Below are 282,735 nucleotides of genomic sequence, written 5' to 3' on the forward strand. Positions count from 1 at the left end.
GGCAGGGTTAGGTGTGGGAGGGGGAGAAGGGCCTTGCTACTTTGTAGAGGTTTTTAAAGATAGTGTAACTTGTTTAAATTTTCTTATGTGAAATAAAAAAAAAATTAAAATGTTATTTCAATGATATGACTGCATCCTTTTTTTTTTTTTGCTTCCACTATGTACTTGCATAAATCTGAAACCAACCAAGGTACTGTCTTTAGAGATCAGTTACAAAAATGGTGGTCAGCCATTGCCGCCACCAGTTTGAATTGGTGAAGGCTTGTGTCCCAGAGAGAAAAATGGGAAGTCTAACAGTAAAATGAAGTCCTATGTGTGCAAATATAGTTGTCTTCCTTCTTCCCCCCCCCCCCCCCCCCAGATTCTCCTAGGGCAAGAACAGCACCCAGAAGACAGCAGCATTGGGACACAATGAGAACTTGTGTTCTGGTCTGTGCATCTGCATCGCTGCTTCACTGGCGTAAACTTTCTTTGCCAACAGGAAATGCGATATCAGCCTCCATGATCAGGAGCATGTACTTTTCATCAGGTCCCTATGCTGCTGGTCAGTGGAGCTTCTGTCTATAGATCCAGCCCGGAAGGGAAGACAAATAGGAGAAAGGATGAAAGAACATGAAGGGTGGTAAACGGCCCAGAAAAATGAAGGGGGGAGAGGAGACAATATCATGGAATTAAAAAAAAAAAAAAAAGTATAGAAAAGGAAATGGAGCAAAGTGAGGGAAGGTTGTAAAAAAAAAATGGAATTGTGGTTGAGGACAGGAAGGGTTTGAGTGAGCATTCCTATTCCCAGTCCCTGGGTAGAATAGAAGAGTGGGGACTCGGGATGAGAACTATCAAAGTCCATTCTACTACCCTGGAGGAAGGGAGATGGAAGGAGGACATGTGGCCCAGGAAGAAACAAATAGCATATGCCTCTTGCCAAAAAAAGTAGTGTAAATTGAGCTAAAGAACAAATAAGAAATACGGAGGGGAGAGTAATCTTCCTAGCTTGCTGTTCCATTGTAGTCGGACTCATGGGATTTCATCCTCCCACTTGCAAATGGAAGCAAAATGTACAAACTAGATGGGAAAGTGTGTATATATTTGTATCCTTCTCTTTTAGATAGTTATTTTATATCAAAAGAATATTTTGGCTCCTTTTGTCTTACAAGTTCTTCCCAAGTTGTGAAGATACATTGATATTCTACAGAGCACAAATAAGTTAAATGAAGGCAAGAAACAATAAAGGATAGATTAATAAGGAAAGAACTGTCAACAAAAAATAGCAGAGTAGATGAAAATGGCTGTGGATTGTTTATTTTCAGGTCTTTAATATGACTCAAAAGGAAAGAACTGTCATACAAAGTTGCTTACCTGTTAACAGTTCTCCATAGTCTTTTTAAGTTGAGTTCCAGTCTTTTGCATTGAGTGTCACGTGCATGAATATCTCCCACTTGGCGAGAGGTTATATGTGTGTGCTTGGTGCAAAGAGCTCCTAGCGCTCAGAGAATGAGTCTGTTCTCTTGAGTCTAGCATAGCAGACTTGGAGGAGCTGAGGGAGACAGAGATACATAGAGGAGACCTACATGGATGTTGTAGAGAAGACCAACCTCCAGTCTGGCAGCCCCTGTGCTGCCTCGGAGGAGAGAGGTCTCCTTAGAGGAGACAAAAATTTGTAGTTACCTTTTCAGATACATCAGAAGCAGAAAGCTGTGAGGGAATCCATGGGACCCTTAGATCATGAAGGAGCAAAAGGGGTACTTAGGGAGCACAAGGCCATAGCGGAGAGATTGAATTAATTCTTTGCTTTGGTCTTTACGGAAGAAGATGACAATGCTGAAGAAGAGAGAGAAATCTCAGTAAACCTGGAAGACGTACTGAGCCAAATCGGCAAGTTAAGAGTGATAGGTCACCTGAACTGGATGGTATACACCCCAGGGTACAGAAAGAACTCAAACATGAGATTGGTGATCTGTAATCTGTTGTTAAAAATCTTCTATAGTACCTGAAGACTGGTGGGAGTGGCCAATGTAACGCAGATGTTTAAAAAGAGTTCCGGCGGTGTCTGGAAAATCACAACCAGTAAGCCTGACTTCACTGCCAGGCAATAGTGGAAACTATTATAAAGAATAAAGTTACTGAACACAGAGACAAAAATGGTTTAATGTGACAGAGTCAGCATGGGTTCAGCAAAGGGAAGTTTTGCCTCACCAATTTGCTTCATTTCTTTGAAGGCATGAATAAACATGTGGATAAATGTGAGTGTGTTGATGTAGTGTATCTATATTTTCAGAAAACAGTTGGCAGTTTCTCATGATACTCCTGAGAAAAGTCATTAGATAGGAGGCAATGTTCTGTTGTGGATTAGGAATTAGTTATTGGACAGAAAACACAGTAGGGTTAAATGGCCATTTTTCTCAGTGGTGGAATGCCACAGCGATCTGTACTGGGACCAGTGCTATTTAATATAGAGGTTAGGGCTCCAGCTTGGAAGAGAGACAGCTGGGGGGGGAGGGGAATATAATTGAGGTCTACAAAATCCTGAGTGGTGTAGAATGGGTAAAAGTGAATAGGTTTTTTCCCCCCCTCTCTTTCAAAAAGTACAAAGACCAGTGGACACTCACTGAAATTATTTGAAAATACTTTTAGAACAAACATTAAATATTTTTTCATTCAAAGAATAGTTAAGCTCTGGAACTTGTTGCTGGAGGATGTAGTAATAGTGGTTAGCATATCTGGGTTTAAGATAAGTTTCTGGAGGGAAAGTTCATAGTCTGTTATTGAGATAGACATAGGGGAAGCCACTGCTTGCCTTGGGATTGGTAGCATGGAATGTTGCCATCTGGGTTTCTGCCAGGTACTTGTGACCTTGATTGGCCACGGCTGGAAGCAGGATACTGGGCTAGATGAACCATTGGTCTGACCCAATATGGCTATTCTTATGTTCATAGGATTAGTCAGTCATACATGTGGATGATGTCATCAGTGGCACACAGTCTCAGAGCTCAGAATTAGTGTAAAGTTTTTAGCATGCATGGCCCTTCCAGTGTTCAGCAGTCTCATTGGTTCCATAGCTCAAGGAACAGCACAATTCTGATTAGTTCTGCTGTTTATGGAGAGTCTCTGTTACAGGTAAGCTACTTTGCTTTTTCATTGACCAACAAACTTACAAGTGGTTAACTCCTGTTCTCAGGGTTGCTCCAGTTTACTGATAACTGTCTCAAGATTGGGGACAAACTTGATCAGATGATGTGAAAAGTAAATTTTATATTACTGCTTCATCAAATTCACTTTTACTGAAGATTAGTCTAAGCAATAGTGGAGGTGAAGGTATGAAGAGAAGAGCAAGAACCTGCTTTGCAAATGGTTCTGATTAATGAGGCTTGGATGTGCTAGTTAGAGGGCTACCAATTTGCTAATAACAGAATTGAGTATGAAACATTAGATGATTAGCTAGTATATCATTTGTCATTAGTATTCCCAGTCTGTAAGGGTTGAAGGCGATGAACAGCTTCTTCCTTATTGTCAGGTCAAGTATCCTGTGCAGCTCCCAATCCAGTAAACTGATGATCAACCAATCTGAAATAAGTAAATACCTAAAAGCACAGAAACCACAAGAACACGGATAACCTACAAACTCTCTTGTTTTTTTTTTTGTAACAATGTTTAGACAATGAGTGTGTTATGAACCAGTCTGTAGGGTCTCACACACAGAAAATTTAACAGATAAAATCTAATTTCTCCTTTATCATCCTACATGACCAATCTAGATAAATGGGAAGTACCAAAGTAGTAATTACCAAGGGAGAGACTGAGAAACCTGTCTCCAGAACTCTGGTGCCAAACCTTGCCACCTGCACATCTAGTCTGATGATTGCAAATGAGTGTGACAAAGAACACTTGCAGATGTCCTAGAGAATACTCAGCCTATATAGTTTGACCCATAGTTGTTTATTTGGACTGGTCTGGAGTCACCCAAGGAAAGAAAATTAGCACATAAGACCAAATTTATCCTTAGATTTGCTGATGGAGTCTTATCTTTTCAAGATAGTAAGTAAAAGCCCATTTACAGTACAGGGTATGGAAGGTGGTCTTGCAGCTAAGTTGGTAGCGTGAGTGATTTATGCTATTTTGGAGGATACTTGAAAGGGTGCCAAGCTTTAGAAAAGCACTAGATCGAAACCTTCCAACTGAATGGGTGAGATTCTCATGGAAGGTTTTCTTGCTGCCACAAAGATTTCTTGAATCTGAGGAAGCAGTCCATGCCCATGGTTTCATAAGAAACCAGTGCATGCCAAGACTCTACATATCTCAAGTTAAAAGAGGCGTCATAGAAATAGATTATACCTATAGAACTGCTGTTATGAACCTCCAGGCTAGCTTAACAGCATTATAAGATCTAAAAAGCAAAAGGGTTTGAAATCGAAAAGTAGATATCCAGGATCCATCTTCATGCTTCAACTTGGACACGTGTTCCAACGAGTAAAAGGGATATGTGAAAATTCACCGGTGTACAAATGGAAGGAAGGAGCAGAAGCATAGCCTAATAGAGCAGTGCACTGAGAACCAAGAGAGCTCAGGTCAAAACCTACTGCAGCTTCTTGTGATCTTGGGCATGCCACTTTTAACCCTTTTTTGCCTTGTGTATAAACTCAGATTGTGAGTCCTCCAGAGACAGAAAAGCACATACTGTACCTGAAAGTATAGCTTTTGAGCTTGCAGGTGGTACATAAAAAAAATTTAAGTAAAAAAAAAAAAGTTAATTTGTGAGAAGAGAAAAAAAATCTTCAGCGAATTAGATCAGCAAATGAAGAAGCATGTGGGAAAAATGCATAAATACAGTACAAAGTGTTACTGCAGAAACAATTGGTTGACCAATACCAGACATATGAATAGTTATGGAGAGGTGGATTGAAACCCAAGGATAAGCAATTTAATAGCTGTATCAGTGTCTCCTCCATAATTTGCTTTCCTGGACTACAACAGACATCTGTAGATTCTTTGCAGCCAGCTTTTTCTTTCAGATCCAGTGGCAGAAAAGCTGTACACAAAGATGCAATAAGGTGACACATCTCATCCTTTGGAAATGTTGTAAACATTACAGTATTACTGTACGAGTGAAGTACTGGCATCACGAGCCAAAGAGAATTACAGAGAATGAAAAGGTTGTGATTGCTTAAGACTTCCATTCCCAATCGATAAAAAGTTGAATGCAAGCAAACTGGAGAAGGAGAAAAATACAACAGAGATGTTGATGTCAAGTGATTATTCTGTGAAGAGACAGATTTTCAAGTACCCACAAAAATACCAATTGGAGACCACAGAAATGTGGCAGAAAGATACAGAAATATTACCCACTTAGGGACAAATTCTATATATGGCACCTGAAAACTATGTGGAATACATTTTCCCTTAAGCTTATTCTGTAAGTGCCTATATTTAGGCATGGTATATAGAATACACTTAGTTGATATCACAGTGCTTAAAGTTACACACATCCTTTATATCAAGGGAAATGTGGCATAAATGCCAGTGCATAGATTTAGGTACATGGGCATAGTGTATAACTGCATGAACATTTTGGAATGCCCATAAAATGCTCATTTCCCCCACCTATAACCATACCCCTTTTTGACTGTACACCTTAGAATTTAGGCACTCTGCATTACAGAATAAACTTATCAAGTTGTGCATGTAAATTCTAATTACTACCAATTAGTGCTCATTAATACCTGTTATCAATGCTGATTAGCTTAAGCCAATTAAGTTACACCTATTATAGAATATGCTTGGATTTCGGCGAGGAAAGCTAGGCATGATATATAGAATCTGGGGGGGGGGGGGGGGGGGGGTGGTTAGCCTTTTTTATTTAGCATATTTTTCTTGTTCAACTTCAGCGTTTATTGACAAGAGACTCAGTTGTACCTCCTGCATCTGGTATGTAAGACATATCTAATGTATATATTGAGGAGTATTATTTCATTAGAAATTGATATATTCATATGTATATATTTTACTGTACATTAGATGAAGTTTTGCAAAATTGAGCTTAATGTGATTAAAACTTTTGCTTTATGTATATTTTTATTTATTTCAAAGATTTTTTTTGTATGAATTCCCCATGTATATTTTAAGTATTTTAATTTGTATTTAATACAGTTACACCCCTAATAAAGAATTTTTTAAACATGGCCATGGTGGGTGCCTTATTCATGAATAAAAGTTTGTGAACTTCTCTCCTGTGGTTTTCTCTTTGGTTTGGATGCGATGGCTCTTTTGCCTCTGTGTTTGGTATTACTCATGGGCTACATTACGGGCTACGATGTGTTTTTCAATTTTTGGCCCTGTTGATGCATTATTAGCTACACTTGATGTTGTTGCCTTCTGCCTTAAAGCTGACAAATGACAGCACATAATAGTAATTTTTAATTAGGATACAGATTGCCATCCTAGGACTTGTTAGTAAAACTCCTGTAACTTAGGTTACTAAGTTGGCAGAGTGGTCTATTCATTACCTCTACAGTAAGGAGCTTGGGTGTTCTGATTGCTTTTCAAATTAACACTGTTAGGAAGGTGTTTGTTTTTTAAACTGTGCTTGGAAGTACTCTTTCTTTCAATAGAGAGTTTTTGTACTGTCATGAAGTCATTAGCAATTTCATCATTAGATTATTATAAGAGTTGGGTCTTCCTGCTTCAATATTAAAAGCACTTGATTGTACAAAATACTGCTGCTTAAATTATTGCTGGAGCCCATATGTTCATATTTCACCTATCTTATATTGATTATACTGGCTCCCAATAAATTGGAGAATACAATTTAAGATGCTGTTAATTGTATTTAAGGCACTGTATCATAAGACATCAATAAGCATTTGTTTTGCCCTTCAAACTACATTGACTGCCTAGAATGCTGGGATTGTCCAGTTCATATCTATTAAAATTTCTCCTTTCTATCTAAAGTTTGATTTGAAGAAACTTGATCATGTGTGTTTTCAGTAATTGGACCAACACTTTGAAATGCTTTGCTGAGAGAGCTTTAGAATGGCAACATCCACCTTTTTAAAGCATGTTTTCTCTTCAGTAATGGAGTAAAGTTAATTAGCTGGATGTAGAAAGTGACCATTATTGATGCTGTAATTATAAAGTTATGGTATTTGTTTAAATTTATGTACATTATTTTATTATGGCTTTGATTTTATGTACTACTATGTATGGGTTTTTTTTTTTTGTAAGCTGCCTAGATTGGTAGATAGTGTGGGAATATAAGTATTTTAAAGAGGCTTCCTATACATGTTACATCTTATCAAGGGGGGGGGGGGGGGGGAAGCTCTGACACAATCCAGGTAGTACAGTGCATGTTAGCTATAAGCTAGTGTAGGTATGAGGTTCATTACTGTATGTGTAAAACCAACCCATTAGGAGACACTTGGGATATTCCCATCCTACCAATAAGAAACTCTCAATACAAGAAAAACAAACATTACGGTAAAGGAGAAAAACATGAGAACAACATTGGTACCAAGTGCTTATTCTGTGCAGCAAATGGAAAAAGAGAAGATCTTCATGTAACAAGTCATGCAGGGGCCCTTGTCCAAAGGCCCACCAAAAAGTGGCCCGTGGAAGTTTGGGCACTTAGATGCTTCCTGGACCATTTTGCCACTGCGTGTGGGGGAACCGGGAGGGGTTTGGGCTGGGAAAGGCAGGTGCAGCATCATGAAAACCAGTGCCCCTGTATTTATGGCCTGAGCCCTTAATGCCACCCATTGATTTAGCAGTAAGGGCTCATGTGTTACCTATGCAATAATCTTCCACCATGTACAACCTGCTGATTACCACCAGGAATGCCCCCCACGGTAGAAAATAGGTTTATGCATGGCTCCTAGAAAGCCTTCTCTATGCTGCTGTTTTCACCAGCAACTTGCCTTTGACATGCAGCTACAGCTGATAACCTCTCCAAGGCAGGGCCGCCAAGAGACTTGGTTTTAATTATTGCACAACAGAAGCTTTCATAAACCCAAATTTGCAAATATTATGGAGTTTGGATATTAAAATAAGACTTCCCCTTACCACTTACATCAATTTTAAACAATAGGAGCAATTTCTTTAGAAGTCAATATCCTCTAGCCCTTAGAATGGTGAAGGGTTTAGAAGTAACCTTACAGCTGCTGGTAAGACCTTTATTAGTGAAGGGGACAGAATTGACTGCATTCTATGTCTTGATGGAGCCATTCTCTTTGACTGTTGTTGCTGGAATTCTCAGTGTTATGCTGTCCAGGCCTTTTCATCTCTGCAACCCAATGCAAAAGAGCAGCTAAAGCCCTAACTGCAGGCTGCAGCCTGAGATTAAGGAGTAGTCTCAGTGGCATGGGTGGGGAGGTCTGCCCCGGGTGCACGCCGCTGCGGGGGTGTCGGCTCCGCTGGTTCCCTGCTCCCTCTGCCCCGGAAATGGTTACTTCCTGTTCCAGGGCAGAGAGAGCAGAGAACCAGCGGAGCCGACGCAGCTCCCAGTGACATGTACTCGGGGCAGTTCAGCCCTCCCGCCCATCCCTCGCCGCTTTCCCTCGTAAGTACGCACTTTGGGGCGGGTGCGCTCCAGAGGGGTGAGTGTGCGCCGTGCTGCACTGGGGGGGGGGGGGGGGGAGGTGTGCAGCAGCAACCCGCCCCAGGTGTCAGCTGCCCTCGCTACGGCACTGAGTAGTCTATTATGAGCAAGTTAAAAGTGCACAATGCAGAAAGGGGCTCAGGTTAACTCACATGTTAAAGAAGCTATTAACAAAGCCACAGCAATGCAGAGAAGCTGTAGACCTATGTGCTGGTGTCTATAATGGGAGAAATCTACTGCGCCTCCTACCCAAACTCCCTACCCCCACCCTCAATAGAGTAAAATTGGAGTAATGCGAAGACATGATAGTTTAGTTGCCTCCACTAACTTGAGACCAGTGCCCCTATATTAAAAAGAAAAAATACTAATAGTCTCCACCCATGACTACAACATTAATCATCGGTTGTGTCAAGTGACTTGACAAAAAAAAAAAAAACATTCCTATGGTTTCTAGGGGGAGCCCTCTTGCCTGGACCCTGCCCAGACCTCCAACCTCTAAATGAGGCAAAAGTGATGGCCATTTGCTCCTTTCTCCAGCCCTGACATCTTCAAAATGGCAGCACCCTGCCCAGTGCATTCTGTGATGCAGTTGTGGTACCAATCTGCCATAGAAGAGCATTTTCCCCTTATGGCAGACTGACTCTGCTCAGTGCATTCCAGGTGCCATTAATTCGAAGATGATAGCACCAGAGCTAGGAATGTGGCCATCTCTCCTGCCTCATTTAGAGATAAAGGGGTCAGAGAGAGACCCATCTAGCCACCACTTTTTTTTTTGGTAAGTCAGGTAGGGGTCACTATGTTTTTTGTGGGGGGTTGGGCCAGGAGGGAGGGAGGTCGGTCATGGCAGAGGTGTGCTGCTGCTAGACACCAAGGATATCAGTTTGAAAGGGGGAGGCAATGTAAAAAGCTGCACAGCTTCCCCCCCCCCCCCCCCCCCCGCAGCTCTTGGGTGTGGGTTTTGTGTGTTGCTTTTTTTTTGTCATCCTTCCAGTCAGTATCTGAGCCAATCACCACTCGGGCATGGAGATGGAGGGCAATAATTAGCGATCAGCTGTGGCTTACTGCCACATTTGTGTGCTCATTGCTTATAGTGGGTGGAGGTGGGGTATTTTCAGACCACTAATTTTGCAGAGCTGTGCACTGACCTGATTCTACTGTGAAACTTTCTGCTTCAGCCCCTGTACTTCTTTGAAGAAAGCTGTAGGCAGATCACATCAAAAACTCAGTCATGTTGTAGGTCTCTGCCTCTCTGTCCCAAGAATTATTCCACACATCCAGGACGAGGCTATACTTTTATTTCATTTTACTCAGAGACAACATTTTATGAGCTCCATTGTCTGTCAGTATATTCTGTGCAACTACTGATCGACCCCTGATGAAGGCTTTTTTAAAAGCCGAAACACGGACCGTGTAGGGTCCCTAATAAAGTTTTTCCTGGAGCATCTCACCCCTTGTCTCGGATTGATCTCTTGAAGTTGTGTTTTTCCACTTTTTTCTTTTTTGTTGAACTGTTGTGGAAACTTCGAACCCTTTTTGTTTTTACATTATTATCATTACATAATATTAAATATACTTTCAGGCAGTAGCAAGTATTCTCTCCGCCTCCTCCTCAGCCTTTAAAAAATCCCTGCATCTGATTAGTTTCCTGCACCTTTGAGTGCTGCGAGTTTGATACAAAGATTTAAGATTACAGATGGAGGCCTTGGGACCAGTGGTGTAGCTACGTGGGGCCAGGGGGGCCTGGGCCCCCCTGCCGATGACCCTCTTGACCCCCCCTCCCGCCGCCAACCCGCTGTCGCCTGCCTTTGCTGGTGGGGGACCCCAACCCGTGCCAGCCAAGGTTCTCTTCTTCTCGCAAAAGGCTTCCTTCTGCTTCAGAAACAGAAGGAAGCCTTTTGCGAGAAGAAGAGGACCTCGGCTGGCGGGGGTTGGGGTCCCCCGCCAGCAACGGTAGCCGGCGGCAGAAGGGGGGGGGGTGGAGAGGATTGTCGACAGGAGGGTGGGCAAAGTTGGGGGGGCAGCTAAAATGTGCCCCCTCACCTCGGGCTCTGGACCCCCCTCCCACCGAAGTCTGGCTATGCCCCTGCTTGGGACAGCAGGGTGCCAATATAGCTAATGATGTCACCTCTTCTCAGATGTTAGCCTGACAACCTGAGGGCTGGGAATGCACAAGAATCCCTTTTCAGAAGCTGTGATCAATGCTGCTGCAACAACTCATGCTTACTCATCCCAGAAGAAAACAAAGCTCTTATCTTGTGAATTAAACATACTTTTAATATTTTAACAGTAGAAAGAAAAGTTGCATGGCTGAAATTGCCATGACAAGTGCCAGGTGTGAAACAGGTGTCCATAAGGCTTCAGAAAGTCTCAGCTGAATGAAAGTATCTGCAAGGTTAGCAAGTAACAGCCTCCTACAGCACCCAGGACTCCGGGCTGAAGCACCAGTCCTTTGAGAAACAGTTTCTGGATCAGCAGGGGGGATGATGTGGGCAGCAGAAAGCATGTGCCATTTAGTGCAAGAGCCCAGGAAGCAGCAGACCCTCCCCTCCCCAAGACATCAAACAATTGTCTCCTTGGAGTTCCTTTTCAATGAATGCAGGCCCAGCAAGGCTTGCTGTGTGGAAGGCAGACTCGCAGACTTTCGGCTGAGGAGTATCACTCTCTGATTAGTTCGACGCCATTCACTGTATAATCTACAGTGGTACCTAAATGACACCTGCAGAAGAGAACAAACCCAATGGTTACATTCAGTTTCTCTCTTAAAAACCTTTGTTTGCTGGCCTAAAGGAGGCACCATGCTCTTGATTAATTCAGTGAAGACTAATATTCTACCAGGGTTTCTGTTCCTGAAGTGACAGGATTCCTATTCCGCAAAACCGAACCAGGCTATTTCTAGATTTGTATGGATGAGAAATGGTGTCAGGCTAGGCAGAGATTTAATGCATAAGCATAACAAAAGACAGGGGCGACCTGGTCCTTCCACGTTTCAAGACTTGTTGTGGCACTGTACAAATCACAATGGGCAAAATCACTGGATAGAGATGGGGGAAACTCAACTTTGCTCTCCAGTCAGGTAAATGGCTCCTTGTGGTATAAAATGGGCGTAGCACATGATAACATGGGATTTTCCTGCAGACTAAGTCCATTTTTACCACAGCTATGAAATAGGCCTTTTTCTTTTTTAAATTTGTGCCGGTCCTTCACTAATTTTTCTATTAGCATGTGGGAACACTTGCTGCCTCCTGTGTAGAAGGTGGTAAATGCTCCTGCATTAACCAGTTAGCAAGTGCTAATGTGAATGCACTAGTTAGTTGGTGCTTCCATGCCCATTCCTCACTCATGCCACACCCCCTCTCAAAAAACTATTTTAAAAAATAGCATGTGATTGGCACCCACAACCAAAGAAATTACTACAGGATGCTTTAGTGTGTTCTGAAGTAGGCCTTTTTCAGCACACTAAGCCTGTATTAGAGCTTAGCACACCTTGGTAAAAGGGTCCCTAAGTTAGGTGGTGGTCTCCTTTTTGTACTATATCCCCCGTCACTTTTGCCCCCACAGGTTCTGCAGCCGAAATGGTTGCTAAGACTGCCATGGGAGGTCCCGGTGGCCATCTTGGGATTGGAAGCAGCATAAGCAGGAGCAAGAGTTGCTACTGCTTATGCTGCTTCCAATTCCAAGGTGGCCAGTGGGGACCGCCCATGGTAGTCTTGTGAGCCCGCTATGGGAATTCCTGTCAGCCATTTCGGCTGAGGAACCTGGGAGGGGGGGGGGGGGTGGGGAGTGACTGGAATCATTCTTGCCCAGAAGACACCACAAGACCACCAGGCTGTATAAAGCAAATGTAGGCCCAGGGAGGGTCTTATGGCTAGCCACTCCGGGAGTACCCGCCCTCTTCTGGGGCAGAGATTCAGTTTCAGCTGAAACCCAAATCTGGATTTTGGATCTCTTTCAGTGCCAAATCTGAAACTGAAATTTGGTTGGCCTCTAGTATCACTATATCACAAATCTAGAGATTAGTTTAAGCAGCGAGTGAAGTTTACATTGATTCTGTCCATGAAAAGTTTTATCCGTTTTGTATTTTATTAATATAATTTTGCCTTTTTTTGAATCTGGTACTGTTATCTTTTAAGTAAGATTGGGATAATAAAATCTGTTCACTTATGCCACATTCCATTGAAATACATTAATGTGGTTAAAATAAAAATATGTGGCTCAGTACAGCACTTCTTTGGGAAACAGTACCTGCTATCCAGGTAACAGCTGCTGACTAGGATAGTCAGAGACCATCTGAACAGTGCCATTGACTATTTTTACAAGCCACCTCTGCACGATGTGGATACTGCTATGGTGGTGGATGGAGCCAGGGCAGTCCTGGAACTTATCCGGATAGTGGTAATATACATCCGTTAGCTAGATAACTTACCTGGCTAGCAAACTGAATATTGTCATTATCTGGATAAGGCAGACTGTGAATGTCACAGTGGGGTATTTACATTAGAAGAAGTGCTAGCTGAAATGCAGGCAGCTGCATAGCGAGCGCCTCTGGAAGGCTGCACACAGGGATCCTAGGAGGACAGATGTCTCAGCAAATGTCATACTAACACTGGAAACTATTTTGGCTTTTGCGAGTTTTGTGGCTAGAACTGGAAGGGAGAGTGTGTTGTGTGAACTAAGTCTAGGATCTTCTTTATCATCTGCCAGCACTGTTAAGAGTAAAGCACTTCAAACGCTTACATAGAAAGATACACAGAGCAACATTTTTCAGTTTGCTTGATCTCTCCTCCCCCCCCCCCCCTAATGTTCAGACTTTTTAGTTTGTTTTATTAATATTTTTTAAACATGCAAAATGTTTTAGTTCATACTGGTTGGCTTCACAGCCACTGAGAGGGGGGAGGGCAGGGAGGACAAAATTCCCCGGGCCCGGGCCTCCAAGGGGGGCCCGGCGCCACAGTCCCACCCGCCCTCCGTCGTCGACTGTCTGCCCCTGCATTGAAATTGCAGTCTCACCTCCGTGAAAGCAGCGCTGTAGGCAGCAGAACACCTCCCTTCGGCCCTCCTTCCCTCCCTGTGTCCCGCCCTCGTCTGACGTAACTTCCGTGAGGGTGGGACAGAAGGAGGGAAGGAGAGCCAAAGGGAGGTGTTCTGTTGCCTGCAGCGCTGCTTACACGGAGGTGAGACTGCGATTTCAATACAGGGGGCCCGGCCTGGTGGTGGACGGAGGGGGGGAGCAGCGGTGACCTCGGGGGGGTGGGGGGGGTGGAGGGGGAGCAGTGGCTGCAGCGATCTCGGGGGGAGGGGGGGAGCGGTGGCAACCTCAGGCAGGGGTGGCGCCCCAGGCCAGGCCCAGTCTCTCGGTGGCCCTGGTTGGCTTAACATGTGTTAAACTGATTTAGAGTACCCTACATTTTTTAACGCACATCCCTATCCTTACATGTGTGCCATGAGGTCTTGCCTTTGCTGGTCTTCCTTTCCTCCTCCCACCCCTAGTATCAAAATCCTTCACAGCCAGAGACTAGAGCAGCACTACCCATAGAGAAGACAGAGGCTTTAGTGTCCTTCCTCCTTGCATCACTTTTATTTGAGCTACTAAACACCATCACACTTACTAGAGTCCAAAAGAGGTAAATAGTGAACAGTGCAACAGTGAGTGCGATGAGGCCGACGGCTTCCAGCTTGCTACTAAATTGCAGATGATCGACTGCCCCTCGCAGACAAAGCCATCCAGAAATGGTGGCGAGCGGCGTTATGAACAAGAAACACACCATGTCCCCGAAGAGTGTCCGCTTCTCATGCTGAGGACCTGGATTTTTAAGCCACTGCAGGAACAAAGGTAATAGAACACAGGTCAGCCAAGAGCACATTGGACAACAGATCACACACAACATTTCAAGATGCAGTCCAAGAACATTGGGCACCTCAGCCTTAGACTGTTATCTTCACAGCATAGCTTTATGTTTCCAAGTTAATTTTATTCAGGTCTGCCACTCCAGCTCACTGAACTAGTATAACTGTGTCATCAAAAATACATTAAGCCAGTGATTCCCAAACCTGGTCCTGGAGGCACCCCAGCCAGTCAGGTTTTCAGGATATCCACAATAAATATTCATGAGAGAGATTTATTTTATTTTTGTTACATTTCTACCCTGTGCTTTCCCACTCATGGCAGGCTCAATGCGGCTTACATATTGTATACAGGTACTTATTTGTACCTGGGGTAATGGAGGGTTAAGTGACTTGCCCAGAGTCACAAGGAGCTACCTGTGCCTGAAGTGGGAATCGAACTCAGTTCCCCAGGACCAAAGTCCACCACCCTAACCACTAGGCCACAATGCCTCCACTGCATGCAAATCCCACTCATGAATATTCATTATGGATAGCCTGAAAACCTGACTGGCTGGGGTGCCTCCAGGACCAGGTTTGGGAACCACTGCATTAAAGCACATGACACATTGGGAATTAAAGTGGTTGAGCCCCTCTCTCATTCCCTCACTCCCATCGCTTCACATACCCATTTTAGATTAAATCAGTGGTTTTGAACCCAGTCCTCGGGGACCACCTGGCTAGTTGGGTTTTCAGGATATCCACAATGAATATGCATGAGATGTATTAGAATGCGCTTCCTCCACTGCATGCAAATATCTCTCATGCATAGTCATTGTGGGATCCTGAAAACCTGACTGGCTAGGTAGTCCCCGAGGACTGGGTTGAAAACCACTTGACTAAACGGTTTGGCACAGGGATTCATTACGGGGTAATACTATAAAGTAGTGCTTACATTAAGAAGCCAGAATGGTGCACAATTAGCATCAATTTTGTAACGGCATTGAGGCACGCTTAACCCATTACAGAATACAAGCGCAAAACTGCTTTGGCACGCTGAAACATAGGTGTGGCCACTTATGCCAAATCAATGGCTGGCATAAGTTGCTGTGCCTAGGTGTGCCATGCACTATATATTGCATACATCGCATGGTGACACATCCATGACAAGCCTATGCTCCGCCCACAGGTATTGCCCACTTTTGGTTATGCACTGTGCAAGTTGCGTGCCAGCTTTATAGAACAGCGCCAAGCTCTTATGCAACTAATGGCACTAATCCCTCCCTTAAGTGTCACTATTCAACTTTGGTGTGCAATTGGTATTATGTCTAGCGTCTTCTTTATCATCTGACAGTACAGTTAAGAGTACAGCACTTCAAACGCTTACATAGGGATATACACAGAGCAACATTTTTCCGTTTGGTCTTCCACCCCTCCCCCAATGTTCAGACTTTTCACTTTGGTTTAGTAATATTTTTTTAAACACTCATTGAAATGTTTTAATTCACAATGGTTGACTTAACATGTGTTAAACTGATATTTACCTTCTAGAATAATCTTTGATGGGGGTAATTCTATTTACAGCACCATGTTAGGTGCAAAAACGGCAGATAATGGTAGGTAAACGTCATAACAGGAGCAAAATGGCAGGAAGGCACGAAAGTGCACTTAGGCACTATTTATAACTGGGCACCTAAGTATTTCTAAGTATCTCATTTCTAACTACAAAAGGGTGTTCCCCAGGGGAAGAAACTGGGCATTCCCACTATTCTTGCATGCACTTTATGGAATATCCACATTTCCAGGTGCAACTACTACATTTAGGTGATAGTAACATAGTAAATGACGACAGATAAAGTCCATCCAGTCTGCCCAACAACATAAACTCATTTTACATGGTATGTGATACTTTATATGTATACCTCAGTTTGATTTGTCCTTGCCTTTCTCAGGGCACAAACCGTAGAAGTCTGCCCAGTACTGTTCTTGTACTAAGTTTTGAAGCTAACATCAAAGCCCCTTAAAATTTACATTCCAGCCCACCCCTATCTATTCAGTCATGATGAGGGCATAGACCGTAGAAGTCTGTCCAGCTCCCGTTTTGTTTCCAATTACCGGCGTCACCACCCAATCTCCACTAAGATTCCACGGAACCGTTCCTTCTAAACAGGATTCCTTTGTGTTTATCCCATGCATGTTTGAATTCCATTACCATTTTTATCTCCACCACCTCCCGCGGGAGGGCATGCCACATATCCACCACCCTCTCCGTGAAAAATACTTCCTGGCATTAGTCCTGAGTCTGCCCCCCTTCAACCTCAATTCATGTCCTCTAGTTCTACCGCCTTCCCGTCTCCAGAAAAGGTTCATTTGCGGATTAATACCTTTCAAATATTTGAACGTCTGTATCAGATCACCCCTGTTTCTCCTTTCCTCCAAGGTAAACATGTTCAGGTCAGCAAGTCTCTCCTCATACGGTTTGCAACGCAAATCCCATACCATTTTCGTAGCTTTCTTTGCACTGCTTCCAGTCTTTTACATATTTAGCAAGATATGGCCTCCAAAACTGAACACAATACTCCAAGTGGGGCCTCACCAACGGCTTGTAGAAGGGCATCAACACCTCCTTTCTTTTGCTGGTTATGCCCCTCTCTAAGCAGCCTAGCATCCTTCTGGCAACGGCCATCGCCTTGTCGCATTGTTTCTTCACCTTCAGATCCTCCGACACCAACACCCCAAGGTCTCTCTCTCCTGAGTCGAGCTTACTAATCTCTCCCCTCCTATCCGGTATCTCTCTTTTGGGTTTCTGCACCCCAAGTGCATCACTCTACACTTCTTGGCATTAAAGTTTAACTGATGAACTGTTACAGAAACCACAAACTGTTTTAACATATTACCATCAAAAAAAATAATAAAAATAAAAATGAAAAAAATTTTCTTATATAATATTAATGTGTGCTCAGTTTTTTTGGTGTATTACAATGACCCAAAGGTTTGAGATGTATATAAACACCTTGCTAACATCATTGCACACCCTTCCTCCAACCTACTTATAGCATTCAGCAACAAAACAATATAATGGTAATATGTTAAAACAGTTTGTGGTTTCTGTAACAGTTCATCAATTGTGATATTAGAAACCGACCTTTATAGGATACCCAGAAATGTGGTTATTAAATTTTAACTGCCAGACCCTAGACCATTCTTCTAACGTTCGGAGATCCCTTCTCATCATTTCTACTCCCTCCAGGATATCCACTCTATCTATTTATTTATTTATTGCATTTGTATCCCACATTTTCCCACCTATTTGCGGGTTCAGTGTGGCTTACAATACATTGTAAATGATGGAATACGATTTGTTACAACTCGGTTATTGGTTACATTGTGAGGAGTTATGCAAGACAAAGTCAAAATATCGTTAAGGGAGTAAGAACAGAGGAAAAGAATAATGGAACAGTGGAGAGAGACAACGGGAAACTGATAGGGCAACAAACATTAGCAAGAGAATATTCGGTATACATTTTTTCTGTGAATGAAGGTATGAGTGTGGTAGAATTATGGGGGATAAGAATTCAGAAGTGAATGTATTGATGCATTCCTGAAATGAGTGTGGACTTCATGTGTTTTGATCCTTCGAGTAAATTTTATCAAAACTATGAGTCTTCAATAGTTTGCGGAAGTTGGTTAGTTCGTAGATCATTCTCAGGTTGCGTGACAATGTATTCCAGAATTGAGTGCTCATGTAAGAAAAGGTTGATGCGTGCAGTGTCTTGTATTTTATGCCTTTGCAATTAGGGAAGTGGAGGTTGAGGAAAGTTCGGGATGATCTTTTAGCGTTTCTGGGTGGTAAGTCTATTAAGTCAGACATGTAGGCTGGGGCTTCACCGTGAATGATTTTGTGGACTAATGCGCATACTTTAAAAGTAATGCGTTCTTTGAGTGGCTATTGGCTATTTTTGTGTCATCCGCAAAAAGGCACACTTTTCCTTCCAACCCTTCAGCAATATCTCCCACAAATATATTAAACAGAATAGGCCCCAGCACTTTCCCCCTGAGGAACTCCACTGCTCACCTTCCTTTCCTCCGAGCGTATTCCATTTCCCACCACCCTCTACCACCTGTCAGTCAACCAGTTTCTTATCCAGTTCACCACTTTCGGTCCTAAGTTCAACCCTTTCAGCTTATTCACGAGTCTTCTGTGGGGGACCGTATCAAAGGTTTTGCTGAAGTCCAAGTAGATTACATCTAGCGCACGTCCCTCATCCAGTTCTTTGGTCACCCAGTCAAAAAAAATCAATAAGATTCATTTGGCAGGATTTTCCTTTGGTAAAGAAAGCCATGTTGCCTCGGGTCCTGTAACCTTTCGGCTTCTAGAAAGTTAACTATCCGTTCTTTCAGCAGCGACTCCATTATTTTTCCTACCACCGATCAGTGGCGTAGCCAGACCTGACATTTTGGGTGGGCCCAGAGCTAATATGGGTGGGCACTATGTATGTAAGTTTGAGTAGTGTTTCTTAGAATACTACAAAATAATGCCTTAGAATGCATTTGATCATGAATTTCTAAGTAGTCTGCCCACCACTACTACTACTTATTTCTAAAGCGCTACTAGACGTACGCAGTGCTGTACACTTGAACATGAAGAGACAGTCCCTGCTCGACAGAGCTTACAATCTAATTAGGACAAACAGGACAAACAACAGATAAGGGAATATTAAAGTGAGGATGATAAAATAAGCTGCCCTGCATCAACATAAACCACATACATACTTAATAGAAAAAAAATATTTTTATATAGTTACATTATCCCGTATCTTAAACTTGACCAGACGCAAGTCTACTATAATGGCACCTGAACATATGACAAGATATCCACTAGCCATCCTGTAGCTAGGCAATAGCCCTACCCTACCCCCACCCCTCCCTGAAGCCCAACATCAGCCCTGTCCTAAGCCCTACCCATCCCCCGTCTTGCATCTCCCCTGCCCTTCCTAATCTCACCCCACCCCACCCCACCCCACCCCACCCCACCCCACCCCACCTTAAAGCACACTAGCATTAAATCTAAAACATTTTGTATTTTAATGTCCTGCGCATGCCAGAGCCCACCTCCACCCAGAAACCCACCTACATTAATACAAAACTTTTTTTTTTTTAATCCTGGGCTCTGCAGTACCCAAGCCCAGGTTAAAATAATTTTTTTAACGTTTTTGTATTTAATGTTGGTGGGTTTCTAGGTGGGGATAGGCTCTGCAGTGCCCAGGTTAAAATTAAAAAAGAGACCATCCACACCAACATGAAATCTACAACCTTTTTTTAAATTTTATTTTAACCTGGGCACTGAGCCTATCCCCACCCTGAAACCCAGCAACAGTCCTGCATTACACATAATGAAAATTAAAACATTTGTTTTTACCTGGGCTTGAACGTTGGTGTCTCAAACAACTATAGTTATGCACGTGGAGCAGAGCACTGCAGACTGGGCTGGATCCTGTACTTGGCCCTGTTTGAGGCAGCGGGGGAGGGCAAAAGATAAAAAAACGGATACAGCGGGATACTCGGGATCTTCCCAGGCTTTACACCGTCCCGCGGGGGAGTGCTGAGGCCCATCTGAGGCTGAAGTGACACAGCATCGTGCTGCTTTCACCGGTGTCTTCTGCCCTGTCCCCCAAGCGCCCCCTCCCCCCCGCAGCGTGAATGCGGCTTGTCGGACCCGGTCTCTCCCAACTGTGCCTGTGTTCCGCTGCCAGTGCTGAGATCCTCCTAGGATCTGACCCAGATTTGGGACGGGTCCTAGGAGGAGCTCAGTGCTGGCAGCGGTACACAGGCACAGTTGAAAGAGATCGGGCTCGACGAGTCGCATTCAATTTGCGGGGGAGGGAGGGGCCTCGAGGGGCAGGGCAGCAGGCACCGGTGAGAGTAGCTGCAGAGTGCAGACAAACCACTATGGCAGCAGCGGCATTAGCAGCCGCGATGCAGTCAGCTGATCCGGACCCGAGCACTGCAAAAAAAACGAGGTAGGACAATGCGCACGCTGCAGGCTCGTGGAGCTGAACTGAAAAGCTGTGCTTAACCGGCGCCTAGAAGATCGGCGCCAATTGGTGGCTCAGAGAAACTGGGTGGGCCTAAACCGAGATTGGGTGGGCCTGGGCCCATCCAGGCCCACCCGTAGCTACGCCCCTGCCACCGATGTGAGACTTTACCAGTCTGTAGTTTTCCACTTCTTCCCTGTCTCCACTTTTGTGAAGAGGGACCGTATCTGCTCGTCTCCAATCTCGTGGAACCTCTCCTGTCTCTAAAGCTCTATTAAATAAATCTTTAAGAGGTCCCGCCAGGACCTCTCTGAGCTCCTTCAGTATCCTGGGATATATCCCTTCCAGCCTCAAAGCTTTGTTCACCTTCAGATTCTCCAGCTGTTTATAAAATGGTGGGACCATTTACACCAGTCAGAGACATGGCATAAGTGGTCATACCTAAAGTTGGGTGCAGGAGTGTTTTATCACAGGTTTGGTGCAAAAATGTGCTATTACAGAATATTAGCTGAGTGCACAAATTTTGGGAGCCTGTGTTTTAGCGTCCATTATTGAATTGACTCTGAATATCTATATAAGTTCATGTTTTTTAGTTCAATATTTTTGTTGACTTTAAAATACAATACAGAAACAGCAACAGCTCATAATTTGGAAACTCCCTCCCCTCCCCTGTGACATAGTAATACAATACTGAGATGACATGGAAACTACACATTGCTAACTTAACATTGCTAACTTGACTAAGTATCAAATGGGGCCGAGTTCCACCACCCAGTCCTACTCAACTCACAATTACTTTTCTATTCAGACAAGATTGAAAAACAATTACCAGAAGCATATTGAAACAAACAACTTAGCTCTATCTCCTCCCCCCCCACCCCTGCAGATCATGAGGCAAGGCAGCTGATCTCAAAATCACAATCCTGTGCTTAAGCTCAACCTGTCTACCAAATGCATACTGAACCTGATTCCAAAACTGCTTCAAATTAGAAAGTCAAGCAACATATGAAACATGGATCCTGCAACACACTTGTGAGAAACCTGGCTTCAGGTTTATCCTCAGACAACTTTGGCACCCTTAAAGGGGTCCAGTGCGCTCTGTGAGCTACACAGAAGAGTAAATGTGTAATTGAAGCTGACAAGGACGACCTACATACTCGGATACAAAAATATTCCCACAAGGAATCAGAAAATTCTCCCAGACATATTCCAGTGCTCTGCACCTAAACATTTTCTTAAGCTTAACCATTCTATATATTGCAGACACCCTTTTAGCCATTCCAACAATCTTTAGGGAAAGGGGAAATGGGACTTGATATACCACCTTTCTGTGGTATTTTGCAACTACATTCAAAGTGGTTTACATACATACAGGTACTTATTTTGTACCTGGGGCAATGGAGAGTTAAGTGACTTGCCCAGAGTCACAAGGAGCTGCAGTGGGAATTGAACCCAGTTCCCCAGGATCAAAGTCCACTGCACTAACCACTAGGCTACTCCTCCACTCTTTAAATACTAAATCCTGGAGAGTCACGTGATGGGCTGAGGGAAGAGGTCGCATTCCTTTTCGCTCTCGGGTTCTCCCTCCCTCGAACCCTCCACAAACGGGATTGACTTGCTGAAAAACGAAGGAACGTAATCGGAAACAAAATTAAGACACATGGACTCTTATATCATCCGCGAAACTAGAGCGATGACGGGGAAAACAACAAAAAAAGAGCCAGAGAAGCAGCGAGGGGTCGGCGAAAACAAGATGGCGCCGAGCCCTGCGTCAGACTCGACGCCAAGGTTCCACCAGGCTCAACTCGAGCAGCTCACAGAAGCGGTAAAATCCGCTTTGGAACCGCAACTAACCCAGATTGCTGAAAGGCTAACAAGCGTAGAAACGAAACTTGGTGAAACAACAAAAAGAACGGGCGAACTTGAAGCACGTGTGTCGGAAGCGGAGGACGCCGCAGTTAGCGCTGTGGCGTCGTTGCAAGAGATACAAAAAGAATTGAAAGCACAGGCAATGAAAATGGATGATCTTGAAAATAGATCTCGAAGATCCAACTTGAGACTTATAGGTATCCCGGAGTCGATACCGGATCGGTCTCTGGCGGAACAATTAGAACGCTGGCTAAAATCAGAATTTGCCCTTTCTGACAGCATGGGCCCACTCTGCCTGGAAAGAGCTCACAGATTGGGGAAAAGACTTAATAATGGAACTCGACCAAGAGCAGTGATTGTTAAAGTACATAATTTTGTACATAAAGAAGAAATTCTAAGGGGAGCACGATTAAAATGGGATTCCTTAAATCTGGATGGAGTCAGTATTAAAGTGTTCCAAGACTATTCTCAGGCGTTACAGGAACGCAGGAAAGCTTTTACCCCGATTTGCAGACAACTTGCAGAGAGGAACCAACGGTTTTTGCTACTATATCCAGCGCAATTAAAAATCAACATGGACGGCACTTGGAGATCCTTTGGCTCTCCAAAAGAAGCTCAAGAAGCACTACAATTCCAGGATCATAAAAACTCTGAACAGGGGGGAAACAACAGTTGAAGAACATAGCATAACTCTTTGAGAGCTAGAAACTCAGTAATCTAAAGTTAAGTCTAAGTTGGACGCCAGAACGTTGGTTGAATAGCTAAATGTTGAATAGTAAGTACTATATGAAGTAATTTACAACGCTGTGTTTTTCCTGCAGAGAGAGATGAACAAGTTTGAAATGTGAGCTACTATATATGGCAAGTGTGGAGGGGGGAGGGAGGAGACCCTACCATCGTTGACTCAGCACACCTGATCTAAGATAAGAGAGGGGAGTGCAAGGTTGGAGTCAAGGGGGACAGGGGGGGGAGGGGAGGGGGGGCGGGAGAGAGGGGGGGATGGGAAGGAAAGTAAAGTGCAAGACTTTCTGGGACGCAAATAGAGAACAACACGCTGTTGGACACATAGAAAGGGGAAGGGTAACAGAACAGATCACTGGAGCCATGTGGTTAGATAGGAAGGAACACGGGTGGAGCTGGGCCCCGGGGTTCCTTACCAAAAAAAAAATTTCACCGCTACACGACAACTGGACATAGTAATGACTAAGCGCAATTTAGTTAGGTTCCTCACTTGGAATGTGGGAGGTATTTCATCCCCAATTAAAAGAACAAAAATTCTAGCAGCCCTTAAAAAACATAGAGCAGATGTAGCCTGCTTGCAGGAAACCCGTCTCAATACAGAAGAACATCAGAAACTGAAGCGGGCGTGGGTAGGAGAAGTCCATGCGATTCCAGCTGAGGGGAGGAGTAAAGGAATAGCTATTCTGATCCGCAAGGGATTAGTGGCCAAATCGGAAGTTATAGAAAGAGATTCTCAGGGGAGATATCTGATGATTCATCTATGGATTCAACATCGAGAATATATGCTGGTAGCACTGTATGGGCCAAATCTATTTGACAAATCATTCTATGAGCGGGTGGCCCGGCGATGTCTCATTCGCAGAGCTATCCCCCTAATTATAATGGGAGACTTTAACCTCGTAGCAGATCCAACATTAGATTGCTCAGCACCTAGACGGGCCAACAGGGGAGGTATGAGATCGAGAGCCCTTCCACAATTCATGCAATCACTAAATTTGGTGGATACGTGGCGGACTCTTCATCCAGACTCACGAGACTATACTCACTTGTCACGGGCACATGGCAGCTGGTCAAGGATAGATTACATTCTTGTAGATCAAAATATGTTTCATATGGTAGCAGACGCAGTAATAGGGCCAGAAGAGGTCTCAGATCACGCGATGACATGGATAGACTTGACAGATCCAGAATTATCTGGAGTCGGGGCGGGTTGGCGCTTTCCAACATACTTAGCCGCAGACACTGAATTTAAACGATATATACAAGATAGCTGGGAGGAATATGAAAAATTTAATGCAGCCCACAAAAGCCAGCCATCCTTGTTTTGGCAAGCAGCTAAAGCAGTATTAAGAGGGGCAATTATAGCCTTCACAGCTAAAAGAGAAAGGCGAACCACTAGAGCAATCACCAACCTAGAAAAAAGACTCCAAAAAGCAAAGCGTAGGTACATTAATAATCCCAATACATTCTTCAAAGAGCAAATGCAGTCAGCAAGAATAGCGTTAGATTCCCTCCTACAGGACCGAGCCTCTAGGGCATTAATACGTAGGAAATATCGGTTACAACGCTTTGGGAACAAATCGGGAGGCATGTTAGCACGCGTAATAAAAACTTGGGGAGGAAGCAGAGTAATAATGGCGGTCAAGGACAAGGAGGGCCATATTCAAAACCAAAGAGACAAGGTAGCGAAGGTGTTTCGAGATTTTTATCAAGACTTATACTCTACGCCAATGCCCCACTCTACAGACTCTATTAATCAATATCTAGAGCGGGCAGGGCTAACCAAGCTAGGAGAGATAGAGTTAGAGGAACTTAATTCACCAATAACAGGGAAGGAACTACAGGATATAATTAAAACGTTGCCTAAACACTCGGCTCCGGGGCCTGATGGGTTCTCTAGTGCATTCTACCAAATGTTAAACCAGCAAATAATAAGACCTCTTCTCTCATATTATGAAGAGGTGGTGGAACTGGGAGAATTCCCAATTTATGCTAATGAAGCGTTAATCACATTACTTTTAAAGCCAGGAAGAAAAGAAACTCAGGCAGACTCCTATAGGCCCATATCACTAATCAATGTGGATACAAAAATCATGGCCAAGCTTCTAGCGAACAGAATTCAGAGAGTGTTACCGGCATTAATAGAACCAGAGCAAGTGGGTTTTGTACGAAATAGGCACTCCGCAGTAAATGTGAGGCGCCTACTCATGGCAATGGGACAATGTAGTTGTACAGAAACAAAGGCAATCTTGGTGAGTCTGGATGCTGAGAAGGCGTTCGACAGAGTGGAATGGGAGTACATGTTTGCAGTGCTACAACACATAGGTGTCAAGGGATGGGCATATCAGGCGATTCAATCATTATACTCTGGCCCCACAGCTGCAGTACTGATCAATGGTTTAAGAACAACTCAATTTTCTATAGCAAGGGGCACGAGGCAGGGCTGTCCATTATCTCCGGCCCTCTTCCTCCTTTCGATAGAACCCCTGCTGAGGAGCCTGAAACGAGAAAGGGAGATAGCTGGGGTAGTGGTAGGGGGAGAGACTGTGAAAGCGTTAGCGTTTGCAGACGACTTATTGATAATGACCTCTAATCCAACAACGTCACTGAGTGTGCTGATAAGCAGGGTCTCCCAATTTGGTAAACTATCAGGCTTTAAAGTCAATCTAGAGAAATCTAGTGTTATGCACATCCAGACCAGCCCCGATGATATGCAGAGATTTAAATTCCCATTACGCAGAGCGGCAGGAACCATCAAGTATCTGGGGGTGCAGATCCCGAGCGACTTGTCCCAACTCTATAATCTGAATATTCAAAAACTGCTGACTGAAACAGCAACAAGGCTGGGTCATTGGCAGGGGCTACCTCTCTCTCTCGCAGGACGCATAGCGTTGTATAACATGATGATAGTCCCACGCTGGCTGTATATCTTTCAAGTTTTGCCATTGTACCTTTCTAGTAAAGATGAAAAGCAGTTGAATGCAATGTTAAGAAAATACCTCTGGCAGGGGAGAAGACCGCGACTGCCTCAGACAGTGATGGAGATACCAAAAGAATATGGGGGAATGGGAGTGCTGAGCATGCGGCATATGACGGTGGCCTGTGCAATGAGACACATCAATGACTGGTTCCGTAACACATCAGATTTTTCAGCGACTCAAATGGAGAAAAACTTATTAAAACCCCTTCACTTTAGTAGTGCCCTTCATGGTTTGGGTAAGAGAGCATTCCCAGTTTTGACGGCCACTAACATTCTACAGACTGCACAAAAAACCTGGAAGTGGATTTGCAGAATGCATCAATTCTCTTATAAAACTACTCCATACTTGACATTGAAGGGGAATCCAGACTTCCCTCCAGGAGATTTATACACGATGTTTAAACGCTGGGAAGACCAAGGAATAATTTATCTTCAACAAATACTAACAGAGGAAGGGAAACTAAAATCACCTACAGATCTTCAAAAGTCAAAGCTGATAACTCCGAAAGATTATTTTCACTATTGGCAGTTACAACATTATGTGTCTAGCCTGGAATGGGAAGACCTAACAGAAGATGTCCAAGTGGAAGTGGCGGAGGCATTCTCATTCAACTCTCAACAGAAAGTACCTTTGAAATACCATCACAGACACATCAAAGATCATAAACTGGAATTGGACTATGATAAATACGCTGGGGAATGGGAGATTGACTTGAATATTACAGTAACGTCTGACATGTTCAAAAGACATGTCCTGACAATCCAGCGATCCTCCTTACTATCAGCACATTGGGAGATGCAATATCGGTTTGCCCTCAGACTACACATTCCCCCACGGCGAGCGTTTCACATGGGAGCCTCCCCAGATGGAGAATGCCCCAAGTGTGGGAAGGAGGGAGCGACTTTGGGGCATATGTTCTGGCGTTGTGCACAGGTGGAGGAATTTTGGAAGATCATTTTGAGACAAGTCTCTAAATTGTGGGCTATAGATTGGCGATATTCCCCGTTGCTGCTATTTGGTAATCCTGAGGTGACAGCCCCGGTTCCGGGAGGCTGCATTGCATTCATAAACCGGGCCATAGTCATAGCGAAGGCATCAATTCTTGTAGATTGGCTTTCTCCAGATGGTCCCTTAGTACAGGTGTGGAGAATGAAAATGGTGGCTTTAATGCGTTTGGAAAGACAGATGTGTCAAGGCAAGCCAGAATCAGACTTGCAGCAATTCTTAAAGAAATGGAACCCATTTATACAGACATTACCACATGCTTCAAAGAGTTACAGTGGGGGAAATAAGTATTTGATCCCTTGCTGATTTTGTAAGTTTGCCCACTGACAAAGACATGAGCAGCCCATAATTGAAGGGTAGGTTATTGGTAACAGTGAGAGATAGCACATCACAAATTAAATCCGGAAAATCACATTGTGGAAAGTATATGAATTTATTTGCATTCTGCAGAGGGAAATAAGTATTTAATCCCTCTGGCAAACAAGACCTAATACTTGGTGGCAAAACCCTTGTTGGCAAGCACAGCGGTCAGACGTCTTCTGTAGTCGATGATGAGGTTTGCACACATGTCAGGAGGAATTTTGGTCCACTCCTCTTTGCAGATCATCTCTAAATCATTAAGAGTTCTGGGCTGTCGCTTGGCAACTCGCAGCTTCAGCTCCCTCCATAAGTTTTCAATGGGATTAAGGTCTGGTGACTGGCTAGGCCTCTCCATGACCCTAATGTGCTTCTTCCTGAGCCACTCCTTTGTTGCCTTGGCTGTATGTTTTGGGTCATTGTCGTGCTGGAAGACCCAGCCACGACCCATTTTTAAGGCCCTGGCGGAGGGAAGGAGGTTGTCACTCAGAATTGTACGGTACATGGCCCCACCCATTCTCCCATTGATGCGGTGAAGTAGTCCTGTGCCCTTAGCAGAGAAACACCCCCAAAACATAACATTTCCACCTCCATGCTTGACAGTGGGGACGGTGTTCTTTGGGTCATAGGCAGCATTTCTCTTCCTCCAAACACGGCGAGTTGAGTTCATGCCAAAGAGCTCAATTTTTTTAAATTTTGTAAAGTTTATTAAACAAACCTTATGAAAATTACATTACAGTGTCTCATACCGCATTCTGGTAACAACAATCATTCCTGTCTCTGAACCTCAGAATATCAACATACATATAATAAAGAATGTCTCCTCCTATGCCTCCTCCATTTTTCCCCCCCCCCCACCCTATTTCCCCCCCCCTCCCCCCCACTCCCGTTTCCTTAGTCTCTTTCATCCCCTAGTTCCCCTCCTTGTATCTCCCCCCCTTACAGTTCTTTCCCCACTATCCGATCAAGTTGTGACCATTCTTTAGCCTGGGCATTAAACCTCCCCCTCCGTTTATCTGTCAACTCCTCCATCCCCATTAATCCTTTAACCTTCCCAATCCAGTTATGTAGTGTAGGTCCCTTGTCTTGTTTCCAGAATGCCGCTACTATGGATTTTGCAGCCGCGAGGCCTAACCTCTTAATCCTTTGTCCCCATTTTTCTCCTTTCTGGTTCCCCCACCCCAATAAGCACCATTTTGGATCATATGGGAAATTAGTGTCTAGGGCCTCTGTCAATAATCCCGTAACTCCCTCCCAAAATTTCTGTATAAGCGCACACTCCCACCATATATGATAAAAAGTGCCTTTTTCCTCCTTGCATCGCCAGCATATATCTGAGGCTTCTGGGAACATTGCCTTTACTCTCTCCGGCGTATAGTACCATCTACTTAGTACTTTATATGCATTTTCTTTCAATAACACACATACCGAGGCTTTTTTAACCTCTCTGCATACTCTTCTCCACTCAGAGTCTGCCAGTTCCTGTTTCAGATCCCTCTCCCAGGTCAGCATATATTGATGTTTTATGAATTGTGACCCTCTTATATGATCATAAAGCCTAGATATTCCCTTTCCCCATAAATCGATCTTCCCCCATATGTCTTCCAGCTTTTCCTTTTCTACTAATTTATCTTTAATCCACCTTGTAGAAGTTATATAGTGTTTTACTTGCATATATGCGTAGATATCTGATGGTGGTAATTCATAGGCCTCCTGCAATTCTGCAAAGGGTTTAATCCCCTCTTCTGTCAACAGGTCTCGGAATCTAATCAGCCCTTTATGGAACCATGTTTTAAACACTCCACCCTGAATCCCAGCTGGGAAACCCGGGTCCTGTACGATCCAGGCGAATGTGGATTTAGTCCTAGATCCCCTAAGCCTATATTTTAGAGTGCCCCATAATTCTAAGAGATGTGATACAAATGGGTTTAGGGTAAGCCCCTTATATGTATTGTCCGGTATCTGGGCCCATAACAGTCCCTCCAATACCCCTTCTCGAACAAAGATCTGCTCCAATTTTGTTATTGATGATAGGTCTACCTTTCCCCATACCGCTATTTGTTTAAGCTGTGATGCCCAATAGTAAAGAGCTCAATTTTTGTCTCATCTGACCACAGCACCTTCTTCCAATCACTCTCGGCATCATCCAGGTGTTCACTGGCAAACTTCAGACGGGCCGTCACATGTGCCTTCCGGAGCAGGGGGACCTTGCGGGCACTGCAGGATTGCAATCCGTTATGTCGTAATGTGTTACCAATGGTTTTCGTGGTGACAGTGGTCCCAGCTGCCTTGAGATCATTGACAAGTTCCCCCCTTGTAGTTGTAGGCTGATTTCTAACCTTCCTCATGATCAAGGATACCCCACGAGGTGAGATTTTGCGTGGAGCCCCAGATCTTTGTCGATTGACAGTCATTTTGTACTTCTTCCATTTTCTTACTATGGCACCAACAGTTGTCTCCTTCTCGCCCAGCGTCTTACTGATGGTTTTGTAGCCCATTCCAGCCTTGTGCAGGTGTATGATCTTGTCCCTGACATCCTTAGACAGCTCCTTGCTCTTGGCCATTTTGTAGAGGTTAGAGTCTGACTGATTCACTGAGTCTGTGGACAGGTGTCTTTCATACAGGTGACCATTGCCGACAGCTGTCTGTCATGCAGGTAACGAGTTGATTTGGAGCATCTACCTGGTCTGTAGGGGCCAGATCTCTTACTGGTTGGTGGGGGATCAAATACTTATTTCCCTCTGCAGAATGCAAATAAATTCATATACTTTCTACAATGTGATTTTCCGGATTTAATTTGTGATGTGCTATCTCTCACTGTTACCAATAACCTACCCTTCAATTATGGGCTGCTCATGTCTTTGTCAGTGGGCAAACTTACAAAATCAGCAAGGGATCAAATACTTATTTCCCCCACTGTACCTGTTGAACTTCTAGTGACAACAGCTTGTATTCAGACTGTCTGAAAATATCCTAGATTTTGAAGGGAAGGGAGGGTAGGGAGGGAGGGTTTGATAACTAGGAAAGGCAGGAGAAAGGGGTTAACTATGGATTAAAGAGTTACACTATGGTTCATGGTGGAAAGTGAAGCGAAACTTGATAATTCCACGATATAAGATTGTTAATTACTATACGTTCTGAAATAGTATGTGTGGTCTCTGTTAATATCAACTACAACGAGTTAAATATAAACAGATTTAAAGCAGAGGGATAAGAAACGGGGTTGGGGTGTCTGGGGATAAAAAGAAATTTAATTGACTGTGAAGTGCTGACTGATGTTCTTATACTAGATTAGTGTTCAAGTTGATGTTTTTGGTTTATATGTATTGAACTTTCAGTCAATAAAAAAGATTTAAATATAAATACTAAATCCTCAAACTCTGAATCCCTACTCACTGCCAGCATAATCAAATTGGCGCACTGCAGACAATGCCTCTCTTGCAACCATTGATAATAATGCCTAGCCTCCAAACCAAACTCATTTTTGACCTCATCAACAGTCTAAAGACTCCCATCCTAAGAAAGCTGATGCACACACCAGATACCTCTACTCTGCCACTCAGGCCAACTAAACCACTCTCTCCTGAATTTGCAGCATCAAATTAAAACAAATAGAAATACAGTCTGTCCCTGGCCGTGACATTGTCAAACACTGTGCCAAATACTTTAAAAACCATCGGCACACTCATCAAATGTAAATTAACAGAAACAAACAAAAAAAGTCCACTCCTGTTCAAAATCCATGCTGGAATGGGGTTTTTTTTGAAGATGCTCTTGATGACAACCGAGCATTCAGAATTACGAGAAAATAAGCCTCTGCTGCTGAAATCAGTGTCATACCGGAAGACCAGAAACAGAGCACTAGACAAAGAAAACATCATATGCATGATCTTGCCACAAGATGTCGCCACATTCTCGGAAACACACACCTGAAGCATGACTCTGTCCTGTGGGAGAAAACGTTTCATTCATAGGGAAGTCATTTCAGAGGTATAGTTTTTGAGACTGCCTGATGAATTTATTTATTAATTTATTATTTATATATTTTGCTCACACCTTTTTCAGTAGTAGCTCAAGGTGAGTTACATTCAGGATATTTCTCTGTCCCAGGAGGGTTCACAATCTAAGTGTGTACCAGAGGCAATGGAGGGTTAAGTGACTTGCCCAAGATCACAAGGAGTAGAAGTTTGTTGGAAGTGACTTAACATTTGAACAGAAAAGGATCCGTTTTTAATTCTGAAAGTTTTTTAAAATTTTATTTCTGTCAATGACTTTCAGAGTTCAGCTGCACCTTTTTCAGGTATTTGCTAAACAACGATACATGAGGCAGACTGTCAGGTGCTGACTGTGATGTGTCCATTGGAATATTTTAAGTGTTGCCTCTACAAATCTAAACTTCCTTTACAAATTAAGTTACTGTTTAGTATCTATCTTGCTTCAAAAGTGTTTGGAAGAAAATATTCTCCAGCAATATGTAATGCAAAAACAGTACACCATGATACCCTCAGTAGTTCTTATTTAAAATGTTATTTTCCATGTAGTTCCAGGGCTTGCTTTGGGATGACTCTTGGGTGCTCTCTAGCTCCTTGCTCTGGAGAAAACTTCATTCCTTTAGCTTCAGTGAGTCATCCAGCTTCATTAACTTTTAGGTTTGAGCATACACCGATTCAAATCTTAGAAGGACCAGTACAAGGGTTTTGTTCCCCTACCTCCCCCCCCCCCTTCATCAATTAGTCCTTCTTTCTCCAATATTTTGTTAAACTCAATGATCATGATTACTCAGACATCGTCAATCGCAGAACAATCCTGTGCAATTTGACCGCCCCTATCAGACTCACTGTTCACGTGTCCTTTAGATTGTAAGCTCTTTGAGCAGGGACTGTCCTTCTATGTTAAATTGTACAGCGCTGCGTAACCCTTGTAGTGCTTTAGAAATGTTAAGTAGTAGTAGTAGTTGCAAAAGGGACATCACACTTATCTACACAATGAGGATAATTTCTAAAAACAATTTGTCCAGGTAAATGGCCTGTTTGAAATTTCCCACCCTCCCTGTGGGTAAAAGTAGAAGCTGATGGTTCTTTGTATTTGTGTGGCTGTTAGGATCTATTCTTATGCCTTGAATGCAGCTGCTCCTTACCACTCTAGGCAACCATGGGAGCCAACTTTTCAAAACTATTGGCGGTGCTAAGCCCAATGAAAATAATCTCTCCCTGGACATATACAAGGACTTTTCTCAATATTGGGGGTGCTAAAGTACCCACAGCAGCCACAGAGCCGGCTCCTATGCAGGCAACTACTTAGTTTGTCTGGTGGTTACACCTGCCCTGCATGTTAGAATTATAGCACAGACACATAGACTGAAAATACAGTGATCTGGTTAACATAGTATGTAATAGAAGCTAAACATGAAAAAGGCCCACCAATCTGCTCAGCTGGATACCGCGAGCAACCCAAGATAAACAGAGCTGCGGTAAAGGGTCATTTTGTAGCCTGAAGAACTGCTCAAACTCTCCAAAAACAGCTTATGCCTTTGAAACAAGAACTGGCAGAATACTGCAGCAAACATCTTCTTAATAAGGGGCTTCACTGGTTGTCCAAAATACCACCTAAGGAAGAAACCTCAGTGTGAAGGGGAATAGTTAAATTTCCAAAACTCCATTCAGATGATAATCCTGGCAGAGGATCCCTGGAAAATGGTAGAGTCCTTGTCCTGCCAAGGTTATTAGTTACACTATTCCCTGTCAGGGTAGAGGCAATGGCTGACAAGCATCATGTAGTGGACCACTCATGAGGGGGTGAAGGTAGTTCCAAATGGGTCCTTGGATTTAAACCACAGGGAGGACAAACAGCAAAAAACATATGGGGAGGCAAAGACCTCAGTGTTTAAGCTGATGTAAAATAAAAGACAAAAAATCTTAAGAGGTATGTGGGCACCAAGAGTATCTTTATTTGGGATCACCAATAAAAGTGTTGTATTTATATAAAATAGTCCAACTAAGAAAAAGAAATCAAGAGCAACATCATTCAGATCTCAAGAGAAATGTTTCTGTGTACTTAGTCCTAAAGCACTTCTAGCCATTTCTTCCAATCCTTCTCCTTTCTTCCTGGGTTACAGGTTGGGCACATCAGACTCTCTTCTTCCTGTATGTCTGCAAAATAGTTGTAAAACAGACTCCCAACATCCTGGTACTTCCAGCAGAAACTACCAGTATCAGCATATCTTTCCAGGATGGAGACAAGTTTGAGGAAAGAGAGTAAATAGAACAACAACAAAAAAAATTGCCCCTAGTCTGGGTATGTGGGATGTATCTGGGAGGTAGGTCTCCAGCACCTTATCACTAGGTCTCCTCAGATGGTAATATGGGGTGCACCCACAATACAGATCCCACTCAGCATCCTGAAGTACACTCTCTCCTTGCAGGCAGCAGGACTCCAGGTACTCTGCCTTTGAGCTCTGAACACCTCTGCTCCTGGGTCCATCAGGCTGATCTTTCAACCATGATCTGCTTGGGTCTGTCCACTCCCTCTCCTGGATTAGCATGTAACTTTAGCAGCGCTCTTAGCTGGTGACTTAGCCAGTCATTAAGGAGGCAGCCTGCCAAGCTGTGCCCGAGCCCCTTTGGGCTGCTAGCCTCTTCTGCTTCCCTGGAATCTTTTAGAGGCAAGATGGCCTTTGACTTCTGAATAAAGGGTCTTTTATTCTTCCTTCCAAAAACACAGAAGGAGCCACCACCTGTTTAATGACCGACAGGCTGGCCCACCATCCATATATTTGCAGAACAGGCAGTGTCAAATCTATATCAGGGACCAAGAATGTTCCTCTGTTTGAACATGGGAGGCTACATGGTGATGTTCTGCTACAACTGTGTAACATCAGGACACACAATACTAGGATGAACTTGAATAGGAAAAAAAAACATGTTGCCATCTGCATATGCCTAAGGCTTCCAAAATAGAGCACAATGTATATAAATAGGTATTGAACAATAGAGAGCAGAGGGTTAAATCCTTGGGCACCCCCAAAGTGAGAGCGACCCAAGCTGAAGTTACACCACCAACCTTTGCTGGTTGTGTATACCCTGAAAGAGGCAAACCACTAGAGGACACCAGGACTTAGCTGGATCCTGGCCAGAAGAATCATTAAAAAGTGTTTATTTAAATTAATTATACATGCTTCACCAAATTCATCCGAAGTATGGTACAATGGAAATATATACAGTACAATTGGCTTACGGTATCAAATGCTGCTGAATTGTTTAGATACAACCTAAGATAAGCATCTTTCCTAGTGTCAAGATAATTTCAAATTGGGTCCAATACTGAGACCAAGAGCAATTCTGTACTGTCCCCTCCACTAAAGCCATGCTGATGTTGGTCTACAATCCTGTAATTACTCACATACTCTTGGAATTGTATCAGAACAAATTGTTCAACTAATTTTCCTAAAGGCAAACTGAAAATGAGCTGATAACTTCTCATGGCTCCTAGATCAAGGGCGTTCTTCTTAGGAATAGGATTAGTGCTGGGCAATCTGGAGACAGAGTCCAGAGTTATCCAAGTAGCAGCTAGTTTCAGTGCTGCTACCCGGAAAACTCGGGACAGTAAAAAGGCTGCCCTAAATCTATCCAGATAGTGTCTGAATATCATCACCCTCCATCGCTCTATCCTGATATTCAATGGCAGCCACTGAAATTCCAAGTATTTGCCCATGGTGGCTGGTGTTAAAAAAAACCCAAACAAACCCAAAACTGACCTCCACACCAAACATCAACAGTAACGAATTGTAAAGCCTATTTAGTGAATGGAATGTGTCAGTTTTGGGAATTTATACCTGCTATCTTTATATTTTTCACAATTTACGGGGAAGTATATTGCTGTTTCTATTTCTCTGGTGTTGCACTGCATGCAGAGTGTGGCTTCTTGAGGTTTCAGTTTAATGCTTCTGTACATTTTGTGTTTTCTTTTTGTGGTAATTTACTGTCTACATAATGCCCACTGCAATATTTACAGTGCTGCCTTTCCTGAGCACTGGTAAGGTCCTTGTGTGAATTCTGGGAGTTACGGTTTTTATGGTATGGTAGATTTGCTTTACAGTTCCTGAGTGACTTTTGTAGGGTTCTGTATTATTTCACAATATGGCTGATATTAGTGAGTGTTTTCTGTTGCTGTTACTGAGATGACACCAGAATCAGAATGTTCTTTCCAAGTGATGACTTCCATGGGGAAATATCATAGTTCTGCTCTGCACACATTAATGGGTGAAGTGGGAGTGGGGGAGGCCTTCTGTGGATGCAGAATATATGCTTACACTTGGCCTTATGATGGACTAGTGTGCAAGGTCAGAGTTGATTATTCCTTATAATGGAGTCCTAGGCTATGTAATTTAATTACTATGATAGTTGCAGAGTATAATCAGGGATTGCAGAGTTTTCCTTTTTTTCTATTATATAGCCTAGGAATATAAACTGCATTGCATTTTCTTGAGACAACTGCCTGCCCAGTATTCTGAGTTTAGGGAGGGGGGTACCCCTTCCCACCTCATTCTCTTATTGGAGGCTCTGAGGGGACTATGTTTTGGGTGCCTTGGTAGGGATGCCATCTCAAATCCTGCTCAAGCAGCAGAATGCCTTAAGCTGCCCCTGGCTAAGGAGTAGATGGTACTACCTCCCCATCAGTACAACTCTTTAGAGTAAAACAGAGCTTTCCCTGAGAAAAAAGCTGTGCATCAATAAAAGATTGATCAAAAGAAAATCAGAAACATGCAACAGCTTCTAACTGGTGGAAAATAAAGGATGGTTTAATGAAAACTTAATACTTAAGTTTTGCTGACCTCATTCAGACCAAGCTGGAATTGGGCCAGGAGTGTATTAAATTGATGTTTATCCCTCAGTTAAGAGTCTTGCACCACTGGCAATCACACTTCTTTTGGTCTCTCAAAGTGAGGAAAATTAATGCACAGCAATAGTTGGGGGGGGGGGGGGGGGGTGGCGACAGCAAATCTAAAGGAGAATGTATTCAGAAAACTCGAGAACTCAAAGGCACATTGTCAGTCAACCATTAAAGTGTGAATGTTGTCCTCAGAACCCTGTGGATCAAGTTCTACAGTTGATCTCCATTTTAGTAGTAATGTTTCTGTGCACTTAACAGTACATTTGTAAGGTCTGCTCTTCCTCCGGACCACTGATCTTGCTACCAGAACCCCAGGAATGGTAAAGGATAAAGTTATCCTACTACTTCATTTCCATCTTCTTGCTTCTAGGGTTCCTCTGCATTTATCCCATGCTTTGATAAATTATTCCTGCTTGTTTTTGTCACCTCCTCTGGGAAGGAATCCCAGAAATCTACCACTGTCTCTGTGAAACAACAATTTCTGATACTGTTCTGAAATCTACCTTCTTAGAGACTCATATTGTGAACCCTAACTCCAGAACTTCCTTTTCATTGAAAAAGGTTTACACCTTGATGATAATTATTATCTTTTAGGTATTTAAATATCTATTACATGGGTGTGAAATTCATTTGGGTGTCAGGCTCCATTGGAAAATAAAATGTACAATAAGAGGGCCAGTATGGTGGCGTTTGCATATTAAATTATGAAGTCGATATTCCAAGTGATCTAAGTTGGCAGGAGAGGCTCCTGCTGGTTAAATTGCACTATATCTGACAAATGCTCAGCACTCTAATTATACTTTATATATTCATGACCTCAGCAGCGACTCGTTTCATAAGAGTAAACAACTCATGACTCGCCTGCCTCTTCATTAGTCAGAATTGCTTTTAACAGTCTTCATTTATTTTATTTAAACTTCTATTACAATTACTTATGCTACTTAGCTTTTAAGTTGACTTTTCAGATCCGCTGCCTACATGGACCATGTTTCGCGGGGTATTAAACCCTAGCGGCATCAGGGTGCGGACCTGTTCGTCACATGCCAGCTGTTCTCTTTACTATGCGAAGAGGTCTGCACCTGATGCCGCTAGGGGTTTATACCCCGCGAAACATGGTCCATGTAGGCAGCGGGTCTGAAAAGACAACATGAAAGCGAAGCAGCATAAGTATGAGAACCTCCTACTCAGATATAAGTATTTGACCTGTTTAATTGGGTTAAATTGCACTAGGCATTCCGGAACAGTTATTCAGTAGTACTTAACCAGAATATATGCTATGGCCACCATGGCACTCTCTAGTAAGTGCAGGAGTGGTGTCAAGACAGAGCCAGGAATTATGCAGACACTGATGGTAAATTGTGCTGGTGCCTCCATAGCTAACTTGGTATGCTGGACTGCATAAGACAATAGTCCTAACTATGCCCGGTTAGCTATATGGGTATGGAATTGAATATCGGCCATACTCATATAGCACCCAGCACTGACTATCTGGGTCTAATTTAGCTGCTAAATATTACCCCTATGTATCTACTTTAATTTATTAAAATTAAGTCTTTATCTGACATTACTTGTACATCTAGTTAATTTGGCTCTCTGGATTCCTCCCTGTGTCCATCCGCCTGCCCTCTTCTCCACAGGAATCCACTCCCTTGTTTCCTTCTCTACTCCACAGTATCCTTTTCCTTTTCTCCTTTCAAAAGCATCCTATCTTCTGTCTCTTTCCCCAGCCTGCTTCCTATACCTTCTCCCCAGCATGTACCTTTCTCCCAACTCTGTCGCCATGCAGCTGATGCCAATCCATTTATGATCTCAGCTGATGTGCAACAGGTCTTTATCCTTGTGATGCCACTGGTTGTAATATATGCATATAAAGTGCTTCCTATCCTGACCTGCCGTGGCTGTTGCTTCATGTCGGTACAGTAAGTTTGTTAGTTCACAGGAGGCACTTCCTGTATGCTGATATCATCCATCATGACACTAGCACTCAGGAAATACCCTCAGCATGTTTTCTTTAAACTATTTTGTGGAGCCAGCACAAACCAGTAGCAGGAGTATTACAATGATAAGGCACAACCTTCAGCACCTTTCCCTGCTGTGTGAGATGGCTGCCTAGTTGTGTGTGTACCTTAGAGGGAACATTCAGTGGCTCACCCTTTTAACATCTGCCACTCTGGCCCAGTGAGACAGATGTCAAGGCTTGTTGGGCCAGAAAAGAGATTGTGGGTCATATGCTTTGACACCCCACCTAATTAAATGCCCCCGTTTCATCTCATATGATTTCTGATACAAACCCCATACCTCTCTCTATCCTTGTTAATATACAACCTCCAGAACTGAACACCTTGAGTGAGACCTCACCAATAATCTGTACAAAGGCAGGATAACATCCTTTTTTCCATGCATTTCCATTCCTCTCCTTCTGCATCCCTCTGGTTCTAGCCACCACTTTGTCACACTGTTTGTCTGTATTTGAGATAGCCAGACATCACCACCTCGAGGTCTCGTGCCTGCTCAGTTCACATCAGCTCCTCACTACCCACTGCGTAGCACTCCAAACACCCCACTGCAATTTCTTCCACTGAATTTTAGTTACCATGGGCGGCTACAAAATTAGTAAGCGGTCTTGAACACAAACAAATATAGGGACAGGCTTATGAACCTCAACATGTATAAGCTGGATGAGAAGAGGGAGACAGGAGACATGATAGAGACGTTTAAATATCTCAAGGGCATTTAAGTACAGGAAGAAAGCCTTTTTCAAATGAAGGCGAGCTCTGGAATGAGGGGGCATATGATGAAGTTAAGAGGGAATAGGCTTAGGAGTAATCTAAGGAAGTACTATTTCACAGAAAGGGTGGTGGAGGCATGGAATGGCCTCCCGGTGGAGGTTGTGGAGTAGAGGAATGTTTCAGAATTTAAAAAAGCATGGGATAAGCATGTGGGATCGCTTAGGAAAAGGAAGAGTTAGAGGTTACAGAGGATGGGCAGACTGGAAGGGTCATATGGAGGGGCATAATCGAATGTCGCTGGCCAAATAGATCCCTGGCGATCTATGTTGGCGGCGGCACTACAGCTGGCCGGAACCGTATTATCGAAAAAGATGGCTGGCCATCTTTTTTTTCCAATAATACGGTTTAGCCCGGCCAAATGCCTTGGAGTTTGCTGGGTTTGAGATGGCCGGGTTTGTTTTTCAGCGATAATGGAAAAAAAATGCCGGCCATCTCCAACCCGGAGAAATCCAAGGCATTTGGTCATGGGAGGTGCCAGCATTTGTAGTGCACTGGTCCCCCTGACATGCCAGGATACCAGCTGGGCACCCTAGGGGTCAGTGCGATGGACTTCAGAAAAACCTCCCACATGCATAGCTCCCTTACTTTGGGTGCTGAGCCCCCAACCCCCCCCCCCCAAAAAAAAAACCCCACTACCCACAAATGTACAACACCACCAAACCTCTTAGGGGTGAAGGGGGCAACTACATGTGGGTACAGTGGGTTTTGGAGGGCTTCCATTACCAGTACAAGTGTTACAGGTAGGGGGGGATGGGCCTGGGTCTGCCTGCATTAAGTACACTGCAGTACCCACCAAAAGTGCTCCAGGGACCTGCATACACGCAGGCCTCTAGGACTTGTGCTGTATAACCTTGGCACACCAGTTGACACCTGAAGACTAATCTCTTTGAAAAAGTCCTTTATTTGAATAAGCACGTTTACTCACAGTTAACTGCAGATCAGAGGTTGTGCCCCACTGGCAAAGAGTCTCCCTGGTACTGAGATTAGCAGCAGGTCAGAGCTGGCAGAATGGTGTACAATGCCCTCTTTCAGCCACATTCAAAGTAATAACGTTCTCTAACGTGGGTAACATATGAAAGGGATCTAAAACTGGCTTACAAAAATGGCCACTACCTCATGGACTACCGGAAACAAAACAGGGCACACTCTGACCCAGTTAGCAGGGGGGAAAAGCACCATGGGAGTAGAGCCCAGTACCCTACACCCACCACAGTGCATTGCTGATGTGACTCTGCAGGGTACCTAACAGAAAAGCTGTCACACTCACCCGAGAAACCCACACAATCGGCTATTGTTTTATAGCTAGTTGTTGGATAACAAGCATAAAATCAAAAATAATTACAGTATATCCAACTACCAACAATTTAGTGTGTAGCTTTAATATACAGCTTCCAAACCGCTATCACTTCATGATTTAAATGACCTCAGCGATGTCCGTTGCCATTATATTTATTGTAATGGCGACGTTAGACAACATCAATCATCTTCATAGGTCAACTAGAAATTATTTCCAAGACTTTTATATATATATTTAACTTAGCTTTTAAATGTCCATCTATCCTCAAACTCAGGGGGTAAAATGCCCGACATATGTTTCGCCCGAGACCGAGCTGTCTCAAGGGACCACCCCTATAAACACACAAAAGAAACTTGTTAGCTCCCATATGTCGGGCATTTTACCCCCTGAGTTTGAGGATAGATGGACATTTAAAAGCTAAGTTAAATATATATATATATATATATATATAAAAGTCTTGGAAATAATTTCTAGTTGACCTATGAAGATGATTGATGTTGTCTAACGTCGCCATTACAATAAATATAATGGCAACGGACATCGCTGAGGTCATTTAAATCATGAAGTGATAGCGGTTTGGAAGCTGTATATTAAAGCTACACACTAAATTGTTGGTAGTTGGATATACTGTAATTATTTTTGACACTCACCCGAGAGCCACATCGCAACCAGGGAAAGGCTGTCTGAGGATACAACACATTCTGCTGTCATGGAGGTGGGTACGGTATTTGAGGCTGGCATAAAGTATGGAAAAAAAGTTTTTTAGTTTTAATTTTTTAGAATGGGAGGGGGTTGGTGACCACTGGGGGAGTACGGGGAAGTCATCCCCCATTCTCTCTAGTGGTCATCTGGTCATTTGGGGCACCTTTTTGAGGCTTGGTTGTGAAAATAAAAGGACCAAGTAAACCCGGCGATATACTGCTTATCGCAGTTTCTTTTTTCCATTATCGCCGAAAGCCGGCCATCTGGTAGCCACACCCATGCCCGCCTATGTCCAGCCTTCACTTTGCCGCCGACACACCCCTTTGAACTTTGGCCGGCAATGCGATGGGAAAGCGGCGGTGTTGCCAAAAAAAGCGGCTTTCGATTATACTGATTTCGCCGCTTTTCCGAGATCGCTAGCCATCTCCCGATTTATGTCGGAAAATGGCTGGCGATCACTTTCGAAAATGAGCTGGATGGCCTTTATCTGCCGTCATGTTTCTATCACTTCATTCTGTTGCTCTCTCAGGGATGTCCACTTTGCTGCACATCTTGGTATCAACACAACCCCCCCCCCCCCCCAAACATTTCTTGCTTACTCCACTGCAATATCACTCACAAAAATACCAAGCAGAAAAAGCCCCAAGATGAATCTCTAAGGCACACCATGAATCACTGATGTCACCTCAAGAACAAATTCTACTTTATTACCACAAGCTATCCTTTATCACTCAACCAGTTTCTAATCCAATCCTCCGCCTTTGGACCCATTGCCAGGCTATGCAGTTTTTGCTACATAAGACTGTAATAAAAACACTGCTGAAATTCATGTGGGTGGTATGGAAGTGATATAACTGTGGTATAGATGGGCTGTGTGGTGGGGAGGGGAAGGGAGGCAGGAGAAGAAAAGTGAGGTGGAGTAAATTGATGGAGATAAGCTGGAGTTGGGGAGGAACAGAGACTGGTGGGACATTCAGTGCTTCCCTAGCTCTTCTTTTAGTCACAGATCCTTTCAGTGTATGTATTACCTGCTGTGCTCTACATCTAAATATGGCCTGGCCAGTTGTGCCCAAGAACCAACCATACTTTGTTTTCCGTTTTACAGACATGGTAACGGGTGCCAAGTTGAGCACCCCCAATCAATCCTGTGTGGCTTGAGGTTGGGGGAAGTATGGTGTGTACGACAGGAAGGTATGTTTTGCGTGTATAGTGGGAATCTGCTGTGGGTGAGATGTCTAAGGTGGGAGACAGCAGGGGCTTGTGGCTGACCAGTATAGGGCTGGTAGGGTGTTGGGGGATGGTGAAGGGTTGATGAGTATACTCCTCTTTCCCGTTACACTCTTTCCCCTTCCTCCCATACCAGATAAAGGCTCTATTCAGGCCACATGGTACATACCCTTAACAGTGCTGCCATGCTATGATCTTCTACTATTATTCCACTCGGCCCATCTACTGCTGAGCCCGATGGGATAATGGAAGAAGATCGGAAGGGAGGGTGGCAGCAGCAGCACTATTATAGCAGTGTGCCACGCCAACCACATCAGGTGACCTAATGGTAGAACTTCCCCTGCCTCTATCCCTGCTGCCTGAGGGCTTGTTCTTGACTGCCTCTCCCTTCCCCCCATAACATGGGGGCTATTTGGGCAGTATTTAAGCCTGTGCTTTGTTTTTGCCTAGTCTGTTTTACATAAAGAGCTACTGCAGTCCCTTTCCTGACAGCTCTGCCCATTCACTGGTCTCACTGAATGTCTCTGTAACAGCAACACTATCAAGTCTACTTCCACCATTGGGGCTCACAGACCTGGAATTTTATTGTCTAACTAGTGCCTGTGTCAGGGGTCAATTGGAGTAAAATTCCTCAAATGAATCACAAATATAACTTATCTTCACATAAGAAAGCAAAAGTCCAGCCTGGCACAGCTTAGAAACGTGTTTTGGAGCACCACATCTGTGTTCATTAGCGAATACTGCTCTTTTTGGTGGTATTCACTAACAAACACAGACGCGGTGTTTCAAAACTCATTTCTAAGCTGTGCCTGACTGGACTTTTGCTTTCTTATCTGAAGATAAGTTACAGTTGTGGTTCATTTGAGCAATATTATTCCAATTGACCCCGATGCAGGCATTTGTACGCCGAAACACGGCCCGTGTCGGGTCCTTTGATTGCTCCAGTCCTGAAGGCCTTTTTGTGTGTTTTTTTGTGTGTGTTTTATCTTTGCTTATTGTACTTCCTGAGAGGACAGGCGCGCGTGGCACCCCCCCCAGCGGCGTGCACCCGGGGGGGGGGGTTCCTTTGCGAGGGGTGTACTTTCGCCGGGGGGGGGGGGGGGGTCTGTGCTGCACCCGGGGGGCGGGGCGCATCGGCGATCCGCCCCGGGTGTCAGCCCCCCTAGGAACGCCACTGGCACAATGTGGATTTATATCCGTCCTCTCCTCAGCCAGGACAAGTGCAGATGCAGTCCACTGGTGCTCTCTCTCTCTCCTGGTGGCAGACAGAGCTGGGTTTATGCTAACTACCTGATGATACTATTAGAGAAATACATTTAGAGAGAAACAATAAAATACAATGAAAGATCAGTATTCCTAGGAGCTTTTTCACTGTGTGCTTATTTTAGTCTAAAACCCAACAATGAAAGCATTTTTTCAAAGGCAAGTCTAGCTTTTGTTTTCTATGGCAGCAGGTGAGCACAGCAATCACCTCCACTTCTGCCCCCCCCCCCCCACTCCCCAGCAGCTATTAAGTAGGATAGATTTTTTTTTTTTTTTACTACCTCCTTATTAATTGAAAAATGAGCACATCATTCATGAAGACAAACACTCTCTTCTTACAAGGATCCTTTGTTAGTGTCCAATTCTTTCAGGTTACGTATTAAAAGAGAACATGTAGAGATAATGAACAGAAACAGACTCCGTAACATATATATTCATCAAGTGGCTACCTCCGGAAAATGAATACAAGAGATGCAAGGGAAAGGAAGTTCAGGCAGATTAAACAAATGCTGCTTTGCCTTTCCTTTCAATATTTTGTTAAGTTTTTACATTATTAACAAATATTACATTTGCTGGATCAATGGTGGGGGGCCTATTTTATCACCCATACAGAGATTTTTTGTTGAGAATTGAAAAGTCCATAAAACATTTAGCCAGGTAGACAAAACAGCCATTGTTCATCCCTGGAAATGAGCTATGAGAAATAAAGTTTTTGGGATCTACCAGGTACTTGTGACTCACAAAGTGATCACTGTCAGAGACAGAATGCTGTGCGAGACGGACCTTCTTGGTTACCAGGCTTCTCAAGGGTAACCTTTTAAGATTTTTACTTTGTTACACAAAGAGGGGCATAATTGAAAGGGGCGCCCAAGATTTCCTGAGGATGTCCTCACAGGACGTCTCAGCGAAGGGGCGGGGAAACCCGTATTATTGAAACAAGATGGCCGTCTATCTTTCTTTTTGATAATACGGTCGGGGATGCCCAAATCATGAAATTTAGGTCGACCTTAGAGATGGTCGTCCCCGATTTTCGGCGATAATGAAAACCGAGGATGCCAATCTCACAAATGACCAAATCCAAGCCATTTGGTCGTGGGAGGAGCCAGCATTCGTAGTGCACTGGTCCCCCTGACATGCCAAGACACCAACCGGACACCCTAGGGGGCACTGCAGTGGACTTCAGAAATTGCTCCCAGGTGCATAGCCCCCTTACCTTGTGTGCTCAGCCCCCCAACTTCCCCCCCCCCCAAAACACACTACCCACAACTGTACACCTCTACCATAGCCCTTATAGGTGAAGGAGCGCACCTACATGTGGATACAGTGGGTTTCTGGTGGGTTTTGAAGGGCTCACATTTACCACCACAAGTGTAACAGGTGGGGGGGGGGGATGGGCCTGGGTCCGCCTGCCTGAAGTGCACTGCACCCACTAAAACTGCTCCAGGGACCTGCATACTGCTGTCTTGGAGCTGGGTATGATATTTGAGGCTGGCATAGAGTCTGGAAAAAATATTTAAAAAAATTCTTTTTGAGGGTGGGAGGGGGTTAGTGACCACTGAGGGATTAAGGGGAGGTCATCCCCGATTCTCTCCAGTGGTCATCTGGTCATTTAGGGCACATTTTTGTGCCATGGTCGTAAGAAAAAAAGGACCAGGTAAAGTCGTCCAAATGTTCGTCAGGGACACCCTTCTTTTTTCCATTATCAGTCGAGGATGCCCATGTGTTAGGCACGCCCCAGTTCCGCCTTCGCTACACCTCTGACACGCCCCCGGGAACTTTGGTCATCCCCGCAACGGAAAGCAGTTGAGGATGCCCAAAATCGGCTTTTGATTATGCCAATTTGGGTGACCCTGGGAGAAGGACGCCCATCTTCCGATTTGTGTCGAAAGATGGGTGTCCTTCTCTTTCGAAAATAAGCCTGAAAGTCTTCTCTTTGGGATATCCATTATTTCTATCTAACTTATTACTACTACTACTATTACTAATCATTTCTCTAGTGCTACTAGACGTACACAGTGCTGTACACACTCTATGCAGGTACTTTCTCTGTCCCTAGTGGGCTCACAATCTAAGGTGCCCTTTTACTAAGCCGTGTAGGTGCCTACGCATGCCCAAAGTGCGCCAATTCAGTTACCGCCCAGCTACTGCATGGCCCATGTGGTCATTTCATTTTTTATGTGTGTCCGCTACGCACGCCAGAAAATATATTTTATTTTCTGGCACGTGGCAAAAACCGGGCGGTAACTCTGACTTGACGCACGTAGGTGATTACTGCATAGTTAACGCGAGAGACCTTACCACTAAATCAATGGCTGGCAGTAAGGTCTCGGACCCAAAATGGAAACGTGCCAATTTTTATTTTGCTGCACATCCATTTTCAGCAAAAATAAAAAAAAGGCCTTTTTTACAGGTGCGCTGAAAAATGGATCTGAGTGCGCCCAAAATCACGCCTACACTACCGCAGGCCATTTTTCAGCGCACCTTAGTAAAAGGACCCCTTAGTTTGTGTACCTTGGGCAATGGAGGGTTAAGTGACTTGCCCAGGATCACAAAGAGCTGCAGCAGGAATTGAACCCAGTTCCCCAGGATTTCAGTCCACTGCACTAACCATTAGACTACTCCCCTGTTTGTCAGCTAGTACTCTCAGATCGTTCCTACATAATTTATTGTTGATACCTTCATTTTGTCACATTAGACTAGACACTATTCAAAGCACAATTTTTAGTGCAATGGCCCCCTATATTTTGGAATAGTCTACCATCTGTTTTAAGGCTTGCATCATTTTATTTATTTATTTTACTGTTTATATGCCGCACTATCTTGCAAATTCTAGGCGAAGCACAATGTAACACACATAATAATTGAAATCATAGTTGACAATAAAACATTCAGCAATAGATAAGACAGATTCCACAATACAATATTATCATCAGGATTCTATAGGCCATACACTCCACAGATCAAACATTGATTTTACTCTAAATTACCATGGCAAAACCTTCCAAAATTAGAGCACTTATATCTCAAAAGCGTTCTGAAATTAAAAAAATAGTTTTCAACTTAACTTTAAAATATTTCATATCATGCAGTAAGCGGATTCCTTTAGGAAGTGCATTCAACAATTTAGGACCTCTTATATAGAAGATGGAATTTCTATATTCCAAATAAACCAACCAAATGGATGGTACATCCAGTACACCAGATCCTGAAGATCGTAGTGACCTCGAGGGTTGATGAAGATGTAAAGAAGATGCTATTACAGGAGAGGTCTGTTCACGTAACACTTTAAAAACCAAAAGCAAAATCTTATAACAGCAGATGATGGTTACCAATAGAATCGCAAATCTAAGTTTAAAACAGATCTGAAGACTTTCTTTTTCATTAAATGAGAGGCACTGGATTGGGGCAGGTAAAGATTGGGCATCCAAATGGCAGATGAAATTTAATGTGGACAAATGCAAAGTGATGCACATTGGGAAGAATAATCCAAATCACAGTTACCTGATGCAAGGAGTCATCACTCAAGAAAAAGATCTAGGTGTCACTGCAAACAATACACTGAAATCTTCTGCCCAGTGTGTGGTGGCAGCGGCCAAAAAAGCAAACAGGATACTAGGAATTATTAGGAAAGAAATGCAAAATATGACCAAGAATACTACAATGCCTCTGTATCGCTCCATGGAGCGACCTCACCTTGCGTTCAATTCTGATCGCCGTATCTCAAAAAAGATATAGTGGAATTAGAAAAGGTTCAAAGAAGAGCGATCAAAATGATAAAGGGGATGGAACTCCTCTCATATGAGGAAAGGCTAAAGAGGTTAGGGTTCTCCAGCTCAGAAAAGAGACGGCTGATGGGAGGATATGATTGAGGTCCATAAAAACCTGAGTGGTGTAGAACAGGTAAAAATGAATCAATTTTTCACTCTTTCCAAAAGTACAAAGAGCAAGGGACACTCAATGAAATTACCTGGAAATACTTTTAAAACAAATAGGAAAACATATAGTTAGACTCTGAAATTCGTTGCTGGAGGATGTGGTAACAGTGCTTAGCATATCCGGGTTTAAAAGAAGGTTTTGACAAGTTCCTGGAAGAAAAGTCCATAGTATGAGATGAACATGGGGGAAGCCACTGCTTGCCCTGAGATTGGTAGCATGGAATGTTGCTATTATTTGGGTTTCTGACAGGTACTTGTGACCTGGATTGGCCATTGTTGGAAACAAGATACTTGGCTAAATGGGCCATTGGTCTGACCCAGTCTGGCTGTTCTTATGTTCTTACATTCTTATGATCTTTTATCTTCTGTCCTATCGGAAGTTGAAACCTTTTTTTTTCTGTTGTATTTTATTATGTTTCAATTTACATGTAAATCACTTAGATGTAGTTTTTGCTGGGCGAAATATAAAGTATCTAATAAACTTGAAAACTAGCTTGAATCAAAAACATCATTAGACTTTTTAAATTAATTTAAAATGGTGGCAAAATAAATCTCTATTGTGAGACTATTTAGCTATATTTTACAACAAAAAGTTATCAGTATGATTCATGCAGGACACACAAAGTCATTTATATATCCACAATTTTATCTTAGTGGAGGAAAAAACCTTGGAAGGTAAACTGGAAACTAATTTTCCATCAGAGGTCTCAAAAACCTCCTGATCGAATAATTTCATAGAAATCTATTTTGTTCTTCCTGAAAAACTCCTTAAAACGTATCTCCTTATTTTTTGCAACCACAGAACTATTAAACCAATTTTCTTCTTTTTGAAGTTATTCCATAAATCCTAGAAGAATGCAGAAGCTGTATATAACTTAATCCACAGCTCTGTTAGATCAGCCACCTGCTTTCCTTAAATTATGAATTCAATCCAACCTTCCGACACTGTTTCACACACCCTGCTTCAAGGGAAAATGTTTCTACATTCCAACACATGTATCACATCAAAATGGAGTGCGCTGCTTACCGCTGAGACTGGTTTACCTCTCATCAGGAGTAAATATGTAATAACCAGAAAGCTCTTATTATAAGCAGAATACAATAAATTGTGTTCAACTACTCTACAGCCCTTCTTACATATTTATCATACCCAAACACAGACACACAGTGAGGAGAATCCTTCCAGTGACTAGAATAGAACAATACATCTATGTTTGCAAACAATGATTCCCATTATTGGCGATAAGCCTTGAGGGGAATTATTCACAGCCATAATCCACTCCAGGAAGAAGTGTTTTGACTGCATGCTAACATAAGCCCATTAGTGTTACCTAGAGTCCGTTAAAAACACTCTTTGTGGCTCTGATGCCAAGATAGTGGGCTCTTTCTCACTAGTCTGCTGCAGTAGGAAGAGGAGTCAGGACAATTACATAAAGTCTATTCCAGACAGGAAAAAATGTCACTTTGAACTAGCCTGGAGGGCCAACCTATTTATGACAAAGCTTAACTTTCAGCCCTCTACACCAACAGATCTTACATCTTCATCTTAAAGTATTAGCCCAATTGACTAATGCAGGGCTCAGCAAATCCCAGACACTAGGAGGCAGATGCATCAAGCAAACGTTAAAAAATCTAAATCGTTAAAGTCCCTAATGATTAAAAAACAAACAAACAAAGAATGCACCAAAAAAACAAGTCACACATGCTCGGATTGGTATTGAAAAGTACAATGTATCAAAGAATCGTAATCCACGTCGGTAACCGGCCCCTAAAGCATGCGCAGAGCAGCCAAGCGTTATGTTAGCTGCTCTGTGCATGCCACAAACAGTCAAAACACAAGCACGTGGCTCCCAAATCAAAACAAAAATAAAAAAAGGATCGGGAGGGGGCAAAGGCGCTCGTGAGGAGCGTCCTGTATGGCCGTTCTTGCCCCCCCCCACCCAAGGTCGCCATTTCCCCTTGCATTATAAATAAAAAAGCAAAACATACCTTTAGCAGCCCCGGCCCCCCTCCCTTCCTCACTACTCTGTCTCCCCTCAGCTCCGCCTCCCGACATCCTCCGCCCTGTGCCCGCCCCCTCTTGGGGTCGCCGCCATTCCCCCCCCTCCACTGGGCCCCCCTCCCTCTTACCAGGCCCGTGCAGTGCCTCTCTCCTCTGTCCGAAGGCGCTGCACGGGCAAGAAGAAAAGCTGATGCCTGTCTTCGCCCAGCTTCGGTCACGCGTCTCTCTCCTCCTGGGCCCGCCCCCGTCTGACGTTAGTAACCTCTGGCTGAGAGGGTGCTCAGAGGTGGGAAGGATAGGGTGAGAAGTGAAGACTGCTGGGGACAGACAGAAACCGGATGAAGGTAGTGTGTTTGGGCATAGAAAGAACTAGAACGACTGGGTGAGGGAAGGTTGGGGCAGAGAGAGAGAGCGAGAGAGAAACTTGGTGAAGGAAGGGTGTTGGGGCATAGAGAGAGAGAAAGAGAGAGACTGGATTAGAGAAAAGTGTTAGGACACAAATGAGAGAAAGACCAGGTGAGAGCAGGGTGTTGTTGGGGCATAAATGAGAGCGAACCTGGGTGAGAGCAGGGTGTTGGGGCATAAATGAGAGAGAACCTGGGTGAGGGCAGGGTGTTGGGACATATGAGAGAGGGAGAGAGAAAAACTGGGTGAGGGTGGGATGTTGGCATATATAAAAGAGAGAGAGAGAGACAGACTTGGTGAGGGTAGGGTGTTGAGATCCCTCGACTGTATTTAAGCAACAATTCCTGTGGTATACCTTTTGGCCAGCCTCTACTTTCTCTTGCTGGTGTTGCTTCACGTATCACTAGGCCATGGTAATACATGAAGCACAAAAGGCAGTCACCGTATGCTTGTAACAGGGGTTATGGGAGGGGCAGAGGATGCATAAGAACCACAGCTTTAAGGACCTGCATCCCAAAGCCACTGTAAATTCCACAGTCCTGCCCCTGCTCTGCCTTTTTGTCTTCCTCTCCTTCATTCATTGGGATCTCTTTTACAATGACAGAATGTTCCTTTGGTAAGAGTTTATATTTTTGCTGCCTTCTCTGCTGAGCAAAACTGGACCCACAAAGCAACCTCAGAGGGAAGGCAACCTGTGCTGAAAGTGTTCAACCACAGCTGTTGCTGCCACTACCACAAAATTAGTTAACAGTAACTTTATGTGACCTGTGATGCAATATTAGTGCTTATAGAGAAGTTGAGAGACCTTAGAAGAAAGAAAATGATTTCTGTCAAAAGGGAAGCAAATGAAAGAAAAAAGACTGACCGATTTTTCTTTCTTTTTTTGGAGAGAAGAAAGGGGTTATATGACATTTAGGGGCTCATTTTCAAAAAGAAAAATGTCTAAAAAATGGAATAAAGTGGCATTTGGATGTTTTTCTAAAAAAAAAAAAAAAGTCCGAATTGTGATTTTCAAAACTCAGATTTGAGATGTTTTTCTCTACAGTATGTCCAAATCAGAATGTGGCATGTTGGAGGCGGGATATGGGCATTCCCAATACTTGAAAATTTTTCTGCCATCATGGAACAAAGCAAAAAGGTCCAGGTCTAACAGTTAGGTGTGACTGAAACAGGTCTAGACCAAAACATCTAAGTCACAAAAAGGTATCCTAAATGACAAGATGACCACTGGAGAAATTAAGGCATAATCCATCCTTACTCCCCCAGTGGTCAATGACTCCTTCCCACCTCCAAAAGATATGAAAGAAACAGTATGTACCAGCCTCTATGACAGCTTCAGATGTTATGGCCGGTCCTATCAGAGCGGCAAGCAGGTCCCTGGAGTAGCCTAGTGGTTAGTGCAGTGCACTGTAGAGAAGGGAACTCAGATCCATATCCTGCTCTAATTATTACACTTCTGGTGGAAAGTATGAGCCCTCCAAAACCCACCAAAAAACTACTGTACCTTTCCTTTTTAATTCCATCTTTCTATGGAATGTGTCCTTTGTTTCCCCCCATTATGTGGACTTTAGAATTGTATTTGTCCTTTTTTTCCTGTTTTGAGCTAATTCTTTAACTAGCTTATTGAACATTTCTGATTTTCCTTTTTAAATTGTACTCTTTGTTGTAAACTTGAAATGCAAATAATAATAATAACCCCCCCTCCAAAAAAAACCCTACTGTAACCACAGATAGGCGACACCTGCAGGCATAAAGGCTATTGTAATGGTGTACAGTTAGGGTTTTTGATGGGTTTTGAAGGGCTCACCATAGAATATAAGGGGGTAACGGTGAGATGTGTACCTAGCACCTTTTATGTGAAGTCCACTGCAGTGTCCACTAGGGTCAGGGCCGGACTTAGCAATTGCGGGGCCCTGTGAAGACCAGTTCGCTGAGGCCCCCACAGTCCCACCTAGCCCCACCCCTTGTTGACAAGATACGTTTTAAACATTTTCTTTTATTTCAAATAAAGACAAATCAAGCAAAACTTGTAAACAAAAACTAATTCAAACATGAAAAATGCTATACTACCACTGAACATAATTAACTTTGTATGAATTTGGTTGCTAATAGTGTGCTGAACTGGACAATGTTGGCACATTTAGCCACACCCTTTTACCAGCCATGGCGCATATAAACAGTAATTATTGAAAATATTACACCAGTACAGGAGAAGAAAAATAACTTGGGTTTTGTTTTCATTATAAATAATTTCTGTAAGCTGTTACAGCTCCAGTATACCCAAAATGACACAAACCAAATTAGCATACAGACTCTGCATTCAGCACAATACCAGGAAAACAGAAAGAAACACATTGCTATATATTGCAAAATAAGACTGCAGATGTAAATTCTCAAATTGGACATATTCCAAACACTAAAATGAAAATAAAATGATTTTTTCTACCTTTGTTGTCTGGTGACTTTGTTTTTCTGATCATGTTGGTCCCAGTCTCAGATTCTGCAGCTCTCTATCTGCTCCCTTAACTCCACTTCCAGGGCTTCCTTTCCATTTATTTCTTTACGTTCTTCCTTTCTTCTTCATTTCTTGCCCTACATCCATAGGTAAAAGCTGGGTCCTCTGCGGACTTGACTGAAGGAGGTATAGAGTGGATCCAGCTTTTGCCTATTTTCTCCAGCCATGTGCAGTTTTTCTCCTCTTTTCCCTTTCCCTCATCTCCATCAGTATGCATCTCCTTCCTCTTTCTTCCCTCCATCCATATGCACCTCCTTCCTCTCTCTTCCTTCACTTCCATCCATGTCCAGCATTTCTCCTCTCTCTCCTCCCCTCCGTCCATGTTCATCTCACTTCATCTCACATCCTCTCTCTTCCCTTCCCTCCATCCATGTCCAGCATTTCAACTCTCCCCTCTCCTCCATCCGTGTCCAGAATTTCTCCTCTCCCCTAAATCCATGTGCATCTCCTCCTCTGGCTTCCCTCCCCTCCATCCATGTCCAGCATTTCAACTCTCTCCCCTCCCCTCCATCCATGTGCATCTCCTTCCTCTGTCTTCCCTCCCCTCCATCCATGTCCAGAATTTCTCCTCTCTCCCCTAAATCCATGTGCATCTCGTCCTCTGTCTTCCATCCCCTCCATTCATGTCCAGCATTTCTCCTCTCCCCTTTTCCTCTAAGCCTTCTGTTCTAATTAAGGACATGTTCAGGCATGCCTGGGTGAATGAGACCTGTGCCCTGGTATCAGCTGATGCAATATGAAGTAAGGGAAATTCTCAGAACTGATGTCACAAGTTGTGTCGGAGCCCTGAATTCTAAGAAATGCAGCTAGAATAACATCAAAAGACTGGTTTCAACAGCCAATCACCTTCTGAATTGCCATCAGAATCACAGATATCACTGTTATCAGAAATAGTACAGAATATGGCCATCTCTAGCTGTAAAGATACCTTACATTTCCTGCTCTTAGTCTTTCTAGACTCAGACTTTCATCTGCTCTTCCAGCAACACACCAAGTACTCAAACCTTCTAGAGGGGAGCACTGCCTTCAAGAAGGCCAACCCTGCTTCTTCAGACATCCCCAAATAACACTGGTAACATATGCAGGTTGTATGGTCAAAGTTTGTCATTACTAAGGGGTGACAGACTAGGCGTTAGCCTATAGGCAAAAGTGTGTGTTTGTGCCAAGTGATTTCTGATAAGAGTGAGCTTGCTTTCCAAGGAACCTTATTTCTGAACATCTCTTCTATGTCATTTTTCCATTCTTGTAAATAGCACTTATTCCATACAAATAGTTAAGTAAATATACATTTATTATTCTTTTTATAGTTACGAGCTGTTATGGTCCATCTGTACATAAAACAGTGAGAACTCAGGATTGCTTATAGGAGACGTGATTTCATATAAAGATAATAATTCCAGAGTGCTAACAAAAATATTCTTTGCATGTCTCTGCCTAATTATTGTATTACTCTTAAAGCTCTGCTGGCTGACCTTCTCTAGAGTCAGGAGTGGTCCTGGAGGACTGGAGAAGGGCGGATGTGGTCCCTCTCCACAAAAGCAGAAGGAGAAGGTTGGGAACTACAGGCTGGTACGTCAGGCTTCTGTGGTAACTAAATTAATGGAAACACTTTTAAAACAGAGAATAGTGAGGTTTTTGGAATCCAATGGATTGCCGGACCCAAGGCAACATAGTTTCACTAGAGCAGAGCTTCTCAAACAGTGGTTTGGGATCCCAAATGGGGTCACAAAACCCATGTTTGGGGTCACAAACTGGGTGGGCTCTCCATACGTGCATCATTATTCTGCACCATCACAGCGTCACACAATTTGATTTCCCCACAATCATAGGGTCACAGCCACAAAAACATTGGTGAGCACTGCACTAGAAGCAGGTCTCGTCAGGCCCATCTGATTAATTTCTCTGATTGGGTGCCCAGAGAATTGGATGGATGGAGAGAATTGGATGAATAGAGGGAGAGTGCTAGATGTGGTGTATTTATATTATAGCAAAGCTTTGACATAAACTGAGTGCCCTTGGTATGGGTCATAAAGTGATTGACTGGGTTAGGAACTGGTTGAGTGGAAGGCGACAGAGGATAGTGGTAAATAGAGCTCACTCTGAGGAAAGGGATGTTACAAGTGGTGTGCTGCATGCAGGAAGACTGGACCCGGGGTGGGGGGGGAGGAAGATGGCACCCGGCATGCCCCTGGCAATGGTGGGGGTCTCTTAACTGCACTGCCCCCCCCGGATACCTTTAAATCCTTCTGCTCTTCACTGGCAGCAAGCAGGGATTCTTATCTGCTACTCACAGCGGCTCAAGCCTTCTCTCTGACATAACTTCCTAGTCCTGTGAACAGGAAGTTACAGTTACAGTTTGTTAAAATTTGATGTACCCCCGATACTTTACCAGATCATGGCAGCTTACAATAAAAGAAAAAACAAACCATAAAAATAAAAAAGAACTCCATACACTTGATAGGACAGACGTACACACATCCATTCCGACAAAAAGAAACCCCATAACCTCCAACAGATAAAACTAAAAACAACCATTCTAATAGAAAAACAAAGACAAGAAAACATATAAAACAAAAACAAGAAAACATAGATTGTTTCTCATCCTATATCAGTATATTTTTCCCTCCTCCTCTGCTACAGTATTAAAAGCTAACACAACAAAATGCATCTTTAACAATCTTTTAAAAGCCTTAAAATTCATTTCAGCAAGAATACTCTTTGGAAGGTCTTTTGGGGCCAATTAAAAAAAAACCGCACTTGCTTTAGTTGCCTCCCACTGAACCCTAGAGAAATGTGGCAACACTAATGAAAAATCCTGCAAGAACCATAAGGGCCCTTTTACTAAGCCGTGTAGGCGCCTATGTGCAGCAACGCATATCAATTTTGAATTACTGCCCGGCTACCATGTGGCCCATGCGGTAATTTCATTTTTTATGCGTGCCCACTATGCGCACCAGAAAATAATTTTTATTTTCCGGTGCGCAGCGCTAACTGGGCGGTAAAAGGCATTGTATGTGCATTGACCATTACTGCCCAGTTAACGTGTGAGACCTTACCACTAAGTGAATGGGTGGCGGTAAGGTCTCAGATCCGAAATGGACGCACACCAATTTTCATTTTGCCACACATCCATTTTCGGCCAAAAAAGGCATTTTTTACAGATGCGCAGAAAAATGGATCTGTGCGTGTCCAAACCACGCGCCTACACTAGCGCCGGCCATTTTTCAGCGCACCTTAGTAAAAAGATCCCTAAGTGTCCTCTCAGGAGTATAAGGAACAACTAAATTACTAAGATATGGGGGGCACCGCTCATAAACAAAGAAATGTGTGGGGGGGGGGGGGGGGAAGACTGCTCATAATAGGTTCTATGAACTAGAATCAAACAGGCTTATTTTTGAAAGAGAAGGACGCCCATCTTTTGACACAAATCGGAAGATGGGCGTCCTTCTCCCAGGGTCACCCAAATTGGCATATCGAAAGCCGATTTTGGGCGTCCCCAACTGCTTTCCGTCGCGGGGACAACCAAAGTTCCCAGGGACGTGTCGAAGGCAACCCATAATCGAAACAAAAGGCGTCCTGACGAGCACTTGGACGACTTTACTTGATCCTTTTTTTGTTACGACCAAGCCACAAAAAGGTGCCCGAATTGACCAGATGACCATCTCTAGGGACAACCTAAATGTTAAGATTTGGGTGTCCCCGACCCTATTATCGACACAAAAGATGGCCGCCCATCTTGTTTTGATAATACGGGTTTCCCCGCCTCTTCGCCGGGACGTCCTGAGGAAAACTTGGGCGCCCCTTTCGATTATTACCCTCAAAATGTATTTAGTTATTTTTTAAATTTTGCTCACACCTTTTTCAGTAGTAGCTCAAGGTGAGTTACATTCAGCTGCACTGGGTATTGTTTTGTCCCTGGAGGGCTCACAATCTAATTTTGTACCTTAGGCAATGGAGGGTTAAGTGACTTGCCCAGAATCCCAAGAAGCAGCAGTGGGATTTGAACCAGCCACCTCTGGATGTCAAGACTGGTGCTCTAACCACCAGGCCACTCCTCCAGAATCTTAAACAAAATCCGGAAACGCACTGGTAACCAGTGAAATGTTCTAAAAAGGGGGTAATATGATTATATTTATTTGCCTTCCTCAGGAACCTCACAGCAATATTTTGCAAGGTCTGTTTAATACTGCTCTGTACCAATCCTGCATAAACCACATTGAAAAAGTCCAAATGAGAAATAACAAATGCTTGTAATAAGGTGAATAATGCCTACGTTAGAGGCAGGGCTCACGGTCAGCGTCTGCAGTGGGTAGGAGACCCTGCTCACTGCCAGTGAAGAACAGAGGGATTTAAAGAGTACTGGGAGGTGTGGGGGAGAAGAGATGACAGGAGTCTTCAACTGGTGGGGCTTGAGGATCCCTGCAAGACACATCACACTGCTGTGCTGCTGCAGGGTGGCGCCCCCAAGATGGCAACTAAGGCAGTCCCCCCCCCCCCCCATGCACACTACAGAACTGGCCACAAGGTTCGGTTCTTGAGCCGGTTCTTTAACATTTTTGTAAGAGATAGCTGAAGTGCTGTCTGGTAAGATTTGCCTTTTTTGCATATGGTGCCAAAATCTGCAATAGGGTAGACACCCTTGATTGTGTGTTTGCTATATAAAGGGATTTTTCCCCCTCTTATTTGGTAGTCTTCACCCAACCACCAAGTAAAAGAAAAAATCCCTTACATGGAAGACTGACCCCACCCAGTGCATACCAAGATGAACTGTGCTGGGCTGGGTGCCACCATTTTTCAAGATGGTGGCGTCAGAGGCAGGATGAGTGGGCATTGCCCCTGCCTTTTTAAAGGTACACCTCAGGGGGGCCTGGGGTTGAGGTCAGGGGACACTAGACACCAGGGATGCTTTGTTTTATGTAAGTCAGGGGTGGGGGAGGAGTGGGGTCGTCAAGTCAGCAGGAGGAAGGAGGTTGGGTTGATTTTTTTAATTTTTTGTTACCTTTGTACCCCGTGCCTTCCCACTCATGGCAGGCAATGGAGGGTTAAGTGACTTGCCCAGAGTCACAAGGAGCTGCCTGTGCTGGGAATCGAACTCAGTTCCTCAGGACCAAAGTCCACCACCCTAACCACTAGGCCACTCCTCATGCAGACTATAGGGGGCTCTGAATGTCACCTCAGACCTGGTCGTAGGTTCCTGGCATTGTGCCCCCTTGACAGACATCAGTGCACGGCTCTGCATTGCTGTGGGGTAATTTATAGACTCTCATACATTTTAATAGGCTGTGCGCTGTCTACTGAATGAGTAAACTTCAGTGCAGAAATCCTTTTATATATAGCAGTCATTAATGAGCAGGTAATCTTCTAGTTTATTGCTTCTTCCAGCCCACAGTAGCTTTCTGCATCAGGCCCTCAGTGTGTTTGTCATCTGTCATACACAGCAGTTATGTAATCAGCAATGTTGCAAGTAGAAAAGTACTAAAACCCTCCTCAGTAAAGCTTCATATGATGCAAGTTGCCTTGTTTGACATGACAGTTTTAAAGTATGCTTTTTGTGTGTGTGGGGGGGGGGGGGGGGGGGGGGGGGGAAGGTGTGTTAAAACCAAAGCAGGAGAGAGAAGTCTAGAAAAGATTACCTAAATGATAAAGGTCACACAAAATCATAGGAAAAAAAAAACGATTTTCAACTCAGGTGCACAGCTTTCCAACAGCCAGCAGTGACTGCCACAGCATGAAAATACTCATCACCTCACCAACCCACATACACTTCTGTAGAAATGATTATTTACTGAGCAGTATCCCTGTCTGTGGCACAGTCTCGGCCAAGGCAGATGCATCAGAGGAAATGCAAACTGGCTTACCCCTGAGAATGTCTGGTTAGAGGAGCAAAAAGATCCAGTAGAAATGGCTATAAAAAAAATAAACACTGACAACTTCCACCCAATCCTTTCCTTTCTCCCTTACATGCCGGTCTGCTGCTCAGCAAGACACACAACTGCAAAGGTCTTCCCTGAACAGAGTATGAGAACAAGCAATTTATCAACGTAAGGAGAAATCACTCACAGTGACAAGATGAACCAATACAGATTCTACCGAGTTGTATTTTTCTTAAACTCGCCACTTGCAGATCACAGATTGATTTATTTTTCTAAAGTTCACAGTGAAGTAGTGACTCTTAAAAGACACGTTAGCAGCATGGTGCATTACCTTAACTGCAGGGCCGGATTAAGGCCAACTGATGCCCTAAGCACAGCCCAACAAAGGTGCCTCTCGCCTCGGCCCTTCTGCTGCTTAACTGATGAGACATTAAGACTCAATAAGTACTGAGAAATATCACTGTATGAAACAAAACATCATATATATTTATAATGATTAGAAAAACCCTGAAATTCATGTTGGAACATGGATGTGGCAGACGGCAGTGAAAGAATTAAGGCATGATGGGGAAGAAACTCTGTGGTGCCTCTAGCACTTTGGAAAAGGAGGTAGGTATTGGTGTGGCTCTGTCTATCAGTGGCGTAGCTACGTGGGGCCTGAGGGGGCCTGGCCCCCCATAGATTTCCTCCTGCACCCCTCTCCCGACGACCCTCTCCCCTCGCGAACCCTCCCCCGCCGTCGCCTACCTGTTCTCTGAGTCTGACGTCCTACACGTACAACGTGCAGGACGTCAGCATGCAACAGAAGAACAAAGACTTTTTTCACTGCAGGACGAAGAGGACGTCGGCTGGCGGGGATTGGGGTCCCCCGCCAGCAAAACCGAAGGTAGGCGATGGCGGGGGAGGGTTCGCGGGGGGGGGGGTCGAGAGGGCGGGAGGTTGTCAAAAGTGGCGGCGGGTCGGCAATGGGGGGGGGGGTCGGCAATGGCGGGGGGGGGGGGCTAAAATGTGCCCCCTCACCTCAGGCGCTGCACCCCCCCTCCCATCAAAGTCTGGCTACGCTCCTGCTGTCTATATCCCTGTCTCATCCCTCATTTTTGTCTGAGGCTCCCAAGGTGCCGTATTAAAGCAAAAGGCTTTTTTTTTTTAAAGTCCATAAACATGCAAATATTCTCCCTAAGAGAATTTTTTTTTACATGTTTGTTAAACAGTGTCTGTAAAGTAAAGCTGTGATTCAGTGGTTCGGTGCTTTGGAAGGATCCCAGTTTGACTTCTGTGCACACTGTTGCAGTTCTTCGGGAATTCTGGTATTCATTTGTTGAGCACATTACAGTTTTCTAATGTTACTACAGTATTAACACAGATCACTCTGTAATTATTTCGGTCAGTGTTATCTCCCTGTTTACAGGCTGGTGTAATTAGCCCCTTGGATCATGTCTAAGGGATGTGAGGAGAGAATAGAATCAGGTTAAGTAGTTTTGTCTGTGCTTCCTGGATTTGCAAATCGCTGTGTATGAGTATTTCATACATTATTCTATCAGGGCCACTTGCTGTTCTCCTCATTCTTTCCCTACCTCTTGTCCTCTCTTGTTCAAAAAACTTAACTGAAGCCGAGACCAGGTGCAGGGCAGGATCAACCCTTTGGTGGGCCCTAGGCAAACAAATGTACTTGACCCCTCCCCTACGTTTTTAAAATAAATTTTAAAACTCTAGTCTCTAGTGCACCAAGGGTGGGGCAGTGAGAGCGGTCCATCCTGGGTGCAGGCAGCAAGGGGGTGCATGGAGCAGGCGCATGGCTGTCAGCTCTGCCAGTCCTCTGCCCCCTCTGACATCAACTTCCTGTTCTGGGGCAGGGGACTGCGCACCTGCTCCTCACACTCCCTTTATCGGAGGAGGGGAGTGCTCCACTAATGTAGGTACACCACTGCTACTAGCAGGTTCTGACTACAGAGGAAAACCAACAGCAGAGGAGGCAGCAGATAAGATGCACAGTTTATCGATTCCTCCTGCCCCTTGGAGGACACTGCACAGAGGATGGGAAGAATCGACAAATCTCTGTATGCAGCAGTGGCTTTGATACCCTCTCCCTCTTACTCCCACACACAACCTTCTGTCAGCGGCTGACTTACCAGGGCAAAAATCTGTCTTGGGAGTCATTGAATTACATATCTGAGAGGGCCTCTCCTAAACATTTGGGTCCTAGGCACATGTCTAGTTTGCCTAAGCCTTAACCCTGCCCTGACCAGATGTATTCCATGTATTAGAAAAAGCAGAGGGAAAGCCAAATGACAGCCAGCATACTTAAAAGGTGAGATGTAAAAGGCTATTATAGCTAAAAGGACATCTTTTAAAAAATGAAAAATGGATACAAATGAAGCAAACAGGAAGAAGCAAGAACACTGGCAAATTAGAGGGAATTATTGATGCTAATGGATGAAAGACAGTATAGAAAGTGAAGTAATGAACATTAAACTATTAATAAGGAAGGCACAAAGAATATTTGAAGCAAGAAACCTATGACAGTTGGACTATTAAATAATCATGGGTTAAAAGGGGCACTCAGGAAACACAGGCCATAGTGGAGATTACATGAATTTTTTGCTTTAGTCTTTACCTGGGAAGATGTAAGGAAACTTCCCATAGAAACAACAGGGCAAGTGATCTACAAGATCCAAAACAGCGGTATGAAAGGAGCAGATCACACAGGAAAAAAATCCTTTGAGAAATACTTCATTCATGTGAGGTCTATAAAAAAACCAGACATTGGCCATGTTTCGCCCACACAAGGGCTGCATCAGGACCTAAAGTAACTAAGTGGTGTTTACAAGCCACTTCACCTCCTTGGTAAAAAGCAGTCTGTGCCAAAAGATGGCAGCCACACACAGCGTTTCATTAATGGAACTAGCTACCAACAGTTGAAGTGCTTGCAAACACTGCTTGGTCACTTTAGTCCCTGATGCAGCCCTTGCGTGGGTGAAACGAAACACGGCCACTATCGGGATTTTTTATAGACCTCACACGAATAAAGTATTTCTCAAAGGACCTCTTCCTGAGGGAACTTCCCATGCCAAAACTGGCATTTAATGATGACAATTCATAGGAGTGAAAAAAAATTATCAGGAAACTTGGAAAACAAAAGGGGAATTTTCGATATGACGTCTAAATCTGATTTGCTGAAAACATCCAAAATTCTAGTTGCAAACATAGTCATTTTCAAACCAGAAAAATGTCTATTTGTTTTGAAGATGTTTTTGTGCTCAGTGTATCTCTTTTTGGAACATTATATTAAAAAAAAAAAAAGTCCATGGGAAAAACACACAAAAACAAGCCATTGGGATATATATATGGGAGACCAGCATTCTAAGTAGACTGGCCACAGACATCCAAGCAGAGCAGTGGGGCATCCTAGGGGGCACTGCAGTGGACTTCACATAAAATTTCCAAGGTACACATCTCACTGTCACCACTACAATAGCTGCAGGTGCCACCTATAAGTGTGTACAGTAGGGTTTTGGTGGGTTTTGAAGGGCTCACACTTTCCACCACAAGTGTAACAGTTAAAAGTGGGATATAGGCCTGGGTTCTGTCTTCTCTACAGTGCACTGCACCGACCCCTAGGCTACTCCAGGGACCTGCTTGCTGCTCCAATAGGACTGGCCATAACATCTGAGGATGTCATAGATCCTGATAAATACTGTTTCTTTCACATCTTTTGGGGGTGGGAGGGGGTCATACCTTAATCCCTCCAGTGGTCATATAGGGCACCTTTTTGTGACTCAGTCGTGATCAATCAGGTCTAGACCAAAACATTTAACTTTTAGCCCCAGATGTTTTTACTATTATGGCAGAAAAAGGTCCAAGTTTTGGGAGCATCCAAATCCTGCCCCCTTGTGATATGGATGCACTGTAGCACAACTGCATAGAAAAACGTTTTAAAAATGGGTTTTGAAAATAGCAACCAGAACGTTTTGGCAAATAAATAAATAAGTCCATCTGCCACTTTGTACTGCTCTTTGGATATTTTTCTGTTTCATAAATGAGCCCCGTAATATGTCAAATTAACAAACTAAAGAACAGGAAATCACTTGGAGTGGATTGTATGCACTCTGGACTGCTGAAAGAGCTCAAAAATGAATTAACAGATCTACTATGAGTAATCTGTAATGTCATTATAATTGTCTACAATTTGCCATGAAGTCATGTCTTCTAGCTAAGCAAAGCATTTTGCTTCAGTACCTGGCCAGGCACTATGGAGAAATCAGATGCACAATCTTTCTCTGGAAGCAGGAAGACAAGCGATTAAAGAGTTTCTCAAAGTGTGGCACCAGTACTTCAAGTTCCCAACTCCTTGTTTATCAAATAGACTGGCAAATTCTTTGGCTAGGTTACATGTAGAATTGCAAATCACTGATATGGGGGAGGTGATTCAGGGGGTCAGGGAGTGGGAGGGAGGGGAGCTTGGAAGGGTGGGAAAAAAAAGGCAGCATAAAGTTGTCACATGCTTTGTGATATACAATATTATGTTTGGTGTGTGCACTGCCATTAATGTAACAACAGAATGTTGGCATAATGGTTCAATGAACAGTCAAAATAAAATTGTCTAAGACAACTGAAGATTGTAGGGTGGCCAACATAATTTTTTTTGGAAAGAATTCCAGGGTGATCCAGGAAATCACAGACTGGTGAGCTAGATGTCAGTGCCAGGTAAAATGGTAGAAACTATTATAAACAGCAAAATTACTAAACATAGATAGTTTAATGGAACAGAGTCAATATACCTGTACATTACCAGTTGTATCCGTGATCCTGGAATGACTATGTCATAACAAAACTCTGTAAGCCACATTGAGCCTGCAAATAGGTGGGAATATGTGGGATACAAATGCAATAAATAAATAAATATGGATTTAGCCATAGGAAATCTTGCTTCACCAATCAGCTACATTTTTTTGAAGGTGTGAATAAACCTATAGACTGTGCTTTTTTTGTGCTGGTATGCATCGGTACAGCGTACCGGCACCTTTTTTGTGAGGTCTGGCTCACCTGCCCGCTCCCTTCTGTTCGTGCACCCGTGCTCCCCCAGCTCCCCGACTTTCCTTGAAATCTTTAATTTACCCGAAGTTGCGGCGAACCGGCAGGCTTGCCTCCTCGTCACTTCCCTTCCCTCTCAGCGCGTCCCGCCTTCCTCTGACGTAATTTCCTTTCTGCGAGGGTGGGACACGCTGAGAGGGAAGGGATGAGACAAGGAGGCAAGCCAGCCTGCCTGCCTGCCAGCTGTTTTTACTGCCGGTTCGCCGCAACTTCGGGTAAACTAAAGATTTCAAGGAAGGGGAGCTGAGGGAGGGCGGGGCTGGGGTTTGAAAGAATCGCTGGACATGGAGGAGACGGAGGGCAGGTGAGAGAGGAGAACTGCTTGGACATGGAGAGGAGGAGAGGGCAGGGCAGGGGAGAAAGGACCCCTGCCAGTCAAGGTATTTGCTGCAGCAGTGGGTGAGGAGCAGCAGGGCAACAGACCAAAATGTGCCCCCCTACCTTGGACTCTGGCCCCCTCTCACCACAAGGTCTGGCTACACCCCTGCCATACAGTGAGCTGTTACATTGCCTCAGCCAACTGAGGAGCCAGAAACTCGGCGGATTGAGGAGTCCAGCCATAACCGGGGCTTGGGTGGAGTGTGGTCTACCCCTGGCTGAGGTGAGACCTTCAGGGTGGCAGCCCAAAGGGTGAAGACAGTTACAATGAGTCTAGCCCGGATGGTACTGAAGTACATCGGGAAAGTGAAATCTGTTCTGGGTTCCAATTAGACTGCAGGCCAGGCATGAGGGTTGTGCACATGTGTTAACCCAGAAATGTACTATTGCTTGTGACTATCTTGAAAGCAATTATGATTTACATCTGAACTGTATGAATACCAATGCAGTGAAACCATCAGTTAAGCAGTTAAATAAATGTTCCAGTCACTTTCAATCTTCTGAGTATCGTGTAGTTCCTGAGCGGATGAGCTGATGGGACCTGGACCTAAGTAAGTGACTGCCGGCCTCTCAAGTCCCCTCTAACCCAGGATAGCAGGACCGGGTTACACAAGCCCCTCTCATCCTAGAATAGACAGGAGCAAGTATGAGAGGCTCTCTCGTTCCACAGCACCATGAAAATCTGCCTGCATGGGTTAAAATACTATCTAGGAGATGTGCTCACCTTTCCTCAACAGATTTAACAAAATAATCTGCAGATGACTCAGACATGTTTTAGGAAGTGAATATAAATTACAGGTTTTTGAACTAGCCACATAAGCTCAGCTTTGAGCTGGCACTCAGGTTGTTGCATTGTGGGTCACATACATAAATATGGCTGAATCAACACCAGGTTCAAACCTGTGCTAATGCAGCTGCTTTCCCACTGTATGTTAACATATGTCATATATGTGTGTATGTATTCTTCCAAACTGTACGGTGAACTTCTGAAATTTATTTTTGACATCCCCCACTCCCCCCCCCCCCCCAAAAAAAAAAATATAAATTCCAGCTTTAACTTTTACAGGCCTGCTGAGGAAAACTCAGTGGCTTTGAGACAGCTGCAATTCTTCTGACAAACTCAAATCAGGTGAAAGTCATCTAATTTGAACTCAACCTCAAATTGTTCTGGTCTCTCTAAATTCTATAAAAATCAAATTATTAATTTGAAAAAACACACTAGTTGTGTAGGGCATATGCCTTTTTTTCTTAGAAATGTTTGTAAACCTCACATTTTAACTACATTTTATTTATTCATGGATAACCCTATCTACTTTTTGTAACCAAATTATTCTACTTCATTGTTATTAGATCCATATCAGAAGAGGACAAACAAAAATGTCAGTTGGGTTGAAATACAATACTACACCCCTATAACAGAGCTGCCAAGGGGGTCAGCCGCTGTGCTCCAGCCCGCCCACAGCTCCGCCCACAACCACCACAGTGCTGCCCTGGCACAGCCCCCCTTTCCAGTGACAGCAGGAGACACCTTGTAAAACATTTCCTGTTGCTGTGAGACCAGCGGCAGCAGGAGATGACATTTAATGAAGGCATTTCCTGCTGCTCTGGAAAGTGGAAACGGAGCTGTTAAGCGGGAGATCCCGGCACTCCGGCAGGAGATGACTCGCACAAGCGGGAGACTTGACAGGTCTGCTATAAACAACAGCTTCTGGGAGAGCAATGTAGTTGGTGTAGTTGGCTCAGTACGAGAAAAGACTTTTTGTCATGATCTGGGCCATGTGGATGTTGATCAGAGACCATTTCCAAAGCATTCACAAAATAAGAAAAAAAAAATTCTAGTATGCAAAACAACTTGAAGATTCCCTCGTCCCACAGAAATCTAGTTTGGCTTGCTTCAGTGAAGCACAAAATGCACATGTGATTCTAGTGAACAGGAAGCAGCACTCCCCTTCTCGCACGCCATGCTCACTACAGCCCACATGTCGCACACTGACCTCCACAAATGGCCGGGGCTTGCGCTCCACCACAAAGCTGAAGTGACAGAGCTCACAATAGCTGGTGTTGGAGGAGGAAAGCCAGTGCTCCAGGCAGCTGCGGTGGATCATGCCCAATGTCCCTGTGCACTCGCAGGGAGACAGCAGGTTCTCCTGGCCACTGCCCTCGTGGCAAATCCTGCACATAGGCCGGTCGTTGAAGGGGCTGTGAAGTGAAGGAAGAGAAAGTGAGAAGCGACCAATCCTAGGCTACAATGAAAATAGGGTATGTTAACGGAAAAGAACCCACTTTAAAATTTCAGTACTGTCACAACATCGTGTATTTACTGTAAATGAAATGGTCTTATTGAGAGATTTTAGGGGCCCTTTTACTAAGCCAAAGTACGCCAAAATGGAGTTACCACCCAAATACTACATGGCTCTTGCAGTAATTTCATTTTTTGCGTGTGTCTGAAAAATATTTTATATTTTTGGGCGTGCGTGATAGACACGTGCCAAGTGGCATTTGACACGTGTAGGTCATTACCGCCCGGATTCTTTACCGCTAGGTCAATGGCTGGCTGTAAGGTCTCAGACCCAAAATGGACGCGCAGCAATTTTGATTTTGACATACGTCCATTTTCGGCCAAAACAAAGAGGCCTCTACAGGAGCGCTGAAAAATGGATCGGCGTGCGCCCAAAACCTGCGCCTACACTACTGCAAGCCATTTTTCAGTGCGCCTAAGTAAAAGGACCCCTTAGTGTGCCATTCTTAAACAGCCTGACATTTGAGATAAAGAAGTCTAGTGAATGTGACCAGCAGAATCCTGGCTGCTGTCCCTCAAGGTGGGCTAGCACTCACAGGAGAAGAGTGTGAATGCTTGAGTGGTACATCAAATACTGAATACATTTGAAACATTTGAAATTTATAACTGGATTCTTAAGGCAGCCCAAAACTATGCACAGAACAGGGCTTGCATCTAGCACTTCTCATATGGGACCCAACTCCCTGTCAACCTCTCACCTCTTGCGAGAGGTGGTGGATGTTGCCTGGACTTGAGGCCGACAGTTTCCACACACGACACAAAGTGTTGAGAAACTGCACTACATAAGTTTGCCAGTGGTGATTTTCTGCCAGGTCATCAATGTGAACCTCTTGTTACTGTCCTGGAACCTTTGCTTCCCTTCAAAGGTCAGATTAATAAACTTTCTTCACTGACTCGAGCAGATCATAATGGTAATTTTCTAAAATGAAAGTACTAAGTTGGTGCCAGCTTTCCCTACAGCAGCTGGAGTGGAAGGTGGAGGCCACTACAGTTTATTTTAGGAAATTATCATTGTGGATCTGAAAATAGTATACTCTGCCCTGGACAATCAGCCCTTATCCGTCTAGCATGCGGGACCATGGCTGTGATGACATGGTCTGGTGATTTTCTCTGCTTCTATTAATCTGGAATGCATTTTGCTGCTAGCTTAGTGGGTTCCAGTCAATTTCTAGGTTACGGTGGGTGAATTTAAAGCCCATGATACAGTATTATGGAAGAAGCCCTGGTGCACAGTTCCCGGCTTCATAGCCATTGCTGAAGCGAACAGACTGGAGTCCAAAAAAAGGCGGTGGTGGTCCAGGAAAGGAGAAGAAACACAAGGGTTCACATAAACTTTTATTGAAGGATGACCCTACTCGGCTGAGTTTCGGCAATAGCCTTCATCAGGGGTCTACAAATGTAAGTGCAAAACATATCAACAAACAATTAAAATCATACACATTCATTTACTCTGTACATTTAATATCTCATTTTTACTTTAGGCAGTATTGTGGTTGTTCAGTCAAGGTATTGCATTTTCCTACTGTTTTTGTACTATATATTTTTTTAAATCTAGGCTGTTTTCCCTTTTCTGCAGGGAGATGTATGGACTTATGTTTATTTGAGTTCATATTGAAGATTGTGTTGGTAATATCTGATGGTTGACTGCATTTTTCCATGCTATTTCATATTTGATTTTATTTTACATGTAATTGTATATGTGCTGGGGCTGGTGGTTGGGTGGCAGGGATAGTGCTGGGCAGACTTATACGGTCTGTGCCAGAGCTGGTGGTGGGAGGCAGGGATAGTGCTGGGCAGACTTATAGGGTCTGTACCAGAGCTGGTGGTTGGGAGGCGGGGATAGGGCTGGACAGACTTATACGGTCTGTGCCCTGAAGAGGACAGTACAAATAAAAAAGTAGCACATATGAATTTATCTTCTTGGGCAGACTGGATGGACTATGCAGGTCTCTTTCTGCCGTCATCTACTATGTAATTGTTTGTTTATATGTTTTGCACTTACGCTTGTAGCCCCCTGATGAAGGCTGTTGCCGAAACTCGGCTGAGTAGGGTCAACCTTCAATAAAAGTTTATATGAACCCTTGGGTTTCTCCTCCTTTCCTGGACCTCCAGCGCTCAGGGATTCACATGCAGAAGGCTCTGGGTTCATCCATGAGTCAAGTCTTGCTCGGAGGCAGTGTTCACAGTTCCTGTGGAGGAAGAGTCACAGCTATTGCCGAAGGGTGACATCCGATGGCTGGATTCAGTGCCACACCGCTGGATTCTAGAAAGTGCATGGCCAGTGGTTGAGTACTGTCAGGTGTGTTTAGGAGGGGAGGGGGGAATTATAAAATATCCCTGCTATCTGTGAATAAAGGTTTGTAGTGACAGGATCCCAACTGAACAGCAAGAAAGAGAAGGAACTACCAGCCCCCCAAAACAAAAAGGCATTTTGTTACTGGGGCATGTGTCACACAGCTTTGCTCTCATCTATCCCTAGGAGAAACCACAGGCTGACATTCATTTAGGAAATGGTTTCATGCATTAATGCTCAAACTTGTTCTCGGGCCCTAGCAAGCCTGGTTTTCAAGTTCTCTAAAATAAATATGCATGAAATATATTAACATGTACTATCTCCAGTGGCTGCACATCTATTTCATACATATTCATGAGACATCCCCTGAAAGTCCAAGTGGCCAGGGATTGAGGGGTAGGGGAAGACAGAGTTCAAGCAGCTTAATATACAGGGCATGCATGGTTTGCTGGTCAAGCAGTGTTTTGGGAATAATCAGTGATAGAGAGCAGGCTGGCAAGTTCAACTGTAGATATAAAGCATCTCCTTTAAATACAGTTCTGAAACTACATCCCTCTTCTTACTGTAGGGAGTATTCTCCCAACTGACAGTGCATGACTAATGAAACAACCCCTGTCAGCCCCTCCTTTGAATGAGTTGGGGTGGGTGTGGGAGTGAAATCTGTAATAAAGAGCCATGTCTACACAGTCCCAGCTTATCACTCACAGCTGTTTCTCGTCTGCAAAGATGCCAGTATTTAACTGCAGCTGCAAGACAGTATATCTAAAAGAGAATACAGAGCTCCTTTCTTCACGCCACTTGTTACTCAAGTTGTTAATAAAGAAAAAGGAGGCGGGCAAAGTTTTAAATGGCAAACCAAGGACAAGCTTCTTTTCACACCTCTTCCTCCACAAGAGAGAGCCTCTACCCTATCCCTATCTCCCCCACCAGTGCTCATTTAGCCTTTGGACTACCTCTGGGTGGCGAGGGTCCGCACGACCGAGGATAGTAGCTGGCCATCTTTGGATGACACTTGCATGACATAATGAGGCAATGGGTGGCTGTTCCCACCAAGCCCACCACAGTCCCCCATCATCTTCACCGAAGGGGCTGATCCGGCACGATCTGACGGCACCTCCGGCAGTTGACTGCAGCAGCTGCTGGTCATGGTCAGAGATGGCAAGGACTCCGCTATGAGTGTCCACGTCTGTAAAGGATTCCCATCTAGGACAGATCAGAAAGAGACACACAGGTTTACTGAGTGTGTTTCTGGTGGGTTAGGACAGACAGTACCAGCCTTCGCTGTCAAGAGCAAGACGGATATGTGTTACTGCCACTCCTTTCATCCACACAAAAAAACACAGGGAATGTACTGCTAGCAGCTAATGGTCCAATTTCATGAGGACTGATAACATATGGTACAGAACAGGTTTAATCGATTTCAAGTAGAGAGGTGTGGTAGCCGTGTTAGTCCACTTTTAAAGGTAATCAATAGAAATCAAACAAAATAAAACATGGAAAAGAAAATAAGATGATACCTTTTTTATTGGACATAATACATTTATTTATTTATTTATTTATTTATTTGTTGCATTTGTATCCCACCTTATCCCACCTCTTTGCAGGCTCAAAGCTGATTAGCTTTCGAAGGTTGCCCTTCTTCCTCAGATCGGAAATAAGCAAATGTTGGTAGATGACAGTATATATAAGTGAAACATCAAAGCATTCCAGTGACAGTCTAACAGGATGGGGGTGGATAGGTGAGAGACAGGAAGAGGGACAGGTGAGATATGCCGCCTCGGGTGCACGCTGCTGGAGGGGTGGAGAGAGCAGCCGTGTGCTTGTCAGCTCTGCTGGTTCCCTGCTCCCTCTGCCCCAGAACAGGTTACTTCCTCTTCCGGGGCAGAGGGAGCAGGGAGCCAGCGGAGCCGAGAGCCGCGCGGCTGCTCCCAGCAGCTAAGAATGCACCCCGGGGGGGGAGGGGTTGATGCGCCGGTGGGGGGTGTCATGCAGCACCCGGGGGGGGGGGGTGCGCATCGGCGATCCACCCCGGGTGGCAGCTGACCTAGGATCGTCACTGGGATGGACAATAAAGACAGACACAATCCAATTCCTCTCAGAATGGGATAACAGATGTAAATTAATACTAGACAACATTGCACCAATCCAAACCAGAACCTCGCACAGAAAGAACTCAATACCATGGTTCAATGAAGAACTGAAAAAACTCAAAACACAAGTTAGGAAACTAGAACGTGCGTGGAATAAAAAGAAAGATGATCCCACTCTCAACGCTTGGAAGCAACTCCGAAGGAAATATAAATATACCATAAGACAAACCAAAAGACAATACTACAAAACTGAAATTGGTCCAAATTACAAAGACACACACAAACTCTTCCAACTCGTGAATAAATTAATAGATACTACTCCAGTCACCAACAGCAGCAAAGACACACCAGGAGCCGACGACTTGGCGAAGTACTTTAAGGAGAAAATCATACAATTATGACTTAAAATACCTGTCAGCCCCATCGACTACACTGCACTCCTAGAATGCCTAGACCCAGACCCTGGAGTTTACCCAGCAGACAGGATCTGGACTGAATTAACAATACTACCGGAAGACCTCATCTTACAAACACTTAAAAGATTTGCCAAATCTCATTGCAAATTAGACATCTGCCCAAACAACCTCATGAAGTCAGCCCCTCAACAATTTATAACGGACCTAACAAACCACGTAAACTTTATGCTACAAAACGGACTCTTCCTAATGGAGAAAGGTAACATTTTACTCACCCCCATACCCAAGCATGCAAAGAAAAATGCCAGCGAACTAACGAACTATAGACCAGTAGCATCCATTCCCTTAATTACCAAAATAACAGAAGGTATGATGACCAGACAACTCACAGAATATCTAAACAAGGTCTCAATATTACACGATTCCCAGTCAGGATTCCGCGCCAACCACAGCACTGAAACCGTATTAGTCACACTCATGACAAAACTTAAACAACTGATTGCAAACGGGAATAACATACTACTGTTACAATTTGACATGTCAAGTGCATTTGATATGGTTGACCATGGAATTTTATTACACATCCTTGAATACTTTGGCATTGGAGGCACGTTCTCAACTGGTTTAAGGGGTTCCTAACTACACGCTCTTATCAAGTGACATCAAATTCGGCTACATCAGCTACATGGACGCATGAATGCGGTGTTCCACAGGGATCCCCTCTCTCACCGACCATATTCAACCTAATGATGACACCCTTGGCCAGACTACTATCGAATCAGAACTTAAACCCACATATATATGCTGACGATGTAACGATCTTCATCCCATTCAAACAAGATCTAAGGGAAATCTCCAATGAAATCAATCAAAGCCTACACATCATGAATTCCTGGGCAGATGCATTTCAGCTGAAACTAAACGCAGAAAAAACCCAATGCCTTGAACTCACTTCGCAATACAATAAGAAAAAATTCACCACCATCAACACACCTAAACTAAACCTACCAGTTTCGGACACCCTAAAAATTCTTGGAGTCACCATTGATCGACACCTAACACTTGAGAATCATGCGACAAACATAACCAAAAAGATGTTTCACTCAATGTGGAAACTAAAAAGAATTAAACCATTTTTTCCAAGGTCAGTCTTCCGCAATCTGGTACAATCACTAGTACTCAGCCATCTGGACTATTGTAATTCACTATACGCTGGTTGCAAAGAGCAAATACTTAAAAAACTCCAGCCAACCCAGAACACAGCAGCCAGACTAATATTCGGCAAATCAAAATACGAATGCGCGACACCCCTATGAGAAAAACTACACTGGCTCCCACTTAAAGAACGCATCACGTTCAAACTTTGTACCCTAGTCCACAAGATCATCCATGGAGACGCCCCAGCCTACATGTCAGACCTAATAGAACTACCACCCAGGAATGCAATAAAATCTTCTCGCACATTCCTCAATCTTCATCCTCCCAATTGTAAAGGTCTGAAATACAAATTGTTGCATGCATCTACCTTTTCCTATATGAGTGCACAGCTATGGAACGCACTACCACGCAACTTGAAAATGGTCCATGAACTGGCCAATTTCCGCAAACTACTGAAAACTTATCTCTTCGACAAGATTTATCACAAAGATCAACACATGCAACTGTACAATCTTTAATATATATAGGAATGTCTTATAACGTCTTTAGCTGTAATACATAGTAACATAGTAACATAGTAGATGACGGCAGAAAAAGACCCGCACGGTCCATCCAGTCCGCCCAAGAAGACAAATTCACATGTGCTACTTTTTTATTTGTACTGTCCTCTTCAGTGCACAGACCGTATAAGTCTGGCCAGCCCTATCCCCGCCTCCCAACCACCAACCCCGCCTCCCAACCACGAGCTCTGGCACAGACCCTATAAGTCTGCCCAGGACTATCCCTGCCTCCCACCACCGGCTCTGGCACAGACTGTATAAGTCTGCCCAGCACTATCCCTGCCGCCCAACCACCAGCCCCGGCACAAATCGTACAAGTCTGCCCAGCACTAGTCCCGCCTCCCACCACCAGTTCTGGCACAGACCGTATAAGTCTGCCCAGCACTATCCCTGCCTCCCACCACCGGCTCTGGCACAGACCGTATAAGTCTGCCCGGCACTATCCCCGCCGCCCAACCACCAGCCCCGGCACAGACTGTATAAGTCTGCCCAGCACTAGTCCCGCCTCCCAACCACCAGCCCCAGCACAGACCATATATGTCTGCCCAGCACTAGCCCCGCCTCCCAACCACTAGCTCTGCCACCCATTCTAGGCTAAGCGCCTGAGGATCCCTTCCTTCTGCACAGGATTCCTTTATGTTTATCCCACGCATGTTTGAATTCCGTTACCGTTTTCATCTCCACCACCTCCCGCGGGAGGGCATTCCAAGCATCCACCACCCTCTCCGTGAAAAAATACTTCCTGACATTCTTCTTGAGTCTGCCCCCCTTCAATCTCATTTCATGCCCTCTCGTTCTACCGCCTTCCCATCTTCGGAAAAGGTTTGTTTGCGGATTAATACCTTTCAAATATTTGAACATCTGTATCATATCACCCCTGTTCCTCCTTTCCTCCAGGGTATACATGTTCAGGTCCGCAAGTCTCTCCTCATACGTCTTGTAACGCAAATCCCATACCATCCTCGTAGCTTTTCTTTGCACCGCTTCAATTCTTTTTACATCCTTAGCAAGATACGGCCTCCAAAACTGAACACAATACTCCAGGGGGGGCCTCACCAACGACTTGTACTGGGGCATCAACACCTCTTTTCTTCTGCTGGTCACACCTCTCTCTATACAGCCTAGTAACCTTCTAGCTACGGCCACCGCCTTGTCACACTGTTTCATCGCCTTCAGATCCTCAGATACTATCACCCCAAGATCCCTCTCCCCATCCGTACCTAGCAGACTCTCACCTCCTAACACATACGCCTCTCTTGGATTTCTACTCCCTAAGTGCATCACTTTGCATTTCTTCGCATTGAATTTTAATTGCCAAATACAACCATGTACTTTACCACCATGTAACCCTAACCCTCCATAAACCAAATGTATATTCTTTTCTATTTCCTAAATCCACGACAAATTGAGCCTGCAAAGAGGTGGGATAATGTGGGATACAAATGCAATAAATAAATAAACCAGAGAGTTGCCAAGTTACCCAATTAGGTCAGTCCTGGGTTTCTGACAACCCTCGAATACAAACAACACACAATCCCCACAGAAAACAGTAAGAAAGTGTGACAATCTGCAAGGGTAATGGGAGGAAAAAGCCTCAAAGTCATTTTTTACCCGCTGCGGTAAAAAGGGCCTCAGCGCGCGGCAGAAACAGCCCCCATCACTAGCGCAGGGCCATTTTTACTGCAGCTTGGTAAAAGGACCCCTTAGCTGGGTAAATTCCCCTGGTTGAAACCTTCTCTTTGCTTAGTATGTGCACAGGGGGAAAAATACAATTGCAAGAAAAGTACAAGTTCCATGGTGAATGAGATACTCAATTATGCAATACCAACTACCTACACAACAGCACAACACAATGTCCCAAATAACCTGATGAACATTTGTAGGTGGACTGACCTGGGGGCCTACAGTATTTCAGTGGCTGAAGCAAAACTCTTTTCCCTCCAACCTTACACCCGCTGGCTTTCCGGGCACCAGGCTTCCAGGCACCTACTGCATGCCAGTTTTCCCCATTACAAATAAGCTGAAAGGCAGCGTGGTTTTCAGCAATTACGAAACAGCTTGAACACACAAGGGGACAAATGGTGCAGTTCAGTGAATGGTGACCCTGGGACACATTAGATTTCAGCAGATGCACTGATGAAGGGCAAGTCTAGAACTGCACTCTGGGATTTACACACCACTTGTATGCACACTAGCCCTTTTCTGGGCAAGGGCACACTTATGTGCCTAAGTGCTATTCTGTAAGGTGTACGCACGAGTAGCATAATGTGTAAATGAAAGGGGGCGTTCACATGGGTAAAGCACAGGTGGGAAATAAATTTATTTGCTCACACCTTTTTCAGTAGTAGCTCAAGGTGAGTACACTGGGTATTTCCCTGTCCCTGGAAGGCTCACAATCTAATTTTGTACCTGAGGCAATGGAGGGTTAAGTGACTTAGCCAAGATCACAAGCAGCAGCAGTGGAATTTGAACCAGCCATCTCTAGCTATCAAGACTGGTGCTCTAACCACTAGGCTACTCCTCCACTCAGTGTGTTGCTATTGGGCTCATTTTCGAAAGAGAAGGGCGCCCATCTTTCAACATAAATCGGAAGATGGGCGTCCTTCTCACAGGGTCATCCAAATCAGTATAATCGAAAGCCAATTTTGGACGTCCCCAACTGCTTTCCGTCACAGGGACAGCCAAAGTTCAAGGAAGCGTGTCAGAGGGGTAGTGAAGGTGGGATTTGGGCATGCCTAACACTTGGATGTCCTCGACCCATAATCGAAAGAAACAAGGCGTCCCTGACGAACACTTGGATGACTTTACCTGGTCGTGTTTTTCTTACGACCAAGCCACAAAAAGGTGCCCGAAATGACCAGATGACCACCGGAGAGAATTGGGGATGACCTTCCCTTACTCCCCCAGTGGTCACTAACCCCCTCCCACCCTCAAAAAATATCTTTAAAAATATTGATTGCCAGCCTCAGATGTCATACTCAGGTCCATCACAGCAGTATGCAGGTCCCTGGAGCACTTTTAGTGGGTGCAGTGCACTTCAGGCAGGTGGACCCAGGCCCATACCCCCTCTACCTGTTACATTTGTGGAGGAAACAGCGAGCCCTCCAAAACCCACTGTACCCACATCTAGGTGCCCCCTTCACCCATAAGGCTATTGTAGTGGTGTACAGTTGTGGGTAGTGGGTTTTGGAGAGGTTTGGGGGCTCAGCACACAAGGTAAGGGAGCTATGTACCTGGGAAAAATTTATGAAGTCCACTGCCATGCCCCCTAGGGTGCCCGGTTGGTGTCCTGGCATGTCAGGGGGACCAGTGCACTACAAATGCTGGCTCCTCCCACGACCAAATGGCTTGCATTTGGTCGTTTCTGAGATGGACGTCCCTGATTTCGATTATCACCGAAAATCAGAAATGACCAAGTCTAGGGACAACCAAATCTAGGTATGACCAAATTTCAGGATTTGGACGTCCCTGAACGTATTATCGAAACGAAAGATGGACGTCCATCTTGTTTCAAAAATACGGGTTTCCCCACCCCTAGATCGGGACTTTTTGCGAGGACATCCATATCAAAACATGGGCGTCCCTTTCGAAAATGCCCCTCCACGTCTGGCATTAACTGTGGGTGCCTAAAAGCAAGGTGTGCCAATGTCAGATTACACTAGAATCCTATAAAGGAATCTGGACACCCAGATGCTGTTACAGAATTGGCAAAAAGACCACAAAAAAAGGATAGGATGAAATAAACATCACCTCATATAAATCAGGACTGGCTCATTTTCTTTTTGAAACCACACAGGAGAAGAAACAGAATAAACATTTTAACAGATAACTCCAACATGCCCCCTCTTCCCCTTCCCCTGCCCCCAGCCTACCCACCATCCCACCCAGAGTCAATATGAACCAGATTTGGCATGCTCTTATCCAGGCCTGGTTGATAAAGGGAAAGCACAGTGAGATGAAGAAAATGAAACAATCCATTCAAGACCCAACTACGATCGGTTGGATGGATTGGAACTGCCTTCAGTGACCAGGGTGGTCCCAGTGTGGAGGAGTGGCCTAGTGGTTAGGGTGGTGGACATTGGTCCTGAGGAACTGAGTTCGATTCCCGGCACAGGCAGCTCCTTGTGACTCTGGGCAAGTCACTTAACCCTCCATTGCCCCATGTAAGCCGCATTGAGCCTGCCATGAGTGGGAAAGCTCGGGGTACAAATGTAACAAAAATAAAAAAATTATAACGTTCCAAAATCATACAAGCATAGACCAAGTTCAGCCATTGAATCACATTAGGTTGAGTTGGTATCAACCATTGCAGAAGAATAACACGATGAGCTAGCAGAAATAAATGTAACAATATCCGCTTCCTTTTGTTAGGCTAAATGGAAAGGCCAGCATAGTGATCAAACAAGTAGACCTGAGGTTGCAAAGGAAGACAAAACCGAAAAATGCGCTGCACTTGCGACTGATCTTGTGTCCAAAAATACACAATAGGGCAACAGGACCAAAATATATGGCCAAGAGTGGCTGGCTCATTTTCTTTATATTCAGCAGTAGTACACCACATGGCCCACTATCTAACATTTATAATTACAATAAACAAAGCAAGTAAAATACAAATTGCCCACCCCACATACAAAATAATCCAACAACCATAATATAAAACAAAAGTCTAATCCATAATAAAATATTCAAAACAAGACCACACACTAAAAGCCAAATCTTTTCAAGTTTACCTTGTGACCCCTCTCTCATATGTGCTAATATAAAACCCTTCCCAGCCAAGTAGAAAATAAAACATAGCTAAAGCTACCTATTAACTACTACTGGCAAATGTCTGACCAAATAGATAACCTTTTAACCATCTCCTAGACAGGCTGCTCCTGTAGACAGGCTGTTCCTGTTCTTTAACTGACTAGCACCCTACGCCAAAATACAGAGCCTGCCACATAAAAACATGTGGTGTGGTTTGGCCTTATTGAAAAACAATAAAATATAGATTAAAAAAAAAAGATGTGGTATGTACCTCATTAGGGGGGGGGGGGGATGGAATTCATCAAGCAGAGTTAGGGCCTTTGCGCAGGGGTGAGGGTCTTAACGTGTTTTAAGGGATTTAACATGTGCTAAATGCTAAGAAACCAGTTTTATATCTATTGGATTCTTAGCATTTAGTGTGTGTTAATTCCCTTAATCAGTGGTGTGCTGGTAAATGTTTAACAACAGGCTCTCTCCCCAGTCCACCTCTGCGCCCCCCTCAAAATTGCAGAGCTGGCTATAGCTGGGGAGAGAGCCTGGGGAGGGGGGCAATGCATTACTCTAGCCAGGAAAAAAAATTAAATGATCCCAGGTTCCAATCTAATTCATGTTTAATGTGGGATAAAATTGTTGGAATGTATTGTATTTTTGCATGCATTGCCTGTCACCTATTATTTCTCTGTGATTACTCTGTGACCTCTGATGTGAATTACTTAGAGAGGTCACACAGCTATGCAACTTCCTGTGGGGGATAGATGCAGCACATGCAGCACATGGAGCACATGGAGCTCATGATCTCTCCTAACCTGAGAGGATCTATGGTGGTGTGAGCATCCATTACCATCTAAGCACATGGAAGGAGCTGATAATACAAATGTATAGTAATATGTATATATAAGCCTGTCTGATTATAATCTAACTACAAACTGTGAGTAAACAGATGTTTTGTTACTTCAACTTTAAAGTGACTCAGCAGTGAATTATTCAGGGGTGAATGAGAGAGAGATGAAGAAAGAAATTAACATTTCTAAAGCTGAAGCTGTGTGTACTAAAATCTGCTAATTATTTACTACAAATAATCCAACAAAAGGGTTATGGGCCCAGGGTCCAGGAATTGAAAAAGAAGAGAAATATTACCAGGCAGAAAAAAAGGCCACATTTTTCTCTTAAGTTTTAAAGGAAAGATTCAGTCTGTCTCTCTCTCCCCCCACACAGCAGACAGAAGGCTAAGAAAATGGCTGAGGGAAGAAATTCACCATTTTTCTATTCTCTCAAGGTGCCTAAATTAACTGAGTTTAATTATCGGCAGTGGGAACTAAGATTCATATGTCTCCTTCGAGCAAAAAGATTAAATATATGCTTAGACCAAGACAGAACAGCTGAAAATATGGCTGAATGGGACAATGCAAACTATTATGTGAAGTGCATGCTTTTGGAAGCTCTCTCAGAGAAACAAGCCATATTAGTGGAGGGAAAAGATACACCAAAGGACATTTTATATAAACTGAGAACTATGTATGCAACTACATATGCAAAGCAGCAACCAATTTGGTTAGCAGAGTTGAATGAAACCAAATTAAGGGATAAAAGTAAATGTAATGATCACATTATGCATCTTATGTCTTCATTTCAAAAGTTAGAACTTTCAGGAATTCCCATGTGTGATGCATTGAAAAGAGCATTTCTTTTTACCTCACTATCAAAGAAGTTTGATGTTTTTAGGTCTGTAAATGAGGCCATTGAAGGGCAATCTTTTGAACAGACAACATCAAAACTAAGGCAGGAATGCATAATAAATGATTCTGAGGAGATGTGTTCTCAAAGCAAGTCAGAGAGAAATGAAACAAATTTCTTGGCAAAGAACAGAGGAAGGCGGAGCTATGGGAAAACTCCACCCAAGGGCAAGCTGATTTGCTACTCATGTGGAAAGGAGGGACATGTATCTAAATGGTGTAAGGAAACACAAAACACTCCCTCTAGCTCACCTAAGCCAATGGAACTAAAGAATTTTCAAACCAGGAAATGTATGAAGGACAAAGATAAACACAAGGGCTTTCTAATGGCAGAAAAATCTTTGACTATGGTAAATAATAATTCAAATGAAAGTACTTGGATTTTGGATTCAGGGAGCACATGCCATTTAACCAATTGTAAGGATTTCTTTCAGGAAATGTGTCCAGAGGAAGGTATTCTTAAAACTGCAAACGCAGGGACTGCTAAGATCCAAGCAAAAGGGATTGGATTCTTAAAATGCAAAGTGTCTAATGAAGTTAAAGAAATTCCTGTAAGTGATGTCTTGTATATTCCCCAAGCAGTTTGCAATATGCTTAGTGTATCTACATTAGATAAGAAGGGATTTGCGATTCATTTTGAAAACAGTAAGTGCACAATCTCTAAAAATGATGAAGTGTATGCTGAAGCTTTTATGCATAATGATGTTTATAAACTGAGCATTTCAGGTGAAGCCTCACATATGACGCAAGTAAGGAAGAATGATGGTAAATGTAGTCTGGAAATCTGGCACCGCCGCCTGGGACATCGTGATTCTAAGGTGATCCAGGATCTTTACAGTAAGCAACTGGCCACCGGCATTCAGATAAGTGCAGATGCTGGTAAAATGGAGAAATGCATAGACTGTGTTACTCAAAAAGGTGTGAGACCCTCATTTCCTGCATACACAGGAAATAGGAGTAATAAAGTGCTGGACTTAATACACAGTGACTTATGTGGACCGTTTAATATCCCATCATTGGGAAATAACAGATTTGTGCTAATATTCTTGGATGATTTCTCTAGATATTGTGTGGCCTATTTGCTGAAAGAAAAAAGTCAAGTCACAGACATGCTGAAGAAATACGTAGCCATGGTGAGCAATAAATTTGAAAGAAAACCAAAGGTTCTTCAGACCGACAATGGTGGTGAGTTCACTTCACAAAGCATGCGCACATTTCTAGAACAAGAAGGCATTCAACATATCACAACAGTAGCTTATACACCAGAGCAAAATTCTGTTGCAGAGAGAAAATTTAGGTCACTTGTGGAAATGACCAGATGTATGCTGTCAGATAGCAATCTCCCTAAAAGACTATGGGGGGAAGCCATTCTCACAGCAGTGTACCTACAAAACAGAATGCCAACTAATGGCGCTGAGCGCACACCACATGAGACATGGCATGGTAGGAAGCCAAACCTGTCACACATAAGAACATTTGGAAGTACAGCATATGCTCATGTACCAAAGCAAAGAAGGCATAAGCTGGATTCCACAACAGAAAGGGGCATTTTAGTTGGCTATGCTCCAGGACACAAAGGATATAGAATTTTGAATCTGAAAACTGGCATTGTTGGCATAAGACATGTTACATATTTTGATGAAAACAAAAGGGTTGATAAAGGCTGGATTATCCCAGATGAGCCTTATCATCCAGAATATGAAACTAGAACCATAATAGACATGCCAGTGTATATAAATGCCATACCAAGGCAGATGTCTGAAAGCAACTCACCTGTATCTAACGAGGAACAGACAGAGGAAGCAGACACAGAAAGGATCATTGAAGAAGACAGTACAGTTGGAGAAGGGGAATCAATTGGAGAAGGACTCTCAGATTTAGAGGATGCGGAAAGGTCAGACCAACCTGTTGTCAGACGCTCATCCAGGGAAAACAAAGGTGTTCCACCCCCAAGACTGTCTTACTTAACAAAGTCAGCAGAAGCTCAAGAGCCCTTAACATGGGATGAGATTGAGAAAATGCCAGCAGAAGAAGCTGCTGAATGGCATAAAGCTGCACAAGAAGAAATTGATGCATTGGATAAAAATAATACTTGGATTCTTACAAAATTACCTCCTGGCAAGAAAGCTATAGGATGCAAATGGGTATTCAAGTTAAAAAGGAATGCACAAGGAAAAGTGGAAAGGTATAAAGCCAGATTAGTGGCAAAGGGATATCTTCAAAAATATGGAGAAGATTTTGATGAAGTGTTTGCACCTGTAGTGAAACACACGACAATCAGAACACTTCTGAGCATTGCAGTCTCAAAAGGCATGCAAGTCAACCACATTGATGTGAAAACAGCGTTTCTTCACGGAGATATAACTGAAGACTTGTACATGGAACAGCCAACAGGTTTCATAAATACAAAACAAAGACAGCTAGTGTGTAAATTAAACAAAGGTCTTATGGATTAAAGCAAAGTGCAAAATGTTGGAATGATAAATTGCATGAAATATTGACAAATTTAGGATTTAAGCAAGGTGAAGCAGATAAATGCTTGTACACTAGGTGCACAAATGGACAATATGCATACATTTTAGCTTTGTTGATGATCTGCTCATTGCAAGCAAAAGTGAGCAAGAGTACAAGGACATTGTAAAGTGTTTAAACCACAATGTTGAGATAAAGAACTTGGAAATGTGTCATACTATCTTGGTATAGAAATTGAGAAACAAAATGATGGTTCTTATCTTCTAAGCCAGAAGCAGAAAATAAATGAGCTTATTGAAAGTTTAGGTATGCAAGATGCCCAAGTTGTAAGCACTCCCATGATCACTGATTTTCTGAAGGATGAAACAGTAAGAGAACCTTTACCAGATAACATCCAATATAGATCAGCCATAGGTAAGCTTTTATATCTAGCTACCACATACAGGGCTGATATAGCAAATGCAGTAGGAATTTTGAGCAGAAGGGTCAGCTCACCTACCAAATCAGATTGGACTGCAGTTAAAAGGATGGTAAGGTATTTAAAGGGTACCATTGATTGTAAATTAAAGATTTCAGCCAATAGTAATCCAAAACTAATATGTTACTGTGATTCAGATTGGGCAGGGGATCATTCTGATTATCAATCCACAAGTGGATATGTGTTTATGTATGGAAATGTACAAATTTCATGGGCCAGTCATAAACAAAGTATTGTGAGTTTGTCTTCTACAGAAGCTGAATACGTGGCCGTATCGGAAGCGTGCAGAGAACTGATGTGGATTGAAAAACTTTTGCTGGATTTCGGAATAGCTGAAAAGAGACCAATCCAGATAATGGAAGATAATCAGAGCTGCATCCGACTGTCACAGAATGACAAGGTTCAGTCACGCACCAAGCACATCGCAACGAAATACCACAACGTGCGAGAGTTGGCGAAAGAAGGGGTCATCAGTCTACACTATTGTCACACCAGTGAGATGACAGCTGACATCATGACCAAACCGTTACCCAGAGAACATTTTGTGAATCTGCGTATAAAGCTTGGACTTTGTATGAATAAATAATTGCATGACAGTTATGCATGAGAAGGGGTTTGTTGGAATGTATTGTATTTTTGCATGCATTGCCTGTCACCTATTATTTCTCTGTGATTACTCTGTGACCTCTGATGTGAATTACTTAGAGAGGTCACACAGCTATGCAACTTCCTGTGGGGGATAGATGCAGCACATGCAGCACATGGAGCACATGGAGCTCATGATCTCTCCTAACCTGAGAGGATCTATGGTGGTGTGAGCATCCATTACCATCTAAGCACATGGAAGGAGCTGATAATACAAATGTATAGTAATATGTATATATAAGCCTGTCTGATTATAATCTAACTACAAACTGTGAGTAAACAGATGTTTTGTTACTTCAACTTTAAAGTGACTCAGCAGTGAATTATTCAGGGGTGAATGAGAGAGAGATGAAGAAAGAAATTAACATTTCTAAAGCTGAAGCTGTGTGTACTAAAATCTGCTAATTATTTACTACAAATAATCCAACAAAAATGCCATAAATAAGTAAATAAATAACATTGAGCACCTGATTCTCAAAGTGGACATATTCCAAACACTATAATGAAAATAAAATGATTTTTTTTCTACCTTTGTTGTCTGGTGACTGTTTTTCTGATCATGCTGGCCCAGTATCTGATTCTGCTGTTATCTGTCATCTTAACTCTGTTTCCAGGGCTTCCTTCTTCATTTCTTGCCCTACATCCGTAAGCAAAAGCTGGGTCCTCCGCAGACTTGACTGTCCAGTGGATCCAGCTTCTGCCTATGTTCTCCATCCATGTGCAGTTTTTCTCCTCTCTTCCTTTTCCCTCATCTCATCTCCTTCATCTCTCTTCCCTCCCCTCCATCCATGTCCAGCATTTCTCCTCTCACCCCTCCATTCATATTCATCTCACTTCCTCTCTCTTCCCTCCCCTCCATCCATATCCAGTATTTCTTCTCTCTCCCTTCCATCTCCTCCATCCATGTCCAGCATTTTTCCTCTCCCTGCCCTCCATCCATGTCCAGCATTTCTCCTCTCTCCCCTCCATTCATATTCATTTCACTACCTCTCTCTTCCCTCCCCTCCATCCATGTCCAGCATTTCTTCTCTCTCCCTTCTCCTCCATCCATGTGCATCTCCTTCCTCTGTCTTCCCTCCCCTCCATCCATGTCCAGAATTTCTTCTCTCTCCCCTCCATACATGTGCATCTCCTTCCGGTCTTCCCTTCCCTCCCCTCCATCCATGTCCAACAATTCTCCTCTCTCCCTGCCCTCCCCTCCATCCATCCATGTCCAGCAACTCTCCTCTCCCCTGCCCTCCCCTCCATCCATCCTTGTCCAGCAACTCTCCTATTCCCTCCCCTCCATCCACCTATGTCCAACAACTCTCCTCTCCCATGCGCTCCCCTTCATCCATCCATGTTCAGCTACTCTCCTCTCCCCTCCCCTCCATCCACCTATCCACCCATGTCCAGCAACTCTCCTCTCCTCTCCCCTGCCCTCCCCTCCATCCACCTATGTCCAGCAATTCTCCTCTCCCCTGTCCTCCCCTCCATCCACCCATGTCCAGCAACTCTCCTCTCCCCTACCCTCCATCCATACCCAGCAATTCTCTTCTCTCCCCTGCCCCCCTCCATCCATCCATACCCAGCAATTCTCTTCTCTCCCCTGCCCCCCTCCATCCATCCATACCCAGTGATTATTATTATTTATTATTATTTTTTTTATTTGTACCCCGGACTTTCACACTCATGGCAGGCTCAATGCGGCTTACATGGGGCAATGGAGGGATAAGTGACTTGCCCAGAGTCACAAGGAGCTGCCTGTGCCTGCAGTGGGAATCAAACCCAGTTCCCCAGGACCAAAGTGCACCACTATAACCACTAGGCCACTCCTCCACTCCTCCTCTCTCCCTCCTGCCCTCTCCTCCCTCTCCCATCCATGTCCAGCGATTCTCCTTCGCCCCCATCCTCCCCTCCCATTCATATCAACCTGCCCACTCTCTTCTCCCCCCAACATCCCCCTTTTCTTCCTGCCACTGTGCCACCCTGCGGGGTTTAAATCTCTTTTATTACCTCCATCGAAGCGGCCGCGTCATTGAAAGCCCTGCCCGTCTCTAGCCTTCCTTTCGTGAGTTCGTTCCCTCAGAGTCCCGCCCTCGCGGAAAGAGGAAATGACATCAGAAGGTGGGACTCTGAGGGAACAAACTCACGAAGGGAAGGCTAGAGACGGGCAGGGCTTTCAATGACGCAGCCGCTTCGACGGAGTTAATAAAAAAGATTTAACCCCCCCCCCCCCCAAGATGGAGCAGGGCAGGCGCAGGCAAACGTGCGCTGTAGGAGGTGAGGTAAGCATGGCTTGTGGCACCCTCCTGCCATGCTTACCTCATTTACTGGAGCCGGCTCACCGTGCAAAACAACTGGCTCACAAGATCTTAAAAAATTTAACAACCAGCTCTTGCGAGCCGGTGTGAACCGACTCCAGCACACCACTGCCCTTAATGCACATTAAGGCCCTAACACTGCTTGAATTTCCTCCTAAATCTCATGCCTTTCACTGAAGGCATTAGCAAAACACCTGGCAACAGCTTAACTTTCCTCTTTCAGTTTCCTCCTCATTTTCCCTCAGCCTCAAAATCCTCTCTCATCAGTTGTGCCCTCACTGACCCTGTGGTGAGTACTGGCAGGTTGCAGTTCTTCTATTTACCTTTCTCAGCTGCTTTGGTGGTAGATTCTGGGGGGGGGGGGGGGGGGGGGTCACTCAGAATGACCCACCCCAGGCCTACATTGCTACTACCTTACACTCTGATTATTCTTACAGGTACTGGAAAGACTACAGTTCATCTGCACATTTGCACTAGTTATAGACACTGCAGGACATCCCAACCCCTCTGTGTTTCCACTAGCTGGACAGGAACATGTCTATAGCATTACCTCAGATTACCTTCATTTCCTATGGTACTGGTGCATCAGGCAATATATACATAATAAATGTGATACGATATGATACGTCACGTCCTGATTCTTATCTTTCCCACTGCAAAACCATTACTAACATCAAGTACACTGTCCCCATTTTCTGCAATCTTCACCTCATGAGTCATCCTGTCTTCTGCCCTGTTCACTTCCCTTGAGCTTCCAAGGTTTTTTCCCTATCATCCAAACATCTCCACTGTCCTGAGAACCTTTCATCCTCATTCTTATATCTCTGCCCCTCTTCTTCCATACTATCCTGCTCATCTTCCTCCTATCTGCTGGGGACATTGATCACAGTCCTGGACGTCCAAGGTAACAGTTTCCTAATCTGCACACATTTAACCATTACCCCTCCATTCTTATCCCTATTCCCTTCCACCTTCCCTCATGCTCTTGTAGAAAGCCCTTGTGTATATTCATGATCTGTTCACTGTTCATTCTGCATCTTTTTGCCCTGTCAGACTCATTTTTCCATGAGAACTCTTTGAAATTAAGTTTTCTTTTCTCCCACACCCCTTGGCTCTATAGGTTGCTGCTGGTGGTGATGTTGGACTGCTGCTCTCTCCACATCTTTAGATTTCAATCCTTCTCAGTGGAGTGCTGGAGCAGGCTTACAACTGCTGGTTGTTAATATTTTATGAATTTTGCGAGCCGGTTGTTCAGCACTCCAGAGTAGTTCACATGGCAAGAAGAGGAGGAAGTGAACCTCTGTACAGCGGTTCCTGCTGGTCATCCCTCTCCTTATGCACCCAAGCATCCTTCTGGCTTTGACCGTCACCTTTTCTACCTGTTTGGCCACTTTAAGGTCATCAGACACAATCACCCCCAAGTCTTATTCTTCTTCTGTACACAGAAGCACTTTACCCCCTATATTGTACCGTTCCCTTGGATTCTTGTAACCCAAATGACCCTGCATTTCATAGCATTAAATCTTAGTTGCCAATTTTTGGACCATTCTTCAAGCTTCGCCAGATCCTTCCTCGTGCCATATAATATAAAGGTGCAAGGGTGAGATGTGTACCTGGGACCTTTTATGTGAAGTCCACTGCAGTGCCCCCTAGGGTGCCCTACTGCTCTGCTGGGATGTTTGTGTGGCCAGTCTACTAAGAATGCTGGCTCCTCCTGCATCCCAATAGCTTGATTTTGTGCGCTTTTCACTTGGACATTTTGTTTTGATAATGGTCCAAGAAGATAGACGCATCGAGTACAGCAATGTCTAGCAAATGGCAATTTTCGAAACAAAAAGATAAACATTTTGCTGTTTCGAATAATGCTATATTCACCACTTGAATTTTGAAGTTTTTCAGCAAAATGTCCAAAGTTGGATTCAAACGTCATATCGAAAATACCCCTCCACAAAAATAATCCATGATACTTTTCCAGAAGATTTGTATCCTTTTCGCATGTCCAAAGCATTGTCGGTGAAAGTAACATTTAGGACAGATCTGCATTCTGTGCTATCTTGGCCACACAAGCTCGATATGGGGAAATGATCATCCGCATTAAAAATTTATAACTGAGCGAGTTAGGTATTTAATATTTTTCATCAAAATATGGAGTCCAACTCCCGTCACCTGTTCAGTAGGTGCTAGCTCTCTGTTCCATGCAAGTGACAGCTTATCATAGTCCCATTTAGGTCCCAGACTGCCCAAACTGGCCTGATAAAAAGATAAGCTGGCTTTGGTCTGTCTGGCAAGAATAAAAGTTTCTAGAATGATGCCAGCCATATCCTCTGTCAAGGTACCTGCATCCAGCAAGCAAATATAAGGGTTTACTTGTTTATAAGCATAACAGTCCACTGAATGTAAAAACCCTTTATATCAAAGAGCTGCAAATTTAAATTTTTCCTTGTTCTGTAACCAAATCTTTCACATAACATAGTCTGTGTCTATACCATTGCTTCAAATAGTTTAGTGAAGTTGTTCCCAAACTTTCTCGGGTCACAGCACTCCTAGGCTACACAATTCCTCTCAAGTCTCTCACAGTTGCTGCTGCCGCTGGTATTCAGTTCTACCTTCCATCCAGCTTCTGCCCCACCTTCTCTCCCTTCCCCATCCAGCTTCTGTCCACCTCTCTCCCTCTTCCATCCAGCTTCTGCCCACCTTCCCTCCCTCCTCCATCCAGCTTCTGCCTACCTTCACTCCCTCCTCCATCCAACTTCTGCCTACCTTCACTCCCTCCTCCATCCAACTTCTGCCCACCTTCTCTTTCCCTTCCATCTAGCTTCTGCCCACCTCTTTTCCCCTTCCATCCAGCTTCTGCCCACTTATTCTCCCTCCTCCATCCAGCTTCTGCCCACATATCCCCCCTTCCATCCAACTTCTTCCCACCTTCTCTCCCCCCCCCACCACCCAGCCTCTGTCCCTTCTTCCCTTTCCACCCAGCTTCTGCCCTCTTTCTCTCTCCTCATCCATCCAGCCTAAATCCCGTTTCTCCCTGAAATCCAGCGTCTGCCTCCTCTATACCCTCCCCCACCCCCACGCTGCTGCTTCTCTAGACCAGCAGCAGTGGCAAAGCAAGCTTAAAAGTGTCCTACCTCCCCCCCCCCCCTACCACCACCTTAATAGGGAACTAACCTTCTTGTTCCAGGTTGCAGGGTGGTTTGTTATGCTGTGACTCCAGCTCTCAATAGCAGTCTAATGAAGCGGTTCCCAAACTGTGTGCCATGGTTAGACTGCTACTGAGAGCTGGAGTCACATAGGGTTACCATATGGCTCCAGAAAAAGGAGGACGGATTGAGGCAGCCAGGTTTTACTTCCATTGCTTTCCATTGAATGGAAGTAAAACCCGGCTGGTTCAATTACTTTCATTGAAAACAATGGAAGTAAAACCCGGCTGCCTCAATCCGTCCTCCTTTTTCTGGAGCCATATAAGTACATAAGTAGTGCCATACTGGGAAAGACCAAAGGTCCATCTAGCCCAGCATCCTGTCACCGACAGTGGCCAATCCAGGTCAAGGGCACCTGGCACGCTCCCCAAACGTAAAAACATTCCAGACAAGTTATACCTAAAAATGCGGAATTTTTCCAAGTCCATTTAATAGCGGTCTATGGACTTGTCCTTTAGGAATCTATCTAACCCCTTTTTAAACTCCGTCAAGCTAACCGCCCGTACCACGTTCTCCGGCAACGAATTCCAGAGTCTAATTACACGTTGGGTGAAGAAAAATTTTCTCCGATTCGTTTTAAATTTACCACACTGTAGCTTCAACTCATGCCCTCTAGTCCTAGTATTTTTGGATAGCGTGAACAGTCGCTTCACATCCACCCGATCCATTCCACTCATTATTTTATACACTTCTATCATATCTCCCCTCAGCCGTCTCTTCTCCAAGCTGAAAAGCCCTAGCCTCCCTAGCTCAGTCACAGCATAACAAACCACCATGCAAACCCGGAACAAGAAAGAAAAGCTCACAGAGAAGCAGCAGCAGCAGCTTGGGTGGAGATGGGAGGGAGGTCCACAAAATATGTGGAAGTATTCAGTAGTGATGCAAAAACCATGTCGTCAGCATAAATACAATATGACAATTTAAATTCATGCAAGAACAAAGAGGATGTTGGTATAGTGGAGTATTTATTCAAGTTGTGTGTATTGTATATGCACCCTCTCAGAACTGGCCCCCTCCCCCCACCTATGCCTTAAAATAATCTCCGCTCCAGTCTTCACCCAGGCAGCAGCAGTGGCACTCATAAGTTACCTGAAACCTGCAACAGGATTTTCTCTCTGAACCGTCCTGCCCCTTCTGATGCAACTTCCTGTTTTGTAAAGGGCGGGACAATTCAGAGACAAAGTCCTGGTGCAGGCCACAGGCACCCTATGAGTGCCATTGCCACTGACTGGGTGAAGACTGGAGCGGATGTGATTTTAAGGTACTGGGGGGGGGGGGGGGGGGGGGGGGTCACTGGGAGATTTATCTCCTGTTAAAAATTCCTGGCTACGCCACTGTGTGTATACACTTTAAAAGCAATGGCAGGTAATGCAGATCCTTGATGAAGCCCTGAAGACAGACATTTCCAATCAGACATACTATAGTGTTGCCCACTCCAGTACAATAGTAGACATGATAATCACCACCATCGCTCTGGTCCCTAAGAGTGATTCCCTAGTAACATAGTAACATAGTAGATGACGGCAGAAAAAGACCTGCATGGTCCATCCAGTCTGCCCAACAAGATAAACTCATATGTGCTACTTTTTGTGTATACCCTACTTTGATTTGTACCTGTGCTCTTCAGGGCACAGACCGTATAAGTCTGCCCAGCACTATCCCCGCCTCCCAACCACCAGCCCCACCTCCCACCGCCGGCTCTGGCACAGACCATATAAGTCTGCCCAGCACTATCCCCGCCTCCTAACCACCAGCCCCGCCTCCCACCACCGGCTCTGGCACAGACCGTATAAGTCTGCCCAGCACTATCCCCACCTCCCAACCACCAGCCCTTCCTCCCACCACTGGCTCTGCCACCCAATCTCGGCTAAGCTCCTGAGGATCCATTCCTTCTGAACAGGATTCCTTTATGTATCCCATGCATGTTTGAATTCCGTTACTGTTTTCATTTCCACCACCTCCAGCGGGAGGGCATTCCAAGCATCCACTACTCTCTCTGTGAAAAAATACTTCCTGACATTTTTCTTGAGTCTGCCCCCCTTCAATCTCATTTCATGTCCTCTTGTTCTACCGCCTTCTAGTGAACAGGTAATTCTGTGCAAAGGGTTGGGTTTTTTTTTAATCATTCCCAAAGTCATAGAACTGTGGGAAAATAGAGCTACTCTATGCAGGTTATTCCAGCCATTTTAGAAAGCTAATATAGATGTTCAGCAACTCTCTGACAACTGGCTTCTATTCCCTCCTCGTTAGCTCTCTCAAGCTCCACAGGACCAAGAAAATACTCCTTGCATCTTTCTCATTTCTTCTACTTGTTCCCTTCCCACCTGACCTTACCATTGTGTCTCATGTTTGTCCCATAAGTACATAAGTGTTGCCATACTGGGAAAGACCAAAGGTCCATCAAGCCCAGCATCCTGTTTCCAATAGTGGCCAATTCAGGTCACAAATACCTGGCAAAATCCCCAAAAAGTACAAAACATTTTATACTGCTTATCCCAGAAATAGTGGATTTTCCCCCAAGACCATTTAATAATGGTCTATGGACTTTCCTTTAGGAAGCCATCCAAACCTTTTTTAAACTTCGCTAAGCTAACCGCCTTTACCACATTCTCTGGTAACGAATTCCAGAGTTTAATTACACGTTGAGTGAAGAAAATTTTTCTCTGACTCGTTTTAAATTTACTACATCGTAGCTTCATCGCATGCCCTCCTAGTCATAGTCCCAAATTTGTTTAAATTCTGTAAGGATCAGGTTTGCCTCTATCTTCCCCAACAGCCTATTCTAAGCGACTACCAGCATCTCAGTAAGGAAATAGTTCTATGCAATTGTTCAGTGAAACTGAGAGGAAACTTGAGAGGTTTCAAGCCACCCCACTCCTCTGTTACTTCTTTCTTCTCGTCCCATCCTCACAAGACGGAACTGCTTCCATTTATAACTGCAATGTAAATACTTATTGGTATTTTGTATTAAGAGGCTTTATGGTCTGCAAACTTTGACCATATTACTCTGGTTTTGAGGAATTTGCATTGGCTTACAATGTACTGGCGGATAAAGGTTCAAGGTTCTGACTCTGATTTTTAAAGCCTTGAAGGCTGATGCTCCTCCCTCATTGGTTTCTTCTTTTAGCTTTTATCAGCCCTTTCGAAATTTGCGTTCTATTGATAAGTGCTTATTAGATATCCCTTCATTTAGGTGTGTCCAGCTTGAGGCTAATCAAGCTGCAATGTTTCAAATTGCTGGCGCCTCGATTTGGAATAACTTTCCAGTGGAAATGCGAGTGTTGTCATCCACCGTGCAATTCAGGAAGCAGCTGAAATCACTCATTTTACTCAGGCATTTGGAGTCACGATGTAGAGGGCTGCTCACTGTACAATGTTAGTTGCTGTGTTTGTTTTTAAATATGTACTGTCTCGATGCTAATGATTATGTACATTCCCTGTGTTGTAAGTCTAAGTGTTTTGAAAATGAGACCCTAAATATCAAATTGCAAAACTACTGTCTAAAATTATAGCATTATTAAGGATTCTGGCTTTTAACAATACCTTTTTTTAAAATTAGCCTCTCTTATAAAACAAGACTGGAAAGGGCTTCAATGGCAACTTCAGCAGCTGGAACCGAGGGCAGTGTTGGGCAGAGTTTTAATGTCTGGGTCCCACAAATGACAAGACGTATTCGGATAGACTGGAGTGGGCTTTGATGACAACTCCAGTAGGTGGACTATAACAAGAGAGTCGGGCGGACATCTACGGTCTATGTCCCAGAAAGACCAAAGAAAGATTTGTGATAAAGTATATAACATCAAACTCATTGTTGACTTAACTATGAATTGATAATGAGTGCGACTGTTGTGCAAACTGGATGGACTATTCAGGTCTTTATCTGCCGTCACTTACTATGTTACTGTGGGCACTGTTTACTAAGGTGTGCTAGTGTTTATATCACGTGCTAAAAATTAGCACATGCTGTGTAGACGCTAAAAATGCTAATGTGTCTCTAGCACAGCTTAGTAAACAGGGCCCTATGTTATCATACCAAAAGTATTTATTCTAGGAGAATCAGGTGTAGATCACATAAAACAGATCTTTTCAATGCTACAGTAAGGCTTTTAGTGGGTTATCTCATCACTTGTGTCTTTTCTACTGTATCAAAGATCTGGCTTTGACTATGAAGATCACTTTCTGCTCCCCAGGCTGGCTGGGGATATCACAGAGGTGGCATTCAAAGACCACAGGGACAGGAAATCTCCATCATCACTCAGTGGTAGCACCTGCTCGGGTTCAGTCAGCTTTAGTTTGTATTCTCTCTATAAATCAAGGTCTGACTGGCATGCCCTGTACTCAGCTGCCCTCCCTAATCATCAAGAAAATCCTATGGCTCACCAACAGGACCCTCTTCTGTCCTGAAAAGTCAAAAACACAGTAGCTGTTGAGAATGTAAATGTGAGAAAAGTCCAAAAATACGATTTCTTTGAATAAATCCCCATGATGTAATTCTTGACCAAAAGTTCAAAACTAATACAGTACTTTGTTCTGGCTTAACATATCTCCAATCTGTCAAGAGATACTGTGTTTTGGATTTTTGCTACAGGCTTGAAAATGCATCCACATGTTAAATGGGTGCCATATTAAGAAATACAAAATAACTACAAGACATCTGGTGAGTTAGTTAGTTTTGACAAAATTTGAATTACTGTGTTCTGGCTTCTCAGAAAAGTAATGGGGTCTGAAACACGATCAGAAAAGGTACAAAGGTTTTCTTGACATGCACCAAATCATGAAACAGATACAAATCACCTACAAGAACAAGGTTTTGTCCGTTATAGCTTAAGAAAGGCCTGTTCTTTTTTTTGGCCATGTCCAATATGTGTGTACTTTTCTGTGTATTCCATGTGGTGACACTGTCTATCCCACTCAAGTGAACGTTTAGCAGAAGTGAGAGCCCATTTCCTTTCTAAGCACTACTGTCTTTTGGTTAGGTACTGCCATCTGACTGTAACCCCAATGTGGTGCCCATTTCTTCAGGGCCCATTCTCCACTGCTCACTGTGTGATTTCAACCACATCGCCTAAGAATGGAAGTCAGGACCTTGCAGCCCTGAAAGCTTATCCTGTGTGCTTGATGTATATACCCTGATAACGCTAAGGGACAAAAATATGTATTTTCCTCATTCCCACCTTTGGTAGCTCAGAATTCAGGTGGCAGCACCTCTGACATTTTCCTTCTCCCAAATGATTTTTTTTTTCTGGTGGCACAGAGTTGGGTTTTTAAGCCTGACACCACATGCTTCTTTGAATAAGTACATTGCTGCTATTTTGGTGAGCAAACTGATTCAAGATTTCTCATCTGATGAAGCTGAACTGACACAAGATGGACGTCTCTGGCTGGAGTGTTCAGTACTGCACCCACCATCTGCCTAGGCTTTACCCCTGGTGCAGTAAAGGTTCTGCTGACTTACTTTGGATAGCTGCTCTGGTACCAGTACTTGCAATGGAGGAAATATCTGTCTTGAAAACGAGAACTTAAGATCATGTTATTACAGTTAACAACAGGTGTTGCCTAACAGCCAGTGCTACATGAAAACATGCAATTAGCTAGCATCAGGCTTTTCCAGCCTCATTTGAGGCATTGAGTCACCGGAACCACACAGTGTACTTTTAGGCTTTGTTTGTGGATATAGTTTACTAAAAAAAAAAAAAAAAAAAAAAAAAACAGATGGATTTAAAGTAACCAGAACATCATAAATGGGCCAAACTGACAGGCAAAAGTAGAATCTATGCTAGAATCTGAGAACTGTATATAGGGGACAGAAACAGAGCAGGTAGTTATAGCTGAGAAAATGTCCAAAGAATACAGAATAAGCCCCGACTTGTAACTGCAAATAGCAGAGAAAGGGGATTACACATCCAGATAGGGAAAACTCCCTGCCCCTAAAAGATCATTAGATGAAGATTTAAAATATTCCTTATTCCTATATAAAAATGGTTGTATGTGCAAAAGAAGCAAAAAGCTCAGAAATTCGGACTAATGGGCAGATGCTAGCCTACCCTCCCCTTACTTACTACTGCCCTGGTGGTCTAGTGACCTCTTCCGCCTTCGGGGGAAGGAAAGAGCCCCCCCCCTCTTTCCTGTCTGGAGTGCTGCCCTGCATGCATCCTTCCTGTTCGTGATCTCGGCGTCGATTCAAAATGTCCACTCACCAGCCTGCCCGTTTGTCCAGAAATCCGGACAAACGGGCAGATTGGCAAAACCCGCCCGGTTGCCCGGACATGCCCTCAAAAAGAGGACATGTCCGGGTAAATTCGGACATATGGAGGCATATTTTCAAAGCACTTAGCCTTCCAAAGTTCCATAGAAACCTATGGAACTTTGGAAGGCTAAGTGCTTTGAAAATATGCCTCATGGTAACCCTATCCACCAGTGACTACACCACTGAGGTGCTCTGGAAGGTTTTCCCCATTTTGAGGCTGAGAAAAATTCTCCTCCTTTCTGGAACCGTTCATGGTTTACAAATATACCTAATAGGGCTGTAGCGCTATCCAAAGTAGTCAATGACAGTTTGCTTGTTTCTTAGTTCTCTGGCTTGTTAATGTGTCTAAGTTATTTATTTACTTTTACTTAGTTTTGAAATAAAATGGATCCACCCGCCATTATAGCTGCCTCCGATTTTGATAATCTCCTCTGGTGGTGGTGTGGAGGGGGGGAAGGGGGACAAGCAAGGCAATGGGCATAAGAAAAATGGATAAGGAAATAAAGGTGAATGCAAAAGCAGGAGAGAAAAAGCACAAGAAAGGTGGAGGGAAGCACAAAAAAAATTGAGAGTACAAAAAAGGCGAAAGGAGAGAAACAAGGGACCAGGTACACAAGAAGCACAAATATGCTCCATGTTCATACCCGAGCTTCAGCTAATATGGTTCCTTTCCAAACTCTGGAGCAGGGTCAGAGAAGAGAGTGCAGTACCAGCTCCCTCTCCCACACAATGAATGAAAATTCCCCTGCCCTGGGGCAGGGCTGCATATGAACTGATATAGAGGCAAGCAAATACAGTGGAGACCTGAGAGGAAAGGAAAGAATTTACAGAATGGCTTGAACATCCTCCAGCGGTCCCAACCACTGGCCTCAGTTCTACAGGACACGAAGGGCAAAGGGGCCCGGCCTAGTGCAGCCTTCTGCGTAAGGGAAGTGACAAAGAACTTCCCTTTATAATGTCTAAGACAAATCGTGTACAGAGCCAGCTGCACGATGCTGACCTTCTGTACTAATCCCAGCACAGAGAACCCTGCACAGCATAAAAACAATGTTTGTGGTGTGTGCAATAATGATTTTAAACTGCTTTTCGACTGAAACAGTACGATTGCCTACAAATACATGGTCCAATCCAAACCTTTTCACAAGGGGGAATATCCTCATAGTCAGATTTTTTTCTCAACTCAGAAAGCCTCAACTGCAAAACCAGAGCAACAAATTCAACTCACTAAGGGGTCCTTCTACTAAGCTGTGGGAAAAGGAGCCCTGCGGTAATGGCAGGGGCTGTTTTTCCCGCAGCTGGTAAAATACCCCCCCCCCCAAAAAAAAAGTGGCCACGTGGTAAGATAACTCTTGCTATTGAGGATAGTACAGAACAAGCTCTAAAAATAACTATTTTACCACAGTTCAATAAAAAAAGATGATGTGGCCCTTCATGTGACAGGGAAAAAAAAATCTGTAAAATGTAAGATCAAAGCAGACAACATTTCAACACAAAATGTACAATGTTGTCACAATTTATTGCAACATACTGAAGAGACGGCATAGAGGCACCAGCTGAGATTCACATGCTGTATTTCATTCCTATGTATCCTCTCTAACATGCTTTCTCATATCTGTACGCTCTGTTTTCAGCTGTGTTGCTGCTTCATCTGTATCAGTGAAATGGACTGGCTCCCAGTTTATCTGTGGAAAAACGCTAGAAGCAGATTTCCACAAAAAAAGAACCCTCTACTCCAGCAGTGAAACAAAAACCAGAACACAAAGAGGGAATTTCCATGGCATGAAATTACCCACTGGCAGCCAGAAATTCCGACCTCTTCACTTGCCAAAATAATGGCATCACCACTTTGATGAAATGACCATGCACAGAGGGGATCTGAAGAATAAAGCAGAGAACAGTCCTCTCCAGTGCCACTATTACCTCTTAACCTGAACGGCCCAGAGCTGCCAAGGGGGCCAACCTTCCAAGTGTGAGATTTAGGGTCCACCCATAGCTCCACCCAGCCCTTCCCATAGCTCCACCCACAGCTCCACTCATGGCACATGCTGATTTGTGGCCAGGGGCACCAGAAGTGGCCTCCCTTTCCAGTGGCTGCAGGACCAGTGGCAGCAGGAGATAACGTTTTATGAAGGTATTTCCTGATGTCGCTGGAAAGGGAGGCTGTTCAGCAGGAGATCCCAGCTCCTCTGCGGGAGGTGACCCGCAAAAGCAGGAGACTAGGCGGGTCTGTCAGCCAAATTAGTGCCAAAACCCAATTGACTGAAGGAGGCCATGAGAGCCACAGTGTGTGAGTTGCTGCTTCCTGCCTGCCACTCTCATGGTGGCATGCCAAATATATGGACAGGAGGGGGACACCGAGGAGGGCAGGCTAGAAGAGTAAGAAGGCTGGAGGGGAAGCACAGAATACAAAGGGGACAAGGAGAAAAGCGAGCAAGAGGAAGTTAAACAGCTTCTCCCCTCTATGAAGAGACAGCAAAATGGAGATCTTAAAGACAAGTTAGAAAAAAGGGGAAGTAGATATCTGGCTATACATCTGGTGACACTATATCAGAAAAACTGGTAAATAATGGGAAGGTGGGGCGGATGGAGGTAAAAACACAATGTTCTCAGAATGCATAAAGATGGCTACTAAATTTTTCTGCCTATTGCAGGTAAGACCTGCAACTCCATGAACTAAGAAGCTTAACTACCACTGTATTACCTAAAAATAATTTTGCCAATATTGTTTCTTTAAAATGGTAAAGAATCAACCAAATTTAGCTCATTTGAAAGGAGCACTTTCCAACATTCTGAATTAAGTCATATAGGGCCCAGCATCGTAGAATGAAGCTGCATGACATTGCCTGGTAATATTCTCTCCTCAGTAGCTTTAAATCTGCTTCAGATGAATATGTGATAACCAGACCAATGTATAAAAGTAGTTTTGATTAGCAATTTGTAAAACTGATACAATGAAAGCATTTTACTGTTTTTTTTAATGTAATAATATTTCACGTTCCCTGCTACCTACCCCTTTCCCATAGGAGTCAACATAAGGCTTTTGTATTAGTCTGTTTTTCCCAGTCAACAAAAGCGGAAATAAAATAAATGGTGCCACTTCTTCGTTCTACTCTTCACCCGACCTTATCCCTGGTAGCTTACAGAATTCCTGCAGTGTTTTGGACACAAACACAGTTTCCAAACCTCCTGAGAAACAGATAATCCTTGTTTTAGGCTCATATCTGCACCTACCCTCATGGGACACCATCAGGTAGAACTCAACCGTAAAATACTCGCTTCTGAACATAAGGTTATAAAAAATCGACCTATTATTGAAACTTACCTCCGCCAACATCTCCTCCCGTGTCACTGTCCCACATGTTAAAGCACTGATGGCAAACTCTTGTCCTTCAGTACTACAGATAGGTTGGGGTTTTCAGGATAGCCAAATGATGCAAATGAATCTATGTTCTTGAATCAGATACGTGCAGATACATCTCATGAATATTCCCTATGGAAATCCTGAGAACTAGACCTTTTTTGTGGCATTAGAGAATTGGGAGTTTGCCATCCTTGTTAGAGGTCAGGGACTCACATTTATGGCCCCTTGAAAGTTGAAGTATCCTTATTAGATGTACATGCACTATGATCATTGCCCAGCTCTCCCTAACATAAGGCCAGTGGTGATAGAAAATATAATTGCGTTCTTATTTCTACCAATTTTGTAAAAGTGGAGGAGTAGCCTAACGGTAAGAGTAGCAGGCCCAGTTCAACTCTCACAGAGGCTTCTTGTGGTCCTGGGCAAATCTCTTAACCCTCCATTGCCTGGGGATGGCATTGACAACCTACCCTGCTTAGGGCGTGCCATGGAAACTGTTCCTTGAGGCCTGCTGTAAAAGAAAACAGACAACCTTTCATTCCTGCTGGCTTCCATCTCAACATAAACTGCCTGCTGGAAGGATTATCACCCCACTCCCTGTCCTGCCAAAGCCACATCCAAGCAGTCAACTCAGACGTAATGCAGAGCCAAGGTGAGCAGGAACCTACATAACCTCAAGAACCAGCTAGCACACATCACTTAACGGTATGTTAGTCATGCTTTCGCTTTAGGAGGTACACTGCAATTAGTTTCCCCATGAAAACACCTGAAAAGCCCCCAGTTTGCAATTTGCCTTCCTTCCTCAGCCTAGACATTTAAGAGTATTGTTTACATTACATTGCAAAAAAACAAACATGGAGGCTGACCAAGAGCCAGGAGTACTGGGTTACTCAAGGATGATCTGCACATCCACTTAAATCAGTCTGGGAGGCACAAATCCCTAATTAAGGGCCTCTTTTAACAAGCCAAGCTAGCGACTCCCAGTGCGATATTGCCGACAAAGCCCATTCACTTTGAATGTGCTCTGTCGGCACTGTCACTCGGGAACCGACAGCACGGCTTGATAAAAGAGACCCTAAGTGTAGCCTGGGAGCTCATACCACAGATCAAAACTCAGGCCAACCCCCAAAAAATATTACAGTCAAGAGGTTCCTCAGTGAACCAACCTGTATCGCCACAATAATCTACTATGAGAGTGGGTAAAAAATTAGCTGGAACATTTATGTTTTGTACTTTTTCAATAACTGCCCCAGGCAGTTTTGTAACTATTTAAAAGAATGAAATTTAAAGCAAAACCTTGACAACACATATTGACTCTCCCCATCTTTGATTGCTGTAGACGATGAGCTGCCGATGAGAGTATAGGATGGGTATCCAGTATCCAAAGCTCCGTTGCCGAAGGTGCAAGCCAAATATCCAAAATACCATTTGCCAAGAGTGCAAGCCAAATATCTAAAATACAGCTTGCCAAAGGTACAAGCTGAATACCTAAAATCCAAAGCACCACTTGCCAAAAGTGCAAGCCAAATATCCAGGCAGAAACCTTTCTATTCATTAAGAGAGATTAGTCATTCTCTCCTGCTGTCCCTCTTGCCTAAGCGTCCTCTTTCCTCTCAGGGTGAGTTTATCTCCCCAGACGTTTTCTTGGGTTCACAGGTTGGTGCAAGAGGGTCCCAACAGTCCTCTCCTGCTCCTGTCCTCTTACTGTTGAAGCTCTGAGTCTTCTTTCAGTCCTCTGAGTTTCTGATATTGCTCATCCATGCAAATTCCATATAAATGACTAGGAGGGGCATAATTGAACGAAAACGCCTATCTCCATGGGCGTTTATCTCCGAGAACGGGTCCGTGAAGGGGTGGACCGAACCGTATTTTGGAAAAAAATAGACGCCCATGTTTTATTCAACAATGTGTGAGCTGGGCGTTTTTGTTTTTCAGCGATAATGGAAAATGAAAGCGCCCAGCTCAAAAACGAATAAATCCAAGACATTTATTCGTGGGAGGGGCCAGGATTCGTAGTGCACTGGTCCCCCTCACATGCCAGGACATCAACCGGGCACCCTAGGGGGCACTTTTACAAAACCAAAAAAACTGGTAAAAGAGCTCCCAGGTGCATAGCACCCTTCCCTTGTGTGTTGAGCCCCCCAAATCCCCCTCAAAACCCACTGCCCACAAGTCTACACCATTACTATAGCCCTAAGGGGTGAAGGGGGGCACCTACATGTGGGTACAGTGGGTTTGGGGGGGTTGGACGACTAATAAGCATTAAGCAGCACAATTGTAACAGGTAGGGGGGATGGGCCTGGGTCCACCTGCCTGAAGTCCACTGCACCCCCTAACAACTCCTCCAGTGACCTGCATACTGCTGCCAGGGAGCTGGGTATGACATTTGAGGGTGAAAATAAAAAGTTGTGAAACATCATTTTTTTGTGGTGGGAGGGGGTTAGTGACCACTGGGGGAGTCAGGGGAGGTCATCCCCGATTCCCTCCAGTGGTCATCTGGTCATTTAGGGCACTTTTTGGGGCCTTATTCGTGAAAAAACAGGGTCCAGGAAAAGTGTCCTAAATTCTAGCTAAAAACGCATACTTTTTTCCCATTATCGGTGAAATGCGCCCATCTTTGTTCAGCAGATAACCACGCCCCAGTTCCGCCTTCGCCACACCTCTGACACGCCCCCATCAACTTTGTCCGCATCCGCGACGGAGTGCAGTTGAAAACGTCCAAAAATCGGCTTTCGATTATACCGCTTTATTTGTTTTTGTGAGATAAACGTCCATCTCCCGATTTAGGTCGGAACTTGGGCGTTTTTCTCGTTCGATTATAAGCAGGTAGGTGTTCAAACGCTGAGCCGAATACTTTTTCTTCCTCTTTTTCCTCTCTGAAGTAGCTCCACCAACCTCCAGAGGGTTAGTCCCCCCCTTGCCACCTCCCAAGTAGTCTCCTCTATCTGACCACCCCAGCAAGGCTCTGAGATTCATCCTAAGCAGTGGCATAGCTAGGGTAGTTGACACCCAGGGCCGGTCATTTTTTAACCCCCCCCCCCCCCCCCCCAAAATCCAGTACTAGGCATACCGAGAATACAAAACACTCAGGACCTATAGAGCAATTCTACCATACCATAAGCAGTAATTTCTACGAGTCACACAAGGAAAAGGAAAGCATCTTAAACACTACAGTGCGCACTAGAACATCAATTCACCTATTGTAAAACGAAAACAGACAGATTAGTACAGATCGTCGATCCTGCACAGTCACTGCCAACCGAAAGCCACGTCTTTTTCACAAACACAGATACATCCTAATCCACTATATAATAAGTAATCATAAACTTTCTATTTAGACAAAAATTAAACAACCCCCGATGCCAGACTCTGCATAAAATGCAACACCACAGAAACAGAAAATGTCTCCTAGTACTGTGCAAAATATAAAGACAGCAGATGTAAATTTGAAAAAACTAACAAATACCAATCACCACTTTACAAATTAACAAATAGGCCCACTGGGCAGCTTTGAGGCCCCATGCTTCACTTTGGGCCTACCTTGGAGATCTGGGGCATGTTCATGCATGTGCAGAAACAGCTCTGGCCCAGCTCCAGCTCAGTCCCCAGCCACTGCTGCAGCTAGTGGCCGCATTGGCCACCTTTCCACATTTGGGCGCCAAATATCCAAAATCTAAAGCACCGCTTGCCGAAGATGCGACCAATGCCCACTCAGCCTCCTGCAGCTGGGATCAGCTCTGGAGAAACCGGGCCCTTTCCGGCTTGCCTCCTCCTGCCACCACCAGTTTTGAGAATGCTCCGGGGCAACTCTAGGCACACTAACTACCTCAAACTTGCAGCGACAGTTTTAAAAACTACCAGAGAACACTGCCTCAACCTCACAAACCCCAGGACCCAGCCCAAGACCGACAACAGACAAATGTAAAGGGTTGCATATGTGTTTGCATGTCAAGTGGTGTTTAGATGACAATTCTGACTGTATCAACTAAGGCCTGTGCTGGGATAGCTTCTACAGTCTAAGTCCCACATATAGCAGTCCGGTTTAGGATGGGCTGTAGAGAGCTTCGACAGAACCTCCAGTAATTTGGAACAGGAGGACAGTGCCGGGCAAAGTTTTACATTCTGTGTCCCGCAAATGACAAGATGGATTTAGATAGGCTGGAGTGGGCTTTGATGGCAACTCCAGTAGGTGGAACATAAGAACAGAGCCAGGCGGACTTCTACAGTCTAGGTCCCAGCAACAACAAAGAAAAACCATGATCATATATGTAATATCACGTTCATTGTTGATTTAACCTTGAATTGAGAACGAATGTGACTGTTGGGCAGACTGGATGGACTATTCAAGTCTTTATCTGACGTCACTTACTATGTTACTATGTTCAATATTTTTGTTTAACTCTTGGGATACATAAGCAATGATACATAGGATACTCTGAATCCTGTAATAGCACTGTTTATCATATTTGGAATACACCAGTTTCCTATAATATCTACAATTTTAGTCTGTATGTGGTTAATGAAATCTCAGAGCCTGCAAACAACACAACTCTCACTTCTTTCCTCTGACGTTCCAACCAAGTCACACTGATTCCCAGTTCTCTCCCAATTGCCACTGCTGCTTTCTCAAAGCTATTTTTCAGCCTCCTCGGGCTCCAAAGGCCAATGGTGGTATAGCTCTGCAGAAACTCCTCTCTTCAGCTAACAAAAGACTGAGCCTGGGTGCTCTTATTTCCTACCACATACTTCAAAGCAAATGATCCAGGAGAAAAAAAAACCCTTCAGTTTATTCATAACACTATAAATAGCTTTCTTAAAGCAGTGTGTCCACGCCCACGCTCAAGAAATCAAAACTTCTTCAGAAATTCAGAAGTTAAAGAACATGTTTACCCAAAAAGGACAAACCACTATTTTAGTTCCATGGTGAAAAAACCTCAGCACTGATGAAATCCCAGCAGTTTATCTTCTGTGGATAAAGCTGTTATTAAAATTGTAAATTCCTGAACAGTGTTTCCTTTTGATTTCTTTATTTCAAGTGCAACCCTAAAGTGTTGGCCACAGGGCAAATACGTGGGAAAGAAACAGGGTGTAATGGATGGGTGAATGGCAACAGAAGATGGGGAGGGAGGAATGGAAAGAGAAAAGTGAAGAATGAGGAGAAGAGGGGAGAGAAAAGATGAAATGAAGAGGAAGGAAGACATGAGAATGGACAGAAAGCTGGGAAATTAAAGGAATAAAAAAATTAGAAAGGACTGTGAGAGGAACAAAGCCAAGGAGAGACTGGAAGCGTGCAGAGAAAATTGAGAGAAAACAGAGGTTAAATGGTCATTTCTCTCAATGGAAGAGCTAAACTAATGAAAGAATGGGCAACAAATGAGACAAACAGAAGAAAGCTAAGTAAAAGGAAAATCAGAAAAATAGTGAGGACCAGGAACCCCCCTCCCTCCCCCACCATTACTCAGACATTTTAAAGTTGTTCATAGAAATACAACAGAAATGGAAATAAGACTTTTAATTATTATTATTATTGCATTAACTTAATAGAACATAAGAGTAGCCGTATTAGGTCAGAACAATGGTCCATCTAGCCAGGTATACTGTTTCCAACAGTGGCCAAGCCTAGCAGAACCCCAAATCATGGCAACATTCCATGCTACCAATCCCAGGGCAAGTAGTTGCTTCCCCATGTCTGTCTCAATAGCAGACTATGGACTTTTCCTCCAGGAACTTCTCCAAATCTTTTTTAAACTGAGATAAGCTAACCGCTGTTAGTACATCCTCCAGCAAACAGTACCAGAGCTTAACTATTTGTTAAGTAAAAAAATATTTCCTTCTATTTTTTTAAAACTATTTCCATATAACTTTGAGTGTCCCCTAGTCTTTCTACGTTTGGAACGAGTAAAAAATCGATGTTCTTCTACTCGTTCTACACCACTCAGGATTTTATAGACCTCAATCATATCTGCCCTCATCCTTATCTTTTCCAAGCTGAAGAGTCCTAACCTCTTTAGCCTTTCCTCACACAAGAGGAGTTCCACCCCCTTTATCATTTTGGTCGCTCTCCTTTGAACCTTTTCTAATTCCGCTATATCTTTTTTGAGATACCGCAACCAGAACTGAACACAATACTTACAGTGTGGTTGCACCTTGGAGCGATACAGTGGCATTATAGTATTTTCAGTCTTATTCACCATCCCTTCTAGCATCCTGTTTGCTTTTTTGGCCACCGCCGCACAATGAGCAGAAGATTTCAGCGTATTATCTACAACGACACCCAGATCTTTTTCTTGGTTGCTGATCCCCAAGGTGGACCCTAGCATTAGGCAACCATAATTCGGATTATTCTTTCCAATGTGCATCACCTTGCATTTGTCCACATTAAATTTCATCTGCCATTTGGATGCCCAGTCTTCCAATTTCCTAAAGTCTTCATGCAATATTTCACAATCCGCACAACCTTGTATAGTTTTTTTGTCATCTGCAAATTTAATCACCACACTCGCTGTTCCAATTTCCATATAATTTATAAATATGCTAAATAGCACTGGTTCCAGTATTGATCCCTACAGCACTCCACTGTTCACCCTCTTCTATTGAGAGAAATGACCATTTAACCCTACCCTTTGTTTTCTGTCCAATAACCAATTACTAATCCACACCAGAACATTGCCTCCTATCCAATGACTCTTTAATTTTCTCAGGAGTCTCTCATGAGGAACTTTATCAAAAGCTTTCTGAAAATCTAGATACACTACATCAACTGTCTCAACTTTACCCCCTTGTTTATGCACGCCTTCAACGAAATTAAGCAAACTGGTAAGGCAAGACTTCCCTTGGCTAAACCCATGCTGACTCTCTGTCCCATTAAATATTGTTTGTCTGTGTGTTCTGTAATTTTATTCTTTATAATATTTTCCATTATTTTGCCCGGCACTTACCAATCTGTAATTTCCCAGATCATCCCTGGAACCCTTTTAAAAACCTGGCACCACTTTGGTCACCCTCCAATCTTCAGGTACTACAGATGATTTTAACAAAAGGTTACATATTAATAACAGCAGATCAGCAATTTCATGCTTGAGTTCTTTGAGTACTCTTGGATGTATGCCATCAGGTCCAGGTGATTTACTACTCTTTAATTTGTTGATTTGGCTCAGTGCGTCTTCCAGGTTCACGGAGATTTCTTCAGTTCCTCCACATCATCACCCTTGAAAGCCATTTCCGGTACAGGCAGATCTCTTACATCTAAGAATTCATTCAGTTTCTCCACTATTGCCTTGTCCTCCCTGAGTGCCCCTTTTGCTCCTTCGTGATCTAACGGTCCCATGGATTCCCTCGTAGTCTTTCTGCTTCTGATGTACCTGAAAAAGTTGTTACTGTGAGTTTTAGCCTGTGTGGCAAGTTTCTCTTCATATTCTCTTTTAGCCTTCTTTATTAATGCTTTGCATATGACTTGCCAATGCTTATGTTTCTTCTTATTTTCTTCATTTAATACATTTTTGACTACCTTTGAAAGCCAGAATCTTCTTCCTTGGTCAGGACACTGTGATCAAAGATGACAATATCAGAATATATATAAGTGAAAACAAAAGCATTCCAAATGACAAATGACAGTGCTAAGGTAAGAGTCTGTGTGTGTATGTGTGTGTGTGTGTGTGTATGTGTGTGGGGGGGGGGGGGGGGTTAGCGACAAACAAGGAGAGATGGATGGTTGATCAATCTAATCTAATCCAGAATTTATCCACCGCACAGATCCCAACTTTAAGGTGCTTTACAATCTTAAGGAACCCAAACAGACATATGGGGAATTACATCAACAAATGAGATATAACAAAATTAAATACAGAAGTACAATTAAGTACATTAAACTTTAACAACCGCGTATAATTCAATTTCAATCTTATATTCGAAGGAAATTCATTCCAAATAGCGACAGCCTGAAAAGAAAACAGCATCAAGTTGACGCCTATAACGTAAACCTTTCAGCTCTGGAAATTTTAACAGAAGTATATCTTGAACCCAAGTAGAAAAATAAAAAGAATGTGAAAAAAATCTGAATTAATAACTAAGAATTACCATACAATTCATTAAAAATTAGACAAATAACATTAAAAGCAATGCACACTTTTAGAGGAAGCCAATGAAGACTCCGAAGATATTCAGAGAGACTGTTATATTTTCTTAGTCAAAAATCCAAATCAGATCAATTGTAAAAAAAAATCTAGAGTTTAGCCCTAGAAACATGGATGGGATGGGATTACATCAACATTTGGACCAAAACAGCAAAATGAGACTCAGGTTTGTGTGAAGCAGGCACGTAGGTTATAAAATGCTAGTATTTATGTGCCTAAATGCCCCCAGTTAGATGCATTTACACAAGCCATTGGGGTGGTGCAAGTGCTTGCACCTAAAGTACGTAAATGCGGATTTGTGCCAATATTCTATAATGTCATTTGTGCCAAGTGTTAAAGTACCTGCATATATTTCCAGAATACTGCAAATATTATTTTATGTTATATTATTTTGCCATGTATTATTTTGATTTTTTTGGTACATTATTCCATGGAGTGTATACAGTGTGCATAATACCATCAGTAACAAAAGTACTGGGGGAGACACCTGTTAGTCAATGAAGGGGTCCTTCCCTGCTGTGTTCAAAAGTGTGGTGCTCAGGGGAAACAGTGTTCCCTCTAAGCTGCATTAAACATCCAGTAGCTGAGTAAAACTCAAACATGTAGCTAAACTACAGGCAGACTAGTGTAGAGAGAGAGAGAGAGAGAGAGAGAGAGAGAGAGAGAGAGAGTGTGACAGCGAGAAGTGCTCACAGGGTAGTGCAAGAGAAAATTATGCTGATGTCATGGTTCCCAGCTCCCCGCCCGCATGGTATGAGCTCTCTCTCACATTTCCTTCCCTGTCTCCCATGGCATGGCATATTACTTTTATTCCTCCTTCCCACCCTTTTCTCTTCACTAAGACTGGTCAACCCTGCATTTATGGACAGCAGTGCATGAGACACGCTGCTCCCGGCTGTGCAGGGCCTTCCCTGTGCCACGTCCTGCTTCCTCTAATGCAACTTCCCATTTTTGTTTCTCTTTTACCAGTATTTCCACTTCTTATAGAGTCTGGCTTTTGGGGGGGAAGCGGGGAGTGTCTCCATTACAGTTTTTTTGTCTGCATGTTTTTTTGTGGCTCCTTATTCTTTGGTTCCCTATTCTTTAACAAGTGAGGGTCCATCCATGATCTGCATGTATGACTGAGGTAAAGGATTCTCCAAGCATGTGATGTTTGCATAGCAATCTAACAGTCCAGCTTGCTCCAGTTTCCCAGTAGTATATTGGTGATCTAGGACCTAGTGTAATTGAAACTTTTTCACAGAAGGGTTAGGGTTGTTATGGTGTGGTAAGTTTTCTGTATAGGTTTTGAGTGTGTCTTTTTTTTTTTGCAAAGTATCTACCCATATTTGAAAGCAGGCTCTGAGGCACTGTCACCCAAAATAAAAAAGCTCAGGACTGGAATGGTCTCCACATCCTGTAGAGTCATCACACGAACAAAAACTTATTTGCTTTAAACCAATTGTCTGGCAGTGGAAGGAGCATGTGCTGTTCCTGAGGTGCTAATCACAATTTGAATAATTTCTGTCTGGCGACTTGTAAAAGAACAGCTCCATTGTTGGGGATTATGGAGTTTGCAATACAGAAGTAGAGCATCAGGATTTCTATTGAGATTCTGACCAATCCTGTAGAGAATCCAGACTCCCACTCAGAAGAATTTGCTGAATGATGCTTTATCAATTACAATGGCGGTTTTACTGGGTGGCTAAAACTGGCTGGGGGTGGGGGGGAGAGTTTCTTTCTGCATAGGACCTTTGGTCTTAAATTGCTAATTTAAATGTGAGTGTGTGGGGAGAGGGGGAGAGAGATGGTTTTGATGTGCACAAATGTCATTTTGGTTTGACACTCCCCATACCTAGCTTGCCTCCACAGTTGCCACCCCAAATATTTCTGTCTAGATATGCCACTGACCTGGGCCTGTCCACGTTCAGCTCAGGCCCTTCCAGCAGTGGTGCTCACCATCGGTGTTGCTGCGAGGGATCCCCAAATCCCGCAAGCTGAAGACATTCTCAGCCAGAATCCCAGGCCATCAGAACACTGTGGAAATCAGCAGCCATGCTCTCAGCTGCTGATGTCAGCATCCAGCGCATGCTCAGTTCATGCATAAGAGCAGAGCATGTGCAAGGTGCTGGTGGTTCGGAGAACAGCCGCAGAGTTCTGATGGCACAGTGGTTCTAGCCGAGAATGTCTTCAGCTTGGGGAGCTTGGGAATACCTGCCAGCCAAGGTATTAAATTTGTCAGATTGGTGGTGGTGGTGGTGGTGTTGGGGGAGGAGGGATAGAGTGAAAATGCTACACCACTACAACAGTTGTGGTATATATACACTAATTCTCTGTAACATTGTGATTAAGGAATTGCACCTTTAGAACTGCCTTCTCCTTTCTCATATAGAGCACACAGAAAAACCACACATACACACATTTACATGCAGAGGGGTTGGAAATAATTCCGTAATTCTTGTAAGGAATGATTTGATTGCAGAAGCAAATTCAACTAGTGCAATAAATGACAGCTTTGTCCATGAAATGAATCTGTCTTGGCTAAAATGAACACCAGCAGCTTCTCCTAGAAAAGTGAATAGTCTGTCTCACTTCTGGCAAATATTGGGTGGCCATGTAGCCTATTGCCCCAAGGAACTGAGGGAAGAGAATGTGCTCTTAATGGTTTGCAGCTTCAGCCCCACTGCGATACTGCTCTATGAAGCTGGGGAACAGTTCTGTGGCAGTGCATTGTAATTCACTTTTCTAAGGGGAAGCTGCAGGAGTTCATTTGAACCAAGACAGATCTGTTCCATGGACAAAACTAATTGTTTGATTTATACTTTGAAGCATGCTCAGATGTCTCAGAAAACATTTCTGTTAGCTGCTGTATGAGATCAGCTGCCTGGTGACCTGTTTTAATCATTTTTTTGTGGGATTTATAAAAAGATAGCACAGATAAAATGACTGAACAAAAGCTAGATTTTTTTTTTTAACAAAATGTATTTGACCTCCAAGATTGAAATTGTCTCGATGTTCCCCAGGAATAATAGGCAGGCAGTGCACATGCCGGCTGTACATTAATATCTGGCTTCAAGAACCCCACTGCTCGATATAGCCTTGATTGAATTAACGCACATGTTGACTACAGTGGGAGCCGCAGAACACACAACAGTGGAACAGAAATACCTCTGGAAATGATGCACTGTGAGTATCACCAATCCACTGCTCAAAGGCATTTCACAGAAGTAGCTACTATCTCACAGATCTGTTCCTGTCTATGCAACTGTAAGACGCAAACAGTAGTCACTGGTTCTATGTGAAAGTTATAAAAGATGCATACTATATCTAATTCAAGACACAGAGTCCCTGCCTGATGCCTGCCATTTTAAAGCAGGGGCGTAGCCACGGGTGGGCCTGGGTGGGCCCAGGCCCACCCACTTTCTGTCCAGGCCCGCCCGCCCACGTCGGTCGCAGAAATTCATTCTCCTCCCCGCCAGCGCTGCATTCTTTTCTTCGATCGTCGCCGGCAGCGCTGCCATTCACACAGGCAGCTCTGCCCCCCTTTGCTGCATCCATCTGGCCCTACGTACACAGGAAGTGCATCAGAGTGGGCCGGATGGATGCGGCAGAAGGGAGCGAAGCTGCCTGTGTGAATGGCAGCGCTGCCGGCGACGATCGAAGAAAAAAATGCAGGGAGCGAAGCTGCTTTCTCTCTTCTGCTGCGCCGGTTCAAAGGGTTGCTGGCAGCGTGTAAGAATCACTGCTGCTGGCTGAGTCTGACCTGAAATCCGCGCAGCAGAGGGAAGGCTTCTGGGTCAGTCAGCAGCAGTGCAGCAATTCTCTCTTACATGCTACCAGCAACCCTTTGAAACGTGCTGCGGTGCCGTGATGCTCCTGATGCTGCATGGAGGGGGGTTGGAGAGGATAAAATTGTTGGGCTGTTTGGGCATGGGAGTGGAGGGGAGAAAAAGAAAAGAGATGCTACACAGGGGGTGTAGGAGTGAGGGAAATTGTTAGGGAGGGGAGGGAGCGATGCAGGGGGGTGTAGGAGAGGGAGACATGCATGGGAGAGTAGAAGAAAGGGGATCATTATTGGGATATGGGGGGAGAGAGAGGGATAATTGCTGGATGTAGGGTAGGGTGGGGAGGGAAGGAGGGATGAATGACAAAAGAAGGAGAAATGTTGGACCTGGGAGGGAGGGGAGGAAAAGGTACTGCACAGGGGAGAGAGGGATGAAGGAGAAATGTTTCATGGTGGTGGAAGAGATGCTGCAAGGGGGGAAACAGATGTTAGCCTTGGGATGCAAGGGTGAGAGAGAAGAGGAAAAGAGGGAACAATGTTGAACATGAGGGCGGAGGAGGGGGAAGAAGGAGGGAGATGTAGGATCCAGGGGTAGAAGACAGTGACGGAGAAATGCTGGAATGTGGGTGGGAGGGAAGAGGGGGAGAAATGCTGGCCCCTGGGGGAAGGGGCAAGAGGAAAGAGAGAAATGACAGAAAGATGCTAGGAGGGGATAGAGGGTGGAGAGAGGAGAAAGAGGGAGCAGATGCTGGGCTAGAAGGGTTGGAAGGAGGCAGACACTGGGATGGTGGAACCATGTGGAAGGCCAAGGAGGTGGTAAGGAAATGAACGAGAGGATGATAGTGATTACGGGGAGTAGATTGAAGATGAAGGCTGGAGAAGGAGTGAGATGGGGAATAGGAGAGCTAGTGGGTGAAAGAAGGAGATGGAAATCAGATAGGTATCTGAAAAGTAAAAAGGAAAAGGATTAGAAGATGAAATTTGAGTGGACAGAGAGCAGGAAAGAAAGAAAAAAGATAGGAAAGAGCTAAAATGAAACAAACATCAATATGTCAGTGTAGTGAGGGAATGGAATGAGAGTGGAGAAAAGACAAATGAATAGCAGCTGCTTGAAGGAGAATTAACAGAAAGACAGGAAAGTGGAAAAGAGAAACTTGAACCAACATAATGGAAATGTAACTGTGACCTCACCCTGGGCACGATACATCACCCTACAATACCCTTAGAATACCTCGGGCAAAATATCGTGTATCGGACAGGGTTAAGGTACAGACATTAACACTAGCCACGTCTCCCTGTTTCCAAAACGGGGAGAGGAATGAAACTAAATTGGGTATATGTTTTAATGTAACTCAGGAGAACAAATGTCATTTACATTGATAATTCAATAAATTATTCTTTTTATTTAGGTTATGGGTATGTGTAAGGTTCAAATCAGTTTAACAAATTAAATATTTTTTTTTTAGTACATCAACAACTCAACAGATCAACTTCTTCAACTTTTTATCAGATAAGTATAATTGGACTTTAGCAAAATTCATTAACTAAATATGTATCTAATCTTAAAATTTTGTATAAACATTCCCCTCTTCTATAAGAATTGATTCTTTGTTATTATTTCTTTTCAGGTTCCTCATTCAACAAGCAGGTAAGTATAGTTTGTGTTGTTTTTTTTTTTCTTCGGTTAGCCCTTTTTTAATACAGTCTTTGTGCTGTTTGTATGTTAACCTCAGTCACTTAGCTTTCTTCCCGCTTTCTTGTATATCTTCTGTTCTTCTTCTACTTTCTTTAACGTTGGGTACCGTATCTTTACAGTCAGCTAGAGGCGGGAACCTGGTTCGGGGTACCTACTAACCTGAGCTTTAAAAAGCAATAAAGACAAACCCTAGACCCTACCTCCTTCTGTAAAGAAATAGCCCTTTTTAAATGAACTTAAAAGTATTTCCCTAACTAGCTTCCCCAATAAAAGAAATATATAATTGTTTGACCCTAATCTAATCCCACCCTTCAAATGATGTTTCTCAGAATAATTATTTCTTTATGACCAGACTCACTGAGATCACCAAAGGAAAGCGGAGAGTTTGAACTCTTCTGAGTCAAAAGGTCTCACATAGTAGCACTGTATGAACTTTAACTTTAAAATTTTAAAACAATAAAAGCAATTAATTTTGTAAACTGCAGGGATTTTCTTTCCTCCTTATAAATTATTCACAAAACCCCTGCTTAATCTGACAGTAAGAAATGAACATTTAAACTGTCACATTAGTCCTGTACATCTCACAGGACAAGTAGTTCATTGAACAAGCTTTACCAGCTTATTAAACAGTTAAGTCTTGCTGACTGTATTAACTTATGTTATCATAAACACTTCAGCCAGCTCACACAGTTTCCAACCACAACGTTAAAAAACCTTTAAAGACGCGGCAGGCTTTGGACAAGTTAATCAATCATCTTAAATCACTCTCTGAACACACACGTTTCCCAAAACTCTAATTTGTCAGTTTTTAGAATTTTTTCACACTCCGCTGACCAGAGACCTTTACTACAGGTCTGGTCAGCTTTGCACCTACCTCCCAACTGCCCTGTTTAGAATCTGATGACATCTCTGCCAGAGCTCGAGCTCTAAGCACGAGCCCCGGGCACTCTAAACCCCCAGTACACAGATATAGCATTTGCACATTATATTAAATACATTTTAAACATAAAGAAATAAACAGCTGTTTAAATAAATGCAAATATTAATACCTTTTTATTCCTGAAACCCGAAAATCTTCCTTGTTCTCTTCTGGCACGAGCCTCCTGCTCAGCTCCGTCCACGAGCCAGCATTCAGCTCGTGCCAACTGCTGTTTCTCCTCCTCACGCGCCCCCATCTATTCCCTGGCGCGTGCAGCACCCACTACGTGACCGGCCACTTTATTAAAACAAAAATAAATGCTGGGAGAGTGCACCGAAGCACTCTCCCACCCTTTCTCCGGTCCCACGTCGACTCTATCTTCTCTTCGGAACCGGCTCTGCTATTTAAAAGAACTGGCTCCTTTAAGCCTAGGGAATCCCTGGCCCTGGTTCAAAAACATGCGTCTGACGTCATTACGTCGACGTCAGACGCCGACGCAGGGCCAATCAAAGCCCAGAACACTTCCCAAGCTCTCCCCGGCTTCCCTTCTTCGCCTTCGCTCCGCCCACCACCAAACAGCAGACCCACGCTGCCGCCGGAGCGCCTCTCTCTCCCTGACGCGGCCTTGCTTTAGCGCCCACGCGCCTAAACACCCCAGAAGACTAGCGCGAATGCTGAACCTCCTTCCTCATCGCTGCACCCCCCCCCCCGAGCACTACCCAAAAAAAACCCCCACCCTGAATCCGCCCACACCATTCCCGCGATGATGTACACCCCACCGCTCCAGACCTCAGCCACCCTCAGAGCCACAGGTACCGGAATTATTTAACCCCTTATGGGTTACAGAAAAATAAAATGACCAGACAACAAAGTAGGAAAGACATTTTATTTTGAATTTAATAACTGAAATTTGTTAGCTTGAGAAATGTGCACAGCGGATATCATTTTATTGTGTTCAGTAGAAAAAAAGAAATATATTTCTGATTTTATTTCTCCACTGTAACATGCCGAGGTTCCGAGTTCAATTTTTGTCAACATATTTTTATTTCTAATTTGTGATCCCTTGTTCTGTATTTGGTGAGAGTCTGGCCCTAGCATGTCTAACACTAGTCCCGACCCTTGCTGTAGCTGGTGGGGATCCCCAACCTACATCAGCTGAGGACCTCCTCTAAAAGCAGCTAAAACTCCCTTCTACTAAACTTGGCAGATGGCGGCAACATCCTTGAGCCACCGATAACTAAGCATGCATGGAGTGCCAGCATCAGTGACTCAAGGCATTGTTGCTATTGCTGCCTGCCAAGCTTGGTAAAAGGGATTTGTGACTGTCTTTGAAGGACGTTTTCAGCTGACAGAGCTTGGGGATCTTTATGAGCTAAATTATATTTTGAATTGGGAGGTGCCAGGGAAGATGAGGAGAGTGCGGGGAGGAAGGGGGCAGAGACAGAGAAAATTTTGTGCCCACCCACTTTGGGCTCAGGCCCACCCAAAATTGGCCGTCTGGCTACGCCACTGTTTTAAAGTATCATGCATGTATTGATCAGTGATACATTCTCTGTCATGAAAAATTTGAGTTTTGTTTACAGCACTTCTGTAGGCTCACCAGAGGAGATGATCAAATGCAGAAAAATAAATTATCTTTTCTTAACCCCACAGTAAAATAGTAAATATTGGCAGAGAATGACCAACATGGCCCATTCAGTCTCCCCAACAAGGTGGTCAGAGCTACACCTGCAACAACATCCATGTTACACTCGAAAACTTAGTGTGACGGTTTTTAAGGTCTGTTTTGGTTCCATCCTCTTCTCCATCCAGCCAGGTGGCCAGAGTTGCATCTGCTGTACCAGCTAGATTGCACTCCTCTAAATCCTGATTAAAGTGTGAAGGTTATTTAAGGTATGCTTTCTTCTTTCATCCTTCCAGTCAGGTAGCCAAAGTTGTATCGTCCTTACCAGCCAGGTATCCCTCAAAGCCCTGATGAAAGTGTGAAGGTCATTTAGGTATACATTGAATCCATCCTCTTTTGACTGTCTAGTCAGGTGGCCTGCAGTTGTACCCACCATACCAGCAAGGTACACTCCTCTAGGCCCTGATTAAGTTTGAAGGCCATTTGAGTTTTACTTTGATTTCATCCTCTTTCTATATGGGGATCCATTGTGTTTATCTCTTGTGTTTTGAATTCCATCACTGTTTTTGTCCCCAGCATCTCTACCAGGAGAATGTTCCAGGCATCCACCACCCTCTCCATGAAAAAGTACTGAATGTCTGTATCATATCTTCCATCTCTCCTTTCCTCTAGAAGGTATGCATATTCAGTTCTTCTAGGCTCATCTCATATGACTTATGGTGTAAACCCCATACCATATTCACCACCTTCCTCCAAACTGCCTCAATTCTCTTTGTGTCCTTAGTGAGAAATGGCCTCCAAAATTGAACACAATACTCCAAGTGGGACCTCACCAATGACTTGTACAGAGGTTTTAACACTTCCTTTCTTCTGCTGGTTATACCTCTCTATACAGCCTAGAATCCTCATTGTTTCAGCCACCTCCTTGTCACATGGTTTTTGCCACCTTAAGATCTGTAGACACTGCCACACATGGTCCCTCTCCTGGTCTGTGCATACCAGCTTCTTGTTCCTTATCACATATAACAACTTTGGATTTTTTACACCCAAGTGCATCACTCTGCATTTCTTTGCATTAAATTTTAACTGCCAAACATTTGACCATTCTTCTAATTTTTGTAGATCTCTTATGTTATCCACTTCCTCTAAGGCAGTTTTATGAGAATTTATATGAATGGATATTAAATGATGTTTGAATAAAATATATACAAGATTACCCACTCCCTACATGTGTGTTTGAAGAGAAGTCAGGATTTATTTACATAGACAGCCTAGGGTATAATCAAAGATTGAACATATAGATAGATAAGATAGAGTAACAGGTGTAAGAAAATAAGGGTTTAATTTAAAGAAAGTTGCAAATGAGGTAAAGATGCTTGAACATTATCTTAGCTAGGGTAGGAGTAGGTAAACATGTCCTGCTATAGTATAGTGTCATTTACTGCTTCCATTAAATGCCTGGTCGAAGAGCCAAGCTGTCACCTGCTTCCTGAAATATAGATAGTCTTGTGTTAAGTGAAGCCTTTCAGGGAGTGCACTCCAGAGTTTGGGGGCTACTCCAGAGAAGGCTCGCTTGCGGGTATCATATTGTGTGATGTCCTTTGGAGAGGGTGTGGTTAGGGATACTTCTAGGGAGGATCTTAGTGACCTTGGACGTTTGTAAAGGGACATCCTATTCTTCAAGTACTCTGGGCCATTTCCTTTAAGGGCCTTGAAGGTCAAACATAAGAATTTTAAATTTGGCCCTATATTGTACTGGTAGCCAGTGAAGGTTTTGCAAAAATGGTGCGACGTGGTCATGTCGTTTACAGCCTTCTAGTAGTCTAGCTTCAGCATTCTGAATCAATTGGAGCTGTTGCAGTCCCTTTGTAGTCAGACCAGCGTAGAGTGCATTACAGTAATCCAGTCTTGATGTTATCATGGCATGCACAACTGAGACAAGGCTTGCCTTCTCAATGTAAGGAGACAGGCAGCGTAATTGTCAAAAAGATAGAAGCGGCTTTAGAAGGTTGCTTGGATTTGGGGGATCAGAGTAAGTGTTGAATCGAGCTGTATTTCAAGGTTCCAGACTTGTGATTTGAAGGGAAGTTCATGTTTCCCAAAAGAATTTTATGTCAGGTATGTGCCCACTTGTGTTATTGAATAGAATTGGCCCCAGAACCAATCCCTGAGGGTTCCACTATTCACCTTTCTTTCCTCTGAACAAGTTCCATTTACCACCACTCTCTGTTGTCTGTCAGTCAACCAATTGCTAATCTGGTTCACTACTTTGGGTCCTAACTTCAGGCCACTGAATTTATTTATGAATCTTTTATGAGGAACCACATCAAAGACTTTGCTGAAATCCAAGTAGACTACAGCTAGCTGGTGTTCTCGATCCAGTTCTTTGGTTACCCAATCAAAAAATTCAGATTGGCTTACCACAATTTTCCTTTGGTAAAACTATGCTGTCTTGGATCCTGCAACCCATTTGATTCTAAGACGTTAACTATTACTTTTCCAGCCACCAAAGCTGGAGGGACTACATCTGCACTTCTGTAGAACCTCTCCCGTCTCCAAGGATTTAATAAACAAATCTTTAAGAGGAGCTCCCAGAACCTCCCTGAGCTCCCTCAGTATCCTGGGATGTATCTCATTTGGCCCCATGCCTTTGTCCGCTTTCAGTTTTTCAAGTTGCTCATAAACACTTTCTTCCATGAACGGTGCAATATCTATAGAGATACTTTCTTCCTAAGCTGGGCCTGGGATCTGCCTATTCAGAAGCAGAGGTCAGCAGGCTCAAATCTACATGGCCAACTTGGATTTCACCAGCACACCTTCATATAAGTCAAATAAGTACCATCTGCAAGTGACAAGTAATGACCTGTAAGGTAACAGTAAAGTGCTCCTGAGTCTTGCAATGTCAAATGTGTGTAGTGTAATAACTGGGCCAGTGATGTGGTGGCATTTACAGGAGAAAATAATTTTTTGTACTTTTTTTGGAACAGAACTTAGCGTTCCATTTGAAACTAGTTTGTCACCATAGTTACATGATGTAAGGTTCAAGTCACCACCCAGGAAAAAGATCTAGGTGTCATCGTTGATGGTACGTTGAAACACTGCTCAGTGTGCAGCAGTGGCTGAGAAAGAAGATAGAATGTTAGGTATTAGGAAAGGAATGGAAAACAAAAATGAGGATGTTATAATGCCTTTGTATTGCTCCATGCATCTCGAATACTTTGTGCAATTCTGATCATTGCATCTCAAGAAAGATGTAGCAGAATTTGAAAAGGTACAAAGAAGGGTAACGAAAACAATAAAGGGGATGGGACGACTTCCCTATGAGGAAAGGCTAAAGCAGCTAGAGCTCTTCAGCTTGTAGAAGAGGCGGCTGAGGGGAGATATGATAGAGGCCCATAAAATACTGAGTGGAGTGGAATGGGTAGACATGAATTGCTTGTTTACTCTTTCCAAAAATACTAGGACTAGGGGCACACAATGAAGCTACTAAGTAATACATTTAAAACAAATCAGAGAAAATATTTCTTCACTCAATGAGTAATTAAACTCTGGAATTCGTTGCCAGAGAACATGGTAAAAGCGTTTTTAGCAGGGTTTAAAAAAAAGGATTGGATAATTTCCTAAAAGGCAAGCCCATAAGTCATTAAGATGGACTGGGGAAAATCCACTGCTTATTTCTAGGATACAAAACCCACTACTGGTAGAGCATACGACTCACAGTGCCAGTGATTTTTAGTTAGTATTGGAGAAGTCTCATACGATCACTTAGGCAAACTTCTTTAGATCACCCATGAGGTGAGCCTATATAGCGTGACAATTTATAATCATTGACCACCTCCAACCTTCCGTGGTATAATGTAACGTGCAACAGTGTCTCGTGCTCTTTTTTATTATTTTCTTTAATTCTTTTTCTTCTTTCAGTATTTTTGTATTTTTTCCAATAAGAGGACGTGTAAGATATTGGAAAAAATACAAAAATACTGAAAGAAGAAAAAGAATTAAAGAAAATAATAATAAAAAAAGAGCACGAGACACTGTTGCACGTCACATTATACCACGGAAGGTTGGAGGTGGTCAATGATTATAAATTGTCACGCTATATAGGCTCACCTCATGGGTGACCTAAAGAAGTTTGCCTAAGTGACCGTATGAGACTGCTCCAATACTAACTAAAAATCACTGGCACTGTGAGTCGTATGCTCTACCAGTAGTGGGTTTTGTATGTATTAAAGGTGTACTGGTAGATTTTTGCCGCACTAATTTTGACAGTTATTCCTAGGATAAGCAGCATAAAATCTGTTTTACTGTTCTGAGATCTTGTCAGGTACTTGTGACCTGGACTGGCCACTGTTGTAAACAGCATACTGAACCTGATAGACCTTTGGTCTGTACCAGTATGACAACACTTATGTTCTTATGTAACGAGTCCCACAGCAGAGGTGATTCATAGGATGAGTTCATGGCTGCAGCACTTTAATGTCTGCCCTCCCTTCTGTCGGGATCTAGATGGGTTAGGAAATAAGTATTGATTTTTTTTGTTTTTACAGAATTGTGAGTCATCTCCTCATCTCCAAACTAGTACTTTAGCAATGAATGCATATCCTATATAATAATTCTCACCTGGAACATTCTGAAGCTCACTCTGTGGGAGGGAAACACTGAAGGCTAGGCTGCCAGCAACACTCACTCTCACTCATGCACCACACTCACTGTCACTCAGGACCCGCCCTCAGCCACTCCCCTTCCGGATATAATTCGCAAACCCCAACGTTCTAAATGAAGCTTCAAAAGCCCCTCTAAACCGGAACAGTGAGGCGCCAGAGATATCCTGTTTGCCCGTGCCTGCAAATCGGAAGTCTGAACTCTGAATTCTGAAGCGCCGTATGCCCCCCCTCGCGTCACAATGTCATGACGACGAGGGCGGACCACACTGCAGGAGACAAATGCGATCTGCGGCACCCACACTGCACAAAAGTAACGCGCCATCTCGACGGAAACACCATCACGGAGCTCGCAGGTGCCTTGAGGGGGGTTGGGGACAGCTGCTTCCATGACGGACGGGGGGGGGGGGGGTTGGGGGACAACTGCCTCGCTGAAGGCCGGTCGCGAGGCTCCAAATGCTATCTCCCCATGCCTGCAGGGTGCTTCGGGGACACCTGGCTCGCTGAACATGCCTCTACAGGCTGCAAACCCCATCTCCCCCTGCCCCAAAACCTTGCTAGTGCCCGTTTCATCTCTCCCAGAAACGGGCCTTTCTTACTAGTTTATACTAATTTACACAGAAGATGCATATTCAAGATCATGAGCCTATTTGTTTTAAAGGAGGTTTGTATTCTTTTTTTCTCCAGCTGTTTTTTTTTCCTGCCTTTCCAGGGTGGTGCCACCCCCCTAGCAATCTTTGCCCTTTCTATAATAATGAACTTTAATGACCCAGACCCCTCCTGCAGAAGCTCTGTGGTAGATTCACTAGCAATTCTCATCCATGTTTGCTGATAACTTACAGGATTGTATGCATCAAATATTTTCTCTTAAAAAAATTACATTTCAACTTTTGCATAAAGTAGTATCGTTTATGTGTTAGTCCATTTTAAAGGTGGAAAGCATGCAGAGCATGGCTCATGGAATTTTTTCCAACCTCTCTACATATCCACTGGGGAGGGGGTGTGGGTGTATATGTTTGTGTATGTCTCAGTGCATGCTTGCATTGTTGTGTGTGCTCATGTGTATTTCTGTGTGGAGGGGAGTGTGCATGTTTGCACGTTGGTATGTGTCTAAGTGCATTTCTGTATCTGTTTTCAGGAGACGTGAAGGGGCATCTTCGAAAGAAACGTCCAAGTTGCGATTTGGACGTCCTTGCAAAATGTCAAAATCCGGGGGCGGGGAAAACTGTATTTTCGAAAAAAGATGGACAACCATTTTTCGTTTCAAAAACACTGTCAGGGATGTCCAAATCCAAGGACATCCTTAAATTTCGACGTATTTTTTCACAGAGAGAGTGGTGGATACTTGGAATGCCCTCTCGCGGGAGGTGGTGGAGATGAAAACAGTAACAGAATTCAAAAATGCGTGGGATAAACATAAAGAAATCCTGTTCAGAAGGAATGGACCCTCAGAAGCTTAGCAGAGATTGGGTGACAGCACCAGTGGTTGGGAGGCGGGGCAAGTACTGGGCAGACTTCTACGGTCTCTGTCCTGAAAATGGCAAGGATAAATCAAGGTCAGGTATACATATAAAGTAGCACATATGAGTTTATCTTGTTGGGCAAACTGGATGGACCATACAGGTCTTTATAAGCCATCATCTACTGTGTTACTATCCACCTCATTTTCGAAAGAGAAGGGCGCCCATCTTCTGACACAAATCGGGAGATGGGCGGCCTTCTCTGAGGGCTGGCCAAATCGGCATAATCGAAAGCAGATTTTGGCCGGCCTCAACTGCTTTCCGTCGCAGGGATGGCCAAAGTTCAAGGGAGCGTGTCGGCAGTGTACTGGAGGTGGGGCGGGGCGTGGTTAAGAGATGGCTGTTCTCGGCCGATAATAGAAAAAAGAAGGGCGGCCCTGACGAGCATTTGGCCGACTTTACTTGGTCTCTTTTTGTTGACAACCAAGCCTTGAACAGGTGCCCGAACTGACCAGATGACCACCGGAGGGAATCGGGGATCACCTCCCCATACTTCTCCAGTGGTCACCAACCCCCTCCCACCCAAAACAAAATTATAAAACATTTTTTTGCCAGCCTGAAATGTCATACCCAGCTCCATCACAGCACTATGCAGGTCCCTGGAGCAGTTTTTAGTGGGTACTGCAGTACACTTCAGGCAGGCGGACCAAGGCCCGCCCCCCCTACCTGTTACACTTGTGGTGGTAAATGTGAGCCCTCCAAAACCCACCCAAAACCCACTGTACCCACATCTAGGTGCCCCCGTTACCCTTTAAGGGCTATGGTAGTGTTGTACAGTTGTGGGTAGTGGGTATTTTGGGGGGGGCTCAGCACCCAAGGTAAGGGAGCTATGCACCTGGGAGCAATTTCTGAAGTCCACTGCAGTGCCCCCTAGGGTGCCCGGTTGGTGTCCTGGCATGTGAGGGGGACCAGTGCACTATAAATGCTGGCTCCTTCCACGACCAAATGGCTTGGATTTGGCTGGTTTTGAGATGGCCGCCCTTAGTTTCCATTATAGGCGAAAACCAATGTCAGCCATCTCTAAGGGCGGCCGAAATGTTGAGATTTGGCCGTCCCCGACCCTATTATCGAAACAAAAGATGGCCGCCCAACTTGTTGCGATAATATGGTTGTGTACGCTTCTTTACAGGGCCGTCCCAAGAGATGGGCTCCCCCGTTTGATTATGCCCCTCCACGTTACATCCTTTTGAAAATGTCCGTCCATGTATCTTTACTAAAATATGTCCCAATTTAGGTAGCTATTTGTCTTCCCATTTTAAGCAATCTGTAATAAAATTATTCTCCATATGAATTGTTTCATTTGATCCTCATTGCAGAGGGTGTTGGAAAGATGCCTTTTATGGAGTTGTTCTTTACAGGTGATGCCTCAAAAGAAATGAAATAAATATCTGTGAATCTGGAATAAATTTTAGACAAAATAGTAAAAAATCACCAGAACCTGTTGGTATTCGTCTTGGAAATTCTGAAAGAGTTCAGATCTGAAATTGAAGAAATGCTGCATTAATCTGTGAGATACTACAGAAGTTTGTTACTGTACCTGAGAACTGGAGGGTAGGTAATCTAATGCCAGTTTTTTAAGGGTAATCTGGAACCTGAAGATGAGTGAGCTTGAAAACAGTGCCAAGTAAAATGGAAATGATATGTCCAATAACTTTTAGCATAAAACTTAGCATAAAACTATTCTTATCCATGCCTTATATTCTCTAGTCATCTAATTGTTCATCTGACTCCCTTGAAGGCTTCTTACTTTTGATGTATCTCAAACTGTTCACTAACAGGGATGTGTATTCAGTATTGTGCATGCAGTTCATATTAGTACAGTCTAAATTAATTTGCACATGTTTAATTTCTAATATATGTTAAACTTTTTTAATGAATGTCTGACGTGAACACAAACAAAAACAGCCAGAAAATCAAGGAAATCTAAACACTGAACTGAAAAACATTTGCCTGTGTGCAACCCTAGTTATTAGTTTTATGGCTGTTTGGTAAGATACTCCTCACATTTTCTTGGCTTGCCCTAGTAATGTTTTACATTTAAATTAGTATTTGCTCTTTTCTGTTTTCCTCATTACACTCTAATTTCCATTTTTAAAAGATACCTTTTTGGCTTTCATAGATTTTGTTTCCCAGGACAGTTTAAATTGTAAAAATACTACTTTCTCCACATCTCAAATAACCTTTTAATCCTTGCAATTAATCCCTTGAATTTTTACCAGTAATCCTTAATGTCCAAGAGCCACAAGGCATAGAAAGAACCAAAAATGATGTTAACAGGTAATAAACTGTGACCTGTAGAATTTGTGCATGTTTTTAATTTATTGTTTTTAAAGTTTACAACAAAAAAACATTCTTTAAATAGGTAACAAACAAATTAGAAGGACATACTTATTAATAAATAATAGAGAAACAAATTAAGAGCATTATAGTCCAAAACAGGAGGGGGACAATGATTTAAAAAGCCATAGAAAACTGGCTTTTAAAAGAAAAATTTAAGGTAACAGAGCATTGATTGGCTAGATGAGAAAAACTGTCTAGATCCATGTCAATCTGCATTCAGACCCGGTTATAGAACAGAAACGGTCCTCGTATCCACAGAAACTGAGACAGGGGATTTGCCTCAGTGTTACCACTGCTAGATTCCTCAGCAGCTTTTGACACTGGACCAAGTTATCAAGCAAGTACGGCTGGCAGAAACAGATATCAATGGAACAATACTTGCGTGGTTCAGATCCTATCAGACACGTAACAATCCATAATGTTTGGCAGTAACTCATCGGCACAGTGGGCACTGACCTATGGGGTCACCTATTCTGTTCAATATCTACCTCAAGATACTTGCAGAGCTGATTAGGTCAATGGACACTCAGTTCTACATCTACGCAGATGATGTTCAGCTACTCATACCCATTGAACCTGACTTACCTACAGCCCTGAATAAACTGATTACCTAACATCAATTCAAGAAAGGGCTACACACAACAAACTTTGCCTGAACCCAAGTAAAACCAAGATTCTCTGAGTCCCTAACACAAGTGGACAAGTACTTGATGTCAAAATCTCTTTTGGGAAATACGAACTCCCCCTCAAATCATAAGTCAGGAACCTTGGAATACAGTTAGATTCAACACTTACTCTGATTTCCCAAATCCAAACAGCCTTCAAGAGCTGCTTGTACTATTTATAACTACGCTGCCTGTCTCCTTACATTGAGAAGGCAAGACTTGTCTCAGTTGTGCATGCCATGATAATATCAAGACTGGATTACTGAAATGCACTCTACAATGGTCTGACAACAAAAGGTCTGCACCAGTTCCAATTGATTCAGAATGCTGCAGCAAGACTCATAGAAGGTTGCAAGCAACGTGACCACATCACACCATTTTTGCAAAAACTTCATTGGCTACCAGTACATTATAGAGCTAAATTTAAAACTCTGTCTGACCTTCCACGCCCTTAAAGGAAATGGCCCCCGAGTACTTGAAGAACAGGAAGACCCTCTAAACACCTCCAAGGACAGTAAGATCCTCCAAAGGGGTATCCCTAACCACACCCTCTCCAAAAGGCAATACACGATGTGATACCCGCAACCGAGCCTTCTCCAGAGTAGCCCCCACACTCTGGAATGCACTCCCTGAAAGGTTCCGCTTAACACAAGACTATATTTCAGGAAACAGGTGAAAGCTGGCCTTTAATGGAAGAAGTAACTAACTTAGTCTTACACACTGAAGGAGTGACACGGGCTGCACATACTGCAGCAGGACATGTTTATCCACTCCTACCCTAGCTGAGATAACATTTAATCATCTCTCTAACTTCATGTGCAACTTTCTTTAAATTAGTCGCCTTATTTTCTAACTCCTCTTACTCTTTTACCTATCTATATGTTCCATCTTTGCTTATACCCTACGTTGTTATTAAAATGTTCTATTACATATTGTGTTGACACTGTAAGTAGTATACTATGCTATACTGCTGTAATTGTCTATTGCTTATGTTTGATTTATTCTTACTGTATACCGCCATGAGTGAATTCTTTCAAAAAAGTGGTAAATAAATCCTAACAAATAAATAATGGCCTCTAGCACCCAAGTTTACTTTTGAGCATTGGGGCCTAGAGTCATTAGAAAACTATGAGAGGTGTTTGAATCTTTGAACTTTCCTAACTCTCCACTGACCTCACCATTGGAGATCTAAAGAAAATATTTGACTGAAATTCTAAACATATATCTACGGACCTTGTGATGCCTATTATTAGGGCTTATTATGTTGGAGATATTGCCCAGGCTTTAGTAGTGGTGGGAAGAAAAACTGGAACTCCTGTAAGTTTTAATTTGACAGAATTCCTAGAAAGTTCTGGAGATGCAACAGCTAAAGCCACTTTTGTTTGCCTTGGAACCAGACTGAGTTTTGCTCCTTCATTTATATTTCTGCTATGAAGGTCAGATGTTTTGGGGTCAAAAAATCTTGGTATTTTCTGACTTCTCCAGGGTTAAGCAACTGAGAAGAAAAGCCTTTTTGGCTATTAAATCTCAAGTGGCTGCTTTGGAAAGAACTTATTTCCTACAATTTGCATGTAAATGTGTTACAAAGTTTGGGAGTAAGATTTTTATGTTCTTTGATACAACTCATTTACGCTCCAGTTTACTAAGCAGCGCTAGCGGCTGTCCATGCGCTAGTGCCGACACGGCCCATGTCGGCACTAGCGCGGCTTTGTAAACAGACCCCTTAAAGAATTTTGTGGAAGCTCAGAAGCCTCCTCTGCCAATTGTAATGTCTTCTCCTATTTCTGGTGCTGGCCCTTCTGAATAGTTTAGTCTTGTGTAACTTACGTAAACATTATCCATCTGGAAGAAAATTTCCTTATTTGACATTGATGGGTGAGATCTCCTGCTCATCACTTTCCATTGCCCTGTATTCTTTTTACTTACTTGATGGGGTTAAGTAAGAGTATCCTTCCTAATTTTGTTTCTTATAATTTAGGGCCCTGTTTAATAAGGCACGCTAGCGTTTTTAACCCAAATGCTAGAGACACCCTTATATTCCTATGGGTGTCTCAACCATTAGTACGTGCTAAAAACGATAGCGCGGCTACAGCATGGCTTAGTAAACAGGGCCCTTAATATGTTTGTTTTTGTATTTCCTTGAAATGGACAGCAATTTCTCTGTTCAAGTGTATACTTCAGTTGTAACGAAAAACTGAGCATAAATAAAAACTTTTAAAAAATAAAGAAATGAAAGGCAGAAGTAGATTGGAGTAGAGAGAGAAATATGTAAGAACTGTAACTGCAATCAGGCTTGCTGTTCATGCCTGAAGAAATACAGGAGGTCAGTTCCAGGAAGCTACAATTCCTCTCTTAATATCTGTATGCATGGGTACAGATATTAAAAAAAAAAAAAAAAAAAAGGAAGTCCAGGTTGCTCCATGCAGCGTTGCATATACTGCTGGCACAGAACAAGAACATATTGCTCCAGACATCCTGAAAAGTGACCCATCATGAAACTGCAAAGCTGATTAATGTTCTTTTGCAATGCACACATGAGACAGGAAAACAATTAGGCAAATAGTCCATAGGAAGTAAAATACTTTCAAAAAGTTACAATGGATTTATAGTTCTTGGTACAGGCCAACCGAAACTGCTTTTTTCACTTTTGGCTGAAAACGAATCTGAAACTGAGTATGACTCAGAAGAGACGGCTGAGGGGCGACATGATAGAGGTATATAAAATAACGAGTGGAGTGGAACAGGTGGATGTGAAGCATCTGTTCATGCTTTTCAAAAATACTAGGACTAGGGGGCATGTGATGAAACTACAGTGTAGTAAATTTAAAACAAATCGGAGAAAATGTTTCTTCACCCAACGCGTAATTAAACTCTGGAATTCGTTGCCGGAGAACGTGGTGAAGGCGGTTAGCTTGGCAGAGTTTAAAAAGGGGTTAGACGGTTTCCTAAAGGACAAGTCCATAAACCGCTACTAAATGGACTTGGGAAAAATCCACAATTCCAGGAATAACATTTATAGAATGTTTGTACATTTGGGAAGCTTGCCAGGTGCCCTTGGCCTGGATTGGCCGCTGTTGTGGATAGGATGCTGGGCTCGATGGACCCTTGGTCTTTTCCCAGTGTGGCATTACTTATGTACTTATGACCTCCTCTGATCTAAGCTTTGCCCCCTCCCTACTCCATTTCTCCCCAAACAAGAGTAGCCCACTTCGAGACAGCATTTACGAGTGTGATTGGCTTTGATCTGGGTTCTGCACCCTCCCTCTCTACCAAATGGGAGTAATCTCCTTTCAGTCCTTCCCCCTTCCCCCCATAATTAGAAGCACCACCCCTGCCAAGTGCTTCCCACCCACCCAAAGGTCCCCTCCATTCAAGCCCTGGTGGTTTTGAAGCAATCCGGGTACGAATTATCCCCAGTCACTCCTGCCCATGACAGTTCTGCTCTCAAAATTGCTGCCATAATCTGTCTTGCAAGACTGCATTAGAAGTTACAGCAGCCATTTTGAGAGAGAAGCCAGCATGGGCAGAAGCAACTGGGGATAGCTCCTGCCCTGATTGCACCACTAGACCACCAGGGCTTGTAAGGTAGGCCCAGGGCAGGAGACCCTATGGATGGGTGGGAGGCCGCTCCCATCCAGGCATATGGAGGGAGGTTGGGAGAGATATGCGGCATCAAAGTGCAAAGTTTTGGTTTCCACCAAAAATACAAGGGCATTTTCAGTCAAAACCAGATTTTGGTGAAACCAAAACTGAAATTTGGTCAGCCTCTAATTCTTGGTCGAGGCACAGTATTCTGGAGCCAATCCAGAAAGCTACAACATACCCTTAATCTAATCTAATCTAAAATGACACTTTTATCCCGCTTATTCCCAATGAGGTCCAAAGCGGCTTACAATTAAACTCTAAGTTACTTACATACATTTATCAAAAACAGAATAAAATAAACTCAAACAATTAAGCATCTAAACAATTATATTTCTTAAAAAGAAAAGTTTTAAAATCCTTCTGGAACATTGAATAAGAAGAATGATGTTTTATATTTGATAGTAACTTATTCCACACTTGAACAGCCTGGTATGAAGAACTTTGCAAAAATTTTTAAATTCTTACTCCCTTAAATGTAGGTCCAACTAAATTCATACGATACACTGAACGTATAAAAGGCAGCCTTGGTGAATAAGCAGTTTATCTGCTCATTAATGGTCGCTATATGCAAAAAACGTTTCTGCACTAGCATGTATTCTGGTAATAGATATCTGCACACAGCATATTGAAATGCATGTCAAAGAGCCTATTAGCTGTTCCGCAGCAATGCAAGGTTGTGCTCTGTCTAATGCGGGAGCTCAATGCCAGAAACCTACCACCAGGTCTGAGGCTGGCATACAGCTCCTACCTTTTGAACCACCAAACTTTAAAATAACGTCCCTCTGGAACCCTCTCACCCTCCTCCCCATAATATTTTAAAAAAGAATTCATTTCCCTGTTGTCTACTGGCAACCCCCCCCCTAACATGACTGGACCCCTCCTTCCCTCCCGATTTAAATATTGCCCTGGTGTCTAGTGGCACCCCTTCCTCCTCCCCTCTCTCTGCCTGACCTGAATGTAACCATAAAATCCCTGGTGGTCTGTTGACTGCTACCCCCTTTCTCCCCTTCCCTCGACTGTAAAAAAAAAAAAAAAAAAAAAAGCACTCCCTGGTGGAGGAGCAGCCTAGTGGTTAGTGCAGTGGACTTTGATCCTGGGGAACTGAGTTCAATTCCCATTGCAGCTCCTTGTGACTCTGGGCAAGTCACTTAACCCTCCATTGCCCCTGATACAAATAAGTACTTGAATATACTATGTAAACCACTTTGAATGTAGTTGCAAAAACCACAGAAAGGCAGTATATCAAGTCCCATTTCCCCTTTCCCTTTTGCAAGTCCCCTGGAACCCGTACCTGAAGAGGCAGGAGTGATGTCCATTCTCTCCTGCCTGCAGCGCCATCATCTGCAAAATGGTGGCAACCTTCTCCACGCAGTGCATTCTGGGATGCACTGGGCAGGGTCAGTGTACCATAGAAGCACATTCTTTATATAGTGCATATGTGCAGAGGGGACATACATACGGGTGAAGCTTCCACATCTCTAGCAGTTAGGAATAAACACACCAGCTCTATGGCTGGCATAAGTGCTCACACCTGTTAAGTGGTTACACTAATATTCTATAAAGGAAAGTGGGCACCTACATTCCTTTATAAGACAGGCTCCTACCAGGTGGCCTGTCATAGAACTGATCTCAAAAGGGGTAATGGCCAAGCACCAGTCTCAATGCCTACCAACTCTGTCAGACAAGGATCAGAGCTGACACACAATACCTCTGTCTTATCTGGCTTATTGCAAATAAGCTGGTCTTCAATTTAATAGTACACAAAAGAGATATTGGCTACACATAAATATTTATTAGGATTTATTTACCGCCTTTTTGAAGAAATTCAGTCAAGGCAGTGTACAGTAAGAATAAGTCAAACATATGCAAAAGAAAAATACAGCAGTAAAAATATTCAAACAACAATACAAAGTATGGCATAGTATGCTACATTACAATGTCAATACAATACACAATAAAACATTTTAATAGACAGCATAAGGTGTAAACAAAGATGGAACATATAGCTAGATAAGACAGAGTAACAGGAGTATTAAAATAAGAGACTAGTTTAAAGAGAGTTGCAAATGAAGTCAGAAAGGTGCTAGAACATTATCTTGGCTAGGGTAGAACTCCCTTTTGCTTTAACAGCCCAATTAATGCCTACACATACATTTTTAAAAACTCTAAAAATACAGCCAACTCCTCAGGTTCACCTGAGTTTTTGTTTAGTTTATTTATTTTACGCTATTCTAACCCATAGTTCTAAGTGTAATACCATAAAACATACATAAAAATAAGATATACACCAATAATAACCATGTATCTCCTCTCCATACTCTCCAAAGTATTCAACATCAGGTTTATTACCAATTAGGTACCAAATGCTCAAGAAAACAAAATCTTTTTCACCTCCTTTCTAAAAGTGAGAATTCAGAATCCTGGCTACAGATGGCTGATCATCCCATTTAAAAGGACCACAATGGCAAAATGCCCTGTTCCTCATCTCTGCCAAATAATTAGCAATATCTTTGTGCTACCTGATTATAAAGCTCTAACTAGTGTATAAAAACTAAGGGATGCTCTAAAATAATAAGAATCCTCATCCACAAAAACTTTAACCTGAGTCCAAACTGACGTTGACTCTTCGCCTTTAATAATCACCTTCTGAAAATGAGCCTTAAAATAAGGAATCAAGCGATCCTAATGCACCTCACAATTCACTGTTATCTCAAACAAGCTACTAGGGTTATCAAACACAGCTGAGATGCCCTGCACCACCAGTAATGGTGAGCCCTGACACTGGTTCAAGAACAGACAATAAAACAAAACAATCAGACACTACTAGGGTTACCATATGGCTCCAGAAAAAGGAGGACGGATTGAGCCAGCCAGGTTTTACTTCCATTGCTTTCCATTGAAAGCAATGGAAGTAAAACCCAGCTGGCTCAATTACTTCCATTGAAAGCAATTGCTTTCCATTGAAAGCAATGGAAGTAAAACCCGGTTGGCTCAATCCGTCCTCCTTTTTCTGGAGCCATATGGTAACCCTAGACACTACTAATACTGCCAAGAGGCATTCTGAAACAGGTCCAACCCGAAGTATTAATCCAGAAAATCCAGTAGTTCAAACAAAGCACATTTTTTGACGAACTTATTGAGTGAAGGCAGTTTAGGCATAGAAAGAGATGTTGGGATATGACATATCCAGGGTAGATTTTGTTTTTTGAAGTGGTGTCACACAGCTGCTTCCTTCAATGAAGATCCACCAAGCCCAACATCCTCTTTCCAACAGTGGCCCTTTTATTAAGGTATTCGAAGCCCTAATGCAAGCTTAGCATGCTGTAAAAGGTTTACCACATGACATGCTAAAGTGTCTTGCGGTAGCTTCCCTGTTTGGTAATTTAACTATGACCTTAAGATGATCAATTATAAATATTCCAGAAAATGTTAAAAACCTGTTTCAAAAGTTTGTTAAATGCTAAGTAGTATACCATGCCATACTTTGTATTGTTTTTGAATATTTTTACTGCTATAATTGCCTATTGCTCATGTTTGATCTATTCTTACTGTACACCGCCTTGAGTGAATTCCTTCAAAAAGGCGGTAAATAAATCCTAATAAATAAATAAATGAACCAAGCAGTGCACCACAATGCAAAGGCACTTTAACCAATCTACGAAGTAGTAAGAGCAATAAACATCTTTCAACGATCTAGCAACACAAAAAACACAAGGATCCAAAATACAGCCCTAGTGGGCTGATGCTCAAGGAAACAACGCGTGACAAAGATTAGTGCAAACTGTATTCAAATATAGGCAAACAGATGTAAATAAAGTCATTAGCTATTCCCTCCCAATGCTCAGAGAAACAGCACACAAAAGTCCTGCCCTAATGCTAGAAACCTACCGCCAGCTCCGAGGTCACATTGAGGGGTTAAGAGAGGATTTTTCAGGATTTTTCTTCTAAAATCTGCTGGTTTTTATTTTATTTGAAAGAGGAAAAAAGCCTGTGCAAGCCTCTAAGCACCGGTGGCGAGGAACAAATGTGTGGAAGTCTGAGCAAAACCGGAAAGTGGAAGCACACACACTGGCACCTGTTTACTGCACTTAAATATGAACTTTTCAGGTGAAAATGTTTTTTGAAAAGCTTATGTTTAAAGATCAGAACAGCACTGGCGAAACAAATTACATGAGTTTATGTTGTTTGAGAGGAGAGGTGTGGGCAGCTCCCCTGGGCGGCGGAGGCGGTTTCTAGATATTTGGGGGCCATATATTCACAGCCTGTCTCCTAAAGGGCGGAGTTTAGTGGTGAACTCGCTTTAGATACATATTGAGGTGGGGCCATCCTTTGTTGTAAGAAGTTGGAAGTCTGGATATCTCTCAGCAAGGGGAGGGGGGTAGGTGGGGGGGGGGGGAGGGAAGGATTTTACTGTTTGTTTTACTGTTCTAATTTTTGATAACATTTTTGTTCCTTACTAAATTTCAAGAGTGGTGGAAGTTTGATATGGGTTGAGGGAACATATGAGTTCAAAGTAGACTGTTTTAGAGTGCTGACAGGGGGGAGGGGGGTTCTATACCAAAACATTGATGATAATGTTCTATGTTAGGTTTTGGTTTTTTTTTGAGCTGTGAATATGTTCATTATCAGAGTCTACATTATGTTTTTCTGGGTACTGTTATCCGTATAATATCATCAATAAAAAATTGTTGAACCATAAAGATCAGAACAGCACTGATGTAAGCTTGAAATTACAGCTCTTGTGCACATGTGCAAGGCATGTTCCTTCCCCTTGCATAGCACACATATAATTTGCATGTTGTTAACATTGAACATTGGGAAGTTATTTTTGTGTGCTGGTTCCACAGTATTTTCCGGCACTGTTCCCTATAGCGTCGGAATTCTGAGCATCGGCCCATCAACGATCAAATCTAAATCGCCACATCTTTATTTTTTTTTAACGTCGTTTATATTGGTTCATCATACTATACAATGGCAATGCTTAGGCATATTTCAAATTGACGAGAAAAACATGCCAAAAAGAAAAAAAAAAGCATAAAACAGGATTACCACATTACTGGCATCCTGACAGTCTGAAATAAAATATTACATAAACTCAAGGAAAGCAGTTGAGTCTGGTATATCATAATAGTTTCTTTAAATGACTAAGAACACCCCATGGAAAACGTCACATCATTCTGATTCACACTGATGAACCCTTCAATAGCTAGACCCTGCTGACACCACTTTCCTGTGATTGATACTTTCATTTAGAGAATAAACAAAAAGAAGCAAACACATCTGACTTGGACCATTTATCTGAAAAGCAGATGATTTTCTATGCATTTTCCTGATTTATCCTGAGCTATTCACTTGGAAAATTCTACGCATACAAAAGGAAGATGGTCCAATTTTGTATTTTGACGACGTAAGACAGAAGAACAAACCCTCGCAGCCAATCAGACACGAACACAGCAAAGGTGACTGAAAAATAGCCAAACAATGAGAGATTTCAATTGTTTATTAACATCCATGACTCAACACGAGCTGTGTTTCAGCCAAATTTTCAGTGCAATTTTCACAGTCCCTGGATGATGGCAGCTCTGAATGGTTCCACCTGCTGGAGGTGACAAGGTGGAGCCTCTGCTGCGGAACTCTTTTCTGCAAACAATGCCGCAACTAATAAAATACCTCTGAAAAACCATCTCGCCTGTATCAGAGCCCTCTTAACATCTTTAAATACAGGGGTGACCACTTTATCTTCACTCAGAACAGCTCCATGAATAAGTTCATAGGATAGATGGGAGAATGTAGAAAATCGGAGCAGGCACTTGATATGCCACACTGCCTCATGCTACTCCACCTAAGCCACAGGCCAATCAGCAGTAGACAGGCATTTGGATTACTTTTCTCACCTAAAATAAAAAGATTCTTTTTGAGGCTCTATTATCAAAATGCTTTAGGCTTTTTGCTAAGGGGAGTAAGTTGGCGTGGCATGGGCAGAGAATGGGTATGAAGAGATTTCAGCACACAACACACTGCACAGAACACAGTTATCCATGTATTCTATATATGATGTCCAAAATTGGGCGCTGATATTTGGGCGCCTATCCATATGTGCCCAACTAAACTAGCTAATGATCCCATTAGTGCCGATAACTAGGTACTAACTGGCACTGACATCAATTTGTTATTCTATAACAATGTGCCCACAAATCCCATAGTGTGCAACCCAAAAGGGGGCGTGGCTATGGGAGGTGCATGGGCGGGTTAGGGGCATTCCTACAATCTGTAGACAGTGTTCTAGAATACTAGGGATGTGCACCCAAATTGGGGGCTGGGAACTACACCTGGTTTCAGCACCCAAATGTGCCCATCTTTAACTGCCCATTAGAGAATAGCATTGAGTGCTAATTTTTTCAGCACTGGTTTTGAGCACTCTTTATTGAATCTAGCCCCTTTAGCGTGGGACCACTTACTGCCTCCTATACAGAAAGTGACAAATGGTTCCTCATTAACTGTCTACCTTAGTATTGCACTCTAAGGGAACGTTTAACATAGGACCTGTACTAAAAAAATTCAGGGAACGCCCTCAATAGTTGCTGTGCCAGTTCTGAGGTTACTGCAGGTTAATTTCCTGCGTTAAGCCGCAGTAACTGCAACATCTAACACACTTTAGTAAAAGGCCCCCTTTGATTTTGAACAATTATTTTGGATGTTTCAAATTACAAAAATCATATTTCCACATTTGTATAAATGAAGTTTTGTGACCTCCAAAAATGTAAAAAAATAAAAATAAAAAATGTAAAAGCAAATAAATAAAAGCTAATCATCCAGAGTAAAAAAGCACAAGACCTCATGTGCAACTTTCTTTAAATTAGTCACCTTAACTCCTCTTTCTCTCTTACCTATCTATATGTTCTATCTTTGCTTATACTCTATTAAAATGTTTTATTACATATTCTATTGACATTTTAAGTAGTATACTGTTACTAGGTGGTACTCAGGTATTGTTCTGCCAACGTGTATCTGCATTAACTACTAAGTGGATCTCAATGCATCCACGCTTGGCAATTCACCCAAAGAGTCCCATAGCAAAGGCGGCAGATGTTGTATATGCTCAAACATTATGGAAGGTTCTGTATTAATTTGGCAACATGGTCAACAAAGAATAGAAGTCAAGGGGAACTCAGACTGCGATTCGACAAAGGTGATCTATGCATGCAGATGTCCCTGCAGTAAAATTTATATTGGTCATACATCCCGTAAGTTCAAAACGAGAGTAATTGAACATAAACATGGTATAACGCATAGAAAACCGGAAGACATCAATGGCACAACACTGCATGAATGAAGGACACACGTTTGATCAAATGAGATTTATGGTCATAGACATGATACAAAAGGGCAAGAGAGCGGGGGATATTAAAAAACAGTTATGGCAAAAGGAGCAGAGATTAATATTCCAGTATACCACAATAATACCATATGGTATGAACAAAAACATTGAATGGAAGGCGTTTTATTAGACTGTGTGCCCTTTAAGAAAATACTAGTAGATGATTGGCTGGTAAGCCTGGCTGGCGTTTATATAAATTCCGCAACCATCTTGGAGCAGGAAACTGTACTTGGAACAATATTAGTTGAATATTTCCTTCCTGAAGCAGCAAAGTAGTTTGCGAAACGAGACGTTCTTGTTGAAAGAACAGAGAGAAGTTATGATGAAGGAATAAAAGCAGTATGCATACCCACTGAAGGAGAAGTCAGCACCGGGATTATACCGGGAAAGCACCAGCCGGCTGGGAGACGTTAGAAAGACTGCAGAGGGACCGCATTAATGATAGCACACTGCAGTGGAACAGTAAAGCAAATGAGATAAGTATGGGGCCAACGGTGGGCAGTTGGAGTGCTTGGACCTTCAGGTAGGGCAAAACTGCTAAAATAGTTAAGGATTGACAATAGTCAGATTTCACACTTATGAACACGGGAGTTTTGTTCTCACAGTGGGTGCTGATTTGCATAAAGACCGACAGTTGGATAAACCAATTGTTTTTCTCCTAGTATGAGTTTTTGTTACATTGGTTTGTGAACTGTCCATCCTGGGAATAAAAGAAAAAGGACCAGTGATAAGACTAGCTCCAACAATAGCATTGGCGCTCTTTTGCAAGTAAAGAGCCTTTTTCATTCTTTGGGTGAATTGCCAAGAGTGGATGCTTTGAGGTCCACTTAAATAAAGTAGTTAATGCAGATACAAGCTGGGAGAACAATACCTGAGTACCACCTGGTAAGAGTTTAAAGAAATTGATTTGGAACCAATGGTCCCCATAATCAAAATGAAGTAGTATACTATGCCATGCTTTGTATTGTTACTTGAATATTTTTACTACTGTAATTGTCTATTGCTCATGGTTGATTTATTCTTACTGTACACCGCCTTGAGTGAATTCTTTCAAAAAGGCGGTAAATAAATAAGATACAACTGCCTTACTGTATTGTTTTCCATCTTCTGTCTAAAACTGCCAATTGTGTACTAAAGGAAATCTGCTACTATTAATAATCATAATTTCTATAGTGCTAGTAGATGTATGCAGCACTGTACACATTATATGCAGGTATTTTCCCTATCACTAGAGGGCTCATAATCTAAGTTTTGGTACCTGGGTTAAGTGACTTGCCCAATCTCACAAGGAGCTGCAGTGGGAACTGAACCCAGGTTACCAGGATCCAAGCCCGCTGCATTAACCATTAGGCCACTCCTCCACTCCAGTCAGACACATGCAGTGACCTCTATGCTAGGCTGCAATCACAAATCTTTGGGGTTATCCACATACACGATATCACACCTCCATGACTAAATGGTGCTGGTTATTACCATTTATGGTCACTATCTGCACTAAGCATTTTTGTTTCTCGATTATCTCCATCTTTCCTCATTTTGAGGTGTGATGTAATTCATACAGTAAGCTTAAGAGCCAAGAGCTCGTCAACAAATACGGCATGGCATGTTACTACATTAGCCGGCTCCTATGAACTGGAGAGTTTAGGCATTCCAATGTCATCAGAAACCCACTGTGTCTCTTGGCAGTTTATCACATAGACCGGATCATCTGCACTGGGCTACAGTCTGCTAATTAGTCTATCACTGTTTTATTTTAAAAGTCCAATTAACCAACAAGGATGCAGTCACTATGAGTAAATAAGAATATTAAGCTGCTCATTTTCAAAACCCATAGACTTACAAAGTTACACAATGTAAGTATATGTGCTTTGAAAATGAGCCTCCACATGTTCCTCGATTTATGTCTACACTCTTAACAGCTGAGGAACAAAAAGCATTAAGCAAAATAATTTATGATGATTTATCGCTGCCTCTATTTAGGGAAGATGAAATGGATGATGCAGCCAAGAGCTGAGGATGCTCTTTTCGTGGCCTCTTGGCTGAAACTGAGAAAGTAGGAGACACAAGGGAGGAAGTATTTGGGGGAGGGGGGGGGGTAGAGATTAACACTCTGTTTCCTGAATGGAGACACAAATACACAGCCGAAACTGGAAAAGTAAACTTCCTGCTATAAACAGTTATACCTACTTATAACTCCTTCCCTGCAAAACACACACACACACACACAAAACCCTCTTAATTATAAAATGCTTTGGATGCTCACCACATACCCAGGGAGGAGATGCAGAAAGGCCTGTGGTCTTGTGGTACAGTCACGTGTGGATATCTGAGTGCGTAGCTTCTACCGTGGTGGGCAAAATAGCACAGAATGTAGCAAGTTAATCATATGCAAATTTTAAGTGAAACAAATCTGTGGCAAAAATTGTTTGTGTGTGTGTGTGTGGGGGGGGGGGGGGGGGATGCTGGATACATGCACACTTATTGCCACTAAAGTTTTCAGATCACTATAGAGGCTTAGACAAGCTATTTTGAATTTGGTGTATTTTGGCTTATTGTTCAAACCATTGTCCTTGGCTACATAAATTATTGCAATACCATTAATGCAGGATGTAAAGTGTCGGTACGTAAAAAGCTCCAGATGTTGCAGAACATGGCGGCTCAAATGATCTACAGGGTGCCCAAATTTGAGAGAGTCACCCCTCTGTTAGTGGCGTTGCACTGGCTCCCAGTGGAGGCACACTCTATATTTAAATTTGGCTCCTCGATTCATTGTATTTTATATGGTGGGGCTCCAGGATATGTGTGATCTAATTGATCGGCCCAGAAGAAATTCACATTCAGATTCCAGAGAGTTCTTAATTTTACATTACCCTGTGCATAAGAAGATTGATGGAAATATTGTTTTGCAAACAATGTTCCCTTACCAGATGGCAAAATGGTGGAATGTGTTACCACCTGAGATAAGATTTCAAACTAATTATGCAAAATTCCACAAAACTGTTGAAAACTTTTATTTCAGAGATGTGTGTTTTCTAGATGATTAAGCTATACTTTTTGTAATTCACTGAGTTTGTTCTGCTGTATAACTTCACATTTTGAGAATTGTTAGCCATACTGAACTCTTGAGGCTAGTGTGGGATACAAGTATCTAATGTAATGTAATTTCATGGTAAGCAAGGCTGCTTGTATGTATGTCTGTTTATATTTAGTCATTTTACTATTGTTATGTTGTTAACAAAATTGTAAGTTTTATGTTAAACTGGACCTGCTGTACACCACTTTGAGTGAAGCTGTTCATAAATACGGTTAAGAAATCCCAAGAAATGTCTGAACCAAAATTAAACTGAAATTGTCAGTATATATCGGTGTCTGTTCTTCAGCACCTAATTATGAGCCTTTCCAAAACTGTCTGCACTTGAAATTTTTAAGCAGCTCATATTTAGAAGCAGAAGAACAGGCAGTGATGTGTGTTATCACTTTCCATTTTGTCTGGCCACATGTACACGTTTGTTACTCATTGGGGCAGACTGACAGTGACCTGGGCCCCCAGGCAGTAAAAGTCATTGGGGACCTCCCTGGCCGCTGCCTGTCATAGCACTACCACCCCCCTCCTGCACACTACAGCCCCCCCCCCAGTTGCCACCCCTTCCCACACACTAAGCCTCAGACCCCTAAGCCTCAGTGGGCCCACCCCGGACCTACCTTGCAGAGCCCTGGTAGTTTCAGGGCTGCCAAATTACTCATTCCAGGAGGGAGACTTTTTTGGCTAGTCCTGATTTTAAATTTACATCCCAAAGCAGTGTAGCATTTGTAGTCCATGATTCTAGCCATTGAAATCAGTGTTGCAGGTCCCATAATGCACCAGGATGAAGTTGGCAGAAATCCAGGACTGGCTGAAAAGTCTCTCTCCTGGAATGGGTAACTTGGCAGCTCTGTAGTTTAGTGGTTTCTTTGGGGGCAGGAAAGAATCCCACTTTTTCCTGCCCACTGCCGCTCCTCTGCTCAGCGCTGCCATGTTTTCAAAATAGCTGCTGAGACTTCCCGCGGTAGTCTCACGGGTCTTGGCAGTCTCGGCAGCCATTTTGAAAACATGGAAGCGCAGGGCAGAGGAGCGCCAGTGGACAGGAAAGAGTGGGATTCTTTTCTGTCCCTGAAGAAGCCACTAGATCACCAGGGTCCTTCAAGGTAGGACTGGGGAGGGCCCACTGAGGCAGGGCCGCTGAAATAGCCAGGCCTGGGGCTGAACTGGACCACCACAAGCTGCCTCCCCCACACTTGCACTGCCACTCCCACCCACCCCTTTACCCTTCTGTGTTTGTCTCCAAGGGGGGGCCCGGGCCCAGTGCCGGCAAGCCGCTTCCTGCTCCCACGGTCTGCCCTCTCCTGCTCCTGTCTGTGCCGGCAGTCAGGACCCAGATGACTGCATTAACGCAATATCACGCTAATGCAATCTTCTGGGTCCTGGGCGGCACGTGGGAGCAGGGGAGAACAGACCCGGAAGCAAGCAGCAAGAAGCAGCTTACCAGTGCCACGCCGCCGCCGCTGCCGCCCCCCTCCTTAGAGGCCAGGCCCGGGGAATTCTGCCTCCCCTCTTGGCGGCCCTGCACTGAGGCTTGGGGGGGGCTGTAGTGTTCAGGAGAGGGAGAGTCTCTGGGCCCTTGGGCACTGCCCTGTTGCCCAAACAGTCAGTCCATCCCTGCTCACTATATGCCTTCCTTCGGCTTGTATAACAAAAACAAAATAGTACTTAAATGTGAATAATTGACAAGAAATCTCTGCAAAACCTTCCATGCTACCCTGGACCCTTGCAGTACATTTCTCGTGTACATGTCAAAAGTGGGTCTGCATACCATTAAATACCTAAAGTAGCTGATCATCATACATTTTAATACAATTTGCAGCTGTGTTTTCCATACGAGTAGAGAATGACATGGGGATGGGGACATATGGTTAACTGTGGGGATGGGGAAAAAATTTGCCCCTGTGTCATTCTCTAAAAGCTTGAAACTAGCCTTAAAGAAAACGTAACACATCTTGGACAACTGGCAACTGAATTCAATGATTAAAAAAAATAACTGCAGAAGCTGCTTTTAGATTGAAATGAAGCATTGTTAAATGACATCATTTGTGTCTTGCCTAACCTTTGATGTGGGAAGAAGAGTCTTGGCTGCTGATCAGACTGCTATCATCTGCAGCGTTCTTCCATCATGTGCTCAGTTGCTCAAGCATCTTACTGTTATACTGTAACAGATTCATCCATTGTTGCTGGCATCAAGGAGCATTTCCAACACTTAATTGACCCTTATTTTCCTGTTTATCCAATACACAGTGTTGGTTGTCTTCTACACCCACGTCTGAAAGACAATTCAATTATCTTCCCAGATAATGTAAAAATACAGGCAACCAAATCTTTGAGAAGGCTGTACCAAGATCAGATCGAAATGTCCATCAACATCGACAACATTCTCAGAAAGTGTCACATGCGTGGAAGAGCCCCACTCCAAAAGAATGAAAATAGATGTTAGCAGTGTTATAAGCGACTTTTATAGAACAATGCCTCCTTTGAAAGCTATTGTTAATGAATTGGCTGGTTATTTATGTTCAAGTGATGCAGACAATGACATTTTGATTTTGGGGGAAAAACAAGTGAAAGTGCTGGCCAAAACTAGCGAAACTTCCACAGGGGATCCTGTGCAATCTTGCTACCAGCACATCTTCTGAGAGGACATTTTCTATTGTGGGAAGGACTGTGAAAGACAAAAGAGCTAGACTGAATCCTGAGATTGTTGACGACTTATTATACATCCACAAATTTAAATCATAATAGTGCTTCATAGGGCTTATTTCTCCCCTGCTAGAGCATACAGAGTGGGTTGTGTTTTGTCCCCCTGTACATTTTAACAGGGTGGATTAGGGTTCCTTGGGAAGTTGGCTATTGTTGGAGTTGGAAGGGTACAGGGAGGTGGTGGTGGGGGTTATTTTCAGTTGCTTATTGTTATTATTGTTTTTTATTTGTGATTTATATACAGTTGTATAGAATATTGTTCCTTTTTATACTTCAAAAAATATTTAAGTATAAAATCATGTGTTTGAGGCTTGTGCAGATGAGACCAAAGCTCACAGGGATGGGAGACAAACACTTTGGCCCCCGTGTCATTCTCTACACATGAGTTAACCACAAACAAGTCTTCTTTGCGTTGCTTGGCACATAGAACCGGCATTCAACTGTTAGCAACCCTGCGGCTATGGGCTTTAAGCTCAGCTAATGCAATGAGCTCATGTAAGACAAGTAGACTCAGAAAGAATCTCTATCCTGCCAGCATCAGGATCAAGAGAGGGGCAGAGAAGAGAAAGCCTGCAGCCCCTCATTCCAGGCAACCCTGCAATCTGTAAGTGGGGCCTGGTAGTACTGCCGGTCACGTTCTTGACCACCCTGTAGCAGAGCAGCAGGCTGAGAACCAAGGAAGCCAGGGTTCAAATCCCACTTCTGCTTCTTGTAATCTTGGGCAAGTCAATTAACCCCCCCCCCCCCCCCATTGCCTTAGGTACAAACTTTGATTGTGAGCCCTTTCGTGACAGGGAAATACCTGGAGTACCTGAATGTAATTCACGTTGCGCTACTATCAAAAATGTATGCACTAAATCCAAGTCCCTCCTGTTCTGGAGGAGTGGCAAGACCTGGAAAGCCACAGTGACACTCAAGTTTCAGATGCTACTGGCCCATGCTCCCCACACAGAAACCTTCTGTCTTGAACATACAGACAGCTTTTTGAAGAACTTAGCAGTCCATAAGAGAGTCATGTGTGCAGAAGTAGAATGGCTTTAGCACATAACTTTTTAGCATACAATGCAGAAAGGAGCTTTACACAAAAGCAAAGCCTTGAGCGTACAGCATAGTTAAAACCATTGTAATGTGGCTAATTCACTATTCAGTGACGATCATAATACCCAGGCTTTAACACCAAGTGATAGCACATGTAAAATGCCTGCAGCTTAGTTCTGTGATTTGAGCAGCAAAGTAGCTCAGATCACCCATCTTTCCACCCACCCCAACCACAAAGATGATCTCAGTTTCCCTTCAAAGAAAAAGTCCCATCTCTGGCAGAAATATGAGGGTGACTTGAGTAAAGCCCAAGATGGATTTGAGAAAAATCTGCCAAGAAATAGCTTTCTTTTTCCTTGATGCTTCTTCAGACTGCCCTGAGATTCCTATGGGATAGAAAGTTTGAAACGGAAGCAAACAAAATCCTGCTCTCTTCTGGTAGTTTCAGAGATGCGAAAAGTTATCAACAGGGCTAAATTTCCAAAGCAAGAGCAACTGGTCTCTAACAAGCAGATGGGGGATCTTTTTTTGCAGGCTGAGATAACACACATTATGAGTCAGATATCTCCAGATACAGATCTGCAGAATTAAGGCTAAGGAGATCAGCAAATGAAATAATACTACTGCTCAATAAAATGACCGTATAATATTTTACATTCAGTTCTAGGGGTTTTGAGAGGTTAACAATAAATGCTTCTCTCTACCAAGTCACACTATTTAATAAAGTACTAAGCGCCTGATCATGACATAGTTCATTGTTTGTAATCACGTTTAGGGCTGGTTTAGCTGACAGAGATTTAACTGTTATGCAGTGGTATGGACTACAGTGACTGGGCTATTTCAGAGGCCTTCCTCCACCGGCATTTTTCACTGTGCCACCATCTGCTTACTTAAATGGCCACAATGAAAACATTTATCTGAAATGGAATGGGAAGTTGCCATTTTTTGTGTTGTCAGTCCTCTAACTTGGGTGAGAGTGAAGGTCCCTCTAACTCAATATCTTGCTTCAAACAATGACCAATCCAGGTCACAAGTACCTGGCAGAATCTCAAACAGTAGCAAGATTCCGTGCTACCGATCCCAGAGATAAGTTATGCTTTTCCCCATGTCTAGCACAATAGCAGATTATAAACTTTTCCTCCAGGAACTTCTCCAAACCCTTTTTAAATCTAGATAAGCTGGAGGAGTGGGGGAGTAGCCTAATGGTTTGCGTAGTAAGCTGAAATCCTGGGCAAGTCCACTGCGGCTCTTTGTGACCCTGGACAAGTCACTTAACTCTCCATTGCCCCAGGTACAAAAACATGGATTGTGAGCCCACCAGGGACAGAGAAACTACTTACATATAATGTGTGCAGATTTATAGAAATAATAAGTAGTAACATAAACTAACTGCTGTTACCGCATCCTCCAGCAATGAGTTCCAGAGCTTAAATATTCGTTGAGTGAAAAAAACATTTTCTTCTATTTGTTTAAATGTATTACCATGTAACTTCACTGAGTGCATTTCCTAGTCTTTGTACTTTTTGAAAGAACAAACAATCGATTCACATTTACCATTCTGTAAACATAGATTAGGAGTTTTTAGACCTCTATCATATCCCCCCCCCCCCCAGCCGCCTCTTTTCCAAACTGAAAAGTTCTAACCTCTTTAGCCTATCTTCATGTGACAGAAGTTGGACTAAACCCTCTGTTGAGTGTGCTGTAGGATGCCTTTATTAACTTAGTGAAGAAAGAATTACGGGATGTCAAGTCCCCACCCAATGAGAAAACTAAACTTATTAAAAAGCTTTTTCAAGGGCATACAAAGCTGTATTTCAAGAATACACTCCAACAGGAAGCATTTTAACCTACTCATAGCCTTGGCAGACTAAGCTTAAGCACTGTTTTAAAATACACAAGACAAACATATTAACTCATCCAGCAAATAATCAGTGGTAAATGCACCGTCAGCAATACCAATGCTCTCACTGATGCCACCATAGATTAATGTTACAGTCACTTTTCAAACATATGATATGCATTTACTACCAACTAAATGTTACGCATTTGCAAGATCACTGAAGGGTTTTATTTGGTTTTAATTGGTATTGTTTTTATGGACAGCTATTGGGTTGGGTGCACTCCTATGTACCTGTCCATCTGAAACTTGGGCACTAGCCAGTAATGTTGGGATCCATTTTTCCTCCTCCTCTTGCTTTTCCATTCTCCTCCAACACATTTATTTTGCATTTTATTTATTCATTTTTTAAAAACAATTTTCAGGACTATTGGTTCTCTAATTGTTTTCCTCCTCCTCTCTTTCCAGACAATATATTCACTTCTTCTAGGGGTCCTTTTACAAAGGCACACTGAAAAATGGCTTGCGGTAGTGTAGGCGCAGGTTTTGGGCACACGCCGATCCATTTTTTAGCGCGCCTGTAAAAAAGCCTTTTTTTAAAATTTCTGCCAAAAATGGACGTGCGGCAAAATGAAAATTGCCAGGCGTCCATTTTGGGTCTGAAACCTTACTGCCAGCCACTGACCTAGCGGTAAAAACTCACGCGGTAACTGGGTAGTAATGACCTACGCGCACCAAATGCCACTTGGCGCGCATCCGTTACACGCACCCAAAAATAAAAAATATTTTTCAGACGCGCGCCAAAAATGAAATTACCTCAAAAGCCACACGATAGATGGGCAGTAACTCCATTTTGGCGCATGTTGGGCGCGCGTAGACGCTTACGCGACTCAGTAAAAGGACCCCCCCCCCCAATTTCTTCCCTTCTCTCAGGTACCCTTCTGCCCACCTTCCCCCTTCTCTCTCTTATCGACTTGGCATTCTCCCTTCCCTCCAGTGTCTCTTCTTCTACGACAGTGTTTCCCAAGTCCGGTCCTGGAGTACCCCGTGCCAGTCAGGTTCTCAGGATATCCACAATGAACATGCATCAAAGAGATCTGCATATAATGGGAGGCAGTGTATGTAAATCAAATTCATGCAGATTCATTATAGATATCCTGAAAACCTGACTGGCAAGGGGTACTCCAGGACTGGACTTGGGGAAACACTGTTGTAGGAGGCCCAGCCTGGGGAAGGAGGGGTTTTTCCAGGAGTTCAGGAGGGTGGTTGCAGCTGTACCTATTCCTGGGTCTCAGCAGTGGCAGCAGCTGTTTCCCCCACTCCTCAGGTCTCACTGGCAGTCACACCTCTACCTGGGTCCACTGAAAGCAGCAGCTGCATCTTTCCCCGGATTCCAATGGCATCTCATAATGATTTGATAAGTTCTGTGACCCATGCTCCATTATAAGGCCTTATGGTGTAAATCGGTAAACCACTTGACTACTGTGCCCAAGACCTGAATTCATATCCCGCATTGGGATTTCGGGCAGGTAATCAGTTTTTCCGGCAGGGGAGGAGGCAGTGTGCAAAGGTGACTGTTGAAAGCAATGGCAAACCACAAGAAACCATTATGCAAATTGCAACATCTATAAGTTGTTCACAACTTGCATACAGGGGACTATTTTTACCTTTTTTTTTTTTAACCCTTACGAGTCCTGTCAAATTTGCTCCACAAGATTTTCCTAGCTCTGCACATACCTACACATTAGTAGGGATGTGCATTCATTAGCATACCTTTAAAAAATGTAATGGTCTTTTTACTAAGCTGCGGTAAAAAGTGACCTGCGGTAGTGTGGGCACATGTTTTTGGCACGCACTGGGACATCTTTTACCGCGTCTGGGGAAAATGGGCATTTTTTATTGGGCACGTGCTAAAATTAAAACTAGCGTGTGCCTATTTATGGCCTGACCCCTTACCGCCACCAACTGATCTAGCGGTAAGGTCTCACACGTGCTACACGTGTGGTAAACGTTTGGCGCGTGCCAACTGCCGATTTCTGCCAGAAGCAATGCACATGGTAGACAATAAATTTCTACCACTGGAATGAGCGTGCCCCAAATCTGAAATTACTGCCGGGGGGGCGTGCTAGCCTGGCGGTAGTCTTGTTTTGGCGCGTGCTGCACACAAGTAGGCCCTGCCACAGCTTAGTAAAAGGACCCCTTTGTGCAGACAAACTCAAGTTAACACTGACTTGTAAATTACAAATTTAACATGTGTTAACTGACTTTTATTATCAAGTTTGACATGAGCCAAAGAAAATGTCCAAACTTAGGGGAGCAAAATTCCAAAGTAGTGCAAAAACGTTTTTGTGCATATTCCATATATTGATAAGAAAAAGAACCCATGCTCAATACTCAGCAGAACACTGGGACAGTTTCAGTATGTCCAGTATCCACAGCACACTGAGAAATATGATGTGTCAAAATGCGGCGTGCTGCTCTGAAGACAGGCACGGGATTGTTTTCTAAGTGCAAGATTGTCTCATAGCATGAGAGGCAGGAAAGAGGTATTACTTTACAAGGGATATAAGCTGAACTTTGCACAAGTTATTCCCCAAACACTTCCACTATTCCAAGAGTGAGATGTGCCTCTTCTGCAATTAAACACTGATCCAGCAGAACGTGCCAGGAATAGGCAGAGCAACTGGCTGCCTGTACTGTAACTGTAGAAACAGCATAAACCAACAGAGGGTCACTTGTGACCTGGCACAGATTCTCATCTTCTTTTCCTGGCTCAGCTTGCTGGAAATCTCATTTCTGTTTAGGAAGTAGCCACTAGCGCCACGGTAAGCAAACCAGGAAGTATAAACACGCCACCAGTATGGAATGGTTTCCAGGCAGCAGCAACACAACTACATTTGAAATTAGAAATACCTCACATTCTGTATAGAACTATGCATTTTCTTTCTGCAGCAGCAGTCCTGACTCAGTCTTCTACCGGGCTTCTCCTCTATATTCCATTAATCAATGCACTATTTCCCTCGCGAGAACGGAGACATCAAGTGCCAAGAATGTTCAATGTACCTTGCTTGTGAGAAACAGCTCACAAAGAGCATCTATAGCAAATGATGCCTCCAATTAAAAAAAAAATTATTTTATTTATTTGTTGCATTTATATCCCATATTTTCCCACCTTTTTGCAGGCTCAATGTGGCTTACATGGTACCGTAATCAGCGTTAAACGATTTCAGTATGAACAAATACAAGATGCGATTAATATCAAGGTGATATTATGGTAGAGTGAGATTCATGTATGGTAAAGACAATTGGGGAGAACTTAGAGAGGGAAAGGAAGAGTTAGGATATGTCCGTTACGATCTTTGGCTAAGTTGTGTCGCAGATGTCCAGGTTTTTTTATGTTGGGTCGGTGGGGTATACCCTTCTGAACAGTTCTGTTTTTAGTGCTATTTATATAGAGAATAAATATAAAATGTTCTTCCATGCATGAATTAAACTGTACTAACATATTCTCTGGGAGCTGGTACTTTTGTACAGTGAGAAGCATTTATTGGCCATGCAAAGGGGCCGTCTGTGCTTATTGCATTCAGGCACTGAAAAGGCTTATATCCAAGCTACACCACATACCAACATCAATTCAGACAATGAATGAGCAACATCTGTTCTTTGGTCCTCAGAAACCAGTCTGCTCAACTGTTATATGCTCTCTCCCACCAATATCTCAGTTTTATCATTTTTACTAATTTTAAACACCCACCTTGCGTCCTCATAACACTGGGGGGGGGGGCCTTTTACTAAGCGACGGTAGGCTCTACGCACATGCAGCACATGCCAAAATGAGACTACCGCCAGGACAGCACGCCCTCCTGGAAGTAATTTCAGATTTCTCACACACCCATAACGCCTGGATGAATTATTTATTTCCTCCTACGCGCGGCATTTGGCACACACCAGCTGGTCACCGAGCGTGTAGCGTGTGAGCTTTTACCGCTAGATCAATGAGTGGCGTTAAGGGCTCAGGCCGGTTTTGGGCGTGCGCTGGTTTCATTTTTGCCACAGGCCCTTTTCAAGTCCTATTAAAAAAAAAAAAAACTCATTTTTTGTAGATGCGGTAAAAACTGGCCTGGCGTGCGCCCAATACACGGGTCTACACTACCGCAGCCCACTTTTTACTGCGGCTTAGTAAAAGGACCCCTGGGTTTCTTACCCCTCTGTATTCTATAATTTCTCACCAGCTTAGTAATCCTGCCATGCACTGCAGTGCAGTTACATATATCAACTGGCCCCATTATTATTATTGTTTTTTCAGAAAGCCTGATTCAGTCCTGATTTCCTGCATACAGAAATTTGTAGTTCTGATAGTTCTAAGGAAGTTAATAAGAGCACAAGATGGCATGTCTGCTTATGCAGTAAGATGAAACCAGGACAGGACCAGCTTGTCCTTAAAAAAGGAGCCTGTTGGCACATCTCTGAAGGTTTGCTCCTCAACTCATTTTCATTTCACAAACTTCACTTATAGATCATCCAGAGAAAACTATTAGCTAATCCGGAGGTTGAATTTGGACCTCTGAATTTCTTTCACTTTAAAAGAGAGTGATTTTTGAATGAGAGAGAAGGTAGTAACTATCTTATCCTCTCTCCAGGCCTTATTAACTAGTTCCTTGCTTCTTAACTTGATCCATACCTTTCTCCCACATGGAGGTTAATGTCATCAGTTCCTCTGTGTACTAGCATGTTCCAGTATGCCTTCAAAATTGATTTCTTCTGGAAACACACACACAAAACATCTACACTCCTCCTAACTTTTGTCTCATCTCTTTTCCTGTCACTTATTCAAAGAACTAGAAGAAGTAGTTTTTCACCAGCCCGCTCGCTTCATATTTTATCAGATGTTCCAGAGGAATGCAACCAACCCTACTCACAAAGCTTTGGGTTTGCTATTTTAATAATTCACTTCTGGCAAAACCTAGCAAATGTAGCAACCTCATTCTTCCCAAGCTTCCATCTGCCTTCAATCTTGTTAACCATTCTCTTTATAAGGAAAAAAGCACTAAGAGCCTTCAAATCTGGAACAGGTCCTCTAATCAGTCATATGAATTAATGCTGTACATCATTGACCCGACACCTGCATCAGGGGTCATACAACATAAAGGTTCCAAAATGGAATAGCACAACATTGGACTTCTAGAAAGGATAATTGACCTGTTAGGGAGTCAATCTTCTAGCGATCCATTCTCCGTACAGCATATACAGTGGTGGAAATAAGTATTTGATCCCTTGCTGATTTTGTAAGTTTGCCCACTGACAAAGACATGAGCAGCCCATAATTGAAGGGTAAGTTATTGGTAACAGTGAGAGATAGCACATCACAAATTAAATCCGAAAAATCACATTGTGGAAAGTATATGAATTTATTTGCATTCTGCAGAGGGAAATAAGTATTTAATCCCTCTGGCAAACAAGACCTAATACTTGGTGGCAAAACCCTTGTTGGCAAGCACAGCGGTCAGACGTCTTCTGTAGTTGATGATGAGGTTTGCACACATGTCAGGAGGAATTTTGGTCCACTCCTCTTTGCAGATCATCTCTAAATCATTAAGAGTTCTGGGCTGTCGCTTGGCAACTCGCAGCTTCAGCTCCCTCCATAAGTTTTCAATGGGATTAAGGTCTGGTGACTGGCTAGGCCACTCCATGACCCTAATGTGCTTCTTCCTGAGCCACTCCTTTGTTGCCTTGGCTGTATGTTTTGGGTCATTGTCGTGCTGGAAGACCCAGCCACGACCCATTTTTAAGGCCCTGGCGGAGGGAAGGAGGTTGTCACTCAGAATTGTACGGTACATGGCCCCATCCATTCTCCCATTGATGCGGTGAAGTAGTCCTGTGCCCTTAGCAGAGAAACACCCCCAAAACATAACATTTCCACCTCCATGCTTGACAGTGGGGACGGTGTTCTTTGGGTCATAGGCAGCATTTCTCTTCCTCCAAACACGGCGAGTTGAGTTCATGCCAAAGAGCTCAATTTTTGTCTCATCTGACCACAGCACCTTCTCCCAATCACTCTCGGCATCATCCAGGTGTTCACTGGCAAACTTCAGATGGGCCGTCACATGTGCCTTCCGGAGCAGGGGGACCTTGCGGGCACTGCAGGATTGCAATCCGTTATGTCGTAATGTGTTACCAATGGTTTTCGTGGTGACAGTGGTCCCAGCTGCCTTGAGATCATTGACAAGTTCCCCCCTTGTAGTTGTAGGCTGATTTCTAACCTTCCTCATGATCAAGGATACCCCACGAGGTGAGATTTTGCGTGGAGCCCCAGATCTTTGTCGATTGACAGTCATTTTGTACTTCTTCCATTTTCTTACTATGGCACCAACAGTTGTCTCCTTCTCGCCCAGCGTCTTACTGATAGTTTTGTAGCCCATTCCAGCTTTGTGCAGGTGTATGATCTTGTCCCTGACATCCTTAGACAGCTCCTTGCTCTTGGCCATTTTGTAGAGGTTAGAGTCTGACTGATTCACTGAGTCTGTGGACAGGTGTCTTTCATACAGGTGACCATTGCCGACAGCTGTCTGTCATGCAGGTAACGAGTTGATTTGGAGCATCTACCTGGTCTGTAGGGGCCAGATCTCTTACTGGTTGGTGGGGGATCAAATACTTATTTCCCTCTGCAGAATGCAAATAAATTCATATACTTTCCACAATGTGATTTTCCGGATTTAATTTGTGATGTGCTATCTCTCACTGTTACCAATAACCTACCCTTCAATTATGGGCTGCTCATGTCTTTGTCAGTGGGCAAACTTACAAAATCAGCAAGGGATCAAATACTTATTTCCACCACTGTATCATGTGACTAAATTCTCCAACCTTGATCTCTCAGATTCGGTACTTTTATCTCTTTTCAATCAACTGCACAATTTTGTTCAATATCTTCTCTTCACATTTATATCTGTGGGACTGTATCTACAGGCTTGGTTGGTCCTCTTTTCTTTATCTATACCTGTTCTTTTGGACCTCTAACTATTACTACTACACCAATTATACTTGTCTACTTTCTCTTCTCAACCATATTGGCTTTTTCTGAGATGTCTTTACACAGTCTGTTCTACCCCTATATTCATGGAGACAGGGTATATTGTTACGTATATTTAGTATCAGTATTATTTGTATTCATTTGCATTGTTTGTGTATAGATAGCACTGTGTATTAGGGCTGCTATCCCTAGTTTGCAGTATCCTGTGATTAACTCCTTGTGAGTTCTCCCTATTGGCTCTTCGTTCAGGGCTAGAGCCAGCCTCTCTAGCTGTACATATGATGGATGTGTCACCCACAGCAATCCCACCATCTGATCATTCTCCTACGACAGAGAAAGTATAGGATCCCAATAGACAGTGTCCAGAAATCTCATTCTCTCAAGAAATGTAGAGTTTAGGGATAAACCTTTAACAGAGTGTAGAGATCTGTTGAAAAGTATAGAATCTGCTACAAATGTTGCTCTTCATCCAAGCACATGGCTAAAGACTGTAAAGCAGCCATCAACTGTATAGAGTGCAATAGTGACCAGCATGTCAGCGCTTTACAATCTGACAAAAGTAAGTCTACTTCTACAGGAACCCAAGCCTTGGCATGGAGAAGAAGGTAGAGCAAGCGTCACCAATGAACATTACTCCAAACTGTACACAAGTGTGTGGAGGAAGCCGCAGTGGACGGTCATCAACCAAGATATGTGTAGCTAAGGATTACCCAAAAAGAGCAACCAGAAAAGGCAGTAAAGACGAAGATCCATCCCGAGATGACTATTCTTGCCACCAACATTGTACCTTCACTTCATCAACCAGCTGATGAAAGATCAGACAACTATTACCAAAGTGCCATCAAAGATACTGGACTTTAGATCATCAATGACAACTTGGCACCACCTGGTAACTTCAACGCATGACTTCCCTTGAAGACAAAGAACTTCGTTAGCAGAACCATCACCACAAAGAGATGAGGACACGGTGGACTGCTGTCCATTCCAGAGACTCAAGACTTTTCTCTCTCTTTTGTGTTATTTGTTGTTTGTGTTGTCTATCTCTCATTTCAGCTCCTGCAAGTTGACAAGAGAGAAGTCGCAAAAGCAACTGTGAATTGAAGACAAGCAAGAAGTTGACAAGTTTAAGATCTAGAAATGAATGGACTTTTGCATGCTTATAGTGTTTATAATTTGAGAAGTTAAATAGTGGTATATACTGATACCAGGTGGGGAGTGTTCACACCCATATTCATGGAGGCAGGGTATATTGTTATGTATATTTAGTACGAGATTTGTATTCAATTGCATTGTTTGGTATAGCTAGCACCGTGCATTAGGGCTGCTATCCCTATAATTTACAGTATCCTGTGATTGACTCCTTGTGAGTTGTCCCTTTTGGCTCTTAGTTCAGGGCTAGGGTTAGGGCTAGGACCAGTTCTCCCTCTCTGCCCCTAGGTGCTGTGTTAGAGAGTCCCAGTCTTCCTAGAATGTCTTTGTAATCAGTAGCTGTTCTAGGAGCGGATCCCTCCTTAATGTAGTGTGATTCCATCAAGATTTGTCACCATTTCCCCAAGTCATTCCCTATTCAGTTACCCCCAGTTAGTCCCCCTTATTCCCCTTTGAGGGTTACAGCTTTTCTTCTCAGCTGGGCTAAGATTCTGGACAGTTCCTTGCCTCTGGGGTGGCTAGATGAAGACTATTTGCAGAAGGCAACAATTCTCTTCCATGCATCTGAACTGTAAGTTGATTTTCCTTGTTTACTGTGATTACTACAGTAAAGAAGATTTGATTAAGAATTGAGAGTCTACTGGTGAAGCTTCTACCTGGGGATGGTTTAGGTGGCTGTTAAAGCTACACTATACTTTGCCTATAACAGCCCACCATCTAAACATTTCACAAGCCCAAGATTTTTCTTCCTCTCATTCCTCTATCAACTCCCTCTGCAGTGCACACCAACTCTCTGGGCCAAAAAACTTGGAATGTTCTTTGATTCATTATTTTTCCTTTCAACCTCAAATTCCTGTACCAGCCAAGAATGTAACAACTACATCATTTCCAACATTGATGGTTGCCAAACACTCCTTCGCACTCTTTTGTCTCGATTCTGGTAATTATATTGTCTGATCTTCTTCCTGACTTTATTCGCCTTCTCCAATTCCACTGTTCATCTTCTGTGCTATATATCCTTTTATTGTTACACAACCTCCATTCCACAAGCTTCACTTGATTCCAGTAAAGCACTGGATTAATTTCAGGTGACCTGTTTCTACATCTGGAACAATCCATGGCCTCATATCTACTCACCATTATAGTGACCAATCCTCTCTCTATATCCTACTCTTAGCCACAGGAATTTCCCAATGCACAAATTGTAGAAAAAAACAGGGACGGGATGGTCAACCTTGATGGTTCTGTGAGACAGTCTGGATGAGAAAGCACTGACAGGAAAAGCTTTGCAGGGAATGAAGACAGTTCAAAGAAAACCTTCAGTACTAAATGTAGTTGGAAAAACAATTGTAAACATGGCTGCCATGGGTTCTCTCTTGTTTGCATCTTCGCATATTCCAGTTAAAAGCTTCAGTATACAACTAATATGTTTTTCGTCCAACACGAGCCAAAGAACAACATGAGAATGAACCGAAACCAAAGCTTGATCTGTGCAGCTGATGGTTTGCATCCATGACTGCAGTGCTGTTTTGTTGCAATTTCTAAAATTACATTGCAGTTAGTTTATTTTTGTATAGATGCTATTTTGGCTTTTTTCTTATTGAAGATCGATACCTGCAGCTTAATGGATTTATGCATAAACCCCCTCATTGTACTATTACTACTACTTATCATTTCTAAAGCGCTACTAGAAAGGCAGTATATCAAGTCCCATCCTCTTTTCCTATCCTGATATTATCATTCTATAACTTTAGCAGTTAGGTGCCATTTCCACAGGGCCGATGCAACCTGGTAAGCGCAGTAAGCATGGCAGGGGGGCGCCGACCTCTGGAGGACGCCACAAGTCATGCTTACCACTGCTGGGAGAGGTTCTCACGATCCTCACCTGCCCACCCTCAGCTACTCACAACAGCCCTCTTTTCCTTCCTGCTGCCCTGCCTTTAAAACTTTTATTTTACCTCAAATTGCAGTGATGGCAGTGAGAGCAGCAGGCTCGGCTCACCTCGACTCCAGCCTTCCCTCTCAGTGTCCCACCCTTCTCTGATCAGGGGCGTATCTGCGTGGGGCCTCAGGGGCCTGGGCCCCCGCAGATTTCGCCCTGGACCCCCCTACCGCTGCCAACCCTCCCCCTCTGTTGCTGTCGCCTACCTTCGCTGGCGGGGGACCCCAACCCCCGCCAGCCGAGGTCCGCGTCCTCCTGCCGCTGCCGGCTGCCTTTAAAAGAATTCCGTCAGCTGGCGGGGGACCCCCAACCCCCCCTAGCCAAGCCGAGGTCCTTTCATTTCTTCCACTAAAGCTGGCACCGAAAGTTTCTTCTGAGTCTGACGTCGCTGCACGTTGTACGTGCAGGACGTCAGACTCAGAAACAGAATAAGCTTCATTCTGTTTCTGAGTCTGACGTCCTGCACGTACAGCGACGTCAGACTCAGAAGAAACTTTCGGCGCCAGCTTTAGAAATGAAAGGACCTCGGCTTGGTTGGCGGGGGTTGGGGGTCCCCCGCCAGCTGACGGAATTCTTTTACAGGCAGCCGGCATCGGCAGGAGGACGCGGACCTTGGCTGGCGGGGGTTGGGGTCCCCCGCCAGCGAAGGTAGGCGACAGCAACGGCGGGGGGGGGGGTTCGGCAATGGCAGCGGCTGGGGGGAGGGGGATCGGCAATGGCGGCGGCGGCGGCGGGGGGGGGGGGGGCTATAATGTGCCCCCTCACTCTGGCCCTGGCCCCCCCTACCGCCGCAGTTCAGATACGCCCCTGCCTCTGATGTAATTTCCTCTTTCTCTGAGAGTGGGACACTGAGAGGGAAAGGAAGGCTGGAGGCGAGCCGAGCCTGCTGCTTTCACTGCCGTCACTACAAATTAAGGTAAAATAAAAGTTTTAAAGGCAGGACAGCAGGAAGGAAAGGAGGGCTGTTGTGGGAGAAGAGGATGGGCAGGTGAGGGCTGGGTTTGAACTGGAACTCAGTTGCTTAAAAGGGGGGCAGGTGTGGGTTGGGGCAAGTCATTGGACATGGATGGGAGGGGAGGGCAGAGGAGAATCGCTGGACATGGCTGGGAGGGGAAATCGCTGGGCATGGAAGGAAAGGGAGGGAAGAAGAGAATCACTGGACATGGCTGGGAGGGTAGGGGAGAAAGGAGAAATCACTGGACATGGAGGGGAGGGCAGAGGAGAGAGGAGATATGCTGGACATGGATGGAGGAGAGAGAAGACAGAGGAGGAGATGCACATGGATGGAGGGGAGAGAAGACAGAGGAGGAGATGCACATGGATAGAGGGGAGAGAGGAGAAATTCTGGACATGGAGGGGAGGAAAGACAGAGGAAGGAGATGCACCTGGATGGAATGGAAGGGAGAGAGGGGCCCAACATGATCAGAAAAACAGTCACCAGACAGCAAAGGTAGAAAAGATCATTTTATTTTCATTTTAGTGTTTGGAATATGTCCAATTTGAGAATTTACATCTGCTGTCTTATTTTGCAATGTATAGCAATGTGTTTCTGTCTGTTTTTCTGGTATTGTGCTGCATGCAGAGTCTAGCTTCTTAGGATTTCAGGTTAAACTTGAAGAGGGGCCATCACTGTTCTGCATGTGTGATTGCAAGGCCAAGTGTCTGAATACAGATCTGTTTGTTAGATTGTGAGATTTTAATAAACTTATTGTTTCAGGTTTGGCAAGATTGATGTCCTAATTCCTGGTCTGTATGCTAATTTGGTTTGTGTCATTTTGGGTATACTGGAGCTGTAACAGCTTACAGAAATTATTTATAATGAAAAAAAACCCAAGGCATTTTTCTTCTCCTATACTGGTGTAATATTTTCAATGATGCCTGTTTATATGCGCCATGGCTGGTAAAAGGGGGTGTGGCTATTGTTGGGTGTGGCAAATATAGGGGTGGAGCCACACTGACCCCACCCCTGGATGGGTATAGGGCGCTAATAGGCTGCAGGAGGGTGCCAGGAACCCTAGCACCAGCCCTGCATTTCTGTGCTAAAATTAATGAATACTAAGCACTAGCACATAACGGTGTGTGTGTGCTCAGCTCAATTCTATAACTGACATGTGCAAGTTGCTTAGCATGTAAATTCATACACATAAGCGGGGCTCCCACTTACCAGAGACCTGACAAGTCTCCCGCACTGAGTTGGAGACTCCCGCTTTTGCCAGTCATCTCCTGCACTCCCACTGGTGAGCCGGGATCTTCTGCTGAGCAGCTTCCAGCAGTAGTACGAGACGCCTTAATAAAACGTTATCTCCTGGTACTGTAGGACCAGACTCGTGATAAGAAATGTGGGACTGGTCCCGCGGTAGCAGGAGATGGCGTTTTATTAAGGCATTTCCTGCTGCCAGTGGAAAGGGAGGTGACTTTTGGTGCCAAGTCCGCGTCAGCGAGGTGTGTCAGGGGTGTTGCTGTAGGCAGGACTGCGTGGAGCGGGGCTATGGGTATGGTGTGATAGGGCGTGCCCTAAATTTCCCGCTGGAAAACCTGGATCCCTTGGCAGCTCTGTTACAGAATATTGCATACTACACACTAAAGTGCTGAATTTAATTTAACAACAATTTTTGTTGATGATAATTCCAGTTACATATAGCCATTACTGTGAGCAATATAAACACATAAACAACTTAACTGGTACAGCAATATCTCACTTCTGACTAATGTCATCAAAAGTTTTTCTTGACAGAACCTTAGCCCTCTCCTCCTTCCCCCCCCCCTTTGTTCCCCCTCCCCCGGGACATATGGAACTTCTGCATAAACGTCAGGATTCAAGGTCATCGTATTGTGTTACATAATATATTATGTGGGAATGTGGGGGTCCCCAAGGTGATTCATAATGAAGCTACGGGCACGGGGTGCCAGGGCTTGGATATAATTCTTCCAGACCAGGTAAAACTCTTTTTGTTTCTTGAACCTCCGGGAAACATCCCGCAGTTCCATCAACAACAAGGCATGAAGTCTGTTACGCCATTGCCAATATGTAGGAGCTTCTTGTTTAACCCAATTAACCATTATACATTTTTTCCCTACTAAGCATGCTTTGTAAATCATTAAGTTTTGGTGGGCCGCACCCACCCCTAGTATGATGTTTGCCCTCAAGAGGGCCTGTTCCGGTCTCAATGAAATATTGATATGTTCCAGCTGTCCTATAAACCCAAGTATTTTTGCCCAAAACTGCTGGCTCTCCTGACACTCCCATAAAGCATGGTAGAATGTACAAGGAGCCCATTCACATTTCCCACAGATAGGAGACTCCACCCCTCCCATTCTATAAAGCCGCGTTTGGGACGTATATGCCCGAAAAAGCAGCCTGCCTTGGCATTCTCTTAATTCTGCACTGGCTATGCGTCTGGGGATTTGTCTAAAGTTACTCAACATCATGTGTGGTGAGACCACCTTTTTAATAAAGTGCTGAATTTAAGTGCATTCATTTATGCCTGCTATGGACACGGAGTAAGTGGGTGCACCTAATTATAGACATGCAGATGTTAGTATTCTATAACAGAGTCTTGGCACTCAGATGCCATTATAGAATTCACACCCAGTGCACTGCATCTAGGCAACTAACCCTGATGCCCAGTCACAGAATTGCCCCCATGACTCCAAACAGAGGAAAAAATACATTGAAAAGAGATAGATCCCATTGCATAGAACTAGAAATGGTTCCATATCTTGTTTCGAGGTGGGACATACTGACATCTGTATACAGAAAGGCATAACAAAGCAATGGACGAGTTACGCTGCAAACTATGCAAACATGAACATCACTGGACAAAAAAAACATTGGGATCATGACCCCGACAAGACTCCAAAGACTGACAAAGTTGTAACCACATAAACGGCTTAATGCTAGAAAACCTGATATTATGGGAAAGGATAAAACCAAAGAACAGCACTGCTAAAAAGACATCAGTTCCAAGTGACCAGTGTTCCCTACAAGTTATGCAACGGACAGCTGACCCATCTAAGCACCCTGTCAGTCTTGCAGTTTTAACTGCAGGAGACCCTATAGCCTTGCAGGAGCTGCTAGCCATCTAGCCCAGTATCCTGCTTCCAACAGTGGCCAATCCAGGTCGCAAGTATCTAGCAGAAACTCAAATAGTAGCAAGGCTCATGCTACCAATCCCAGAGGAAGAAATGGCTACCCCTGTATCTATCTAAATAGCAGACTATGGACTTTACTTCCAGGAACTTGTCCAAACCGCTTTTAAATCCAGATATGCTAACCGCTAATACCAAATCCTCTGGAAATGTGCTCCAGAGTTTAACTATTCTTTGAGTGAAAAAATATTTCCCCCTATTCAATTTAAAGTATTAACATATAACTTCATTTAGGGGTCCTTTTACAAAGGCACACTGAAAAATGGCCTGCACTAGTGTAGGCGCGTGTTTTGGATGTACGCAGATCCATTTTTCAGTGTGCCTGTTAAAGATGCCTTTTTGGAGGGGCCAAAAATGGACGTGTGGTAAAATAAAAATTGGTGTGCATCCATTTTGAGTCGGAGACCTTACTGCCGCCCGTTCACTTAGCAGTAAGGTCTCACGCGTTAACTGGGCGGTAATCGTCAATGCGCGTACACTGCTGATTACCGCCCAGTTAGCGCCATGCGTTCGAAAATAAAAAAATATTTGCGGACGGGCGTAAAAAATGGAATTACCACCCAAGCCATGTGGTAGCTGGGCAGTAGTTGCAAATTGAAACGCGTTATGCGCGCGTAGGCATCTACGCGGCTTTGTAAAAGGGTCCCTGAGTATCGCAAGATAGCCAACAGGCTCCTAGTAGTTATTAACAATCCCATGTACATTTAAACAGAACATTTCAACTAAGATCATCAAGAATTAAGAGAGGCAATAAGAGATGAGAAAAAAAAATGTGGCAACAGATAACAAAAATAATACCAAATTGTCTTACGTGCTATTGGCCCAATTAAAAAAAAACCAAAACAAAAAAAACACCTTCCAACACACCTTGATATGAATGGTCTTACAGACAAGTGGGCTGTCCCTCAATTTTGCTAATTTGAAGCTTTTTGGAACTAGTTTGTTTTGTTACATTTGTACCCCGCGCTTTCCCACTCATGGCAGGCTCAATGCGGCTTACATGGGGCAATGGAGGGTTAAGTGACTTGCCCAGAGTCACAAGGAGCGCTTTTTGGAACTAGTGCATCAAGACATCAATATTGATCTATTTACGGACAAATGAAATAAGCTAAAAGCTAATGACTGAATGGGCTATCCCCATTGACCACATGGACAACTTTGTCAACCATCAAAGGCATGAAAATGGATTACGCTCACTTGTCTATAAGACCATCCATATGTTTCCTGTACATAGTGTTATTGTAGGAGCTTTGGAGAAGCAGCTCTCTGAATAAAACCAAGCACTTAAAGGAACGGTAGCAGTGACTCACATATTGAGATCCTACCTCGTATATCCTGGTCTTAAAATGAAGTTCATTGCTGTCATATGTGCAAACTAACCTACTTGGAGACAGTAACTTATAAAGGGCTAAGCAGCAGACAACTATTATTTGTAGAAATGACGTGGCTGTTGGCAAACAACTCATGCTCTTATAATATGAGATGTAAGGACTGGCTGGGCAAAATTGGAGTTGAGAAATCAGGTTGTGCTAACAAATGCAAGAAAAAGGAGATTTATCTGTGCTTAGGTGATGACAGGCATGATGCCTAGGAAATGTTAAATGGGGTGTGCCTGTCTACCACAGGCTTAAGTTTTACAGCTTAGAGAGCAGTGGTTCCCAACCCTGGTCCTGGAGGCACCCCAGCCAGTCAGGTTTTCAGGATAGCCACAATGAATATTCATGAGAGAGATTTGCATGTGCTGCCTTCACTGCATGCAAATCGCTCTCATGAATATTCATTGTGGATATTCTGAAAACCTAACTGGTTGGGGTGCCTCTAGGACCAGGTTTGGGAACCACTGGCTTAGAGCTTTTTTTTTTTTTTTTAATTATTTTCTTTTGCAGCCTGCATACACTGCACGTGATTTCACTGTAGGCATCCCAGAAATGGACAGTGGGTATGGAAAGCAAAGGGGGTCTGTTCTAGAAAGCTCATGATAAGTACCTACACCTACTGCAAACTGCAATGGGTCAATATAAAAAGGAGTATCAATGAAATTTCCTAAAAGGAAGCAACAGCATCCTGAAAGAGAATGTAGGTATTTATTTATTTTTATTTATTGCACTTGTATCCCACATTTCCCACCTATTTGCAGGCTCAATGTGGCTTACAAAGATCTGTTGTATCATCTTTAGCAGTGTGTGCCTATGAAGTAGGAGTGGACATGCTGCCATGGTATTTCCCTTATTGGAGTGGAGGAGTAGCCTAATGATTAGTGCAGTGGGCTTTGAGCCTAGTGACTTGGGTTCAATTCCCACTGCAGCTCCTTGTGAGCTTGGGCAAGTCACTTAATCCTCCATTGCCTCACGTAGAAAAACTTAGATTGTGAGCCCTCTGGGGACATATGACATGTACAGTGCTGCATACGTCTAGTAGCATTATAGAAATGATTAGTAGTAGTAGTATTCTGTATTAGCTAGTGACCCCTAGAAAAGGTGTGGCCATTTTTTTTTTTTTGCTTTGTTTAGTGCTCTGAGAAAGGAGAACCTACACCTGTTTGCACTGTGGACCTTTTGTTTGGAGTTGGCAGACAACAGATTTCTCCGTTTCTCCTTATAGCCATTTCTACTTGGCTATAAGGATAAATGGCTATAAGGGCCTTTAGTACTAGTCCCAGTCCCGTGAACCAGACTGAATTTAAGTTGGAGAATCAAGAAGTTGACTTTTGTGACCTCACTTAAATTCTACTTTTGCTGCAGATGGTAAAACAATAAACGCTAGTAATTCATCTCTCATGTATCTTTATTCTTAACTCTCCAATCTCTGGAGTGGAACAAGGGAAGGAGGAGTGTGCCCAGTTTCCGACCTAGTTTTTAATTTTCTGACAAAGAATGTTGGAAAGAAATGATACAAAAGAGGGCAGAAAATGTTTTCAGTTTGTTCGGGGACAACAAACTCTCTGGAAACAAACACAATGGGACCAAATTTGGCGGGGGAGGGGGGGGAGGAGGGACAGGAAAGACATTTAATTTGAGCATGGGCCAAAATTGAACCTGGAGTTCCATAGAAATAAAGTCCCCCAAAGCGGCCTAATGTATTACTATGGGAGAGGAAACTCTAGAATAGAAAAATTTATACCTTGAAACACAGTAGTTTCATCCACACCCTTGTCACCTCTCGTTTAGACTACTGCAATCTGCTTCTTGCTGGCCTCCCACTTAGTCACCTCTCCTCTCTCCAGTCGGTTCAAAACTCTGCTGCCCGTCTCATCTTCCGCCAGGGTCGCTTTACTCATACTACCCCTCTCCTCAAGACCCTTCACTGGCTCCCTATCCGTTTTCGCATCCTGTTCAAACTTCTTCTACTAACCTATAAATGTATTCACTCTGCTGCTCCCCAGTATCTCTCCACACTCGTCCTTCCCTACACCCCTTCCCGTGCACTCCGCTCCATGGATAAATCCTTCTTATCTGTTCCCTTCTCCACTACTGCCAACTCCAGACTTCGCGCCTTCTGTCTCGCTGCACCCTACGCCTGGAATAAACTTCCTGAGCCCCTACGTCTTGCCCCATCCTTGGCCACCTTTAAATCTAGACTGAAAGCCCACCTCTTTAACATTGCTTTTGACTCGTAACCACTTGTAACCACTCGCCTCCACCTACCCTCCTCTCTTCCTTTTTGTTCACATTAATTGATTTGATTTGCTTACTTTATTTATTTTTTGTCTATTAGATTGTCAGCTCTTTGAGCAGGGACTGTCTTTCTTCTATGTTTGTGCAGCGCTGAGTATGCCTTGTAGCGCTATAGAAATGCTAAATAGTAGTAGTAGTAGTTAGAGAATTGCTCCTTTTGAACTGTCCCTCTCCTCTCCTGGTCACAAAGCCACACATCCCTATGGACTGCCTTAGGGTCTGTTTTACTAAACCGTGCTAGCGATTCCCTTGCGGCAAATGTGATGCAGCCCATTCAATATGAATGCGATGTGGTGCATTTGAATCACTGGGAATCACTAGAGCAGTTTAGCAAAAGAGCCTCTTACTGATTCAGATGTATATTTAATGTTCTTTGTTGTAGATTCTACTGTGAAACCTGCTGCACAAACCTTATAGCTTTCTTAATGCTTTCTACATGACATTTACTGGCTGCACTATATTGTTTTCCACTAGTGGTGGAACAGCATAACAATACTCTTTTAAATTTGTTCAAAATGACACCTAATGGCTAGGATTATCATTATTCTTTGCTTCATTTTTTTTCAAAACCAACACAATGTTTCCTATAACTAATTTGCTCTGTCCCCTTAAACATTTATTTAACAATGAACAAATTCATACTAGTTACACTCATGACTAAATTCAAACAAATGATTGCAACTGGAAAAAACATACTACTCCTACAATTTGACATGTCAAGCGCTTTCGACATTGTTGATCATGGAATATTACTACATATCCTTGAGTACTTTGGAATTGGAGGTAACGTTCTCAATTGGTTCAAGGGATTCCTTACCACACGATCATACCAAGTGACATCTAACTCGACTACTTCAGCCACGTGGATACCTGAATGTGGAGTACCACAGGGATCCCCCTCTCACTGACTCTATTCAACTTAATGATGATACCCTTGGCCAAACTATTATCAAACCAAAACCTCAACCCATACATATACGCAGACGATGTAACGATCTACATCCCATTTAAACAAGATTTAAAGGAAATTTCCAATGACATCAACCAAAGTCTCCATATCATGCATTCATGGGCGGATGCATTTCAGCTGAAACTTAACGCAGAAAAAACCCAATGCCTAATACTCACCTCTCAACATAACACGAACAAATTCACCACCATTAACACACCAAATCTGAACCTTCCAATTTCGGATACCCTAAAAGTTCTTGGAGTTACCATCGATTGACACCTAACACTTGAGAACCATGCGAAAAACACAACCAAGAAGATGTTTCACTCAATATGGAAATTAAAAAGAGTAAGACCATTCTTCCCAAGGATTGTTTTCCGTAACCTGGTACAATCAATGGTGCTCAGTCATCTAGACTACTGCAATGCACTCTACGCCAGCTGTAAAGAGCAAATGATCAAGAAACTCCAGACAGCCCAGAACACTGCAGCCAGACTCATATTCGGTAAAAGAAAATATGAAAGTGCTAAACCCCTATGAGAAAAACTACACTGGCTCCCACTTAAAGAACGCATCATGTTCAAAATATGCTCCCTAGTTCACAAAATCATTCACGGAGAAGCACCAGCCTACATGTCAGACCTGATAGACTTACCACCCAGGAATGCTAAAAGATCATCCCGCACATTCCTTAACCTGCACTTCCTCAATTGCAAAGGTCTAAAATACAAACTAATGCATGCGTCAAACTTCACCTACTTGAGTACACAGTTATGGAACGCACTGCCGAACAACTTAAAAACGATCTACGAACTAACCAACTTCCGCAAACTACTGAAGATTCATCTCTTTAATAAGGCATACCACAAAGATCAACAAATGTGAACATACACCACTCCTCCACATATATTCAGAACTGTCTTATAATATCTGTTTGTTATATTACTATCATGTTTTATCATTATCATGTTACCCAAGATTCTCCTGTAACACTAAATGTCTATTTTCTAATATATTTCCACTATTCATGAAGTATTGTAAGCCACATTAAGCCTGCAAATAGGTGGGAAAATGTGGGATACAAATGCAATAAATAAATAAATATCCCACTCCCGTCACAGTTCTGGGCAGGTTACAGAAAAAAAAACCATACACAATACTTTACAAATAAATCACATAGAATATGATTACACAAAAAGAAAAACAGAATTCATAAAAGCAACCTAATCATGGCAGCTATAACAATTGGTGAATCTAATCACCATAAGCCTCTCAAAAGAACAATGTTTTTAGTTCCTTCTTGAACTGAACAAAAGAAGTGGTACTGCAAAAAGCTAAAGGGAGTTCTTTCTACAGTTTAGGACCCATAACTCTGAACACAGACTTCCTGTTAGCTTCAAGTCTAATGAGATGAAAAGCAGGAACCTCCAGTAAATCCTGAGAACCAGAAGCAGAAGGAAGAGACCTGGCCAGCTGATAGAGTCGTAAGCAAGCAATAGGCGAAAGCATTTGATGCAGTGCTTAAAAATGAAACAAAGTATTTTAAATTTTATTCATTGCTCTATTGGTAACCAACGGAAACCTTTGACAGCAGGAGTAATATGGGTGTACCTAGATGTATCTGCTAGAATTCTGGCTGTGGCATTCTGCACTGATTGCTTTTAAAGAAGATTTTTGAAGTCCTAATAACAGACTATTACAATAGTCAAAACAAGGAAATATCAAAGATTGCACTATCTTTCTGAAATTAAATGGATTCAATACATCTCTTAAGCGTCTCACAAGTCTCAATTTGGAGAAAATCAAACCAATCAATTTAGCTACTTGATATTTCAGTGTCAGTTCAGTATCCAGGATAACCCCCAGATTGCACATCTCATCAACTATCTCAATCTTCATCTCGTTGATCACAAGAAAGGAAGGAATATCTGTACTAACAAAATTGGACAGTAGTAAGATCTGAGTTTCAAATGATTGCCTCTTACCCATTGGTTAATCATACTAAAGAACAGACACAGATTTTCAAATGTCCTACTCACAGGATTCTCTCATTTTTTTTTATTTTTGTTACATTTGTACCCCGCGCTTTCCCACTCATGGCAGGCTCAATGTGGCTTACATGGGGCAATGGAGGGTTAAGTGACTTGTCCAGAGTCACAAGGAGCTGCCCATGCCTGAAGCAGGAATTGAACTCAGTTCCTCAGGACCAAAGTCCACCACCCTAAACACTAGGCCACTCCTCCACTCATAACAAGAACTGAATGTCATCAGCATAAATTCTGAAAGAGACATCCAAACTACATAACAACTTACACAATGGTAGTAGAAAGATATTAAACCAGTGCCTCCACTGCATGCAGATCTCTCTTATGAATATTCATTGTGGATATCCCCAAAACCTGATTGGCTGGGGTGCCTCCAGGATCAGGTTTGGGAACCACTGTATTAAACAATACTGCAGATAATGTAGAACCCTGAGGTACTCCTGTATTGCAATAAAAAAAAAACTCTGAATGACAATGACCCACATTTACACAGAACTTTCTATCTGATTTTAAAAAAACACGATGTAAATCATTTTAAGGCAATTTCAGAGATGCTGACTGATTCCAAATGATTCAACAAAATTTTATGACTAATGGTTCTGAATGCAGCTGAAATATCTAAGGTCTCAAGAAAGAAACGATCAACATGGTCAAATCCTCTATTCATGCTCAGTTTTCCTCAATTCACACTTCTGATCTTTCTGTGATTGCCTAACTACTTTTGTTTCAAATGGTGCAACAATTTCCAAAGAATTATGAAGATCAGAACCCCAAAGGTCATTAGCTTGAGAAACATTGCCTGATTCAAATGAATACAATTGAGGAGAGTGGATTTTAAATCAGAAATTTCATGATGTTTTCTGTAAGTAAGAAATGTTGACCAGGACGACATTTTATCAATGACAATTCCTGACAGAGAAAAAAAAACACAATGATCTGACCAAGGAATATCTATTATTCGATTACTTCTCACACGATCATATAGAGAACGTCCATCAACAAAAATGAGATCAAAGATATGTCCCTTGAGTCCTACAATCTGTTTCCAACCCAAAGATTCCATAAAATACAAAACATCTTCAACCACTGAATTACCCTGTCTCTGGTCAACACAAATATTAAAATCACCTAAGATATCAGTCTTCTTTATTTGAACATTTAAATCTGCTAAAAAAAAAAAAAAGCTGGTGTAAATGATTGCACCTAAATTTAGGCATGCTCTCCTGAATTCTATCACCATGTGCATACATGTGATTGACGGCCCTGACACACCCACACTCCTCCCATGACCATGTTCCTTTTTTGACTTCAGGCATGGGAATTTCCACGCACCTCTTTTAAAGAATATATCTAAAAAGAAGTGCGTGCAAATTCCAATTATGCCCAATTAATGTTGATAATTGGTCATTATTGGCCAGTTATCAAGACTAATTGGCTTGTTAATTTAGTAGCGCGCTTAAATTAGCCACACGCACAAATTTACACATGATGCCCTGTGCACCATATATAGAATCTGTGGGATGGTGACCGACTATACACTCATTCTGTACCTGGACTAGCTTGCTAAACACATTAACTTAGACCAGTTCCTTATGTCTTATTATTAGGTTTTAATTTGCTGTTCTCAAGTTTACCTCATTTATTATATTTATGTTTATACTTGGTCATTTTTACTATTGTTATGCTTTTAACAAAATTGTAAATTTTATGTTAAACTGTACCTGCTAAACACTGCCTTGGGTGAATTGCTTAATAAATGCAGTTAATAAATCCCAATAAAAAATGAATAAAATTATTCTATTTCATCACATCAGGTAGATTATACTGTGCCAGTGAGGAAAACCAATCCTTGCACTAATGATAAACATTAATAAAACTTAAACCTGCTGGAATTAAACAAACCCCCTCCCCTCTAGGTATGAAGGTTCAAATGCGATAATTCAGAGCAAACCGCATCACCGAGCATCTTGCTCCCTCCACTTCCAACACTTTCATCAAACTTTGTTATATTCACTGATTTTCCCTTACTGGTTGATATTTAAAACGATTTAACTGGCCAGAAATGGCCACTATTTGGGGGGAGGTTTCAGGGTCAGAGTCAGCAGTTGTCCAGTTAAGTGTTGATATTCAGTACTTAACTGACCAGGTAACCACATAAAATACAGTCCCATATTTATGTAGTAACCAACAGCTGCTTAAGTTCTGAATATCAACTTAACCGGCTATACATTAGCCGGCTTTGCATTAACCGGATATGCAATGCTGAGGAACTGACATGGCCCGGCACTGAATATCCGGGAATAACCCAAGTGGCGGTCAGTAAAACGCTCACCACTGCCTGTTGAATATTTACCCCTTAGTGAATAGGACAGCCTTTCAATGGAGGCCATCTCTCTACCATCTGTGCAGCCCAATGATACAAACTGAGCGATGTCTTCCAAAAGGTGGCAATGGTATGCCTAGCAGCAAGAATCAGCTGCCCGACCGGCTTACAGTCTGTCCCCTGGACATCAGCATCTCTCCAGTACCCCAACAGACAACAAGGAGTAAGAATGACAGCTCTCCCCAATCACTGCTTATCTCACAGCACTGTACTCATCACGTTTTTTTGTTGTTGTTTTTTTGTTACATTTGTACCCCGCGCTTTCCCACTCATGGCAGGCTCAATGCGGCAGGCAATGGAGGGTTAAGTGACTTGTCCAGAGTCACAAGGAGCTGCCTGTGCTGGGAATCAAACTCAGTTCCTCAGTTCCCCAGGGCCAAAGTCCACCACCCTAACCTCATACTGGAACACCGCTTCAGCTTTCTGCTGTGATTTCTTCTTTTACTCCAAATCATTCCAACTCACTTCTGGGCCCTGGGTATAACCATCTCCCTCCCTATTTGAAGGGCTCACATAGGGGACCCAGTGTGCGATTGAGGAGCTGTAAGAGAGACTCCACCCCACCCCACAAGATTAGCCCATGGCAGTGGTGTACCAAAGGGGGGGCAGTGGTGCGGTCCGCCCCGGGTGCATGCTGCTGGGGGGGTGCCGTACACCTGTCGGCTCCGCTCGTTCCATGCTCCCTCTGCCCCGGAACAGTTCCTGTTCCGGGGCAGAGGGAGCATGGAACGAGTGAAGCCGACAGGCGCGCGGCACCCCCCCCCCCCCCCAGCAGGTAAAAATGCACCGGGGGGGTGTCCTTTCGCCAGAGGGTAGGGGGTGTCCTTTCGCCGGGGGTGGGGGGGGGGGTCGCACTGCACCCTGGGGGGGGTGCATTGGCGATCCACCCCGGGTGTCAGCCACCCTAGGAACGTCACTGGCCCATGGCTATAAGCAGAATAACAAGAGTATTTCTAAGAGTCCTGTGTGCCCATGGAAAGCACAAGTACAGACCTGCCTAGGTGTACAGCACTGACTTTCAGGCATATGAAACCAATCCTGGAAACTAAGAATAAGACAGGCACTGCTCTGGGTGTTACTCTGGATTCCAGTTGTCTTAACATGTCTCAGCCATTGTTAAGTGGTCTGTTCTCTATCTTCATTAACGTCATCATTTGCCCACAATTGTAGATGAGCAGCGTATTCACAGTAATGCATGCATTAGTTTTATAAAGACTAGACTATGGAAATTACTGCCACACATTACTTTGTTTGCAAATTATTCATAATATCGCAACTGAATTACTTTGCAGAGCTAACAAATACAATCTTTGCTGGTGGCACATCACTGGCTCCCTATAACCTACAGACTTAAGTTCAAAATTCTAATGCTGATTTTTTGAGACCCAGATATTTAGTGGACTTATTTTCTCTTGGTATGCTTGCACAGGTTCTTAGATCACTGTCATAGGTCTTCCTTACTATTCCGTTTCTTGCTGTAATATAAGAGCTGTCACACTGGATCAGAATAAAGATCCATCAGACCCAGTATCCTGTTTCCAATTCAAGTCACAACTATCTGGCAGGATTCCCAAAAGCAGTAAGATTCCATCCTACTTCCTCCCGAGATAAGCAGTAGCTCTCCTTCAGGAACGTGTCCAAACATTTTTTAAGTACATCTTTATTAATTTTTCAGTACTTAATGTACACTAGAAAACATTTTATACACAGCTACATTAACTGTTTTACTACATCCTCAAGCCTTGAGTAAAAAATATTTTCTCCTGTTTGTTTTAAAAGCACTACTTAGGAACTTCATGGCATGTCCCCTTGTCCTTTTGGAAATAGTAAATAAATGATTCACGTCTACCTATACCACTCCACACGTGGTTTTACAGATCTCTATCATTCTCCCTGCAGCTACCTCTTCTCCAAGCCAAAGAGTCCTAACCTCTCTAGCTTTTCCTCACAGAAGAGTCTTTCCATCCAATTTATTTTTGGCACAGAATCACCTGCCAATTTCCAGAGTTATGGTAACCTGTGCTGACATGATGGTGTTTTGTCACCAGCTATGAGCTTGGCAATTTAGCAAGGTCTCCCTGTCCGGACCTATGAAACTGCACCTAAGATGTTTGTGCTTTAAATCAGGAAGTGTCAAGCGAGACTGGCACGGACTCCAAAGAGTGACCGTGCTGCCCCTTCACTACAGGTTTTCTGAATCCACTGTGTGAGGGAAGGAGGGCAACACCAGCAGAGGAGGAGTTGCTGGACTGCACAGAGTCAACCAGTCCCTGCATAAAAGGGAAAGGGGATGGATTTGATATACCGTCTTTCTGTGGCTACAATCAAAGCAATTTACATATTACATTCAGATATGGAGGGTTAAGTGACTTGTCCTGAGTCACAAGGAGCTGCAGTGGGAATTGAACCAGGTTCCCCTGATTCTTAGACCACCACGCTAACCATAATGCTACTCCTCCAATGTTAACTTCTGCTTCAAGAACTTCTTCTCTGTCCCACAGTGTTCCTGGGCCAATTAAGGAGGTTCTTCTGGACCAAAGGACATGCAGCCACGGTCCTTGCGTCCCTCCTGATGTCTGTAGCCCAGACAAATGACATCTCTGTGGGTGACAATTTGCACTGTCCTTTGGTCATGCAATAACTAAAGGACGAAGGATCAGTTAAAAGTGAAATACATATATTTTTGTAGCAGGACCACTTTAGTATACACAGAAGAATATCTGGAGTCCATGCTTCTAAAATGACCTGTTCTTTCTACAGAGATATGGAGGATGGGCCAGCCAAATAGTCTTGAGCAGGCAGTGTTTCCCTTTATGATTCTGGACAGGAGAATAAATAGCCACGTAAATAGGGGTCACTGTGGCTTCTTTTTTTCTCTCTGAAGAGTCCAAGGAGCAGGAGTCCCTGTAGTAGCCCATAAGTTGTTCAACTACAGTCTGGGGGTCGATCTCTGATAGCTGGCCAGACCACCAGCTGAGAGCATTGCCTCCCTCCCATAAGCCAGCTAAACTCAATGTGCTATGAGCGCAAAACTAAGGGAAGAGAGGAATTAAGATCCAAGGTTGGAGAGATCAGCCATCGAGTCCAGAAACAGAGGAGCCCAGGACATGGAGAAGTGCCTGGGACTCCAGAACTTGGAATGGTGAGACCTATTAGAGAATGACGCGGGGACAGTTTGTCCCCATCCCCACCCCGTCCCCGTGAACTCTATCCCCATCCCTGCCCCGTCCCCGCCCCGTCCCCAAGAATTCTACCCCCGTCCCCGCCCTGCCCCCGCGAACTCTGTCCCTATCCACAGAAGCCTCGCTGTTTAACCACACTTAAGATTTACCTTTGGGTTTAAAAAGCAAAATCATATGCATGTAAGGACACGAATTAAAACAAATGCCCTTAAAATGTAATAATACTGGACTGGTCTGGCAAGCAATATTGAAACAATGATGGAATATTCATTCACATACCAAGCAATAATGAGCACTAATTTTTCTAACCATTCTACAACTCCAAGCATATTTAATTCTTTTCTCACTATACAAAACAAGGAACCACAGAAAAACTGAAATAGAGTTCTCCCTCAAGAAAGCCAGGTAAACACTGGTAAAAAAGAAACAGAAATGTATTTTCTCCTACACTCTGCAAAATACAAAAATAGAAAAGACGTACATTTCACAAAGCAGGCACATCTCAGTCCTTAAAAAGTATTAAATAAACATATTTATTTTCTACCTTTGTTGTCCGAGCACTTTATTTTTCTAATTGGGCTGGTCCCAGTCTCTTTTCCACTTTCCACTTGTCCGTCTTCTCTAAATTCTTTTCCACGTTGGCGTTTCCATTTCTTCTCTCTCCTCTTGGCTTTGTCCTTTCCTTCTCTACATCTGTCTGGCAGTGACCTTTCATTTCATGCCCCCCCTTATTTGTGTTTACCCCACTTTCTCTCACCTTAGTCTCTGTTTCACTTCTCATCTACCTAACTAGCTTTTACCATTGATCCCTTTGTCTCTCACTTAATATCCAGTCTCCTAAACCCCTATCTTTTTTCACCCACTTCCTTAGCCCTCATTCCCACCCTATTAGCCCTCATCTACCCTCCACTGGATCTCATCACCCTATCAGTCCCCAGCGCCATCCGTTTCTCTCTTTCATTCCCTTGCTTCCAAGGCGCAATACCCCATGCCCTTCCTTCCTCTTCCCCCTTGCAAGGTCATGTCACTCTCCCTCCCTCCCTCCCTCCCTTCTTCCTTCCCTCCAAGGTCCAATGTCACTTTCCCTCCCTCTCCCCCTCCACCCATATCCAGTAAATTTGCTCTCTCCCCTGCCCCCTCCATTCATCCAGCCATGTCCAGCAATTCTCCTCTCTTCCCTGCCCTCCCCTCCATCCATCCATGTCCAGCAACTCTTCATTCTCCCCTGCACTCTCCTCCATCCATCCATATCCAGCAAATTTGCTCTCTCCCCTGCCACGCCTCCATTTATCCATCCATGTCCAACAATTCTCCTCCCTCCCCTGCCCTCCCCTCCATCCATCCATGTCCAGCAACTCTCAATTCTCCCCTGCCCTCTCCTCCATCCATCCATATCCAGCAATTGTCCTCTCTCCCCTGCAGGTTGTATCTGAAGTTCAGCAGTAGGGGGGGGGCCAGTGCCAGAGTGAGGGGGCACATTATAGCGCCCCCCCCCCCCCGCCGCCGAACTTCAGATACGCCCCTGGGTCTGCGAGTAAACTGGTTCAGAGCCTCCCTTTTTTTTGTAGCTTGGCTTTTCACTGAAGTTGTCTAAACTTTGTGCAACGCGAAAGCAAAAAAAAAAAACCAACTTTCTGCGCTCCACCCCCTCCCGTCCTTCTGCGTTGAAATGCAAACGTTGCAGTCGGATTTCCTAGTTCTTCTTCGTCCTCCGTGTCTGACCATGCTGTTCAAAGGAGCTGCTGAATCCAGTTTGGAGTCTGACGTCCTGCACGTACAACGTGCAGCGACGTCAGACTCCGAACTGGATTCAGCAGCTCCTTTGAACAGCATGGTCGGACACGGAGGACGACGAAGAACTTAAGACCTCGGTTCAGTTGGCGGGGGTTGGGGTTCCCCGCCAGCAAAGGTAGCCCAGGCGACGGCGGGGGGGGGGGGGGGGGTTGTTGTCGGTAGGGGGGTCCAGGGCGAAATCTGCGGGGGCCCAGGCCCCCGTGGCCCCACGCACATAAGCCCCTGCTCCCCTGCCCCCTCCCTCCATCCATGTCCAGCATGTCTCCCCTGCCCCCTCCATCCATCAAGGTCCAGCAATTCTCCTCTCTCCCCTGCCCTCCCCCCTCCAGCCATCCATGTCCAGCAACTCTCCATTCTCCCGTGCCCTCTCCTCCATCCACCCATATCCAGCAAATTTGCTCTCTCCCCTGCCCCCTCCATTCATCTATCCATGTCCAGCAACTCTCCATTCTCCCTTGCCCTCTCCTTCATCCACCCATATCCAGAAAATTTGCTCTCTCTCCTGCCCCCTCCATTCATCTATCCATGTCCAGCAATTTTCCTCTCTCCCCTGCCCTCCCCTCCCCTCCATCCATGTCCAGCAATTCTCCTCTCCCCTTCCCTCCCCTCACGTCCAGCAATTCTTCTCTCCCCTGCCCTCCCCTCCATGTCCAGCGATCTCTTCTCTCCCCTTCCCCTCCCATCCATGTCCAGGGATTCTCCCTGCCCTCCCTCAGCTCCCCCGAAGCCTTCCTCTCCGTTCCTGCCTGCGCCCCCTCCCCCGCACATTTAAACCTTTTATTTTCTTTGCGACAGCAGTGAAGCACACAACACAGTGGGCTCGCCTCCAGCCTTTCCCTTCCCTCACACAGTGTCCTGCCCTCGCAGAAACAAGAAATACATCATTGCAAGAAGGCAGGACACTGAGTGAGGGAAGGGAAAGGCTGGAAGTGAGCCCACTATGTTGTGTGCTTCACTGCCGTCGCTGCGAGGAAAATAAAAGGTTTAAACGCGCGCGAGGGGGGGGGGGGGGCAGGACGGAACGAAGAGGAAGCCTGTCTGGGAGCTGAGGGTAATGTGAGTGACCGGAAGTCTTGGACTCTTCATAAAATACAGACAGTAGGTAGTGAAAAGATCAAAAGGAAAACTATTTCTGTACAAAGGGAAAATAAACAGGCTTTTTTTCTTCACAGATTCTACACCCTCAATAAAGTCTCTCAAATACACTCCTTGTACTCTGTTCCATACTTCAGTATATACCATTTTCCCTCATGAATCAGGGCCCCAATAGCTTGTCCCTTACCCATAGGACCTTCCCTTCCAGAGACCTCTTGCCTCAGGGTCTCACCATGGAAAGCCTCTTGCTTCAGAACCTCTCTGAACTGTTCTGGCTCAGGGAATTTAACCTCCTCCTTGCCTAAGCCCCGCCCCTCTGTCACGGCAAGTTTAGCGCCACCTGTTGTAAGGCTAAACTATAACCTCAGTGAGGGCGTGTTTCTAGGGAAACCCACCACTACGTTACTCAGGGGTCCTTTTACTAAGCCACAGTAACAAGTGGCATGCAGTAGTGTAGGATCGTGTTTTGGGCATGCGCCGGGCCAGTTTTTACCGCATCTGCAAAAAAATTTTTTTTTTAATAGGATGGGAAAAGGGTGTGTGGTAAAATTGAAACCAGTGCACACCTAAAACCAGACTGAGCTCTTACCATCACCCATTGTTCTAGTGCTAAGGGCTACACACGCGATGAGCGGTCGGCGTGTGCCAACTGCTGATTACTGCTGGAAACGCCACGCATGGGAGGAAATAAATAAATCATCAATGCATTATGGGCGCATGTCAAATCTGAAATTACCACCAGGGGGACGCGGTAGCCTGGCGGTAGTCTCATTTTGGTGAACGCTGCACACATGTAAAAGGGCCCCTCACTCCCTCACAGACTGCAAATATTCTATTTCTGGGGACTGCCATAAAGATGTTTTCTTTAAATACTGCACAATGTTCCTCCTTTTATTGTGCATGCTTTTTCGTTTCATTTTGTTTTGCTTCAGCTCTGGCCACCTCCTATCCACCAGGAGCCTTTTATTCTATTTTGTGCACTGTGGTTTGTAGTTTTTCTATTTTCTCCCTGTTTAAAACGCTGGTCATCCATTTTGTTTCTTTTATGTAGGCCCTCCAGGGCTATCCTCACTCCCTAGTAAGAGACTGGCTACATTAGTTTTTAAACAAAAGGAAGTACAATAAAAATGCCAGAACACTAGAAGAGGGAATCTCTTCAAAACGTAAGTCAGAAGTGTAACTGGGAAAATAAGGGGAATGCAGTGCGCAGGGAGGGCCGAGAATGCTCAGTTCTGAGCTCTGGAAGAACAGTTCTGTCCCAGTGCCATCAGATGATGTCACCCACTTGTGTGCTCAATTCAAGGAGGTTAGATTGAGGAGACATGGAGGCATATTTTCAAAGCACTTAGCCTCCCAAAGTTCCATAGAAACCTATGGAACTTAGCCTCCCAAAGTGCTTTGAAAATAAGCCAAATGGTGAGCCTACCTAGCCCATTATATGGGCTGAAGCCAGTAGGTGGAGCTTGCCATCATTTTCGCTCACCCCAAACAATAGCAAACGAAATTGAAAACAACAGCAAAAGATTATAAGAAATAAGGGATTGCCTATGCATGGTCCATCTGTAAAAAGTCAAAATCTGTTCTAGTTGGATAGGCAGTGCCTTAAAAGATGAAGGACAAAAGATTTTTCTTTTTTTTAGTTATATGACAGCTTTTTAATTTATTCAAAAGCTTCCCATGTGTAGCTACAAATATCATGAAATAAAAATTGAATATCACTAAAACGGCTTAAAAAATCATTGTGGCTGATAGAAACAGCAGTTAACTCTGTATTTTGTACTCACTTTTCTATACAATATAGATGGACAAATTTCAGTGTGGATATCCTGTTTCATGATGGGTTCATTTTAACTGTTGTTGTAATCTGCCTTGGGAAGCCTGGTGTTATAAAGATGGAATATACTGAAATTAAATAGAAGTAAAATTAAACTCTCCTTTTAATGGGGCACATGGAATCACATCTTCACTTCATTTGTTTTGTAAAAGTTTACATTTTAGACACACAAATTGATCATTTTGAGAACGTTTCAGGGCCAAGTGGTTTCATAAGTCAAAATAAAAATAAATATTTTGTTTCATGCAGATTTCTTTTGTTTAAATATAACTACATGGGCTATAAGCCCCTAATGCAGTCCATTGGTGTTCTTATATTTTGTTCTTGTGATCTCTTCTATCTGGTCGATAACAAAAGAAACTCATTGTGAACACTATCCACCCTAAAAAAGTTGTTTTGTGGCTGTACATTAGGAATTGTGATATTGAATAAATAAGTGCGGTGCCCTTTTACTAAGCTGTGGTAGGGCCTACACCAGGGGCGTATCTGGACTTCGGTGGGAGGGGGGCCAGAGCCAGAGTGAGGGGGCACATTTTAGCCCCCCCCCCGGCATCACCGACCCCCCCCCCCCCCGCCATTGCTGGATCCCCCCCCCCTGCCGATGACCCTCTCCACCCCCTCTCGCCGCCAACCCTACCCCGCCGCCGTCACCTACCTTTGCTGGCGGGGGACCCTAACCCCGCCAGCCGAGGTCCTTCCGTTGCAACGCTGGTGGGGGAACCCAACCCCTACCAGCCGAGGTCCTTCCGTTGCAAAGCTGGCGGGGAAACCCAACCCCCACCAGCCGAGGTCCTTCCGTTGCAAAGCTGGCAGGGGAGGGGACCCCAACCCCCACCAGCCGAGGTCCCCTCTTCCGTTGCAGCAAAGCTTCCTTCAGTTTCAAATTCTGAGTCTGACATCCTGCACGTTGTATGTGCAGGACGTCAGACTCAGAACAGGAAGCTTTGCTGCAATGGAAGAGAGGACCTCGGCTGGCGGGGGTTGGGGTCCCCTGCCAGCAAAGATAGGCGACGGCGGATTGGCGGCGGGAGAGGGGTGGAGAGGGTCATCGGCAGGGGGGTCCAGGGCCAAATCTATGGGGGCCCAGGCCCCCGTGGCCCCACACAGATATACCCCTGGCCTACACGTGTGCAATGCGTGCCAAAACGAGACTACAGCCAGGCTACCACGCCTCCCTGGTGGTAATTTCAGATTTGGCGCAAACTCATTCCAGCGGTAGAAATTATTTTTTTTATTTTCTACCACACATGGTGTTTCCGGTGGTAACTGGAAGTTGGCGTGTGCCAAACGGTTACCATGTGTGTAGCGCATGAGCCCTTGCCACTAGATCAATGGGTGGTGGTAAGGGCACAGGCCGTAAATAGGCATGAACTAGTTTTAATTTTAGTGCACACCCATTTCCCGGCCCATTTAAAAAAATGCCCTTTTTCCCCAGACACGGTAAAAAATGGCCCGGAATTTGCCAAAAACACGTGCCCACACTACCGCAGGCCACTTTTTACCACAGCTTACTAAAAGGATCCATATATATTTTTGTTTATAGTTATGCATCCAAAGGTTATATAACTCTTTCAAGAAAGCCAGTTAATTGTTTAACTTCTTAGTGGAACATAACTACAGAGGCATGATATGGTCGCATTTTCAATACGGTAATACTACAGCCCAGCTATCAAACAGGTTATTTTGAGTTAGTCTTCACTGAACCAAACTTGCTTTCCTTGTGCCATCACCATCCAGCTGAATAGGCAGTGTTTTAAAAGGTGGAGGATAGAGGATTTTTCTTTTGGTCATTTATGTCACACATTATTCCAAGCAAACTTGGGTTCAATGTGGCTCACATTTGAAAATACTGTGAGACAGAATAATAGAATTCATTTTTATCATGGGAGCAAGTATAGATTTGTCTGAAACATTTAACAAAGTTGAGAATAGCATAAATGTCCGTCCTTTAACGATGCCCCATGTTCAGAAATCATAGCCATAAGTATAAACAGTTATTCAAATATTATCACATGCATACACCACAACAGGCATCCATACACACACTTGAAAAGTAAACAACAACTTCTACAGAGTACATCCAAAACTGAGGGCCCTGTTTACTAAGGAGCACTACTATTTTTAGCAAGCGCTAATGCTAGAGACACCCAGATAGTCCTATGGGTATCCCTAGCATTAGAATGCTCTTAATTTTTATTTTCTCATTTCCATTTTCCAAAATTCCAGCCAGCAAAAGTATAGATCAGCAGGACCCAAAGCAGTCCAAAACAATTTAGAGTCAGAAACAACACAGCTTATACCTAATTGTTCAACAACCCTTAGGATTCACCTTTGATTTTATAAAGCAAAACCATGTGCATGTAATGACTGGATAAACAAATTAAAACAAATTTTAAAGCAAATGCCCTTAATATGTAATACTTGGTAGCAATAATGAAACAGTGAAGGAATATTCACATAGCAAGCAGCCTGAACCAACAGATTTATTTTCCATTAAACATAATTAACTTTATATTAACTTGGCAGTTAATAGTGTGCTGAACTGGACAATGTTGGCACATTTAGACTGACTCGACAGAACTCCGGCACGAAGGAAGCCCTTCCCTCAATATTCAATACCTCTCTGTGAAATAGTAATAATAAAAAAGGCAAGTACATTTTATAACATACCACTGCAATCCACAAAACAAAAAGGAGCAAGTTCCCACATGCCATCTTTTTCTTTTGATATAGGCACAGGGCAAAAAAGATGCTAAATGTTCCCAAGTTTCAACCTAACTGGAGGAGTACCCTAGTGGTTAGTGCAGTGGACTTTGATCCTGGGGAACTGAGTTCAATTCCCACTGCAGCTCCTTGTGACTCTGGGCAAGTCACTTAACCCTCCATTGCCCCTGGTACAAAATAAGTACCTGAATATATGTAAACCGCTTTGAATGTAGCTGCAAAAACCTCAGAAAGGCTACTGAGGCAAGTCCCATTTCCCCTTTAAAAAAATATTGTACTTATAAACAGTAAGTCTGATTGTTAAGCACCCGATTCTCATAACATGATGTATGTTTTGGTGGCCCTTTACTAGGTGAAAACACCTGTGCATAAATACAGGGTGTCCCTAGAACCAGCCCCTCCAAATGACATGATTTAAAATTTAGAACTAATTACTGCTCTAACTGATGAAACCAATAATTCCTCTGTGTACATCCGTATACTTTCACAAGCTGGCATGTTTAAAAATATAACTGAGATCAAATAAAAATGCTATCAACAATAAAGAACGACAACGTGGATAGCGCCGCTCAGATTTGCTTTGTTTTGGGTAAACGAGGATGACAGCAGTGTGGAGGAGATGAAAAGGGAGACTTACCTAATTGGCTTCAGCTTTCTGACTTCATCCTGTCTCCTGTTATCTATCCTCCCTGGCTCAATTCAATCCTGTTTCTTACTGAAGAGACAATGCCCCCTCTCCTTGGGGTTTGCTTCAAGCCCACAGTGACCTCAGCTGTCAGGACCTGCTTACGGCGCTTCCTCCGCCCCTTTTACAGATATGCATGCTATGGACAGGGGTTATCAACTGTCCTATAAGAGGACGAGGAAGGGCAAAGGCAAGGAGAGGAGGAGGATAATAGTTTCTATTCTGTAGCTAAGAACAGGAGCAATGTATGCAGAAACTCTGGTAGCCATTATCTGCTAAAAATAAACAAATAAACTTGGAACATCTTTTACCTGCACTGTTTTCAAACTCAGGATGTGACTATCTGTATGCACATCACACCGAAATCTCTCAAGGAACAACCCTTGAGACCAGCACTGTGGAGCCGTCCTGATAGCTGAGCAAGAGGTGTGGCAAAAAACGCTCCCTATCCACTATCTCCCCTGCAGTGGCTGTGGAACAGTGGGCAGAGTGGGGTACCAAGGGGTGTTTGCACAGGGTGCAGTTTCAGCTCAGGATGCGCCTGCAGCAGTGACTGGGACTAACAGATGCCCACGTTCTCATCTGATCTAATTATGCATCACATGCTGCTGGCAAAGCTTGGCACAATCACAATTTTGATTGATTATTTCGCTTCTAGTCTCTTATGTATTTATTGCTCAAGTGTTTTTCCCTGAAGCAGCACTGCATGATCTGTCCTACGCAAACATTTCCACCAGCTGTAATCTGAAATAAAGCAATTATGAGTTTATCACTTTGCAGATGTCATGAAGAAGAAGAGCTCTACTTTGATGCCCCCCCACCACCCATTTTGCACACATCATACTTAAAAGCACAGCATGTAATCTAGCTAGTAACTAACAGAGCACAGAAAATACTCAGTATAGCATAGATACCGAGAAGAAAAACTGTTTTGTGCCTTTTACAAAAATCAAAAGTATGCCCTCCTATTCAATGCTTCTACACATCACAAGCCATTAAATATTCCTTTCCACACAAATCCACACTGATGAAGCTGGTCACGGTCCACCTCGTCCTGGACACTGTCTGTGCAAGTTTCTGGAGGAAAGGATAACAGACTAACACAAACACACAGCTTTAGAAGGGGTCCTTCCTCTGAGCCCTTCCTGCCACTCCCCATCACGCCCATCTCAATTAGCTGGCAGACAAGTAGCTTAGGGGAAGTTGTTCTGCTAGTCAATTAAAGCGGTATAAGCAAGTTTTGACTGAATAAACACATATGTTGTGCTGAAGAGTTAGATATGGAAGGCACAGCAAAACATACTGACATTTTTAGGAAGGTATTATTTATTTATTTGGTACATTTGTATCCCACATTTTCAGGCTCAATGTGGCTTACATAGTACCGTAAATGGTATTAGCCAATTCCGGTATGAACAAATACAAGGTATGCACAATTACAAGGTGATACTGTGGTAAAATGAGGTACGTGCATGGTAAATACAATTGGGGGGAACATTAGAGACGGAGAGGAAGAGTAGGGATATGTCCATTACGGTCTTTGGTTTCGTTATGTCGCAGGTATCCAGGTTTTTTATGTTGGGTTGGTAGGGTATGCTTTTCTGAACAGATCTGTTTTTAGTGCTTTCTGGAAATTTAGGTGGTTGAGCATAGTTTTTACTACTTTTGGTAGTGCGTTCCATAGTTGTGCGCTTAAGTAGGAAAAGCTGGATGCATAAGTGGATTTGTATTTGAGTCCTTTGCTGCTTGGCTAGTGGAGGTTTAGGTATGATCGTGCTGATTTTATAGTATTCCTGGTTGGCAGGTCGATGAGGTTTGTCATGTATCCCAGTGCCTCGCCGTAGATGATTTTATGAACTGTCGTGCAGATTTTGAAAGTGATACGTTCTTTAATTGGAAGCCAGTGAAGTTTTTCTCGGAGTGGTTTGGCATTGTCAAAACGCGTTCTTCCAAATATAAGTCTAGCTGCTGTGTTTTGGGCGGTCTGAAGTTTCTTTATAATTTGTTCTTTGCATCCCGCATAAATTCCATTGCAGTAGTCTGCATGGCTTAGTACCATTGACTGTATCAGGTTGCGAAATATTTCCCTTGGGAAGAATGGTTTCACGCGTTTGAGTTTCCACATTGAGAAAAACGTTTTCTTTATGGTGGATTTTGCTTGGGTCTCTAGTGAAAGGTTTCGGTCGATTGTTACTCCAAGAATTTTCAGGCTGTCTGAGGTAGGGAGGGTGTATCCTGGGGTGTTAATGTTTGTAGGTTTGTATGTATTGTATTGGGATGAAATGATGAGGCAGTGTGTTTTTTCTGTATTGAGGTTTAGTTGGAATGCATTTGCCCATGAGTTCATGATATTTAAGCTGAGCTTGATTTCACTGGTGATTTCTGCCAGATCATGCTTGTAGGAGATGTATAATGTAACATCATCGGCGTAGATAAATGGGTTAAGGCCTTGGGTGGATAAGGCCTTGGCTAGTGGGGCCATCATGAGGTTGAAAAGTCGGTGATAGTGGTGATCCTTGCGGTACTCCGCAATCTGGTTTCCAGGGTGACGATATGTTTGTGCTTGATTTCCCTTGATATGTTCTGGAGGTTAGAAAAACCTTGATCCAATTGAGAGTGTTATCAACGATTCCGAAGTAGTCTAGGAGTCTTAGCAGTATGTTATGGTTAACCATGTCGAACGCGCTGGACATGTCAAATTGGAGGAGGAGAATGCTTTTGCCTATTGCTATCTCTTTCTTGAATTTAGTTAAGAGAGTAAGTAGTACTGTTTCGGTGCTGTGTTGGGGTCGAAATCCTGATTGTGACTCTTGTAGTATGGTGAATTTGTTTATGTAGTCATTAAGTTGTTTGGTCACCAGGCCTTCCATTAGTTTGACTACTAATGGAATAGATGCTACCCATACCACATCAGAGATTTTTCATGTAAAAACTTCAATTCCATAGAAAACTTTGAAAGATTATTCAGAATCTCTCTTAGTTAAGCTTCCCTCCATTCTACAGAGAAAAGGATAAATTAAACCAGTTTCTTGCAAATGCTTCCTGCTGTCGGTCCCATGATATATCACTCCTATTGGGACAATACTGCAAGTCAGCCAGTACGTGGTTAGAGGACAACTAAATCTAAGCTATTGATTTCTTTTATCGATCCAGACGTTGGCATCTTTATTTTCTTTCTTCTAATTTTAAATTTAGAAGCCAGAGTCAGTATTCAGTGAGGCATTCTCTGTACAAAGACAAACAGGTGACACGGATTTTCAGCCGCACTGTCAGTTTAATCAGTTCCACTGAATATGCGGGCCTGATAAACAAATATCACCTCTATCTGGTTAAATTTAAACCACAGTCCCAAAGCCCTTCCAATCCTTCCTCCTAGTCCTACCCACATAAACTTTTGGTCAGACACAAGTTTGTCCAGCCAAAAATTATGCACTGGATGGCCTGAAAAAATTTAGCTATAACAACTTTTAAAGTTAACTACAACGTTAATTGCATAAATTGTTTCAAATATCAATGGCAATATTTCCTGACGTTATTAAAAAAAATTAAACAAAGCAAAAATCTAGTAGACTGGCCTAGCGGTTTGAGCAGACTAGGGAAACCAGAGTTGAAATTCCATTCCTGATGCTCCTTGTGATTTTGGGCAAATCGCTTTATCTCTTGTTGGCATAGATTATAAGTTCTACATCACACCTTCTTGAGCTAGATATCGAAATGGCAGTCTAGAAACACCGAAATGTTTAAGAAATTCAAACAAGTAGTCACCTTACTTTCTAACTCCTCTTACTCTTTGAGCTATCTATATGTTCCATCTTTGCTTATACCCTACCCTGTCTATTAAAATATTGTATTACATTTTGTGTTGACATAAGAAGTATACTGTGCCATTCTTTGTATTGTTATTTGAATACTTTTACTGCTATAACTGTCCATTGCTTATGTTTGATTTATTCTTACTGTACACCGCCTTGAGTGAATTCCTTCAAAAAGGCAGTAAATAAAATCTAGTAAATAAATGCATATATTTTTTTTCTGCCTTAATTCATAAATTTTCATCACTCCTATTAAATTGGCAAATGGACAGTGGCATACCAAAGCGTGGCGGTGGGGGCGCTCCGCCCCGAGTACAAATAAAAAGGGGATGCTCCGCTGCTCCAGTCCCTCTATTCCGGCCACCGCTGTTGCCTCTCCTCCACAGTCCCCAGTCTAAACCTGCCCATCCTCAGTTCCCTTGACAGCCTCCTTCTTGTTTCTGCCGCCTGGCGCCCTGCATTTTAAAAATCTAATCTTTGAATTGGTGGCACAGCATCTGTGAAAAAGAAGGTCGCCTCGGGCCTTCCCGCACTGTGTCCTACCCTCGTAGAAATAGAAGTTACTTCAGAGGTGGGCGGGACACAGTGAAGGAAGGCCCGAGGCAACCTTCTTTCACAGACACTGCACGCTGGTGCTGCGCTGCAGATTCAAAGATTTTAAAAATGCAGGGCGCTGGGTGGCAGAAACGAGAAGGGGGCTGTTGAGGGAGCTGAGGGTGGGCGGGTGGAGACTGGGGGCTGCAGCTGGGGCTCGAACTAACAGTTCAATTAGGGGCTAGGGCTGGAACTCAGGAGCCTCAAATGGGAGAATGGGGCTGGGGCAGATGGAAGAATGGGCCTGGGGCTTTAAAAGGGGGCTGTAATGCAGGGCAGGTGGATGAAGGAGACTGGAACTAGGGGCTGAAAAGGAGGGTAGGTAGGATAAGGGGGCTAGGGATGGAACTGGGGGCAGGGAGAAAAGGGTTGGGTTTGAAACTAGGAGCTGAAACTGGGGACTGGTGAGATAATAGGGCTGTCTTAAAAAAAACACAGAGCAGACATTGCGTGTCTTTAGGAAATATGCCTCTCCAAATGTGAACTTTTAAAATTAAAATGATCTTGTGTCACTGAGGTGTTCTCGGCCTCTTCTTTGGGGCAGCGGGGCGGAGTAGCAGTTCTAATTCAAAAAGGTTAAGCTTGTAAAGTGGAATTATTACCTAGAGAAATGAAGGAGAATTATGTATTGTTACATCTATGGCTTCAGAACACTGAGTTTCTCGTTTTGGTGATCAATGGCTCCAATAAGTATGATCCTTAATTTTTTAACTCACTGATACAACTTTGTCTCCCGTATCAATCGCTTAAAGTGTTGGTGATGGGAGATTTCAATTTAGTGCCTGATCCAACTTTTGCCTGTTCTATTCCTAGATCATCCCAGCATGGAGGGTTCTTCTCTCCTTTATATGTTTTTTTAAATTTAGTAAATGCATGGCATTCTCTCTACCTGGGGGAGAGAGATTTTACTCACCTCTCTCATGCTCACAGGACACTCTCTTATCCTCATTATATCTTCATGAAACATTCCATCTTTCTCTCTGTGTTATCTGCTGTTATAAGTACATAAGTATTGCCATATTGGGACAGACCAAAGGTCCATCAAGCCCAGCATCCTGTTTCCAACAGTGACCAATCCAGGTCACAAATACCAGGCATGATCCCAAAAAAAGTACAAAACATTTTATACTGCTTATCCCCAGAAATAGTGGATTTTCCCCAAGTCCAATTTAATAATGGTCTATGGACTTTTCCTTTAGGAAGCTGTCCAAACCTTTTTAAAACTCTGCTAAGCTAACTCCCTTTACCAGATTTTCTGGCCATGAATTCCACAGTTGAATTACACGTTGAGTGAAGAAACATTTTCTCCGATTCGTTTTAAATTTACTACTTGGTAGCTTCATTGCATGCCCCTTAGTCCTAGTATTTTTGGAAAACGTAGACACTTCACGTCTACCCGTTCAACTCCACTCATAATTTTATAGACCTCTATCATATCTCCCCTGAGATCTCCGACCATGCCATGGCATGGACTGATATGGAGGCCCCTACTTATTATCGGTCTTTCCTGGGGTGGTGTTTCCCTTCGTATCTTTATCATGATGTCCACTTTTGTAAATACATCCAAGTAAAATGGGTAACATATGCATATTATAACCAGGCTCATTCAGAACAGCCATCTCTTTTTTTGGTCGGCCGTCAAGGCAGTGCTCCGCGGTGATGTTATTGCGTGCGTTCATGCCCATAATAAACGCCTGGCCTCTGGGGTTCTCCGTTTGAAATTTCAGCTGAAGAAGGCCAGGAGGGCCTTCATATGCAGACCTTGCCAAGTTACATGGGAGCAGCCTGTGCATCTCGCTTTCTGGTATTTTGAAAATTTCACTTTCACCGCTTTGGAAATAAGCTGGGGTGGGACCCTTCTTGGGAAGGGTCTTGGGTGATTGCTTCTTTATGAGATTCCTGGGGGAAAATTTTTAATAAAAGTGAATATGCTGCTGCTTTGACTACTTATTTAGAAAAGGCGGGACTACCACGTTTAACTCAGCAGGAGGTTCAGTTATTTAATGAACCTATTTCAGCTAAGGAAATACAGGAGGTCATCAAATCACTGAAACTGCACTCACCCCCCCCCCCCCCAGCCCAGATGGCTTATCAGGGGAGTTTTATAAGCTCTTCCCTCCACTGATTTTGGGACCTCTTTCAGCGTATTTTGAAGATGTAATAGAACAGGGCTCTTTTCCATTATATGCTAATTCAGCTTTGATCTCCTGATCCCGAAGCCTGGCTGCCCTGCTGACCTGGCAGACTCGTACTGGCCTATTTCATTACTTAATGTAGATTTAAAGATTTTATCAAAAATTCTGACAGAACGATTGGCGGGGATCCTTCCTCGCCTGGTCAGTATTGAGCAGGTGGGCTTTGTGTGACATCGACAGTCTATCTGTAATATGCGTCGTCTTCTGATAGCTCTTGCACATTGTCAAACTACCCACACGTCTTCTCTGGTAGTAAGTCTAGATGCCGAGAAGGCTTTTAATCGGGTTGTTTGAAACTATCTGTTTCAAGTATTGTGACATATGGGTTTTACAGGATGCTTTTATGGGGGCAATTAAGGCTCTATATTCTCAACCTACAGCTTCTATTTTGGTGAATGGGATACGGGCTTCTCCTTTTCCAGTTCTGTGGAGGCAAGCGCCAGGGGTGTCCATTATCTCCTTTACTATTTTTACTCTCTGGAGCCCCTGCTGCGTGTCCTGAAGGCGAGTGAGGGGGTCTGAGGGGTGTTGGTGTATGTAGACAACTTACTGCTGGTGTTGAGTGATCTGCAGTGCTCTCCGGACAAGTTGTTACACTTAATTGCTCAGTCTGGGCGGTACTCTTGGTTCGCACTGAACCTGCATAAATCGCAGGCCCTCTCTGTGTTGCCTGATACGCATCAGCAATGGGCAGGGAATTTTCCATTAACCTGGTTAGAAAGACCCCTAAAATATTTGGGTGTGTACATTCCTTCAGATCTGACTCAGTTATACTCTGTAAATGTTACATGATTGCTTGTAGACACACGTGTTAAGTTACACACTTGTCGAGCATTTCCGCTTTCCTTGTTGGGGAGGATAGCATTATATAATATGTTTATTATTCCTAAATGGCTTTATGTCTTTCAAACATTGCCCTTCTACCTTAAAACCCAAGATGAGAAATGCTTAAATCACTACCTGCAACAATTTCTTTGGCAATGGAAGAAGGCACGTCTTCCCTTATCCTTCCTGCACATACCTGTGGAATATGGGGGTCTCAGCCTCTTGAGTGTACGTCATGTAACAATTGCCAGTGGAATCAGACATCTCAATGACTGTCTCCATTCAACACAGGATTTTTCGGCTACTCCTCTGGAAACTCAATTGACTTCAGATATCCCATTTTAGTTGCCTTTTCACACAGCAGGGGGGGACCCATACCCCCGATGTTGCAGTATTCACATATACTGACCACAGCCAAGGCGGTTTGGCATTGGATCAGTCGACACCATCATTTTTCTGAAAAAGTAACCCCCTTCCAAGTCATGTGCAATAACCTGGCATCTTCTCCCAGGCAACATTATTCTGCTTTTCGTTGGTGGCGTAGACCGGGGATTGTTCATTTGCTTCAAGTGGTGACAGACGAGAGGTGTATAAAACCCTTTTTAGACCTTCAAAGTGAATTTTCAATCTCCAAGACTGATATTTTCCACTATTTTCAGTTACGCCATTATGTTCATAGTTTGCCATGGGAAGCTCTGACTGAAGATGTCCAAGAGGAACTCTCAGCAGCAATTTCACTTGGTGCACAACAAAGGGTGCCCCTTTCTTTTCATCATTGTCATTATCAGAGACAGTGCATCAGAATTACATTATGTGCGCCTGGCAGCCCAGTGGAGTACTGACCTTACCATTTCTGTTGCAATAGAACTGGACCTTCAGGATTTATGTACAAATTCTGACCAGTCCTGTACAGAATCCAGACCAGTCCCATACAGAAGAATTTGTTGAATGATGCTATCAATTATAAAGCTAATTTAAAAGGGGGGAGATGGGTACGATGCAGGAAAATGTCACTTTGGCTTGCTCCCCCCATATCTAGCTTGCAACCCTGGCGCAACCCCAAATATATTACTGTCTAGAGACAACACTGGCCAAGTGCTGATAGACAGCTTAGGTTTAGCCACCTAAAGTTAGTTGGAATGTTAGCCAGAGACATCCAGATTTTCAAGTGAAAACAAGTGCCTAACTTTGGGTGCCTAAAATTTAGGCCTTCTATTTATTCATCCACATTTAAGCATGTAGTGCTGGAAATCAGTGCAGAATGCTTAACATACTTCCCTCGATCAGGCCTTACCCACCTAAACATAAGTGATCGGCATGGGGTAGGGAAAGGGCATTTTCATGAAGGCAGATCTATGCAATCAACTCCTTAAGTTAGACAAGTAAATCTTTTGAGTTATCAGCCTCTAAGTAACACAGTAAATATCAGTAACTTAGGCCTATTTGATACCCAAAGGGTCTGGCATCTTCTGGCTACTTAAGGAAATACCTCCCAGTTGTTAACAGCACAGATCACTCCACACTGGGAGTGTTAAGAAGTCAGCTTGCTGCCTGTTTTAGGTGGCCCATTTCCCTCAATTACACCAGAGAGAATTCAAGGGGTCGTACCTTTCCTCCATGTTAATTGACCCTGCTACCTCTGCCTGGGGGCTCAGGACAGCCATATTGTTACTCTGTGCAAGGTGGCTGTGATGCATCTGTCCAAGTTATAACGCTGGAGGGAGGCTGATAAAATTTGAAGAACTTTTTCTTTACTGAGAAGGATGATAGTAGGAAGTAAAATTATAATAAAACGTAAGCCTTTCTATTTTTGACTCTCTGTGATTCTGGGTAGAAAGGCTTAAAACGTTTTCATATCTAAACCAACATTCAGGCACCTCCTCCCAGTCCCCACCCCCCCCCCCCCCACCTAACTCTTGCCCACCCCTGCTCTTACCATTGTTCTCTGTAAGTATCCCAACTATACTTAAGTTTTATTATAATTTCACTTCCTACTATCATCCTTCTCAGTAAAGAAAAAGTTCTTCAAATGTTATCAGCCTCCCTCCAGCGTTATAACTTGGACCAATGTTTCTGAATTTTTTTCTATATGGAAAAATCTACCATCTGGTGTTCTGATGCCTCCTAAACAGTTGAATGTTTTAATATCTCCCTTTTTCTTCTTTTGTTCAGCAGTACACTGAATTCCTCCTTTGTGTAAGGTTTGTTGCAAGCCTGTACCATTTTGGGAGCCCTTTCCTGAACTGCTGGTATTCTTTCAAAGTCTTTATGAACTTATGGCCTCTAGAATTCAACAATATGTAATGTGTAGTCAAAAAGGAAGCAAAACTGTGGAGCTATGGGAGAGGAAAGGGGAGATGCGTGGGGGCAGGGCCAGATGTGAACTGTCACTCTCCAAAAGCCAAGACAAAACAAAACCTGTGTACACCACATAGGCAAACACACTCTGCCTTGAGCACTAGGGGGTAAAGGGTGACTGAGGGTTCAGCATGGAACTGTCAATTTTTTTCAGAGAAAAATCTGCAACCTGCCCCTCCACAACAAAATTGCAGCAATGGCAGAGCAGGCTTCAGCCCCTGCAAGCTACATCAAAGGTTGGGGGGGGGGGGGGAGGAGATACTCTTCAGCCCCTATTAAGCCGCAGACCTTTCCTCAGCCCCCTCCCCCAAGGTCCTTGACATGCAGTGCCTCTCCGGTTAGGTACACATGTACATACCCTGCAGTGTCCAATGGGTGCACAGAAGCACCATCCACAGCATCCCCAAACTCCGGAGCTGCTAGCTCACTCCAGGTTAAACAAACAGGCTAATACAATTCTAGTTTGGCACTGGATTCATGTATTTGTAACTTTGATTAAAAGAAATGAATGATACGCTTATACTACAATACCATGTATGCAACATGTCAGGGCTACTCAAATGGTGGACTGCAGTCCACTATTTGGACCACCAAGCCTATGCATGTCGATCACCAGGGTGCTGGGTTTTCTTGGCACCGATGCTGATCCCCTTCCTTAACCCCCTTTTCTGATCTCAGGTCTGGTGCTCTCCCTGTATCCGAATCCCCTCCTCCATGTACTTTGTCATTTAAAGTGGAGGAGTAGCCTAGTGGTTAGTGCAGTGGACTTCGATCCTGGGGAACTGAGTTCAATTCCCACTGCAGCTCCTTGTGACTCTGTGCAAGTCACTTAACCCTCCATTGCCCCTGATACAAAATAAGTACCTGAATATATATAAACCGCTTTGAATGTAGTTGCAAAACCTCAGTCCCATTTTCATTTCCCCCTTTCCACTTTTCTGTCCAGGTCACTGGCAGCAGCTGCAATTTGTACAGGCCGTCTGCTGTGATCCCGGAACCTGCTCTCTGCTATGTCCAACCCCCTTCCCTGCTTCTGTAAGGGCAAGATGCAGCAAAAAGCAAGCTCTGGGTTCAGCAGCAGACAGCCTGTGCGAATCACAGCCACTGCCAGTGACCTGGACTGAGAAATGACTTAAGGTACAGGGAGGGGGGCTTGAATAGAGGAAGAGACAGTTGGAAATGTTGGACAGTGGCTGAGCAGGAGAGAGAGAAAACAGATGGAAAGAGATTTTGGAAGAGGAAGAGGAGGGGGGGAAGAGAAAGAAGGAAAACAGAGAGATGTTGGGCCTGGGGGAAAAGTTGGGAGAGAGGGAGGAAAGAAGGAAGGGAGATGGAGAGAGAGATATTGGACAGTGGCTGGGAGGGAGAAAGAGAGGGAAAGAGGAAATAGGACTTGATATACCGCCTTTCTGAGGTTTTTGCAACTACATTCAAAGCGGTTTACATATACTAAGGTACTTATTTTGTACCAGGGGCAATGGAGGGTTAAGTGACTTGCCCAGAGTCACAAGGAACTGCAGTGGGATTCAAACTCAGTTCCCCAGGATCAAAGTCCACTGCACTAACCACTAGGCTACTCCTAGAGATTTTGGACTGGGGGGGGGGGGGCAGAGAGAGAGAGAGATTAGACTGAGAAGCGGAGGAGAAGTTTTCTCTGTCGCAGGAGGGCTCACAATCTAAGTTTGTACCTGAGGCAATGGAGGGTTAAGTGACTTGCCCAAGATCACAAAGAGCAGCAGTGGGGTTTGAACCGGCCATCTCTGGATTGTAAAACCAGTGCTCTAACACTAGGCCACTCTTCCACAGTATTAGGACTGCTTTTCCTATAGTTTGCAGTTTCCTGTGATTGACTCCTTGTGAGCTTTCCCTATTGGCTGTTAGCTCTGAGCTAGGGCCAGCCCTCCCTCTTTGCCCTTGCGTCCAGTCTTCCTGACATGCCTTTGGGATCAGCAGTTGTTTTAGGAACCGATCTTTCCTTAATCTACTGTAATTCCATCAAGATTTTTCACCATCTCCCAAAGTCATCTTACCCTAAGTCATTCCCCATTTACTTTCTCTGGGTTTCTCCCCTTTATTTCCTTGAGTATTAAAGCTTTTCCTCTCAGTTGGGCTGAGGTTCTGGCCATCTCCTTGCCTCTGAGGTGGCTACATACAGACTCTATGGGCAGATGGCCACAAATCTTTTACAAGCAACTGAACCGCATATTGGATTTTCTTTGTTTATTCTGAGTACTACAATAAAGAAGATTTGCTTGACAGTCTACTGGTGAAGCTTCTGCTTGTGGATGGTTTATGCTGGTTGTTTAAGCTAAAGGAAAAAGTCACAGCGAAGGAGACAGAAAAGATGATGGCAAAAAACTTCTACTGGACTCTACAAAGTTTACAGCATAAGTTTAATTCTTAAAATGTGGTGTAGCTTAAACAGCCAGCATAAACTATCTCCAAGCTGAAGCTTCACCAGTAGACTTGCAATTCTTAAGAAAATCTGTGTCAGAGCTAAGGTCTGCGCATCAGCCTGTGAGCAGAGATGATTAATAGTAACATAGTAAGTGACAGCAGATAAAAACCTGAACGGTCTATCCAGTCTGCCCAATAGTCACACTCATTATCAATTCATGATTAAATCAACAATGAACATAATATGATATACTTGATTATGGTCTTTCTTTGGCGTTTCAGGGACATAGACTATAGAAGTCCGCCCGGCCCTATCCTTATGTTCCAAATGCTGAAGTTGCCATCGAAGCCCCCTCCAGCCTCTTTGTCTTCTCATTTGTGGGACACAGACCGTAAATGTCTGTCCAGCACTGTCCTCATGTTCCAGCCACTAAAGTTGCCGTCTAAACCCTTTCCAGCCCATCCTAAACCAGATTGCCATATGAGACACAGACATTACAAGTCTGCCTGGTATCGACCCTAGTTCATCGCAGCTGGAGTCGCCATCTAAGCGTCACTTGACACATCCACACACATGCAGCTAATTAAGTTTAGGTTTTTTATAATTTCCATTTTCTAATTAGAGATCCTTTGTGTTCATCCCATGCCTTTTTGAATTCCATCACCATTTGTGTCTCTACCACCTCTTTAATGGAGACTTTCCGCATCTGTGCTGTTAAAGCAAGGAGGAGGAGGAAGAGACAGCACTCAAAGAACTTGGCACTTGGTGAAAGGCTGGCAGAATTGCAGCGTACACTTCCGCAAGAATTCTTTCCATCCCCATAGGAACCCCTCAGGAGCTGCTACCGTCCCCACAGGATCCCTGCAGAACTGCTTCCATCCTCACGGGATCCCCGTTCCCATGCAAGTCTCTACACAAGACTTCCTTGGAAGACAAGGAAGTTCTTCAGCGGAGCCATCACTGAGCTAGCGATCCACACAAAGAAGAGATGAGGACACCATGGACTGTTGTCAACTCCAGAGACTCAAAGACATTTCTCTCTCTTTTGTGTTGTTTGTTGTTTTTGTTGTCTGTCTCGTTTCAGCTCCTGCAAGGCCGCATGAGAGAGTCGTCAGAGCAACAGTGAACCAGAGACCAGCAAGAAGTTGCCAAGTTTAAGATCCAGATATAATTGGACTTTTGCATACTTATGTTTATAGTTTGAGGAGTTAAATAGTGGTATCTACCAATACCAGATGGGGAGTGTCTGCCCCTATATTCATGAAGCAGAGTATAGTCTGATGTATATTTAATATGAGTATTATTTGTATTTAATTGCATTGGCTGTGTAATAGCACTATGTATTAGGACTGCAATTCCTATAGTTTGCAGTTTCCTGTGATTGACTCATGAGCTTTCCCTATTGGCTGTTAGCTCCGAGTTAGGGCCAGACCTCCCTATCTGCCCCTGCAGGCTGTGTGAGAGAGCTCAGTCTTCCTGGTATGCTTTTGTGGGGCTGATTCCTCCTTACTCTACTGTAATTCCATCAAAATTTGTCACCATCTGCCAAAGTTACCCCAAGTCATTCCCCATTTATTTTCTCTGAGTCCCCTCCTCCCCCCCCCCCCCCCCACCACCACACACACACACACCCTTATTTTCCTTGAGTGTTACAGCTTTTCCTCTTAGCTGGGCTGAGGTTCTGGCCATCTCTTTGCCTCTGAGGTGGCTAGATACAGACTCTATGGGCAGAAGGCCACAATTCTTTTACAAGCAACTGAACTGTACGATTTTCTTTGTTTATTCTGAGTACTACAATAAAGAAGATTTTCTTAAGAATTGCAAGTCTACTGGTGAAGCTTCAGCTTGGGGTTAGTTTATAATGGCTGTTTAAGCTACACTACAGTTTGCCTAGAACAGTACAGTAAGTAAATAAATAAATAAAAATTTAACTAAAAATGATGGAAACAAACTGCTAGAGAGGCTATTCTGAAAATATTTGCAAAATATAATACTTAAAATTGCCAAAAGTCTGATTAATGACATTTTCTGTGTATACTTCCCATGGTCCCCCGGGCTGTGGGTTGGCCTCCCCTGCTGTAGGCTGTCTGGAGTAGAAGGACTGCAGAACAATACCCCTGCTGCTGTAGCTCTGGTTTTTGGAAAGTGGTGAACTATGATCCAAGCTGTTCCTCCAGAAATTTGTTTGTTTATTTAATATGTTTACTTATATGTAAGGCACTTAGATTTTATGGATAATACGGACTGTAAAATATTTTTAAATAAATAAAATAAATTAAGCATGGGTACATATACTGAGGTATCACTTCAGATCTATACAAGGAACATATAACTGCCAAACCGATTCCTGCTAATAATGCCTCTACTTGTGCTTTCTCACCCTGAATATAGTCGTCAGTCCTTCAGACATGACTAGTACTAGATATCTTCACTGTTTGATGGCTGGTAGTCCTTGTGTTCCCAATCGATAAGTGGCTACTGAAATATTTGTGCCAAGTGTGCACAATTATACAGTTATTTTACCCTGAAGCACAGTTTCCAAAACTGTAATTATTTTTAAATTTATAACATTTGAAATTCTTTAAAATTAACCCCCCTGTTTACAAAGCTGAACTAAACATTGGGGTAAATGTCTAAATTTCTTAAGTCACTAAAGAACAGAGTACATTATAATAGCTCTCACCTTCCACAGAGCATCAAGCAAGATGTGGTACCACATCTGCACATCCACATATATAATCCCAACGCATGCTCACAGCTGCACTATGTTCTGCAGCCTCCTGCTGGACCCGATCTTGTTTGCTGATTCAGATCTTCTTGAAAGGCCTAGAGACTGCAGAGCCATGATAAGACCCAGTCAGGGCAGTCAGCAAACGGCACCAGTCATTCCACAATACAACACCTAAAGGCTAGCCTCAAGATGCAAGTGTAGAAGAAATGTCTATAATTCCTGAACAAGCACCATTGTTCTAATGCCTGAGCTGGTCAAGGGTGGGTTAAAAATGGAGGAAAGTGAAAGACTGTGGCCCCACTTGAAGCCCTAAAGGAGCAAGAGAAAAACTGCTAGGCCAAAAAATAATAAAAATAAATTCAATTATATCTACACCATTGAATACCAACACAGAGCTCTATCACAGGGGTCTCACAGGCAACATTTGATTTCTCACTTCACCAATCAGCCCGAGGCAAGTTACAATAAAATACTCAATATCCATTTCACATAATAACCTAAGCCTCCAATTAATTCAAGATCCATCAACATTCTCTCTTAAAAACCTAGCTACACAATCCATCCATTCAAGCATTCTATCTTAACAGAGCATAAATGAAAAACCTTCTTGTAAAACCATGTTTTAAAATGTTTCTTAAATTTAGAAAAAGACTCGTCTTTCTTCTATCAAGAGGAATGGAATTCCATAAGATCAGACCCTCAGCTCCACTGGCCCTGAAGCGTGTAATTTGTAATTTTACGTCACCAAGTATATCTAATAATTCTAGCTGAGACTACCTCAGACATCTGCTAGATAGGAGGCACAACAACCCTACCACTTTCCCTTTTGCTGTAATGCACTATCATGTAGAAAACAGAGCTGCCATACTTTGTTTGCTTTCAAAAAAGGCTTGATTTAATTACGGCAATCCAGAGCACAAGACTTCCCCTCTCCATATGCCACCCCAAGTCTGTTCTTTTTTTTTTTTACTTGAATTTTTTTTCTTTCAATAAAAACAATAACAGATGTCAACAATTAACATATACTTATCTGCCATCATATATGAATACTTATAAAAAGATTCTAAACATCTTAGACTAAAACCCACATCCTGAAGGTAGCATCAACATACTAATAACTGCTGAACAAAGACATCTCAAACACAAAACGGGGGGGGGGGGGGGGGGGGGGAATTTATGGCAAGAGCCAAAACACATAGAGTCCACACTCACTGATTATCAATGCTTCATACATCCACTAACCCTCATCCCCCGTAATTCCACATCACTCATACATTTACTCACAGGAATATGTACACCATATATCTCTGTGTCTCAACACTGCCCTTTAAGCTTCCCATTGTCTCTTTCCAACGTTTCAATGTTGATGTCCCATAGTTATATTCTTAATGATACTTCGATGGTTTCACAAAACTTGTACAATGTTACCTATAACCAAGTGGTAACAAATGTATTTCCATTATTCATATCTTATTGTAAGCCACACTGAGCCCGCAAAGAGGTGGGACAATGTGGGATACAAATGCAATAAATAAATAAATAAATTGGGTGATGTCCCACCTCTATTAATACTGCTATACGTTGTATTGTGCACCAGCAAGTGGGGGGGGGGGGGGGGGGGGGGGGACCGGAAATGTCTCACATCTACTATATGCAACTTGTCTCTTTCCAATGCAAACTATCAAGCTCATTTTCAAAAGAGAAGGGCGTCCAAAAAGCGACACAAAAGGCACATGGGCGTCACCGTGAAAGAAGGTCGCCCAAATCCAATAATCAAAACATGGCTGTAAGGATGTCCTCAGTGCGAGGACGCCCATCTATGGCCCACAGGGGGTGTGTTATGGGCGGCGTTACGAGATGGGCGCCTCCACCATATAACAGCTAGCAAAATGGGTTCGCCTTGGGCGGGAACATGGGCGTCCTTAGTTAGACCTGAAATAAAAGCGTCCAGGCTAAGGGGGAAGTCGTCTTTAGACCTGTTAGCAATTTTGTGGCATTGGAGAGTGGCAAGATCGCTGTTGGGAGAGAAAGTTGAGTTGTTCAGTGCCCTACCCTTTTTATTTTAATTTATGAGAAGTCTTTATTGATACCTTTGTCTGTGTCCCTGGTTTGCTGCTCTATCTGCCCTTCAGTATGCTGGGCTGCTGCCCACTAAGACCAGCTTCTGTGTCTGACTGGTGTCATCACCTGCACAGCAAAAGGGGCGGAAGTGTGTTACTTAAAATAACCCAGTTTTGTTTTGCAGCATTAATATACATAGCCCCACATGTGAAGACCCAGGAAACAGATGATGAACAATGGCATTAGCAGGTAATCACAGATGGAGAGGAGGAGTAGAGTGCACTTTAGAGACTGATGTGCAAGAGAGTCACACAGGCAGGTGGGGTAGACATAGAACTGTGGAAGGAGTGCAGAGGTCACAGTGAAATTATCTTTGCGGGTGGGTGACTGTTTTGGTGCCATTGTACCAATGTAATGCAAAGAATCGAAAATACTGAGAAGGGTGCTTAAATACTATCCCAGGGACGCCCATGTAAGAACGTGATGGGCGTCCCTGAGATGGGCGTCCTAATTTCAATTATTGACAAAATCCCTAAACGTCCCCAGCTGCTCTCTACGATTTGGGCATCCCTCTTTCGATTATGGGTGGGGAACTATGGATGTCCCCAGCTGCTGTGTTTTGGACGCCCTATTTTCGATTATGGGTGAAAATTATAAACGACCCCAGCTGCTCTTCCGGTTTGGAAGTTTGCATTCCCTTTACTGGTACCTCTTCAAAACGGCTTTCTCGGTGCTTGCACTTTAGAGGTTTTTCTTTAGTATTACTACTACTACTTGACATTTCTAAAGCGCTACTAGGGTTACGCAGCGCTGTACAATTTAACATAGAAGGACAGTCCCTGCTCAGAGAGCTTACAATCTAAAGGACAAATGTACAGTCAGTCAAATAGGGGCAGTCAAATTGGGGCAGTCTAGATTTCCTGAAAGTGGTTAGGTGCCGAAAGCAACATTGAAGAGGTGGGCTTTGAGCAAAGATTTGAAGATGGGTAGGGAGGGGGCTTGGCGTAAGGGCTCAGGAAGTTTATTCCAAGCATAGGGTGAGGCGAGGCAGAATGAGCGGAGCCTGGATTTGGCGGTGGTGGAGAAGGGTACTGAGAGGAGGGATTTGTCCTGTGAGCAGAGGTTACGGGCGGGAACGTAAGGGGAAATGAGGGTAGAGAGGTAATGAGGGGCTGCAGACTAAGTGCATTTGTAGGTAAGAAGGAGAAGCTTGAACTGTATGCGGTATTTGATCAGATGCCAGTGAAGTGACCTGAGGAGAGGGGTGATATGAGTATATCGGTTCAGGCGGAATATAAGACGTGCAGCAGAGTTCTGAATGGATTGAAGGGGGGATAGATGGCTAAGTGGGAGGCCAGTGAGGAGTAGGTTGCAGTAGTCAAGGCGAGAGGTAATGAGAGCGTGGACAAGAGTACGGGTGGTGTGCTCAGAGAGGAAAGGGCGAATTTTACTGATGTTAAAGAGAAAGAAGCGACAGGTCTTGGCTATCTGCTGGATATGCGCAGAGAAGGAGAGGGAGGAGTCGAAGAAGACTCCGAGGTTGCGGGCAGATGAGACGAGGAGGATGAGGGTGCCATCAACTGAGATAGAGAGTGGAGGAAGAGGAGAAGTGGGTTTTGGTGGAAAGACGATAAGCTTGATCTTGGACATGTTCAGTTTCAGGTGGCGGTTGGACATCCATGCAGCAATGTCTAAGCAGGCCGATACCTTGGCCTGGGTCTCTGCGGTGATGTCTGGTGTGGAGAGATACAGCTGGGTGTCATCAGCATAAAGATGATACTGGAAACCATGAGATGAGATTAGTGAGCCCAGGGAAGAGGTGTAGATTGAAAAAAGAAGGGGTCCAAGGACAGATCCCTGGGGAACTCCAACAGAGAGCGGGATGGGGGTGGAGGAAGATCCATGAGAGTGTACTCTGAAGGTGCGGTGGGAGAGATAGGAGGAGAACCAGGAGAGGACAGAGCCCTGGAACCCAAATGAGGACAGTGTGGCAAGAAGTAAATCATGATTGACAGTGTCAAAAGCGGCTGATAGATCAAGGAGGATGAGGATGGAGTAATGGCCTCTGGATTTGGCAAGGAACAGGTCATTACATACTTTGGAGAGTGCTGTTTCTGTCGAGTGTAGAGGGTGAAAACCGGATTGAAGCGGATCGAGGATGGCATGAGAGGAGAGAAAATCAAGGCAGCGGCTGTGAACAGCACGCTCAAGTATTTTGGAGAGGAAGGGTAGGAGGGAGATGGGGCAGTAGTTGGAGGGACAGGTACGGTCTAGTGGTTTTTAGATCATGGGGTGGTATTTTTAAGCGTTTTTACCTTCAGTTATAGTAAACCTTGTTTTTGCCACTGTATGCTTTTGTAGACCTGTTTGGTTTTTTCGGTCTAATTTTTTTTTTTGGGTGGGGGGATACCTTTTGGCCAATTCTTAAAGATAACTGGTGTGTGGGCTGTGTACCTTTCCTTTCAAAACGTTTCTGGCTGGGTGTTAGCTGGCAGTTTAGCATATAATCTGCATTTTCTGCATCTGACCAACTCTCCATCCTCTACTCTCCAGGAGCTGCTTGCTATGTTTGATGCAGTCCCTCACTGACCCCCATTCTCTCTCCTTAGTTGAAGCAGCCAGCCTCTTGCCCCTTGGAGCAAACAGATTAATGTTCTTTTTGGCAATTTCTGGAACCACAAAGTTCAAGGTAAGCTCAGACCTCTCAGCCACCTCTTCTCCTTCTGCTATGTAGGTGCTAAACAAACACTTCTTGCATCTTGCACTGCAGCTGGTCAACAGGATTGCAAGGGCCAGCAGTGGACTCTAATACACTGGACTATGATACTGATGATTGTTTCTACCCAGTTCATTGTACAGATGTTTTGTTCTCTATTGGACACACTCAGTTGTGTCTGCCTGTGGGGGTGGGGGAGGGGAAGAGGCCCTGAGAATGGATGTGTGCATCCCTCATGGTCAAGGGCTCCTCATTCTCTCTATGTTCTCTGCATTCAAATCTTACCTCTATTTTCACCATTCTGCATTTGAAACGCTGAAAAGTGACTCAACAACACAAATTACTAAAGTGCAATCCGATTTAACAAATTTAAAAACTACAACTTTGGTTAAAGATAATTTATTAATAGCTCAAAAAATTGAACAAATTGAGAATTACAACAGGAGATTAAATTTGAGAGTTCTAAATTTTCCAGTTATCCCAGGAATATCAGCGCTAGAATTATTTAAGAAGTATTTGATAGAAATTCTTCATTATTCACCACCCACTTTGATACCCCCAATTAATAAAATCTACTATCTACCGATTCCTTTGAAAAATATGGGTGATAAGGAAGATACGGAGACGCAAGTGCAACCACAAGAGGAATTAAATGTATCATTAGACATTTCAGCACTTCTGGAACAATCCATAACTGAAATAAAGACTCGAAGTACATTACTAGTATCATTCGTCTTTGAACAGGACTTGAATTCATTAATGAGAATTTACTTTAAGAATACATTGACTCACTTCTGTGGGGCCAGGATATGGATATATCCAGAAGTGATCAAAGCAACTCAATATAGGAGGAAACTATTCCTGGCTTTAAGAGAAGATACTAAGTCTATTGGTGCAAAATTCCTTCTCTTATACCCATGTAAATGCATTATCTATCATACTAACAAATATGTTTTTTTGAGCCTGATCAACTTAAATATTTTTTGGATCATAAAAAATTAACCAGTTACTATTGTATAGATGAGCTATATCATAATATGTGCTTTTCAGACCAAGCCATATTGCCTCTTATATTTTTCTAATGATTAACTCCTTCTCAATGACCCCGTCCCTCTTTTTCTTTAATACTGTGGTCTGAGGTAGAGCTAAATTTATTCCTTATATAACTTTATTGAGTTAATTGATATTTAATGTTTCCTTGGTATATATAATTTCTATGTTTATATGGATCTGAATGTTCTAGCTCTATTTTTCTGAACACAAGTTGGATTGCTTGTAAATTGTTAATCTTTCAATTAAAAAAAAAAATGCTTATTTTAGAAGCTCAGTTCGGGTTTTAGACATGCAGTGTAAACGTCCAAATCCCAATTTTACAAAGCCAGAATATAGACAAATAGAAATCTACAACATGCTCATGGCAAGGGAGTGTGGTCTGTGCAAGTTTTGGGTGGGTCTAAAAATAAATGTGTACTCCCCATTTCAGAAGGGGAATGCAGTTGTTTATCCAAAGAGATCAATGTCAGAATTTACACCTGCTATTCAGGAAGTCTGGGTTTAGAGAAATGCTCCTATTAATCAGCTCTCCACTACAGGGATTAAGGGAGGTTATCCCCTTAATTCCCCAGTGGTTGATGTCCCTGCCACCCTCCCAAAAGCAAAACTTAGAAGGGATACCAGCCTCTGTGACAGCTCCAGGAAAAATAAATGTTTAATGTTTCTAAAATGGCTGATTTTGGAGTCCTTTTACTAAGCCGAGCTAAAAAGTGACTTAGCATATGGTTTTCCCGGCCAGGGCTGCCGAGGGGGGGGGGGGGGGGGGGGGGAGCAGGGGGCAAAATTCCCCGGGCCTGGGACTCCAAGGAGGGCCTGGTGCCGGGGTCGCTCGCCCTCTCCTGCTCCCAGGCCGCCAGCGCCACAGTCCCCAGTCTCTACCTACCTACCCTCAGCTCCCTTCTGTCTGCTATCCGACCACCTTCATTAAAAAAAAAAAAAAAATCTCGAAATCGGCATTGCAGCACCTCCTGTGTGAAAGCGGCAGATCGCCTCGGGCAGGCCTTCCCTCACTCTGTCCCGCCCTCACGGAAATAGGAAGTTACATCAGAGGAGGGTGGGACAGAGTGAGGGAAGGCCCGCCCGAGGCGATCTGCCGCTTTCACACAGAAGGCGCTGCGCTGTCGATTTCGAGATTTTTTTTTTTAAATGAAGGTGGTCGGATGGCAGACAGAAGGGAGCTGAGGGTAGGTAGGTGGAGACTTGGGACTGTGGCGCGGGCGGCCAGTGACCAGAAGAGGAAGGCGGCAGCAGCAGCAATTGGGGAGAGGTGAGGGTGGGGGTGATCCCTGTGGGGGGGCGCCCTTGCCCCGGCTCAGTCTCTTGGCGGCCCTGTTCCTGGCCATTTATTAGCACAGCCAAATTTCTAATTTTGCCATTAATGACCATGAGCTAATTTCCAAATTAGTGCGCAACCATTATCACCTGAGCCCTTACCACCTCCTATTTAGTAGGTGGTAAGGGCTCACATGCTACTCGTGCAGTAATCTGGAGCACATAGCAAAGTGCCCACACTGCCCAGTTACCGCTGGGAACACCTACTGCCTGCCCCCATACTAGAAAATAAAAATGATTTTCTTGCGTGGGAAACAGCACGTGGCAAAAGCAGAACTATCGTAGGGCACCTGGTGGTAGAGGTGTTTTGTCATGGGCTACCCAGGCGGTAGCCCTACTGCGCTTTCATAAAAGGGACCTTTGTTTCATCATGTGCTCATTTTAATCTGTTGATCTTTTAGACAACTATTTCTAAAGTGGATGTTCCAGCTTACTTAAGAACATAAGCATCGCCATACTGGGACAGACGAAGGTCCATGAAGCCCTGTATCCCGCTTTCAACAGTGGCCAATTCAAGTCACAAGTACTTGGCAAGAGCAACCAGCCCATAAACTTCCATTGCTCCAAGTACTTTAGAACAGGCTCTACACTGATATATCCTGTTCCAAAAATACTAGCTGGAACTTCAGATGTCTCGACCTGGGCATCTCAGTTCTGATGTGTACATCCTTTCTAAAATGCTGCAACACATACTCTGCAACATAGGCAGCCGAGACCCCTCGGGCCTACTGGTATTCATGATATTGAAATAATAACAGGTCACAGTATTTCTTAACATGGCACAACTTGCCCGCAGCTTTATTTTAAATACAAACAACACTACCCTGGGTATACCCAAGCCAATCAAACCTTCTGGCTTACTAGCCAACCTTTTGGCTTACTAGCCAACCCAGTACACCGCCATTAGCAAGACTGACCAATCATATACAGAGCTCCCCACCGCACAGCAAGGGAGCTCAACCGTAAGCTCAGCTGTCCAAGCTGCCTAGCTTACTCCTCAGGCTTGGGTACCCCGCCAAAGCTGCGACATAATACATACATATTCATTTCCACATTCATTCGGGAGGGGGGGCTGGGTGCAGGTTGATGCCCGGACGCCAGGAGAGGATGTCCGGGCTCCGCCCTGGGGTTACACCCCCGGGAATTCTGCTGTAAACTGTGTATTTCCCAAAACTGGATGGCAGTAGTCGTGCCAAGTATTGGGAATATACTACTGAACACCGGGGGTGATGCAGGATCAGTAACCATGTCTCCCGTCCTCTAAGGGCAGGAGAGGAAAATAAACTAGATTTAGGATTGTTTCCAAAATTCTATAGGAGACCAAGAAACCAAACAGTTTTTCTTTTGTTAAACAAGGTAACAGAATTTATTTAGAAATAATTTCCCTTCTTTTGTAATAAAGTAACAAATATATGCTCTTTTTCAGTAAAACAATTTTTAACTACGTATCACTTTAAATAGTATTTGTAATAAATAACCCTTTGACTTTCTTTCTCTTTGTAGATCCCCTCTGTCATCTGAATAAAATGATTATCAGATAAGTACTTTTCCTCAATTTACAAATTTCATAACTGAACATAAAGTTTCTCTTTTCGTTTACCAGAATCTTTAAGTGTTTGATTCTTTGTGCCCTTTTTCTATTTCTTTCAGGTACCTTCACATGTGTATCAGCGTTCACTTTGAAATAAGGTAAGTACCCCTTTATTTTTTTATTTTGCTTTCCCTATCCAAGTTTAGTTGGATTTTCTCTGTCCTTCTCAATTTCTTCCTAGTTACTAACAAAGTCACTTAGCTGTTCTTGACTCAGTCGTGCTGCGTACTCTTTCTTGCGGTGGGGCCCGTGATGTCTTCTGGATTTCATCAATCGTTTCTTGTTCCGAGCTTCTTCCAAAACCCTTTCTCCTTAGCTCATTTTTGAAGAACCCCACTAGTGAAACAGGTTGACTGTGGCCAAATAACTTTTTCAAAATAAAATTAAATAAAATTCCCTCTCTTCCAGGGCTTAAGCTATTTTTTATTGCCCTGCGTTAAGACAGTGTGACTGGCAAGCCTTGCATCACTGCACTTCTTCAGCATTCCATGCCCAGCACCATTCACCAACATTCTATTTTACAGCATTCCATACATCCACTCACTTCACCAAGGTGCTTTTCCTTTTAACAGTTATTTTATTCTTTAAAATCCCTTCCCTTACTCTCACAATGCTTCAATTGTACATTCATTTAATCTTCCATGCCTGCTTCCCCAAAACCACACTCAACTAATACCAAAACTCCCAATTTCAGTAAAATTTTAATTAACTCCCCTCTCAACAGCACATCCACCCTCACCTTAACCACAGTACACTCACTGCTACTCAAATCCCTACAAAAATACCTCTACTACTTTAAACTACCCCTTCCTCGCTCCCACTCAGCACAGCTCATTCACTCACTCTGGCTGTCCGTCTCACTCTGGCAACTGTCAGCAACCTCCGTCACCTAGGAAACCGGACTTTGGCTTGCGATTCCGTGCCCCACAAGCCAATTACCAGTCCCTTTAAAGATTCTAAATTTCTTTGCTGACCAACGGAATGTTGGCCAGCGCTGCTCCATCTCCATTTTAAATACTGTTTTACCCATAGAAATCAATGGGAAAATCATATATTTAAATAAAACTCTATTAAACTTTAGCCCAATTACCCCAAAATCTCCCTACACATTAAACTCATACCTAATAACGGTATTCTAATTTTAATTTTCAAAAATAACCAATTTTAAGTGTCCGCTCAACATTTCCTTACCTAAAACCCATTTTAAATTTCCAAATGTAATCAAAATACACATCAAAAATTAACTTAACTCAACATTTGCCTACCCCGTCAAATTAAAAACTTTACCTCTTTAAGAACCCCTATAAAATGACCCCCCTTAAAAACATCCCCTAAAAATATTTAAATTCCAAAACTAACCCACTAGAAAAATCCACAAAAATACCCCGAACCCAAATCTGAAAACGGAATTTAAATCCAACAAATTCCTGATTTTTTAAAAATAAAAGTCCCAATTTTCACATTTTTAAAAATAAACTTCATAAAATTTTGGGCCAAATGACCCCTTACCTTAACCAGGAATTTTCCCACACGTGATGACAACCAGCGGATCCGGTCCCGCTGCTCTCCTTTTCAAAACGGAGGTAAAATTAAAAAACGCCCGAAAACCGCCATTTTGCCTGGAACTCTGGTCTAAAATCGAGGCCCAGGCTTCTAGGCCCGACTGGAGCTCCAGCCAAAATGGATTTTTGCGCGCTCCCGATTCATTCATCAGGCGCGCGCCTCACGGGTGCGCACCCGCACGTTCTCCTCTTCTCGCCGCAGGCCACAAACCTCTCTCCAGCCCAAAAATGAGATGGGAATGCCCCCATCTCACCTTTACGTCCTGGGGACGTTCCTGATCATCCCCGGGCCACCAAAAATTCCGCAGCTGTCTTCCAGCACGCTCTGGCCGTCCCCCACGGCCGCGAAAAATGCCTGGCGAGCCCACCAGAGCCCAATCAGCCCTCAGAACATCCCCGACACTCCTTCCAAACAGCAACACCGACCCGATGAGACCGCCAACGCCAGCGGTGCCCCAACCACCACAACACACCCGGAGACGTGCCCAACCATCCCCGAGCCACCAGAAATAGTGGCGCTGCCTTTCCCAGCTTCTGCCCGGGATTCTTCTTTCGTCTTCTTCCCGCGGCGCCACAAACCCGCTGCTAGCCTCCAAAACAGGCCCTGAAACCTACGGGACAGTCCGGTCACTCGTAGAACGCCGCAGAAAACCCCCCGGACTTCCCCCGAAGGCCGAAACAGCAACACTGCTTCCTCCCGCGTTCCCTCTTGCAACGCTCCTCTCCGGAACACCTCCTGCAGCCCCAAACCTTCCCGGCCCAAACAGGACCTGAAGACAAACACAGCGCTGCTTCCTGCAGCGTATCTCTCCTCCCCTGCCTTTCACCTGGCTCTTCAGGCCCTCCGGACCCCAGGTAAGTATTTTTTTTTCTTCTTTTCCTTCCCTATATTACACACCCACCTCAGCGGGATGCTACTGTGCGGCGGAAAAATGTTAATGGCGGCTCCGTGCACCCCGGGGGGGAGGGGGGCACTGCACCTTGCTTTCAACCCAAGTTAAACTATACTGTCAAAGTCAAGTGAAGTGCTTGCAAAAGATCCTTAACAGACCAAGGAATCTCACAGCAGCAGTTCTAGCCCCAGCCTGGCCCATTCTTTTGTTCTGCAATTTCCTCCTTCATTTGCAAAACAAGTGCAAAGTCATGCATTTTGTGAGCAAATGGCAATAGAGGGGTGAAGGAAAGGGGAAATACTGGGAGTGCACCAACAAGGACCACACAATGAGATGGCTGTATCGATTTTATTTATTTATATTCATCAAATTTATAACCCACTTACACCTAAGTGGCTTACAGATAAAGCATACATAAAACTAAAACACACAACAGCTCAAGATAGATAAAACCTACAAACAAAAAAAGCAGAGAAAGAGACAGTGAGAGAAAATGGAAGCCAGTGTGCTCAGAACCAGCTGAAGAGAAGGTGGTAATGACCTCACTTAGAGGCAGATGCAGCAACCAAACGTAAAAAAATCTAAATCGTTAAAGTCCCTAACGATTTTAAAATAACGAAACATGCACCAAAAAAAAAAGTCACACATGCTGAGATCGGTAGTGAAACGTACAATGTATCAAAGAATCACAATACACATCGTTAATCGGCCCCCAAATCATGCGCAGAGCAGCCAAGCGTTATGTTAGCTGCTCTGCGCATGCCACAAACAGTCAAAACACAGTCAAATCGCAAGCACATGGCTCCCAAATAAAAACAAAAATAAAAAAAAAGGGTCGGGAGGGGGCAAGGGCGCTCATCAGGAGCGTCCTGTACAGACGGCTTTGCCCCCCCCCCCGCTGCTCCCCACTTTCCGCCGCTCCCCCACCCCGAAAAAGCAAAATTCTAGCAGCCCCTGCCCCCTCCCCACTTTCCGCCGCTCCCCCCACCCCGAAAAAGCAAACTTCTAGAAGCCCCTGCCCCCTCCCTTCCTCACTACTCTGTCACCTCAGCTCCGCCTCCCGACATCCTCCGTCCGCGCCCCGCCCCCTTTGGGGGTCGTCGCCGCCATTCCCCTCCTCCATCGGGCCCCCCTTCCTCTTACCGGGCCCGTGCAGCGCCTCTCTCCTCTGTCCGAAGGCGCTGCACGGGCAAGAAGAACGCTGAATCAGCTGATGCCTGCCTTCGCCTAGCTTCGATAGAGCGTCTTTCTCCTCCTGGGCCCGCCCCTGTCTGACGTCAGTAACCTACGTAGGTTACTGACGTCAGACAGGGGCGGGCCCAGGAGGAGAAAGACGCCCATCGCGAAGGCAGGCATCAGCTGATTCAGCGTTCTTCTTGCCCGTGCAGCGCCTTCGGACAGAGGAGAGAGGCGCTGCACGGGCCCGGTAAGAGGAAGGGGGGCCCGATGGAGGAGGGGAATGGCGGCGACGACCCCCAAAGGGGGCGGGGCGCGGACGGAGGATGTCGGGAGGCGGAGCTGAGGTGACAGAGTAGTGAGGAAGGGAGGGGGGCAGGGGCTTCTAGAAGTTTGCTTTTTCGGGGTGGGGGGAGCGGCGGAAAGTGTGGGGGGGGGGGGGCAAGGCCGTCCGTACAGGACGCTCCTGATGAGCGCCCTTGCTCCCTCCCGATCCTTTTTTTATTTTTATTTTTTTATGTGTTTTCTGAGGTCCTTTGGACCAATCACAGCACTTTTAGCTCTGCTAATGCGCTGGGATTGGCTCAAAGTTTGTTTATTTTTTCACTTAACACTTTTTCCTGCCACGGAGCTGTCCTAACGAGAGGTCCAGACCTCTCGTTAGTTTTCCTGCCTTTTTCCTGCGTAAAGGCAATCGGAAAAGGTTAGTGCATGTCGTTTCAATGGGGTTTTCACACTAATTGCTCATCTCCATTCCGTTTTCGTTAGCTGCTACTGTCGTCGGAAAATAGGCTTAAGTGCATGGAAAGGATAGGAAATTCTTCCCTGAGGGCTCATTTAACGATGAAAAACGTTTAGTGCATCTACCTCTTAGAATACTGTGTCCCACACTGGAAGCTGTACTTTCAAAACAGGGGTTCTGAACCCACTCCTCAGAACACAGCTAGTCAGTCAGGTTTTCAGAATACCCACATAAATATACATGAGATAGATTTGCATAGAATGGAGGTAGTACATGCAAATCTCCTTCATGTATATTCATTATAGGTGTCTGGAAAACGTGACTGGCTAGGTGTGTTCTAGGGGTGAAATCTCCTATCATAAATGAGGTTGGGGTTGAAACCTAATGGTTAGTGCAGTGGGCTGAGAACTTAGGAAACTGGATTAAATTCCCTCTGCAGCTCCTTGTGACCCCTGGGCATGTCACTTTATGATTCAACATTTTTATTGATGACAACACATAAAGAATCCATCCAATAATATACAGGCATAGAATTCCAACAGTAAACATGTACTCACTAAGTTCAAACTCGTACTGTTCGTCATCAAACTTTTAACGTTTTATCCCCACCCCACCCCTCTATTACATGTGTAACTGGTCACCAATTAATGGTGATACTATCTAACAGATGTCAACATATTCAGAGTATATCTCTTGTATACTCAACCTAACCATCTATATATATAAAACTCACCCTCAATGTTCTGAAGACAGTGAAGTCAGTGAAGCCAAACCCTGACTTCCTTCAAAAAGGTTCAAAGGTTCGTGGTGGTGAAGCCACCAAAATCGCTCCGGGCCCCGCCCTCGAGGGCGGAACTAGGCACAACAACGAAGGGGTTGGCAGGGAGGGAGGCGGGGGGATGGGAAATCGCTACGGGCCCCGCCCTCGCGTCAAACGTCATGACACTGAGGGCGGAGCAATGCCACAACAACGAACCGGTTGGGGGGGGGTGTTGCCGACAATAACCTTGCTAGCGCCCGTTTCATTTGCTCAGAAAAGGGCCTCTTTTACTAGTATATCTATAACCTAAGAGACAAATCATCAACCTGCAACCCTTCCTCCCCTCCCTCCCCCCTCCCATCTTGTGTATCCCATAACTATCTCTTCCCTCAGACTTCCATGTATCTATTGAAACTGCAGCATCAATCCAAAGATCCCTGTTATGTACGATGGTGAGATCGCTCTCTTCAGCATCATTACTATTATGTTGAGATTCATCTTACACTTGGATGGTGCCTGGGCATGTCACTTTAATCCTCTATTGCTCCAGGTACAAATCTTAAATTGTGAGCCCACCAGAGAAAGTACCTGTACAATAAATGTAAACTACAGAAAGGCGGAATATCAAACCCATTACCTCTTTGACCGTAGCTGCTTCCCTTTCCTTTGGACAGCTGTGAGGTTCTGCCTTTGCAGCTGCTGTTGTCTCCATATAGGCTGTAACCTCCTAGGTTCTGTTTTCATCCCTTTGTGCTTAGCACTGTCTGTTCCTTTGTCTAGATGTTCTTAGCTATTCCGTTATTGGCAAACCACACTATAAACCGGCTATCTTCCAACAAATTGCAGCATACCAAATGAATCTAATACAAATAAATGAAATCTGGGATAGGTGCAGGGGGTTGAACAGACTAAATGACCCCATGTGCTGTCAAAATTCTGTGCTTCTCTTTATTTTATGTGACTGGTCAAAATAAACAAGTTTTCCCTGGTAGTACTGCTATAGGTGTAGCTTAAACATCTATTCATTGGGGGGGGGGGGGGGTCAAAATCATGAAACAGAAAAAAAAATCTAACCACCGACAAAGCACTGTCAGCATGAGAAAGGGAATAAGACATCAGAGTTTACAAAGAGCAGAAACAGTGACAGGAAGCTGACTGGTAGCTCTACAGAACACCATCCTAAACTGTCAAGAGGAAAAGACAGCTTATCTCAGTCTCCGCCCTGGCATGACACCAAAACTTCTGTCTCCTGAAAGCAAACACTGGTAAATGAGCATTCATTAGTATAAACTTGGACGACTGTCATACTAGAGGCAGATGAAACCATAGCTGTTGCACTTAGCTCCCTACAAAAAGAGAGAAGCCGAACCTCACACCATGCAATGTGAATGTAGCTACTGCTTTTCACTGGGGAGTCATGAGTCTACACATGCCCTGGGGTAAAAACCGGACTGACTCAGGCAGCCTGTTCCTCTCATATGGAGCCCATATGTGTATTATTACTAGGACAGATGTTTGTAGCAGGGAGTGGAGTTGGAACTGTGGAGGAAGAAATTTTGGATGGATAGAATCAGTAAAAATGTACTGCATTACTGACGCTAAATTGACTCCTGCTTCAAAATAAAAAAAACTTACAACAATACATGGTAAATTTACCATTTTATACTACATATTTTTTTTTATTCGGGTTCTTTGTTCAGACTTCAAATAAGTATATTTTGTGGTCCATTAGTCCTAATTTTGTACATAAAGAAATATCCTATGTTTCTGTGATTAATCAAATTTCTTTTAGATTTACTAAAAAACAACAAGGCAACTGATCTGCAAAATCCAACGTGGAAAGCAAACTAGCAGATCAGTATAATATCCAGAAAACTTTATTGAAGAGCCTCTGACAGCAGACTATCTATCGACTATCTGGCGTCACGCAGGATATGCTATTTTGAGCTGCTCGAGCTGGTTTTTTATGAAGAAAATTTCTTATATCCTTGTCCTGATAGATTATTTGATACCACTCTTATTCAAGAAAGATACAGACTAGCCCCTGATGCAGCCCTATTGTTGGGCGAAACACGGCCTGTGTTGGGCATTTGTCTTATACACGGTATCTTCAATAAAGTTTTCTGGATATTATACTGATCTGCTAGTTTTAGATTTACTATACACAATAGGAGTTGGACAGTAAAAAAATAGATTAGTCGAAGGTCTGGTGTACCGACTCCGCAGCCCTAGTTTGTAGTACTGTGAGTTTTTTTTTTTTTTTTTTTTAATCAAAGTGTACTGTAAGTACATAGTAATGCCACACTGGGAAAAGACCAAGGGTCCATCGAGCCCAGCATCCTGTCCACGATAGCGGCCAATCCAGGCCAAGGGCACCTGGCAAGCTTCCCAAACGTACAAACAGTCTATACATGTTATTCCTGGAATTGTGGATTTTTCCCCAAGTCCATTTAGTAGTGGTTTATGGACTTGTCCTTTAGGAAACCGTCTAACCCTTTTAAAACTCTGCCACGCTAACCACCTTCACCATGTTCTCCGAAAACGAATTCCAGAGTTTAATTATGCGTTGGGTGAAGAAAGATTTTCTCCGATTTGTTTTAAATTTACTACACTGTAGTTTCATCGCATGCCCCCTAGTCCTAGTATTTTTGGAAAGCGTGAACAGACGCTTCACATCCACCTGTTCCACTCCACTCATTATTTTATATACCTCTATCATGTCTCCCCTCGCCGTCTCTTCTCCAAGACCATGCCCTGGTCTTTGACAGTAGGATGAGTAATCTAGTATGTTTGCAAGTAATTATTTCAACTTGAATGGGGCTGCTGAGTGACCGCTCCCAGGGGGTCTTTTACAAAGGCACGGTAGCGTTTTTAACAGACAATAAACACTAGAGATGCCCATAGGGATATATCGGCGTCTCTAGCATTTAGCGCACACTTATTTTTAGCGCACGCTAAAAACGCTAGCGCACCTTTGTAAAAGATCCACCTAGTGAGGAGACCTTTGGCTTGTCCTAATGCACTGTGGTGTTTATAGTCTCTGCTCCTGCCATTTTGAAATGAGTAATAGGTAAAGGTCTGTACTTTCTCTGTCCTCACAATCTGTTTTTTTTTTTTTACCTGGGACAGGGACTTGCTGTGCTATAAATCAGGAGGGGGGGAGGGGACAAGGGTTGTGGCAATTCTGCTATAAAACATGACCAAAGTCTCACAAACAGGAACTCTGAATTTAAGCAAAGTTTACTCGGTTTTACAATGATCCACAAGGTACAAACGTATTTGTCAAGGGTGTCTCACTTTTTTCGTTCAGCCAGGTTTCAGTAGTTGGTATGCTATTAAATTTAATTAAGTATCTTGCTAGCCTACTTATTTTTCAAATGAACATCCCAAAATCGATTTCTTGAACACAAGGATGTTTTCCAATCAAGGTAAAGTACATGTAAATTTATTCAGGATATGAAATCATCTGGGTAACCTGCTGTCAGATAAGAATAGAAGGGATTTTGGCTTTAGCTCACTTTTTTGTTTTTAAGTTGTAGGTCAAGATGAGTTACATTCAGGTAATGTTTCCTGTCCCTGGAGAGTTTACATTCCAAGTTTGTACCCGAGGCAATGGAAGATTAAATGACTTGCCCAAGAACACAAGGAGCAGAATTGGGATTTGAACCCTGTTCCGGCGCTCTAACCATTAGGCTACTCCTCCACGCCACTAAAAGTGAGCCTACCTTGTTGTTGTTGGTTTTTTTTTAAATATATTTTTATTGTATAAAAGTCCACTGTGAAATAACAACATGTACATTATAATGATGTAACATTTCTTTACACTGTGAAATAACAACATGTACATCATTACAATGTACATGTTGTTATTTCACAGTGTAAAGAAATGCAGAATTCCCAGTGCATGCCCATTCACAGAATCTCACATGCCTTGCCTGAGCTGTCCTGAACATTTGATGTGGAAGGGTACAGAGCAATCTCAAATCTTTCTTTTCTTCAGAAAGTAGGATAAAAGGGAACTAGTTCCTCCTTCTTACTGACTAGGGGGATACAGTTCAGAAGTAACACAAAAGCACAGAAAAATGAAGAAACATAAAGACCATATGGTCGATCCACTCTACCTATCCATACCATCCACTATCCCTTCTTCTCCCTTAGAGAGCCTCTGTCCTTGTCCCAAGCTTTCTTGAATTCAGATGCAGTCTTCATCTCCACCACCTTGCTGGGAGGCCGTTCCATAAATTTAACATCCTTTCTGCGAAATAGTATTTCCTCTGGTTACTCCGGAGTCTGTCACCTTTCATCCAGATGATCAGCTGTTTCCAACCAGTTCATCCAACCCATCAATTCATTGCAATGATACAGTCTCATCCTGTCTCCTTTGTAGGTTCTCACAGATTAAGAAGGGTGTGCTTCAGCACCCTTGGAGGTTCTTGGTTAGCAGGCAGCCTGAAGACTGCAACCCTGGCAATTTTTATATTAATAATGTTCAACATTGAAAAATGCGAAAAACCCACAACTTGCTGTGTCCAGTGAGTCTTTGTTTCTAAGTAACAAGAACCGTGGAAGCATAAGGTGTAACTCTCTGGACATGTCGGTTATAAAGGGTAATACCCAGCCCTGACCCTCTATTTACAATATATAGTTTTCTCTCATGTTCTAGACTTTCTACCTTCATTGTCAGAATTCTGTCCTCTGATGTTACTGTAGGTCACATTGAAACCAATCATGTTGGGAAAATTTGGGATACAAATGTCAAATAAATAAATAAATAAATAAATACCGCTCCTCCTTTAGCACGAAATCAAAGCTATTTACAATAAAACACTAATAAACAAAAGAGCAAGAGGGGGTGGGAAAAGGTGAAAAATCTGGTTCTTTTGTAGTAGAAGCAGCCAGCCATAGTACCGCTAATCTTTTCCAGACTAGGCATCTGGAAAGGCCAATGAAATAGGCTTTTAGTCCTTTTTTTAAAATTAATCTCAGTTTGGATGGCCAAAGGCAATGCATTCCATAGGGCAGGGGCAAGATTTTAAAAAAGCTAATTGCCTTCTGGGATCTAGATGGGAAGAAGCCAACAGACGGATCAATACACGGTTGTGGTACTGGGAACATAAGCTTATGGATATGATAGAACTTCTGGGCATTATACACCAAACTGGCCGGTTAAGTAGCATTTAAGTGCTTAACCACGGATATTCAGCGGGAGACAAACCATAATCTCCTGCTGAATATCCCGGTTAGCGGCTACCTGGTTAGGCATGGATATTCAGCGCCAAACTAGCTATGCTGTGGTCAAAATAAACTGCTTAAATAGCAGGCCTATCTTCCACTGTTAAAAAGTTAATTACTTAATGCTGAATATTGGCACAGCCGGTTAACTTTCTAGCGACCAAAATAAACCTGAATATTCAATGCCAGTCGCCAGAAACAGCCTAGCATGGAATATCTGGGGGGGGGGGGGAGGGATCTGCGCCAATCATGGGACTTATGCAGGCTGCCTTCTGTGGGCTGAATATAGGTCCCCAAGTGTTGTGGTGATCAAAAATATGGATTTATACAAACAACTGATGCTAGCGTCACCATTTCAAAAGACAATTCGAAATCAGAAGATTTTCAGCTCTCTATTCCCTGTACTTGGATTTAAAATATGGAACTGCCTACCTATTGCCATCAGAACAGAAAACAGCTATCAGCTTCGGGAAGAAGTTAGAAACCTTTCTCTTCTCAAAGACTGCTTCATAACAATCCATTGACTTCTACCTCCTATTATCATCCATTATCCTTTCCTATAATGTTTTTGGTCTCATGCATTACACCAATGGCCTCTATTGTTCTCATACGTCACACTAACATTATCGGCTTTTGTCTCACCTACAATGTAAACTGCACTGAACCCCTGGAAGGGGGATATTAGCGGTATACAAGAATTGATTTTATTAAAAAAAAAAAAAGACTGCTGAGGATGACACTGTCTATTGCTGTCTACCGTTACACATGAAGAGATAAAAATGTACATGCTGTATATATGTGAACCTATGACAAGAATGCATAGATGAAGAGAGAGCACATGTACATGCCAAGTTTACAAGGCAGCGCTCCTTTGACTAGCTGTTGGATTCTCACAGTAATTACTTTTATATTAATAGGTTTTCTAATGCTTTGTTGAGCAGTGCTTTCATTATGAAGCCCCTTAGGTCAACTGTGCATGTAAATACAGCATGGCAGAGGTTATCATGATCAACTATGCTAATTCCTTCAAGACTTATGTGGAGTAGTGGGAACCTGTCTTTAACACTGGATTATTAGGAATCAACTAGAAAAGCTCTGCCAACTAGAAACACAGAATAAAGTGAAATATGTACAAAAGAAACTAGGCGCTAATGCTCCATTAAAAAAAAAGTGTATTTATTCTTCCTACCTTAATCAACCACACTAGATCTTATCTCACAAGGATGCTCTCAGGAGTAGAAGGAGATGCCTGCTCACCTACAGGCGAGTTTCATGTGTTTTTCATATTTAAAGTTATATTGCAAATAACTTTGATGGCTATTGTAGGATATGAACCATTTATAAATAAACTGCAAAGGCAGGAAAACTCCTGGGATGCAAGCACACTGCCTCCCTATGAGCCTGACCAAATTTAGCTCAGTTTATCTGACTGTAACTAGGAAATAACAACAGTGCTCCTTTCCCACAACTCTCTGGATGACAGTAAATGGGGCCGGTGCCACAAATATGCCATCACCCCAGGTGCCCAGGACAAAGCAGTATGCAAACTGCCCAGAAATGGATCTCCTTAAGAGGAGAAAGAAGCAGATTTAACAGAAAAGAAGTTGTCAAGAGCATTAAAAAGGCACAACACATTGGTTGGACAGATTAAAGCCTATTTAAGCCACACTACAACAGGAGGAAAATAAGCGAAGGGGAAACTTACTGTTAGAGAAAAAGGATCTGAAGACAAATGAAAACAAACAATTAATGGAAGCAGCTAATTAGACTTCCAGAATCCAGACTAATACAACATCACCAGGAGAGCTAAAACGTTTGCTATTTCTCTGAGCATGCAATGCAAGTCTTTTCAGGAACTCACGTTAAGGCCACTAAATCCTCCAGCTGGCTCCGTGCCAGACAGCCGAGCTGACATGTCGGGCTTCCCAAGCGTTGCTCATCATATCAAGAGCTCCTCCATCAATAAATAAAAGCCAGCAACTGTACTCCAGACACTTCAGGGCACAGACAACCGCGCAGCCTGTTACAGTAATGAAAAGCATACCGTGTGCCACCAGCAGACTAAGCGCCCCTGCATGCAACTGCTAAACCGCTTTCTAGGGTTTGGAACCCATCCGCCCATCTGTCACTGGCTGTACTGGCTGTCAGACAGACCATCCGTGGCGATCAACGGAGCCCTGGCTGAAGCAGAGCACACGCTTCGCTCTGGCTCATTCACCCAATGCCGCGTGTGTGTTCTGGTTTAACAGATGGGCTGTCTGCCCGGTAAAGTTCACAGCCAGACACACACACACACAGCAATGAGCAGCCAACCCTAGCAGAAGTTCAAAACCACACGCGAGCCCCCCCAATCCCAATCCTCCCCATGTCTTTAATGACAACTCACAGGGGGCTGCATGTGTGCAAGAGTGCCAGCGTGCAACTCATCCCCCGCCGGCTGCCCGGTACGAACTCACCCCGCTCAGCCGTAGCTCCTTCCGAGAAACGAAAACTGCAAAGCGTCCTGCTTTCAGGAATGTCAGGGTACCTGCATCTCTCCCGGCTGTCACCTCTGTCTCGCGCAGATCCTAGACAGTTCACAGTACACCGGCAAAGCAACTCTCCAGCGCTTCGAGAACCAGACCCGCCCCTGGCACGTGTACACTGCGCCCCCCGGGGCCAATCAGCGAGCGCCTAGGGCGGAGCCGCAGGGGAGGAGGAGGTGGCCCCCTGCTGGAAACGCTGCGACACTGCTGTGCCTAAGTTGCCTAACCCTCACTCTCCTCAACCTCAAGCAGTCCCGCAGTAAACGCGAGGTGGAAGGGAAGCAGATTGTACGCTTTCCGTTAGTGGCTCCCGCTTTAGTGTTTTCTGTGATCTAGTGCTGCTATTTCATACCTATACTAGGATTGCTCATTATTCATGTAGTGGTGGCTACTGTCATGATTGCGAGACTTTTGTTAGGGATACCGATTCTTTTAGTCATCCTAGTTTATTACAAATTATGAAATGTTTGGCGGTTTTTTTCCTCAGCATTTTTCACTCACCCAAGGCACCACAAAAGGGAGGGGTCCTGTCTCAGAACTCTGATATGGGAGGGTGGAGGGAGTAGGCAGGGGTACTCAGAAGACAGGTCAGGCAGTTGGCTCAAGAAAAAGAAAGCAACTCATAGTCCCAGGCTACATCATAGAAGAAATTAAAACTGCAAAAATTGGTTATACGGTACTCAGCAAAAAATGTTGCAGTTACATTATGTAACTGGAAACTCTAACCAGTGACTTTCCTAGACAGAAATATTTTTTTGGGGGGGGGGGGGCACGACATTTCTGTATATCATTACCCTCCTCCTCCACCTATAAATAAGCTATGTAAAATACTGTTAAACAAACCAAAAAAGTCCTAGTAGTCTTACAAACATAAAGAATCCCGCCCCCAAACTAGTTTCAGTCATCCAGTAAAACTACAATTGTACTTAACTAATTACTCTATTTATTTATTTCTCACATCTATATCCCACATTATCCTAAACAAGATTGAGTTCAATGTGGCTTACAATAAACAGTATAGGATACATAACAAAGAAAATAATTTATTGTAAGAATCCAATTTTACAATACAATATCATAAACATACTGGGATAGCTATGGATGTTTAACATATATGAAAGCAAAGCCAAGCTAGGTGCTAGCTGCGGGCTCTTAGATGTAATGAAAATTTGTCAAAGCCTGCCCTATGCTCCCCTCCCCAAGTGTGTCCATCCACCTCCTGAAAGCCCCCCTCCCCAGAAGAGTTGGGGGGTACCATGGTGAGTGAGCTTGCTACAGACTTGAGTATACAGTGGGGGAAATAAGTATTTGATCCCTTGCTGATTTGTAAGTTTGCCCACTGACAAAGACATGAGCAGCCCATAATTGAAGGGTAGGTTATTGGTAACAGTGAGAGATAGCACATCACAAATTAAATCCGGAAAATCACATTGTGGAAAGTATATGAATTTATTTGCATTCTGCAGAGGGAAATAAGTATTTAATCCCTCTGGCAAACAAGACCTAATACTTGGTGGCAAAACCCTTGTTGGCAAGCACAGCGGTCAGACGTCTTCTGTAGTTGATGATGAGGTTTGCACACATGTCAGGAGGAATTTTGGTCCACTCCTCTTTGCAGATCATCTCTAAATCATTAAGAGTTCTGGGCTGTCGCTTGGCAACTCGCAGCTTCAGCTCCCTCCATAAGTTTTCAATGGGATTAAGGTCTGGTGACTGGCTAGGCCACTCCATGACCCTAATGTGCTTCTTCCTGAGCCACTCCTTTGTTGCCTTGGCTGTATGTTTTGGGTCATTGTCGTGCTGGAAGACCCAGCCACGACCCATTTTTAAGGCCCTGGCGGAGGGAAGGAGGTTGTCACTCAGAATTGTACGGTACATGGCCCCATCCATTCTCCCATTGATGCGGTGAAGTAGTCCTGTGCCCTTAGCAGAGAAACACCCCCAAAACATAACATTTCCACCTCCATGCTTGACAGCGGGGACGGTGTTCTTTGGGTCATAGGCAGCATTTCTCTTCCTCCAAACACGGCGAGTTGAGTTCATGCCAAAGAGCTCAATTTTTGTCTCATCTGACCACAGCACCTTCTCCCAATCACTCTCGGCATCATCCAGGTGTTCACTGGCAAACTTCAGACGGGCCGTCACATGTGCCTTCCGGAGCAGGGGGACCTTGCGGGCACTGCAGGATTGCAATCCGTTATGTCGTAATGTGTTACCAATGGTTTTCGTGGTGACAGCGGTCCCAGCTGCCTTGAGATCATTGACAAGTTCCCCCCTTGTAGTTGTAGGCTGATTTCTAACCTTCCTCATGATCAAGGATACCCCACGAGGTGAGATTTTGCGTGGAGCCCCAGATCTTTGTCGATTGACAGTCATTTTGTACTTCTTCCATTTTCTTACTATGGCACCAACAGTTGTCTCCTTCTCGCCCAGCGTCTTACTGATGGTTTTGTAGCCCATTCCAGCCTTGTGCAGGTGTATGATCTTGTCCCTGACATCCTTAGACAGCTCCTTGCTCTTGGCCATTTTGTAGAGGTTAGAGTCTGACTGATTCACTGAGTCTGTGGACAGGTGTCTTTCATACAGGTGACCATTGCTGACAGCTGTCTGTCATGCAGGTAACGAGTTGATTTGGAGCATCTACCTGGTCTGTAGGGGCCAGATCTCTTACTGGTTGGTGGGGGATCAAATACTTATTTCCCTCTGCAGAATGCAAATAAATTCATATACTTTCCACAATGTGATTTTCCGGATTTAATTTGTGATGTGCTATCTCTCACTGTTACCAATAACCTACCCTTCAATTATGGGCTGCTCATGTCTTTGTCAGTGGGCAAACTTACAAAATCAGCAAGGGATCAAATACTTATTTCCCCCACTGTAGCATAATGATATGAATGTGGTATAAAATCCACATACTTGATTCTGATATCTCTGCCATTTTTGGGACACAGAACATAAAAATCTGCAATGCACTGACCTTCACAACTCCTGGAGTTGCCAGCATGGGCCTGTACACCACTCCTGCCCATCATAGCACATCAATTAGGCATGAAGTCATTTAAGTTTTGTCTGATTCCAACTCCTTTCTATTTAGGGATCCTCTTGGGGAGGGAGATGGGGTGGAAAATGCCACCCCAAACAAATACCTTACCACTCCTTTGCCACCCCAGCTGAAATTATCCAATCTGGGTTCAAGAAAGTATAACCAGTGACTGTAAAAAGAATTGAAGCAGTGCAAAGAAAAGCTACGAGAATGGTATGGGATTTGCGTTACAAGACGTATGAGGAGAGACTTGCTGAACAAAACATGTATACTCTGGAGGAAAGGAGAAACGGGTGATATGATACAGACATTCAAATATTTGAAAGGTATTAATCCGCAAACGAACCTTTTCCGGAGATGGGAAGGTGGTAGAACGAGAGGACATGAAATGAGATTAAAGGGGGGCAGACTCAAGAAAAATGTCAGGAAGTATTTTTTCATGGAGAGAGTAGTGGATGCTTGGAATGCCCTCCCGCGGGAGGTGGTGGAAATGAAAACGGTAACAGAATTCAAACATGCATGGGATAAGCATAAAGGAATCCTGTGCCGAAGGAATGGATCCTCAGGAGCTTAGTCAAGATCGGGAGGCGGGGCTGGTGGTTGGGAGGCGGGGATAGGGCTGGGCAGACTTATAAGGTCTGTGCCAGAGCCGGTGGTGGGAAGCGGGACTGGTGGTTGGGAGGCGGGGATAGTGCTGGACAGACTTGTACGGTCTGTGCCAGAGCCGGTGGTTGGGAGGCAGGGCTGGTGGTGGGGAGTTGAGGATAGTGCTGGGCAGACTTATACGGTCTGTGCCTGTGCCAGAGCCGGTGGTTGGGAGGTGGGGCTGGTGATTGGGAGGCAGGGCCCTTGCCCCCTCCCGATTTTATTTTCTTTTGGTGCTGAGGGAGAGGGGAGCAGCGGCGACCTGGGGACGTCAATAAAGGATGCCCCTGACGCGCATTTTCGCCCCCCTAGTTATTTTTTTAAATAGATTTCACTTGTAAACTTGTAGCAGACAGCCCTAACGAGAGGTACAGACCTCTCGTTAGATTTCCTGCCTTTTTCCTGAGTAAAGGCAATCGGAAAAGTTTAGTGCATCTCGTTTCAATGGGGTTTGTACACTAATTGCTCATCTGCATTCTGTTTTCGTTAGCTGCTAGCTTCCACGGTAAAAGCCCTTTGATGCATGCAATGGATCAAAATTTCCTCGTTGGAGGGTCATTAAAGGCTCATTAAGCTTTAGTGCATCTGCCTCTAGGTTGAGAACTCCTGCTGGTAACTCAGGCAATGTATCAAGATGCACTTGGAAGTTCTTTTTAATCAGCCCTACAGGCGGACTTTTTTTGTATCTTTCTGCTACATTTTACTGGTCTCTGACTGCACATCTTGAAACTTGATGTTCTTCTGCTCATCTCTAGATAGAACTGTCGGCATCAAATAATTCTTTTTTATTAGCAAAGCTGTTCTTGTGTTTATTTCTGTTACTACAGCTTCCAGTTTTCTTATATCAGGCTTTTTATTGATTGGAATGGCGATGTCCAAGGTAATCACAGTTTCTTCATTCTCTGTAATCCTGTCAGTTATTTCATCTAGCATTTTTCTAGTTCAGTGGTGTTATAGTGTTTACACAGTTTCTAGTGGATGGGCTGTACCCCTTCTTGTACTTCTTCATATGCAGGTCTTCACAAATCAATGAAAAAAAACAACCCAATGGAAAAAAACAATAAAAAATCTTCAAAAAGTTGAAAAAACAACAACAAAAATGTAGAATTCTATAATATGTTGCAGTTTATTTCAGTTGATCAACTGAAATAAGCTGCAACATATTATAGTTGTATAGCAAAAAACTTTAACATATACATTTTCAATGTTCAAACCATTTTCCAAACTCTAAAAGAGTCCTGACATGGACCATGTTTCGCTGCTCACCTCATCAAGGAACCCAATAAATTATGTCACATTTATACAGCATGAACTCCTTGTTGGTGCCTTAATACAGCCTGTGGAGAACGCTGGGTTTTTCAACCTGGCTATGAGATGGGAAAACTTTTATCAATGTAGATGTTAAAGACTGAGGTTAATTCCATATGGTGCATCAGTGGTCTCCAACATGAGGCCCCAGCAGTCAATTTTTGTGACCCCATAAATGCTAATGAAAAATTGGATTTGCTCACCTGAAGAATGTGGCTCTGTAAGGAGGTGGGTAGAGAAAAGGCTCTGCGAATTTCTATTGGATAGCGTGTGCCTGAATGCCATGCATGGTCACACTGATGCGCTACCCAGCAAAGTTTCACAAGCAGTGGCGTTCCTAGGGGGGGCGGTGGGTGCGGTCCGCCCCAGGTGCACGCCGCTGGGGGGGGGGGGGGGTGCCGTGCGCACATGTCCTCCATTCGTTCCATGCTTCTTCTCTGCCCCGGAACAGGAACCCCCTCAGCGGCGTGCACCCGGGGGGTTCCTTCACAGGGGATGTCCTTTCACTGGAGGGGGGTCCGCGCTGCATCCGGGGGGAGGCGCTGCACCCGGGGGGGGGGGGCGGGGCGCATCAGCGATCCGCCCCGGGTGTCAGCCCCCCTAGGAACGCCACTGTTCACAAGGCCTTTTCACTACCTACCTCCTGACGGTGCCTCATCCTTCAGGCGAGCAAATTAGATTGTCAGAACTATTCACCGAATAATGTTGCTTTTCCTTTAATATGTGGTAAAAAAGGGCCTCAGCACATGGCAAAAAAATGGCCCTGACACTAATGCAGGACTCTTTTTATCGCAGCTTAGTAGAAGGGGCCCCTCAATGAGTCCAGACTGGATCACAGCAAGCTAAGCAAGAGTCTATCACCCAACTCTAGTACTATCATTGGCATAAAATACCTCTCGGTAAAATTTGCTTAGTGCATAAAAAATGTAATAGCGCAGTCCAAAAACAGCTTTATTACTTCATTTTTTGCTACACTTCATGAGCTCTCTTCAGAAACACTCAACTGCTGTCCAGCAAATCTAAGAAAGGCCTGCATTTCACCAGGAACCCTCAGAGTTGCATCAGGGACTAAAGGACTGTAGAAAAGTATAGCATCAAACAAATATAGCATACTCTAAAACAAAATAAAAATAGAAATTACTTCAACAATAATACTCACTGTCATTTACTGAGTCAGCACACTTCAGCCATTACCTAGTAAAGGTTTCAAAGACAAAATGTCGGCTGAAAAATATAGGACACTGAACTTCAAAATTAGCCAATCAGTGCCTTATTTTCAGTTCATACTAAATATTTACCTGCCTTAAAGCAACAATGTACTACCAGCAGAACTGAACTGAATGTATAAAAAAGTGACAGAACATTAGTTGTTTTTTTTTTTTTTTGTTAGGAAAAATATTGCCGATCTACTCTTGTGTTTAAACCATTTGGTACCAAACTGTGCAGATCTCCACCTACAGCACCTTGCGAGACCTAGCACCAGCATCAGCACCTAGTCATAAGTCACACATCAGCTGCACAAAACACTCTCCTACCACCACCAAACAGTCCTGACACACACAGCTACAGAACAAAGCCCTCACTTTCCCACCACCAGCACACAGTTGTCACACACACAGCTAAAGCACAGAGAACAGTGACAAACTGGGAGTGGACACAAAGAGGAACAATGATGAGAGACAGAGGACAAGCAGGTAGGGAGGTATGGGGGTTTAGGGACAGGGAGGGTTTTGTGAGGGAAGGGGGCGATATACGGAGGAAGGGATGGGTGTGGCTGGGGGGGGGGGGGCTAGTAGGTCTGGGCAAGGAGTTAAGGAGGTGAAACACAGAGGAGGTAAGGTAGGAAATATGTGGGTCAAAAGGTTCAGATTGGGGCAAACATAAAAAGGCAACAAAGCACTCAGCAACTTTCCACTATTTCTCACAAAGGACCACTTCCACCTCTTCATTCTCCAACTCAGCAAAATCACAAATGGATCCAAAGACAGGTTTAGCCTTACCCTAGACCAGTGGTTCCCAAACCTTCACTTCATTTTGCTACCTGTTATTGCCAAAATCATTCATCACGTAACACCATCCATGTCATGCCCCCCCCCCCCCCCCAAGAATGTCTACTTTCCAGCAACATTGAATTTGGCCTTTTTTTGTTTGATTATATGCTTTAGACCTTTTTTTTCTGTGAGAAATACCTATATTTGCTTGTTATGCTATTTTTTTTTATTCTTTCTGCTTTGATTATGAGCCCCTTTATCTATACTCATTGGCTGTTTACCCCTGGTGCAGCCCATTTGAGGGTGAAACATGGCCACGTTGTGCTACTATCATTTTTAATCTCCAAGTGTTGCAGCCAATAAAGTGAACTTTTAAATTTTAATTTTTGTATTAGTTTTAACACATGGTATGCATTTTATTTAGGGCTGCGGATTAATCACTTTAACTAACACAAGGGCCCTGTTTACTAAGCCGCTTTATAGACGCGTTAGCGTTTTTAATGCACGTTAACCATGTATGTGCATTAACCGTGTAGGTGCCTACAATATTCCTATACGGTTAGCGCGTGTGTTAATTGTAGGCACGTTAAAAAACGCTAACACACCTTAGTAAACAGGGCCCGTAATGTAGATTAATAGATTTTATCTCTGATAGATTATAGAGAACTCAGAACTTGCTGAACTTGAAGTAATACAGTTAACTCAAGATTACATATTTTAATTGTGAGATTAATTGTGCTGAAAATTTATTTAACTAATTTTATGTAACTATAAACCCATCTCATGTGGCTATGCTGAAAACCAGCTTTGTTGGGCGTACCTGTAGTCTAACAAGTGTCTAGTTGCTAATGAGATATTGCATCCCACATTCATAATTTGTTCAAGGATTCAGTTTCCTACAGCTTTTGGAAGGAATAAAATGGTGAAAAAAGAATTTTTATAAGAAGTGCTGATGGGCTTTTAACTGCATGTTTTACATGTAAGCAATGCGTTTTTTCTAGCAAAACAGGTACCGGTACTCAAATGCTAGACCACCCTTCAAGGGAGGGGTGATCGCTGAGGGACCCACCCCACAATAGCCAGGCCCCCTGCAACCAGTCACAGAACCTATGACAAGACAGAACTGGTGTGTAAAGCCTGAGCTCTTTCATTAAAACTTGGGGTCAATTTTAGCAGACAATGGAAAAGGTGCCGGTACTCAGTACCCCCAAGTACCCCCTCAAAAAAAGCCCTGCATGTAAGAATCACATAACAGCACCTAGTGCTTTCTGCAGAAGGTCTTGCTTGCAACAGTTTTGTGTATGTGTGTGTGTGGAATTTTGTTTCCTTTCTGAAGCTACAGGAAATTAAAATATTGGTCAAAGGATGAGCAATTGCTAAACTACATAAACTGCAGTCTGAAATCTGACACCTAGCTTGTTTTTTTTTTTTTTCCAAAACAAATATTGCCTAGTGCATCGGTAGGCTCCATCAATAAACTTCAGAGCAGCCTTTTGTTCAATCAAGTAAAAATATCTGCTCTGCTAGACTGCAAGTTTAAAATCCCAGTGTACACTGAAGAGAGCCCCCTCCCCCCTCCTGCTGCTGAAACTATGTATTCCGTACTGCATCATTTCTAGGGATGCACTGTCGTTTGTAAGGACATGGGAAATGTCAATGACATATCCTATGTTGTTGCATGTTGTTAACAAAAATGAGCAGAAAAAAAAAAGATATTCTGGGACCCATTACTAAACTGTGTTAAGGGGGAGATTCTATATATATGGCACCTAAAAAATCAGCATAAAAATCAATGCCAAGCATATTCTATAAGCGGTGCCTAGATTTAGGCGCGGTATATAGAATATGCTTAGTTAATATATCAGCGCCTAAATCTATGTGCCTCTATTAACACCAACGAAAATGTGGCGTAAATCCCAGCATGCAGATTTAGGCACACTAGGCCATATTCTATAACTACGAGCGTAAATTTTGGATCACTAAAGAAATGCCCATTTCCCTGCCTGTAACCACGCCCATTTTTGCCTGTGTGCATTAGAATTTAGGCGCACTGCATTATAGAATGCGCTTAGCGAGTTGTGTGAGTAAATTCTAATTACTGCCCATTATTGTTTGCTAAGGTACATTTCGCAACCTGGTACAATCAATGGTACTCAGCCACTTAGATTACTGCAATGCAATTTATGCGGGATGCAAGGAACAAACTTTAAAGAAGCTTCAGACTGCTCAGAACACGGCAGCTAGGCTTATATTTGGAAAAACGCGATATGAAAGCGCAAAACTCCTCCGCAAAAAACTATACTGGCTCCCAATTAAAGAACGTATTACCTTCAAAATCTGCATCATAGTTCACAAAATAATCTACGGAGATGCCCCTGGTTATATGACAAACCTAATCGACCTACCTACTAGAAACACCTCAAAATCATCACAAACATATCTAAATCTGCATTACCCAAACTGCAAAGGCCTCAAATACAAATCAACTTACGCATCCAGCCTTTCCCACATAAGCACACAACTCTGGATCGCATTACCAAAAGCCTTGAAAACGATGCATATCCACCTAAAATTCCAGACTAACCTATTCAAAAAAGGCATACCCTGCCGATCCAACCTAAACGCCTGATCTCTGCAACACAACAAAATTTAAGTACTTAACGGACATAACTTCATTTCTTCCACTGCATGATTCCCTGAACGTGACTTTACCACAGGAACTCTATCCTCCCTAAGTTCCCCCCAATTGTACCTACCATACATGTACCTCATTCTACCACAATATCACTTTGTATTCATTCATACCATGTATTTGTTCAGACCAGAATCGGCTAACGCCGTTAACGGTCATATGTAAGCCACTTTGAGCCTACAAATATGCGTGAAAATGTGGGATACAAATGCAACAAACAAACAAACAAACAAACAAATAAATAAATAAGAGCTGTTATCAATGCTGATAAGCTTGTTAAGTCAATTGTTATGTGCATTGTTACAGAATATGCTTGGATTTCAGTGCGGATCTCTAGGTGTGGTATATAGAACCCAAGGGTAAGCGGTTAACACAGAGGTTCTCAACCCAGTCCTCCCTAGCCAGTCAGGGTTTTCAGGATGGATATCTTGAAAACCTTGACTGGCTAGGTGTGCCCTGAGGACTGGGTTAAACGCTTCTGGGTTAGTGGAAGAAAATTGGCTAGTGCAAAACAGTAATGGGTTTTGTGCTGATTTTGCACTTTCCATACACTAACTGGTGCACCAAAGGTATAGAACGCAAGTGGGTGGGGCGTGGGTGCAGAAAGGGCCTATATACAAAAAATATGAAAGAGTGGAGTCCAAATATCTCACTAACACATATACAATCACCACAAAAATGTAATACACTGTGAATCTTCTAGGTTAGCAAGAGAAAAATAAATTGTCACAGAACAGCTCTTTCATAAAGGAAGAGGAAAAAAGCCTCAGATCATGCTTTAGTGACTTTCATATTGACCTCATTGTCAAAAAGCCTTTTATGTTTCCAAAATAAGCAGAGTTAAGCTTGAATTATAAATATCAAAATTAATTTAAGGGGGTGCTTCATAAATGCTCCCAATTGGTCTTATCACCAACAATGGCCAGTGTTTTGCAAAATGTTGCTTCGGGTATGAGGGCATTCTATTTTTCAACACTAGGCCACATTAACAACAAATTTTAACACCCTTTAGTAAATGGGCCCCTTTATGTGTTTATTTTTTTATTGTATTTTCATTTAACAATAAGAATGTGTATTCTCAACATGGCTCCTGTAATGAAAAAAAAATGAAGCCCAAAACAGCACAGGAAACTACATAAAAAGAATATTTTCTGGCTGCCCATCTCTATCCATTTCCTGCAGTGGGGAAGGCGTGTACCATCACTTCTCTGAGAGGGGATTTCTCCGAAAATTTAACAGGAAGGAGGTTTTATTCTTATTTCCAAAAAGAGCAGTGCTTCAAAAAAATCTTGATACCAGCAACTATTAGTTTTGCAAAGAAGTTAATAGATGATTGGACCCTGCCTGTGTTCAAAGCTCAGTTTATCTCTTGTGTGCTTGTTTGCACTTAGTAGTTCTGTGTACCTTTATCTTTATTCCTGACTGCAAAGAATTGCATCATATTTTTGCATTAACTATGCTGTGGGCAATAAAATATGATTATTTGGACTGAATCAGGGACAGTAGCATCCAGGGATACAAAGCTAAATCAGGAGTCTTTTTACTAAGGTACGCTGAAAAATGGCCTGCGCTAGTGAAGGCACGTGTTTTGGATGCAAGCAGATCCATTTTTCAGTGCACCTGCAAAAAAGGCCTTTTTTTTTGCCGAAATTGGTCGTGCGGCAAAATAAAAATTGGTGGGTCTGAGACCTTACTGCCAACCATTGACTTAGAGGTAAGGTTTCACGCGTTAACCAGGCGGTAATGGTCAACAACTGTGGAATGCACTACCAAAGGATTTAAAAACAATGCATGACTTAACAGCCTTCCGGAAGTTACTAAAGACCAACCTGTTCGAGAAGACATATCATATTGAGCCATCATAAATGACCTAACATCAAAACTCTATTAGAACCAGGGGCATCGCTGCTATGGGGCCACGGGGGCCAGGGCCCCCATAGATTTGGCCCTGGACCCCCCTACCGTTGACCCCCCCTGCCCGCTCGCTTGCCATCGCCTACCTGGGCTGGTGAGGACCCCATCCCCCGCCAGCCGAAGTCTTCTTCCTTCCTTTCAGGTTTCTGAGTCTGACGTCCTGCACGTACAACGTCAGACTCAGAAACCTGAAAGGAAGGGTCTGACGTCCTGCATGTATAACGTGCAGGATGTCAGACTCAGAAACCTGAAAGGAAGAGTCTGACGTCCTGCATGTATAACGTGCAGGATGTCAGACTCAGAAACCTGAAAGGAAGGAAGAAGACTTCAGCTGGCGGGGGATGGGGTCCCCGCCAGCCCAGGTAGGCGACAGCGAGCGAGCAGGGGGGTCGAGTCGGCGATGATGGCGGCGGTGGCGTGGGGGGTGGGCGATGATGGCGATGGCGGGGTGGCGGTGGCACGGGGGGGGGGAGCTAAAATGTGCCCCCCTCCTCGGCTCTGGCCCCCCCTACCACTGAAGGTCAGATTTGCCCCTGTTTAGAACCAGATAAAACCGTATTCTCTACACCTGATTGCATCAATCAATTTGTCACCAACGAACATTAATGCCTTACCCCCTTATCTCTTATGCCTGTAATGAACTGTTTATCCAACCTACTTTATAACTTACTTTAACATTTATGAACTTTAATGTAATACTACTTTGTATTTCTCATTCCGGAAATGGCGATCGCCATTACGGCATAATGTAAGCCACATTGAGCCTGCAAAGAGGTGGGATACAAATGCAATAAATAAATAAACACACGTACAATGTTGATTAATGCCTGGTTAGTGTCATGCACCGGAAAAGAAAAAATATTTTCCAGTGTGCGTAGCGGACATGCATAAAAAAAGAAATCACCGCCGGAGCCACGTGGTAGCCGGGCGGTAGTTCAAAACTGACGTGTTTGTTGGATGCGCGTAAGTGTGCCATTTGTACACTTAAATTTATAGAACGCAGCCCCTCATTTACACACGCACATGGCAACAGCGCACTTAACTATTATTTTATAATTACATAAACCCCTTTAGGTTCTAAAGAACATAACCTAAATATCCATCTCTCATCTTGCTGAAGCAGAATTCTGTGTCGGTCACCTTCTCTTTGAAGTGGCGACACATACTGTAAGACGACGCATCTGAGGTCACTAAAAAGATGTCCAAGTTGCTCACAGTGTGCTGCTAAAGGCAGCCCAATTCTATTGGTTAACAACGAGCTCTTGTGCTCAGCCAACCGGACAGATAACTTATGGGAGGTCTGGTCAACATACACCTTATTGAATGGACAAACTAGACAGTAAATCACAAAATCAGATTTGCAGGAAGTCTTGGGTTTAAGAGGATATATCTTTTGATCAATTGGATTGAAAACAGTGAAAGCGGCACACTGTGAGCAACTTGGACATCTTTTTAGTGACCTCCGATGAGGCGTCTTACAATATGTGTTGTCGCTTCAAAGAGGAGGTGACCGATACAGAATTCTGCTTCAGTAAGAACAGAAATGGATATTTAGGTTAGGCTCAATTCGTGTTTAGAGTGGTGCCATTTTTTCTAGAATGGTTTCTATTGGTTGGTCTGTCTGAAGGCGACTGACGTCACAACGTGCTTAAATAGAAGCCATTTTTGTTTGTTGCATTGACCAAGGATTATTGCAGAAGACTGTGTATGAAGCCTGTATGAGACTGCACTTGTATAAATTGTTATATATATTTTTTGAGAGCCCATTGTTACAGATTTCTGTTCCTTTTAGAAGACTTTTCACCATCTAGAACCTTGAAGCAGCTAAGCGAAATGCTGGCCATCATTGGCCTGAGGGCGTGTGTATTGCCTGAGAAGTGATGGCTGGGCTCTGTTTTGGTATACCAATCGGCTCTTCAAAGATAAGTGCTGTTTTTCCGGTGCTTTATTTTGATATGGACATACTGTATATTGTTAGAATAGTATAAATGGAAAAACTATATAAAGGAAATGAGAAAAAAGATGTAAAGAATATTGGGAAATACCCTCACAAGAATACTGTGAAGCACCTAAGCTTTGTTGGAATGTTTTTGCCAATGATGAAACAGTAAGAGATTGTTCAGATCTTTTCAGCTCTTTAAATCTTTTCAGATTTTGAGCACTTTTGAGGCTTTTCCTTCCTTTCTTATGCACACTGGTTATTTTTCATTGAGTGGATTTCTAGTGAGTGATTTTGCAGTATCACTTTGCATTTGTCCATATTAAATGTCATCTGTGATTTGGATGCCCAGTTTTCCAATTTCCTAAGGTTTCCCTGCAATTTGTCACAGTCCACATGTGTTTTAACAATTTTGAATAATTTTGTGTCATCTGCAAATTTAATCATCTCAATTTCATTCAGATTTCCAGATAATTTATATATATGTTAAATAGCACCAGTCCCAGTACAAATCCCTGTGGCACTCCACTATTCACCCTTCTCCATTTGAGAAAAATGGCCATTTAACCCTACCCTCTGTTCTGTTTATTTTATTTATTTATTTAGTGCATTTTTACCCCACCTTTTCCCACAGGATGCGGGCTCAAAGTGGCTTACAATAGACTGGAAAGGCGATCGCCAGACCAGTGGCAATACAAATACAATATTTAAACAAATAAGTAGGCAGAGAGAAGAAAGCAAAAAGAAGAGAAATTAAGGAGTCCAAAATCAGGTCTTGACTCGCTGAGACACATTAAGGCAGGTAATCAGATCCTGCGAACAGGACAGGCATGCAGGCGGTTAAAATATTTTAAATCAGTGCTTTTATTGTGCTGGTACGGCGTACCAGCACCTTTTTTTGTAGATCTCCTCCCCGACCCAGTCCCCACCTGCCTACCAGCTCTGTGCCGACAACCCTCTTCTCCTGCCACCCGGCACTGTGACCCAGCCTTTAAAAAAATCTACGAAGCGGCGGAGCGGTGCCTCACGTCTGCCTTTAAAAGAAGAAAAATTGCCTCGTCGGCCGGCCTTCCCTCACTGTGTCCCGCCCTCTGACATAACTTCATATTTCCGCAAGGGCGGAACACAGTGAGGGAAGGCCGTCCGATGAGGCGATTTTTCTTCTTTTACAGGCAGGCGCGAGGCACCGCTCCGCCGTTTCGTAGATTTTTTTAAAGGCTGGGTCACGGTGTCGGGTGGCAGGAGAAGAGGGTCGTTGGCATGGAGCTGGTAGGCAGGTGGGGACTGGGTCGGGGAGGGGGGCTCAGATGGGTATGGGTGGCTGGAGGGAGGGGGAGCAGGGAAACGAGGAGAGTTGCTGGACATGGGTGGATGGCAGGGAGGACAGGAGGGTCGCTGGACATGGGTGCATGGCAGGGGGAAGAGAGAATCGCTGGACATGTGTGGATGGCAGGGGGACGGGGGTTGCTGGACATGGGTGGATGGCAATGGGTGGATGGCAGGGGAGGGCAGGGGGGACAGGAGGGTCGCTGGACATAGGTGGATGGTGGGGGGGGAGGGGGTCGCTGGACATGGGTGGATGGCAGGGGAGGGCAGGAGGGTCACTAGACATGGGTGGATGGCAGGGGGAAGAGAGAATCGCTGGACATGGGTGGATGGCAGGGGGGACAGGGGGGGTTTGCTGGACATGGGTGGAGGGCAAGGGGGACGGGGCGTTGCTGGACATGGGTGGAGGGCAGGGGGGACAGGGGAGTTGCTGGACAAGGGTGGCTGGCAGGGGACGGAAGGGGGACAGGAGGGTCACTAGACATGGGTGGATGGCAGGGGGGACGGGGGGTCGCTGGACATGGGTGGATGGAGGGCAGGGGAGAGGAGGGCTGCTAGACATGGGTGGATGGAGAAGAGGGAAGGGAGAGAGAAGAAACGCTGGTCATGGATGGAGGCGCGGGAAGAGTGAGGAAGGAGATGAGATGAGATGAGGGAAAGGAAGAGAGGAGAAAAACTGCACATGGATGTAGAAAATACGCAGAAGCTGGATCGACTGGACAGTCAAGTCTGTGGAGGACCCAGCCTTTACTTACGGATGTAGGGCAAGAAATGAAGAAGAAAGGAGGAAAGTAAAGAAATAAATGGAAAGGAAGCCCTGGAAATGGAGTTAAGAGGACAGATAGCAGCAGAATCAGATACTGAGCCAGCATGATCAGAAAAACAAAGTCACTAGACAACAAAGGTAGAAAAAAATCATTTTATTTTCATTTTAGTGTCTGGAATATGTCCAATTTGAGAAATTACATCTGCTGTCTTGTTTTGCACTGGGTATACTGGAGCTGTAACAGCTTACAGAAATGATTTATAATGAAAAAAAATCACGTTATTTTTTTCTCCTGTACTAGTATAATATTTTCAATGATGTCTGCTTATATGCGCTATGGCTGGTATAAGGGGTGTGGCAAATGTGGGTGTGGCTATAATAGGAGTGAAGTCATATGTGGTGACTCTGCCCACAATGAGTACCGGCACCTTTTTTTCTACAAAAAAGCACTGGTTTAAATATTGTATTTGTATTGCCACTGGTCTGGCGATCGCCTTTCCAGTCTACTGTAAGCCACTTTGAGCCCACATCCTGTGGGAAAAGGTGGGGTAAAAATGCACTAAAATAAATAAATAAAATAAACAGAACACAGAGGGTAGGGTTAAATGGCCATTTTTCTCAATGGAGGAGGGTGAATAGTGGAGTGCCACAGGGATTTATTCAATAAACAATTCCTAATTCACAAAGAACATTGCCTCCCAACCCATGACTTCTCAATTTTTTTCAGAAGCCTCTCATGAGGAACTTTGTCAAAAGCTTTCTGAAAATGTACATATACTACATCAACTGGCTTACTTTTATCTACATGCTTATTCACACCTTCAAAGAAATGAAGCAAATTGGTGAGACAAGACTTCCCTTGGCTGAATCCATGTGGACTGTCACATTAAACCTTATTTGTCTATAATTTTATTCTTTATAATTTCCACCATTTTGCCTGGCACTGACATCAGGTTTACCTGTCTGTAATTCCCCAGATCACCCCTGAAATCAGTGATGTGCTGGAGCCGGCTTGCAAGAGCTGATTGCTAAGTTTTTAAAGATTTTGCAAGCCAGTTGTTAAATGCAGCAGGGCTGCTCCCTGCAGCACACCACTGAATACAGGGCTCCCCAAGCCGCAGGGTCCTGGTACAAACCTGGCTGAAGCCACCCTGGTGGTCTAGTGGATTCTTTGGGGCAGGAAAGATCCCCTGTCTTTCCTGCCAGCTGCCGGCACTGACTCTCTTGCTGCCATATCGTTATTAAAAAATGGCTGCCGAGACTTCCAGTGGTGGCGGCGGCCTCGTGAGACTTCCACTGAAGCATTATAGCATTTGATTTGGGCTATAAAGATTTGTCATTTAATGGGTGTCTTATGGTTTAATGGGAGCTCTGGCATGAGGGGGAAGGAGAATAATGCATTGCTCCCTAACTCCACCTCTGCACTCCCCCCCCCACCACCACCAAATTGCAGGGCTGGCTATACCCGGGGAGAGAGCCTGTTGTTAAAAATTTACCAGCACACTACTGCCTGAAAGCCTTTTTTTTTTTTTTTAACTTCTCTTTTATTAATTTTTAACAATCATATACATTTATGAGTGATAATACACTAAAACAGAATCTTTCAAAGAAATGATACATTCAAAAACACAATAATATGTTACCTATCGTCCGCAAAAATAGGAAATTGATCCAAGAAAAAGGAAAAATCTTTATACTTAAATTAAGCAAATTTCACAAATAATAAATCAAACGAGCTGCTTAGTTCCTGATTTGTTAACTCTAATCTGCCATACAGTGTTACATATGTGACTAAACTTGTACATTGACTTCTTCTCTGCTCTTTAAGAAATCCTCCAACTGTTTTGGGTCAAAAAATTGATATTGTTTGGATTGAAATTTTAGTCTACATATACAGGGGAATCTCAGAAGGAAACCTGCGCCAATTGCTATCACCCTTGGACGTAATAATAAAAACATCCTACGTCTCTTCTGAGTTTCCCTGGACAAGTCAGGAAAAACTCTAACTTTTGAACCCATAAACAGAGAATCCAAATGTCTCAGGGAAAGTTTGAGCACTGCGTCTCTATCAATTTCCAAAGCAAATGTGACCAATAAAGTGGTCCTCTGAGTGATAATGCCTGAAAGCCTTTTTAAAAATCAGTGTTAAATTGGCCACCCTCCAATCTTCAGGTACTATGGACGATGTCTTCCAGGTTCATCAAGATTTCTTTCAGTTCCTCTACATCATCACCCTTGAAAACCATTGAGAGAATGCAGTTCTTGCAAAATATGGCAGCAAGATTAATTTTTGGATTGGGCAGATATGAGAGAGCTTCTCTACTGTTGTATGGCTTATAATGGCTCAATGTTATTCTAGGATACAATTTAGGTTAGCTTGTCTAAGTTAAAATTGCTTTATGGGGATAACTAAATGATTAATCTGTTATTTAGAATTTTCAACACAGCAAAATCCAAACAGGAAAGGAAACCCCTATGTACTGAATAATCAAATTTATAAGTAGGGGTGGACCAAGAAGACACTTGCAGCCAAATGGGTAGTATGCAAATCTGTATTAGCCACCACTCATACAGCAGACCTGACATGGGGCTGTGTTTTGACGGGAAACACCTGCCTGCTTCAAGGGTCACACACTCAAAATTGGAATAAGATATGAGTCGGTGTTTGATGGAAACTGTAAAACACCAAAACTGCTGAGTGCTGCAGTAGCTATACAGACGCCGTCAAAACCACCAAAGTTTTATTTTGACCCCAGATATTCTCAACCTCTTTTGTTTGTAGGAATTTAATTCATTTGTTATACCATCCTTTAGCAAGTGATATCATGGCAGTTTACAGTTCCCTGGGTAAAGCACATAGATAAAGAAGGTAAAATAACCAGACCAAAAAGATAAGAGAACACAAGGGGAGGGAGGGAGATAACACAGCATTAAATCACAAAAACAGAATCAATAAATGTAAAAAATGGAACACAAAAGGAAAGGGGAAGCTGCAACAATGATCATGGCCACCAGAGGGGTGAGTCGGGTCAGGGAAGGCCTATCATTTCTTTCCAACATCAATTGGGTTGGAAAGGATAAAAAGGTCAAAACAGGACACTTTACTACAGAAAATAGCTGTTACCAAGGATACTGAAACATCTTTTACTATAATGCAAACTAAAGGAATTATAATTGAGGTGGCATCTCTTCTAATACAAACCTTTTTATTTCAAAAGAGTGGCAGACAGGACTTTCTTATTGGAAGGTATTGTAACTCTGCAAGAGAACCAGGTTAGATCACTGCTGAACTGGAAAGGGACTTTGCATATGCAAATAATACAAACTGAAGAAACAACCTATAAATTTCAGGGCTTTCAGAGGGAACGGAAAGTGATGATCCAAATGACATTTATGAAGACATTTCTGCCAATTTGGTGGAAATTCAGGTTATGGTGGAATTTGAGATGGAAAAACACAGAATGCTGTTTTATGCTTTTATCGGAATCTGTGGTAAGGAACTAGTGGACTGGAAAGAGAGACTAATTGTTACAGCAGCAGGCTGAGAACCAGGAAACTCAATTATTGAAAAGTGAAGGAAAACACAACACTCTTTCAATTAGCGGAGGAAAACAGATCTCATAATACTGTGACAATGATCACAACACACCGTGCTTTCAATGGTTTCTTTTCTGCTCACAGTTAAAAAGTAATCATGGATCAAGAACTTCCTCAGAAAAAATTTTTGCTCAATAATTATCAACTCAATTAAACATTGCTCAGTGATACAAATCACATCAGATATTGTCCCAAAAATACATCATAAAAAATTGAAACATGGACTTATCTGAATAGTGTAACATTTGTGTAGAATTTGACTCAACTCCAGCTGTATAATTCAAAACAGTGTGGTCCAGACAGACCTGTTTTGCACTAGCTTCATCAGGAAACCCACTGGTGGTGGCTGTGATACTGCTGGAGGATAGTCGCTCCCCTGTGGATCACGAGCAAACAAACCTCTGCTAATTGAGTGTTGTGTTTTCCTTCACTTTTCAATAATTGAATTATCTCACATTATCAGTGAAGTGGCTCTTTGCGTGCTTCTACTTTGAGAACCAGAAAAGCCAGGTTCAGATTCCACTGTAGCTCTTAGGTAAGTCACATGGAGGGGCATAATCGAACGGGGGTGCCCCGTAAAGGGGCGTCCCCGACCGTATTATTGAAACAAGATGGGCGATAATCTTTCATTTCGATAATACGGTCAGGGACAGCCAAATCTCAACATTTGGGTCGACCTTAGAGATGGTCGCCCTTAGAGATGTCTGACCTTGGTTTTCGCCAATAATGGATACCGAGGCCGGCCATCTCAAAAACAGCCAAATCCAAGCCATTTGGTCATGGGAGGAGCCAGCATTTGTAGTGCACTGGTCCCCCTCACATGCCAGGACACCAACCGGGCACCCTAGGGGGCACTGCAGTGGACTTCAGAAATGGCTCCCAGGTGCATAGCTCCCTTACCTTGGGTGCTGAGCCCCCCAACTCCCCCCCCAAGTCCGCCTGCCTGAAGTACACTGCACCCACTACAACTGCTCCAGGGACCTGTATACTGCTGCGATGGACCTGAATATGGCATTTGAGGCTGGCCAAAAAGTATTTTTAACCTGTTTTTTATGGTGAGAGGGGGTTAGTGACCACTGGGGGAGTAAGGGGAGGTCATCCCCGATTCCCTCCGGTGGTCATCTGCTCAGTTCGGGCATCTTTTCACAGCTTGGTCATAAAAAAAAATGGACCAAGTCGGCCAAGTGCTTGTTAGGGGCGCCCTTTTTTCCATTATTGGCCGAGGACGCCCATCTCCTAATCACGCCACAGTTCCGCCTTCGCTACCCTGCCGACACGCCCCCTTGAACTTTGGACGTCCCCGCGACAGAAAGCCATTGAGGGTGTCAAAAAATCTGCTTTCGATTATGCCGATTTGGGCGGCCTTGTGAGAAGGGCGCCCATCTCCAGATCTGTCAAAAGATGGGCGCCCTTTTCCTTCGAAAATGAGCTGGATAACCTCCCCCCCCCATTGCCTCTGGCACAAACTTAGGGGCCCTTTTACTAAAAGGCATTAAGCCCTGTGTATTTAGCATGTGAAAAACGGGCTACCGCAAAACACGTTAAAATATTTTGTGGTATTTTGCCTGTTAGTGCCTGCTCCCTGGAGGGAAGGTGTTGTGAGCTGAGAATGGGAACGATCGTACTGGTTAACACAGGAGCACACAGTGCATCATAAAGAGGAGGCAGTAAATGCTCCCATGCTAACTTTTTATAGGTAATGCATGCTAATGCAAACACTAACGCATGACCTGAAAAAAATATTAAAAATGCCTTCAATTGTGCCACAAGGAATCAGGCTTAGAGCACACAAAAGTCCTGTGTTAAGATGTGCTAAGTTCAGATTATAACACTTTTTTTCTAAAAGGGCTCCTTAGTCTGTGAACTCTTCAGGCACAGGACAATACTTATTGAATGTAACTTACCTTCAGCTTTTACTGAAAAGAAGCATGAGTTAAATCCAATCCTCTCCCTTAAGCTGGAATGGAAAATATATCAATTTTCACTTTAGAAGTAAACCAACAACCCATGGCTTTAATAGAAAATAAGGAGATGAAAAGAATGCCTGAAGTGATGGAAGGTTGTTTTATGGGACATGTTCATTGACCTACAAGTGATAAACTTCATGGAAGTCAACCATTATGGACGCTCAGTGTTCTACAGGAAAAGGAGGCAGCCAGAGCTTTCTGGATTTCACTGTCTTATAGCGTGTGAGAGCTGGAGAAAGTGCTATAGGTCATATGCAGACCATGATATGATTCAGAAGGATGCTGTATATTTCAATTCAAGTCTACCACCAAGAAACATGTAAAGGCAGCCCATAAATTCCAGAATACATCAAGCCACACAGTTTGTCAATTTTTTTGTGCAACTAGGTTTTCAGTACATTCATTAACTTTAAATGTGATATTCTGAGCATTGTTAACGTCCATGACTTCATTTGACAATTTGGAGGCATGGGCTTAGAATATAGTAGGGGCTAATATATAGGAATTTTCTGCATTATAGGAATATAAACACCTCCCATGCCAGCCTCACTGTCTTTATACTTTGCACAGTACAGGGGGAAATGAATCTATTTCTGTTTCTCGGGTGTTGCACTGCATGCAGCATCTGCCTTCTTGGTGTTTCAGTTTAGTTTTTGCATGCATATTTCTATTTTCACTGTGTTGCGTGTGCAAACAACCACAGCTGGATATTCCATAAGAACATGTAATAATCTTTCAGTTTTTCTAGGGCTCGCTGCAATATGTTGCCTTTTCCTAGGTAGGGTCCTTGTTGTGTGAGTTTTGAAGTTAGTGCTGTAATGATAGATTTGTTGTAGGTCCTGCGTGACTTTTTTTTTCTTCTGTAGAGGTTTCTATTATTTCACAATATGCCTGGTACTGAGAGAGTTTATGTTGCTGTTACTGAGATGCCACTAAAATCAGACTTTTTTTTTTTTTGGATGGTTAAATTTATGGGGAAATGAAAGACTGTTGAGCTTCAATGATTCCTTGCATTGAGCACTACATAACACACGGGGACAATTCTAGGAGGCTAGACTACATGTGCATTTTCCAGCAGGATAACCTGGTTTCTCCCATCTGCTGGTAGTCCAGAACATCTACTGTCTCTTATTTTATAATTGTATATTTTTTGCTTTTCTGAATTTTAGATATTAAGTGCCAGATTTTAACATGCCTGTGACCTGCCTCCAGGGATTTTTCCAGCCCACCCCTCAAGATTCCTCTCTCATTCCCTCCCTTCTCTTTTGCCTTAGCTGCTCCAGATTGACAAAATAAAGTGAGCAGTGGTGCCTTGAGCTGCAGCAACTTCAAGATGATGACTGAGCTTCCAGTCATCACTAACCAGCCCTCTTTAACTTAATGTGGCCCTCAGGTCTCCTATCCATGCAAATACCCCCCCTTCCCAACACCAGAAGATTCCTTACACACTTTGTCCAGCAGCTCTCTTCCTCCCCAAGTCAGGCCCAATGGGAACACAGCAGAGGCTGCAACTAGTGGAGATCCTCGTGGTCACAAAGCCTGGGAGAAATGTTTGGAGATGCTCCACCTGAAGTTCTATCCAAAATAGCTCATACATTTTTGTCTTTAAGATTTTGAGGCTTAACCAACCTCCCTCATTTTGGAACATTAAAACTACAGGCTTATTTGGACTGGAAGTCAGTGTTACCAGGCTGAACATAGGGTCAGCTACAACCAAGCTACCTGACAAATAGCAGAGGACAAACATTGGACTTGTTTACAAATGACTGTTTATTTAATATTTAGGATAAGCAGAGACACAAGCTGTTAATTGCAGAAATATTGCCAGTCTGTAAAAATATGGATGATATGGCATTTTTCTGTTTTTAATGTAATTTAATTGGTCAAAGCTTGTTTTTAGAAGAAAGTGCTTGCATAGTAATTGCATAACCAGGACGTTGCTGAGGTTTCTGAAAACCAAAAGAAACAGAAGAGAAGCAGCAAGTCTTCAGGCTCTCATTTCCCCTCATGTTCCCGCTCCAGCCTGGAAAGCTCATTCTCCAGTTTTCCATGGTTGATTTGGTGCATCATTAAGAACTGTCCGTTTAAGTGAAAGACAGGTATGTCATACTTGTATCGGTCGTACCAGACAGCATTGTCTGGCAACGTAATGTCCACCTCCTGTAAAACAAACTACAACAGGGTGGAAGAAAGATAAGTCACTGTCTATGACAATTGGATAGAAGAGGCTTCTCTCTCTCTTCCACAATGGCCACTACACCATACCCTTGTGCTCTCCTGCAGGTGGGCTTTACTCTTACTAAGCTGAAGGCCACTCCTCACCAAAGAGGCCTCATCAACTCTTGCTTCCTCATGGTATGGAACCGTTTTCTACTGTGGAGGCAAAAGAACCCAAGCTAAGGGCTGGAGAGCTTAGGAAGAGAGGTAGTGGGATGGGATCTGCACAGAAGTGAAAGTCCTGCAGGTTGATTCGGGAATCCAACACAGAAATTGCCTGCAGTGTCACATAAGTGCCAAGCTGGGTAAGAGACCAATGGCCATTCAAGCTCAGCCTACTGTCTCTGACAGTGACTAGTGGCAGTTCACTTGGACAAACCTGCCAGATCCCAAAAGTAAAGCCCATTTCACGTTGATCACTCCATGAAGCAGGAGAAGACACCTAAGGTTGTAGAGCCAAATAAGGTTAACAGACTTGTCCTTTGGAACTTGTCCAAACCTTATTTAAACTTAGCAAAATTACTAGCTTTCATGACATGACTGATAGTCAATTTAAAATTATACCCTTTCTAGATTTAATTTTAAATTGACTATCAGTTAGCTCCTATGGATTGTCACTCTAGTCATGGTACTATTGGAAAGAGTAAATGACAGTTCCCTATCAATTTCTGGGACTCATGCTTCCATAAACGTCTATCATATACCTACTAGATTTGTTCTCAGTCTTTCCTATGTTGTGATGCACCTGACAAAAAAAAGTTTATGTATGCAACACACTGAACACTAAAATTCACAGCTGAACAAAGTATGCCTACATATTTGTTTAACTGTAAGTTTAGTATGAATTTGCCTATCCCATATCTAAAAGCTATATGGAACACATCAGTCCCAGATTTCTCACTTGTCATACAACAAAACAAATATATATATTCAAATTCTAGTGTCACCTCAGTAATGGCAACACCAAATCCTTCCACTGCCATATACTGTAAAGCAACACAAAAACCTACAAATATACTATGGAGAGGAGACCTTCAACATTTTTAGCTGGGACTGGGGACAGCAGTTGTTATTTGGGGTAGTGAGAAAGCAGAAACAGGGACCAGTTATGGGGATTTCAAGAACCTGACTCTCAAGATTGCTGATCTTCCCAGCTTGCAGGTACTGATGGTTGTAAAGGAGACACAGGCTTACTGTCTACACCAAATATTTTGTGACACACCTCCCACCTGTTTAGGACACACTGGTTGAGAATCACTGTAGTAGACTAAGAGCAAGAGGAATACACTAATGCATGTGATAAGTACTAATTTAATAATAAACTCATTCTAATTACATGTGCTTTGTTCATTTGTGTCAAGCCTGCTCAGTGCAAAATTATTCCCTGCTCTGCAAATCCCCCAAATTTGAAAAACCTCACAGGAGTATTACGTAGACTTTCCACCCAGAGGAAGAACGTGGATTCAGACAGTAGATGAATCACTAAGATTAAACATAAAGGGAGGCTCCTACTTCTGAGCAATTTCAATATACTGGATGTGCACTGGAGCCTGCCTACTGCAACATCAACTAGAAATGAAGAAATCCAGGAAGCTCTCTACAAGGGGCATTCCTCAACAAGAGGAAGTGCCTATTCCATGGGAGGCTATGCTGGTAAAAGAAAACATAAAACATAACTGAAGATAAAACAACTTTGTCAGAGGTATAAATTTAACTGTTACAGTCTACAGCATTAACAGATAGCTTCTAGAAAGAACAGCAAGGCCTAGCTCAGTCTTCATTAAGAAAAAAGAAAAGAAGCAAACTTTATTAACTAATTTAAATAGTGTAAAACCCTTTTCCCCATAGTTTTAAAGTTGAAATTTCTGCCCTAGTTTGAAATTTAGCTGTTACAGCCTACAGCATTAAAAAGGCTTAAATAGTAGCTGAGCAGGGTCAAAACTTTCTGACTTAAAAAGTTATTTTCTGTTCTTTGCCAGAAAAAGAGGAAACAGTGTTTCTGACCTGAATTAGGTGTAAAAGGATAGTAGCCAAGCAGGGTCAAAACTTTCTGACTTAAAAAGAAAAAGTTATTTTCTGTTCTTTGCCAGAAAGAGAGGAAACATTGCTTCTGACTTGAATTAGGTGTTAATTAAGGTACTGTGAAGAAGGTAGAATAGCTGGAGAAGTCACTAGGGCACTCTGATTACTATCAAAGTATCTGTTTGAAGCAGTCCCCATAGAATAAAAGCTATATATATAGAAAAGGTCCCAGATAATCTTTTCTGAAGAGTTCTGAGAGGACATTTCTCTGAGTAAGTGAACATTATTTTGCTTTGTGCTTTGGAGATTTAAAGGCTAGGATAAAAAAAGAAACTGTAGGCTTAGTTATAAAATCAGTTTGATTTAAAAAAGAGCAAACTTTATTTATTGATTAGTTTGAATAGTGTAAAACCCTTTTCCCATAGATTTAAACTTGAACTTTCTGTCAAAGGTTGAAACTTAACTGTTACAGTCTATAGCATTCACACACTAAACTCTTTCTACAACAGGAGCTGACAGTACTTATACTATCAAAATATGTTCGACAGAGTACAAAACACCTAAGGGGAAAAAAGCCTCAGGACTCTTCCTCCACTTCTAAGCTTTGGAAGACACAATGGTAGGAACATAATGGGTAAGATCAGTCTGGTTCGATAAGAGCCTTAACAAAATTATTCAAAGGGTTTTTTTTATGCCTGTGAAGTAATCTTACCCATTATATTACTACCATTGTTTCTTCCAAAGCTTGGAAGTGGAGGAAGGGTTCAGAGACTTTTTCCCTTAGGTTTTTTTGTACTCTTATTAAACATATTTTGATAGTATGAGTACTGTCAGCAACTGTTGTACAAAGAGTTTAGTGTGAGATTGGATATTTGATCTCTTTCTCCCTACTGGATTATATTTCACTGAGTAACAGTCTACAGCAGTAACAGATAGCCTCTAGAAGATACAGCAGGGCCTAGCTGAGTCCGCTGGGAAACTGATCATAACATGATCAGATTTCAGCTAATATCTGGAATGAAGCTACTGAGGAAATCTACTGGAGCACCATTCAATTTTCAAAAGGGTGACGATCATAAAATGAGAAAATGGTTAAAAAAAAGCTAAAAGGAATGGCCGCAAAGGTTAGGATTTTAAATCATGCATGGATGTTGTTTACAATACCGTATTGGAACCCCAGATTAGATGTATTCCACATATTGATAAAGGTGGAAAAAGAGCAAACGAAAGCCAGCGTGGTTAAAAGCTGAAATGAAAAAGGCTATTAGAGCCATAAGAACATCTCTCTAAAAACTGAAAAAGGATCCAAATGAAGATAATAAGAAGCAACATAAGCATTGGCAAGTTAGATGCAAAGCATTGATAAAGAAGGCTAAAAGAGAATATGAAGAGAAACTTGCCACAGAAGCTAAGCTAAAACTTATAGTAATAACGTTTTCAGGTACATGAGAAAAAGAAAGCCTGTGAGGGAATCTGTAGGACTGTTAGATCATTGAGGAGCAAAAGGTACACTCAGGGAGGACAAGGCTATAGTGGAAAAACTGAATGAATTCTTTGCTTCAGACTTTACTGAAAATGGTTTTCAAGGGTGATGATGCAGAGGAACTGAAAGATATCTTGGTGAAGATGTACTGAGCTAAAATCGACAAATTAAAGAGTAAAAGATCACCTGGACCAGATGGTATACACTCCAGGGTACCAAAGAACTCAAAAATGAAATTGCTGATCTGCAATTAGTGATCTGCAATCTGTCATTAAAATTGTCCATAGCACCTAATGATTGGAGGGTGGCCAATGTAATGCTGATTTTTCAAAAGGGTTCCAGGTGATACGGGAAATTACAGACCAGTAAGCCTGATTTCAGTGCTGGGTAAAATAGTGGATACTATTATAAAGAATTAAATTACTGAGAAGATAGAAAATGGACTGTTTTTTAAATCATGTAACGACGTTATCATATCTATACTCTGTAAGCCACATTGAGCCTACAAAAAGGTGGGAAAATGTGGGGTACAAATACAATAAATAAAATAAATAAACATGGTTTAATGGGACAGACTCAGAATGGATTCAGCCAAGGGAAGTCTCTCGGTTTATACCCTTGCTGGGTAATGCATCCTTTCCTCCAGGATAACTGGGCAGTGGGTTTAAAGGCTGGGTGGATAGGGGAATAAAGTTACTACATCATGCTCTTGAGAAGGATGAACCGGTGATGCTATCCTTTGAGTCACTGCAGAAGCCGTATGGACTCTTGCCTCAAGATTGGTATACTTATAGACAGCTGCATCACTATGTTCATTCCCTATTTCAGAAGTATTGCATCAACTTTGAAGAGTCTAGTTTTAATGAACATTGTCTGAAGTTGGCAATGCATAAATGCTTGCCTGGCAGTTATGATGGTTTTCAAAACCCTTTGGGTCTCACCTACTTTATGATGTGGAAGACTTTTTGACGCATCTACAAGAGGGAACGAGTTGGCAGAGAGTATTACATTGCAAGAGTTGCACTATTAATTTCTGCTGCATGCCTATATACATCCTTCTCGTGCAAAGAAGATGGGCCTACCAACGGATGGGAAATGCCCTAAGTGTAGCATGTTGGATGCAACATATAAACACTGTGTGTGGGACTGTAACCTAGTTCGTCACTTCTGGACTCTATATGGCAGCAACTTGGTCATTTGTATGGCTGCTAGTGGGAATCGACTCAACAGCATTGCCTTCTAGCCAATATGGATAATACAGAAGATAGAACATAAGTGTCAGTGTTATTCTTATGCAAAGCTGTTTTAATTGCCAAGTTGTATTATGATCCAATGGACTAAAGATCAGTCCCCTACACTTATACAATGGAGGAATCAGATGTATGAACTACTGCTTATGGAGTGCCATACAGAGGCGTAGCCAGGTTTTGACGTCAGGGGGAGCAGACTTTTGTAAAATAGGCACCAGTTGGTGCTGGCTAGGTGGAAATGCCTGTGTTGTGCTCAGGTGCAGTGGCTATGGTCAACAACAATGATTTAACACAGGCTGGCTCTGCTGTGTCCAGTCTACGAGGAAACCAGGAAGTTACATCAGGAGACCAGCCGAAGCAGGCAGCCTGTCTTTTTAACTAGAAGTATAAATATTCAAATTGTGACCATCACCTCAGGGATAGCATACACACTCCTTCTACTGCTCTACAGAATGTGAAGACCACTAGTCCTGAGCATTTTTTATTTTGTGTGACAAGGACCCCCAAAGGCAGCCCTTACCCCAGAACCTACTTTCAAATAGGGCCACCACCAGACACTTTGTGAAATAACACAAAATCCTGCAGGAAGACACTCCAAACCTATACTGAAATCTTACCACACCATAACAGACCTAAACCACTTATGAAAAGACAGTGATATATTGGTGCTTTAGGGCCCAGTATAATATTTATATCGGCAACTGGGAAACTGGAATAAGCTGGACTGTTATAGATTCCTACACAGACACTACATGATACCACAGGAGTTGGCAACTTCGGTCCTTGAGGGCTAGAAGGCTACAACCCAGTCAAGTTTGTCAGGATTTCTCTAATGAACATGCATGAGCTCTATGTGCATGCAAATAGATCTCATGCACATTCATTGAGGAAATCCTGAAAACCCAACTGGGTTGTGGCCCTCGAGGACCAAGGTTGCTCACCCCTGTGGTAGCAGAATCCTTCACCTCAGAATATGGACAGACCCTTGTCTGAAACAAAATAGGGGACCACAAAAAAACATGCAGACAAAACCTGAAATGGAGACCCCCAAGAAAACAAGACTCTTTAAGCAGGGCAATATTGGTGAAAGAGAAACAGAAATGAAATTTTCCCTGTACTTTATAAAATAAAAATAGAAAAAATATATAACAAAGCAGGCACATCTCAGTAATTAAAAAGTATTAAACACAAATATATTTTTTTCTTTTCTACCTTTATCATCTGGGAATTTTATTTTTCTAATTAAGCTGGTCTCTTCCTCTTTTCCACTTTCCATGAGCCACTCTTCTCCCAAGTTCTTGTCCAGATTGACCTTTCCATTTCTTCTACCTTTCCCAAATGAGGACACTAGCCTCTCCTACCAATTGTCTTAAGGGATATTAGGCAGTTGAAACATTTTCCCCTTACATTCATTGGCCGTAATTTTCTTATCTTGTTGCACTATTTCTATCATGAACCTATACCACCACTGAAGCTGAGATCCGTGACTCTGCATTTTATGAATGGAGAATCACATATATTTGTATGAAATGGTACTAAGTTATATGACATTATAGATTAGTAACTTAAATAAGATATAAGTAGGAAATAAAGCATCATTTTAATCCTGCAGCAGATCTCCCTCTGGTCAGCTATCTTATTTAAATAAATCTGGCAAAAATTAATTCAGGTGCGCTGCTCTTATCAGGCTAGGCACAAGCAGTCCCCAGTTTGCAGCTCTTTGAAACACTATAAGGAACTGTATATCCTAAAATATTCCCAAACACATCCTAGGGTCCCCACAGCCAGTCAGAATTTTAGGATATGCACAAGATCAAATTTGCACACCTCAGAAACCTTGTATATGCAAATTTACCTCATGTATATTCATTCTAGATACCCAATTTATTTATTTGGATTTCTTTACTGCCTTTCTGAAGGAATTCACTCAAGGCAGTGTACAATAAAAATAGATCAAACATGAGCAATAGGCAATTACAGCAGTCAAAATATTCAAATAGCAATACAAAATGTGGCATAGTATGCTACTTACTATGGCAACACAATACGTAATAGAACATTTTAATTGATAGTGAAGGGTATAGCAAAGATGGAACATATAGATAAGTAAGAGGAGTTAGAAAGTATGGTGAATTCAGGTACACATTATTTTTCCAATTGGAGACAATTAAATGTAAGGCAACAGCTAGCAGTATGTTATACAATTTCTTATCAGACTCCAAAAGAGGGATAGTAGGACAAGAAGCTCGTAAGATCACAACCTCATACGAGATCGCAGTGGTCTCAGGCAAATGAAAGATACGACACATTTTTGCCCAAATTAATTGCCAGTAAGCTCTGACATTTTTACAGTAGAAAACCATATGTGCCAGTGAGCCATCTCTTTCCTGACAAGACTCTTAGTGATTCTGGCCACTCGAGCAGGAGTCCAATAAGCTTTATGAAAGATGAAATATGAGGATTGAGATATTGCTGCTGACTTCGTGGGACGTATGGAGTTAAGCCAGAAGGTAGACCAATCAAATTCAGACGCATCCAAACCAAACTCCGCTTCCCAAGATATCCTCAATGGAGCAACTGTATCAGCATGTAGATTCTGAAGTTTTTTATATAGCAAAGAAGCCTTCTTACGACCTGATGTAATGGTGTGACAAAAGGAGATAAACTCTGAAGGGTTCGAGCTAAGTAAATTGGAGACCTGAAAGGTTGCAAAACATGTAGAGATTTCCTTCCATGTGTCGGAATCTAGCAAAGAAACATTATACAATGCAGACATAGTAGCAGGCGATAACAGGGTACCAGCAATATACAGTTGCGACAGCTGCCATACACCCCTTTCTTGCCATTCCGCTGTTTGAGACTGCAGGAGACCAGCTGGAAAACCAGAGTTATACCAGAGAGATATATCTTCCAAAGAGATAGCACGGATTCCAAGGCCAGCCCTAAACGTACGGATATCAGAGGCAGAGGCCTTTAACAGCCGAATGCGTCTGGTATTATAATGAATGGTGGAGTTATGTATGCGTGATCAGAAAATAATTTTGGCTCATAGACGCCGAAATATTAGGTCTGTTTTGAAGACCTGGGCTCGTTTAGACCTTTTTTGTCAGGAGCCACATAGCACGCCTTGAACTTGAACTTGTGTAACTCTGCAATTTGTCTCCAGGTATTGCCTTTTAATAACGAATTTTTTTTTTTAAGGGGGGTTTTGTTTGATTATGTGTTTACTTTTGCATTCTATGTAAGGCAAAATCTTTAATAAAAATATAATTTAAGAAAGTATGGTGAATAATTTAAAGAAAGTTGCACATGAGGTCAGAGAGATGGTGAAGTATTATCTCAGCTAGGGTAGGAGTGGATTTGCTGTGGCACCTCTGGGGCTTGTTTGGGGAAATTCTAATACAGAATAATAGAATGGAAATATATGAAAGCTGGCAGAAAGCTTCCCCAAACCTGGGAATGAGCAGAAATTCCTGCCAACTTTTCCTCCGGCCCACTAATCATTTTTTTCCCACAAGGCAAGGACCTGATGTACTGAGGCTTTGTCCCCATTCTGTATTTTGGGGTGGGGGCCTTAAACAGAAATAGTACCCACTACCTAGAAAAGAAGTCTTTGTTTTGTGTTACCTCAGTCTTCTCTTACAATAGTTTAATCTCTTTTCTCCTGGCTTTCCCCTAGCCTTTCACAGTTCTGTCTGCTCTGTTCCAGCCTGATTGTGGGTGTGGGGAGCCGGAGATAACAGCAGGATTACTACTTCTAACTTAAGCGGAGTTACAATGAATGTTTGGAAGTGGTGAATAGCTAATTACTTACACATCACGCTCCGCTCCCTCTAGCAGCTTCAAATTCTTCCCTTTGCTGAGCCCTTCCCATGCGGCAAGTTGGCAACAGGAAACTGCAACAGAGAGGGAAGGAAGGAAGGACCCGACTGGTCTGGCTAGAGAGAGCCTGTTGCAATCGCTGCACAGTGCACTCAGAGAAGGCTCTCTGCTGCCTGAATTTAAAAGCCAGGTCGCAAATCTTTTTGGAAAAAGTAATAACCAGCGCCAACACACTGCAGCTTATAGGCGCCAGTATCATTGAAAATCTGTTTCAGAGAGCAACCGCTCCCCCTGCGCCCCCTAGCTACGCCTCATAGCAACAGCTCAATGTGCACCGCTGCTAGTTTCCCAGGTCCTGGGAAACCGGCATTGGCGCACAAAGAGCTGCGCTATGATCCCGCGCCTGGCTTTCTTTCATTTGTTACTTTTACTTTGCAGCAAACTTGGGAGGCAGTCGCGGGGCCAACCAATAAGCGAGGGGTAAGTCAGGGAAGGGGAGGAAACCGGCAGTGTTGCAACACAGCCATGACCCCGCGCGGTTTCTTTTCTTACTAGTTTTAATTGCTTCATAGCCAAGTCGGGATCGGGGATGTAAACAGGCGGTAAGCGACACGAATCAATAAGTGAGGGGCAGGACACGGATGGGAAGCAAGCTCGCGGTTCCTTCAGGGACTGGAAAGGCACTGCACATAGGCGCCATTTTCTTTGAAAATCTGTTTGGGGGAGCAACCGCTCCCCCTGCGCCCCACCTAGCTACGCTTCTGGTGCCATATGATGGATGCAAAGGGACCTAGAGCAAAGAAACAATTTCTGAAAGTGTGGCAGATGTATTTGACCATTCTGCTGATGAGAGTCCGTTCTACCGTTTTGAATACATTGGAGGTGTAACTTTTGCAATTTTGACATATTTCAGATTCCATGACTGAGGACTGTAAGGGTGAATAATGGATTAGGGGTCGGGAGGGATTGAGGTTGGGGGAACATTATATAAAATCTTGTGTTGTAGTCACATTACAGAATTGGTTTGTGTTGTGGTACACTTGCATATGTGTATGTGCTTGCCGGTTGTATCTTTTGGTGACTTCAATAACATATATTTAAATAAAAAAAGATTTGGACAAGTTTCTGGATGAAGAGTCCATAGTCTGTTATTGAGATGGACATGGGGGAAGCCACTGCTTGCCCCAGGATTTGTAGCATGGATTGTTGCTACTAATTGGGTTTCTGCTAGGTACTTGTGACCTAGATTGGCCACTGTTTGAAGCAGGGTACTGGCCTAGATGGACGAATGGTCTGACCAGTATGGCTATTCTTGTGTTCTTAAGTATCTAGATTTTCAGAAAGCTTTTGACAAAGTCCCTCATGAAAGACTCCTGATAAAATAAAAAATTCATTGGATATGAGGCAATGTCCTTTTGTGGATTAGGAATTGATTATTGGACAGAAAATAGAGGGTAGGTTTAAATGGCTATTTTTCTCAGTGGAGGAGTGTGAATAATGGAGTGCCACAGGAATCTGTACTGGGACCGGTACTATTTAACATATTTATAAATGATCTGGAGATTGAAACAAGTGAGATGATTAAATTTGCAGATGACACAAAAGTTTGCAGACTGAAAAACTGCAGGAAGACCGTAGAAAATTGGAAAACTGAGCATCCAAATGGCAGATGAAATTTAATGTGGACAAATGCAAAGTGATGCACATTGGGAAGAATAATCCGAATCATAGTTACTTGATGCTAGGGTCCACTTTAAGAGTCAGCACCCAAGAAACAAATGTTGGTGTCATTGTAGACAATATGCTGAAATTTGTCCAGTGTGTGTCGGTGGCCAAAAAAGCATATAGGATGCTAGGAATTATTAGGAAAGGGATGGAAAATAAGATCAAGATTATAATGCCTCTGTATCGCTCCATGGTGCAACCTCACCTTGAGTATTACATTCAATTCTGATCACTGTATCTCAAAAAAGATATAGTGGAATTAGAAAAGGTTCAAAGGAGGATGACCAAAATGATAAAGGGGATGGAACTCCTTTTACATTTTCTAACTTTGTGCGCTGAGTTAACCAGGCACCAGTCTGTATATCGACCAGTGCCAAGTTCAGTGGACATACCCAGATTTCAATGTTGGGAGCCATGCATGCCCTGGCATTGTATAACCATGGTTAGGTCTGCCCGTGGCTGAAAGCAGCTTGCAAGCCTTGACTGCCTTAACATTCTCAGAAAATGAAAGGTTTTGGCTCTTCTTTCAAATCCTGTGGAAGGATACAGCCTGCCACCATGGTGGGCCATAGGATGGAGCCTGCCACCAAGGTGGCCTAGGCTCAAGTTTCTGCCTCTAGATATTATACAAAGCAAAAGTTAAGATGTCTTGAAAAGCAATTTAACTAAATTCTACTATCTGGAGGTACTATCATAGTTAAGAAAAAAAAAATTCAGGCAAATAACCTTTGCTAATTTTAGATTGCACAGCAAAAATCTCAGATAAATCATCCTTCCTTGTTTTACACTGTCTCACATTACCCTGTGTCGGTATGGCTCAAGAACTTCTTTGGCTGCATCACAGAGTGGACATTGATCCTAAGGGGGGAAAACACACAATTCAGAGATTGTTTTATGAAATGTATCACTGCAAAAAAACAGTATATTCATGCACAACAGTCCTGCTCATCATGTTTTTTTAACAGGCATGTGGAAAATTAACCCATTAGGAGAACTGTCACCAAAAAAACAACAAAATAGGAATGCAAAAACAATCTTTTCTGGCATGCAGTGACTTACAAAATCACAGAAGGGAAAATAATGCAACTTCTTAGAAAACCCACTGAAATATTGTTTCAGGACAGTGCTTCTCTACTCAGACAAATAAATTTAAATATATTTAACACAAGGCTCTGGCAACTGAAACAAAGAGTTCCCTACAAAAGAACAAGATATTTTAAACCAGACATCTTTGCTATTTTTCAAGCGGGGAGCCTGGAATTGTGGACTTTTCCCAAGTCCATTTAGTAGCGGTTTATGGACCTGTCCTTTAGGAAACCGTCTAACCCCTTTTAAAACTCTGCCAAGCTAACTGCCTTCACCACGTTCTCCGGCAACGAATAACTATTGTTTTAATCAATTATCACATAGCTCACAACAAGTTTGAACTACATGGTGAGAATAGATTGGGTTTTGGACAGCAGAAGGCTCAAACTGACTGAAATACATAGTACAGGTATTAAACAAAATAACTGCTATGGAGATAAGACAGCAGCAAGTCTGAAGAAAATATAAAGGGAGAGTGTGTAATGGGGAAAAGTCAGGGGCCACACAGGGTCAATGGGCCTGCCACTGGCTCCTGGGCCTACAATGAAGAACACTGTTATAGTCTGTTCCTTGTTATTTTTAAGGATTTTTTTTTGTATCAAAGGTTTATTTTCTATGTAAAAACTCTAGAACAATGGCCTTCACTCACAGTCCTCAGGATCCAATGGGTCAGGTTTTTAGGATATCCTCAAGGAATATGCATAAAGGAGATTTTCATGCCTACTAACTTCTGTTGTGTGCAGGGCCGGTCTTAGACAGGGGTGACATAGGCGGTCACACAGGGCCTTGCGCTCCCAGGGACAGCCTTAATATCTCCCTGCCGCTCCCTGCTTCAGCCGTCATTGCCGTTTCCTGTTCTCAATCTAACCACCTTGGTCAGTTCTCTCCCAATGCCGTAGCTACATGGGGATACCCCAAATTTCCTCTGGGTCCCTGGTTTTTCTGGCGGGGTCCCCATGCTCAATTTCACTAAAAGGAGAGTTCAGGACATGAGGGGAAGACAGAGCAGGGTAGGCAATGCGGAGGCGCCAGAGACCGGCGCTGGACAACACTGCAGCTGGCGGGGGTTGGGGACCCCCACCAGCCAAGGTATTTGCTGCAGCAGTGGGTGGGTAGTGGCAGGGTGCGAGGTGGGGGGGGGGGGGCACTGGCAGGGCGGCAGAACAAAATGTGCCCCCCTACCTTGGGCTCTGACCTCCTCCCACCGCGAAGTCTGGCTACGCCCCTGCTCTCTCCTACTCCCTTTTGTCTCCCTGTAGCTCTGCCTTCTCCAATCCGGGCCACCGGCAGCGTCAGTAAGATAAACACACTGCCTTCGGCAGCCCGGAAGTTTTCTCTCTGCTGCGACTTCCTGTCCTGCATAGGCGGGGCGCTGCAACAAAGGGAGAGCTTCCAGGGCTACCGAAGGCAGTGTGCTTATCTCACTGACGCTGCCGGCGGCCTGGAAAATTGAAGAAGGGAGCAGTGCTGCAAGTCGGAACTAAGGGAGTGGGTAGGACAGAGCTGAAGGTGGTTAGATTGAGACGGCTGCTGAAGCCCATGAGGTTGGTCTCCCTTTCCCTCTCCTCTGTGCACCCCTCATCCCCTTACCCAAATAAAGCAAGCAAATCTATGAGTTGCTCTATCCATGTTGTCATTCTTTATGGTTGGTAGTGACTGAATGTTACCAGAACTGGTATCTTCTCTGTGGCAGGACCCACAGAGTGGGACAAACTACCTTTGGCCCTAAAATTACAAAACAAATGTCACCGCCTTTAAGGCAATGTTAAAACAGTATGGGGCCCTTTTACCAAGCTGCGGGATAGATGGCAATGACACCATGAGAAACCTAAAAAGAAGTGCAGTGTGCCAGCCTCATGAAGAAAAAATTAGCCCTCTACAGAGTCGCAGTCTAACCGACTGCAGCATGCTAATCCAGAGCACAGGAAAGCTGAAAAATAAATAAAGCTAAGGACCAAGGCCAACAGCCCTGTCCACCACATGGCCCACATCACACATTGGCAGGAAGAAATAGCCTCTCAGAATAGGAACAAAATACAAGAAAAGCGCTGCCAGACTGCAGAACACAATGACACTGAAGTCAGAGTCTTCTGGCAGGAGAACAAGGAGCCAAACTGCCTGAAAACAAAGATAATCCAAGAAATTCCATCCGGAGCCACTAAGACCTAGGGCATCCTGGATTTCCGCCAACTGCTCCCCTAAGGACGCAGGCAATGAAAACTGAAACCACAGATAACTCCCATAAATAAAAATTTTGAGAGTGCCTACAAAATGACCACTTACTGCACGCCGATGAAAACTGCAGGAGGAAGTATAAACAACAGAAATTGAATACTTGCTGCTTGGAAAGAGCCCACAATTAAGCCAAATCCATCCTTTTGCCTCATCTCACTCCTTGTGGTAAAACCCAGGGAAAGAGTATAGCTGACAATGGGGGCAGGGACCCGGTACCACCCTAGCTGCGGGGGGGGGGGGGGGGGGGGGGGGATGAGGGACTCAGCCCCATCAGGTGTCATTCGAGCTCTGCATAGAACCTACTACTACTAATCATTTCTATAGCACTACTATATGTACACAGCACTGTACACTTTATATGCAGGCACTTCCTCTGTCCCTAGAGGGCTCACATTCTATGTTTTTGTACCTGTACTTCCAGTTTCCACGAGGGCGGGACACAGGGAGGGAAGGCCCAAAGGGAGGCGATCCGTGACTGCCGCTTCGAATGCAGGGGGCCCGGAGCCGAGGAGGCAAGCAGGTGAGACTGGGAAAAACAGTACCGGCGACCTGGCCCAGGGAATTTTGCCCCCCCGCCGGCGGCCCTGCTTAACTGGCCAACTGCTGACTCCACCCTCGGAGTGTCCCCCAAATAGCCGGTTTTGCATTGACACTAACTAGGAATTTTCAGTGGTACTGAAAATGTCTGGTTAGCCCTGGACAGGCAATTTAAACATCAGGCCTAGGGTTTTTTTGTTTTTCGAAAATATTTATACCTTTGTGAACAAGGTTAACACAGGAATATTTTTATTGGCAGTATAGTGTCTTTTCACAAGTGATTCAGCAGAATATTTCAGTAGCTGCTGCCATGTTCTGCTCCATAACCGAAGCATCTGTAGAGAGAGAAAAGCAAACAGGAGTGCAGAGATCAACAATCTGCCCTTACAAGGCATTACCAGGGAAATATATTAATCAGATATTTTTTCCATTCTATTTGTTACATACATTGTAGACCCCATATTATGATGATATTGAGGTCCAAAATATCTGACCATCTTATAAGTGAATTTGTGTAATATCAGGTGTAGAGTGTAATATGTAACAGCAAAATGGGTTCCAACCCTTGACAGTATTATATGGGGTCTACAGCGTACTTTGGTGCTTTCTGAACAAGGTGTGAACAAGTCTACTCTGGCTTCTATGTTAGTCCACTTAAGATCCTAAAAATGAAAAGGTAAGAAGGATGCTGGTGATGCCATTTTATTTGACTAACGCAATACATATTAATACTAATACAGTATACTTTTGTTCTGCATATACCTTAACAAGTTCAATGTGGATTAACAAAATACAAGAGTCCAGGAATACCCAGAGCATTATACAAAATACAATCAGCTTAAAAATGCTTAGTCTTACAATATAATAAATATTTCTTACAGTACAATACAGGGCTAAATTTAAAACTGTATGGCTGATCTTCAAGGCCCTTACAGGAAATGGCCCCTAGCACCCAAACAATAGGATGATCCTCTACACACCTCCAAGGACACTAAGGTCCTCTCAAGGACTATCACTAATCACACCCTCTCCAAAAGACACACTCTGAAATGCATTCCCTGAAAGGCTCCGCTTAACACAAGACTATCTCTACTTCAGGAAGCAAGTGCTGGACCTGAACCAAAATACTGCTAAGTGATTTCTGATTATTTTATTCTAACTTCTCGGCTATAGGTTTAGCTACCTGATATTCTCTGTAATTAAATGCTTATTGCTTAATTAATTTTGTCCTGTGAATCTATTGTGGTGCACTTCTCTGTCTTCTAACCCTGCCCTCCCCTCCCAAAAAGACAAAAACAACAACAAAAAAATAATACCCTCTTTCCTTTCCTGCCTAGCTCTGATACAGGATAGGCTTTTCTAACTGCTTCTGGTCCTGTAGCATTCTAACTTTGTGAATCTGTATTGTGGTTATAAATTTGCATTTTACATTGATGAAACTGCTATAATTATTGGGAATATTTAGATTTATTTACTAAAGGAAAGTTATATTCTAGTGGAATTTGAAAGTTAAATCAACTGAAAATTCTTTGATCAGACTGTATCATTTCTGCTCATACCTAGAGAACCTTTTTTTTGATACAGCACTTGGCTGACTCACTGGGACTTCTAGTAATACTATAAATTGTGGAACAGATTTTATGCTGCTTATCCCAGGAATACAAAAAATAAAACGGGAATGGCTCCGCTTTGTCTAATATATCTTTGTAGAAATACACAACGTTTGAAAGACAAAGCAATTTATTACAACAGAGATATATATATTATTGAAGGCGTCTCATACTGTCACAAAGACATATTTGTGTCATACTTCTTTCATGCTTGAATGCTTGTGACTTTGTATAATCATAGACCACCTCCAGCCAACCAGTAGTTCACACTATCTGCCTATAATGAAAACATCAGTGTCCATATAACCGTGTACTTGCTCAAATAAATATTTTTTTAAAGAATTTTTTGTGCGCTACTGTTCAAAAATTTAAGCACTATTGAAATAAATTTAATTGTAATACAAAAAATCAACTTATCTTAATGTCTCTGGTAATTGCAAGCCATGTTTTAATCTTCTTAGGCTTATCACATTTCCAGAGTTCAGCTTGTCAGACATTCATAGAGTCTCCGGTATCGTTGTTAGCCCGACAGGACCCTGTTTTGCGGTCAACTGCTTTCTCAAGGGCATATGTCTTTCAACAGCATCTGATACCGGTACAAAGCCCATGGAATCCCAGGAATAAGCAGTGGATTTTCCCAAGTCCATCTTAATAATAGCTTATGAACTTTTCTTTTAGGAAATTAGTCAAACCTTTTTTAAACCCTGCTAAGCTGCTTTTTACCACATTCTCTGGCAACAAATTCCAGTCCCCCCGACCCAGGTTCATGGTGGATCTCCAACCCCCCTAACCCCCTCACACCCACAAAAAAAGCCCTGGTGGTCCAGTGCGCCGCAAACAAAGCCCCCCCCCCCCAACCTGGTGGTCTAGCGGCCCTTTTCCCCGCCCCATACCTTTGTTGGAGGAGGGAGTAGTACACTCTCTCCTCTTCCAGCACCACCTTGAAAATGGCAGCACCCAGCCCTACCCTGCGCATCCTGGGATGCACTGGGTGGGGCTTCACACCATATAGGGAGAAACTCCCTTTTATCATGGTGAAGCCTCACCCAGCACATTCCTCCTCCAACAAAGGTACGGGGGGGGGGGGGGGGTCAGAGAAGAGAGCAGCTAGACCACCAGGTTGGGAGGGGCTTGGTTTGAGGCCCATTGGGCCACCAGGGTTTTTTAAGGAGGTGCGAGGGGAGGGTTAGGGGGCTGGAGATCCACCGGATTTCTAGCCCCCTGTGAACTTGTGTCGGGGGGGGGGGGGGTCAGGGGGCACGTCGCTGGCTTTGCAGGGTCGGGGTTCCTGAGGGGGGCTCCTGCATGAGTTTTATATTGGAGAGAATGGGGGGGGGCCTGCTAGCATGCAAATGCATGCTGGACAGGGCTCACCAATCCTCCCCAATGGTCTGCAAACTAAAAACGTCTCTCTCTGGGTTCCAGCTGCAGCACTGCAGGCAAGGAAGGAACAGATGCTGGAACTTGAACACTCTGGTGTGCACATGTAAGACTTGTCTCTGAATTTACTAGCACTGTGTGCTAAGAGGTTGTCACATGCACACGCCAGTAAGTCAGGTGACATCTGATGCTCATGCCTGTGTCAGAGCTGAGGTCTGCGCATCAGCCCAAGAGCAGACAGGATTAACAGTAACATAATAAGTGATGGCAGATAAAAACCTGAAGGGTCCAGTCTGCACAATGGACACACTCGTTATCAATTCATGGTTAAATCAACAACGAACGTGATATTATGTACTTGATTATGGTCTTTCTTTGGCGTTTCTGGGACATAGACCATAGAAGTCCACCCGGCCCTATCCTTATGTTTCAAGCGCTGGAGTTGCCATTGAAGTCCACTACATCCTATTGGTCTTATCTGTGGGGCACAGACCATGAGTCTGTCCAGCACTGCCCTCATGTTCCAGTCACTAAAGTTGCTGTCTATGACCTTTCTAGCCCATCCTTATCCAGATTGCCATATATGAGACACAGACCATATAAGTCTGCCTGGTATCGGCCCTAGTTAGTCACAGCTGGAGTTGCCATCTAAGCGTCACGCAACATATCCACACACATACAGCCATTTAAGTTTAGGTTTTTCATAGCTTCCATTTTCTAATTAGAGATCCTCTGTGTTCATCCCATGCCTTTTTGAATTCTGTCACCATTTGTGTCTCTACCACCTCCTTAACGGAGACTTTCTGCATCTGTGCTGTTAAAGATTGGAGGAAGCACTCAAAGAACTTAGTACTTGGTAGGTGACAGTCTGGCACAAGTGCAGCGTACGGTGGATCCACGGAATCTTAACGGAGATTGGGTGGCGATGCTGGTAATTGAGAAGCGAAACCGGTGCTGGGCAGACTTCTACGGTCTACGCCCTGATCATGACTGAATAGATAGGGATGGGCTTAAGCGTAAATTTTAAGGGGCTTTGACGTTAACTTCAGAAGAGTGCTGGGCAGACTTATACGGTCTGTGCCAAGAATGGAAACGACAAATCAAACTCGGGTATGTATGTATGTATGTATGTATGTGGGGGGAAGGCCGACAGTCGCTCAAAAGCGCATGGTTCGGGAAAAGGTATCTTGCAAAGATACCTCACAAACAGGGAAGATAGGGTTTCTGGATAGTGAGGTTACACAACAGACCATGGTAGGCCAGGTGCCCTTAAATACAACTAAAGATCAGACAAAAGATGTCAAATCAATAGTGTCAGGTACTAAGCATCATGCCAATAAGAACAACAAACATACTCTGAAATGTCTATATGCAAATGCTAGGAGTCTAAGAAATAAGATGGGAGAGTTGGAATATATTGCACTAAATGAAAAATTGGATATAATAGGCATTACTGAGACCTGGTGGAAGGAGGATAACCAGTGTGACACTGTCATACCGGGGTACAAAGTATATCGTAATGATAGGGTGGACCGGACTGGTGGAGGGGTAGCATTGTATATTAACGAGAGCCTTGACTCAGATAGATTACAAATTCAGCAGGACACAAATCACACCTTTGAATCACTGTGGATTGAAATTCCATGTATAAAAGGGAAAAAAATGGTGATAGGAGTGTACTACCATCCGCCTCGCCAGGATGAGCAGGTAGACACAGAAATGATAAAAGAAATCAGAGACGCGAACAAAATGGGCAATGTGATAATAATGGGTGACTTCAATTATCCAAATATAGACTGGGTAAATGTAACATCGGGACACGCTACAGAGATACAACTCCTTGATGAAATCAAGGACAGCTTTATGGAGCAACTGGTGCAGGAGCCGACGAGAGAAGGAAAAATTCTAGACTTGGTCCTTAGTGGAGCGCATGATCTGGTGAGGGACGTTATGGTACTGGGGCCGCTTGATAACAGTGACCATAATATGATCAGTTTTGACATCGACCTTGAAGTAATTGTACACAGAAAGTCAAATACGTTAGCGTTTAACTTTAAAAAAGGAGACTATGATAAAATGAGAAGAACGGTAAAAAAAAAAACTTAGGGGGGCAACTGAGAGAGTAAAAACTGTACAACAGGCATGGACGCTGTTCAAAAATACCATCCTGGAGGCCCAGGCCATACATATTCCGCAAATTAGAAAAGAAAGATGGAAGTCCAAAAGACACCCGGCCTGGTTGAAAAGTGAGGTGAAGGAAGCTATTAGGGCTAAAAGAAACGCCTTCAGAAAATGGAAGAAGGAACCGTCTGAAAATAACAAGAAACAGCATAAGGAGTGTCAAAGCAAATGCAAGGCGCAGATTAAGAAGGCCAAGAGGGAGTATGAAAAAAAGATAGCATTAGAGGCAAAAAAACATAGTAAAAATTTTTTTCGGTATATTAAAAGCAGGAAGCCAGCAAAAGAATCGGTTGGGCCGCTGGATGACCGAGGGGTAAAAGGGGCGATCAAGGAAGACAAAGACGTAGCGGAGAGACTGAATGAATTCTTTGCTTCGGTCTTCACCGAGGAAGATTTGGGTGGGATACCGGTGTCGGAAATGGTATTTCAAGCGGACGAGTCGGAGAAACTTACTGACTTCACGGTAAACCTGGAGGACGTAATGGGGCAGTTCGGCAAACTGAAGAGTAGCAAATCTCCTGGACCGGATGGTATTCATCCTAGAGTACTGATAGAACTGAAAAACGAGCTTGCGGAGCTACTGCTAGTGATATGCAACTTATCCTTAAAATCGAGCGTGGTACCGGAAGATTGGAGGGTGGCCAATGTAACGCCCATTTTTAAAAAAGGCTCCAGGGGAGATCCGGGAAATTATAGACCGGTGAGTCTGACGTCAGTGCCTGGGAAAATGGTAGAGACTATTATTAAAAACAAAATTACAGAGCACATCCGAGGACATGGATTACTGAGACCAAGTCAGCATGGCTTTTGTGTGGGGAAATCTTGCCTGACCAATTTACTTCAATTCTTTGAAGGAGTGAACAAACATGTGGACAAAGGGGAGTCGGTTGATATTGTGTATCTGGATTTTCAAAAGGCGTTTGACAAGGTACCTCATGAAAGGCTACAGAGGAAATTGGAGGGTCATGGGATAGGAGGAAATGTCCTATTGTGGATTAAAAACTGGTTGAAGGATAGGAAACAGAGAGTGGGGTTAAATGGTCAGTATTCACAATGGAGAAGGGTAGTTAGTGGGGTTCCTCAGGGGTCCGTGCTAGGACCGCTGCTTTTTAATATATTTATAAATGATTTAGAGATGGGAGTAACTAGCGAGGTAATTAAATTTGCTGATGACACAAAGTTATTCAAAGTCGTTAAATCACGACAGGATTGTGAAAAATTACAAGAGGACCTTACGAGACTGGGAGACTGGGCGGCTAAATGGCAGATGATGTTTAATGTGAGCAAGTGCAAGGTGATGCATGTGGGAAAAAAGAACCCGAATTATAGCTACGTCATGCAAGGTTCCACGTTAGGAGTTACGGACCAAGAAAGGGATCTGGGTGTCGTCGTCGATAACACACTGAAACCTTCTGCTCAGTGTGCTGCTGCGGCTAAGAAAGCGAATAGAATGTTGGGTATTATTAGGAAAGGTATGGAAAACAGGTGTGAGGATGTTATAATGCCATTGTATCGCTCCATGGTGCGACCGTACCTTGAATATTGTGTTCAATTCTGGTCGCCGCATCTGAAGAAAGATATAGTAGAATTGGAAAAGGTGCAGCGAAGGGCGACTAAAATGATAGCGGGGATGGGACGACTTCCCTATGAAGAAAGACTAAGGAGGCTAGCGCTATACAGCTTGGAGAAGAGAAGGCTGAGGGGAGACATGATAGAGGTATATAAAATAATGAGTGGAGTGGAACAGGTGGATGTGAAGCTTCTGCTCACGCTTTCCAAAAAAACTAGGACTAGGGGGCATGCGATGAAACTACAGTGTAGTAAATTTAAAACAAATCGGAGAAAATGTTTCTTCACCCAACGTGTAATTAAACTCTGGAATTCGTTGCCGGAGAAAGTGGTGAAGGCGGTTAGCTTAGCAGAGTTTAAAAAGGGGTTGGACGGTTTCCTAAAGGACAAGTCCATAAACCGCTACTAAACGGACTTGGAAAAATCCAAAATTCCAGGAATAACATGTATAGAATGTTTGTACGTTTGGGAAGCTTGCCAGGTGCCCTTGGCCTGGATTGGCCGCTGTCGTGGACAGGATGCTGGGCTCGATGGACCCTTGGTCTTTTCCCAGTATGGCATTACTTATGTATATATATGTATATATATATATATATATATAAAGTATCACATATCAAGTAAAATTAGTTTATCTTGTTGGGCAGACTGGATGGACCATCATTTACTATGTTACACTTCCACGGGAACCGCAGGATTCTTTTCATTCCCTATGGGAAACCAGGAACTGTTTTTGTCCCCACAGGAACCCCTGCCGTCCCTGAAGGTTTTTACTGCAAACCCTAACAGCAGCGCCAAGCTGGCGTAGGGTTTGCTGCAGACAACGAGCCAATGTTTGGCATGCTGTCATTGGGGAGGAATATGTTTAGCATGCATTTGCATGCTACTTGTGGTATGACCCGTTTAGCACACATTTGCATGCTACTTGCGGGCAGAGACCGTGAGCACTTTGTTTCACGCGCTCGGGAGCTCTGATCATGGGGCGGTAGCAAACGCAGGCGCTAGTATGGTGCCAATAGCCTGTAGTGCCTGTGTTTGCTTCTGATCATCGGCCCGTAGAGCACTTAGGCGTAAAGTTACAGAATAGCGCCTAAGTATACTAACACATGGGAACTACCTTTTTAGTGCTGATAGGGCATGAAAATTTATCTCATACACGTTCATTGTGGGCATACTGAAAACCTGACTAGCTAGGTGTGTCCTGAGCACTGGGGGGTTGAAAACTACTGTGTTGGACTCAAGGAGGTTTAATGACAGGAGATAGCATGATGTCAAAAAGCTGAAGTCTGTTCCCCCAGCAGCTGCCATCTTGCTATGTCCAAAACAATCATCTGCTGCATCCATGTTGCTGTAAATTGTTTTATCTCAGTTATATTTAGAAGTATGTCAGCATATGCTGCATGGGGATGTATATAGAGGAACTATATATGGGAAGCTTAAAAAAAAAAAGAAAAAGAGAGCACCTAGAGCGGTGAAACACTTCCAGAAGGAAGGGGGTTCTGTGTGAGAGACAATGGGCAGAGTCAGTGAAAGAGAGGAAGACAAATTTGCCGGTCAGTATTCAGCCCGCACTGCAAGCCATTAAACCGGGCAGAAGCCTTTCCTGCCCAGCTAAACGGGCAGTTGGAGTCTAATCCTAGGCCAGACTGAGGTACCCAGGCCATAGGTTGCTGCTGTCATTGTCTTTTTTTGAGATGAAAAAAAAAAGGCATATAGCACAGCACTGAAATCCACAATACAGCATTGTAAATAAGAAAGGGGGCAACACTTCAAAAACAATTGGGGGTGCCAAACACTACAAATTACCTCTCCGTGGACACAAAAAAGGAGCTTGCTTAATATTAGTGCCCAGCACCCACAGAGCCATTCGTCTACACAGGAAAATTAGTTAATAAATCTGTTCAGTAATTTAAAAAAGTGTTTTACCTTATTTGACAGTGAAACTAACTCTTGATTTAATTTAAAACATTTACTGCTTGTTCGTTCAAATTAAAATGTGCAGCGCGGACTGTAAAGAAATCTTTCAGCGATTATACTACAAACCAGTTCTGCACTCAAAAAGAATGCAAGGGAAAGGTTTTTCAATAAATGTTCCATAATCGTGCACTTAAAAAGCGTAAATCATCTCCTTTCTGGGTTCTAAGTAGACAAGTAATGATCAAATGTATAAACCTTCAATCAAAACAGAACGTACACAACCCCACAGTAATGCTGATACTCTGTGTCTTCTTACTGGTAAATAATAACTCCTTATACTACCACCACCAACCAAGTTCCAACAGACCAGAACCCCAACCCCAACCCACCCCAACCCCAACCATGCGCATGCTCAGATCAGAACACCGGCACCACTTGGAAGTTGGAGGAGACTCAGACTACTACTTGGACAAACACGCACCTCACTCGCCTTCCGCCACTACGCACCACACACTTCCTGTACTGTAACGAGCACGTAAGCGGCAGGGGGCGGGGTCGAAAGCCAGACATTCCTCGGGCCACGAGCGCCACCTACGGCAGAAGAGCTGTGTCTGCGTTTTGAGGCAAGGAGTGGAAGTGAGCCTATCTAGTCCATTGTAAGCAATGAAGCCAATTAGGTCAATCTGACTTTCTCCTTCCCAGTGCAGCTGTCATCCCCGTTTACTCAAAACAAAGCAAGTAAACCTATGAGCTGCTGCGTCCACATTGTCGGGTTTTTTTTTTTTATTGTTGGTCTATCTGTAACAAGTCTAAAGCTGTTTCAATTGGATAGGCAGTGCCTTAAAAGGTGGAGGACAAAAGGTTTTTTTTTTACTTATTGGACAGCTTTTTAATTTATTTCAAAGCTTCCATATGTAGATATAAATATAATGAAATAACAATTGAATATCACTAAAACAGCTAAACAAATTATTGTAGCTTCTAGAAACAGAAAATTTAAACTGTATTTTGTGCTAATTTTTCTACACTAAAAACTAAATAAATACACTGTATACAATACAGATGGCCACATTTTAGTGAGGATATCTTATTTCCTGCTGGGTTCATCTTAAATGTTGTTGCAATCTGCCTTGGGAAGCCTGGTGTTATAAAGATGATGGAATATATTGAAATTAAATGGAAGTTGAATTAAACTCTCCTTTCATTGGGGCACATGGAATCACATCTTCATCTGTTTTGCAGAACTTTACCTTTTAGATACACAAATGGATTATTCTGTTGTTTGAGCATGTTTCAGGGACAAATGGTTTATAAGTCAAAATAATAACAATATTTTCTGTCAAACAGATCTCTCATTTGTGGAAACATAACTAAATGGCTACAAGCCTCTAATGCATCCCATTGGTTTTCTTATATTTTGTTCTTGTGATGGCTCATACTGTGCCAAAACTGGAAATACAGTGAGACAGAATAATAGAATTCAGTAACAACCAAAACTTATTTTTTATGTTTTAATCATCTTTATTAAAAGCAAAACATATTGGTTGATAAGCTTCATACAGATCAAGAAAAAAACAGTAAACCATCCAACATGGCATAATACATTTTTTTACTTTTACCCCAAGAACCCTTCCCCTCCCGTACTCCCCTCTCTCCCTATAAGCCCACCTGACTGTTTCCACCGGCCAAAATAAAACAACAGATGTACAGATCAGTAGGACTCAAAGTATTTCATAACAAGTAAAGCCATAAACAACACAGTTTATACCAAATTGTTTAACCACACTTTGGTTTTGCCTTCGGGTTTAATAAGCAATACCATGTGCATGTAAGTTCTAGATAAACAAATGTAATCAATCTATGTTTAAGGCATATGCCCCAAATATGTAATACTTGGTAGCAATAATTAAACAGTGATGGAATATTCACATAGCAGGCAGGTAACAGATTTATTTTCCACTGAAAATAATCAACTTTATATAAAGTTGGTGACTAATACTGTACTGCTTGCTATTTTGTATTTTGGCAGTGTATTGTTTGCCTGCATAATAAAATCGCACTTGCAAATATTTTTCTGACACAGCTTTAATTAACAAAAGATACCATAAGAGGCAGACACAGTGGTATAATTAACATTATAATTTTATTTGTATTTGGGTAATGACTGAGAAAAATACTATTAAAAATTATATAACAAAGCATGAAGTTGACTTGATTAACTTCTGCTGCATATTAACCAGAGGGTGGAGGAATGGCCTAGTGGTTAGGGTGGTGGACTTTGGTCCTGAGGAGCTGAGTTCAATTCCCAGTACAAGCAGCTCCTTGTGACTCTGAGCAAGTCACTTAACTTTCCATTGCCCACCACATTGAGCCTGCCATGAGTGGGAAAGCACAGGGTACAAATGTAACAAAAATAAATAAATAATGGTAATAAACAATATTAAGTGCATTTTTATAATATACTACTGCATTCTTCAAAATAGAAGGAGCAAGTTCCCACAACTATCTAGGCACAGGTAAAAAAAAAAAAAAGCTTTCAAATACATGTTAAATGTGAGATATGACTGTCATAAATTAATAAATAGAAACTCTGAGTGTTAAGCACCTGATTCTCATAACATGATGTCTGTTTTAGTGGCCCATTACCAGGAGAAAAAAATCTCTGCACAAATATAACACATGCTAGAGTGTCCCTGTAACCAGCCCCTCCAACTGACCACTGATTAAGATTTATAACAAACTAGTAAAAAAGCCCCGTTTCTGATGCAAATGAAACGGGGGCTAGCAAGGTTTTCTTCAGAGTGTGCATGTGGGAGTGTGTGTCCCTGCCCTCTGCCCTCTCTCCCTCCCCCTCCCCCCTTGGAGTCCAGTCCTTCAGTGTTAAGTTTCCTGCTGTTCTGTGTTACAGAGAGAGTGAGGGCATCTCTCTCCCCTCCCCCTCTGAGTCCTTCACTGTTACAGAGAGAGGGATTTCGTGCTGTGCTGTTTTCCTTCACTCATGGGGAAACCGGATATCTCTGGCGCTTCACACTTCCGGCTGGAGGCTTCAGAACGTTGGTCTTGCCTTTTATATATATAGATTACTACTTTTCCTATGAAAAGTTATCCCATTTTTATGCTTCCTCTATGTACATCCATATGCTGCACAAGCTGGAATGTTTGAAAATATAAGTGAGATTAAATAAAAATGCTGCCAACAATAAAGAGCGACAACTTAGATGCAGCAGCTCATAGGTTTGCTTGCTTTGTTTTGAGTATACGGGGATGACAGCACAGCGGGGAAGGGAAAACTCAGATTATTGGTTTCAGCGTTTTGACGTCACTTCATCTCCTGTCTATTAAATCTTGGTTTTGAGACTGCTCTGGTATTATCATGGAGTCTGTGCCCTTGGGAAGTAGGTACAACATGGATCCCCAGATCTTCCACTTAGCACGCTGTGTAGATAGAGTAGATGGGTAGCATTGAAGAAAGCCACAAGTGCATAAACGCGCATGTTTAAATCAAAAAGACCTCATTGGGCCTATGTTGCTATAATTACAGGTAAGAGAGAGACAGTGGTAAGGGTGGTAGATGAAAGATCTATGAAATTGGTAGAAAACTGTGAGTAATAACCAAGGAGGTTAAATCAAGATAGGAGACATCATGAGCCTATCTAGCCCATTAAGAGCTAGATTCTATATATGGTGCTTAAAAATTTCACTCAGAACACATTTCCGTCTAGGCGTATTCTATAAGATTTAGGTGTGGTATATAGAATACGCTCAGTTCATATCCCAGCAGCTAAAACTATGCGCCTCCATTTACATCAATGAAAATGTGGCATAAATCCCTGCCCGTAGATTTACGTGGACTGGGCTATATTCTATAGCAGTGTGCATAAATTTGGGAGCTTCCATTTCCCTGCCCATGGCCATGCCCCTTTTGAAATGCACGCTTTAGAATTTTCGGCACAGTTCATTACAGAATATGCATAGCAAGTTATGCGCATAAATTCTAATTATTGCCAATTAGTGCTCATTATTGCTTAAGTGCTGTTAAAAGCACTGATTGGCTTGTTAAATCAATTAAGTTATGCGCATTGTTATGGAATATGCTTAGATTTCAGCGTCCTATGTGGGCTGAATCCAGGAGGCAGAGCTTGCCAACATTTTAGTTCACCCAAAACATAGCAAACGTTATTGAAAAAACAATAGCAAAAGATTATTAGAAATAATGGACTGCCTATGCGTGGTCCATGTAAAAAGTCTAAAGCTGTACCAGTTGGATAGGCAGTGCCTTAAAAGATGGAGAATAAAAGTTTTATTTATTTATTTAGAAATAGCATTTATATCTCACATTTTCCCAGCTGATTTGGTTCAATGTGGGTAACAATTGAAGAAAATGAAAGGAGGTAGGTTACATTTTTAAGAATTGATGTTATAAATGATTCAGCTTAATGGATTTACATCGGGGGGGGGGGGAGGGGTGGCTTAGGAGACACATAGTGCAATGATATGATTAGGTCAAGGCCTGTATGGCCTAGGTAAGATGATAAGGTAAAATATAATGAGAGGAGCGGTCAGAGGTATGTAGAGCCAGTTATGAGATGGCATGAAGGTTGAAGGTGGTACAGTCGGTATTTTGAAGTGAAGGCAGATGGGTATGCTGATAAAGTAATGTACAATGAGAAGGGATAAAGTTTGCAGTCAGTATTTTGAGTAGGGTCAGATGCTGGACCATAGTGGGTGAGGCTTGTAAGCCTTTATCATCTTCGAGGTAGAATTTTCTAAACAAGAATGACTTGAGTAGTTTTCGAAAGTTGGTGTATGAGGTTATGGTCTTAAGGATTTGGGTAAAGCGTTCCGCCCCTTGCTGCTTTGGTAGTTGAAACTCGCTGCATGCACCGACTTATAGATGAGTTTGTGACATCTGGCATAGTGGAGGGTCAGGTATTTATTTTTTATTTATTTGGATTTTGCTCACACCTTTTCAGTAGTAGCTCAAGGTGAGTTACATTCAGGTACACTGGGTAATTCTCTGTCCCTGGAGGGCTCACACTCTAAGTTTGTACCTGAGGCAATGGAGGGTGGCCTCGCTTCTGATTTTGTGTTCTTTAGTGGTACATTAATCAGAGCTGAGATATATGCCGGGGCTTTGCCGAAGATTATTTGCCAAACCGTGGTGCTCAGTTTGAAGGTTATGCCCACTTTGATCTGGAGCCAGTGTAGGGCCTTGAGTAGTGGGCTTTCTCTCTCAAAGTGTGGTTTCCGGAATATTAGTCTGGTGGCTGTGTTCTGGGCTGTTTGAAGCCTTTTCAGGACTTGTTCTTTGCAGCCTGAATATATTCCATTGCAGTAGTCCATGTGTGTGTGAGTACTGTTGATTGAACTAGGAGTTGGAAAACTTTGGTGGGGAAGTAATTCTTGATCCTCCTCAATTTCCATATGATTTGGAACATCGTGGATATCACTTTTGCGGCCTTGGATTCGAAGGTTAGTTTTTGATCAGTGACAACTCCCTGGACTTTCAAGTTGTTTGATAGGGGGTAAATGGTCCCATATATGGTGATGTTGGGGAAGAATTTGTGGTTATGTGGAGCTGTCACTACTAGGAATTGTGTCTTATCTTTGTTCAGTTTGAGCTTGAATGCATTGGCCCATTTTCCCATTGTGTTTAGCCCTGCTTTGATCCTTTCCATGATATCACTGAGTTTATTTTCGAAGGGGAAATATATGGACACATCATTGGCACAGATGAAGGGGTTGATACCTTGTTTGGTTAGTATTTTGGCTAGTGGTATCATCATGATGTTAAACAGTATAGGAGAGATGGTGGATCTTTGAGGGACTCTGCAAGTGTCTTTCCAAGAAGGCGATAACACATTTCACAGTTTGACCATGATCCCTGCAGCAATTTTAGAATTGACTGTACTTCTAATCCTTTGGAGTCCACTCTAAAAAATTTAGGGATTCTTGTTGATCGGCACTTAACCTTTGAATCTCAGGTGTCCTTGGTGGTTACTAACAGGCTCATTTTCGAAAGAGATAGACATCCAAAAAGTGACATAAATCGGCACTTGGACGTCCATCTCTCAGAGACGTCCAAATTGGTATAATGGAAACCCGATTTTGGACGTCTCTATCGGAAGTCCGCCACGAGTTTTTGGAGTACATTTATAAATATAAATGTATATAAATATTGGTGTACATTTGAGGGTAGTGGGTTTTGGGGGCTCAGCACACAAAGTAAGGGAGAAATGGTGAGATGTGTACCTGGGAGCATTTTATGAAGTCCACTGCAGTGCCCCCTAGGGTGCCCTGTTTCTGTCCTAGGATGTCAGGGGGACCAGTCTACTAAAAATACTGGCTCCTCCTACATCCCAATAGCTTGATTTTGTCGTTTTGCACTTGGACGGGGTTTTTTTCAAATATGGATCAAAAAACAAAATGTCCAAATTACAAAACGTTGTTTGGAACAGTATTTTCAAAAACAAAAGATAGATGTTTTTCTTTTTGAAAATGACCCTCTTTCCTATTCGGATTTTGGACGTTTTGCGAAAAACGTCCAAAGTTGGACTTAGACATCATATTGAAAATGCCCCTCCACTCATTCCAATAGTTTGACTATGAGAGGAGTGGAGGCACCGGTCTGTAGTTTTTGACTTGATTTTGGGGTATTGGTGTTAGGATGATGCTGCCTTTTTCATTGGAGAAGAGACCCTGTGATAGCATTACTACTACTAATACTACTTATCTTTCTATAGCACTACTAGGCATACACAGCGCTGTACACTTGAACATGAAAAGACAGTCCTTGCTCGACAGAGCTTACAATCTAATTAGCATTGAGTGGGTGGTTCTTTCAATGGGTAACTTGGGCAAGTATCCAACGTGCAATGGGCTTTTTTTTATTTATTTGAAAGCTTCCCTTATCTATGAAATAAAAATTGAATATCACTAAAACAGCTTAAAAATTACTGTAGCTGGTAGAAACAGTAGTTATAAACTCTGTATTTTGTGCTAATTTTTCTACATTGTTCTATAGAATACAGCAAATTTAAGTGAGGCTATCCTGCTTCCTGATAGGAATTGTTGTTGTAATCTGCCTTGGGAAGCCTGGAATATATTGTAATTAAATGGAAGTAAAATTAAACTGTTTTATTGGGGCACATGGAATCATATCTTTACCTCCTTTGTTTTGTAGAAGTTTACATTTTAGATACACAAATGGATAATTCTGTTTTGAGCATGTTTTAGGGACAAGTGGTTTTATAAGTCAAAATAATAAAAATAAATATGTTGTTTCTTGTAGATCTCTCATTTGTTTAAATATAGCTAAATGGGCTGTAAGCCCCTAATGCAGTCCATTGGTGTTCTTATATTTCGTTCTTGTGCTGACTTATATTGTGCCAAAGCTGAAAACTAGCACTTAGACTTACAACATTCAATAGTAACCTATGTAACTTTGTAGGTTTATGTACTTTGAAAATAAGCCTTCACATCTTTTCTATTTGTTCGATAATAAAAGGAGCTCACTGAGAAACACTATCCACCCTTAAAAGTTATTTTGTGGTATACATGAGGAATTGTGATATTGAATAAATAAGTGTATGTTTGTGTTCCTAGTCATGCACCCAAAGGTTATACAATCCTTTCAAGAAATTCAGCTAATCATTTAACTTATTATTGGAACATAACCACAAAGGCATGGCATGGTTGCATTTTCAATATGGTAATACTAGAGCCCAGATAAAGAACAGGTTATTTTGAGTTAGTCTTCACAGGACCAAACTTGCTGTCCTGTTTCGGTTATTGGTGAGCCCTTAGGTTCCCGGAGGCCCGCAAGACCTCAGAGGACCGCCGTGCACCCCGAATCTTCACCCGCGGCGACCGCCGTTCACCGAGGGTTGAGCCCCCAGCTGCAGGCGGCCAGCAGGACTGCTGGAACCGCGGGGTGACGGCCGGCCTGGCGGGTAGTCAGCAACACAGTCTCGGAAGTGCAACTAGCCAGGACGGCTAGCGCAGAAAAGGAATGCAGTCACTGAGGATGGCTAGCAAGGACGGCTAGCTGGAAGAGGACACAGTCTCTGAAGGTGGCTAGCAAGGACGGCTAGCTTGAAGAGGAACACAGTCTCTGAAGGTGGCTAGCAAGGACGGCTAGCTGGAAGAGGACACCGTCTCTGAAGGTGGCTAGCAGGGACGGCTAGCTGGAAGAGGAACACAGTCTCTGAAGGTGGCTAGCAGGGACGGCTAGCTGGAAGAGGAACACAGTCTCTGAAGGTGGCTAGCAGGGACGGCTAGCTGGAAGAGGAACACAGTCTCTGAAGGTGGCTAGCAAGGACGGCTAGCTTGAAGAGGAACACAGTCTCTGAAGGTGGCTAGCAAGGATGGCTAGCTGGAAGAGGACACCGTCTCTGAAGGTGGCTAGCAGGGACGGCTAGCTGGAAGAGGAACACAGTCTCTGAAGGTGGCTAGCAAGGACGGCTAGCTGGAAGAGGACACCGTCTCTGAAGGTGGCTAGCAGGGATGGCTAGCTGGAAGAGGAACACAGTCTCTGAAGGTGGCTAGCAGGGACGGCTAGCTGGAAGAGGAACACGGTCTCTGAAGGTGGCTAGCAAGGACGGCTAGCTGGAAGAGGACACCGTCTCTGAAGGTGGCTAGCAGGGACGGCTAGCTGGAAGAGGAACACAGTCTCTGAAGGTGGCTAGCAAGGACGGCTAGCTGGAAGAGGAACACAGTCTCTGAAGGGCAACGCTCCGTACTCCACTGTGTCGGCTCCTGACAATAGAAACGGAAGCGTTGAGCCCTTCTTGTGCCGGGGTTTAAATCCCCCGCCAGTCCATCCCCTCCCTGGAGAGGAGCCAATCCCTTCAGCCCTGACAGGCCAGGAGGGCCTGGATAGGTGGACCTGCCTCGCAGGCGGAGTTCCTCCTTCCATGCGCCAATCCGGCGCGAGTGGGCGGGACTTGCTCGCTGGTTAGCTCTGGCCGGGGAGACGATGACGCCGGCGCCGCCATCTTGGCCGGCGCCTTCCCTTCCCTGAGGCCGGCGTTCACTCCCGCGGGTCGCCAGCCTCGGGCCGACCCGCGGAAGCGCTGGCCCTGTCGGCGGCGTGTCTCTGCCGCACTGGAGCCCGCGGCCCCCATCGATCACCGCTCCCCGCCGCGGGAGCACAGGTAAGGACCCGGAATGGGACACTTGCTTTCCTTGTACCATCACCATCCAGCTGGATAGGCAGCACCTTAAAAAGTGGATGATAAAGAATTTTATTTTTTGACATTTATATCTCACATTATCCCAAGCAAATTCGGGTTCAATGTGGTTTACATTTGAAAATACAGTGAGACAGAATAATAGAATTCAGTAACATCATGGGAGCAAGTAGATGGATATGTCTGAAACATTTAACAAAATTGAGATTAGCATATATACCCAACTGAGCATTTAAAAGTCTGTCATGTAATGATGTCGCATGTTCAGAAATCATAGCCATAAGAATAGACATTTATTCAAACATTATCTCATACACTCAGGCATCCATACACACATTGCAAAAATAAACAACTTCTACAGAGTACATCCAAAACTTACTTTTTATTTTCTCATTTCCATCTTCCAAAATTTTAGATAGCAGATGTATAGATCAGTGGGACCCAAAGCAGCCCAAAACAAGTAAAGTCAGAAGCAACACAGTTCAAATGTTCTGCGCTGCGTGCGTCTGGTAGCGCTATATAAATGCTATTAGTAGTAGTATACCTAATTGTTCAACCACCCTTAGGATTTGCCTTTGGGTCTACAAAGCAATACTATGTGCATGTAAGGTTTGGATAAATTAATTAAAATAATCAAAATTTAAAGCAAATGTCCATAATGGACTAGATTTTATATATCATGCCTAAAAAATTGGCACTTAAATTAAATATATCTAGTTTTATAGAATAAGCCTAAATTTCTGTGCAGTTTATAGAATACACCGAGTGCCCACCCGCGTGACTAAAGTTAGTCATGGGCAGTTATGCCAAGTAAAACTTGGAGTAAGTGCCAACGCCTAAATTATATGTGGACCGGGTGTATTCTATAGCCATGCACATAGATTTTAGAAATGCTCATGCCTCGCCCATTCCATGCCTTTTCAACTAGGCAACTTAGAATTTACATGCATCACTTTATAGAATATGCTTAACCAGTGCTGCACATAAATTCTAATTAATGCCAATTAGTGTTGATAATTGTTAAGTGGCAATTATTGGTGCTGATTAGCTTGTTAACTAATTAAGTTGCATGTGCAGATCCAGAATGTGACTGGATTTTATATAGAATCTGGGGGAATATGTAATACTTGGTAGTAATAATGAAACAGTGATGGCAAATTCACATAGCAAGCAGCCTGAGCCAACAGATTTCTTTTCCACTGAACATAAATAACTTTGTATGAACTTGTGGTTAATAGTGTGCTGAACTAGACAACGTTGGTACATTTATAGACTGACTCTGGTCAGAACTTCTGCATGATTGAAGCTCTTCCCTCATTATTCAATACCTTTCTGTGAATTCAAACATGCATGGGATAAACATAAAGGAATCCTGTGCAGAAGGAAGGGATCCTCAGGAGCTTAGCCTAGAATGGGTGGCAGAGCTGGTGGTTGGGAGGCGGGGCTAGTGCTGGGCAGACTTATACGGTCTGTGCCGGGGCTGGTGGTTGGGAGGCGGGACTAGTGCTGGGCAGACTTATACGGTCTGTGCCGGGGCTGGTGGTTAGGCGGTGGGGATAGTGCTGGGCAGACTTATACGGTCTGTGCCAGAGCCGGTGGTGGGAGGCAGGGATAGTGCTGGGCAGACTTATACGGTCTGTGCCAGAGCTGGTGGTGGGAGGCGGGACTGGTAGTTGGGAGGCGAGGATAGTGCTGGGCAGACTTATACAGTCTGTGCCAGAGCTGGTGGTAGGAGACGGGGTTGGTGGTTGGGAGGCGGGGATAGGGCTGGCCAGACTTATACGGTCTGTGCCCTGAACAGGACAGTACAAATAAAAAAGTAGCACATATGAATTTATCTTCTTGGGCAGACTGGATGGACCGTACAGGTCTTTTTCTGCCGTCATCTACTATGTTACTATGAAATAGTAGTAATAAAGCAAGTGCATTTTTATAATATACCACCACATTCCACAAAACAAAAGGAGCAAGTTCCAGCATAGCATCTTTTTCTTTCGATGTACGCACAGGAAGAAAAAGATGTTAAATGCTTCCAGGTTTCAACCTAATTAATGTTTAAAAAAAAACCTTTGTACTTATAAATAGTAACTCTGATTGTAGAGCACCTGATTCTCATAACATGTCTGTTTTGGCGACCCTTTACTAGGTGAAAAAAATCTTTGTACGAATACAGGGAGTTCCTATAACCAGCCCCTCCAAATGACACTGAAACAAAATAAACCTAGGCGTATAAAGTATGCCTAAATTTAGAATAAACCTAAATTTCTACATAGTTTATAGAATACATGAGCACCCATCCGCTCAGCTAAATTTAGTCGCAGGCAGTTACAGTACGCCAAGTAAAACTTGGTGTAAATGAACTGACGCCTAAATTAGGCGTGTACTGGGTGTATCCTATAACAACACACATAGATTTTTAAATGCCTGCAACCCACCCATTCTATGACCATGGCCACGCCCCCTTTCAGCTATGTGACTTAAAATTTATGCGCATCACGTTATAGAATACACTTAGACAGTTTTGCATGTAAATTCTAATTAATGCCAATTATTGTCAGTAATTGCTTGTTAAGCGGCAATTATCAGAACTGTTTAGTTTGTTAACAAATTAAGTTGCATGCGTAAATCCAGAATACGACTGGATTTGCACATGCAGCTTAAGTCACACTATATAGAATCTGAGGGATGGTGGGGAAAGCAATGCACTCAGTGGTAGGGAAAATATGAGCTTTTTCACAACTTTTTTTTTCAAGTGCTCTAGAGGGCTGTGTTACTGCAAATATTGGTAGCTCCAAGAATTCAGAACCACCTGCAGCTCCGAGTTCCCCCTGGGCCTAGTGGATTGCTGAAATCCTAGGCAACAGAATGGGGTGGGCCAGTGAGGCCACAGACTCACCAATAGTTTGCCTAACACAGCATCAGTAACTGGAGAGATTTGGAGTGGGACCAGAGATTGGTTTGTCTGGTTCCTTCAATAGAAGTTGTTCCGCTGCCCCCGTCTGAAATAAAAATTGCTGAAACCCAGAAGCCCTAACTATGGTGCACTGTCACTGTACTTTTGGGGAAATTTTTTGAGTCGTTAGGGAATAAGACCGTTTCTCCTTTAAAAATTCAAGTTAAATACTGGTCAGAGACAGTGGTTATATTGTATTAATTTTTAGTAATATGTAGAAGTTTGCAATTGAGTGCAGACTGCTACATTTTTTTGGGGGGGTACAGAACTTCTCCGGGATTAATCATTGTGTGTTCTGCGGTATTTCAGAGTTATAGATGCTTGTGGAACCTCTCTTCAACCTTCTTCTACAGGTGCAGATAGTATCAGAAGGTCTTTCATTGTCCAGCACGCTCTTACTCCCTGACAGTTATCTTACTACTACTACTTATCATTTCTATAGCGCTACTAGACGTACGCAGCACTCTACACTTGAACATGAAGAGACAGTCCCTGCTTGACAGAGCTTACAATCTTCTGCAAGTGCTAAAAATAAGTGTGTTCCCTAAGCAAAATCAGGATACCTAAGTGAATACTGTTTTTAATCTAAAGCAAAATATGTTTTATAATCCCCTGGGTAAACTAGCTGTCTGATTTCAAAGAGTTTATATTTAGCTCACAGTGTGTTTAACTGAGGTTTATGTTTGTGTCTTTCCATTACACTTCTAGTATTAATGGTAAGGCTGAAAAAGGGCCAGTTTGTGGCAGTGTGGAGATCCAGTGAATGAAAAACATATCCATTCTCTGTAGCTGCCAGGTTTTCTGGACCACTGCATAGGTGAGTGAAATTTCTGAGGGTCTTCTTTATCATTCTTGGATAATATATACATTTGTTACTGTAGATCCCCTATGGGTGAGGTTTTTAAAGAGGGTGATACAATAATAAAATCACGGTGTAGGATCCCACGCTAAACACTCACCACTTAGGGAAGGTACAAAGAAAGATGGGGGAATTCTGTATTCTGCATATTATACAGTGTGCAATTTAAGATGTTAAATGAATTTCCCTAGATGTTACAAAATTTTAATGATGACAATATTGCACACTAACTTTTGGATTTAAATAATTTATTGCACAAGATGGTTTTAAAATGTAATGAATGTTTCAGAATAATAAGCAAGTGTAACACAAAATAACTTTCAACTCTTGTATAATTTCAGAATACATATGCTGTGACGTGATCAATTTCTGTTCAAACCACAACTTAATACATCAGATAAGTACATTAATCAAATTTTCCTCTCTTTACCCAAAATTTCACGTTTTTAGACACTTAAGCAAGGGGATTGATTCTTTGTGTTCAATTCTTTGTTTCAGAACCCAAATTTCTACTTAAAGTGACTCAGATGGTTTATGGACTACTCTCAGCAATCAGGTAAGTACCCATATTTATACATAATCCCTTAAATTACTGAAAGAGATGGTGGCTGGAACACTTAGCTGCTCTGTAGACTTTTCTTGTAGGATGGTAACTTTGGTCTTTCTTGGTAGTTGGTGCATGTGTTGCTCCTGCGTTGATCCTCTTGCGTTGCCCAACAGCCTCTGTACCTGTACTCTAGTTAACTAAAAGAAATTGAAACCCTGTCTCCCTATCTTGTGGGAATTTTGTAAGGATTTTTGTTATTTTCAAAACTGTGGCCAACCTACCTAGATTAAATCAACAGATAATTAATGTTCCCTATTGCAGAACCTGCCTTGTTACTTTTCCCTGCCTAATGAGGAACGCTCTTCTGTTTGTATAAACACCCCTTTATAGGCAATCACTTCTTTTAAACTTTTGAAACAAAATCATTCAGCAAGAGACTTCCACCTCACTGAAATTCGATTTTTTATTTCTTACACCTCACTGATGTCAGGCTCACTTTCTCACTTTCCACACCTTTTACACCAATGCCCTATTAAGCAGTGGTTCCGCCAAGGACAACAGTCTCGTCCAATCTCTTAATCAGCACAGATTCTCACTACAGTCAGGTGCACTGTGGTCACAACCCCGCTCCACAGCAGGTCAGTGGAAACACACCAGAGTTCATGCACACTCACTGCCACTTGCCACATTCACTTTGAAAATGAGCCCCTTTGTCTCATTAATCCATGCTTTTGAATATGCTCTGTAATTTTGTTCTTTATAATTATCTCTATCATTTTGCTCGTCACTGATGTCAGACTCAGCGGTCTGGGACCTTTTTAAAAAATCGGCGTTACATTGGCCACTCTCCAATCTTTCGGTACCATGCTCGATTTTAAGGACAAATTACATATTACTAACAATAGCTTTGCAAGTTCATTTTTCAGTTCTTTCAGTACTCTGGGATAAATACCATCTGGTCTAGGAGATTTGCTACTCTTCAATTTGTAGAACTGCCCCATTACATCCTCCAGGTTTATAGAGAATTCATTCAGTTTCTCCGACTCATCAGCTTCGAATACCATTTCTGGCACTGGTATCTCTCCCAAATATTCCTCAGTGAAGACCAAAGCAAAGAATTTGTTTAATCTCTCCGCTATGGCTTTGTCTTCCCTGATCGCTTACAAATGAATATAGAAGGTGTTGCATAGCTGCATAGGAGTTAACTTTTCAACATGATTAGGGTCCCTGTGGTCACGTGAGAGAGGGCAGGCATGGAGTCCTCACAAAATGTAGACAGAGTGCAGTGCAATGGCGAGAGGAAAAACTTTATTACTGTACAAGAAGGCAAATAAATAGACCTGTTTCCTCACAGGCTTTTCATTCTCAATAAAGTCTCTGAAACATAATCCTGGAACCTTGTCCCTGACAGGTTCCACACTTCAATATACACTACTTTCCCCTCTTGGTTCAGGGTTCCTGCACCATGTCCCGGACACAGGTTTCACAGGTTAAATACACAGTCACTTCTTAACCAGGGGCAGACTGACAGAGATCTGAGTCACCGGGCAATAAGGGTCATGCCCCCCTCCCCCAACCTCCCACCTGACAGAATACTGGCTCTGCATCTGTTGTAATATTACTAAAACACACTTTAGACAAAAATCTGATGTAGAAATAGACAAAATCATTAAATCCTGCTAATGGTGCATCCTGGGTATGCAATTGGAATGATCTACATGTTGTTTTGCTTTCTAAATGCTGCTACGGCTCAACCTTTTTTCATTTGGACACACCTGAAGGACAATGCTCACTTATGTGACACACTGCATACATGACCTTCATGGACCTTTGGTCTGACACAGTATAGCAGTTGTTATAAGTTAAATGTGCGTATGCTCTGCATCCACAAAAATCCAACCTCTCCCCAACAACAGATGCAGATCTGAACTCGCAACCTTCTGTGAGTCTTGCTATAGCATTCTGAATCAATTGGAGCTGGTGCAGACCCTTTGCAGTTATCTTTCTTCTTATCCTTCCCCCCTTCCAACCTCATCTGTCCATCATTTCTCACTCTGTTTCCCCTCCACCTCTGGGTGCAGCAGTACTAGGTCTCTCTCAACTCCTGTCCTACCCATGGCCCAGTATCTCCTCCTGTGTCTGACCTCCACTTTAAAACCTGCATTTCTGTGGCAGAACAGCAGCGATAGTGGTAGTGATTCCCTTCAGATGTCTGCCGCGAAGCTCACAGCCTGCTCTCTGCTGCATTCCTTGTGGAAGTAGGAATTTGCGTCAGAAGAGGCTGGGATGAGTAGACAGCAGGCCACGAGCTTGGTGGCAGACAGGTGAAAGGAATCGCTGCTACTGTTGTTCTGCCACAAAAATGCAGGTTTTAAGGGGGGGGGGGAATCAAACACAGGAGGAGATACTGGACCAAAGGGCCGGGGGGGAGGGGGGGGGGAGGAGAGGATTTGAAGGAGATCAGAAGTGCCGGACCCAGAGTTGGAGGGAAAGCAGGGAGAGAGATAGACACATGGGGCTGGAAGCGCTGGGCCCTCAGTTGCCCGAATGATCAGTCCGCCCCTGTTCTTAACACAGACTCTTGTAGTCTCTCTCTGATACAACTTCACAGGGCTCAGTGGCGTAGCGAGGGGGGCTGCCACCCGGGGCGGGGCAGTTCGCCGTTGCACCCCCCGGGTGCCGCAAGATGACATACCCCCCCTCGGCGCATCGACACCCCCCCGACCCAGTGCCCACCCTCTTCCGTCCAACCAGCTCCCTACATTTAAAAAAATATTGGAATCCTTGTGCCTGCACGTAAAAGAAATGTGCACCGTCTCATCGGGCCTTCCCTCGCTATGTCTGTCCCGCCCTCCGCTGACGCAACTTCCTATTTCCGCAAGGGCGGGACAGACAGAGCGAGAGAAGGCCCGATGAGACGCTGCACATTTCTTTTACGTGCAGGCGCGAGGCGCTGTGCCTCGCTTCGGATTCCAATATTTTTTTAAGGTAGGGGGAGCTGGTTGGACGGAGGAGGGTGGGCACTGGGGGGGGGTGTCGATGCGCTGAGGGGGGAGCTGGCAGGGAGCACCCCCCCAAAGCTGACATCCGGGACGGACCGCTCCTCCTGCCCCCCCCTTGCTACGCCACTGACAGGGCTAGTCAACATTCAGGAAACTTCTACCTCACTGAAGCTTCAGCTTCTGGCAATTACAGGATAACAATCTCTGTTGAGAGCTGTTCCTCATCCTCAGGCTCTCTCCAAGTACTGCAGCCAAAAGGAACACCCTGGGAGTCCTCTGCACTTGGGTTCCCTCTCTCTCTCTCTCTCTCTCTCTCTCTCTCTCCTGGAGACAGTTGTATCAGGGCCTCCCTCCTGGAAGCCTCTACGCTCAGGGCCTCTCTGATCCACTCTGCTCCAGGGCATTTAACCACCTCCTTGCCTGAGGCCCACCTCTCTGACTCAGCCTCTGCCATAAGGAGGCCAACCTGTACCATCAGTGAGGGAATGTTCCTAGGGACACCTGCTGCTATACCACTTACTTATTTACAGACCCCATGGAAATGATCCCTTCATGGATGCAGTCAAAGAGTTTGTTTAATACTGGAGGTGGTCAAGCTCCCGAGCACCCACAGAGCTTGTATGGAAGAGGAAAGAAGTGGCCACACATCCTAGAGGAGACTAAGGACTGTAACTGCGTTGAGTAGCTTTGCTACCTTTTACAACTGTCTTACTTTGTTTGTCTGCCTCATTATTTTCATACCACACTTACAGCATATATTTGTGCACTTGGGAGAATCAAATAAATGGGAGTTTTTATTATAATTTGTACTAGCCACCCTTAGTCATGTTCTCAGAGATTTTATTCCAATTTATAGCCAGGTATTAGGAGACCTTTATACTGGTCTGGGTGCTTGAGGAAAGATTGCGAGGAGATTGCATATTTTAGCCACAGACAAGCACTAAACTAGTTGTGTACCTGCCCCTGGGATCACCCTCAACCCCACTGACCTGGAGGACCAGCTACCTACAGACTAATCAGTTGGCATTGGTATTTTCTGTGGTTACAATCAAAGTGGTTTACATCTATTATCACTGCCATTTTCATGTCCCCCCTCCCCCTTACCACTATGTTTTTTTGTTTTTTTTTTGCATCAAGCTTTTTATCAGTTGGAATATGAATTTTTTTATTTTTATTTTGCTCACACCTTTTTCAGTAGTAGCTCAAGGTGAGTTACATTCAGGTACACTGGATATTTCTCTGTCCCAGGAGGGCTCACAATCTTGGTTTGTACCTGAGGCAATGGAGGGTTAAGTGACTTGCAGCAGTGGGATTTGAACTGGCTGCCTCTGGATTGCAATACTGGTGCTCTAACCACTAGGCCACACCTCCATGTCACAGGTGATCATAAGCTCTTCATTCTCCTAGTGTTTTTCTGGAAAAAAAATGTTAGTGTTTGCACAATTTCCAGTGGGTGAGACATCCCACCTTTATTGTGTCTTTCTATGTAGAAATGTTCTTCCATCAGCAAGTTTGCAGCCAACTCTTTCTTATAGAATCTGTTTGTTTTTGTGGTTGTTCCTTTGCTGGCATTGAACCATCTCATCTGTAATCCACTATCCTTGAGCTGCAGCTCTCAGTCACTCAGCTATCGGTCTCTTCCATGCTGCTGCTCCAGTGTCCTCCCATGGCAATGAGTAGGCCAGTGGTTCCAAAACCTGGTCCTGGAGGCACCCCAGCCAGTCAGATTTTCAGGATACCCACAATGAATATTCATGAGAGAGATTTGCATGCACCACTGCATGCAGATCTCTCTCATGAATATTCATTGTGGGTATCCTGAAAACCTGACTGGCTGGGGTGCCTCCAGGACCAGGTTTTGGAACCACTGGCCTACTCATTGCCATGGGAGGACACCGGAGCAGCATCTCTGGCTGTCTTCAAATCTAAGTTAAAAGCCCACCTTTTTGATGCTGCTTTTAACTCCTAACCCTTATTCACTTGTTCAGAACCCTCATTTTATCATCCTCGCCTTAATATTCCCTTATCTCATTTGTCCTGTTTGTCTGTCCTAATTAGATTGTAAGCTCTGTCGAGCAGGGACTGTCTCTTCATGTTCAAGTGTACAGCGCTGCGTAGTCTAGTAGCGCTATAGAAATGATAAGTAGTAGTAGTAAAACCTGACTGGCTGGGGTGCCTTCAGGAACAGGTGGAGTAGACTATGAAAAGAGGTTGGAGCAGCAGGAGACTGAAGAGCTCCCAGTTCACATTAGTGCTACCTGGAGGGGGTCTATGTTGGTTCACCTTTCATTTACAGTGCATGCAGGTTTCCTTTCTAGTTTCAGGATACTGATCTTAATTTCAGTACAGTCCGGAATCAAACTGGACAATTGGCTGTCACGCCTAAGGTGTTTGCCTTTTATAACTTTTCATCTTTGTATTGAAATAGCCACCAGGTGGCGCTACAGTCTAACAGTAGCATTACAATTTAGAAGACAGACAAAAAATTATAAAACTGCAGGAAATCTTTGTGAACAAATTAGGGAGTAGTGAGTAAATGTTACAGGAGGAATACATTCTATATGATTTCAGAAACACATTCTGCCAGTAGTGGAAATATCCATGATCCACTGAAGTAGTTCGGCCTAGAGTACCTCAATCTCTGTCCTCTGTGACCTTGGGCAAGCTACTTAGAGGCCCTCTTACAAAGGCGTGCCAAAAAGTGGTGTTTGGGTAGTTTGGGTGTGTGTGTGTATTGGGTGCGTGCTGGATCATTTCCACCGCGTCTGGAAAAAAGGTTGTTTTTTGGGGGGTGGGGGTGGGGCCTGGAAATGGATGTGCTGCAAAATGAAAGCCAGTGTGCGTCTGTTTATGGCCTGAGCCCTTAAAGCCACCCATGGACTTAGCAGTATCTCTACAATGCTGTGTCTACCTTGTAGTACTACATAAATATTCAATAGTAGTAGTAGAATTGATCAAGCCTGTCGTATCTAGGGTAGATGTAGAGAGCAGATGTGAAATACTGCACTGCTTAAAGCTCTTTTGACCAGGTAAGTATATAATCCTATATAATAATTTGCACCTCCAACGTTCCATCGCTGTCTGGTTGCCTGGGTTCGTAACATCTCATGACGCCAGCCAGCCTCCAGCGTTCCATTCCCCCTCACTGCCCCGCCCTCGCATCAAAATGTAATGACGTCAGAGGGCGGAACAGTGAAAGGGAAGGGAATGCTGGAGGGACAGCTGATGTTAGGATGTTACCAACGGAAAGGAAGCCAGCCAGGCCAGCCAGAAAATGATGAGATACAAAGGAAGAGAGAATCGCGGTACATCGAGGGCAGAGCAGAGCAGAATCGATGGACATGGATGGGATGGGAGGAGAGGACAGGAGAGAAGATAATCGTAGGACATGCATAGGAGGGCAGGGAAGAGGAGAATCGCTGGACATGGAGGGGATGGGATGGGAGAGACAAAATAATCGCTTACAAGAGAGCCTTTCTAGGGCCCAGGAAACGAGCTGGGTTCCACTAGTATAATATAATACTGAAACGACAGAAAAAGGAGCTATCCAGAGAAATGGAGTGAGGTGTTGAAGTACTGTGAGCAGAATGTTTCCAAGGGCCACCCCGCAGGTGGTACTCTCCAGGAAGCCAAAATATAAAAACTTTACAATATGACCTTGCATGCTAAAATAGTTGTTAGAGTGATAGGAACCTATTATTTGGACACAGGTTGTCCTTTTTTTATTTTTTAATATATGGCTCACAAATTTAAGTTGAAGAGAATCCTGAGGAAGAAATTTCACTTTTGAAGAAGAATTTCTGTAATTGATATACCATGACATACCAGCATTTAGTTTAAATTTGAAAACAGAACCAGATTTCAATGATGAGAGTGAGAAAGAAAATTTTAAAACATCTGGGTAGCAGCATTTGCTCCCTGGAGAAATGTCACTGAGATTGTGAGCCCTCCTGGGACAGAGAAATATCCAATGTACCTGAATGTAACTCACCTTGAGCTACTACTGAAAAAGGTGTGAGCAAAATCTAAATAAATAAATAAATAGTGGAAGTATTTGGATATTACCACTGAATATCCTTACGGACCACCTGGGCATTATCTAGATCATGGGGGCATTTGGTGTGGCATTCTTTGTTTGTGACCGGTTTAAACCATTTCCTTAAGTAAGCATTTGGGCTTGAGAGAAGTAATTGCCCATTGTTGCTGTTTAATTAGACCACCTACTGAGTTTTGTAATCAGTGCTGATCTGAATCCTCGGTGGTATGCAGTACACGAGTCTCGTCTTATCCAGTTCTTTTTATTTTTAAATATATTTATTGAAAAAAGTTTTCAGTTACAAAGAATAAAGAACTAATGATTTAAAAACAGTTAACAATGGCTTCTGTGTTTGAAGAAGATATTTAAATGCATTACATTTACATTTACATATTTGATATACATACTATGTATGAAAATTCTACAAAGTTTATCTGTGGGTCTTAAATTGAATTTCAAGGCAAAAAGAATCCAGAGGGGCCCAGATTTTGGACGTCTTATCCAGTTCTGATGTGCTGTATCTTTTAAGAATTTTTGGTGATGTTTTCATGATGGTCCACTCGGCACTGGCAATGTATGGACTATAAATCACTTAAAAAAAATAAAAGTAAACCTGAACGGCAGGAAAGAGGAACTAAAATCCTTAGAAATTAGTTTCAGAGATTCAGTGGCAGGATGAAATTGAAGCGAACACTTGGCAACTGCTGTGGAGTAGAGACACAGTGACGTATCGGCCACAGAACTATACTAAATGGAGTAGCCTAGTGGTTAGTGCAGTGGACTTTGATCCTGAGGAACTGAGTTCGAGTCCCACTGTAGCTCCTTGTGAATCTGGGCAAGTCACTTAACCCTCCATTGCCCCTGGTACAATGTAAACCGTTTTGAATATAGTTGCAAAAACCTCAGAAAGGCAGTATATCAAGTCCCCTTTCCTTAAATGTTACACAAACTTAGGGACCAGTGCAATAAAGTGCACTCAGGCTTTGTGCAGGATTAGCCTTGGCATTGGCAGGTATTGTTGTGGGTGCACAATGCAGAAAGGTGATGGCGGACAAGGTAACCATGCACAAAGCCTTGCCTTAGACAATGGGCAGAACACAATGGGCCAAATTTAGCCCACGGCAATCAGCCGACCGCCTCTGGCATCCAACGTGGAAATTCAATGCCGGGCCATGTCCTGGCACTAGCATTGAGGGGTCCTTAAACTAAACCGTGGGAAAAAGAGTCCTGCGATAGCAGCGGTGGCCATTTCCCCCCATGCGCCAAAGCCCTTTTTGCCGCAGTGGGTAAAAAGCCCCTACAAAAATGGCCACGTGGTAAGAGTTATGGCCATGAGGCGAGGAGCACTTACTGTCACCCATTGAAGTGGTGGTAATGGTTCCCATGGTAACCTGGCAGTAACCAGGCAGCACACAGCAATGCCCAATTACCGCCTGGTTAGCCCCGCACTACAAAAAAAAAAGTTTTCCCGGAGTGCCAGGAATGGCACACACACACTCAAGCCAGAACTATTGCCGGTGGCTGCGTTGGACTGGAGCCAGATCTGGGATAACATGTGGTAAGTCCACATTGTGCTTACTGCCGCTTTGTAAAAGAGCCCCTGAATTTCTGGAGCCAGCTAACACACAGCCGGTTAAGTGTGATATTCAGCCAGTGGCGTACCGAGGGCGGGGTGGTGGGGGCGGTCTGCCCCGGGTGCATGCCGCTGGAGGGGTGCAGAAAGCAGCCGCGCTGCTGTTGTCTCTGCTGGTTCCCTGTTCCCTCTGCCCCGGAACAGGTTACTTCCTGTTCCGGGGCAGAGGGAGCAGGGAACCAGCGGAACCAACAGCCATGCGACTGCTTCCAGCAGGTAAGAATGCACAAGGGGGGGGGGGGGTGTCATGCTGCACCCGGGGGGGGGGGGGGGGAACGCTGCTATTTTTTTGCATGTTTTTTTTTAACCTATGTTACGTTATGTTATACAGATCTTCAA

General features: G+C 43.5%; 2 protein-coding genes across 5 annotated transcripts; both read right to left on the reverse strand.

Annotated features, from left to right (window-relative positions):
- Positions 1 to 10,815: 10,815 nt before the first annotated feature.
- On the reverse strand, positions 10,816 to 214,021 carry MARCHF3 (membrane associated ring-CH-type finger 3). 4 transcript variants are annotated; one of them, XM_030193574.1, is made up of 5 exons: positions 213,885 to 214,021; positions 69,301 to 69,550; positions 65,750 to 65,954; positions 14,188 to 14,397; positions 10,816 to 11,297 (listed from the first exon to the last, which is right to left on the reverse strand). In XM_030193574.1, the coding sequence occupies exons 2-5, from the start codon at positions 69,492 to 69,494 to the stop codon at positions 11,139 to 11,141; spliced, it is 768 nt and encodes a 255-aa protein (XP_030049434.1). In that variant the 5' UTR covers positions 69,495 to 69,550; positions 213,885 to 214,021; the 3' UTR covers positions 10,816 to 11,138. The 4 variants fall into 4 exon arrangements, with proteins under 4 accessions (XP_030049434.1, XP_030049431.1, XP_030049432.1 ...); XM_030193571.1 differs by having other exon boundaries at positions 69,301 to 69,628; positions 213,885 to 213,928; XM_030193572.1 differs by lacking the exon at positions 213,885 to 214,021 and adding an exon at positions 213,290 to 213,445.
- Positions 214,022 to 236,895: 22,874 nt separating this feature from the next.
- C2H5orf63 (chromosome 2 C5orf63 homolog) lies at positions 236,896 to 260,533 on the reverse strand. The gene is made up of 4 exons (XM_030193575.1): positions 260,453 to 260,533; positions 251,740 to 251,856; positions 248,465 to 248,521; positions 236,896 to 237,316 (listed from the first exon to the last, which is right to left on the reverse strand). The coding sequence occupies exons 2-4, from the start codon at positions 251,854 to 251,856 to the stop codon at positions 237,140 to 237,142; spliced, it is 351 nt and encodes a 116-aa protein (XP_030049435.1). The 5' UTR covers positions 260,453 to 260,533; the 3' UTR covers positions 236,896 to 237,139.
- Between the last annotated feature and the right edge of the window lie 22,202 nt (positions 260,534 to 282,735).

The sequence above is a fragment of the Microcaecilia unicolor genome, chromosome 2 (genome assembly GCF_901765095.1).
Source record: "Microcaecilia unicolor chromosome 2, aMicUni1.1, whole genome shotgun sequence".
In the NCBI taxonomy this organism is placed as follows: domain Eukaryota; kingdom Metazoa; phylum Chordata; class Amphibia; order Gymnophiona; family Siphonopidae; genus Microcaecilia; species Microcaecilia unicolor.

Bases quoted from the DNA above. Each gene is read 5' to 3' on its own strand.
- MARCHF3 (XM_030193574.1), bottom strand. From the start codon at position 69,494: ATGACCAGCAGCTGCTGCAGTCAACTGCCGGAGGTGCCGTCAGATCGT. The intron at 65,955-69,300 runs GTAGTCCAAAGG...TTCACTTCACAG, and splicing joins CGGACCCTCGCCACCCAGAG to CCCCTTCAACGACCGGCCTA. The intron at 14,398-65,749 runs GTCAGTGTGCGA...TTGTTCCTGCAG, and splicing joins AGCCCCGGCCATTTGTGGAG to TGGCTTAAAAATCCAGGTCC.
- C2H5orf63 (XM_030193575.1), bottom strand. From the start codon at position 251,856: ATGCTTCGGTTATGGAGCAGAACATGGCAGCAGCTACTGAAATATTCT. The intron at 248,522-251,739 runs GTATAAATATTT...TTCCCCCCTTAG, and splicing joins TGTTAACCTTGTTCACAAAG to GATCAATGTCCACTCTGTGA. The intron at 237,317-248,464 runs GTAATGTGAGAC...ACCCTGTTGTAG, and splicing joins TTGAGCCATACCGACACAGG to TTTGTTTTACAGGAGGTGGA.